This window comes from Bombus vosnesenskii, unplaced genomic scaffold, assembly GCF_011952255.1.
Source record: "Bombus vosnesenskii isolate JDL3184/JDL3185 unplaced genomic scaffold, Bvos_JDL3184-5_v1.1 scf7180000014579, whole genome shotgun sequence".
In the NCBI taxonomy this organism is placed as follows: Eukaryota; Metazoa; Arthropoda; class Insecta; order Hymenoptera; family Apidae; genus Bombus; species Bombus vosnesenskii.
The window spans coordinates 1,160,877-1,444,418 of NW_022883531.1; the positions used below are offsets into that span (position 1 = coordinate 1,160,877).

Here is a 283,542-nt window from a genome sequence, read left to right on the forward strand (position 1 = left end):
TAGATTGAAAAGTGACTGTGGTCTAAGACGTACGGGTCTCTGGAAATAATGAAAGAGATCAATCAACGAACAAATGTGTGATTACCTGCTACTTCCAAGCTTTTTTCATTTATTCATACAAAGGTAACAATCAAACATTAATTTCACTCCTTCTTTCACTTCTGTTTTCCTTCTACTCCTCTTCCGCTCCTCTTCCACTCCTCTTCCATTTCTCCTTCACTTCACTTGCAAGAGTGACAGCAGAAATTAATAAATCAAAGAAGCGCGTCACCTGTTATTATGATGATTCATATGTATTGGGGCATACGCGGTACGTGGCACGCGACAGCTTTAGACGTTGATCAGTCATCATGCTAATACAACGAGACTTGGACATATCAATGGTCCTGTCAACGTTTTTCTTGAGGAATATCGGTATATGGGTAACCGACTATCCCACGGAAGAACGTCGGATGAAAATAATGATCATTTACACAATATGGAATTCTATATTTGCCACGATCGTTATTACCAGAGATTTATATTTCACTGTGTTGTACAGAGGCGTGAGTATATTATTATGATGTATAGAAAAACGGGACGAGCAGTTGCGTTAGATTGGAAAACAATTTAGCAAGGACGGTCATTATCTTTCTAATTATTATTTAATCGTATAAGTAAAGCTCATGTATTGATTTCTCGTTGCCATCTACGGGGATTGTTTTTAATCGGCACCTATCTTTGATGTTCGTTTATATCGGATAATCAAAGAAGTCATTGGTAAAAACTTTCTCGGTTACCTCTATTTAATACATTAAAAATTTGAAATTCATGAGATACATTATATTTTCTAATTTAATCTACAACAATACTGAAAATCGTTCGTGACATATAACATTCGATAATAGTTTATGACACGTGTATTTCAATTAAAACTCTATGAAACGTACAGCTATAATTATAAAAAATTCATAATTCATTTCAGGATATTCTTTACGTCACTACCAACATATTAACCGTGACAATGGGTTTAATCAAGATATGTATCATAATGAAGCATAAAAAGGAATTTATAAAACTGATCGTGTACGTTCAACAACGTTTTTGGAATGTTAAGTACGATTTTCGCGAGAAAGAAATTTTGAATGATTGCAAGAAAACTTGCACCTTCTTCGTCTGTTCTGTCACCATCATGGGTACATTTGCTATACTAGCTTATCTAACAACACCGCTTATCGGTAGGTCAAAAATATTCTATTTGTTTACGGTGTGTTGCATTTTTTGATCCAAATCGTGGATGATTCGTGTGGATATACGTAATATTCACCCGGTATATATATATATATATATATATATATATATATATATATATATATATATATATATATATATATATATATGTAGATATAGATATAGATATATATAGATAATAATATACTCCTTTCACAAATTCTCATACCATACATGTACATCAAATACATATACATCGATATATTATGTCGTATAATTAAAAACAATCTTTTCTCAAAAAAGAAATTTGATTCGGTGCTGCAATATTAAAATGTTTAACAATTGTGTATACTAATAAATATCTGTCTGCTGTAATAAACTAAAAATTCGATAGGTACAATAATATACCTAACGATAAATAAGAAAACCATTCCATATGGGAAAAAGTATATCATCTGTGTTTGTTGCAGGAAATATTGGGAAAAATAAATCCGAAAGAGCATTTCCTTTCAACATGTGGCTGAATTTGCCAGTATCTATGTCGCCTTACTACGAAGTGATATTTACTCTACAGGTATTTTAGATTCTCGCAATTTTTCGAACGATTGTTATTGTAGCTCGTTGCATTACATGTTTATATTTACGCGGAAGTACAACCTGTGACAATTAGTTGAAGCTTCACCCTAGAATCCTCCACTTTCTATAAATCTACATGACCTTTCTTATCAATGACTAATCAATTTTTGCGATTTTGCAAAAACCAATAGATTTTTTCCACGGACTGTAACAGGGGAAATAATTTTTACTTTTTGCAGACGATAAGTATGTATTACGTATCGGTAAGCTATTTTTGCTTCGATAATGTTTTCTGCATCTTGGCCATACACTTGTCTGGTCAGTTTCGCATACTTCGATACAGGTTTTCAAAACTGTGTGACATGGAACGTCGGACGAAGGAAGATGATATGGAGTCGGCGTTAACAAGGCATGTGCATGTGTTTTACGAGAATTTGAAGGCATGCATTCGACACCATCAAGCACTCATCACTTTCTGCGACAGGCTTGAAAACGTGTACACGATGTTGATATTTGGACAAGTGTTGGTATTTAGTGTGTTAATTTGCCTGTTTGCTTATCAAGGATTATTGGTTAGTATTTACATGCTATAAACATTCCCGTCAGCGGTATTTGTTAATTATTTGGGACTTTCTAAATGCTTAGTTTGCTCTTAGGCTGCTGCCCCTCTAGCGAGACGCTCGATTTTCATCTTTCTTTTAGTCGGCTCAATGGCGCTATTATTTATGTTCACCTATAGCTGTGACAGTGTGATAGAACACAGTGAGAAAGTTGCTATAGGAGCATATTCAGCGCTGTGGACGATCATGCCAATGAACAAATCTGGAAAGATGCTTCGAAACGATCTAATACTGGTGATTGAGCGATCAAGACGAGTTTGTTGTCTCACCGCGAACAAATTTTTCCCTGTATCATTGGAAACTTATACCACGGTAAATATAATATCGAATCTACAATAAATACGCGTTACGATCTATGAAATTTAAAGCATAGGGCAAATTTTTAGACACTAAGAAATTGCAATTTTCAATATCGTAAAATAATTTGTTTATTAACATTTTGCAGATTTTATCTACCGCAGTGTCATATTTCACTTTGTTGAGAAATCGTGTAGAAGACGAAACTATAAATTGATCGGTAAAAACAAATCTCCAATCGATTCAATAGATTGTTCTAAGAAAATTGCCTTTAGATATATATTGTACTATTCAGGCAAATTGTATATTTATCTGTTAACGAAAATAAATGAATTTTAGGAAAATAACTGATAATTTAATACATGTATATAATGAATAATCAATGTGGAGCTTTTCCTATAGTACTTCAATATCTTAATATATCAGCCAATCATTGACGACATATGAGCTTTTTTTAATATTTATAGTAAATCTTAAATTAATTCGGTATCATAATGGTGAATTTCATTCACTACTCTAACAATCACAGTCGTTTAATATTTCTATTTATTGCTATTGTCGATTTATTGCTATTTCTATTATTTTGAGTCATATATATTGGATCATATATTTGGAATCATATTTATGGTAGATTAGTCTTGAATAGTTTATGATAGTATAACTTACATATTGTTGCCAGCAAATAGCGAAATGTATTTTCATGTGACAAAATGTATGTGTCAATACGTAGAAAATGCACGTACCTTCACTGTACTCATAAATTAAAGTGTATTTATCTTTAGTTAACATAGTCGAAATGTCGATCGAGTCAATTCTAATTCCGAAAGAATATTTTGAATAATCGATCATCTGTCCTCCTTCGAGTGTGTTCTTCGTTCAATACAAAGAACAGATCCTATGCATTATTATATACAAAACAAGCTGCAAAATGCACATGTGTATCATACGCAATAAAAGTACATAACACTGAAAAATTATAATAAAGATGTTTACAAAACAACCGACAAATAGTCTTTGTAAATTTTATTCCTTTATTCGCGAACAGCAATAAAAGAATGTTAGGTTAACAACTACTGTGTTCTTCGAACGTTCCCGGACAATAAAATTATCGATGTACCGCGTATGCTTTATCGTCTCCCCGAATACCACCATCCGTCTGAAATCGTACATAATTTATCAATCCGATGCTTCATCCCCTTTCCGTTTTACACCACAAGAGAGCAATTATAGTGACGTGTAAAATAACCAGTTGTCCACGAAACATAGCGGACATGCAAAACGAACGGGATAATCAAGATAAGTATGGAGACTCAGGTATGGTTAATAAAAAACCTGAAGATTCTCTTGTAAATTGGAGCTTGGAGCACACTACCGTTGAAGACTCAGAATGAGCTCGAAGAAAGGCAGAGATCTGTCAATCACCGTCGTGTCGTTCTACATGAAAATCGTTGGCTTTTGGCTGGCGAAGAACCATGTCGAAGAACGTTGGAGAAACTTTGCTATGATTTATACGACTTTCGCAATTCTCGTCGCCATCGTGGTCGAAACGAGGGATCTGTACTTCACTTGGGGAGATTTTAGCGTAAGTGAAAAATTCAATTTTGTTATAGTAACATGAAGAATAATTTTTCGAATGAACAATTTTACGGATTTGAACACTATTCGAAAGATCTATTGGATCAAAGCAGTTTTTGCTCTCGCGGTAGTTTGGAAAATATCCATAGTGTACGTGTACTGTTATTTGATTATAGGGTACTGTATACATCGTGTGCAACCTCGTAACTATTATTCTCGTTTTGTTCAAAATTTTGGTTTGTTTTATATACAAAAAGGAGTTGCTTAGTTTGATACAATACGCGAAAACGAATTTTTGGCATTCGAATTACAATTCACACGAACGAATGATTGTGGATAGGTGTAAACGTACTTGTACGGTTCTCGTTTGCGTCTTCACTTTCTTCGCTCAAGGAACAGTTATCTCTTACGTGATAGGACCAATTCAAGGTGAGACATTTATATACTCATTGTAGAAAGAACGATATATATTGTTAACTAGCTTTCTTGATTAAACGAAATTAATTAAACGAGCTTTGCTAACGTATTTATATTATTCAGCAAATATTGGAAGAAACGAAACAAATCGAATACTTCCATTCAATATATGGTTGAACGCACCAATATGCTACATGACACCATACTTTGAGGTCGAGTTTATCATACAGGTACTAAGAATTTGTTAGTTGCTAAAAACAATTAAAAGAACAAATGTTTGAATTCGCCACGACTATATTTATCAAAGTTAATTTCAAATATGTGTATTCCAAAATCGCGATACATAAATTTAATAAAATCACGTATACGCATATGACAAAGATAAAATTACATCTTGCGTTTCTACAGGTTTTGTGCCTGTATCACGTTGGCGTATGCTATCTTTGTTTCGATAATATTTTATGCATTATGAATCTACATACTGCTGGACAGTTTCGTATCTTACAATATAGACTTGAAAATATGTGCGGTGAAAATAACAACGAAAAATTGTCGTACAGCATATGTAAATATATGAAACTTAAAACTTACATTCAGCAACATCAAATGCTCATTGAATATTGTAAGAAACTCGAGCAAGTGTTTAATTTGATTGTGCTTGGACAAGTATCGCTCTTCAGCTTATTAATGTGCCTCGATGGATATTTAGTACTTACGGTATGCATAGTAGTATCTATATTAAAAAAAAACTGTGCCGTAAAAATAGAAATTTAATGTTGAAAGAATTCCAGTTTGCTTCATAGCAGTAATAATTTTTGATATTACGACATAGCAACAATTCCAATCTTCTTTATTTTTCGTGAAGTTGCAAAAAATTCTCGTAGGAGAAAGTAATATGTTTTTAGTTCGTTACAGCGGTTTAGGATACAACAATGCAATTTTTCACAGGAAGACGCTCCTCTTATGAGACGCCTTATTTTCCTATTTCATATAACGGGTTGCATGTGTCAACTGCTGATGTTCACCTATAGTTGCGATTGTCTAATACGAGACAGTACGAACGTAGCTAATGCCGCCTACAAAAGCTTATGGTCGTTTCTACCAATGGACAAATATGGGAAAATATTACGGAGAGACTTGATGTTAATTATCATGAGATCTAATATACCATGTTGCCTGACCGCTAGTGGATTCTTCATCGTATCATTGGAAACGTATACTGGAGTAAGTACATCTACTCGCTGTAATTACACTAGTTCAATCATGTGTAGAACGGATCCCGTTTCTTCGTGCAAACTGAAATAAATAAATACTACTATTAATTTAACCCTTTCACCTAATCTGATATAATAATATTAATTCTTACATTTCCTAGCGAATATTTATTTTATTTTCAGGATATTCGCTTGTTATAACGTTAACATTTACTTATATTGATTTCTTTATTATCGTTTTAATATCATTTCGTTGTAAATTTTGAGCGATGCAGTGTTACGTTTTACTTCATAGAAATAGGAGAGGAGATGGTACTTAGCTTTGCCTAAAAAATTAATGCTACCAATAATGTGGAACTTTGGCCCCTTCTAATCAATATGGCCGTATTTAATGGAATATCCTTAGTAAATTCATTATTGCTCTTATTGTATGAAAGATAATATTACTTGCAAAAATTACAAATATAGCATTCATTTTTATATCCAGCGTATTCGTTGTGGATTCATAATTCACACGATCGACATCGAACTTGCATCTCACCATTATGATCATCCGAATACTTGTGAGAAGGAAACTCGTCGGTCGTTACGCTTTTGTTTGTTTCAAAAGAGTAGAATTACCCAAAGAGACTGGCGTGTGCGAATGAGGTGAGATTTCCTCCGCAATCAACCTACGGCATATATTGTCCTTATATGCAGTAGGGAAAATATAATAGTATCGTACCCCATAGACTATAAAGAGTGCAGCGTTCCATATCCATGCTACCCTCGAAACAACGTTATTTTCTACCCGTATTTGCAAGTAATAACTAAAAGGTTTCATAAACATTATTGTTGGCGTGATATAAATTTGCTTTCAAAGTACAGTGACTATACCAATTACATTATTGCACAATATATGATACCTGAATATTATTGTAAGATTACAAGTTATTAACAGAATTCGGCATTATCAGCTTTCCTTTTCCTCTCCTCAACATTTCCTACGTGCGCAGAACATATTTTCCAACATTTACAACTGTAATATGACGCGTCATAAATTATTAAACGAGGAATTAGTAAGTAACAATTGTTTTATAAGTGTTCTTATTTCCCTAAAAAACATTTTTTTTAAGTACTTGTAAAATGACTTTATCGTAACAAACACAATGTCTATTATTATTATTATATCAGATACTCTTTAACGAGTTATAAAATCATGACAAAAATTTAATCTATTGTGTTCCTTTGCTGTTTACAGATTCTAAGTTCCGCGGCATCGTACTTGACGTTGTTGAGAAATCATGCAAGCGATACGTCTTAAACGCAAGTACCAACAACATTTTCGAATAAAGTTCCAAGAAATTTAAATGTTTAAAAGCATTTAGGTATTTATTTACTTGATATTACACAAAAATATCAGTTGCTTTGCCTAACCTTCATTCGTAGACTGTTTCCAGGAAATGCAGTTACTCCGATCAATATTCGGACACCCTTCGAAACGGAATAACTTTTTTAAAATTGAACCAAACGGTTTGAATTTCTTTTTTCTTTTTCTTTAAGTTAAAAGGGTTAATTCACTGGACGACGCGCGCCAAAATGTTGAAAAAGTTACAATTGGCCGAGACCTCGTTACCTTGGTCGAGAAATGGGAGAAAATAATAAAGGTCGCTTTTTACTAATTTCTTATGCAAGAAAATACTAAAGGCGAATTCAAGGCAGTCGTGTTTACAGCACGTTCTGTAGATTCGGAAATGGTCGCGTGGTCTTGCTTCAAAAACCGTGGCGGTCCATGGAGCCTTCCGGAGAGGTTCTTTTTCGGCAATTACAATATTATCGAAGAATTCCTTATATATAATAGACATAAATCTTCGAAATTTGTTATTCAAATTTTCATTGATTCAAACTTTCAGAACCAGATAAAAATGTTGTAAAAAGTGATCTCACCTTTTTCTTTGTGATTCGGATTAATTCCGCGAGATTCTCAAAAATTGTTTGCACGTCATCTGGCAAACTAGCTAGTTCTTCTAGCTTCTCAAAAAATATCAAACCGTCTGATCCGTTCTTTAAAAAGTTATGCTATTTTAAGGCGTGTCCGAATATTAATGGGAGCAAATGTATATTTTTCTTAGACTATCTCGTTTATTCGATTCTTCGTTCATTTCAAAATGTAGTTGCTTTAAACAAAACTTAAGCCTTTCTTGTCAAAAATATCAATGACAAACAATTTTACATTTACATTTTAACCGGAACAACTTAATCGTTTTATCTATTTTAAAAGATCAATTCTTTCGCGCGAATTTGCAATACTAACAACAAAGCCTAACTACAATACTATTCTATACATTTTGATAATAAATAACAGACTATTTCTCTGGAATAAAGAAATATAGCAATAAACAGAAGGATTTTAAAAATATTTTATTTAATACGATAATATAATAATGCGATTAATATTACCTCTACCATTCTCTATTTCATTCCATAAATATGTCTTCGCGTAAATTCACCTTCCGCAAGTATTAATCTGTAGCACAGTTGTTATTAAAACGTGTCACACTAAAAATATATAATTAATTAATGAATGATAAATGAAAAAAGGAAAGTTCTTGCCAATTAATTCTGATGATGAAGGAAAACATGCGTTATAAGCTTCAAGACACTGTCATATATCATTTAACATTAACATAACACAATTAACATAACTAAATCACTAAAACACAAATAAGGATAAAAATGACAAGTTCTTGTGCTCAAAAACGAATTCAAAGGGTGCAACTCGATTACACAACGTTCTTCAAAAGTTTCCATGAAATAAATCATCTAAACAGTCGCACGTGTATTGTAATACACGTTATCCTCACGTCTGAACATTCGGCGTCTCCGTGGAATAATACACAATTTATCGATCCGTCGCTGCTTTTCCTTTTCACACGATGGAACAGCAATTGCAATGACGTTCAGAATAACCAGTTGTCCGGGAAGTATAATATGCAAAACGAGCCAGATAATCAAGTCAAAAGCGATCAAGGGATCAAAGTAATATCGTATCATTGTATCAGTCCCTATAGATATCGATGATAAGCAAATTAGAGGCTTTCGATAGAATCGAAGAATGAGTACTCCATCGTCGAAGACTCAGGATGAGCTCGAAGGAAGTCAAAGATCTGTCTATCACCGTCACAAGTTTCTACATGAAATTCGTTGGTTTTTGGCTGGCGAATGATTATGTCGATAAACGTTGGAGGAACATCGCCATGTCGAATACAATATTTTTTATCTTCGTTGCCATCACCATCGAGTTGAGGGATTTGTACTTTACTTGGGGAAATTTTGAGGTGAGTAATGAAAGAAATATGGACTAAAGCAAATTTTCAACTAACAATACCATAAAAAAATGGCTTCTAAGTTTGATTGCTGAATACTTTTATTACAGGATACTATTTATACCGCGTGCAACGTTGCGACTATCGTTTTAGTTCTACTCAAGACCTTTGTCATATTTATACATAACGACGAACTGCTTTATTTAATTAATTACGCGAAAACAAACTTTTGGCATTCGAATTATGACTCCCACGAGCAAATGATTATAAATACCTCTAAACGTATTTGCACTTTTCTCGTTTGCTCCTTCGCCTTTTTTGCTCAGGGAACAGTCGTCAGCTTCATACTAAGACCTATTTTGGGTGAGACACTTACGCAATCAATCTGCGAAAAATATGAAAATTTTCAGTACAAATTAAAACGCTGACGCAAAACATATTCTTAAGAAATTATTTTGTCGATATTGTTATTATATCAAATTGGAATTATAACAACTAACAAAGAGACGTGTTGATATGTTTTTCAGTAAACTATGGTAAGAATGAATCAGATAGAATACATCCGTTTAATATGTGGTTCGACGATTCATTAATGTTGTCACCGTATTTTGAAATAGTCTTCGTAATACAGGTAGAAAAAATTATTCATATAAGATCACTGTAAAAAATACTTTTTAACTATTGTATTTTAATCCAGAAATCGTACGATATTTTGAATCGTTTAATCATTATGCTCGTTTTTACAGACTTTTAGCGCGTGCCTAGTTGGTACGTGCTACCATTGCTTCGACAATCTTTTATTCGTTATAAATCTGCACACTGCTAGTCAATTTCGTATTTTGCAATATAGATTTTCAAATATGTGCAATATAAATGATCGCGAACATTATACAACTTTGGAAAGATCATCGTACACTGAAGATAAATATGCAACGTTTAAAACTTACGTTAAACAACATCAAATGCTCATTGAATATTGTAATAAACTCGAGAATGTATTCAGTGTAATAGCACTCGTGCAGGTGACACTCTTCAGCTTGATAATTTGCCTCGATGGATATTTGATACTTATGGTTAGTAGCAATCGCGTTTCATCGTCGTATTCCATTTACTTTTATTAGATTTTTTATATTAATTTCGTTCCTTCTGCTGCAACATAACATATAATAATTATCTTTTTATTTCTTAAAAAATTATACAAAATGCTTACGAAAAGAAGAGAAATTATATTAATAATAGCTTTTCCTTTATTCGTTGTTTTAATTTAATTATCTCTTCTACAGGAAGAGATTGCTCAAATAAAACGTCTTACTTTCATATTTCATGTAATGGGTTGTATGTGTCAATTATTAATGTTCACGTACAGTTGTAATTGCTTGATACAAGACAGCGAATGTGTGATGAACGCCACTTACAAGAGTTCATGGTCGCCCCTGCCGATGGACAAATATGGAAAAATGTTACGCAAAGATTTGATGTTCGTCATGATGAGATCTAAAGCACCCTGTTGCTTGACTGCCTGTGGATTCTTCGCTGTGTCGCTGGAAACATATACAGGAGTAAGCAATATTGTGTACATCTTATAGCTATCGATTTAGTCTTTTTGTCGCGGAAACCTCGAAAGGAAAACGTTATTCGTCTAGATGTATTATTAAAGTATCCTATAAACATTTAGATGCTTTATTTCATTAATAACGATGTAACATACATGAATAGAAATTATTCTATATTAGAGAAAATACATATGTATTAGGTGATCCCATAAGTTCGTGCCGTTTTTCAAGCGGTTATATATGTTATTTTTTCTAAACACCTATGAATCGTTGTCTTAGGTATTTTCAGAACATTTGACATCTCTTGAACTGTTAAACTCCGTGATTTTTCAACAAGATCCCGAATTTTATTTTCGTATGTCTGAGGAGGACGCCCGGAGCGTTCCTCGTCTTCTAAACAGAAATTCCCAGCTCTAAAACGTTGGAACCACTTCCTACAGGTGCGAGATGGAAGCGCATTTTCTCCGTAAACAGCACATATGTTTTTCGTAGCAATTGTTACAGAATTTCCTTTCCGAAATTCATATAATATGAGATGTCGAAAATGGATACGCATTTCATTCATGATTTTTTACTGTTAGAAGTCACTGTGTTTACTATATTACGATCTTATACCCACGAAAATCTGCTCTAGCCTGTTCTCGATCAGCTAAGCTCAAGTGCATTGGTCCCTTATCACCGTATGTTTATAAATCGACACATGAAATGTATACACAAAAGTCGGCACGAACTTATGGGATGACCTAATATATCTTGTTTTAAAAAGAAATCAATTAATTTCTGTTGTACAATAATTAAACTAATACATTTCGGAAACGGTGTGACGGATGAAAGTAGCGTGAAATGTAAATTCCCAAATCTGATATAATAATATCAATCGTTATGCTTTCTACCAAATAATTTTATTTCCAGGAAATTTTTCTCCCCGAGATAGTTACGATGTTCAACAAAATTAATGTTACTTGTTCTCCTTATAAATTTTGAGCATCGCGTATCATGCTTTCCCTTATTGAGACGTTACGAAAAGAAACCGTTGCAGTTCATGCATATTACGAATCAATTTCTCAAAAACGATACAAAGAAATTAATTTACCGAAGTAGAAACAGGAATATCTAACGTGACCTTTTATTCTTCCAAATAAATCGCGTTATCTCTAAAGTAAGTAAACTTTTAAAACAACGATTAATCACAAACCCTATGGTAGTTCTTTGTAAGATATCAATTTTTTCTACATATGCAGAACAAGAATATGGGATATGCTGCAGTATATATTCGAGGAAATAGTGCGCATACTTGTATAAACTATCTAATGACGAGGTTCGTAAATAACAGTTGATTTTTTCACATGAAAGTACAATTATTATTATATCAGATTTTATTAAAAAGATACAACAATATCTTAATAGTTCCTTTGTTTTTGCAGATTCTAAGTTCTGCGGTGTCATATTTTACGTTATTAAGAAATCACGCAGGCGATGCATAACTACTACGATACAACAGTGTCCGATACACAGAAAATATATGCGGGAGAATTTAATTTCAGACAATAGTTACATATGTTTTTGTTAAAATAGAAAATAAAATTAAAGAGATATTTCATTACCAAATAAATCTAAGTATGTATTGTACAGTGTACATTATTGTGCATATTGTAGTTAATAACGTTTCGTATTGTAATCGTCCGAAATTGAGGTAAGTATTTTGTATTACACACAAGACTTCGCGCAACCTTACACACATATTACACAACTGTATACCTCATAGGTAACACAAAGGAAAAAAACAATTTTTCATAATAACCACAGTGCAATAACATCAAATAATTCCGATTTCACCATTTTCATTCTTCCTTTTTTTGTAGCAACAAAACATAAAAACAAAGCATTTTCCATTTTACCACTAATTTCATAAAAAGCGAACGACGTCTAGCGTCTAGCTATATAACACCTCGCTTGCACCTTCAGTCCAGGAAATAATGATCCATAATACGCGCCGGCCCCATAAATAACGCAACAGACGTCAATCAAATACATGGTGAACCTGTTATTTTCTTTTTCTGTTTTTTACGTTTCGGGTTATTCGTAACACTTCCCTGACAAATAGATTAAAAACAAAGAAAAAGAAGAGAGAATAAACAAACAGCAAGAAATTAAAAACGCGAAGCAACTATAGTTACAGAGTTTCATATGATACGTAAGTGATAGCTTTACACGGTTGACGATCAAACGGAACGAACATGCAAACGGAACAAGAGTTGGACATATCGATGAGATTGTCGGCTTTCTTCTTAAAGCACATTGGCCTATGGATAGCTAATGATCCCGCGGATGAACGCCGGATGAAAATTATATTCACCTACACAATTTGGAATTTGATATTTGGCATGATCGTCTTGAGCAGAGATTTGTATTTTACTTGGTTCTACAATGGCGTGAGTATATTCGGTCGTTTCATATTTATTGTATAATCGATCGATCGACTCACAGACAGTGGCAGTATTCCAAGAATTTAACGATGAGAATTCGTAGGAAAATAATATGTTAGAATAGAAGTTTAATTAGTCAATATTTTAATCACTGATCCATAGTTAATATTTACTTTAAAATAATTATCATTTTTTATAGACTAATATTGTAATTCCATTTTCCTGTATATTAACTGCTTAATTATTCATTCGATCAACGATATTTTTTGCTATATCTTATTACTTCAAATTATTAATTTTAGGATACGCTTTATGCTCTTGCGAATACTATGAGTTTGATACTGTCCTCAGTCAAGGTATGCGTTATAGTGATGCACAAAAAGGAATTTATGAACCTCGTCGTGTACATGGAACAACATTTTATGGCTGTTAAATACGATATTCACGAGAAAGAAATTTTGGATAATTGCAGAAAGATTTGCGCCCTTTTCATCTCTAGCGTTACCACCATTGGAATATGTGCTATACTATCTTATATAACCACGCCTTTTATTGGTAGGTTAAAATATGCAAGAACCAAAAACCTTTTTATTTAAAGTGTACACGATGTTTAAAACGTATAACGCATACGAAAGCAAAGAATGATTCACGCATTTATTGCAGCACAAATTGGAAACAATGAATCCACAAGAGAACTTCCATTTAATATGTGGATAGGTATTTTGTCAGAATCTCCTTACTATGAACTAATATTTTTTGCGCAGGTATTTTAAATTTTCGCATTTTCCTAGTAACTAGTAATTTAATCGCTTGTCTTTATGTTTGTATTTTATTCGTACCGAAATAAATCTCTAACAGTTTGATATATTTACGACCAACCGAAAAAAAATAGACAGCAATGAGATTCATCTCGCTACTACGATATAAATATTGAAATTACTGAATATTCGATAAGCAGCGCTAAATTTCTACAACAAATTATATAAAAGGAAACGATCTTTCTTTCTCGTAGATTATGAGTCTATCTTATATAGGAATCTGCTACTTCTGCTTCGATAATGTTTTCTGCGTCATGGCCATACACTTAGGCGGTCAATTTCGCATACTTCGATATAGATTTTCAGAACTGTGTAACATAAAATATCAGATAAGCGAGCAAGATAAAATGTCGACACTGACGAAGCATGTACACAGAACTTACGAGACATTTAGGAAGTACGTTCAACAACATCAAGCACTGATCAATTATTACAATTCGCTAGAAAACGTGTACACGGTGATTATACTTATACAGGTGCTGGTATTTAGCGTGTTAATTTGCCTGTTCGGTTATCAAGTGTTATTGGTTAGTATTTCACGTGTTTAAAACGCATTCATTGTGAATGTTTGTACATAATTCAGAAATGAACTTTCAGCGATTCATCTTTATTATCATTATTATAAAATATGAAAATAACAATAACCTATGTATATAGAAGAGTTCTATCGTACATAGAATTCTTCTCGCAGAAAAGAATTTCGATGTTCCGATAAAAGCATATGTTCTCTTTCAAATGTTACTTTTTCTTAGGCTGATACTAACTCTGCAAGACGTTCCATTTTCGTCTTTCTCCTAATCGGCGCGTTGTCCTTATTGTTTATGTTCACCTATAGCTGCGATGATGTAATAGAACACAGTGATAATGTTGCTATAGGAGCATATTCAGCGCTGTGGACGATTATGCCAATGAACAAACATGGGAAGATGCTTCGAAACGATTTGATAATGACAATAGAGCGGTCCAGGCGAGTCTGTTGTTTGACCGCAAATGGATTTTTTCCTGTATCGCTGGAAACTTATACTAAGGTCGGTACAATACCTATAAGAAACACAGTACGTTATGGTCTTCCTCGATTACCCAACGTCGATCTTTTCTTCCTCTTTTTTCTTTCTTACACTTGATAACGAGAAATATACGAGTGTGAAAACGATCCACGATGTTTAAAATACATGTGAACGTTTTACAGATTTTGAGTACCGCAATGTCATATTTTACATTGTTAAGTAACAACGTAACCAAAAATAAAACATAATTAATAACAAACGTATCCGATTAATTCAGCGGATACAAAGCGCTTAGATTGTCTGGATGATTACAGGAAATCGTACGTATAGGTTTTTTAAAAAAGAAGACAAAAATAAAGATTATCTTTTCATGTACAGAATCTCAGGCGTACAATTACTAAATACCTTGTAATGTGATCGTAAAATTTCATTCATTTGCAAAGTATCCAAAAATACAAGAAAAATCATTTTTCGATTCATTTTCTCACATCACAGACCAATCTATTACTAATGTAACTTCAACTTACAAAAGAGTTATTCTCCTTTCGCTATATTCTCCACCTTTCGACAAAGACAAAGTAAATTGCAATTTTCTTAAATTGCATGCTATAGTTTACTAGGCTATTGTTAAATTTTCCTTTTGTAAAGCAACGCAGCTGTATGCCGTATGGTTCTCGTAATCATGCATAACGCATCAGTCCAATCCATACATTATTCGCCTCGTGTATCATCAATATCTTTTACTCCCTTTCTTGTTCTTCTCTTTTCTTCCTATTTTTCTTTGTTCTATTATCATTCTACTAAATTATCGGCTATGGATGGTAATATGAAATAAATATGAAGCGAGCAATCGCTTAATAAAGACGCGGCTAGATCAAAGCGATTGATCGTCTCCGATACATTGGAACAATCAATGCAGAGTGTGTACAAGTGCACGAGTTCAATATCCGAACGTACAATAGCAGCCGGTTACTAGGAATACGATGAGTTTTATCAAGACTGACGATATATCTGTCAGATTGACGTCGATTTTTATGAAGCTCGTAGGATTATGGATGGCGACAGAACGATCCGAGCAACGCATTAGGAATATTACGGTGGGTTACACGTTGGTCGCGATCATGTTCGCCATGTGGTTGCAAACCACGGATATGTATTACTCGTGGGGCGATTTTAGTGTAAGTTCTTTTATATAAATAAATTGTGTATTGCTGTAAGTACATTTAAATTGCATTATATAATATAAATACAGTGTAATCTGAAAACTTTCGTGATTACGTTACTGTAGTAAATGCATGCATTATTTATACATAGTAAACAAACATACTCGCTAGAAATAATAGAGGCACTTCTATCTTTAAGCGATCCTATTTCTAACATCTTACATCGACTTTTCATAGGCCTGCCTTTTCGATGCATGCAATATATTGTCGTTAACAATGCCGTTTATCAAGATACTCGTTTTGCTTGCGCATAAAGAAGATTTTTTTCGTTTAATATTTTACCTGCAACGAAAATTTTTGCATGGAAATTACAACGATTACGAAAGAAAAATTGTAATTAGTTGTAAACGAAAGTGTACATTTTTCATTTGTTTCTTTACACTTTTCACTCTGGCCACTGTTGCCTCTTACATTATTAACCCACTTGTTGGTAAGTCGACTAATCAAGACGGATAAAAATATAATCTAATTTGAAAATCCTTATTCTTATTAAAATACGAAGTGTCTGTATGATTACGTTAAATAAAAATTTATGTTATTGTACACGTTTTTCCTCGTAAAATTACTGGATATTTTACCATTATTATACGCATATATGCGTATATGTATATGTATATTAAGAAACAAGTTACTTAAATATCTGTTTCAGCAAATATTGGAAGAAACGAGTCAGACAGGGTGCTTCCATTCAACATGTGGATTGACTTGCCACTCACCGTAACACCATACTATGAAATAATATTCGTTCTACAGGTATTGTCATGTTATCGACATATTGTATTATCGTATAATCTTAACTCCAAAAAGTTCGCATCGTATTGAATAATATTACTTTGATTGAAACTCGTAGGTTTTATCTTTATATCATATTGGAATAAGCTACTTTTGTTTCGATAACTTCTTATGCATCATGAATTTACACGTGGCTGGTCAATTTCGAGTATTGCAGTATAGAATCGCAAACATGCCAGATTTAATGGACAAAGTGAAACAAAGTGGAGATAAAATATTAAATACGGGATCATCGTGCCTTGCGAATGAATGTTATAGCATTTTCAAAAAATATATACGGCAACATCAGGCGCTTATTGCGTATTGCGGGAAATTAGAGGAAGTATTCAGTTTGATTATTCTGGAGCAAGTATTGATGTTCAGCTTGTTAATTTGCCTCGATGGATATCAGGTGCTTATGGTTAGTATAGCGCGTTAATACGAATGACTAATTTTTATATGCATTTATATCTTTTAGATAGAAGATTTCTACGATCAATACAAAAATCCGAGGTAATGAGTTCTGAATTTCTAATATCATTACTACCTACAATACTTCGTACTATCAGCGTCATTTACAGTTATCATTATTACTTATGTTTATGTTTTGAGAATAGCGAATAACGTTATTACAATAATGTACGAATGTATTATAATATCTTTTTACAGGCAAACGCATCTACCTCGATACGCGTGATTTTCATTTGTCATATATTGGCATGCCTATGCCAATTGTTGATGTTCACTTACAGCTGTGACTGTATCATACGAGAAAGTGCGAGCATAGCCACCGCAGCGTACAAAGGGCCTTGGCTAATATTGCCAATGTCCACAAGCGGAAGAATGATGCGAAAAGATTTGACTCTGATTATCCTGCGATCGCACATACCTTGTTGCTTAACAGGCAAAGGTTTCTTCGTCGTATCTCTAGAAACATACACTAGCGTAAGTAACACTGTAAAGCTGAAAACTTCAATAAAATTATATCTATCGGTATACACATGGCCGCAACGTCTAAGCTTTAAACATTAAAACACGATTGAATTGCTTTGACGTGCTTCATTTTCTATGAAAAATGTCGTGAAACTAAAATCACTCGTGTATTTCGTCTTTTGCAGGTACTAAGTACAGCCGCATCATATTTTACACTGCTGAGACAGCGTGAGACTCCGTGACATATGTTAATCGTGACAGTGTACATAGTGTAAATAGTGTCGTACATAGCCTTGTATAGAGATCAGTGTTCGTCCTTATAAATTATAAATTAAATTGATTGAAAAGGACTGAAGTTCTGTAACAATAAAAATTAATCAAATATCAATATTACCTATCAGCTTCCATTAGATATATTACATGTACATGATCTGACCGTATCAAAACATATTAAATATTTTTCTTGCACATGAAAAGAATACCTGTAGTTACATTGTCATATCTTACAGTTGCCTCACAATATAAAGAAAAAGAAAACGAAACAAGTTCTTAACTGAAAATTCATTTCATTTTAACAATATACTATTGTATTAAAGTGTACGCATTTCGAAATGTAAGTATGCATATAAAATTTTTAAGACAATGCATACTGATATGATGATATGCATATTTTCGTTGCATTTCTGCAGGTTCTATGTTTATATCATGAAGGCATATGTTATTTCTACGTTGATAACTTATTTCGCACTATATGCCTGCATGTGGCTACCCAATTTCGTATATTACGGTACAGAATAATCAATACGCCGACTTTAGAAGACAAGGATAAACTCGGCCAAGATTTAAATCCCGATTCTTCGAATAAATTTCAGGAATTTATCTCGTTAATCGACAAAGTAATTGAATTTAAAATTGGTATCACAAACAGAGATCACGGCACAAGTCGATCCATTATCCTCATTTTCTCCGTTCTCAATTGGTACGCTGCCTTTCTAATGTATCAAATGATCACTGTTCTTTCGCTATAGATCTTATTCCCTGCCTTCCTAAAAATTTGATGAAAATTACAACTACCTTGTCTTACATGCTACGTTTAACATGCAAAGTTTCCCTTTCCCAAAGCAGCACAGCTGTTGACAGTGGATTTCACAGAGGGTCTCTTAATCCAGGAATCATGCATAATTCATCAATCCTGTTCATGTCCTGCGTATTATGTATCTGTACTACGTATAATAGTATGCCAAGGTTAACTATTAAATATATAAAACTAAAGAACGTATGAAAAAAACATAAAAATGTAAAAGTAAACGGGCGCAAACTTTTTAACGAAAAGTTTTAGAGAAATAAGATAAATAAGTTGCTCGATAGATTTAAAAAGATAATAAAATATATTATAATAGCACATATATACGTATATTGGTTCTTAGATAGGTAGACTTATATTATTTTTGACATTCCTAGACAAACGCATCTAGCACGATACAGGTTTTGGGTATCGCAGCATTGTACTTTACGTTGCTAAAACAGTGTATAGAAGCCACTCCATGATACATGTTAATTCTATAACGGTGTACATAGCGTATAGACGTAGATAGATACAGCAATTCTTTGCTGTACATTACACGTGAATTTTCAATGAATAAATAAGAGTATCAATTATCTATTGACCCATATGTGTTTGTATACGCATACCTATCCCACAATTAGCAATAAAAATATTCACAGACTTTTCACTATCACCAAATTAATGAACTCTTTCAAAATCAAATCTTCTTTTCTTAAAACGACATACAAGACGTCAACGTTCTTCGACAGACTGCATACATATATTAATCTTCTACTTCCCCGTCGCCACATCCAACTGCCACCCACCACTCAGCCCTACGGTGAGTTTTAAATCATGCATAACTGGTTGATCGCATGCATTACGCAAAATATAAGGCGTACGAATAAGGATAGAGGACAATTGGAAGATCAAAGGCACGATGTATCGATGCAATTGCTTTCGAAACTTTTCGAAAATTAATAGACCGACTCCCCTATAAATTCCGAATCGGTGTGTCTGATCGTATGAAATCCAATATGAGCTTGAAATATCATAAAGACGTTTCTTTCAGTGTAGCAGTTTTCTATCTAAAGATCGTCGGTTTGTGGTTAAGCACTAGCCTCGCTGAGAAATGGTTCAGAAATGCCTTAGTGACGTATACTGTTCTCGCAATTATCTTTAATATGTGGATGCAATTGAGGGGTCTTTATTTCTCTTGGGGAGATTTTAGCGTAAGTGTATCGGGAGTTGTACATAACTTGTAACTTTAACTTGTAGCTTGTAACTTTCTTAATGTTAATGTTTCAGGTCAGCACTTATATCGCGTGCAATAGTTTGGGACTATTCATGGATGTATTTAAATTGTTAATTATATTTATACATAAGAAAAAGTTTCTTTATTTAGTCGTGTATATGCAGAAGAATTTCTGGCATTTCAACTACAATCAGTATGAAAAATCGGTCCTAGCAGATGCGAAACGAATGTGCATCTACTTCGTCTGCGTCTTCTCATTTCTCTCTCAATCTACTATCTTTAGTTACATCTTCATGCCACTAATATGTCAGTCTATCAATTTTCTGGTTTAAATGGGTTTGTTTCTAAGAAAAAAATTAATTCATCGACAATCTGATTTTAGCAAATATCGGGAAGAACAAGTCAGATAGGGTACCTATATTCCATATGCACTTGGACCTACCATTGAATGTCTCACCATATTATGAAATGACGTACTTGATACAGGTACAATATTATTTCTATTTTACATAAAAATCTTAGGCGATTTCATGTATTTGTAAATAATATTGTAATTACTATGTGCGTACAGGCTTTGACTTTGTATCAGGTTGGCGTATGTTATCTTTGCGTCGACAATATATTTTGCATTATGTGCTTACATGTAGCTAGTCAGTTTCGCATATTACAATACAGAATAGCCAATGTGCTAAGCCTGAGAGACAAAGTTAAATTTGATCAAGATACAAACCTGGATTCTTCGGGTGAATTTTACGCCATATTTAGAAAATGCATTCAACAGCATCAAGCTCTCATTAGATTCTGTACCACGCTCGAAGAGATATTTACAGTAATTATACTCGGACAAGTGTTAACGTTTAGCATATTGATTTGTTTCGTCGGATATCAAGCGCTTCTGGTTAGTATATTACAAATTCAACGTTACTGGTTTTATGCTTCTCGTTTAAAACGAGATATTCGATTTGAACAAATTAAATATCTCGTCGTCGTTGCCGTAAAATTTACGCTCGTAATGCATCACGATGCACAGGTGAAGCTGTCACTTTCATGGCGCATTTCTCTCGTATCTTTCTTAACGACTAACATATGTCAGCTATGGATCTTCACGTACAGTTGTAATGCCCTAGTAGAAGAAAGCATGAACACTGCTAATGCTGCGTACTCTGCACCATGGATATATTTACCAATGGACAAGTTTGGAGAAATGACACGAAAGGATTTGCAACTCATACTCATGAGGTCGAGACGAGCCTGTTATCTCACCGCCTGTGGCTTCTTTCCTATATCCCTGGAAACTTTCACCAAGGTATTTATTAACGTCGTTATTCTCGTCGTTTTCTATATTAATTAATAACAGCATATTTTCTTCGTGTCACAGATTATGAGCTCCGCAATGTCATATTTCACTATACTAAAACAGCGAACCGTGGATACAATAGAATAATTCCTCCAGTTTTCATTTTATAGGCGTACACGTTTAAGTAATGTTGAAAGCGAAAAATTTATTCGTTTTGACTTAAAAATGTTATTATCACAAATCTATGAGATCTATAAAATATTAAAATAAATGGTTAGAAGAAATTTGATTATATATTTCGGAGATGAAAGAACATCGGGATTTCCCGTCCGGAATGTTGGGAAAAAGCCCAATACCCTAGTCCAGACTTTTATTATAGCTACACTTAAGTAATAAAAATAAGAAATAGTTTTAATGTTCCAATCTGACTTTATGACAATGAGTTCGGGCTCGAAGTGACATAGCGGGTCACTGGACGTAGCCACGGTCACGGGAAGGAGGTGTACCTGACAGAAGTATGAAATGATTATATGGCTCTCCTTAAAAACAAAGATTGACCCGAAAAGTGGGGACAGGAGTATATAAGGGCAGTTTCTTTTGGATCACGGGAGAGTCAGTTAGTTTGTTAGTTAGTCGTTGGACGAATTGCTGATTGAGTTATCGAGAAGTTACCTGAATCGAGTATTACGTTGATACTTGTCCTCCCGTGGACCGTGGATTCGTTATCGAACCTGAATTCGTTGTCACCATCATCCTATCGCCATTACTCATAGCCTCTTGTAGTGCCCACATTTGTACCGATAAATATTAGCTACATCCGCGACGGTAAAGTAAGTAAAGGTTCATCGAACGCCCCAAAATGGCAACCTGACTCCAACATATAAAATACGTAAATTATAATGCGTTCACAGGATTTGTAACAAGATAGTAATAAAGTTGAATAGAAAGAACAAGTATGAGTAATTTTAATAAACCGCGGAAATTTTTGAATCACCGAAATTCTCTGTAATCTTCGAATTTCAAATTGAACAATAATACTACAATGGATTATTCATTGCAAATTATACAACGATAGATTCCATTCCTTGTATTCGATATAATTGTGAACGTGTTTATAAGTTAAATTTAGTTCGCTATATTGTCATCGGCACGTATGTAATTTGATACAATGCCAAACTTAAAGCAGAAAAACATCGTACGAACAAAACCATTATCTTCTTTGAAATAAAAATATTAATTTTAGACCAAATCACGACGTTGCGCAACTCACAAATTTATCTGGCGGAATTACAATATTTAGGCAATATTAAACATAATTTACAATTTAATATGACATATTTTTATGTGCAGAGTTATGAATAATTACATCTTATTCAATATATATTACTAATAAACATCATTTTATTCTTTTTACAAGTATACAAAATGCAAAGAACGCAATAATACTTGATATATAGATCTTAGAATTATTCTCTAATTCGATGAGTTATATAAAATCGCTTTTCGTTTAAAATTGTTTAAAATCTTTGAAAAACTTTGGAAGAAGAAAATTTATAATGTTTAACAAACAAATGATATTGCAAATTTCTATTATTTTTACCTGTTCCTACTGTTGATATTTGTGACGGATCAAAATTAGGAAGATCATTGTAAAGTTTTAAAGTAATTTTATTATATGAACAATAATATGGAGAGTCAAAGCCTCGTTTTTCGGCAGAAGGGCTGTTTCCACTTCCAAAAACCTAATCTGCTATTTCTCACGATCTTTGAAACTTGCATCTTTAAAAGGATTTCCTTTGAAAGGCTATATCGTCAAGAAACAATGAAAAGTAAGTGATTCGTGTTCGCTTTTCAATCAAATTTCGTCACTTGGAAATGGATGAAGCAGACCTAACGCTAATACGAGACTTTGTTTTCAATGAACAGAGTTTTTTTAACAGACATTTTTAATGCCGAAGATCACTTAAAGTTACTCCTCCTCTTCGTCTCCCACACCAGTTAACATTGCGATAAGGCTTTGCGTATCGATAAATCCCTTGTCGTCAATATACATATTATCATAAGCATCATTGACCTCCTTCGCGGTGAATTTGTCACCATATGTCATCAAAGCGTGCCTCAATCTATGACGGAAGGAAAACGAATAATTTTCATAATTTTAGAAAGCTGCTCAACTTCTTTTCCGAAATATTTCGATATACTTCACGGGATTTTTTAATTTTCTACTCCTTTCTCTATTCTTTTTTTCCGAGAAATGAATAATCTTACAATACCAATAGGTCTTATCGCTTACCTTTCACCATCAATCTTTCCGTTTACGTCGAAGGTATTGAACGCAGCAATTACGGTTTCATCGTCATCGGAACCTAAAATAGAAGAAATTGCGATTAATTTAATATACATATATAAAGTGACAAAGAGGGACTAATCGTATCATCTGGTAAATTTATATGTTGATACCTGATCCCGACATGCGAGTTGCGAACAAGTTGAGTAACTGGGTAAAGTTGATAGGACCAGGAGCTTCATTTAGCATATCGTCAAGTTCTTTATCGGTAACCAAACGACCGACATTGTCAAAAGTGGCACGAAGGTCGTTCTTCCCAATTACACCATCCTTATCATGATCCATAAGCTGGAATGCCTGGTGGAACAAAATGATATACACATAAGTACATCCAAATAATAATTGCAACTCGTACTCTTCAACGCTTTAATTTTAATTTTATTTATTCGAAAATGATTCGATCGACGTTACGACCAACTTATTAAATAATACGTTTCATTTATCTTTACCATAGAACGATATACAGCGAGATATCTCGTTTCTCTTCGTAGAAACTGCGGTAACTGATGCACCAAGCATTTGATAATGGAGTTTCACTGTATAGTTCGCTGTACGATGGCAAATTTTTGGATAATTACTCGTATATCGTTGGAACGGCATTTGAACGTACCTCTTTAAATTCGGCAACTTGTTTCTGAGTAAACATAGAAAACACGCTGGATCCAGTGCGTTTAGCTTTGCGGCTGCCCCGACTACTTGCTCTAGTCGAACCAGATTCTTTAGGGGTACCGGTAGGAGTTGGTGGCTTTTCTTCTGCTGGTGCAGGTGCTGGTTCTGGTTCCGGTGCAGGAGCAGGCGCTGCCTCCTCCTTCTTTTTCGTCTTCTTCTTCTTCTCTTTATCCGCCTACAATAATCCGACGTAATTTTTATTGAAACGAAACGAGAATATAAAAATATAAAAATTTCAGCCAAACTTCCGCTTTCTCTTCCTCACCGTTTAGCGCCTGTACAAGTGTAACTCGCGATTCCTCGAGTGTTGAAATACTCATTTTACCAAAAAATTAAGTATTCTCCAATATTTAATTATTGTAAACGAAATGTCGAATTTAAAAGCGCTTAGTCTGCGATAAATCGTAGAAAAGTCCTTTTCGTCGTATTATTTTCGTAAAAATGAACGTTTCAATTTATTTAAAATATGAATCAAGGAAAAGAGTGGGTTTGGTAAAATATTTAATATAAATTACTTGCAAAGAACAGAAACCAAGCGATAAATAAATAAATATCTTGCCAATTATTATCTAATAAGTAATTGACTGGAAATCACCGTAAAACCGAAAGATATGCGGAAATAAAGAATTATCGTTATTACTATATTTAGCTGGCAGTAAGCTAGCTTGGATAACATCGAAGAAAATTCGGAGGGCGTTACTCATAAGAGTTAAAAATAGGATCCTTCTATCACGTACGGTATAGTTGAAAAGAAGCCAGGACAAATATAGACCGTTTATCCCGTACAGCCTCTCGAATTACTATTTGGTTACGTAATTCTTTTATCTTTATTTTTACTTTTATAATATATCTAACAAGTACACGAAGGTGTACATGGAAATTAAATGAAATTTGATAGTACAGATTTTTGCATAAACAAAATTCAATTAAATCTAAAGTCCATTAATTTAGATACACGATTAAATTGCAATTATTAAGAAATCCAAAAATTAAGAATCCGATTAGGAATTTCATAGATTAGAAGATCGCAAAGATTTATTAAAATCCAAAAGTACATGTAACAACTTGAACACACAGGATGGAAAGCAAATAATAAGGTCCAAGTACGGAATGGCTAACAGCCAAAAATCTAACGAAGATCACTGTTTACACTTCATTAACACAAATACGCGATGTTTGGTGCAAGTTCTGCACTTTGACGAATTCATTCACCAGGCGTACAATTTAGACACAATTTATTTAATTCATCGATCTCTCATCGAAATTTACCCTCGTACAACAGGTCAAACATGTTTCCACCACTAATCACGTGTACGTTATTCGGCATTCCGTTTCTTTCTATATATCCCACTGTATAGAAGAAATTCAACGAACAGAACTTTTCGCATATTTCCTGATCGCCTGAATCCGAAATCACGATGGTATCATGGTGTACTCGGCGCTTACTTACCATGGCTACAGTTGGTTTGTAAGAGGATGGTACGAGATGGTCACAACGAACCAACTGTCCGAATCATAGAAGTGAACTTGTCTAAGTAACTTTGGTGGATCTCCCCCACTACATGGCTGGTGCTTGAGCAGGGGTGCTTTGCCCGGGTATAACGCCAACGCCTATCTGACCATATTTAGTGCGAGCTGCCTCAAAATAGCAACCCTTTCGATGTTTCGACTAAAACAGTTTGCCGAGGATTGTACTGTCGACCAACACCTTACAGCCCTTTTTCGCAGCTGAGATTTGCTTCTCAGAACGAGAATGTGAGTCAAGGATCTTCGGAAAGTGATTATGACGGTGCCCCGACCTTGCGCCTTCCGTAACCCTCATTAGCCCTGCATACATCGAGCATCGAAGAAATCTTCTGTCACCATTTTTGTGGTCATCGATCGTACAAAAGCGGTAGTAGACTGTCCTAATTCCACCGTCACAAATCAAAGAAATGATCGTAATTGTTTAAACTAATTAAACTCTTATTATCTATTCGATCATTACATACGATACAACGCTTACAAAATATGATTTCTGAAAAATTTGTAACTCGCGAACTAAAAATTGTGGTGTTAATATTTAGAAGTTCTGCTAAATATTTGCAAAATTTGTATGTTCGCAGTTATATTTAACTCATATTATGCGCAATATAATAGCAAATATGTCTATCGTGTATCGGTGATGGTTGTGAAAATTGTAAGATGAAAATTGTCTAAAGAAAAATTACAATAATAAATGAAATACGATAGTAAGAGAAAATGTTTAAGGATTATCCATTTCAGAAGTAACATGAATTTCCGGTTTGTGCACCGGGATGATCAACGCACGTGGTTACTAAAAATAACTGTCCGATATTTGAGATCAGAAAACATTAAGGTATACTGTATATTTCATTATTCCCCTTTCTTATATACATATTACAGGAATTCAAATGGTTAACAAACCCTATTCTTTGATATTTACCGAGTTTAATTTATTTCAATTGTCATGAAACTGAATTGTCATAAAGGAAATTAAGAAAAATTGATATCTGCTGTGCAAAAGATTATTTACCACTATCGCATTTTCGATAACAAAGTAGTACGATAGAATTAATGGTTAATTATTTATATGGCTCGACTTAATATTAGAGCCTGGCTTAGGACCGCTATAAGTGTCATATAACGAAGCTCGCTCGCTTCCACCAAATTCAGTATTTAATGAAGTATAGACGCATCACAAGTTAACGAGGAAGATAACTTAAACCTAAAAATATTATTCAAGTAATCACGTCTATACCAAACTTTATATTTTTATTTTGTAAAGATATCTAAAATCTTTCATTTGTAACGCACCGATAGATGCTGATCAGATACCCCAATATATTCGAGAGGATTGTCAGTAAATATCTAGCAATTTTGAACGACGAGTCAACGTATGATAAGGCACGTATGAAGACTGATGAACAACCGATACACTGGAAATACAGCTATTACTTAGATACATAGTAGTATTACAAATATGTTCCTAGAATTTATTTCTCTTATTTCAATGTGCCGAATTATGTCACTGAGATTATGTCCATCATTATATTTTGGGACATTCCCAGATACGCATTACTAACACGTACTACAATATAGTACATAATAAAACCCTCCAGATATATTTATTTTTTTGGAAAAAAAATTCATATTTATCGCTTTTCTACTGAGTTACACGAATAATAGAATTAAAATTACTTTTCTGTTTCATTTATTTTATACAATAGATACATAAATTTATTAATTAATCATGATTATAATGTAACATGTATATATTGTAATAATCTTTTATGAAGTATCCATACAAATCGCTATGACTTTGTATACTTGCTCGATAAGAAAGTTACGTACCATTTTTCTTATTCACGACCACACAACACTCCCACCACAACCGCTCGGAGAAATAAGAAAGTACAGACAACCTTGCCTTGACTGGTTTTCATTGTAAGGTAACAGCTTGTCGTAGTATGGTCTAGATCACAAATTTTTATGTTAAAATAATATTAAGATTTAAATTAATCTAAAAAAAACGTATTTTAAGTGTTATCTTATGATCTAAGAAAATGTGGTGGATCTTTTTACTAAATTATGGTGAGTGAAACTTGTCCATATAAGAAGGAAATACGTATTTTTAGCATTTAATATTGTTAATCATCGTTAAATCTTTCTTAAAGCTTTAAAAGATACGTTTAATGCTGTTAAAAAAATATATAAATGACCACAGTAATAGAATAATCGGAAAATAGACTAATTTATCATTAATTGATGTAAATTAATAAATTATTTGCTTATTTCTCTATAGTTACCATTGGCTTGTCACTGCGTCTTGCCGCATATATTTCTTCTGGCGGTCTTCACGGAGAAATTCGATTCGAAAAAGTCACAGAAACATCCGTAAGAATTCGATTTTCACTTCAAACTACTCTTCAGTATCCAGACCAACAATGGCTTTGGTCAGTTACTCAGTTTCCTGTTGATTACACACGTATAAACGATAGATGCAGTAGACAACATATTGGAGAGAGGTGTTTTTCTTGTTTGGAAAAATTTGTTTCCCATATATCGCTGTCACACGTTTTATTTAAAAATCACTACTATAAACATGTAGCATTATCGACTTAACGGAACTTGTTGGACCGCTCGATATGCCTGGAAATGAAACAGGATCAGTGGAAATTTCGGACATAAGTTTAACCGGAGAAATGGGTTTATGGGGCAAAGGTCTAATATTCCAAGACACATATTCATCCAGAACCATTTGTGCTTCGATAACGGTAACTTTTAACATATAAAATGTAAAGTTTGTTTCGAAAATATTGCAATTCTTCGAACGTTCTTAGGTACTAGAAAAGAATGTAGAGAAATTTGCGGAAGCTCGTTTTCTCGAAACTATAGCGGGAAGCGTATGGTTTCGATGGCTGGGTGGTCACGGTGGTGATAATATTAGCGATACAATAATTTATGTAAATTTGTATCACGTTAATAACAAAAAATTGCAAGGTACAAAATACACAGAACATTATTGGAAAATTTATGTGACAGACATTTTTGACATCAGTAAAGGTACAACTTTTTTTATAAGATATATCGGATTTGCAAAACACTGATTTACTTTCATTAAATATATTTATTTAATGTTTATCATTCAGACAAATCAAGTTGCAACATTTTACAAACTGTCTTTGATCCTGATAACGCGGGCAATGGCAAAGCGATTGGTGATATCGATGCACGTTTAGGCAAGATAAAAGTAGCTGTAGATCATCGTAACGAATATAAAACCGTATACAAAGATTCAAAGTTGTCTCTACTACCTTCTACTGATTTACTCGGACCACATCGTCAATTATATTTAGTCATATTTCATCCGAAACATGATGATTCCATTTTACATTGCAGTAAGATTAATCATAGAAAACCTATCCTTGCCAAGTAAGTGAAACTTATTATTACGAAAAACTTTTATCCATTTTATTTATACATGCTTATCAAATTCTTTTCCCATATTTTTTAACTATTTAGAACTTTAATTAATTCTCACGGTATCAAAGGAGATGTATCTCTATCTCAAGTGACTCCATTCGATCCAACATGGGTTAACGTATCATTGACACCAATCAATGATTTAGGAACGAGATTACGCTATGCTACTAAGATAAAGTCATACAATATTCATGAACTACCTCCAGATCCAATAAAAGCTTCAAATAACTTTGCCAAAGTATGCGAAACAACTAAGAAAATGTATAATCCAAGTAATATCAATATAAAGGATGTACCACCAGCAGGTAAACAAGTTAAATCGTTACTCTAGCCTAGTTTGTTCGTTCAACAATGCCTAAATAATTATGTAACTCAGGGCTTGGAACTCAAGATCAATATGCTATTGGTGATCTTTCTGGGAAACTTCAAGGTCGTAAAGAAGGATCGTATCATTATGATATCTTGCCAGGGAGTGCCAAACTTAATGGAATTTATTGGGATACATACCTTCCACTCTCAGGAACACATAGTGTAATTCACAGAAGCCTTGTTCTTCACAAGTACTTATTTACGCTCACTTTTTATAATTACCGCTTTATTTTCATCCTTACTTATTAAAAACGATTACACGTTGCTCCTCAGATATAATGAAACTGATAATAAGAGCATCGTACCATGGATCTGCGGTACCTTGAATCTTTATTTACCAGATAATATTGGACAAATACCAATGGTAACTGCACAAGTAATATACAGATATCCCATTGTTGGGAAAATAATTTTCCGTCAACCTAAAAATGACCCTCAAATGGATACTACAATTATAATAGAAAATTTAGTTCATGCAGATGGTAATGCTTTAAATAATTCAGAATTACACAGGTATAATATTTCTCAAATTTTTTTGCAAGAAAAAGCCATTATATATATATGTCAATACCGTCTAATTTAATATTAAATATTTAGATGGATGGTTCATGATAATCCACCAGGCAAAGATTATTATAACTGGACAGGCAGATGTTTAAGCGCTGGTGAACCTTATAATCCTTACAAGGTACAGCAATTAATAAAATAACACTAATATGCTTGTTTTCTATTTATAATACAATTGCTCTCTCCCAAAATATTACTGTCAAATTTACCAGGTAGAATGGAATTCAAATCCTGAATATTGTTCAATGTCAGAAGCATCATTATGTCGTGTGGGTGACCTAACAAGACATAGTACAATCGACATTGCTGGCAAAAAGCTTTATGGGACCCTATTAACACGAAGACTCTTCACGGATACAATGTTACCTTTGTCAGGTCCCCATAGTATATTAGGTAAAAGTTTAGTGATATATGATGACCACGGACCTCGTGCAAGAGGAGAAAGACTAGCATGTTCAATGTAATTTCATAGAAGAAACTTCATATGAAATATTTCTAATAAATTTTATTACGAACATGACTAAAATATCAATTGTTCTATATAGAATTAGTGAAACATACCATCGCAAAGCAGTAGCAAGAGACTGGTTTGGAAATGGAGAAATAATTTCGCTAAGAGGAAAATTAGAATTCTTACAACAAAATGAATATGATATCACAAATATAGAACTAAATCTTGATGGTCTAGATGGGAAAATGAGTGGATATCACATACATATGGTAACAGAAATGTAATAAAATTTGTTTATATTTTTTATTTATTTTCATGAAAGTTTACGTATTTTAGACTCCAATTGAGCAAGATTTAGAATTTCCATGTGAAAGTACATCCCTGTATGGACATTGGAATCCATTTGGTATCAATGTAAGTAACACGCTATCTGCAGGAGAAGGAACAACTGATCAGTATGAAATGGGTGATCTCAGTGGAAAGTTTGGCACTTTAGAAAATAGAAAAAGATATATGAAAACTTTCAATGATACAATACTTCCTTTATTTGGACTAAACAGTATACTAGGTCGAAGTATAGTAATTCACAAAAAGCAAAAGAATTTAAGGTATCTATATTAACATTTAAATTGTATGCAGACACAAATATATATATATATATATCTTCTTTAACAATTCTTTTCTTTGAGATGGGCTTGTTCAACTATAGAAAGGGGATATTCGCCATCTGAGGCTATAGAATTAAGAGCAATTGCATCTTTTCATCATCCACAAGGTTTTGCATATGGCTATATAAGAATGGTATTATAAATTTAAATGATATCAAAATATAAAATATGATTTAACACTAATAATTACAGACACAACTTATTCACCATGATGGTAGTCAAAGTGAAACGGTAATTGAAATAAAATTACGACATCCTGGAAAACACGATCGTAATATTGTGAGTACATAAAATGCTTAATAAAGGCATTCAAAGAGATTTAATATATTTTAAATTATATAAAAATATATTATTGTAGACAAGAAACCACAATTGGGCGATATATGTAAATCCTGTTGGAGTAGATGCAGCTGTTCAAGTAAAGGATACTAGATGTGTAGCTGGTGGATATATATGGAATCCTTACTTTACACAGCTAGCAGATCCTTTAAATGTAATATTAATCAGAACCATATAAAGTTTCTGTCTTAACATGCCATTGTTTACTTTCATAAAAGTAATTTTATTTCACAGGATGATCTGTACAGACAAGAATGTGGTCCTGATTTACCACTTAGATGTTATGTAGGAGATATATCAGGTCGATTGGGTCCTATCGATATAGGACTTCAAAGACAAGTTTTTACAGACTCAAATTTCCCATTAGCAGGAACAGTATCTGCAATGGGAAGATCTATCGTTATTTTCGACAAAAATTTTGGGACTGACAGATTTGCATGTGCTAACATTGAACCTGATAACGACATTGTGAAGTATACAAATATAAGAAAACCACCTCGCTTTGTAGTGTAAGTATACATGCTACATGCTATTTTATCATAAATTTCACGTACAAATGTCTTTACAATCTTTTTACTATAGGGCACAATTTCTAGAAGATGTAAGAAAAATTATGGGTGTTCCAGATTGGATGTTATCCATAGATACTAGAAAAACGAAGATTTTACATAGTGGAGCATGCATTCAGTTTTTAATGCATTTTATGGGTAATCAAAAAAATATACAATTTGTAGGAATTTCTTGAATATATATAATAATGTTTTATAATTACATATCTAGGTCCAATTGCTAGCACCTTAGAACAAGACTTTAATAGACTTATATCAACTGGACGATTAGACGCACCTAGTTTGTATATTCCAGGATATGTTCCAACAAAACGAAAAGCAACATTAGGTTATCGCCAATGTGGAAATCAAGATCCAAATGATAAAAGTAATAACTCATATTCTATACAAAATAAGCATACAAGTTTATTTTTTAAAATGACAAATTTTACACTGTTTTTAGGATCCAAATTTTCCCTACCAAATATATCTTCATCACAGTATTCAAAACTTATTTTAATTGTTGCTGTGTGTATTATTACTAAATTATTATGATATTAAATTAATAAATTACTATAGTATTAAATTGAGTCTTATAAATTTAAACACCGAAAAGATTGTATATATATAATAAATATTTTATAAAATGAATAATTTATTTACACGATATGCTAACTTTATGCGGAAATACGTAAACTTGAGTCTGCGATGGATATAGAGCACGTCATAGTCATGTCTTATTGGTAGCTTTACATGTAGCGATCGCTGGAAACTGTCTGTCCAACGTATCGTCGTCATGTAACCGCGGTTCAACGAGACGAGGCAGTAGATACTCGACTAGTGACACTCGATTATCACTAGTCGGCAGCCAATAGTTGCAAACGCAGCAATCAAATTTCGCTTACATTTACTGCCTCGTCTCTCGTTTTATTGGATCATGGACATAGGAATATAGGGACCACGGACAAAAGGGAAATTTCCTCCCTGCTACGGACCGTGACGCCAGCGAACAATAACTGGCGCGAGGGACGCGGATGGAACCATTTCCGGGGAATAGAGAACGTTGCAGTAGGGGCCGCATTGGTGATTGATTTACTAAAAATATTTATATTGCACCACGGATAACACTGAACAAGTATAGAGTTTATAATACTCTGCATTTGTTAACATTATATAAAATTATCATAACCACAACATGTATTCTCTGGAAGATGGTAAGAATTTATACTAATGTTAATATGTAAAAATATCGGAATTATCAATATTTGTATTATTTATTCAAAAATATGATATCATTATACCTAAACTACAAACACATATTTTATTTTTTACCTCTTTATAGGAAACTGCATTATTTTTCTCATTTCGTAATTTATGTGCTTCAATGTTATATAAATTACAAAATTATTAATCTTAATAACTGCTGAAAATTATGACTAAATATATCTTTTTTTAGATCAATACGATGATGAAGATGCAGAAGAAATTTCGTCAAAACTTTGGCAAGAAGCCTGTTGGATTGTTATTAATGCCTATTTTGATGAAAAAGGTCTTGTGAGACAACAACTTGACAGTTTTGATGAATTTATTGAAATGTCAGTTCAAAGAATTGTTGAAGACTCACCACAAATTGATTTACAAGCAGAAGCACAACATACTTCGGGAGAAATAGAAAATCCAGTTAGACACTTATTGAAGTTTGAACAAATTTATTTGTCTAAGCCTACACATTGGGAAAAAGATGGAGCTCCATCTCCTATGATGCCTAATGAAGCAAGACTAAGAAATTTGACATATTCTGCACCACTGTATGTAGATATAACTAAAACAATTGTAAAAGATGGAGAAGATCCTATTGAAACTCAACATCAAAAGACATTTATAGGAAAGATTCCAATTATGTTAAGATCAAAATATTGTTTACTTGCTGGCTTATCTGATCGTGATTTAACAGAATTGAATGAATGTCCATTAGATCCTGGAGGCTATTTTATTATTAATGGTTCAGAAAAAGTACTGATTGCACAAGAAAAAATGGCAACAAATACAGTTTATGTCTTTAGTATGAAAGATGGTAAATATGCATATAAATCAGAAATTCGATCTTGTTTGGAACATAGTTCACGTCCTACATCTACATTGTGGATTAATATGATGGCAAAGAGTGGAGCTAGTATTAAAAAGTCTGCTATAGGTCAACGTATTATTGCAATTATCCCATACATTAAACAAGAAATTCCTATTATGATTGTATTTCGTGCACTTGGATTTGTAGCTGATCGCGATATTTTAGAACATATCATATATGATTTTGATGATCCTGAAATGATGGAAATGGTAAAACCTTCCTTAGATGAGGCATTTGTAATACAAGAACAAAACGTGGCTCTAAATTTTATTGGTACTAGAGGTGCAAGACCTGGAGTAACTAAAGAAAAGCGTATTAAATATGCTAGAGAAATTTTGCAAAAGGAAATGCTTCCACATGTCGGCATAAGTGATTTTTGTGAAACCAAAAAGGCTTACTTTCTCGGGTACATGGTGCACCGTTTATTATCAGCCTCTTTAGGTCGAAGAGAATTAGACGATCGAGATCATTATGGTAATAAAAGATTAGACCTAGCTGGTCCATTATTGGCATTCTTATTTAGAGGACTATTTAAAAATTTAATGAAAGAAGTGCGATTGTATGCACAGAAGTTCATAGATAGGGGAAAAGATTTTAACCTTGAACTTGCCATAAAAACTAAAATTATTACTGATGGCTTGAGATATTCACTTGCTACAGGAAATTGGGGAGATCAAAAAAAGGCTCATCAAGCTAGAGCTGGTGTATCGCAAGTATTGAACAGGTTAACATTTGCATCAACACTATCACATTTAAGAAGAGTGAATTCTCCAATTGGAAGAGATGGAAAATTGGCCAAGCCGCGTCAATTACATAATACATTATGGGGTATGTTATGTCCTGCAGAAACCCCTGAAGGTGCTGCAGTTGGTCTAGTAAAAAATTTGGCATTGATGGCTTACATTAGCGTTGGATCTCAACCTTCACCAATTCTTGAATTCTTAGAGGAATGGTCTATGGAAAATTTAGAAGAAATTGCACCAAGTGCAATAGCTGATGCAACAAAAATATTCGTAAATGGTTGTTGGGTTGGTATTCACAGAGACCCAGATCAATTAATGGCTACTTTACGTAAATTAAGAAGACAAATGGACATTATTGTATCAGAAGTATCTATGATAAGAGATATTAGAGATCGTGAAATCAGAATATATACAGATGCAGGAAGAATCAGTAGGCCTTTATTAATTGTTGAAGGACAAACCTTATTATTAAAGAAAAGACATATTGACATGTTAAAAGAAAGAGATTACAATAATGATGGCTGGCAAGAATTAGTTGGTAGCGGAGTTGTTGAATATATTGATACTTTAGAAGAGGAAACTGTTATGATTGCAATGTCCCCTGAAGATTTGAGACAAGAAAAGGAATATGCATATTGTACAACATATACACATTGTGAAATTCATCCAGCAATGATTCTGGGAGTGTGTGCCTCTATTATTCCATTCCCTGATCACAATCAAAGTCCAAGAAATACTTATCAAAGTGCTATGGGTAAACAAGCTATGGGAGTATATATTACAAACTTTCATGTTCGAATGGATACTTTGGCACATGTACTATATTATCCTCATAAACCTTTAGTGACTACCAGATCTATGGAATACCTTAGGTTTCGTGAACTTCCAGCTGGAATTAACAGTATAGTTGCTATATTATGTTATACTGGTTATAATCAAGAAGACAGTGTCATTTTAAATGCTAGTGCTGTTGAGAGAGGTTTCTTTAGATCTGTATTCTATAGATCCTATAAGGATTCAGAATCCAAGAGAATTGGAGATCAAGAAGAGCAATTTGAAAAACCTACACGCCAAACTTGTCAAGGGATGCGTAATGCTATTTATGATAAATTAGATGATGATGGAATTATTGCTCCTGGAATTCGCGTATCAGGAGATGATGTAGTTATAGGTAAAACTATTACTCTTCCAGAAGCAGATGATGAGGTATGTAATCATATAGGAATTATAATAATCAAATTTATTTATATCTCTTCATATTCTTTTAATATTTACAGTTGGATAGTACAACAAAACGTTTTACAAAACGAGATGCATCAACCTTTTTACGTAATAGTGAAACTGGGATAGTAGATCAAGTAATGTTAACTTTGAACAGTGAAGGATATAAATTTTGTAAAATACGCGTACGCAGCGTTCGTATTCCACAAATTGGTGATAAATTTGCTTCTCGGCATGGACAAAAAGGTACCTGTGGAATTCAATACAGACAAGAGGATATGCCATTTTCATGTGAAGGTCTCACGCCAGACATTATAATTAATCCTCATGCTATCCCATCGCGTATGACTATTGGTCACTTAATTGAGTGTATACAGGGGAAGGTGTCTGCTAATAAAGGTATTTATTTGCTTTTATTCTTATCAACATAAGTATTATATAAAATGAATAGTATATTTAATAAGTTAATTCTAATATATTTTTTTGTAGGTGAAATTGGCGATGCTACTCCATTTAACGACGCTGTAAATGTACAAAAAATTTCTACACTTTTACAAGAATATGGTTATCAACTGAGAGGAAATGAAGTCATGTATAATGGTCATACCGGCCGCAAGATAAATGCTCAAGTCTTTTTAGGGCCAACTTATTATCAACGTTTAAAACATATGGTGGATGATAAAATTCATAGTAGAGCTCGGGGACCTGTACAAATTTTAGTTAGACAGCCTATGGAAGGAAGAGCAAGGTAAATTATACATACTTCTTTTGTTCTTCATATTTATTTATTCATATTAATATTCATATGTTGATATGTAATGTTCAGAGATGGAGGTTTACGATTTGGTGAAATGGAACGTGATTGTCAAATTTCCCATGGAGCTGCACAATTTCTAAGAGAACGTTTATTCGAAGTATCAGATCCATATCGGATACATATATGTAACTTTTGTGGTTTAATCGCAATAGCCAATTTGAGGAATAATACATTTGAATGCAAAGGATGTAAAAACAAAACACAAATTTCTCAAATTAGGCTACCATATGCGGCAAAATTACTTTTCCAAGAACTTATGGCTATGAATATTGCTCCCCGATTAATGGTCGCATAAATATTGACATACCTAATGTTTCCATGGTATTAGACAATAGGAGTGTGCGAAATCTCAAAATACCAATTCGGAATGGGTCGGGAAAATTCAGGCTGACTCGGGCAAATCGACAATTTGAAATCGAATCGGATTGGCAGTAAACAGACGTTTCTGTCTTCGCTTAATAGTTTGATCACCAATTCTCGAACTGATCATACCTGAATTTTTCTAACCCATCCTGAAGTTTTAGTTGCCGAATCTTGCACACCCCTATTAGCCATACACTTTAACATTATAATCAAGATATAATAATATACGACATACTTAATTTCAAACTATTTCTAATAAATATCAAACGTATCTTTTACTGTCAGTAATTTTATATACTTTACTAGAATATATAGGATTATGTAATTATTGATTTCCTAATATAATATTGTGTTTAAGGTATCAATATGTTAATAAAAACTTTAGTAAGTAAAATTAATATTCCTTATATCACATATCACAATGAATCGTAAAAGATATGATTTAGCCATTATATTGTTTTACTGCTTACTTTTTCTGCCCATTTATTCCAATGCCCAGTTATATTATTGTTATTATTATTATTATTGTTATTATTATTATTATTACTACTACTACTACTACTATTATTATTATTATTATTATTATTATTCCTTGCTGTTACTAGGTGAAATATCTTATGTAACGAAGATAACTTTAAAAATATAATCATGTATTAAAATATTAGTTTTATATTTAAATTGACTGTATAAGACATACATCTAAAATACAAAATCGTGCTCTGCATACTGGACAAGTACATTTAGAAGATAACCATGTTTCAGGTGCATTTTCATCTTGTCTTGATGCAAACCTATAATAAATATTTTTAATAATATACCTACATTAAATATATATATATATATATCACATACTAACCATTTTGCCATACATTCTATGCACCACATTGGACGACAGTAACATACCATGCAGTCTTCAGGATTTCCACTTCCTATACCACTACTACATTGTTTATGTAATTTTACATTTGATAAAGCTTGCATACATCCTATACATTGACTTAATTCCTTCAAACATTTTTATATTATAATTAGATTTTATTTATTGAAATAAAATATTAAATTTGTGAAAAAGTAAATAAAATACCTCTGCATATCCATAATGTGGATTTTCCTGTACATGTTCTTTAAAATTATCAATGAATTTATCAAGTAAAGTTTTATGAAATTTAATGTTTTGTAATATAGTGATGGGACGAGAGACTTTGTCTTGCAGATTTTTAAAATCAAATACATTTAATCGTATGTCAAAAGGCTGTGATCCTGTTCTAGTAGGTTTTACCTACACATCAATGGAACTTCAATTAATAAAAAATCAAAAATTCCTAGGGTAAAGACTAATTTAGAATAACAAAATATACCTCAATATTAATAAACTGAACTTCTCCTCTTGTCACAGGTGACATTTCATGAGTGTCACTTCTGTTAACTATTAAAGCTGTATCACTCTGATGGGCAACCATTACTGTATAAGGTAGAACTTTAATTATCCAATTATCAGTAGCTATTACGCATGTTATACTATTTGTAGTAAGTATTATCTTATCTATTCTAAAATAAAATATTAATGATTGAATTATCTTCAGGAGTAATATATTACAAGAATAATCTTCTCAGTTTAATATATAACCTTTGATATTCTACATTAATATCAGAAGCTACTGTAGTCCATGGTATACTGTTATTATTGTTATTGCTGTTACAGTAAACTGCAAGATTTTTCGCTATAGGATGCTTGCTCCAATTATTCATTGACCATATTAAAATTTTAGATAAAGTATATAGTGGTATCAATATAGAACAAGTAACATAAATTGACCATAAATTGACATGACTTAATAATATATTGACAGCGTCTATGTGTCCAAACAGAATTAAACCAAACGCATAACCTAATTAAAAGAAAAACTTATTTTAACAAGCAGTACAACATTTAGAATAAGAGAAAAATAAGTATATTTACCAAACGGGAGGATAGAATATATAAGTAACGTAATGACACTTTTTCTTATGTGATATTGCACAAAAAATTCATTTTCACTACCTAACAAATTCGAAAATATATCTTTTATGGTTAGGCCGGCTGACACAAATTCTGTAGGTGGATATATGATACATCCTGACATTAAAATATAAAACAAAGTATAAAATAAAAAGGCAGACATTTTTTACAAAATATGTTTCCAATTGTATATTTTAACCTTTTTGCTTGATGTTTACAGAATTTTACATATATATATATATATATATATTTGATATTTAATGATTAAATACTTTACTTCATCAACAATATTTAAAGAGCAATTACAGGTTAGATTCAACTATTATGACGAATCCTTATGAAAATTGTTATTTTTCAAAACAACTTAAATCTTTATGAATATTGTTATTACATAAACATTACTGTGATATTTTACACATCTACCTTATAATTTACATATCAAAAGTGATCTTTTAAAGCTGTATTATAACAAATAAAACAAAAATAATTCTTTCTTAAAATATATACGTAATATGTGAAAATCAGCCTATAATTAATTCTAGATACAGATATGCATGTATATAGTCAATAGTTTATGACTATGACAATTCGTAGGTTGTCTTTTATTGTTATGGGAAGTGTGTACAAATATCCGTAAGCTTGTTCTCTTATAATTATGTTTACAGTTATCAAATAATCATAATATATGGCGTATAACATTAAAACAATATGATAAATAAAATTCCTTTCATAGTCGTAAGTATTTAACGTTTATGTATAAATTCATTGTTTATACTTACATGAAATCATTCTATTATTTATTCTCATTCTTATATTAAAATATTGTAAATTATGAATGAAAATTATATGTTTAGTTTTACAAGAATTTTGCTTGAAATTTTAAATTCTGTTCAAATATATAATAATTGTATCAATGTTTTATATATTTTCAATGTTTATACTTAAAATATTTGCTTTTATAAAAAATTTGTAAACGTTAATTTGTTAAGTTACTAATTTCGATTTTCTTATTAATTAAAATTGATATTCTTTAGGTAAAAATCTGCCTTTTTTAAAATGAGAGCTATTTTATTGTTTTTAATTTTAATTCAAACAAGAGGAGAAACAATCCAGACATGTCCAAAGTATTGCACATGTAAACTTGGTGCACAAGCAGAATGGCTACGAATTAAATGTAGTAATGAATTGCAGAACATTAGGGATATCAATCTTGATAGTGTCAGCGTGGAATTAGTTCAATTGTAAGATTATAATACTAATTGTACTATTATGAATTATTCTATAGCACGCAGAGTAATACTTATTTTTACTTGTAATATTTTTAATTGCTTAATATATTTCAGAGATTTGAGCAAGAATGATATCTATGCTATTGAAGCTAACATATTTAAGAATTTGACAAATTTGAAACGTTTGAACTTATCGCAAAATGATATAACTTTTATTGGTGAAAATTCTTTTGATGGTCTTGGAAATTTAGAGAGATTGTAAGAATATTAATATATTTGTTATTATTATGAATCATACATTATTTATTATTGAATATATTAATGCTACAAATATATTCAATTTTTATTTAGGGATTTAAGTAAAAATCAAATTTCAACTATAGATGCTCATACATTTAGCAAGTTGCCAAATTTGAAAAGGCTGTAAGTTTACAGATTTTGTAAAATATATTGATGTATATTTTTATGTATATTCTTTTATCTTACATATTATTTACTTGATTATTAGTGATTTGTCCGGCAACAACATAAGTGTGGTGAAACCATCATTATTTCATAATTTACTGGCTTTAGAGCGCTTGTAAGTGAGTCTCTAGTTTCAATTTTTATTTACTTTCTTTATATTTGTTTTGTTATGTGTGTGCGTGCGTACATGTGTGCACATATATACATATAATTATACTCATGAGTATTTAAAAAAAAACACTGATCTATAAAAATATATTATAGGAAGTTAAACGAAAATAAATTAACAACTTTAATGGAGGGTACTTTTTATGGTCTGAAATCTTTAAAACAGTTGTAAGTAAGTTAAATATAATATATGAATTCATATAAATTGAATAAAGTTACTCAAATTTTAATTTATATTTCAGAGATTTATCTAACAATCCATGGAGATGTGACTGTGAATTATACTGGTTTAGTAATTGGATTCATAACAGTTCTATTAAATTAAAGTAACATATTTTTAAATACAAAAATAGAGATTTAGTAATTATATAGGGTATAATGTGTATCATAGTGTAATAAGCTTTTGAAATATTTCAGTCCTGCCCCAAAATGTGTATCACCTATAAATATCAAAGGTGAATTTGTGAAAAAATTGAAGTATTCAGAAAATATTCAATGTCAGTGGTTACCTCCCACAATTGAACTTCGGCCAGTTAATAATCAAGTAGTATTTGCTGGAGATTCTATAACTTTAAAATGCAGAGCACCTAGTATAACAGAAGATAGAAATGCAAGACTAAGTTGGTTGTGGTATCCTAATACTACTTCTGAAACTGTAGATTTAAATACATTTCTAGATCCACAAAAAAGTTTATCTAATATTAAAGTGGATAACAGATATCTTGCAGATAGTGGCATTGTGGACAGGTATTTTAGCATTTAATACATGTAGTGTAAATCAAAGCATTTATATATATGCATAATAAAATTATAATTTTTATAGTTCTCTTAGTATTGTTCCTGTTAAAGAAGAACACAATGGCCAATGGAATTGTTTGTTAGTTTCTGTAAATGGTAATAGAACAAAAGCAATCAGTGTAATAGTTATCTCTGAAGAAACTCGTTATTGTCCTCTAGCAGGTAAAATAAAATGTATACTTCAAATTTTAATATAAGTCTAATAAATTATTATGTTACAGTAACTAAAAATAATAAAGGTATTTATACATGGCCAAAAACTATAGTAGGATGGAGGGCAGAATTACCATGCGAAGGCAACCACTTATCAGGTTTAATGCAAATGCCTTTAAAAGCTTCTTATCAATGTAATATTACAGGATATTGGGAGAATTTAAACACAGAATTATGTCCTTACATATCACATATAACAAAAAGTTTAGAACAATTTTCTAAAGTTAATCTTTCACTTACAAGGATCAGTTTATTAGAAAGTGCGAAGAAATTCAAAAATTATACAGGAAATACCATAAAAATAACCGATCCTATTGAAGTTGATTTCATAACTCAAACTATAGAAAATTACTTAAATTTTGTAACTGAAGAAAAAGAACTTGGTTCTATGTTAATTGATGTCATTAGTACTCTGATTAATGTACCAAAGAATATTTTAAAAAAAGCTGAAATTTCCTTTAAATCTTGCACGCGACTAATAAAAGCTGTAGAAAAGATTATACAATTTACTCCATCTATACAATTTTACAAGAAAAACATGGCACTAGAAGAATTCAGAGTGAAACGTGATAGTTTTACAGGATTAATATGTACATGGTATTCCAATAATAATCCAGAAATACGATTTTTACAATGTACAACAAACAATAGAACATCTCCGATTAATATAAAAGATAAAATAATTGAAGCATCAATACACCTACCTGCATCTTTATTACAATATTCACAAGAAGTTACTGCTCATCAATTAATGATTTCTGTATATAGCAATAGTAGATTGTTTCCTAAAATAATTAACAATGATAATATGGATATTCCATCATGTGTTATTGGAAGCAAGTTATGTATGTAATTAAAACTAACATCAAAAATGCTTATTTAAAACGTAAAAATAATATAATAATATGAATCTTTTTTCAGATGGAATGTCAATACAAAATTTAACTGAGCCTGTATACATTATGCTAAAGGCACCTTTATACTACTACGCCGGAAAAAAATTATTACCCGTAGTTTGGGATGAAACATTAAATAAATCAGGAGGCTGGACAAATGATGGTTGCTATTTAAGAAATGTATTAAATAACTTAATAGTATTTCATTGCAATAGATTGGGATATTATGGCCTTTTACAAGATACTTCTACATTTGATTACAATGGTAACAGGTACGTATTTAATAAATTTTTATATTTATGAATTAATTTGTAATACTTCTATTTTCAGCATAAGTGGCGCCAAATTTAGGTATTCAAATCCAGCAATATATATTGGAAGTATTGCAACAGTAACATGTTTAGTTATTATGTCTGTTACATACATTATCTGTTACACATCAATTGCTATGCCTAAAAAAGCAAAACATTGTGTTATTAATACTTGGTTTGCTATGGCATTATTATCATTTTTTTATAGTATTGGTATTTACCAAACAGAAAATATACCAATTTGTCAAGGTGTTGGTCTTATTCTACATTACTTGTCTTTATGTTGTTTATTATGGATGGCAGTATTTGCAAGGTATATAATTAATCTTTACATTTTATAAAAACTATACAATGAACAAATATTAAAAGGTTAATTTGTTTACAGCAATATGTATAAAAAATTATCTAAACCAGATCTTGAAGATATTCCGGATAATGAACTTCAAGATCCACCAATACCAAAACCATTATTAGGGCTGTATCTAGTTGGCTGGGGTATAGCTATGATCATTTGTGGTATATCTGGCGCAATAAATTTACGAGAATACGCTGGATATTCATATTGTTTTCTCACAACTGCTCCTGCTCTTGTTGCATTGTTTGTTCCAGCTGGATTTCTAATTGTATATTTATCTATTTTTCATTTACTCATTAAATGTTCAATTCAAAATGTTGATATGAATGCTCAGTTGTCTGAAGGTACACAAGCAACGGAAAATATGGATTTAGAATTATTGGAACCAAATACAAATCTTTCTGTAGGCAGGAATAGTGCACGCAGTGCACAGACTGTTTTATCCGATATTGACGACTCAGAACATTCTCAAATAACTCAACTAAAGGGTCAAATTATTATTTTAATTTTATATTTAATATCATGGATTACTGCAGCAGCAGCTATAACAAAGCCATTAAGTGCATACATTTCGTTTGATGAAACTATATTTGCTACTTTATATTCCCTTTTTTCTAGTTCACTTGGAATTTTCATCCTCTTTTTTTATGGAATTGCGCGAAATGATGTTAGGTCACAATGGTTAAAAATGGGTTGCTGGTTTCAAAAACGAAAAAATCAATGTTGTCGAACAAGAAGTATCTCTGATGCAAATCCTGTAATAGCAACGCAATCATTAGTACAAAATTTGGTACCTCCAATGTCTAATTCTCAGGCTACTCAAGTTACATCTGATTCAAATTCCATTGGTTCATCCAGATACACCAATAGGTCGCAAACTTATAATGCGTTTAAAGTTACAGATATTATAACCAGTCAAGAAGTTTCACCTGTTGGTAGAAAAATGACCAATGTGAACTTAGTTGTATTACATCGACAGCAATACAGATCTGATAATTCCGTAACAACATATATTGAACCAACTTGTGTTGAAATGTTTTATAATCCTCATCAAAGTGGAGTTGCTAGAAAATTTTTTAGAAAACAACGTCGTCATACAAAAAATAATAATCTTGGTCCTCGAAAACAAGGTGATGGCGGTGCTATGAGTGATGCTGGTAGTTGCATTTCTGTACCACGATCTACTACAAAATTAGATAGTAATATAGACCAAACCATCTTAAGTAGCAGTGCAAAAGTAAATAATACAAATATCCATGTTGAGTTAAATCCAATAAATGACATTAAAAACGTTAATATACTCTCAGATAGCGGTGGTAGTATCTCAGAGGAAAGAAATGTTCCAGTGCGATTTGTTATTGGTCAAGAAGGTCTTTTTGGAAATGTAAGAAAAGTTAATAATAACTGTAGATTACACGATTCTTTAAACACAGTATCAAACTCTGCGAGGAATAATTGCCAAAAAATAGAATTACTGAGTATAACTTTACATGACTCAGACATGGACATCAAAACTGATGAAGAAAAACATCTGCAAAGTGTTTCACAACAATGTAGTTTAGAATATAGCTCGGAAATAGAATCTATTACTCAGATGACTAGTGAAAAAAGCGAACATAATTTACCAGAAGTTTATGAAACTGTAGATAACATTATGAACCCAAAATGGTTAAAAAAAGACTGTCAAAGTATGAATGAATTTCATGAAGTAGAAGAACGGCGGTCTAATGCCACTTCAAAATGGTTAACTCATTCTAATAGCATGCACTGTCTTCCAATAGAGACTGTGAAACCATTAAGGAATAATTTTTGTAATTCATTAAATGACATCACATCCCTTACCAGTTTAAAAAAATGCGAATATCTGAAATCATTTACAGGCTTACAAAATATTACAAATTCAAATTTATGTGATAAAAGTCGCCTATCTCAAAAATCATTTAACAAATTAGAATCACCTTTCCCTAAAGTAAATAGTGCAGTTAAAGATAATTTACATAAATTAATGCAGACTACATATATTACTCCTACAAGAAATACTGAATGTGCCTCTAATGTGTGCACTGATGAATTGAGATCTAAACAAAAATTAATCAGTTCTATGATTGATATGACATCACTTATGCACAGTTCTTGTAATATTGTAAAAAATTTAGATTCAAACAATGAAGTAGAGAGTTTAAACAAACAACAAAATATACAGAATATTGAAACTAGTAAAACACACTTAAATAATCCGAATACTTATCTACAAATAGTAAAAAAAGAAACAAGTGTTTAATCTAGTTTTGCTTATATAAAACACGTAACATATTTATATCATATAGGAATTTCGTCTAACAGAGTAAAATAATTTTTTGCTAATATTTACATTTTTATAATATTCGAAGAAATACTTATCTTACTCTGCTTTATTAATTTATCTACAAAACATAGTTCCTATACATAAAAATGTTTTACAAAAATGTTTCATCTGTTTCTACATCTCTACTAATCTTTTTACTTCTTTTAAATGTCGAATATCTTTCATTCATTTTTATATATATTTTATATATATATATGAAACATTCATTAAATTGTTTGTTGGATATGTATTTATTCAGAGAAAATTGTACATAATTAATACAAACAACTCGATATTTTTGTGAATTTTAAAATACTCTTCCTTTTTTTGCTTTGTATATATATTGTTGTATAAAAAGAGTGATCAAGAATTACATAACTGAAATCATTACATCTACTGAAATCTGCTTCCATCATATATCATTTAGATTTAAAGAATATTTTATATTTAATTTAATTGAATTTCTACCAATGATTTTTTGTACAATAAATTTTTGTTATTATTTTCATGATTACATATGTAATTTATAATATATACTCTAAGACTGAATATTTTACTAAATAAATTTGAGAACACATCAAATTTGTCATCATTTGTCTTTTTATACATCTAAAATAATTTGAGAATATCCATATTATTATATTTAAGGTATACAATGTTTAAAATAATATTAAAAGATATAATACGTGCACATATGAGCACCTAGACTGTATAGAGTTATAATGTATAAGAATATTACTTTCATATAAAGTATATCAAAATAATAGGTACAATTTTTATACATAATTTACAGTTTATACAGTATTTAATTCATTAAATATAAAGTTTATACATGTAACTCTTTTCTTATACTTGAAAATATATTTAAATGGTTTAAAAATATGGCCTTATTCTATATTTTAATTTGCATTTTTTTCATTAACATTCCACTTGTACAAAATTGTACAAAATACTTGTAAACAAAATAGCAAAAAGGTAATTAATTGTATCATTCAAAATTACTGCTACAAATTACAGCTTTAAGTTAAGAAATGATAGTTTTATTAAAGGATATTATTTATATTAGTTCAACCATTCCTTAGGGTTTTTCAATACATCAACAAGTTCTGCTTCTTTTGAACCAGGTTTTGGTTCATGCATATATTGCCAATTTGCAGACAAAGGCAAAGACATTAATATACTTTCATATCTTGCACCAGGTGTATATAAACCAAATTTTGTACCACGATCGTATATTAAGTTAAATTCAACATATCTTCCTCTACGTAATAATTGCCATTGTCTTTCACTATATCCATATCCATCATCTTTATGTTTGTCAACTAATGGAATGTATGAAGGAATAACAGCTTCTGCACAAGATTTTACGAATTGAAATGCTTCTTCTTGGCTAGGAGTATCAATGTCATCAAAAAAGATACCACCTACTCCTCTACGTTCTCCTCTATGTGTGATAAAAAAATAATCATCACACCATTTTTTGTATTTTGAATAATATGAAGGATCATATTGATCACATGCAGCTTTTAAAGTACTATGAAAATGTTTTACATCATCCTCATTTAAGTAATAAGGTGTAAGATCTGTGCCACCTCCAAACCACCACTGAATTGAACCATCTGAATTTTCTACTTCAAAGTAACGATAGTTGAAATGTATTGTTGGAACCATGGGATTTCGAGGATGAATTACAGCACTTACACCAGCTGCAAAGAATGGTACAGATCCCTCTCCCATTTTTTTCCCACGTGCTCTCATTTGTTGTACTGCACCTGGTGGTAACATACCAGTAACGACAGATACATTTACTCCAGCTTTTTCAAAAACAACTCCATCTTGCAAAACACAAGTAATTCCTCCACCACCTTCCTTCCTAACCCATCTGTCAACTTTAAAAGAATGGCCTGGTTCTTCTAAGGATTCCAAAGCTTTACAAAAGTCTGCTTGAGTTTTCATCACTAACAATTCCATTTTTGTTTTCATATCATCTTTCTTCTTTAATTTCTTTATGTCAGTAATAGGTTGTGCCATAAATTTTTTAATATCCAACTCATTTTGTGCTGCAAATATTGTGATTCCTGAAGTACTATAAACCAAAACACTTGTGAATATACCAAAACCAATGTACTTGATGTTTTTGGCCTTATATTGGATTGTATAATGTTTATGAAAAAAATGACGTAAAGAAATCCAATTTTTTATTAATGTTCGTGGAATCATAGTTATCTGTAATTAGTGAATTAGAGTATTTTTAATTGCATGTTAACAAAGTAGCAATTGAGAAAGTTAAGTTATGCTTTTTATTGAAGAATATATCATTCAGAAAATATTAAAATAAACTGTGCAAATTTTACAATATATTAAATAAAAGAATTTATTTTCGGTTTTATTTTAAACAAATTTGACATTACTATAAATGATGGATATTGATTATCGGATTTTGATAATTTATTATTAATCATAAATGAAGTAAAAGATTAAATCATAAAGTATTATAAAATAGTGTAATAATATCATTACTTACAGTTTTTCAGGCTTGAGGAATAACAAATGTGTCTCTTATCGAATTGCAGAACAGCAAATATATAATTATGTTGTGTGAAAACGGGAAATAAATTATTTTTTTAATAATATTATAAATGTTGCTAATAGCGTAGTCATTTATATAGCAAGGTGTCTTAAAGTAATTTTCAAACCTAATAAACATTTATAAATAGCATATGCATCAAAAAAGAGAAATGTGTATCATAGGTTAACTACAACATAGGGATATATTGGCGTATACTTGATGCACATATGTATTTTATAATTAATATTATTTTACTTTTAAAATGTGGTTCAAGAAACAATTTAGTCGATTTCTTAAATATCCTCAGTTTTATACAAAGACTTTGGTATGTTATTATTTTTGTTTACATATGTATATAATGTAAAAAGTATTTGGTTTATTTTTCTTTCCAGTTGCATATTAAATTATATAATTAACATATATATTCTTTACAGTATAGGACACAGTCAACACAATATAATGTAGACACAATAACATATATTCCAGAACCCGAATATAATATTGATTTTTTATGTAATTCATGTAATCGAGATATTATTTTTAATAATATAGCAGCAAGGAAAAGTATTGGAGATATTGATAAAATTCTTGAACTTTCAAAAAATCCAGAGTTAAAGAAGGCTCTTTTGCATGAGTTAAATAAAATACCAAATCAAACAGATCCAAGAGTATTATCTTATGGCGAAGAACCACAAATTTTAAAAGAATGCGGGCATAATCCAGAATTTGATTTTGAACCACAAGAATTTTCAACATTAGTTACAAATTTAAAGGCATTAAAAAGTAAACAATTGGGGCCCTTAATAGGAACACGAGGTTACTTGTTCTTAGGAGATCTAGCAGAATTAGAAGAAGCATTAATTCATTTTACAGTCAGAAAGTTAATGAAACATGGCTTTAAACTTGTTTCTGTACCTGATATTATCCCTACTGAAGTTATAGAAAGATGTGGATTGATAATAGATAATGGAAGACACCTTGTATATAATTTAAGTCCTTTTTATGGAGGGAACTATAGTTTATCTGGAACAGCAGAAATGTCCTTAGCTTATAAAGTAATGAATACTATATTTAGTTCAGAAGATTTACCACTAAAAATGGCTGCTGTAAGCAGGTGTTTTAGGGCTGAAATATCTAATCTTATACATGAGAGAAGTATATACAGGTAAAAAATCATGTTACATATATTTTTAAATATATTTTATTAATATGATAATATATCTAACAACTGTTTCAATATTGATAGTATAACAGTTACATAAATATTATTTCTAATAAATAATTTTATCTATTCATATAAGGGTTCATCAATTTACAAAAGTTGAAATGTTTGTATGTTCAAAACATGAAGAGTCAGAAAATCAGTTTCAAGAACTTCTGAATATTCAAGAAGATTTATTTTCTTCATTAAATTTATATTTTCGAATAATTGATATGCCAGCTCATGATTTAGGGTCTCCAGCATATAGGTATACAGTAGTATAATATTACATTATATATTGAAATACTTAGCTTTTAAATTTCTTAATGTCACATCATCAATTTATATATTTAGGAAAGTAGATATGGAAGGATGGATGCCTGGAAGAAAATTATATGGAGAATTATCTAGTTGTAGTAATTGTACAGATTATCAGTCACGACGACTTGGTATAAAATATAAGACAAATAAGGGAGAAGTTTTACATGTTCATACTTTGAATGGAACTGCATGTGCTGTACCTCGCATGTTGATAGCACTTTGTGAAACACATCAAACAAAACATATGCGTATTCAAATCCCTGAAATTTTAATACCTTATATGGCAGGAAAGACACTTATTAAAAAACAACCAATTGCTAACATGAAACTCCATAAATACAAATCACAAATCTAACATGTAACTGTAACTGTACATGTAACATTTAATCTTCTCTGAAAACAGTTAAAAACAAGTAATAATTACATCTTTATTGTTTTTGCCATTCATGAATGTAAAAGTATATATATGTAGGAATATTTACTTGCAATTTACATTAAAATAAATCATCTATTTATCAATGTATATAGAATTTTATCGTGCATTAGCCTAAATGCAATGAATAATAATAATTTATATAATTCTTATATTTATAATATACAAAAATAAAATTTTTAAAGAAATAAAAAATGAATTCCAATTATATATATTAAGAAATTACTTGTTTCTAGTTAATTGCTTTTATTTATATAAATTAATTAATATTATAGGAAATTAAACAGGATTCATAAAAAATTCAAATATTAAACACCACCTGACAATATATTTTCTAGAAACTAGTACAATATTATCATACAAAGAATGTGGGTTTGAAAATTATACATACACAGGGATAAAGATCTTTTCTTCATTAACTTGTTATTCTGTATATATTTTGCAGCGGTGTTATAAAAATGTAACACAAAATATTTTTTCTTAAAGTAATACAATTTAAAGACACTGTAAATTTTACAATTTATCTTCCTCGTTAATCAGATGGTAATGTATTGTTTTTTATTCATTAACGATTAAAAAACTGTATGTATTTGTATATTGATATAGTGTATCGCAGAATGATACAAACTTTATTTTATCAAAATTTCCATTTGTCAATACAGTCCAATTGCAGTTCATATTTTGATCCATTCCAAAAATTTTGGATGTAATCCAAATATATTATTTTTTGATAATGAAGCTTATATTATTCTGAAATATAAAAATAATATAAAGTCAAAAACAAAGCTGTAAACCTTGATTAAACATACTTCTGTATTTTTAATCTTCTTCTTCTCCTGATTCAGATTCTTCTTCAGCATTCTGTAACCATTCAACGAATTTTTTCATTTGATCTAAGAACATCATTTTTCCTTTAACAGAATGGCCTTCCTTATACCACTTCAAAATCACTTCTTCTGATATTACATCCGCTAAAATAAAATATGTTAAACAGAAAATGGACACAAACAAAGAAATTACAAATAAATGTATGTGTCAGCATTATAAACGTACTTTTATAAAATAGTAAAACAATTTTCTGGAAGACTTTCATGAAGTTCATATTCTCATAACAAAATTCCTGAACCTTCAGAAGAAGTGCAAGCTCAGATCTGGCAGTGGTTGTAAAAACATCAAACAGTGGAGTATATATTTTTAAGTGCTTCAGTGCTTGATCAGCCACTAATTCTTCTTTTTTATTCCATTCAGCTTGACCCATTACTACAACCCAAATCTGCAAACATTGTTAACAATTTTATTTAATTCTAATGTAATATAATAATATCATAAAACTATAATTACCAGGCCAATAACTTCATGCTCAGGAATACCACTCTTCTGTGCCATTTCTTTGAGATCAAGTATAATATCTTTCAAAGGACGATTATCAGCCAAATCATCCAATAACAGTTGTTGCAAGTCCCGTTTTGCTTCTTGACTTGCTTGAGCTTTATGTAATTTTACAATGTCTGCAAGACCAACAGCTTCAAATACAGATCGAAAATATTCTTCAGTTCGTTTATTAGGCGGTACAAATTCCATTAACCTGTTGATCAGTATGTAAAAAAAAAGAAAGAAAAAAGAAAAAGTAATGAGAATAAAACAAAAAACCTGATATAGATATAACAATGAACTTTATAAAGTTTGGAATTTTCTCATACCTTCCTTCAATATTTCCTTTTTTCAAAGCAGTCATTAAACTGGATAGACCTTTCTCCTGCCTCCAAGTGACAAAAACTTCTAATAAAAAGTCTAATGCTAAGTTGTCTTTAACCAAATGTTCATTAATTAAAACTGATAAAACAGTAGGTGGAACAGAACCATTGGATATCCACAGAGCCGTCATTCTAGCTAATTTTATCCTTTCTTTAGGAGTGAAGCCTTTCATAAAAACCAATACCTTTTTCATTTCTTCCTCAAACATTTTTTCCAAGTATTTATAACGTCTCATAAGTTTGATGAAAACCTATAAATAAAGTTATTTTTAAAGCCATTGTTAAAGTACATATCATGACAGCTTAAATATACATAGAACAGTATACGTCACTTGTTCAAAATTTCGCATAGATTCCATATCTTCTGGTTGTTCAAAAACACAAGCAGTGGTTTTTACTGGTTTATCACCATCTTGAGCAATAGAACCGCCTGGAACTAAAAGTCCACCAGCTATTAAGATGTCAAAAAGGTCCTCTCCATATCTGCGGTAATCTAATTTAGAGCCAGCTGCGTCCAAGTACTTTGAAATTGCATCTAAGTCGTTACCAGCCTTTTCCAAACCAAGTAAAATCGCATCTCGAAATCCCATAGGGTCATATTTTTCTTTTTCATCTAAAAAAATTCTTCATTATAATTTTCATTAAATATATTACCTAAGAAATCTTATATTTTCTGATGCATACCTCTTTTTCTGGTCTTTATGCGTTGACCTGATAATATTGGTTTTTCTATTTTTTGACTCATACAATACCTTTCTGAAATGGTAGAAATTTCAATAAATATGCTTTAAAATTTTTCGACTTTTTCGTAAATTAACGATAATATATTTATAACATATACATATAAGTATATAATATGTACCTATATATGCATATACATATATAGAATTGTTTGCCTTATGTTGTGTATTACTATTGACAAATTTTGAAAATCTTTTGACCTTTTATTTGTATATTAAGACAAAAATTTAATAAGATTGAGGATTGAGAAACTATAATGAGACCATAATGAGGTGGCATTTGACTTTAAATCTGTTGGCACTTCTTTGACAAATGGCGACTTTCATTAAATATATTCTATTACGTCAAAAATTCCTACTTATAAATTACTTTATTATAAAGATTAATAGCATTAAAATATACGTAAAAAATTCTACTTTTCAATTAGTTTATTACTCCTAAGGTTAAGGTCATGGGATGGAACCACGATGGCTGAAATTTATAAAAAAATTGAACCTTTTACAGAGATCAGGTTATATGAAAAGCGAACGAATATTGTTTAAATTTTAATGACTTTTACTTCTTAACTTACTTAGATGCACGTACAACTGTAGAACTACCCCTTTTCAGGCGTATGAGGACAATACGAAATATCTCAAAGAGGATTTTGAGTACTTGAGATCAGCGAAACCGAAGAGAATCAACTTGAAGAGAAGCCACAATTGACAGGGAAAAGATAGGATACTCGAATTTACATTTCGTAATGCGTTTTTAACGCCATCTAAACTGTTCAAAATATAATACTGAAAATAGAATTTGTAACGACATCTAGTAAGAAAGAATATATAACATCTATTTTAAGAAATAATATATTTATTAAAGAAAGCGATATAATATTTGGATATATGTACATATGTACAGAGGTGAGTAGATCTGATACGTGGATATATACCATTTCTCTAACATTCGTCCTGATATATAGAGTAAAACAGAGCATGGTCGTATTAGGTCTTATATATATATATATATATCCTGATCTGACATTCTTGTAGTAGGGGTAAGCCTAGATATGAGGACAGAAAGTCTCCTATATTGTTCACTACAAGGCGCTGATATCAAGTAGTAAAAACAATCTCAAAGTAACACTAGGTAACAAATGGTGAAAGCACATAGGTGAGATTTTTATAATTTTATGATACTTTATAAGTAAACTTCGTAACTAATTTTGTAAGTAAATTTTCAATATAATTTTATAGTAATCTTTCAATATATTGTGATCCTGTGCTGTATCGAATTGTAAATAGAATAAATATAAACGTAGACAGTAAGTGTTCAAATAGCGATTTATAATAATAATAATAGATAATTTTATGAGCGACTATATTTGTAAAAATTTGCCGATACCACTACAGTAAATTCTGGTTATAGTTGTACGTTTGCGACAACATATACGTCTGTATTGGTTGTCGTTTATTTTCTGTTTATAAACGGGGATCGAGCTTAGAAGCCCGATGCATAGCTGACAGTCTTTTGACAATCTAAACTGAACTTAGAACAGGACAAAAAGAATGAAAGTGATAGAGACACTGAGAGTCGAAACGAGATAAGTTGAGCCTTTCTTAACTCAAAAATCAAACTTTCTTATCTTTAATTTGTGATGAATGAAATTTTTACTAACATATTCGTTACATTTTCTTAATTGAAATTACACCAAATACGATACGATTTGGAGCATATTTGCTTACTTTATAAATGATAATTAAATACATATCAATAAGTAAATCTAATTCAAATTATATCGTGTTTGTTCTCATTTTATTTAGAAAGATCTCACAAATATATTAGCAAAAGATTAATTTAGAAAAAGTAAAAAGTGAAAAGATTTCACTTTTGAATTAGTATCCGCATACATAGACTGTCGTCCCCTCGATCGTAGTCGAAGAGGGATGAGATGGCGCGGCGTATCCCCGGTTGTAGCCGGGGTGAAGACTATTGCACTCGGTTGTCAGTACACAACGAAGCATGAATAGGATAGGCAGGATATGGATCCAATGCTAATTGCCTCCGTAGGGAGAAGTCAAGCGGATCGCCGAGGATTTTACTCGAGGAGCTATGGCATTATTATTATTACAAATCACGGGCGAGTTTTACTTGGCTTCACGAGTCGATTGTGTATTTCCGTGTAGTCGATATGTATTCCAATCCTCCATAGATTAGAATTCAGAGAATTAATAAGTTTTACTCAATAATAAAAATAAAATGGATAAAAATCGTGGATTACAAAAATTACATAGTCATGACATCAAATCTTGTTTGTAGTTAGTTTATACCTCTTTTTTATCATCTTTATGAATGAACATACATGCAAAACAGATACATCACTCAGAAATATTACTCGCAACCTAACAACTACTGAAATTACTATTGAAGTGAAATTCAGGTTTTGTAATAAAAATATTATCACGAGGAAAGTGAATTTAATGTTAAACCTAGAAAGCTGTTGTGTATAGAGAATATATTAAAATTATTGCATCATTCCACTGATCCATTATCGTTTGAAAGTAAAGATTTCCTTCTCTTTTCTAAAAAGAAATATAATAAACAATTAATTTTACTTTCTAAGTTTAATTATTGTAAGATTTTGTTATTCTCATACTTTCTACCTCGGAAAGAAAAGTATGAACTTTTCCATAGAATCGTACAATGAAATAGGCTCTACTAGTGACTGGACTAAATACGTTCTTGTATGCTAACATGGAACCAAATAGGGTAGATTTCTAACTTTATAGGTTCTTGCATATGCTTGCGTGGAACACCTTCGGCATTTGATCGCATGGTGCAGCACTTGCACTGTGGAACAACTAGGACAATGGACATGAGCAATCTTATTTGTTCTCTGACCTTAAATGTGTTAACTGAGATCTGTGCAAATGTATGATGCCATTATTGCTGTAACTATTCTGGCATTCTTAAAAATTATCAACTGTTTTCTGATTTGTTAGCTTTTCACTGATTTAGGAGCTGTTTAAGCGTCGAGGCGAGGGACACTTAGTGAAAGTAATAGACAAAAAAATGTTCATTTAGCTTATCTATTAGTTGGTATAAGGTCCTGTAGTTAAGGTTACAACTTCTTCGAAGTAGTTACGTATTTATTTTTACAAAATTTTATGAGTATACAGAAATTTTGAGGTATAATAAAACAACTACCTGTATTTCTTAATCTATTAAGTACTCACTTAAATGCTTATGGACTATTGATAGAGTATATTTGAATATAGACTTTATTACATATGTGATGTAGTTACTTATCATTTACTACAACTGCTTTCTACTTTTTATAGTTACTCTTTTACTTTTATATCCATTAGCATTTATAAAATTAATATCTTAAATGATTATTTAATATTTTAAACATTGTTTTTTTATATAACAGAGTATGTTAAAATCATTTATTTACCTGATATTTACTACAATCTGCAGGTGCAGTGACATTATTAAAACACATATTCACGGTTATTATTAAGCACTTCATAATTTTGATGAGTGTGCGCCTTTTCTTGGTATATCACTGAATGGCTTCAATAATGGATACAAACACTGACTAATTTTAAATGATATGATATCATCAATTTTTTTTGGTTCAATATTATTTGTTCCGTCTGATAAAATGTATTCATTAGATTCCATTACATTTTCATCTTCTAATTTTACATCTTTTAGTGTAGAAAGTACATGCACTGATAATTTACATTGAACGTCACTTTGAAATATTTCCTACAAATGAAAAACGTTTAAATTCAATATACTTGTATTAGTGTTAGTCTAAGTGATGCAGTCATTATATGTATACTTTATAAAACTTTAGTATTTGTTCCTGTGTTATAGTTTTTAAATATGCAACTTCAATATTTGCTCTATCGAAATTATATTGTTGTGATATAATTTCACTCCAAAATATGGCAGATAAAGTAGTCATTTGTTTAGGTTTTTCAAGTCGTCGTATTGCTAGTGATTCTTTATGTGCATTAAATTCTTCTTTTGTCATAGATGGTATATATTGCTGAAATAAATTAACTTTAAATGCAAATTTTGAAAACAAATATATCTAGTAATATTTAAATTCTAATTACTAACCAACATAGAATTTAAAAACGCATTAATTCTTTGTTCAACATATTTAGGATGTCTGTCACTTTGAACTATAATTCTTAAACCTTGTGCACCATTTGTTCTTCGAACTCCACTATACACTATATATCCCAATTGTTCTTTAGTTCTTAACGTAGTAAAACAAGGTTCTGATAAAATCTGTGCTAAAAGTTCTAGAAGCATATTTGATTCTGTTGATTGTAAACCAGTTTGATAATAAACTTGCGTACATGAATTACTATGAAATTTAGTTTTTACTTCAAATAAAAATTGACAACCTAGAAAATATATATAGGAAAAATATTAATTTTTCTTTCCTTTTTTCTACAAATATTATTTAAAAACTTTTAATATAAAAAGTTAAATGTACTTACCATCTTCTAGTTTGATTTCACGATGTAAAATTAACTGCCTAGATAGAAGTGGTACTATATGAGGAACTGCATTTGATAATTTTGATTCTATTGACTTTGCAGTTTCAATAGCTTCTGACATTGTTATGTTACCATGTATTAAACATTCCATATGTATTTTGTTTAAAAATTGTGGGATGAAATTTTGTACTCTTTCAACTGTTAAATCTACATACAAATGAAATTATACGAACATAATTATATTAAATATAATTAATAAATTATAAAATTTATAATGGATATTTCTTATCTATTTCTTTATCAACCAAATGTTTAATTTTTTTGCATAGACTTACGAGACGTAGCATTTAGTAATTCATCCTTCATCCAAATTTGCTCTGATAATAAAACAGCAAGATAATAAACTGCATGCTGATATGGCTGTTCAGCTTTATAATTTTTCAAGCTTCTAATATACTAGAATTAAGATGAAAATTAATAATAACATAGTAGCATACATAAAAATTTAAGTAACACATACATTTTCTTTCCAAATTTCAAATCTTTTTGGATCAACTTTAAAATTGATCATTTTATCAATAATTTTATTCAGTAACACTTGTTGTTTATCATCGTAGCCAGCAATTCCCAGCTAAAAAATATATACTGTATAATATTAAAAATGAAATTTATATATATTATGTACTTATAATAGTTTTTACTTACTGTCATTCCATATTTACTATTCGTGAGCTCCCATTTAAGACCAACAATCTCGGCGGCATATGCATATTCATTTAGAGCATCACGAAATAATAATACAAATATATATGTTAAATTACAATTAAGAGGATCCATGTATGCCAGTGGACTGTAAGCAAAATGTAATCATATTTAAGTATAACACATCTTTAATATAAATATGAATTAAGTAGACAACACAGTTTACTTATATTTTACCTGACGAAATCGATAAATAAATTAGTTCTGGGTATAAGAAATTCATCATCTTGTTTAAACCATAATCTTATTAGTGGAGTGTCTTCAATAATTATTGGAAATTTGGATATCTAGAGAGAAAAAAAATGAAATTGTTTTGTCATAGTATGCATACATACATATATGTACTTACATATAGAAATGTTTACACAAATGTTTACTCACAGTACTTTCTGCTGGTTTTATATCAAATTTTTCTGGTATGAACTCATTCTTTGGTGGCAATTGTAAATCCGAATTTAAACCAGCATTAATCCATTTACTTATTATATTTTGTGGTATCTTTTCTTTTTTAAATTTAACACCATACCATTTTTCAGTTTCGTCAGCTATATCTTCATATAACTTTGCAACTACATGAATTCTAACATTTTCTGGTTTCAAATATTCCATTACCCATGTGATTAAATCTGGTTTCCACAACGGAAAAAGATGTTCCGCTATTAAGATTTCTTCCATTGGATAATCATATAATACTTGTGCTATACCACTGACATAATCACAAGGATAACCTTTTTCTTTGAATCGAAAATTTATATTTGCGATGTCTCTATATTCCTTCAGAACAAAACAGCTATTTTATTAAACTTATTAAATATTTATATATTTATGATTAACACTTCACCAACAGAATACATAGTGTTTTCTTTATTAGCAAATACTTTATGTTGTTTATTATCTCTTTATATCAGTAACTTTATGGCTATTGTTTTCGCAAATTTACAAATATATATTTTAAAATATAAAATTCATAATTAACATTGTAACTCGTGTATGTAATTGGATGTTCCTGCTGCAAACTAAGGTATAAGTACGTTAGCTTCTCCGACGGCGAAGTGTTAATATTTAAATCTGTATTACATAATAATTGATTTATGAATAATTACATTGTAAATCCACTCAACTGGTCCATGTTTGTTTAGCAAGTTAATATATTGGAACGTTAAGAGGACAATATCATCAACATGTTGAATGCCTTCTTCTGTTAAATCAACAAAAACAGCAAAGAAGCTAAAACCTCTAGCACCTAATCGTTTACCCGAACCAAGCGAATTGCACCATCCTTTTGCTTTCAATAAAGATAAAAGTGATCCTTCCCCTTCATGTCCTAATAGATGTGAAATATAATGTGCAGGCTAAAAAAATTTTAAAAAGTGGATGTATTTTTATTATACGATTAAGAACAATAAATTAATATATTAAGAAATAATATATAGTTATTACCGCTGATTTATAATGTTCTCGCAAGTCAGGTATAGGAAATATGATATACAAATTTCTAATGTCTTTTATTGGAACAACATACCACCTGTTTTGAAAATGTTGCTTTGAATTAAAAGGATGTTCCGGCCAAGTAGGTACTGTAATATCTTTATTTTTCACTTGAGAAAATAACTCTACTACCATTTGTTCAAGTTCATCTAAACTCTCTAAATATAGGACAGAATTTATAAGAATAGTTCTCATTTTATAAAAAAAGCATAAATAGATAATAATTTTATTCTATATTAAATATGTTTTAGTGGAGTAAATAATAAATAAAGTATTTTACTTACCTTTACCAAATACAGATAATGCCATAATGTTAGAGGAATAAAATTTGTTATGAAATTCAAGTAATTTTTCCCGTACATTTATTCCTTTCTGCTTTGGGATTATATCTAAAGTTTCCTTATTCCCAGTAGCAAATTTTGAGAAAGGATGACTTGGATCAGCTGATGATCTATCTAATTGATCAAGGCGCCATGTATCATTTGCTAAATTTTTTTTACATTCCATATGGATAGCATTTAATTCTAACTCAGTTAAAGCCTCTGTAAAGAGTGGTGCAATAAAAAATTGTGCAAAACGATCTAATGCACCTTTTAATTTTTCTGTATGTACATCAAAATAATAAAGTGTATGATCCATATAAGTTGATGCATTATAAGTACCACCATTTTGTGATAAATATTTATTATAATCATTTTTTTCTGGATATTTTTCTGTTCCCAGAAATAACATATGTTCACAAAAATGTGCTAAGCCTGGTAAATCATCTGGTTCACTTAAATAGCCTATAAAGATAAATAATATAAAATTAAATATAGCTTAAAACTATAAAGGTAGTAATTACATTATACTCAAAAAATAATAGTATAACTATATATCTGATTTTACCAATATTCACATTCAAAGCAGTGGCACTTTTATCTGTTGTGGGATCACTAATGAGTAAAACTCTCATTTTATTAGAAAGCAAAAGACCTCTATATTCCCTTTTATCATTTGGTGATTTAGTTATGTTATCGTATCGCTTTTCTATGGGATTATGATGAACCATGTTGGATTTAGATACTTTTATACTAGACGATTTACACCTACAAATAAAGAAAATATTAAACATAATACAAACCAACTTTTAGTATTACCTGATCATAAATAACAATTAAGCAAAAATGAAATTTTTTTACATTAAACAAATAAGTTGAACATTTATTCTTCCCTTTTTTAATTTGATTTAAAGACAAAGGATGTCAATATATGAACAAATTTTTGTTTGGTAATATTAAACCATATATTAGATTTTATCACTTTTAAATAATGATAACATTATAAAAAGTAACATAATGTCAAGATTTTTGTAAAAAAAAGAGTAACTGTTACATAATTTACTGCTGATATAAAAATGTGTAGTGATTTTACTTACAATTTTGTTTTATAATCTTGTTTTACAATTTTTCTTAATAATATCTAACTCTTTTCAATACTCAAATTCTATAATCCTGTTTTACCCTCGATTAATTAAAAAACAATTTTTTTAATAATCGGGTTATTATATGCATTCCAATGCTATATAATTTTTTAATGATCGATAATATAATGTAAATATTTCATATAAATAAGAATAATATATAAAAAGATAAAATGCACTGTTAGGTTAGAATAAGAGTCGAACAATGTAATACAGAATTATACACTTCACAAGATTAATTTCTTTACATCAAAAATGAAGTCTAATATTTTAAAATGCATTACATGTGATTAAGATAACTATGATTATATATATATATATATATATATATATATATATATATACTTTGAATTTATTGAATAATAACTAATAGATATATTCTTTCCATTGTTTTACAAATTGGTAAATTTCATTCGGATATACTATGACCGAATTATATATCTATGTAATGTTTCATCAAGAATGTATGCATACCTGTGAACAAAGAAAGAGTGGGTTGGTACGTAAAAAATACGAGATTTGAACATATGTGTTAAAACCATTCTTATTAAATTTCTTTATAAATTACTTCTGGAAAATAAAGATTTATTTAATCTTGTTATCATGATTACTATATAATGTTTTGAAGTAAGTTGCAGTGAATATCTATAGTAAAACATTTATTCCATAATGATATAGCGCAAACTATTGTCATTTATAAGAAAATGGTAATAATCAATATTTCATTAATAAAAATTACATTTATAATTGATAATAATTCAAATAATTTTGATTTGTAAGTATATAATATCAAATATATATTCTAAAAATAGAGTAGATGTATCGATACTTTTAAAAATAACTTATTAAATAAAAATATCTAAATCGTAGTAAAGATTCCTTACATAAAATTGGATCAAAATTAATAAATCTAAGAAATGACAGTTCTTTTTAAATTTGTTTTAATCTAGTGATAAAAATGGGAAAAATAACTATAACTCGATAGTGGTAGGATTGTATCGTTTGACGACATAACGTTACATGAGATTATGAGATTGTCTTTCTTTATTAATTCTGATTGATTGTGATTAAGTGGGAATATTTATTTTCCTGTACATTTTTTTTAAGCATTGTAAAAGATGTCAATTGAAATTGAATCTGCAGAGTAATTATTATATTATTAATTATGTATAATAAAATTTGAATATTTGTGTTTTTAATACTTATATGTTATTGTTTGATTTTAGCGTAATTCGTTTGATACAACAGTATCTTAAAGAATCAAATCTTGTCAAAACATTACAAACATTACAGGTATCTATTTATCGTTGTTATACAATATACTCTTTAGCAAATGGATCATATCAACGAATTTTGTTAATAAACGTACACAATAAAAGTAAAATTGTTTGTTTATAGGAAGAAACAGGTGTATCATTGAATACAGTGGATAGTGTAGATGGTTTTGTAGCAGATATAAATAATGGGCATTGGGATACAGTATTAAAAGCTATACAGTCACTAAAATTGCCGGATAAGAAACTTATTGACTTATACGAACAGGTAAAAAGATTTTTTAAGCAAAAAGATTTTTTGTGTTATTTTTAATAAATATCAACTTCATATTTATGATAATACTCTATAGGTTGTCTTAGAATTAATTGAATTAAGAGAATTAGGAGCAGCTCGATCATTATTGAGGCAAACAGATCCCATGATTATGATGAAACAACAAGAACCTGAAAGATATATACATCTAGGTATATTAAATATATTTAACAGAAATTAGATATTATATTTACATACAATTTTATTTTGCTTATATATTTTTTTAATATCATATCTTTTTTTTGGGCACAGAAAATTTACTTGCACGTTCATATTTCGATCCACGTGAAGCATATCCTGATGGAAGTACAAAAGAGAAACGAAGAGCTTACATAGCTACAGCTCTTGCTGGTGAAGTATCAGTTGTACCATCAAGTAGATTACTTGCATTATTGGGACAAGCATTAAAGTGGCAACAACATCAAGGTTTACTTCCACCTGGTACTACGATTGATTTGTTTAGAGGAAAAGCAGCAGTGAGAGATCAAGAAGATGAGAAGTACCCTACTCAACTTTCAAAACAGATTAAGTTTGGTCAAAAATCTCATGTAGAATGTGCACGTTTTTCACCAGATGGTCAGTATTTAGTTACTGGTTCTGTTGATGGATTTATTGAAGTATGGAATTTCACAACTGGTAAAATCAGGAAAGATTTAAAATATCAAGCTCAAGACAATTTTATGATGATGGAGCAAGCTGTATTATCAATGGCTTTTAGTCGTGATAGTGAAATGTTAGCTGGTGGTGGACAGGATGGTAAAATAAAAGTGTGGAGAGTTCAAAGTGGACAATGTTTAAGAAGATTTGAAAAAGCACATTCAAAAGGTGTTACATGCCTTCAGTTCAGTAGAGATAACAGCCAAATTTTATCTGCATCATTTGATACTACTATAAGGTATATAAAAGCAATAATTATAGAAAAATTCATTTTTAACATTATAATTAGTATAATAGTTTAATATAGGATACATGGACTTAAATCTGGAAAAACTTTAAAAGAATTTCGAGGACATGCTTCCTTTGTAAATGAAGTAGTTTTTGCCCCAGATGGACATAACGTAATAAGGTATAATACCTATTTTATTAGTTCTTAATTACTTTTCTTTTGTAAAGCAGTTATTAAATATTTTTATTTATATTGATCAGTGCATCATCAGATGGAACTGTAAAAGTTTGGAGTTTAAAAACAACAGAATGTATAGGTACATATAAGTCCCTAGGAGCTGCAGATTTAACTGTTAATAGCATACATGTCCTTCCACGAAATCCAGAACATTTCGTCGTGTGTAATCGTTCAAACACAGTTGTAATTATGAATATGCAAGGGCAAATAGTAAGATCATTCTCCAGTGGAAAACGAGAAGGAGGTGACTTCGTATGTACTGTTGTAAGTCCACGTGGCGAATTTATTTACTGTGTTGGTGAAGATCTTGTTCTTTATTGTTTTTCTACATCATCAGGAAAGCTTGAAAGAACACTTAATGTAAGTATTTTTATTCTTAAACTCTAATAATTTATTTTTTATTGTATTTTTTATTATTTCCACATTTCAGATACATGAGAAAGATGTTATAGGTTTAACGCATCATCCGCATCAGAATCTTTTATGTTCATATAGCGAAGATGGTCTTTTAAAATTATGGAAACCGTAAGAATGTATATAAATTAAAACATCTTTTTCTAATTCTAATAGCGTTTCATTTTATGATATATTTCCTGTGCATTCTTAATTTTATGAAATATGGAAAATATAAAATAGGTATATTCATTCTTCTAAGACCAGCTTTAATGTGTAAATTTTATATTATGCTGCAATAAAAGCACATTATGTACATACAATAATCTGTTTTTTATTATTTCTAGCTGTTCCTAGTGAAATACTAAACATTAGTTTATTTAGTATCAGAGAGGAAGCTAATACGTATCTGTCCACTTGGTGTGTGTCAAGTCATGTTTGAAAAGAATTTTTGGTATTTTTTACATTGTCAATTAATTGAATAATAAGTATATTTTTATTATATAAATAAATAATATATATATACATTTTTGATATTTCACTAAATATTTGTATGTAATTCAATAATTTCAGTATTTGGAAATGTAGCTAAAAGTGTTTTCACTTAGCAAAGCGATTGCAGCGCTCTATGGCTAGCGGTCGATTGTGAAGCACACTTTACGACATTAAGAGCTTTACTTCCCCTACGGGAGTTGCTAGACCTGTGTATACGACCGTAGTCAGTCAGAGTCAGAGTACTGTCCTCCGTGGTTTTCCAACGAAAATCCATGGTTCAGTGATCAGTTGTATGTTGCATCCTTATTCCCTCGTTCTCTTTTTCGCGTCCGACTAAATAGTCGAGATTATTTTCAACGAATCTGTTTTATCAAATCGTCAAGACGAAGCTTAAAATGCCATTGGTAAGTGCGTCCACCTTTTGTCTCGGTTTTTCTTACTTTCTTTTACTATTGGTCTGTATGGTACGATGTTTCTTTCGTCACTTTCTTTCATGTTCCATTTGCTTTGAATATCGAACACCGTACGATATCGTTTTTAATCGATTGTCGATAGACTTCAGATTTATTACGAATGATTTTCGATAAAGTGGTTTGGGTGCGGTTTTGTGGTTAGACAAACGAAAATGTGTTCGACATGCGAACCAGAAGTAAAGGTGAGAAGAGTGATAAAAGAAGAAATTTTGAGTTTTAAATTGATTTTGTGGAAGAGTTTGGTAAAATGTTTATTGGGTTTATTTTTTGTAGGGCAATCACGCTGCCCTTACACCCCTGGAGGATATGTCAGCTGGTCGAGGGCAAGCAGGTGGGGGGCCTCCTCCGAATTGTCAGAAAGTTTTTATACAACGTGACTACAGTGAAGGCACTATGGTTAAGTTCCAAACACAGTTTCCCACAGAATTAGAAAGCAGAGTATGTATTTAAAAAAATTTATTTATGTGTTTTATTCATAAAATGTTGACCATTTGAGTTATCTTTTTGGTTATCTCCGTTTAATTTTTAAGTTGTGTAATTGTCTGTTTAATTATTAAATTATATATTTTAAAAATTGTTACTTCTATATAAGATTTATTTCATCAATAATGTATATGTTTTTTTAATAATTTCTTGTGCTTTCTGTTTTCAAATCTTTTATATAAATCTACTATAGGATCAGCAGTTGCAGAAACATAATAATATCCTTCGTTTTAATTTAATTTTTGAAGAGTGAATTTAGTGAATTCATAGGCAGTAACAAACCAATTTATTTCACATTTATGGAATATGTTTTTGCTATCTTATTTTTCAATTTAGCTGGACAGACAGTCGTTCGAGTATACAATCAATCAGTTGAACAACTACTTCGCAGAAGCTGAACGAGCCAGTTGTTCCACATACTGCGAAGGCTGCCTGGCTTGCCTCACTGGTTATCTAATTTATATATGCACAGAGACTCATTACGAAAAGTGTTTACGAAAAGTGGCAAAGTTTGTTAGTGAACAAAATGACAGAGTCTATAAGCCACGTGGTTTGTTACTAACGGATCCTGTAATGCGTGGTCTTAGGCTAATAGAAATTTCAGTATTGGACAGGCCTGCATCGTGACTGCACATTAGCCGATCCAGGGAGTTCTTTATGTGATCCGAGCACTTCTGCCACTTTGTTGGGATTGCAAAACTTATATGAGCTGATGAGTGTCTCTGGACATAAATTTTGTTCAAACTCCAATCGTACCGTACAATTTAGTTCATGCAATGTGAATTTTACAGAGATTCACAGAATAAAGGAAAATGGTTTACATTTCCAGTGAATGATACTGTAAACATACATGCAATGGTTTTGTTAAATAACACGAACAAAAGTTGACTTCTTTGATATAGTATAATGTAAGTTTGTTCTAAGGAAAGCTTTGTTTATTCCATTTGATGGAATGTAACGAATTTCATTGACACTTCGTGAGACTTTCGATCGTGAAATAACAGTAACAAAAGTACACTTTCACAGGGTTTGTCTTGAAAACAAGGACACAATTACTCTTTCTTTGCATGTATGTTTTTGATCAATTGGAATTATTGTATCTAGTGTCCAGCACTGAGTTTGGACAAATCGTGGATGCGTATCAAGGCCAAGGCGTTAAATTTTCTATGCATATGACAATGCCAGTGTAAACAATCGATGCAAAGTATCTGGGTGTGTATTTACTAAGGAACGTGTTATATTCATCAAATGCATAAGACCAGAAATACTTACACAGATTTTACTTACATGCCCAGTTTCTTTGTATATCGAGTGAATGTTTAAAAAGATTTTTACTGTCCGTTTAAAAATTTTATCGTCATCTGCATTTAACAGACTGTGTATGTGAATCAAATTCGAGTTCCATTTCTCAGTTGAATAGTTCCAAACTCAATTTGGTTTTGAATTTGATTCAGCATCATCGTCAAGTACTGAGAAACATTTTTCGCGTCATTATAAGCTTAAAACGCTTTGTTCAATTTCGTTTAAGCTTAATTATTCTTCGCGTTATATCTTCCACGATGCTTCTGTTCAGTGACCATATCTCGTGAGTTTTACTCATTGAACCTGTGAACACGACACACGTCACAAGCCCAGGTGTTCACTGTGGATGTGACACCTCTCTATTAACAGAGTAATTAATTAGACAAATCGGATCGAAAAATCGAAATTGCTGGCACAAAGTATTTGCGCTCAGAGAAATCTCCGTTGGATTGGCTAAAAAATAAAATTGTACAAAAAAGAAGAGAAAAAAGAAAAAAGAAGAGACGAAAACGAAAAAAAAAGGTGAATTACGAAAGAGATGATTAATTAAAAAATAGATTATATTATATCGAATCAATGTGACAGTGCGAGCATTGTGATCAAGGATGAACCGCGATTCACATACACTTAGTTGGATGATGCCGGTTATACATAATTATAGTCGCATTGTATGCGTGATTTTGTTTTTATATTTTTCTACGAACTCGCGCGAGATTTAAAAGAATTTTTCTTGTCAAATCTTGCAAACCGTATGCTCGACTTTTTCACAGATGCTTTATGATTTTTTGTATTCGTTTCCCCATAGAACGTTATGATATGATCTCAATCGACAAGCCTCGAAACTTTTCTTCTTTATAACATTGACTAACGAGTATATCGTTTTTTACGAGATGTTTCGATGGCTGTTTTAGTGCCCACATATACTTACCCGTGTCATGAGGAGATTAAGCATTCATTTTCTAGGGTAAAACTCGGTCTCGTCCTTGGTCACGGTGATCATAAATGGAGCCTGCTCCACATAAATTGTACGACAAGGTGAAAGAGTCTTGCCAAATAGCCGCGCCACTGCCTCGACATTCTCTCTCTCTCTTCCTCTCTCTCTTTCTGTGTCTATCTATCTATCTATCTTACGTTTCTTAAGTAAATGAATTATAAATGAGATTAAACAAATGAAAATCTCTAATATAAGGGACACATTTTTTGTCTTATAGAAAAAATGAAAATAATTGTCGAACAGTGTCGTAGTGTTACGCGTGTCAGGCTCCTCTTTCTTTCTTTTACTATGCAAACAAACGTTGCATAAATATGTAAATAGCGAATTTAAATCGTCGACACACGGAGTATCAAGAGAAAAAAGATGATGAGGGGAAACCGTTTGTTATACTTAATTTAATCGTAGGACCAAAAGAAAAAAAGAAAACGTTTGATGATTCGTTATTGTGTAAAGGACACCATCGTTCGAGTGTAATTTCTAAATGTTTTAATAATAAAATGCTGCGTAAAAGTCACGGAGCCAAAGGACTACTCTTTGAAATTGAAATGAGATGATTTTAATACAACTTTTTTGTGATATCGTGGGTCGCTGGTCACTTATAAATCTTGTTCATAGGTCATCAGTGGGTCACGATAGTCACTGAAAATGAAAATTCCTATGCGAATTACGGGTGATTTATAATAATTACAAAAAAATTTCTCTCTCAGGTATTGATAAACTAATTAATTAATATTTATCATAAGTAATATTTTCACGAGTTATTGATTGAAAAATTGTGAAGTTTTCATTCATCAAAAAAGATGTCCTTTGAATGTCGAAAATTCAATACTATTGTATTTTTTCTAGAATCAAGTATATAAACACTAGATTCTATCATATTCTTTCCATACTTCATACCTTTTATTTAATTTTTTTTAATTTCTATAAATTGTTTAATTTAAAATAAATTTATTTCTAGGGGACAGAGAAAAGGTAGAAGAAGTGTAAGACACTTTGAGCACATTCAGATTTTATTTAGTCGTGTGCGATAGTCTCTGACAGGCATGTTCGTACACAGTGGCTATATCAAAAGACTAGAAACCAGTCTCACTCTTGTCGCAGTATTCACATATTTGCATTTTTTTTTAAACACCGCACTCGAACGATCCTGAATAATTAATTGATACTTGTACGTACTATTAGCACGGATCGGCCAGGCTTGTATCACGCTTGTGTCTTTTTGTTTCATCAAGAAAATATCTATTTTGCACAACACCATCTGTGACAAGGATTTCATACGATTCAATCATAAATACTTAATAGTTTAATGAAACAAAAGACTCATCGAATTCTTTTTGAGCTTTTTCCTGGCTTATCATCCTCTGGATATTAATTAAAACAACAGAAAATAGGAAAGATACTTGGATTAATGATAAGTTATTGACACCAGGAAAGATATGTATAAAGGAAGAAGAAGAAAAAAAGAGTAAAATACAAAAATAAGATTGCGAGTCACATCCTTGAATTGCAGAATGCGAGATCGCGTATTTATTTCCTGCGTCATAGACGCAATTTTTGGTGTGGTTGAATGACGTAATTGAATCGTTAATTCGATTCGTAAGCATTAATTTGCCTTGTACATACCTTTATCGCTGACTGATTCTCGGCGCTATCTTAGAAACGCGTGGAATCGAAATGCAATGTCTCGAGAATGCATCGAGACTCCAACATTTTCTGTTGTTTTCATTTTTTCTTTTACAATTTTCTCTATTTTCCCTCTTTTTCTTTGGAATATAAAAATGCCTATCATTTGGGTACATATTTCTCATTATTTTTTCTGTATTTTTCGTCTCCTTTCCATTGATATATAAAAATGCCCATCTTCCAACTATTCTTTTCTTTTCTATTTTATAAATCGCGAGATCCATTCTTCCATTTTTCATCGATTCTATATCTCTGGAATTATCCTAATAAGGTATCGAGATGTAATACAAAAAAGATTGTCAAAATTGAATTCGTACCATCGTCGACTACATCACGTTTCTTTTTCTGAATGGTAAAAGTCGATGAAGGTTGCCTAACTCATCACCACTCTAACTACCTAGCCATCGACTATTCGTCTAACTTCCCACCTAAAGACTCGACAGTCTTGGAATGAAATCTTGCAAGCTCCCATTTTCAGCTTTGACTCTGTGATCTTAAATATTTTCTTTGTTCAAGGAAACCACAATTCCATGTTACTTTGACAGTTTTTGATTTTTCAAGGCATTCATTGCTTTGTATCTTCGCTATACAGTCATTTAGAAGTTTCATTTTTACAGTCGTCCATTATTTAACGAATGATTTCGTCGTTCTGTTAACAATTTCGATTACCACAATTTTCCAAAACCTTCTATGAACTTTTCTTTCTTGCTCCACTATACAGTCATTATATTCTCTAGAATTTAGTTCTTCATTCTCAATGAATTACTCTCCATTAATCTTCTGTTATCTCCATAATTCTATTAACAATCTTGATTACCGTGATTTTTCAAAATCTTCTATGAACATCAAGAGCTCAAGGTAATCTTTATTTCTTCGTAAATAACTAGTTGCAAGCTAGTATAAATTAGCCAGTAGACACTATCAACGTCCACCAGAGCTAATCTTAAGAAAATTTTACATTTTTCATAAAATCTTCCTATTTTTCTTTCGTCATTCCGGTATGCTCTCAAGAGTGGTGGACGTAAGCCGTCAAATGAGCAAACATAATTTGTTCCGACTCTTTCTGTCAGGTATCAAAGCTTTCGATCTTGCAGCATCTTCAGGAGTGCCTCTAGCATAAAGTGACCTACTGATTCGATGTCTGACACCTTTGGTTAATGTTCGACCTCCTTTTCTTAAAGAAGCGAATCTTCCTAACGTGGATTTTTCTGCAACTTCTTTTCTGTCTACGTGAGCACAGTTCAAGGTCGTGACAGTGAACTCGATGTCCTTGGGTTCATAGGAAATGAATTCTTCTACAGGCTCGTCAATGGTGTCACGATCAATCCAGGTCAAACCCATCTCGACTTTTTCAGCCAGGTCTTGCCAATGTTGCCTATTTTCCATGGTGCCCTCATAGAGAGGCATGATCCATGGAAAAGTGTCTGAGAGGACCTTGTATAAAGGCAGACATATCACGTCGATGAAACCAACTTGCATTTGGGGAAGTTCGTCCTTTCTTTCACGATCCATCATGGCCACTGGTTGTTGATTTAACTGAAGACGTTCTAGATCACCCTGGTCGAAGAATTCATCGGCGACTAGCTTGGCTACGCGGTGTTGTACTTCCCAAGGCTTTGCTATGGCGCTCACGTCGCACGCCGTCATCATCATTCCACATAGCACTGGAAATAGAAAGTGGAAATCGAAGGATGAGAATTTGGTATTTGATATAGTGCTGTCAGTGAAGAGTAATTACAATAGAATTTAGGTTAGGCAATGTTAGAAATGTAGAGTTAGGTTGACTGTTAGCTGTTAGGTGGGATAGATTTTATTATAAATATAGTATATATATACATATGACTTCGAGATTTGATTTTACTATAGATATAGGAAAATTGCTGTCTATTGAATTTAGCGCATTATGGATTTAAGGCTCTTAGAATTTATTTTACTGGATATCACCTCTGGGTATACTGGATATAGGGGAATAGGTGTCTTCTAGATTTAGTTTTTCCACGAGTATAAAAAATCATATATAATTAAACGTCAAATTTGCAGACATTATGGAAATAGAGTAATATTTACTTAGATTTCTCTCTATTATAAAGAAATAATAAAATATTAAATTTGATGTCACCCTGTCGGTACAGAACACCAGTTATTAAATTTTTAATTACAAATTTCATTTTCACTATTTATGATATCGCAAATCAACCGAAACCACTCTTCAGATCTATCTTTCATCATATTATAGGATATACTGTAGAGGAAACAGAGGATATACGTAAATGATATATAGGTGAATTACTAGCTTTTACGGTAATCATTGATAAATTAATCTTACGTTCTTTCTTCTCCTCACTCTGCCAATCGAATTCTCCCTCATCGATCAGCTCCATGAATCTATTTTTCTTCTTAAAATAAACAGCCAAATCAGTAGAAAGTATCGCACTTTCAACCACCTTCATCACCTTCCTATAATCTTCCATAGATAGACTCTGAAAGATGTTATTGCTGTCCGAATTCAGGATCATGACACATTGATCGAAATGATGATGTTCCATAGTACTTGTTGAATAGAGAATGGCCAATGGCGATTCTGTCTTCATTTGAAACGCGTTATTGGTTCCTCGATGGTCTAAGTCGTGACACAAACAAGCGACTAAGAGTCCAAGAATTTCAAGGTCTGTCATGAACTGCTCCATCTTGCCGGTTTTCAGCATGGCGAACATCGTCTGGGCGACGTTTAGTGCATGCCTCCAATTATGGTACTTGACTGGTCTAAAAATAGTTAAGAAATTTCCATGCTACAGCAGGTTCCACAAGTTACTTTAATATACATTTTCATTCATTTTTGTCTCGGCATTACTATTAGACTGTGGATGTTGTGCAAATTATAAAATAAAAGGAAATGCAATCTAGACAGAGATTTGATTCGCTGCATAAACATTATAACGAGTACTTCATCTTGAATATTTCGCATGTATATTTAAATATTTTATAAATACATAAACATCCGCAATCCAATTGTTTGTAATCTTGTTACGGCATTTCATAAGTTGTAATGCAGTTTTTATAATAATTTCGATAGTTAATTAGGGAAGACTCTGCTGACAAAATTTCCAAAATCATTTACTTTGGAGTATTATGTAACATACTTTAATTAATTTAACAATTTTCTTACCTATAATTTTTCTTGACACTGAGAACCCATCTGCAGAGAACCTCGTAGGGGATATGAAATTTTTGGATGAGGTCGCATTGCTTGAACATTCTAATTGTAGCTCTACAGGTGTCTTCGTCGGTTAAATCGAAGTCAATGAAAGTGAAACTGTACAAATTATAACATTCCGCGGACGGTATCGGTTCAGAAGTTAATTTCAATGTGTCGTCATTGCTGGCTGTCGCATGGTAGCTCAGACATTCAAGAGCTACTTTCTGCTTGGCCATCAGCTTACAAGCTGACTCGTACATTTGGGTATTGTGGATTCCGAGGCCGCAGAAAATGGCGAACGCCTCGAAGATCGATACGTCCGAGTCTGTGAAGGATGTTCCGTTGTCCTGTAGAATAGTTTATCGATAATTGAACTTTAGATTTCGTAGATCGATAGTGAGCTTCGTAAATATTGGATTTTTCAATTTCAAACTATTTAATTTTAATTAAAAAAACTATTAATTTTTCTAATAAAAAATAGAAGATAATCACTCTAATTATCAAAGATTCTCACTCCTGAAAACTAAAAAATATAAAAGTATTTGATATAAAAAAAAATGAAAAACAACCTTGTTGATTAATTGAGCAACGCCAATCACAGTTCTCTGTCCATTAACTATTGGCATACAAAGGATACTCTTGATGGGTCCACTACCAGCTTGAACAACGTCCTTCTTCAGCCATGTGGTCACGTCTCCAATATTCAAGATCTGACCAGTAGCAGCGACGTATCTTGCGATCTGACCCAGAGGATTCGATAGATCGCTTCCGCTAGGTCTGTAGACTTTAGCTTCCTGAGTCTCGTTGTCCATCTCGAAGATTGTAGTAAATTTATTTGCATCGTTCAATGCCTAGGCATAAAAAGAGAAATTTTGACGCGAAAGGAAAATGAAAAATTAAGAATATTAAACGCTATTGATACGTCAAGGACCAAGAGATTTACTTACGTGTTGTTGGAAAATGTCCTCCATCTCGATGTTGTTACTCTGAGCCGCCAGGAAAGAAGAAAAAGATGATCAGACTTACGAACTCGAGCAACACGTTGCCGGTGTCACTCACCTCTCTCCTCGACAGCGGTTTCCGGCACTCTTGCGTCGATTTTCCCGGTCGTTCGACGATTTTTTCGAGGTGGCCCTGAAACGAAACTTAGGATTTCTTATTACGCTCCTCGCCGACCCTTTCAAAGGGCTCGAGAAATCCTCGCTTTTCTCACAGCTTTACTTATTCTATGCTATTTAACAACCGAGTAGAGAAAATTAGAAATTCATCAAAAATCTGTTTCGTACTTTAATTACGTTGAGGTTGATTATTCGAATGAACTTACTGCCTCGCCGCAGTCAAGATCTAGAAGATACACGGCACATCTTTCACATTTTAGAAGTTCCTTCGCTTCGGTCATTATTTTCGTGACCAAACATTCCAGATTGTTCTGTTCTTCGAATATGTTTCTAGCAAGATTCAGCAGAATCTGATTTCTTCGGTACTCTTGCACCGATAACTCGAAAAGCTGTGCGTTTTGTATTCCGATTCCGCAAAATGTTAGGTACCTGTAATTAGTTTTTTCATACAGACGTAGAATATGTATGTCGCGATGTTTTTAATTTATTTCAAAGATAGGCAGCTATTGTACTACAATATTCAACGATAAATATTTTGTATTTTTCCAATTTTTTCCATCTTGTCTTATCTGTCTTGTCTTTATTTGTTTCACTTGCCATTAGATTATCGTCTGATAGTCTATAATCTGTATCCACGATAGAAAATATTTAGCGTAATTCTTTGGCATAACGTAGAGTCCGTAATGTTGCTTTTTACTTTTAACGAGTGGTAACATTCGCTAACCTTTGAAACACCTCCACGTCTCTATCGGTAAATTCGTTACTACCATTAGTCTTGTTTATAATCTGTGCAACACCAATCACGTCTCCCTCGTAATTGCAGATAGGCATAGATAAAATCAATGTTGTCTTGTAACCCGTTCTCATATCGATGGAACTATTGAACCTTGGATCCTAGAAAGGAACATTTATCAACTATTTATTTTTGTCCTAGAAATGTTTTTATCTAGAATTTTTTTCTTTATTTTTTTAAATTGTCCCATCATTCTTGTGCTTAACATCTTACTTATTATCGATTCATCGAATCTCTTTTTTATGCGTACCTTGTAAGCATCCTTGATGTTGATGATTTCCTTAGTTTGAGCTACATAGCCAGCAATTCCAACTCCAAAAGGAATCTTAATCTCTTCGTTCTTCGCCCTTTGAATGGCTTCCTCCAATTCAGTGTCTTGCGTCACATCGAACAATTTTGCAACTAAATATCTATCCTCCAGAGGTCCTTTAGCCAGAAAAAGGCTTCCGCGATCAGCATGCGTGAGCAGGCCGACGTTCACAAGGATCTTATGACAAAGAACGTTGATATCCAGCTCATTCGCTACATCCCTGATCAACTCCATGAACAAATCGCTCTCATCTAACCTGTTGAGCTCTTCTCTTCGTCCTACCAACGAGGTGTAAGTCCTGGATTTAACATACACGATCATATCTTATAGGTATTCTGATATTTTCTTTGTTCTACGAATGAAGATTTTTACTCTTTAGCAAACCGTTGATGATAAGGGCAAATTAAAGTAATAATTCATTTTTTTATAAATTTTCATCCTTAGTAAATTAAAGATATTTATGTAAATCGCAATATTTTTATAAACGCAATTATAGGGAATAAGTAACTGCAATCTAAGTATAGTAGATACCTAAACGAGGTAGAACGTATTTGTTTATTTGAAAAATATTCATAGTCCTCACACACAAGTTTCTTTGAATATTTACATATAACGTTGAAAAGATGAAAAAGTTTTTAAAATAGAAAAGATTAAAAAGATGTTAAGTCACCTGCTGGGACTTCTACTGCGTTTCGCCGGTGAACTGGAGGCCAGCCAACTCTGGAACAGGTCGGAGGTGACACTGTTCCGTTTGCTTCGACTCAGAAGGTTCTCCTGTTGGTGTACGTTCTTCAGTGGTGATTTGGTTTGAACCACAGTCATACTCTGAAGTCGTTGACGAAGCTCGAGGCTCGCGTTCTCGCGAAACCAGGTCTCCGCCGCGTCTGGATGCGCCTCGAGGTACCTTTTTGAAAAAATATCGTAACAAAAATGTACTTTTTTTAGCTTTCTGCCTATGATATCTATTAATATGCCGATCCACGTTAAGAAATAAAATATTCAAAAGCAACATGAAATTTTATAAAATAAATGTACAGATTAGCGATAACGAACAATATTCAGGTATAAGAACAAAATATTTACTTACCTGCCAACTTTTTCCATAGTGAGACTATCGTCCTCGTCGTACTCGTGTATCGTATCTTGGCAGGTGATCCTTTTGCTCCTGCATATCCTGTCCTTCAGGACAATTTCGCTGTCCTTCGTATCAGTCTTGATGCTGGTGCTTAAAGGTAATTTTGATTCTTCCTGCGTCTTCGTCTTATCAGGATCATTACAGGGGACAACGGGTGGTTCCAGTTGCTCGGGATTCAGCGAGCACACCAGGTGACAGTTGCTTCGCTCTGCCGTCTTCGAGGACATTGGTTTCGTTGAAATTTTCATTGTCTCGAACTTCTTTAAGTTATCATTCCGGTCCACCTATGTGATTTTTTTAATATCATATTACAATCTTTATAGTATCATTTTTATAACTTCTTCTAGTTGTTTACAATAATCGTTTATGAGAATCCCTAGTACGTAGTTACTTTTTAGTTTTCAGCACGTAATTTATTAACCATGTCATTTCACTTTAGGCTTGTTCATTGATGATTACTATTGTATATTCACTAATTATCTGCATTAAAAATTTTTTACCATGTAAGTATTTATGTCTTTCAATAATATTTTCTTCATTTTCACTCGTTATTTCTCTGCTTGGTCCTTGATAAGTTAATGAACATAACAATTAATTAATAGTAATTATTAAATAATTTAACTTGTCATCTTTTGTTTCTTCATTTTCTTTCATTTCTCTTTTTCTTGCATCTTTTTTAGTGGGATTATCGTACCTCTGTGTGTTTCACCTCCGGCAGCTCTTCGTCCACCTCGTCTTCAGACTCCATATCATCTTACGTCTGAATTAATTAGCATTGAGCACGATGGTATAGCTGCGCTGCAAGGCTTTAACGTGCGGAGTTCTCGGGAGAACGAGGTGAGAGGACACTTCGCATTGTAACCCCCTCGCTTTGTTAAACTTTACGGGCTCTTCGGACCGTGCTGCGAGCCTCAGAGACACCAAGCCTGAAACCAGTTAGTTATTCCTTTCGCTCAGAATGTCGCTAGCCCCATCCCCTCGCCCCCTCTCCATTCTTGATAACAGAATTCACCGTTGTACTTTGCTCACCCCGTTTCTGTATTCATGAAACTTATGAAATTCGCGGGAGACAGACGATTAAAAGCAAAGTTGTAAACAGTTGTGATTAACCCTTTGCTCGTGATGAGGTATTTTTTAACAGCTTCTCATTATTTGCACAGGGCAACTTTTGAAAAGAATAATAGATTTTTCGAAAAATTATGTTTTGATTTTTTGATGTGCTATTAGTATGAATTTTAATTAGTGAGCTTTTCTTGACATGGAAAATGGTACGAGAATCTGGGAGGTATATTTGCGAAACTATTTTTATAAGTTTCCTCGCAATAAGAGTAGTATAAAGAATTATAGAAAATAATATTTCGATGGGAATACTTTTGTTGTATTTTTTTATGATTTTTAACGATACAATTTAGAAATAAAATGCCCATGCATACATATTAATATATGTATATATATATGATTTTATACGTAGAATTCTTTTTACAGTTGTCTAGATATATAGAATTATGCATAGAATATTTACAGCGTACAATCATTTTTACGATTCATACTTCATAATTTAATTTTGTTACATTTTAATAATTTTCACGAATTTTTTTAACGATCTTCTGAATCTCCTTTTCTACGTAGAAAAGCGTTATGAAAAAGGATCGTGCAATCTTTCATCGCGAACGTGTCTTGTGTAACTTGGAGACTCGTTCTATCCCGTTTCATCCCCCAAGGATCGAACGGAACGACTCTCACGGGAAATTCACGTCTAATCGCAGAATTATGAAATTTCGCGATTTGATATTCAACGGGCCGTTCGTCGTCCCCATGTTACGTCTTTCCGAAAATAACCGTTTGTAGCGAAGAACGACGCGACCATCCGTTACTTCGACGTCTACTTTCGTCCGCGACACTACCCTATTCTAACTCCCTCCTCCCACAATCGTGTGAGAGACGACGAAACCCAACATTTCTTTCATTTACACTTTTTCTTAATTCTCCCCATTTTTTAAAAAGAGGAAAGAATTTCAAACAACTTTTGAAAGAACTTTTACACAATTCTCTAAAATTTACTCCTATATTCACAATTTTTAATTTGATTCTTAACTTTTTCTTTGTGTAAAAGAAGTTTGAAAGAATTTAAAAAACATTCCAAAACTCACCGGTGCCTAATCAACAATTTTCTTCTCAAATCCTTACATCCTTCTTCGACGAAAGTTTAAAAAAATTCTATCTCCGATACAATATCTTCCTTATGTAACATTTAAAGGTAGGGTTTCATCGAAGAACGCCTTTGTTTGATCAACGTGGAGCTTCGATAAAATTATTGTAGATAGTCGAATTGCTAATTTTTTGTGGTGTTTAATTGATGTACGTTGATATTATTATTATACTGTGAAAGAGATCGACAAGGCTACGTCGACGTCTCTTTAACAGTTTGTCCTCTTCAACGGCGTCCTTTAAGTATGCACCGTTGGTTTTTGCTGCATCCCTGGATCTTCACTGGGCCGAGAATTAATCGTTTGTGCATCCGGCCGTTTTCTTCGATCCTTAATAATAACTTAGCGAAGAATCGACGTAACGATCTTCCAAAGTTAACTTCGAGTCGATGTCTTCCCTCTTCCTTAGTTTCGTTGATATTCAGAATACGAGAATTAACGAGGATTCAGTAGAAAAGATCCCTCTTAATCGGACATTGCTTGATTTCTAATTTTTATTGTTACTTTTATATTAATATTTAGGATCCCGATCTTGTTCCGGAATTTTTAGTTTCGTGACAAATTCATGATAACATATAGAAAGTTTAAGATCCATTTTTTCAGAAAATTTAGCGGAAAATGTGATTCTTAATTTGATTTTATTACTTTTAGCTTTTTTCTACTAAAAAGTACGTTTCTTTCTTCTTGATATTTTAAAAGTTATTGTAGAACGAAACTTTTTATTCTGTATGAAAAATTTTAATGTAAAGTAGTGTTTTTGATTAGACCACGAATAATCTTTATTTTTCAATGGGAATTTAACCTTTCTCCCGAATATTCAAAATACTTGGATACTGTGAAGTACCATTGCTAATTAAACAACTATCTTCAGTTACAAGTAGTACGTTTTTTGAGGCTTTTATCCTTGAATTTTCAATCCAGTGTTCTTAGATCACAATTTTTCTGTGAAAACTTACTTCTTTTATACCTTGGTTTCGTAACAGATCTTATCGTGGACGGCTCAAACCTTCTAAGATTCGTTAGTAGAGGGGCCCTTTTTAATGAGACATTGATCGATGCTCATTGTCGAATCGTAGTTTAGGCAAATTGGAAATGGGACTTACTTCGTTCTCAGACGTCTTGCGGCTGCCCAAATCTTTAGATCTTCACTTCAAACTTATACAAACACTTAGTAGATTGTATGTTTTCTAGTCAAACGTCGATGGAGGCTTGTTAAGTTAAATTGGAAATTAAACTTGTTTATTCCTCTCTTTAGTAGTGGTAGTAATATGCTTTCAAACTACCTCAAATCTTCCAAACTTTGTTTCAAACTTGTAAAAAGTATGATTTTTAAATTAAACGTCAATAAATAATTATTTTTGAATTTTGGAGTAAGTCTATCAGAGATAAAGATGTTTATTTCTTGTGATATATATCCCAACTATCCCAAACCTTTTATATTTCCCAACTATCTCAAACCTTTCGAGCTTCGTTTCAAACTCGTGAGAAATATCGTTTTAAAATAGGCATCTATCGACGCCCGTTTTCGAATTCTGATTGAAGTAAATCAGAGATCAAGTTTACTTTCCTCCATTTTTGGTTTCGTAACACACAATTATGAAACTACCTTGTGGCTGTTCAAACTTTCTAATGTTTATGTTAATAATTATTATGTTTTTAGTCAGACGTTGGTTGACTAGTTTTCAAACCGTAATCTTGAGAAAATCTCTCAGTAAGGATCGTTTTTAGTCAGACATGGATGATCGTTTTCAAATCACAACTCGCTTCTTTCGCTCTTGATTTCGTAATGCACTGCCAGAGTACTTCATGTACACCTCTCAAAATTTTCGCTCTAAACTTACAAGAATCTGCAGTAAGGAGCGTCGTTTATAGTCAATCGTCGACTAATCTTAATTCCAAATCCTTAGCTTATATTCTACGTTCATTTTCCTCTCGTCTAATTTAATATAAATCGGACTTATTTTCCTTTCTTAATTTGCTAATTATTAATACGTTCTTAAACTCAATCCCAATTTCATTCTCAAATCTTCGAATCTTCGTTTCCAAGCTTCTAAATAGTAGCTTCGTTTCTAATTGAGCGACAATCAACTTCGATAGACAATTGTTTTCCGATTGAAACTAAAGCCAGATAGAAATCAAGCCCGAGCAAATCGCGCGACAGGCATCCACGTCACTATCCGCTTTCCGTTATAGTAATCAAGCTGATCCCACGGTCTTCGAATCGATCTCGAGGCGGTCCTCGTTGCATCGTGCATGCTGTCCGTCCTGCTCTTCATGATCCCGCTGCCGGTGCTCCCGGAACAGTGTCACCAGCCTCGACTACGTTCGTGCACTGCGTCAACCGATCCTTCACCTAAACTTATCTAACCTCATGTAACCGACGCTCGAACCACCTTTCGATGTAATCCTTTCAAAACAATTTCCTTCGAATAATCTCCTTAATAATCTATAATTTTCATTCAATCTTCGTTTCACTAGCGATCAATTTATACATTTTCACGTTAGTCAAATCGAGATCGCTGATGTTCTAAACCAATCATTTACTCTCATCGATCGATAATATATTTATTCACCCAATTTTTCAATGCAGCTTCTTAATCGAAAGCACACACTGTGTCACCTATAAATACATCTAAGAGTTAAAACAGACTGGACAATAAAATTAGTCGTTTCTCGTTAATGTCTTACGAAGGAAGCATCCCAAATACAAATATAACAAAGGTGAGGAGAGATACGTGGCTTTTAAAGAAGGTGTCAGGCTAGTCCATCCCTAGAATTCTCTATAATCGTCTCTTATCGGTGGCTTTTCACATGGCGAAGAATCTCGGTAGAAAATAGCCCCGTATTTTTCCACTCTTATCGACGATAATCGTACGATATACGGTGAATCATGGGCTGGTCACGCACATGTCGTCGATAGTATGTACGATCGACTAGATAACGCAGGAGATAACCGTGAATATCGAAGGGAAAGGCGACTGGACCGGTCGAAAGCTCCGAGCTTACTGAAGCCAGGCTAGCCGACGAGGTGTTGGTGAAACACGAGCCTTTCTTTGTGTTCGTGGTGGATGTACGTGTGGGCGTGTATCTTCTGCGGTGTCTGTGTGCTCGTATGTGCGCTTGTGCGCCGCTGGAACGCGGAAACTGGTGCGCCAACTCCGATCTTCCACCGTGGAAGTCTCTGTCCATGACGAGTCGCGTTTCTCTCTGCCTTTGTGTTTGAATAACTCACACATCAATCGTTGTTTCTGTATTAGCGATGTGTCAGTGAGTATGTACGTTGTTGAGTGTGTACGTGCGTATAGATTCGTCGGTGATCGCCTTTTCACTGGCTTCCGAGTGTAATCGTGTATCAAGCTGGGAAACGTTAGCTCCTGTCTTTGTGTGAGAGTATGTAGGTCTCGTGTCATGGATGTTACGTCTATAGCTATGTATTTTCTTTTTGTAGGAGCGTTATGTGTACGAGTTTGTTTGCGATGATGCGTGTATAGATAGAGTAGGAATTATTGTGTTTGCGTGTGTTGTGTGGGGATGATACAGTGACGTCTTTTGCTTGATTCTGAGGAAAGGAATGGGAATGAATATGCACGGGGTAGGACATATCGTGTGTGAGAGGTGACAATTGGAAATCTACGTATAGTTTTAGTTGTCTTTGCGTGGAGCCACGTATCGAAGAGAGTTACATCATTGGGTCTGCTCGGCTAAGTAGAATGTACCCGGCTTGGGTCAGACGCGGGGCGAGAGCTTGGGTACTTGATATTGTATTTAAGAGTAGAAACACTGGTCTGGAATATGTTAGGATGACTATATTATGTATGGATAATCGTAGTTTACCTGTCTTTTGACAATTAGCTAATAGTAATCCATGAATTTGTTCGATATATTTAATTTAGATTCCAAATAAAGAAAAAATTAAATTATTTTGAGTAATATAAAAGGATTGAGTATGTCATGGTTAAAATGGTGTAATAAAAATAAATAAGTATATACGTACGATCGTGTTTTTATTTCAATAAAGTTAATATTAATTTTATCCCTAGGTATTTATAAATATCTTTCTCCTATTCAAACAAGACCGGACGAAGAATTCATACTTCATAATTAATATAAAATTCATGACACAAAAAGTCGGAAAAAGTAAAAGAATTCAATTAACAAGATCGAACGTAAGAATTTAACAAATTCTTCGAATCGGACCAACTACTATTTCAAACAGTTAAAAATCTGAACGATATTTCACGGTAGTTTATCCTTCTTTCAGTTAAGTGAGATTACATAAATATTGGTAAGAATTTTTATTAGTTTCGTAATATAAATATTTAAAAATTCTGAAATACTTAGGAACGTACATTGCAACGTTGAGGAAGGTTACAATTTTTAGACTCGATGTCGTCATATATTTTTCAATAAAAAGCAGGTTCACTCCCCTCGTAATCCTACACGGTCCCTAAATTTAACTTCCCCCTCGATTTTTCTGCTTTCAATTGGTGCAATATTATCGTCAACATCAAAGCCTACGCTTGTTTCTTAATACAATAAAAACACATGAAAACCTTCTATGATGTATCCCCTGGAAATTTACCTTCCTCATCCACTTTCCAATCACCAATGATACCAGGAACATCGAAGAAACCAATATCAACGAGATCTAAGTCATCCGTGTTCGTCCCCAACTTCTAATCCCTTAACCCAAACACTCCAGTCAGTAGAGAATTCCCACCCAAACGGGCCAAACACAAATCACTCCGAGCATCGCCCCATAAGCGCATCCTCGTGTTTCCCATCCACGTGTACACGTCCACACGGTCACGGTCTGTCCCGCGTATACACATCCAAATTCACGTATAGCTGCTGGAATCGATATAGCGAAGTCATAAAATTGATCCGATATTAAGCTTTTTACAATGTAGCTCGAGAGAGATTCAGGAAAGTGCGTAGTCAAATACTTACGTATGTAAATACGCGACTAATATTCAATTCTCAAGAAACAAATGACTTCCATAAGTAAAATTTGTAAAGTGTTTGTAACATCATCATTTTTCTGTACGTTTGAATTTATTCAGTTGATTGATGTGTCCGAACAGTCCATATAATATTATGGATTTCACATCTTAATTATTATACCTAGTGCAGTTACCTATACTTATCTTTTATGAAAAGTAGAAAAGACATATTTCTTGTATTAATTGGTAGTAGAAATGTAGGACATCTCGAGGATGCAGTGATAATTATCCTCCCAATCGTTCGCTTATTATTTTATTACACTAACAGAGAAAGCTAACATCTATTACAATACATTGTTAGTAAATTATAACAGCAAGTTTAAGATATATCTAATATATATCTTCCAATTCATTCGTTTTAAATTCTTTCTTATATTATTAGCTTCTCGAAAACCTTAATTCCTTGATGTTCGACTTCGCCATATTTCTTCTCCCAACTATACACACACATCACCAAATTCAGAAAGCAATGTGGTCGCGCTCGCGCGAATTGCAATGGACCAGGTTAGGCGCGAACTTTCCACGGGGGTTATGCGTGCGCCCATAGCCAAGGCACACAGACACATGCATCGTCTGTGTGTCCGCCTCGGGAATAGCTGGAAGATCGATAACGGAGTACGAGTCCCGGACGCAGCATCTCCCGTGTCTGCTCGCGCGATTTTCCACCGAAAATTTCTCAGAGGGCCGCCGATAGCCGGCGTGCTCCATCGATTTGACGCCGTTCTCCGTCGGCTAACCGTTCCCAGACGTTTTGTTTAGACGCTTTTCCATCACGTTCGTGTTTCTTCGGTTCTTTTTACCATGATACTTAGTTATAGAGATTTGGTGGGTTGATTTTCATACTTTGAGCAAGGTTATTGAGGCATGTCGTGGGCGGAGGTTGATTTAGAGGTTGGCGGGCTGTAGAGGGTAGAAGTTCGTTTGGCGAAATTGTCGCAGTTCGCAGTTAGTAAATTGTATATGTTAACGAACAATATTTACACGAAACATTGTTTTTAAGTTGCTTAATAGTTGCGAATATTTATCTGCGATTTTTTCCTTATTATACAATCAATGACAGAGTGGAGTAAATTAAAGAAATAGAGAGGGACGGGTTGCGTTATAAGAGCATAGATTGGAAAGAAAGGAAAGCAAAGTGGAATAAGAAAGAAGAGGAGAAAGGGGAGAAAGGAAGGGAGGTAGAATATAAAAAAGGGAGAAAGGGTAGTAAAATAGCAAAGGAAGGAAGGGAAGAAACTGGGATAACGAAATGGGTAAAGGAAAGGAAGCAGAGTAGCAAGGAAGCGAAGTAACGAAAAACGGGGCGGGAAAAAAAGGAAAATGGAACGGGGGAAAGCTAAGAGGAGAGTTTTTCTTGGGAGGAAGGTAAGAAAGAGAGGGATGAAAAGATTGGAAGCGAATAGAAAAAACAAATAAAAATAAGAGGAAGGAAGGATAGAAGGAAAGGAAAAAATAGGAGACGAAGGTCTTATAAATTTTGTTTAAACCTTAAGGAACGCTGAAAAATTTGACGACGCACGACAAACACACACACACAAAGATTGTTTGTTACGTGAGGGTATAAGTTTTACATGAATGTTACTTGAACTTTCTTTTCCTTCGGTATTATATATTCTATTGTAGGTACGAGACACGTGATTAAGGTTCACTTCGTATGTATAACATGTTCTGGAAACGTGGTCGATCAGAGTTTCGAAATTCAACGTGCTAGGGTACGCAAATGCGTCTAACTTTATCCTCCTTCTTTCTCATACATATCTAGCGAGAGATAAATTTTTATCAACGCGTAGTACCCACTTCAAAATTCTATAAAACTGCTTATCAATTTCTTTAACGAAACATACAAACATCTTTACCGACCCTCTAAGTGGATTCTCCGTGTCTTCTTCAAAACGAATAAATTCAAGGACCGTCAATATTTCTAATATTAAATAGTATAATTAAAAATTCTAATACAATTAAACAAAAATAAGGAAAAAGAAGGAAAAATAGTGCAGGAGGTGGCGTGGCGTATCGTTTTTCAATAAATTATTCGCCCGCATGCGTGTCTGGCTCATGCTGTGCCGTTTAAGCGCTCCGGGTGTTTCGTATCTCGCCCCATAAGGCGAGCTACAAATTATATCTCGAGGACACACAGGTAAGCTATCGATTCCGACCACGCTACTTGCGCCATCGTTCTTTTTCTCCCGTTCGACGGCCGTTTGTCTCACCGCAAGTTTACGTTCCCTCAGCGTGCTCGTGAATTAAAAATCGATGTCACCGTTACAAAGGTACGCGCCTCGTAAATCTCGATCATTTGATACGTGTTCCCTAAAACCGTGCTTTCTTCTTTTTTCTATTTTTTATTCAAGTATTTTATTCAAACACTTGAAACACTATGCAAGTTTTCGTAAGGGTTCGTAAGGAAAATAGATCTTTCCAAATTTTCGACTTTTTCTTAAAAAAAAAAAAATTGAAAAGTATCGAACAGAAATTAAAGATTTTCCTGTTTCTTTAGAAGAAGACAAACATGGACAAGGCTTACTTTTATCGTAAGCTCTCCGTATTGGTATAAAAGAGTACATACTAAAATGGAGTACAATATTTGTGTAGACAAAGAGTATAAATCTTCTGGATGGCGTTCCAAACTTTTACATTGCAATTTATTAATAGAAGGTTATGACTTTTTCGTTTTAGATTCGAAAATTGATTAGGGGTTTCATTGGTTAGGTACGCGAAAGTTTGAACCACGAAATTACAGATAGAAGATTTCGGGGTTTGGAAATTGTTATTGTTTCGCCCGTTGTAGGGTGTAGCGAATATTGTAGTATAGGTATAGGGCCCGATGAGTTTATTTCATCGTTGTAAATTGTTTTACCTTGGAGGATTGAAAATGGTGCGTACCATTTGTGGAGTTTAATAAGTTCCTATAGGTTGAGGGTGGTTAGATAGCTTTCTTTGAGTTGACCTTTTCAAGTATGCATAGAACCACTCTGACTCACTATTTAATTTTCAGTTGTTTCTTGACAATTTTTTCGTTCTTTTCTATTTATAAATAAACGATATCGGTGAACAGTTCAAAGAAAGAAATACGTATTATTCATCGACTGATATCGTTGGTTCGTAGATGATCGCTATGTCGTGATTTAAGGTATTATTGTTGATTTTTGTATTAAATATACAGATTCCCAAGTGGTAATCAAAGTTGAAGAAAGACAAATTGTTAAATCAAATTAGTCGACAAAGAGAAACGTGACTGTTGAGCTCGAACATTTCAATTGGTATAAGTGTTTCGTGTGCTTTTTTAAAGGTTGTCCAAATTAGTATCGTTTTAAAGGGCACCGATGGATGCTGTGAATATTTAAAAACACGAACTGTATTAAGTGTACGTACAGTGGTCGAGGTATTAACATAAATAGGCGTTTCTGTCGATAGACGATTGGTTTATGCGAGAAGGTCAACCTCGATGAAAGTAGAATTAAAATGGAATATTCAATGCAGAATCGATTTGCAAGCCGATATCTTGACTTTTGATTCCTATAGAACCTGAATTTAAGTAATCTTACGGTGCACGTGTTATAGAATTCTTGTTAGAGGATCTTCGTTGTTTAAAGTGTACTACAAGTATGCGATATAAGTAGAAATTTATTGAAAAGATATTATTGAAATATTTTTATGGAAATCCTTCGGGTGGATCGTACCGAAGCCGTTTAGAAGTTATTTGACAATTACGACAGAGAAAGACGCTTAAATTTATTTGAGATTACTTAGAGGTCATCAAAGATTATTTTGTGATTTTTTAAGAATAGTTGAACGTCATTTGAGATTCATCCAAAACTATCTTTCTGGTCTCTTACATTCATGATTATTTCTTTCTATTCCTATATCATCTACAAGGATAAAGCGCATGTTTTAAGAGGATGATCTCGATCGCTGGAGAAAGAGGCGTTAGTAAGAGCGTAATGTGGCTCGTTAGCTACGAAGAAGGAAAAACGTAGAATCGTAAGAGAAAAGAGGACAAAGGACGGATATAAGTGCTGGCTCACCCGTTTTAAATTCTGATCGAAATCCTAAATGTCCGCTGATTTTATCCGACCTTTCCGATGTTTCCCTCGTTACTAACGTAGTTCGTGCTCAAATCTTTCCTACGTACGATAAGAAAACTGGATAAACTTATCTTACTTATGACTTCCGAGACCGTTCTTGGGTTATTTCAATTTTTCATCCGATTCTTACGATAATATTAATGAAGCAAAATACAACGTTAAACAGATAGCGAGTGTTTATTCAAATTCATACGTTCATAATTTGTTTCGTCTTTAATTAATTCTAATTAAATAGTTATTATATATAATGTGTTTTACTTTGGATCATTTTACGTATTTTTGCACATCACGCGCATTCTGTACATTTTTGTACTTTTAAATTTCTTATAAATGTATAAATATCTGAATCTACTTATGTAATATTTAGTCTGCTAACAAATGAAAGAATCAATATCCTTTTCCAACATCTAATCACCACACGTGAAACTTACGTTTTAAATTTCAACTTCTTAAATTTAATCTGAAAATTCGATATTCATTAATCTTATTCTCCTCGAAGCAATTGTCAAACTAAAATAAAACGGCTAATGAATTAAAGAAACAATCTCCTTTTCAATATGTATCGCATTCTATTCTTTGTAATATCAAAATTCCAATTTTGTCAATTTTCGTTCAACGTTTATCAAACTCCCTATCCCGGAGCAATTACCAGCGTCAAACAAAATTTCCATACATCGTACATCAGTTAAGCAACCAAGTAACGAATAGCTGGACGATGTTATTTCTTCGAACGATTAAGCGTATCTCAACAGGGGGTGCGAACGCGGAGGAAAACAAAGGGCGATGTAGGATTTCCCAGAGGCTTCTGGATTCCACGTGGAATGGTTCTAGCTGCAATACTGATTTCCAGCGTCTACTAAATTTGTGCCAGTATACGACGGTCATTTTCACACACACCCCTCGCCCCTCTGCCGGTTCATGACTCCTTTACCTGACCAACTCCTCGGCAATAGCCGTTCCGAACCAAACTCTCACCCTCTGTTCATGGTCTTTATTTCGAGCCGGATTGCAACCGTGCGAACATCGATTTTCTATTTATGGAATATAATTTAACCAACGTTATTGTAGGATTACGGCGACGTTAACGTCATCCCACCACCAACCCACCACCTTTAAGAGAGGATTTAATATTCTTTAGGTTACGAGGCGGGATGGTCGTTCTCTGTTTGCTACGATTCATGGAAGCGTTTAATTGGTTGTATCGAGCGTGTATACGAAACTATCGGTAGTTTACGCGACTTTAATTTCGTAAATATACTGTATAATTCGAAGCAGATTTTCGTGTACTTCTTCTCCCAGGTGTAACATAAACAGTGTTTCATTTTGTTCCGTCATTCGGTACCAGTACAAGGATAAATTCGATGTTGTGGCTTTTTTCGTGAAAGCACAACATAAAAAACGTAAGCAACGTAAAAATGTAATAGCTCATAAAACCTTCCTTGAGGGTAGTAAAAGAGATCGAGATTCGGACATTGTGGAACACGAAAAAGCAAGGAAATAAAAATAATTGGACGGACAGTTCGCTGAAAGTGTGTTAATAGAGTTCTCTTTAGTTCGGTATCTTCATTTTAGGGACCAAAACATAGTGATATGAAATAGGATATCCTATTTATTTTTCATCCCGCAGGTTCAACGCAAAGGCGTTTTTCACTTGTTAAATATTTCAGCGTGGGTAGTTATTGTAGAATACATTGTCGTAAAAGTATATTTTAATCCACATTTGTTAAAGCGAACATTAAGAAACTTATGATTTTTAGATTGCTAATTTCTATTTGACGATGTACTAATATTAGCATATCCGACGTCAAAGAATATTCCTATTTCTAAATAATTAAAATTACCTTCTGACATTTAACATAACCTACTAATCGGAAACAATTATCTAGATACCTAATTAGTATTTAATCACAGTGAAATATCGACGAATTTGTTATTTTTCTTGATAATTTCTTTGTTTCTTTTGACTATAAATATGAGATGATTGTTATCAAATATCAATGTCTCGATGCTATTGTATTACCGACACGTCGACCTAATTACGCTGCTAATTTACTTGTGAGCAATTTAGCGAATAATTAGGAATTAGCAATTAGTCGTTCGACTAGCCGACCGAGCGTCGAGCAACGGTTCCGTTTATTGAGAGAACCGCGTATGAACCGCGTGCACTCAGTTTCTTGTTTGTGTGACACGACGCGGTTTCCGTTCCACGTGAAAATGACCTTTTGTAGCATTTTTGCCAGTGAAAATAAAAAATACGACGTGCCAACGGCACAACAGGGAGGTGTGGTAATTTTTTAAATATTTTATTTCATTTAATAAGTTTTGAATATCGGAGGAACTACAATTTCCCAACAAATTTCTGGCATTCGTTGTACATTACCACCATTCTTCAGAAAAGAACCAAATTAAATATTCTATGTGTACATTTCATTACTCGTTCTCCGACGAAATAACTATTCAGTTATCACTGTTATTCAATTAATTTTAAATGCGTAGATAGAAAATGTGTATATATAATTTCGATAAAGAACAGTCCAATTTCTTGAAATTTAGGAAACAATTGTGAACGTCGTCGCGTAATGTCCGCGGGACGTTACTTAGCAATTTCCAGGATGCTAATTTACTTCGTTATAACTTACGACGTTGAGCTACTCTCCGTAGTATAGTTGAGTTGGAATACAATGATGTTGCTAATGTTGTTTCCGAGCGTTTCTGAGACATAAATTCGTAACAGTGTCCATGAAAACTACTTTGTTAATAATAGTTAATATTAACCGATTAAACTTCTCTGTAACGGTAAATGACATAATATTTAATTTTTTGTAAGCAAATAAGTGCAATACCGTTCATAAAAATATGTTGACAAAATACAATATTTTATTTCTATTTTTAAATTAATTCAGTAACTTTTATATAAGATGCACGTAGCTAAATATAACTATTTCTTTGCTTCGCTAACGAATAAGAAAAAGATACTTGGGTCGATCATCGGCACTGATAGGTACAGGATATTACAAGTATTATGTCGTAGGATGTGTACCTATTTAATGTTTAGTATTTTATTTATTCATTGGGAAAAATATTTAAGGATCGTTTAATGTTTTTACCTTTATTTTTTGTCACTTCTTAAATTGGTTTAATTTAACAAAAACCAGATATTACGACTTATCCTTATAGAATTACAATATATGTATAAAAGAGAAGTTAATCTTGATAATTGGTAGAAGCCGTTAAATTATATCAGAGATCGTCGTCAGAGTCTCGAAAACGCTCGTACTTCGCCACTGATTTCTGAAAGGTCTCGTAATCCTTCTTTTCATCTTGCTGAGTTAATAATTTTCTTCTTTCTAAGGTGAGGTATATCAGCAAAGGACAGTAGCCGACGTTCATTAAGCCGATAATTCGCATAACCCATTGGAAACCGATCGTCTTCACCATTTCTCCTCCCACGATGGGACCTTGAACGAATATTCGTTATATTATATATTATCTAAAAGTTGCTTTATTCACCACTGTATTTCTGTCAAATTGAATTTTCTGAATTGAATTTGTTTGCGAACAACCGCCCCAGCTATTAAAAATATTTTGATTGAAAATACTTTTACAGAGCAAAATAAAATAGCTTACCAAGAGAATAGGCCAGACTAACAGCCACTTGTTGAATCGAGTAAACCGGACCATAATTACCATTTTGGTCCACAAAGCTAGCTAACAATGGCACTAGAGCAGCGTCCGCTACCCCAATACCTAAACCCATTCCTAAGTGTGGAACTGCCAGTTGCGACATTGTCTGCGAGGATGGTATCAAAATGACACTTATACCAACTAAGAGCATGGCTAGAACAGCAGTTTTACTTCGTCCGTAGCGGTAAGCTATCATGCCGAAAAAGTTGGTCCCAATTAGATAGCCCACGCTATCTGGAATGAACACTGTTCCCAGTTGCCATTTCTAAAAGAAATTTTTCTATATTTCTGTATTTTTTACATTTTGTCGTAATTATATATACATTCTTAATACTAGAACTACCAACAACTAGAAATGTGTATCGAAATAACAGATATAATAGGAAAAGGAAGACAGGCACGTATCAATTGATCTTTTTGGCTATTCTGATAATTCTAGCGTTAATCGATCAAATTTGTGACTCGAAATCATTGGAAGATAAATATTATAAGAGTAAAGTTGATACTTTTGGTAACCTTAGGTTTTATGTGAGTTCGTAACCAGATTGGTAGGCAGGGCTCTAAGATAGCCATTGGTGATGTTGAACACCATATAGCTCCAACAATTATTAGTACGTACGGATCGCATAGCAGATGTGTCCAAGACGTTTCTCGATCGCTCGACTAAAAATGTCGTTTATCGTGTTTGTAAATAAGATAAAGATCAGTAAAACTGAGTAAATAATAGAACACTGAATAACATTCCGTTGTAATAAACGCTGTCCTACTGTATTCGTGCGTGACAAATTGTCAACGAAGAATTTCGTTGAACTAATTTTTTACCGTTCTGTATTTGTCAAGTGTAGGAGGATCGTCGCAAGTTTGATTTGGAAGAAGATATTCTATATTACAGTGTATATATAGCACATATTATATACCTCGGTGTTCATTTTGACGTCCAATGTAAAAATCTGCAGACCTGAAAGGAAATTACCATTGAGATCGTTGAAATCTAACGTGTAAATGCTTTATCAAGGAATCATTTCTACCGTGAATCATGAAACTCTGCAATCTCTTATAAGATTTATAAATTCTAATCTTCAATTTTCTAAAAAGAATCCTGAAATATTAAATAGGTATTGAAAAAATTGAAAAAAAGTAAAAAAGGTTCGTACAAATAGTAACGACGATGAAACAAGAGACCAATAGAAAAGGTGCCATTTTTCCTTCGAGATCGTAAAGGACAGAACCAATCGGATATCCAACAAGAACACCCAACGCTATGCTTCCAAGAACGAAGCCCATAATCTTGGACCTCTTGTCCTCTTCAGGGTACTGTGAAGCGACCAACGACATACCGGAAACGCCGATACACGCGGAGGAAATACCCTGGATGCTTCGAGCCAGAAACAGCACTTCGTAAGTTTGGCCAAACGCGAACACTGTAATAGTTGTCGCACTCAGAGGATGTCTTTGTTCTTACTCCGTCGAGCTTTTGGTAGTATTGTAAAATGCGAAATACCAGGTTAAATATAAAGTGAAGCAGTGTTTTGGAGAAGAGAAAACTTGTTGCATTCAAGTGAAATAATAGTTTTGTGTTAAAGAATACTATGCAGAAATTTGAATGTTTCTTTCAAGGTTATTAATACATATCTTAAAGAATATCACCGATGAAATATAGTGATATTAATTTATTGATAATATATATTCCCTCAAATAAAATTATCCGTTATAGAAATTTTTATAGCTACGATATTTGCGTTTATTTCCCTTTCAGTAGCTAAATTACAATAGCTTTTAACTTGTCGAGGAATTAAGAAAAAGATTTGGTCGCGCTTCTTATTAACTATTCTCGATGAAGATTTTGAAAGTAGTCTCGTCGAAAATTTAAGAAATATAATTTTTAGCTTCGTTTGATCTTGTTTCGACGAGGATTAACGAAGCGTTATTATCTGTGATATTTGTAATAGCTAAAAAATTGTTTCGCACGTTTCTGGGAAAACTGACGGCTTTTAATAGGCAAGACAAATAGCATCGTATTGTACAACCGGTTTAAACAATTAGAAAAGTAAAATGAGCTTACGCATCGCTGCTAGTAGGAGACTTAGATTTCCAAGGAGCAATGGTTTGGTGTATCCAAAAGTAGCGGTAAAGATGCCCACTGCTGGATTTAGTATTAATTGCATCAGCGCCTTTGAGCTTAACAACAATCCCACTCGACCATTCTCGTCGCCTTCATTGTTTATCGTCGAGTTTCCGTCCAAGGTGCAAAGATAGTCAGGAATAATCGGCACTGAAATATTTTTTATCGTTTCGACGATCCACGCAAATAAAGTCGATATTTGTATAAAAAAATCTTCAAAATCTCTTCAAAAAATCATTAATATTTTACCAACGGTTTCTAAAGTTTCTCTATTATTTTATCTTATATTATCTAAAAAGAACAGTTACGAATATATTTGAACCAAATTAATAATACACCAAGGATCTCTAAAATTTTGTTCCACATTTTATCCCCCTAAGAAGACCGATTACTAATATTCGAACAACACTTTACCAACAACCGTGAGCAACACGTTGTCCAGAAATAGGCTGAGGTAGACGACAGCAACGACGATTGCCCTGGAGTTTCTTCCTGTCTCCATCGTTGTCTTCGCCCACATTGAACCGAATTCTCAACGAACCAAACCCTTGAAGCACTCGATTACGATCACTCGAAGCTTCCAAGGACATAGTCTCTTAGTAAAATCGATTCTACCCCATACCCTTCCCATCGATCGGCAAATTTTTTCCTCTTTTGCGCGAGATCACACAAGTTGAGATCCAGTTAGCCGTCGACTTGGAGCAACTTCTCTTCGAATTCGCTTCCTTCGATACCAGAAACAGGGTTTTATACGTGACTGGAAAGCGAACCAGTCCCGATCATGCTTTTATAGGTATCCTGGCTGTGTCCTTGCGCAGAAGCTTTTTCAGAATACGCGAGTTGGAACGCGAGTGTCGCGGGCCCCTATACACGACTTTCACGAACCGATGCACTTTTCGATTTATAGTTGTTACGGCCGCCTTATCGAACACCGCCAGCCACCCTGCTTTTCATTAGTTTTCACCCGATCGTCACATGGCGTGGAACTAAACCGTCAAGAAGATCGAACACTTTTACGAGATTTCGTTTGGCTTGAGAATTTAGTTGACTTCTTTTTCTTGTTTGCGAGGTTTTGTTCAGTTGAGTTCAGTTGAGTTCGGTTCGGCTCGGTTCGGTTTAATATCAAAGGATCGTAAATTCGTACCATTAACTTTGCAGCTTAGGCATTTGATTTAAGAGTTTGCCAGACTTTGGATTTAAAGATTGCTCAGAGGGTGGACGAGTCATTTCTAAAGACAGTGGATTCGTTTTTGATTAACTTTGAGAATTTTTTCCAATTTAAAGGAAAATTAAATAACCAGAGGAACTGTTTTATACGTTAGTTAATTTTCCACTCGTTTCGAGTAATCTGTACACTTGCCGTGAGTTATAACGGACGTCCGCGACGTGCCACCGGTTTCCGGTTACGGCACTGTCATCGATATTCCTTCGGCACGTACACCTGTGCCCCGATTGCGGAATTACGTTCGATCATAACGCAATTTCGGCAGGGAACACGCGAAATTGCTTCACTTGCACGCGCAACCCTTTTCTACGTGCGAAAGAGGCTCCGTTCGTTCTCATCTCGTTTTCTACTTTAATTATAACGATATTGGCAGACGGAGCGGCTTTCGCTTCACTTTGAAAGTCAATCGAACGCTTGCCAACAATGTTTAGTAAATTATATCGATTAAACTGTTATTTGAAAAGGAAAGAAAAAAGAGAAGAAAACATAAAAACAACGTAAATTATCTTCAATGAACGGGGATCTGCGTAAAATATTCTTTAAAACAAATAATGATTATTAATTAATGATTAATATCGTTGGAGTGGACGCATAATTGATGTAGGATTGAATCACGGTATCCGTTGTTGTCATAAACGAAACACTGTTATGTATTCGTGCTATAGTCGCAGAGCGTCGTCGTTACAACTTTCTTATTCTTCTTCTCGTTTCTTGACGATTGACGAGCAATTCAGACGTACAACGTAAAGTTAATACATATAGCGATTAAAAACTATACAAAGTATTCTTTGCTGATTTACTACAAATAGTGGCAATAATAAGTAATAATTAAGGTACATAACTCGGGACTAGATTATAATAAAGTAATTAACCACAGAATTTATTATAAATTCTAAGCTACAGACACACGATGATGCGCATCTCTATACATATATTGTAGTAGATCAACCCAAACTTATTTTATTATTTTTATATTTCCGTACGACGATAAAATGCACTCGTTGATCAAAAAATTTATCTTCTCGTTCAAGAAGTCTGCAGCCACAAAAATCGACCAATCGAATGGAAACAATTTAATTCACTGGAAATACGATCGTCTGTACGATATTTAACCCTTAATTGGAATTCTAAGATAGTCGAAAGGACTATCTTTATCGCTTTTTATCGTAAAACGAACGACACTAAACGAAATTAAAGGTCGGTTGAGGATTAAATTATTTATAATGCGATTATTGTATTAAAATCGTGTGATTCTGGTTATTTCGTCGTGTTCATTTTCTTCACAAATGGTTGCTTCGGTTTGAGTTAACCTAGGACTGCTGGGTCGCGCAGGATAGATCTCATCGTGGGATTTACGGCTGGTGGAAACGCTACCCTCGACGTACACGTCGGTCTCGATGCAGTCTTTGTCGTCCTTGGGCTTCCGCTTCCGCTGACATTTTGGCCGCGCGTATGTCGTATTCGCGTTGCACCGATCCACGGGGCTCATCCTTGACTGCAAATGTAATTTCCTTAATTCTTAACGAATTATGTTTACGATTCTATCGAAAAGCATCTCGTACAAGAAGACTACTAGAAATATTTTAATTTGATAATTCCGCTGTAACTATATAAATAAGTTACTGCATTATCCTACATCGAAAAAGTATTACATCGTTATTTCAAATAATTATTCTACTATAAGTAATAGAAATATCGTACGAGCCATTGACAAGCGAAACTAAATCTAATTTCATTGAATCTATTTCTAGGAACGAAATTCAGAAGCTTCTTTCGGACAATTTCTAGGTCTTAGTACGAGGATACGTAATTTGTTAGTTTTCGATTCTTCGGAAACTCTATTTCTTTTTTCGTACATGCTTATTATAAATACTATATCTGTATCTCTATACTCTATACTCTATCATTTTCGATAATCTACATGGCGTTCCACTCAGGTGTTTATATAATCATCTTAGTTGTAAATCTTTGCAAACTTTGTCTACGATACGATATTGCACAGCAAAACGCGTATCTCATACAAGATACATAATATCACGTTATAAGCAAAAGAAAAATTTTTGCGTCGGGAGATTGGCTGGTCTAGACGAAAGATACAACGAAAAATATCTACAGAAAATAGAAAAAATCTCACGTCCGCATCCTCGATGCAGACTTGGGGTACTGTGTAAGAATTATTCACTTCTCGCATCTCCGAATTGTAGCCATAATTGTTGTATCCGGGAATTCTTTGAGTATCGGGACTTCTGCTCTGGCCTAGATACTTCTGATTTGGACTTGAACTTCCATAATAGTTTGGATACGCGGATGTCACCTGCAAATTCGTCATACTTCCTCCGCCAGAGTGCACGTAATCGTAAAATGGTCGACTCTGCGTGAATAAAATGTTTTTTCATGTGGATTTTTTGCTGTATAGAAAGATTTTATTGTAAGAGGAAAGTCAAAGAAAAAGAAAAAGGAACGACGATTGCAAACAACGAATTCTTTATTCGATACAGTATGTAAAAAGGTAAAAACGCCTATTTTTAGAGATATTTAACATTTTCAACTTTTTAACTTTTTAATAGCAGGAAACGATAGAAATTATCAGAGAAAATAAAACAACAGATTTACAAAGAATAACGTTTACTTTTAGAAACGCGTATTAAATGATTTTGATTAAGGTTTAGGTTACTTTTAAAAAATTAAAACTAAAAATTTACAAAGAATATAATTTTTTCGAAACATTTGATACAAATTTTAGCTTTTTAATGCCTTAAAGATGTAAAAAATACGCAAAGTCTAATAGAAAATAAAAGTGATATTCAAACTACGCGAGTGTCGAACATAATACCGATAAGCAATCCATCATATATAATAACATCATGTTTCATTGTCCTGACCTGCTTGACGATCGTATTGATCCTGGGATCGGGTGCTAGATCGGTCGATCCAAATCTCTGTCCGAATTTCTTCCCTCTGGCCAAATGCGTGACCATGTAATAGGTCCTCGGTATCAGAATACCGATAATGATCAGGTACGCCGTCGAAATAATTCCAAATGACACGACAGTGTCACGACATTCTGGTTCGACGAGGATGAAACAGGTGAGCCAGATGGCCCAGGCGATCAAAAGCCCGATAGAAGTGCCGAAGAAACACTTTCCTTCGCGATAATTACGCGGCAGTTGGAAGATGAAGAAGCACACCATGAACAGGATGATCAGCAAAAATATATCGTAGCCTGGAATCGGTTTTTATTAGTTGGATTTTATATAATTACTCCTGGAGCGTTACAGGAGACACTCTAGGAACACTTTGTGGAAATTGCACATTTCTGGAAGGATAGGTATAGATACACATACATAAATACGTGGTGTTGGTGTGGGTTTCATTGAGAACGCGAAGCGAAGGGTAGTCTTTTTCTTATTATTTACACACTATATTATTTATTTCACGATACTCGTTGTAATATCTATTAATTGAAACAAAGTTGCATTTCGGGTTCCATTTCTACTTGAAACAGAGCGTACAATACAAATTTTCCATCGCTGGAAATAAAATATAATCGTACTCCCTTTCAGAAAGCAATATCTACGAATCTTCTTTTCTAAAATTAAACGATAACTGTTGCTAACTAGCAAAAGAGCTAAAAGATAAAAACTAAAATGAAGAAAGGTAAAACGATGGTAATTTACCTAAAAGAGCGACGAAGAACAAACTTCTCATAACGACGGCCGGATCATCGGTGCTAAAAGCGAAGAACATAATGGATATCGCGAGTTGCACGCAGAACATAAAGAACACCATCAGTCCTTGAAGATATCCATTAATATGAGCGGTAAATACGCCACCCTTGGAAAAAAGTAAGAAAAATGCTCTGGTAAGCATAACGGAGAAATCCAATCCAAATGCGAGGCTGGTTACTAGGATTTTCCTAGAGTTAAGGTGCTCAGCGCCTAAATAATCGTCGTTGATGCAGAACAGAAGCACCGTTTGCAGCGTGAACACGTTAGCCAGTATTAGAACGATCGTTAATGCTGGATTGCCATCGAGAACGTCCTCGACGATGAAGCGGTAGATAATGAAGACGGCAATCACGCCGCAGGCGAACGTACCACACACAACCACCGTCAGGAAAATTGGTATCCAGTTGCCTGTCTTTAATAAACCCCTGTCGAGTGTATCTGTAACAAACCAGTAACGTTAGCTGCACCATTGTGTTCCAGTGCTGGCGAAGTTTTATTAGAAGTTTTATACGTTAAAGGTGTTGGACGAGAATCGGGAACGTTGGTGAATCGGAGTGATTTAATTCAAAATTTTTGCAAGGACACGTTTCCATGATTGCGCTTCTGTAAATCTTCGATTAGAAATCTTTAGAATCGATAATTTTTAAACTATTTTTTATGTTTCGCTCTGGTAGCCGCGATACATCGAAATATACATTAAATTTAATTGTTGCAGAATATTATATCGTATTCGCACACTCTTTATCTGGCAATGTTATATCCAACTCAATCACATTGTCGAACGTCTTTTGTTCGATAAAATTCTTTCTCTTTTTAATCGTTTAAAAAGATTTCGTGGTTGATAGTCAGCGTAAGAGTGAACGAGTTAACGGTATTGAAAATCCTGATCAACAAACCTTTGGCCACACCACGAGGACCAAATTTCATCTTGAAATTTGCACAACTCGCGCAATTCTTCGCGTACTTCTTCAAACAAAGCTTCGGCATCTTCGGCACCCTCGACTCTGGTGCGATTCTGAATTTCGAATTCGCTGGCTCTATCCTATAAGCAGCCATATCGACCATCTCTTGCTGGCTCTTCATTGCCACGATATACTTGATTGAGTGCGATTTCGGCACTATGCGGAGAGCGTTGTACACATCCACGTTTCGCATTTCCTGTTTCGAATTCGGATTGAAACGTGGCATCGCGCACGACTCTATCCCTCGAGGACAATTTCGTTTCTGAAGATCTTGCAGTAATTGAGCCAGCTCGGCAATAGCTTTACCGATACCAAGCAAATGTGGCGAATGAATTACAGGATTGCTCGCTGCTTCGACAAATAAATCCGGCGAGGAGATTTCCTGCAGTAAGTCCAGGTTAAAGGGTGAAGTTCGTAAGACGTACGAACCTGAAGGGATTAGGTCTGAAAAACGTATTTGGTAAATTGTATTATTTCAAATTCTGTGTTATTAGAAATTTGGGGAAGCGAGCCAGATTTTCGTTGAATAATAAGGGTAAATTAATATAAAATAAAGGGTACGATAACGAAGATGGTTTGTAACAATAGCAGCAATGATAGTAGTAGGTGATAGTAATATATTCTATCTCTTGATCTGTCTCTCTTGGATTCTTCGAACAAAGTGTCCCACAAATTACAAAACGGAAAATGATAAATTGGAATACTTTTCATAGAAGATAAATAACATTCTCACCGTCGACGTCTGATCCATCAAGCGGCAACGCGATCCACGTTTTTCTGGATTCTTGCATCTTTTCTCCTCTTTCGATCCATTGTCGAATGTCGTTTCTCTGTCCAATCACAGCGATCACAGCTTCTCTTTCACTTTCGTCCAATTCCAAAGTGTCTCCATAACTTTCCACGCAAATTCCAGCCTCCTTCGTTGTATCGAGAAATAAATTTAACGCGAAATCGTGATTAGCGAGAAGCGCGTCGATCGTTTCGAATCTAGTGCTAAGGTAATGGACCATTAGATTGATCAAAGGCCTTGTCAAATTTTGCTCGTTGTACGTGCTGATAGGCAACACGCTGTAATTACGAAGTGGTTCTAACGTCGTCACGTATTCCGATGGTAATAGTATTCCCATTTCGTAATGGTTCGTGCACTCTATATCCACGGTTGTTTGCAGCGCTTGTTTGTACACTGTCGTTTCATCGTTGCAGGTGTCGAAAATTTTTAGACCTAGAATATGATAAAGAGGACTTTTGTAAAATCGAATCGACAAATTTTTATTTGAAACTGATCTGGAACAAGGCGAATAAAATTTTAATCTACAATTCGAATAAATTACTGATACTTTACTTACCTAAGGAAAGCCCAGGAATAGACTCGTATTTATTCAAAAGATGCACTACGTACGAAGCGGTGAAGACTTCTTGGAGACCGGTGCTACTCGTAGCGTTACAGTATGGTCCGTGATTAATATTCAAGAACACTAAACAAACCAGGAGAGACCAGTTTTCATCAACGAACTCAAACACGACACAACACAACTGTAACACAAATACAAAGCGCGCGGTACAAACTTCGCTTACCAGACAATACGGCATCGCCAGGAATCTCGAACAAACTTTTATTCTTCGGACATATATTTTGATCCTCCATCCCTAAAATCGTCTGCGCAATACTCAAAAAAATTATCAGAACGTTGAACAACATCTTTCTTCTTAAAAATACCAAACTAGGTGAAGCCATTCGATCGCTCTTCCTTTTTTTAAAACAATATCGTGAAATAAAGATTCCAAAGGGAACAGGTTTCCGTCATCGTAACCTGTTTAATCGATAGTTCATTCAGAGGGGATGTTCCGTTCTCTTCGCTCGATTCTACCATGATAAATTAAATTATCGAATTACGCTTCTTTCTTCGAGCGAACTTTTCAGAACATTCGTAAAGTCGTTAGTAGAATCGATATCCCTGTGAAAGGGAATATTCGGAAAATTTTGTAAAGGGAACAGTATTCCGTTATCGTAGTCTACTCGTCGCTCAAAGGGTCAGTCGAATTCTTTTCTTCCGATTCTAACGACGATAAACTGAGTCACGTAATTACGCTTTTCTCTTCGAAAGAATTTTTTTAAAAGGTCAAAAATTTGCTCACAGGAAGTCGGATTTCGGAGTCGAAAGAGAAGTCGAGAACCTTTCAGTCGCTTCTACAAACAAGAAATACCATCGATGACTAGAATCGTTCGATCGCTTTGTAGTCTTTCCTTTTCTTTTGCCTTTTTTCTTTCTTTTTTTCTTTTTTTTTATGATTATCGAGATGTTTCACTCATAATTTCGCTTGGATTCCCCGAGGAGTCTTCGAAAAGTATCCAACAGGGGGATCCCCGATGAAAATGGCGACGGGACACGCAGCACGTGTTACTTATCGCGATGAGGCCTTTCCATGATCGGATCCATCAAATCGCGTGATAAGCGCCACTCCGAGGATAACAATCGCTGTGGAACACGTTTCTTTACGATTATCGTCATCAGCATTTCGGAATAACTCGGCTTCGTACACCTTCTCGTCCGATATAGATTGATATTGTTTCCTATTTCGCGAACCACTCGACGTTTCTTTTTCTATTTCAACGAGTCCAGGAGGTGAATCGCTTTTTGCTGTAGTGATAAAACATTGTCGATAGAATATTTCTTGGGTGTTTCTTCCTGGTTTTTCAATTCTTATAGCTTGAAGTTGAAACTTGGAGATTTGTTGGTCCCTAAGGTTTGAAGAATTTAATGTCGATTAAAGTTCTTATCGGAATAAATTATGGATGTTCTTTTTTTCCCTTTGATCTTCGGAATTTAATTTAATTATAGTCTGCCTCGCTTCTTTTTGGTTTTCTCGAAATTCATATACACATTGGAAGGTTTATCGGTTTCTGCCATAAGGATGACATTTATCAGATCCATGAAAACTTCTATATGGATCTCCTATCTTGAAAATGTATGTTTACTTCTGTAATTATGTCCTTTGTAATTACAGCGCTTTTCGTTTCTTCCTTGTCCCTTGGACTTCAAACTTGAGATTTTAAAAAGGAGATTTCCGAGTGAAAATAATGCTTTTTCTCGTGATAGGTCCGATAGCGATCTATCTACTGTCGGTTTATCGTTACTTGTAAGGTTACGCCATCGCTCTAAATTTAACAAAATCTTTGTTACGATTGCAAATTTCTCGTAACATTTTTTACTTACTACTTACAACCAGAAAGATTCACTGGACTTTAGTTGGAATACCCGTTTGTTGTGTTGAATTTACTCACAGTACTCTCAGTGGTTCTTTTTTCCAGTATACGATCATAATAAACAAATCTAAAAAAATAAGCACAGACTTAGCCAAAGCACATTCAGTTTTCCGATCTTCTTGACATCAAGCTCATTTTCAATTCTTTAAAATCTTACCATCGATCGTTCTTGCACTTGGTGGGGCCCTCCTCTTTCACTTGTCAAAAATCAACCTATCGAATCTCCCCAAGCAACTTACTCTCGACTCATCTCTCACCAAAATATCTCCACCACTGCTAATTCACGTATTCGCTACGAAAGGCAAACGCATATCCGTAGAAAGTTTTTAAGCGAAGTTGAAAAGGCTGACTGAGCCGCTTATTTTCGGTGGCTATGGGAGTTTCGTGACCGGTGCGCTTTGGGGAGCAGCTGACGCGCACTACACACGACAGTGACCACCACGGAAGCCATACTTCGGGCCCTCCCCCTTCTAAACGTATTACACGTTCAGTCGCGTTCAGGTCTGCAGCCATTTAAGCGGCGCACGTATGGTTTAATTGACAGTCCGGGGTCTCTTGTTTCTCGACGAGAGAGAGATAGATAGATAGATAGATAGATAGATAGATGGAGAGAGAGAGAGAGAGAGAGAGAGAGAGAGAAATAGAGACAAGGCGAGGTGTCTCTTTTCGTAGATGATCGAAAACGACAGCGAATGATTCTTTAGCCGGACGAAAAGGTAACCCAGTTCCGGAAATCCGTGTCGACGTCCTCGTTGACGATTACGCGTTCTTGAGTCATACTTTCTTGTTCTCGAGGTACAGGTTGTTCTTATCGCGTGACCGCTTGGTGTACCCGATTGTAATCTGGTTTCGATGAATAATATTGTATTAAGCTGCTCTTTAGGGTACGAATTTTTGCTTTAGCTTTGGCGCGAAGAACAGCAATTTTTTTGCCTCAAGGATTCGATTGAGATGAAAATGGGTTTTGCAAGGAATACAATGTTTTTGAAGAATGGAATTTCAGTATTCCGAAGAGTGCGAATTTTTATTCTCATGTTTTGGACAGGGAATAGAATTCTTTGCGTTAAACGTGGATTCGATCTTAGAATTACGAGAGACGAGGTTCTGGAGAAAAGAAACGCAAAATTTGTTATTTTTAATATTCTTTTTACGTCCTATTTTTTCATATCTCCTTTTTAACAGTACAGATATATCGTAAATATCCGTAATACCTATTAACCGTATATCTGTAATATCGGAATTGATCTAGATTTCTCTCAGAACTTTAGAAGGAATTCTATTTGGCACGAAGAAATGGAACAGCGCGTCTATTTAAAATTCGTGAACAAACAAGTATCTTAATCGACAACCAAGGTCCCTGTTCCGTGCGAGAAAAAGTAGGTGAAACGACATGGTCTAATCCGTTGCTAATTATCCGATTACGAGCAATCGTAATCGAAGGTGACAGGGTACAAGGTTCTTCACCTGAAAAAAGAACTACGACCTACTTTAAAAATCTCCGACTTCCCGTTTCTTTTAAAGCACTATGTAACTAACTTGTTCTCCGTTTCTTTCTTTAAATCAAATCCTCCAGGCAATAATACAGGCTTTATTCTGTCGAACGGCATTTTCAATATTTCCAATTTTAATAAAATGTAAAATGATATTTCATATACTCATTATATATTTTTGACGAATTATTTCTTCGAGAATAGAAAAATTGTTTACTACCATTAGATCAGTATAGAGTATACATATTTAAATATATGTCACGTTTAAATAATAAGACAATAATCTCGACGTTGATCTACCAAGCTTCGACATTCTCGTGAAAAACAATTGTTCCAAAAATGACTTTTGTATCAAATAATTTCCATAATTTGTACAAATAATTCACGATTAAGAATTTCTATTCCCATATTAACTAGTTTACTCCTCGAGTGTGTCATATTTTCGCGTAAGCCTATTTCGAAGTCCCAAGTACTTTTCTCTCTATAGAAATCCCCTCTGCCGAAAGAAGATGAAACAGTCGTCGTCGTGGAGCTACAATATAAGACTTTGCTTGGTCCATTTCCCAAATCCCGTTTACCTGCGAAACCATTCGTAATAAAGATAAACGAAAAGATTCGATTAAAGACTATTACCAGCAAAAGACTCTCTTTATTATTTAATAGCATCGTAATTAACACAACTGCCGTGGTAGCTTCAATTTCCACCATGTTCGTTCTCTTCTATTGAATTCGAATATTTATGTAAATTCGGAATTTGACGAATACGATCTACAGAAATGAAGTCCAAGCGAAGATTCAAAGTTTCAGCCATTAATTAACAAGCGCTATAGTTTAGATATTTTGTATAATTTCCTGCGGTTTTACACCTTTGAATTTCCTACGAACACATAAACACGAGCGATCTAGCGATTATCGTAACCTTCTCTGCAGGTATCGTGGAATCGTGATTCTCGCAAGTCTCGTAAGTCCCATGCGCAGATGGTGGAATCGTGATTCTAAAGGTTCGTGGATGAAGGCCGACCCATGACGCAACTATGCACAGTGGCGAACGATTCCGTGTAGAGTAAACGACAAATTGCCGCGTTATTGTCGAACGACATCTCGCCCACTTTGAACTCCGGATTTACCGCCACCTAAAAACGTAAATATCGGTTCGATTACCTATCGGTTCTCTCTCCTACGGTATCGCGATTGTCCGGCTTCTCCACCGGCCTTTATGGACCAGATTCTCTCTACAGGCTATTTGATTCGCGCAAGAAGAGGACAGACAGGACGTTATACGTTTGATGTTAGGCTGGTTACTTCGGCAGTCACTCGTGGACGTTTACGTTACGTAATCGATATTTCGATCCCTATTTTCGTAATATTATTTCAAGGATTGTAAGTCATGGATTCTTCGTTGTATTTTTTTGGGATGTGGGACGTTATTTCTTTTCGATAGAATCATGTATGTTTTAATACAGTGATCGATTTGAATCGTCTTGGCATTCCCTGTAAAAGACCATCAAGCTGAAAGCTATTTACGTCGAGACCCCGTTAGATTATAGGAAATATTTGAACATTTATTTTGTAAAACGTTCGTTCAATAGTCTCGTTAAAAACGATAAAGTTGAAGTAAACCTTCGTATTTCTACTACGGTTCTACCTAGAGAAATAACCATTAACGTTAAATTATGCCCCCCCCCCCTCGAGACCATTTAACTTTGGCTGGAAACATTTTCCGACGTTATGAATAGTTTTGGAAATATACGCAGAGATAGATTTAAATGGAAGTGTACATAGAGATAGTAGCAGTGGTATTTTCATACGACTACCTATTTTCGTAAAATAGATCGTGCTTGTCAATTTTTAATATCCAATAGTCGGTACCTGTATCGTGACAAACAACAACACAGAGATGAAAATTTTACGCGAATTAAATTAACCAAGCGGATTAAATTAAGCAAATCACGCTCCAAATTAGAATTACCTTGAAAATATACTCTCCGGTTGGAAGTTCCGTTATATCCACCCACTGGCAATCGATGTTGTGCTTGTAAATATCGCTACAATTCACGGAAATACCTTGGTCACCGTAATTGGCGCATTTGTATCTGAAATCATGCAGGCGTCGCTGGTTAATTGGCTCGCCAATTAGACGTCGTCCATCGTCGCCATCAACACGAAAAATAATTTTTCGTTCGTCGAGCAACTGCGTGGCCCTGCTAGGAACCGATCGTTTTCGCTAACGAGTCTGCTAATTGCGTTTACCTCGGCTCCACTCCAGGCAAGCATTGATTGTCCTCCAAGCAAAAGGATGCTTTGTGACCCTCTGCCAACCGTGTCCCGTTCAAGTCCAACACGTCGAACGTCGCGAACACCTCCATCGAGTGGTAATGCCTGTCGTTAACAACCGAATAACGCGGAATTAATGATCGAGCAACGAGCCACTTTGATCGGCCGTATCGAAATCACTGATCGCAGATAAGACGAGTGGCTGTTCGGTGAAAACGAGCTTCGGGCCACGTCCAGCGATTACGAATCGATTTTAGGAAAGTGAAACAGGTTTCTGTGGTACAGGTTGTTAGCGTTAGAGAGATGCATTTTCCAGCTTTTCGTGTGCACGTCGATGGCTTATGAGATTTTATCGTATTCCTCGATGGAATTTCAGTCCATCGAAAGAGGTTCGATGGAAGGTTCTTCGGTAAAAGTTATACAAATGTAATATCGTATCGATATCGGTCGATCGAAAGAAATTTATTAATCCAGAATGGATCGATGGTATAATCTAGCTTTTAATACGTCGTTCGAGTGCTTGAAACCAATTTCGATCAGACGAAATTTCTCTGGCATAAACGATTTCTAATGTATTACGAGCTCGTAATATATATACAATATTATTCGAGTAATCGAGATCGATTGCAATCGACGAAAAGAGATTTTGTTGGTGAAACACGGTTTGGATATTTCTCGATGAATCCAGAACGAACCGTAAGTTCTTATCGAACTTCTAATATATTATTCGTATAGTCGAAATCGTTTTCAATCGACTAAAATAGGTCGAGCAATGGGATTTGTCGAAAATAAATGGTTTGGAGCTTTTGAACTTTCTGAAGATATCATGTATCTCGTATGTCGGATCATGTATCGTTGTTCAATTTGTTCGCTTTGTTTCTAAGCTAGAGCTTCAAAATTCCTTTCAGACTAAAAGTGTTTGTGGCGTTTTCAATTTCATTGTATTAATATCATTAGTGAAATTTTATAGCCACTAAAAATTGACACTTTCATTCTTCATTCGATTCATAAGTACGATTTAACGTATCACCGACAGTTTTCTGAATTCGTAATAGTTTTCGGTTTATTATTCCGACGTCTCATGAACGTTGCAGTTCATCTGTTCGGGGCTAGCCTAAAACTGAGTATTTCGGGTTGTGTTAACTCTTTTTACGGTCAACGCGATGCCTTTGAGTGGCCAATGGGAACCCATCGTTCCGATTGATAATCCGAAGACCGACTATGATGTATATCTTTGATGTATATCACTTTAAATACAATTTATCGATTATAATAATCGATCTTAATTTGTACCAATTGTAATCAATTATTACAATCGATCGTTGCTTTATCTTTCTAGAATTTTGTCGATCTAATTACTCACATATGACACATATGCCATTCCCAAAGATGTTTCGGTACTGATGGTCGAAAATCCGCGATTCCAGCGTTTAAAATCCTCGCAGTGAATCTTAAAAGTCTCCTCGTCTCTAGGTGCCAATTCTCCGATTCCTTTTGTATCTTATAAGCCTGAGAAGCAACACAATTCTCCTCCATAGCACATTGTAACCAGTATAGTTGTCTATCCTCGAGATGCGCCGTTCGCATGAGTTCTATGTGATCGAATACCAGATCTGGCATCTCTCGAAGACATACTACGCTGGCCACGTTCTGTATCGAACCTGTAACGCGTACGACGCAGTTACGGAGTAATTGACATCCCCGGAATCAAATATTTTTCATAATATTGAACGTTTGAAACGATTAAAGGGAAGTTTTTTAAAAAGCACGAGCATCTCCACGAAACAAGCGACTTAAAATACTAAGAAAAGCGAAAATCTCAACGTTTAGAATATTTATCGTTATAAATATTATTATTATTCCCTTTTCAACGAAACAAGGGGAACAAGGAAATCCAGGTTTGTTTCAGCAGCGTTTTTATTACCTGGACAATCGAGAAGCTCGTCATGCAGACAGTCGATCAGATTGTTCTCGTCTCCGTGACACTGTACGCCACTGATGGTCATAGGTATCTTCTCGCCGCCGAAAAAGTTGGTCTGGATGGCGTCGGAGGCGTAACCTAGGCCCAATTGCCGACAAACCACCGCCGCTTCGAATAGGGACCAACTATCACCACAGACTACACCCCAATCTGAAATGAAATTGCTTCGGTAGTCTCCCTTTACCTTGTATCTTCTTCCTTTTCTGACAATCTCGAGTCGTCTGTGTTTTTATCTTTTCTTTGTTATCAGCATGTTATACGTCGTTATTATCTCTTCCTTTTTCGATCGAACGATAAAGTAACGAAGATAAAAATGGAATTTTCTCGAATTTTCGTCTTTTCATTTCAGTTTTTTCTCCAATTTTTCATTTCAATCAGAGATTACGGGAGAAAAATAAGTCGACTTTTATCGATCTTCCAACGTTAAAATTAAACAAAAAAGGAGATAAAAATACTCGAGTAAAACCAGTAACGGCTTTTAACGTAAAGGCCACGCTGCGCGACGGATTTAACGATACCTGAATTTCCTAGTTTGATCTCCACTCTGCCTTCGTTATGGACACGGCCGCCGGCTAACCTTATCGCCACTCCCTGCTGATGGATATCCTTGATTCTCCGTTTCCCTGACTTCCTTTTCAGCTTTCCCTTCGCCGTCCCTTCATCCTCCTCGTCCTGCTGCTCGCGGGCGCAAATTACACCGGCTGCTTCGCCGCCCTCGCAGTCGGAAGCACCCCATCCGTCGAAGCGGCATTTCGACAGTTCGTTCTCGCTCCCGTCGCAATACACGTTGTCCATCCAATATCTTCCTGGAATGTTTTGTTTTTCGTCCTATACAGTTTTTTAAGCCTTCTATCGTTAATCCTCTGCAACCTTTTGCGGTCCCAAGCACGAGCTATTGGAAAAACTACGAGTTCCTCGGGATGCAAGCTGGTTCTTTTTGCTCTGGTCTACCAGCGATGAATGCTCGAAACGAAACGTTACTTTCATCTGAGAGAAATCTATGGGGGAATAGCGTGGTGCAAGGAGTTTCTGGTAGAATCGATCGGGGGATACAGCGTGGTAAATGGCAGATACCGATGGTAGATTGTTTTCTTTTATTTAGAAAGAAAAATCATATTGAATCAGCTTGATAGTAACTTTATTATTATGTGACTTTTTTTAGCAGATAATTTAGCTTTTTTATAGTTTTTAAGATATTCACTGAATCGAGAAAATGCGGGGAAAGAGTGGAAGAAGCGTTCGCCGTTGTAGTGCCCTGATCACCAGGGTGGAACGGTTTTCGCGTAATCGGCAAGATGGGGTCGATTTGACCTCGACTAAAAGGAACAGGTGAGAGATACGCCTTATCTGGATGGATATATACGAGTGCACTGCGTTAACACTTAATTGGCTTATCGACTAACACGTTATTTCGAGTGTTTTGCGTTTCGGTGCAACGTTTCGTACGTAAACTATGCGAGCGAATCAACCTGGTGTCTTGTTAATTAATCGAACGTAAAGAGTACAAAAGAAGTACGTAAATACGACGAAAAGAGGAAAAGAGAGTTGGTTAATTGTGTACGTACATGGGACCGCAAAAGATTAATCTCTTTCCATCGCAAACGCGAACGAGGATAGCCCGACGAGGATCGACAGCGACGTCCTTTCGATGCTTTATGATCCAAAATAATCCTACTTGATCAACTCGGTTCTTTCAACAAAGATCCTATTTACGAAATAGTAACATACGAAATTCTCGTTTTCTTCGATTACCGTAAATATGCTTTCGCTTTTCACCAAAAACTCGCACTGCAAGAAATTAAAATTCCATATTACGAAAGATGCAAGTAAAAACAGAATTTTCAATTTTGTTTCCCGAATATACAAAGAGACGGACGTTGCATACGTTACGATTCAAAATTTCGCGTTCGCGTGGATTCTGAGAGAGGAGGGAAAGAAGTATTGACTTGAAACGAAGAGACAATATTATCTCACTTCTGGCCTGACCAAAGTGACCGTTCGACGTCGGTTTAATTGCACCGTCGAAGCCTAATTGCCTGCAAACCACATTGGCCTCCAAGTAATCCCATTCGTCGTCGCATACGCTGCCCCATTTCCCATCGTGAAGTATTTCCACGTTTCCTGCGTAACCAATCGAATTACAGAGCTTGTACTTGCTGGTTTTCCGGTTCCACCGCGTGTCTGGTTAATGACAGAGTTTATGGGGTTGCCGCGATAATTGCTCGATTAAACGGTTCGTCTCTTCTCGAATGTCAATTGCTCGTTAGCTTCGTTCTGTTTTTTGCTTTGAAATCATTCCGCACGGTATAAGCGTGCGCAAAGGGACGATTTTTTTGCGCGTGACAATTTGTTTTTAGATACTTACGGCTTTCACGCAATCATCCATACGTTGCAGGTTTTCTACTTTGCTACTGTAATTTTACAATTTCTACAGTTTGTTCGCGACATTTCATTAGCGAAAATGTAAGTTTCCCTCGTAACGTACGCGATCCCTTGTACGCTAATTTACCAATTAGCGATATTGGTAAATTAATAAATTACAAAGCCTAGGTTACAGGGTTCTCTCTTTATACGATAGTTTTCTAATTTGTTGTTAAATAAGACGTTCAAGTAACTCAAACTTTCGTTTGTTTTATCGACAAGCTTGTTACTGTTTGTGTAAAAGGGTGTCCGTTGATATCGATAACTCGTAACTTGTAATTTGGAAAAATATCATCGATAATGTTAGTTAAATCGTGCAAGAATAGTGAAGCGTAGGAACTTTTCGAAGATAATTTGCAAGATTCTTACGAATTAGGAATTTCAGGAGTAGGAAACCTCGATTTTTATAATATTTGCCAATCGATTTACGATAGAAACAGTCTCTGTCGAAATTTGAAACTCCGATAATTTTAATTTTTTGCTTATTCCTTCTCAAACAGAGAATCCAAGATTCGCTACGAAATAAAAAATTTGCGATTCCTCGACACTCCGTCGTATTCATCATCGACATTTCTGGATTAAAATAACAGCTTGCTAATCAGAAGGAGACAGATTGACAAGAACGTTTGGTGCAAAAACGGATCTTACGTGAAACGTTGCGGTTTTATCAGCCTTTTCTCGTGTAAGTTACGCAATGGCGATTAAAAAGGGGTCAACTCGAGGATGATTTATGTCAACGACTATGTGTCAGCGTGGTAAGCGTCGCATAGGCACAGAATCGCGAGCTACAAGATAGGATAGCCATCGTCAAATTGGACCATAAAATAGGATAGAATCCGTCCCAGACATTGGCGTGTCAATTTTTATTACCCTCCATTGGATATTACACTCCAACCTACTATATTCCTTCTTCTCTGTTACGTCGATTTTGCTCCCATGTCGAACGTTCTCTCTCTATTTTTCGTGGAAAACGGTTAATCTTTTCGTCGATATACGTGTACTCGTATTTGGAACCGAATCGAATGTAACTACAAAGTTCATCTTCCAGTTCACGATCGTAGTTCTTTGAGATTTCTACAGATTATTTCAATCGCTGTTATATTTACATCGAGTTACTAAAAATTCGAGTCTAAATCTTTGTCATACGTACTACACGTCGGTATATTTTATTACATTTTAATACATTCAAATATCGACATTTTCAAATGTATATCTCTTAATTTCCATCTCTCTTTTTTAAACGGAAAACCGCGTTTAATTGGGAAGTGTTCTATTACCCTCGAAAGAGTGCCACTTTATTTCTAATTTACTCGCAAACAGGGGAATGCCAGACGAAACTTTGGAATTCGAAACACTCGTTACCTTCGTGTCCGCCGTTCTCTCCACCCACCAACTTAACCGCTCCCTCTTGCTTTTTCAACTTCCGGATATCCTTCTTCAGTTTCTTCACTATCCGCGCCTTCTTCTCGCGAACTTTATCCCAGGTACCGTTGTTCCCTACACAGACGTCCACCAACGCTAACGTCATCAAGAATCCAACCACTAATACCTTCCAATTCATTTTCGATTTCATTCTTCAACTTTTACTATCAATTTCTCTCTTTAACCATACTCAAATCACGTTAGACTTTTATTCGTGCTATTACAACGAAACCACAAATTTATCGTCCTAGCAATAATTCATTCTTCCCATTTCTTCAAAATATGTAAATATTTTTTATACGAATTGAAATTAATTTAGGTTAATCTAGGTGAATTTAGAATTATCTAGGATCGTTTAGGATCATTAGAATTGTTTAGATTAATTTAAATAAGCTTCATTCAGGTTTACTTGTTTAAATGCCAAAGTGAATTTAAGAAGGAAATATAGCTATTTATATAATATGGCATTCTTTTCTATCACAACCAAGAAAATGAACACAGATCTTTGCAACTGAATCTTTCTGCGGGAATAACTATGTTCGCAGTAAAATCACCGCACGTGTATTTCGTTTACCGTACCACAGGCTACTGATACATGCCTATGATCGCGCGATGTAATATATTTGCTCCAGTTGTAAGACAAGCGTCGCAATCTCTCGAGTGTTACGCAGTGAAGCAGTGCTGCATATGGCAGATCGCTTTTTCTAGCCTCCCTCCTATTTCTTTTCGTTCCACGCTTCGTGAATCCATGATCCGACGGCTGGATCATCCGATAACTATGCAAGCTGTTAGCGATGAAACTACCAGATTTCCTCCGGTCAATGGCGACCCTGACACGGAGGCGTTCTTCGTGTTTCGGTTAACCTTCCGAAGCTTTTCTGAGGAATTCTTAACAAAATCTGTGTGGTCGCTAATAAAAGTCTCGGTACGTCCGATTGTTAATATATCCGATAGGTATAATAAAAGATGAAAAACAAAAATATACATATATCTTCGTACGTATTTGCTGGTTTTAGATATTTATATGTATATGGGCAAGATAGGAATCGTTCCTCACTAGTCAAATGTCGTTTTTCTCTTTTTCAAATAGATACGCGAGCAATTTAAAAAATTAGAAGCAACGTGTTTCAAATAGTATTCAATCGATAGCCAGTATCGTTCTTATTCCTAATATTCAGATATTCGCCCTCCCCCTCTTATAAATATGTATATCCTTGAAAAACGCTACTTTGTCCTGTTGCTAGATCTCTGAGTTTCGAAACAAAATTGCGGAATATTTAAAACAAAATTTAATTACGATTAGAATTCCTTTCATCCGACGATCGTATCGAATCCCATCTCAGCTACTGTTACAGTTAAGAAAATGGAAAAAGTTTCTTTCCAACTTTTCCCACAATTTCTATTAATTCGGGCTAGGATAAAATTAATTATCTAAAATACATAATTGAAAATTCATACTTATAATTCTTACAAGTTAAACGAGAAAGCGTCTCAAGTATATTAAATCAATTTATAAGCATAATTCTTGTAATGACGATATACTGGCGGCATTTCGATCATTTTCGCAGGATTTTTCAAATTCCATCGATAGAACGTAACTCTGGGGATTTGTTATCAGTTTGAAAAATGGTTACAAGTATGTACGAGCCTTTTACGAAGAATAAATGCGAAGAGAGTTCGTTTGTCGTCAATCTCAGTCTCGAACCAGTGGCAATTCGATCCGAAGAGAAAAAGATCTTTAGCTTAGAAAGCCTCTGCGGCTAGCGAAACGTGGCTCTCGTTACTCGATACACCGGTCTTGTATCGTTACCAGTTGCACAATAATCTAAATCTGATCGTTTATATCCCACGACCGAAAAATCTCGATAGAAATTGTACACGAGGCGATTTAACGATCGTTGCTTCGTAAGATGCTGCTTAATGGCAGATATCGGAGTTTCGATTCCATTGCTTATACGATACTGTGAAAGATAGAAAGTCTAGAGCAGTATTTCCTAACGTCAAGAAATTTTGAATACTTTTTTTTATCAATGTTGTAATAAATATTGTAAAAAAATCGAACAAGTAATATATTAGAAATTTTATTTGTATGATTTTTATGTAAAAATCATCTTGAATATTTTGAATTTAATCAGGCTGGGAGATGGATGAACGCAGGCAGCCTCAAACGCCTCGAACAATACGAATCTTAATAAATGGTAAAAACAAATTCAGAAATTGTCATGCACGACGAAGAAACGAGAAACGTTAACACAGAAACATCTCTGAACATCTCTATCGCGGCTGTTTCTCGCTGTTCTCCACTTGATCGTGACCTGACTGCTGCTGATGCGAGGACTCGAGCAAAAAATGGCATAATTCGAATAACAGGCCGCTTTTGACACGGTTCATTTCGTGGCGTAACCGTGGCAAACGCGGCTGAGCAATTATCGCGAGCTATTAGTGAAAACAGCCCATGGCTAAATTCTTGACATACTTCCGATATGAACTACCATCCGTTTTGGGGTGTGGAGACTGACGAAAATTCGACACACTCCGAAACTTTTCGCTTCGAGCTACGCGTCTCACGAAGAAATTTCCTACTTAGGAATTAACTTGTAATTAACCTTTAATTACAGCTAACTATAGTAATACGCTGAAACTACCCCTTAATTACATTTTCATTCCAAAATTATTTCATCTTGAGATTTTCTATCGATGGATTAATATCGTCGTTTCTTTTCTATAATTACAAAATAAGCTTAAAGAAATCAGATCAACCTCGTCTAGTTCGATTTCGGTCCTTACAGATGTAAATACGATACGATTTATTCTCAACAGAAATGAAACGACACATACAAAAATCTTTAAACAAAAATCGATAATGATTAATAACGCTAACAATCAATAACAGCTCGATAACTTGCAATCTATAACTCTACAAAATTAATGATGTCACGTAGATTCATGCCTCAATTACGTAAGAGAATCCTAGGGACGCTATTTTATCAATATTCAACCAAACATTTTCTTACCACTGTGATATAGTCTGAAATTACAGAAGAACGAAAACCTACGTATTCCATTGGTACAAAAATGGATCCGGCTTTTTGATTGTATAGACATCGCGACAATGGACATCGTAAATCGCGTTACACAGCGTAATGCGCTGTGTCGCGGATACAGCGACCCAACTGAATTATAGTCCACGATGGCTTGTAACCGCAACCGCAACCATTAATGACACACGTGATTGATACTCTAGATACATTGTTGGAAGCGTCGTCCCAGTCAGGTTGTTCGTTTTGGTATTTTTTCTTTTTTCTCTGTTGGCCTGGCAAAGGAGTAATTTTCGAGGGTCTGAAAGAATCGAAATTAGAGTCGGCCCGTAAAGGCGTGAAAAATACAGTCGAACCTCTATAACTCGAGAACTATTCGTAAGACTCTGCAATTTCGTCCATGCTCTTTGTTTCCCTGTAAAAGCCTCTATAAGTCGTAATATCCGAAAAAATAATACCAAAGAAATTATGGACGAAATTATGGGAACGTTTATGACGATTATTCGTAGACAGAACATATAAAAATTTAATATAAAACATTTAATATTTAACATATAAAAATCATTTAATTGTTTAGAAGATTTTTTCTTAGGCTTTCGCGATTACCGTCTTCGACCTAAATAAAAATTAATTCTTTCTCAACGATTTTTCTCGAAAAAATTTTACAAGTAACTTTGATTACCGCTGCCAAAAAAAATCGTATCTTAACCCATTAAGGACCAAGCAATCATTTATCATAATGTTGTAAATCTTTATTAAAAGACTTTTTAAATCATTCGTTTATTAAACTTCCTTCGCTTGAAAAAATTTGATAAGTAAATCCCTTCGAGTTACCAAGATTCGACTGTACCAGACATCTTTCGAACCCAGTACGCGCCTTGTCATCGCACGTTGGAGATTTCAACGGAAACCCAATGCATTACGCTGGCGCATTACCCCTTGATCATCCTTGTCATTTCTTTTTCGAATCGTGTCTTGATCGTGTTGTTCTCTCGAGAAATCGCTTCTGAGGAGACTAGAATAGTGCTAGGAAATTATAATGACTCGATACTTTCCACGCAAGATTGCTTTACCGTCCTCCATTCTGCCATTCCAATTTTCTATTTTTATCCACTATAGAATAATATTCAATGTAACAAATATATTGCTACAGGAATTATTAAAATAACCTTCTTTTCTCATTATATACTTTTAAATTTTTAAATTTAAAAGTTAAATTTTTACCGTGTCAGTTACGAAAGTTATTCGTTGATTATTTATACATTCTCATAGAGTTTGATGATATAGGTGCAATGTTACATCTTCTCTATTATCTTTGTTGATTTGCACGTGTCGATAGCTTCCTTATACAGTCTTTGTTACTGGATAGTACCTTCTATGTGATAATATTCCTTTATGAACTCTATTGATAATTTCGATGTTCATGTAGTATCTCATGAAAGTATTTGAACTCTTACGATAGAATATCTTTATGCGTATATCGTGTGTTTTATATAAAATGTTTTAAAATTTCATTAACGTCGACATATTGGAAAAGTTGAAATCGGTGAAATTAAATGTGGGAAAAATTTGGAGGTATTGTATCTTTATAGAATTACCATTTTTTAGATCCATATGTGTACGCCGTATCTTCCGACAACTTTTTGCTATTTGTTGTATTGCTTTATAATCGCTTTAAATCAATTCTTGACGAATATCGAATAATTTTTATCCATTTCTCATCGGAAAATAGCACTTCCTACCGTCCACTTTCACATTCCTCTGTTTAAGAAATGTTTTCGATGTTTATTTAAAAGCAACATTTGTCAAGTAGTATTAATATTTTTTCTTTAATTATCCGATACATCCAAAACTCAAATAGCGCGTTCATAAATGGCGCGCAAACGGTCGATTAAAGAAGATCGCACCCTCGGTCGGTATCCGAAGACGAGTCTAGGGACTCTACCACGCCCAATCGGAGTCGTCCGCGCGTCTATCTGTGTCTCTGTCGTACGTTGATCGGGTGGAGGCGTCGCGTCGTCCTCGGATCCCAACATGTCCCCTCCACCTAACCTCCTCATCCGTGGCGGTGCATCGCGGCTCGAGAAGAAGCATGTCAGTCAGTCGGTTTCTATCCAGCGGACGGGACGGTGCGTGACGGTCTGGTGCGAGTGGCAGCGGGTTCATACGATCGGACAGTACGAACCGTCCCTAGCTGCATTCGTTACACGGAATAAAAACATCCGGGGCTCCTATTTATCTGAAAGTCTCGGACAAGGCGTGTCATGCGCGTGTGCCGATCCTCAAACGAGATAGAGCAAGTGTGTGAAATATCCTCGTGGCTAGGAAGGATCGAAGCAACCAGCGGAGGTGCAGTGGTCGGCCATTGCGCTTTCTTCGTGTCGCCGTTACGACCGCGCGGTGCTCTGCTATCGGTGTGTGTTACATTATACTAGATGTACCGAACGCCATAACGTGTCCTCCCTTCTCCAATTCGACCGGTCTGTACCCCCATGGAGATCATCCTGAGATCGTTTACGCCCGTCTCGTGTTTCACAAAACGATGTCGTACTGACTCGTGCCCATGACGTGCGAGACACGACACGCTCCGTCGGTAACGCGGCGTCTTTCTCCACTTTTCATCTTTCGAGTCCTTTACTTCCTCCCTTTTCCTTCCGAGCTTAGAATCATATAGCTTAGATAAGCTATATTCACATTTTATGATATTCTTGTTATGGGTTTGGTGGTTATTTTAGTGTCGCGTATAATGGGTTGTGCGTGTTGCTTGTGTGACAGATTTCAAGAGCCGGCGCGGTGCGGCGTCTCGTGATCGGTTGTCGCAAAGTCACGTTTCCATCACGAGAATATTTAGGCGGGCTTCTTTCGGGTGTCACCTCTAAGGATATTTCGTATTGTTTAAATGTTTCTATGTTCATGGAAGATAGATGTTTTTTATTTCCTCGGAGACTACTAAATTACGGACGTTTGCGCGTGTGTGGGAAATTAACGCGCTCCATGCCACGAGATAATTAAGATTATCAACGAAAGTTCGATGGTTAAGGACTCTCTTAGAATATTTAACTATAGAAAAATAAAAATGCATCTAATTCATGACATTTTATTGAAATATCGGATTAAAACTTATCTTCCTTCGCCTCATGGAATGGAAATTCTTTCTTCCATTTTTATTGTCGATCTATCGCCACTTTCACTGCCTACGGAGCACAAAACGTATTAAAGATGCAAAATCGTACATAATGCTTATAACGCATAAACAAAATATGAAAGATCCAAGTACTCATAATTGGCTTCAATTTCTCTAATTATATCAAAATAAAAATATGATTCAGTTCATTGATATTATCAAATTTTTACAGTTCTGTCATTGCTATTCTCGCTAGTGCAATGACATAAAGAGAGGGAAGTAGAGAAGGAGGGGAATGGAGAATATATACAGCGGCAATACAGACCGACAGTGTCAAATTAAGTTGTTCGCTCAAAATGCGGCGATGGAAAGCGTTTCCAATCCGCATTGATAAAAATGGTAAAACAGACCCCGCTGTTTCCCCTTATTTGATTCTTTAATTTGACTCACGTGTACAAGAGGCATCTTGTACACCAGGGAAATACACGTCTGCCATTCCACAATGCGTCTCGATTCGCGGGCAAAAGTTTCTTCTCCCTCTCAATGAACTCGCCCGCGCTGCCATCGCATCGGCGTTCATTGTCTCTCATTCAATCGCCCCTTTCATTGGTGCGGTTTCCGCGTCTGCTCGCGTTGTTATATTCTGCTCGACGCAAAGTATCCATGTATTCTTATATTCCATTTTTATAAAATTATTTAACTAGTTATTTAACCAATGATATAACTTTTGTCAGTCTATATTATTTCCTTTCAACGTTTGAAGAAGTCAAATTAGAAAGACCTTATCATCAAGATAACACTCTACGCTCTATGTGAGTAATGTAATTAAAAAAGAAATTATTTGATAGGTATTAATTGACAAACTATGAAACATAATATATTCAGATTGTCGTAATATTATTTTAATGGTGGGTGGGTGAGGGGAATTCCAAAAATATGATATACATATAAAGAGGTTAGCAAATGTTCTCCAAGATTATTTCTCGCCAAAATCATAAAAATTCTCATCATAAAAACGCGATTGAAAAGCTTGAAAAATGTTGAAAGAAACGGAGAAAGTAATAGAGAGTAATGGGAATTATATAATCGATCGAATAAGTAAGTTTCTATGAAAACAATATAGCGGAATATAATAAAATAAAAACGTACATTGCGCCGAGGATAGAGATGGAAAAATATCAATGGCATATCGATTATTTTTGGTAACTTTTATCTTAATTGTTTATTTTCATTTTTAAAAAGTTATAATTTTGCTTTAGGACCTTATTGTACTACAGAATAGTTTTTGGTATTCATCGTACCAATTTCTTTACTCTTATTCGCTCTACTGTATTCGATATAATAACTCGTTCTGTACTTTAGTTTTAAATTTATGAAATGAATATCGTTTCTTAAAAACGAAATCCAGAGTTATAGTAGTACGACAATTTCATGGTAAAATGATGAGGTAACTGGAATAGAACTTTACAAGCTTTTACAATCTTTAATTAACAATTTTATTGCGAATAAAAAAAATCTGTAATATTATCATACGATAAAATATCGGAAATAATCGATAATCGTCGATAATTCGTTGTTATCTAACTTAACGATAATCGATATTTATGAGTATCGCATCTAATCGGCAGGCGGCGTGCTTTTTCGCTGTGGTTTGCTCCCGGGGATACCGATTCCTATTTTCTAATGGAGGGGTACGTAACATTACCTTGAAAATTTGCCTTTGCTCCTGGAGAAAACGTAGTCATAACTTATCGTCGTTTTACGCGCTTTCTTCGACAACCAGGTATACAATTCTTATCTTGGAAGGCAGCGCTGCATCAATGGTGTTACATTATTCGATATTTATTTCTACAAATTCTCTGACGTTCAAATTCAGCCGGCAAATATACGTAAACAATTTACATCTTGATAATTCATGGTTGAAATTTTCCATCAATCTGAGCGTAAGAGGAGAAGATTAAAATAGTGTGAATCACTGTAAATGTAAATGCGAGTGGTAGTACGTATGCATAGCAATTCATATATAAATACATAGTAGAATTAAGCAGTGTTTATAACGTTTATGAGATTTACGATGGATCGTTGACAGATCTTTACGACAGTCAGGAATCAATTTCCTTTTTTAAATTATTTACATGATTAGAATTTTCCGCATTTCTTTCCGACTCTACGTTAAACATGCATAAAACTCGATATAGTATTTCTTTCGCTTTTAGTATATAGATGACATCAATTGTTTTGTATCAAAATTTAATTTAATAAAAGTACACCAAGGTAGAAGTAGTGTTATTGTAATTACATGCTAATCATGTGGCAATCTTTGAATTTAACCTATTAAGCCTAGAAATGTTTAATTTACCTAATATAAGTAGAACTGCATTTAAGCATTTTACGACTGATCATATTCTATTGATGTATTAGTATGAAAATGTGAGTTTCTGTTTCGTGCCGAGTCTAAAATACAATCTTCTTGTTTAGCAAATAATCCGAATTAATTTATATTCATATGACTAGTTTAACGAGTATTAACATTCTGATTTAGATACATGGATGTTTCTACAGCTATATATGTATTTAGAAGCAAGTTAAAAATTACTTTCTATAATACAATACAATTTAATACGGACGTTCTGATTTTCTGATCAGCGTAACATTCTTGCGTACTTCCTGCTGTTCGACCACTTTTAAGTATTCCATTAGAGATGTATCCATGATAGAAGCTTAGATTTACATTTGAAAGGATCTTCGTTTCCGTATTACCGAGTTGCGTATTTCCTGCGCGCGTGCCGTCGGTACTTTTATTGTCGGTTCTTGTCGCGTTGTTGATAGCTTCTTCCTGTCTGACAGAGAGCTATTCACGTTGATACGGAAGAATTAATTTCTCTCACTTTCTACATATCTCTCTTCTCTCTCTCTCTTTCTCTCTCTCTCTCTCTCTGTATATATATATATAAATATTTAAATTATAATATAAAAAATATATAATAATATAAAAAATAAATTATATTTATATTAAATATATATATAATATATATAAATATTTAAATTGTAATAATTAATTATATATAAATTATTATATATAATATATTATATATATATACAGAGAGAGAGAGAGAGAGAGAAGAGATATATAGAAAGATATATATATAATTCTTCTCAATAAATTTCTTATTCACTATTTCCCTTAATATTTTATGATCTCTTGTCATCTACCCTTTCTTAATTTTCTGCCTTTCTCTGTCTCTCTTTGCCTGCTACACCAGCTATATATGATATATGTACATTACCGTTTAACAGTCATTATCTACTTTGAAATTTATGCAAAAACAGATTGTGCAATCTTAAAATAAACAAACAATACGTAGACATATTCAACGTTACAAGAAAAATCTTATTTCTGTGTGTAATAACTCGTGTATAATAACTAAATCGGTTTTCATTTACATTCACTATGACTTACAAATCATTGCTTCGATCAATCCTGACACTTACGTTATTTAATTTTCAGTTCCGAATTTCAATTGAGATTTTAAATATAAACATTTTTCAGTTTCACATCTAATTCGTGTAACATTTTTCTAACAAACAAAGTCAGGAAATTATGTATGTATGTGTGTGTATGTGTATAATATATATGATTCTTAATTTATATTCATCATATTTCTCTTCTGACTGTGTAAAATAATATTTCGTACAAATTGTTGCGTCGTTGCCTTGTACGAATGCAACATTTAAACGAATCATCATATTTTGTACGAAGCTAACAAGTATTCTAATACTTCTGAACTAGACTGTATATACCGTTTATTATGTATGGAACACATTATCGGCTGATATATCGTAGATACTTTCAACGGATATCAATGTTTTCACGTATATAATATTATGTACATATATACCTGGATACCTGCAACGACCACCACCACGATCGATCGATTATTGGTTCTATTTCCGTTCATAATCCGCTGCGAGTCAGTCGATAGGAAGCAAATATTCCTCGGTAGCACTGTTTCCCGTATTGTGTGTGACACTGAGTATTTTATTTCCTCTTAATACGATTGTTTCATCGGTTGGTAAAGGAGAGAGGGGATTAAACGAGATAGAAAGAACTTCTTTCACATTTGTACCATCTAGAAGCTACATTGATCAACTCATTCATCAACTCCACAAATCAAAAAGCACTTGAACACTTCGTTAAGTAACCCTTGTTTTCGTCCCAACAATTCATGGAACTAATTTTTTGGAGCGATATTCATTGATAACGAAGCAAAATCTTAACCGGTTAACCTGATATCAGTGTATCGGTAACGTTTTCATTTTCTCTCGTTTAAACGAACAGAACGCAGCCATTCAGTCTGCCCGGTGATTAATATGATCGACGTTTTACTCTAGTCACCTGCAGTGAAATGGTTGTGTAGTACAGAATCGCTTACGTGGAAAGGGATATTATATTACCTCTGGCCCAAGTAATCGAATTATCCATTCGACGCTTAAAAATGAAACACAAGGTGGATCGAAAACGATCGTGGTTACAGAAGACATATTTCAAATATCCAACAGGACACAGGTGATTTTTTAAGAAACAATTTTAATCAGTCAGGGGAAAATACCGGCTATCGTTATTTCCTTTGCGGTAGCGTTTTTATTGTCATTGGTTTTTTTCCTCTTCGTTATCATCGTTGCTCACCGCTTCCTAATCCGGTTCCACGGTACTGGAATTGCGTCATCGAGAAAAAGCATTTAAAACCTTTAACGATCTTCGTCGTTCCTCTTCCGCCTGCCAACCTCCTGCCTAACCCCCCACTTCCTCCTTTTTTCGCCTGTTACTTAATTTAGAGCCCGTGTCGGGTTACCCATTCGTTAGCCGTCGCAGTTTAATAGGATTTACCGGTGTAATGCAGCAAGTCGTAAGAGCCACTTTGACGAGAATCCATCTAGTTTGAATCTAATTCCGTTGGAAGTCGATTCGACGGCTATGTTCATGATTGGGCCGTGATAGAGGTATGGGGATATAGAGGGTATAGTGATGAAATCTTGAGTATTTCTGCCGATTAGAATATCCATAAAAGAATTACAAAGACATTAAGTATATTAAACAAATTGCACCTCTTTAGCATACACCACAGAATAATTTGTAAATTTGGATTTCCACTCTTTAAAGAAAAAGTATGCTATAATTACTAACTGTATCCAAAATTAGAAATAAATGTTTCGGAAATTTGATAATATTTTAAATTATCCGCCTAATTTTGTAATTAGAAGCGCTCGGGAAATGGAATAGCGTTGCACTATAGTTAAATACTCAACTATCCACGTTATCTATCTCGCAAGAAAAATGTAAATATATCATGTTCTCGATTTATATTCGCAGATAAAATTTTCGCGTTCTATATCGCATAGAGTGATTTCCGCCACCACGTTGTACATGTAAAAGAAATACCTGAAAAGAGAGGGGAGGGAGAGAGAGAGAGAGAGAGAGAGAGAGAAAATAAGAGAGACGATCGGTGGGAATCGAGTTCTGGAAAAAGTTATTAGATTACCACGTCGGATATTACGCCGACGGTGCGCTTAGTCGCGTCGTTATCTTTATCCCCGTAGCGCACCTGCTGCGTCCAGTGTTCACGCACATGTGCGCGGTTGTAGTTTCGCATGCAGAACGCGCGACGATAAGTGCGTGCGTCTGTTGCGCGCGGCAGATAAACCAGTACGGCGGAGGTGCGAGGAGCATGATGATTTTTAAAATTCACTCACGCCACACGGAGAAACGAACGACCGGCGCAGACGATCGAGATATCCTCTCGTTCCCGTCCCAAACGACCAGTGGCGTAGCGAACACTTTATATGGCAATGGTCCTTTGACTGTGTACTTGCATACTTACTGTCAGTCGTATCCCTTTGAGACGCACGTACATACGCATACATCGCCGAACTGACGGTATAAGCGAAATGGAGAGGAATGTACACGGGCAAACAAGTCAAAAACGTGGAATAAAATGTTTTTATATGACGCTCCGTTTTCGAAAAAATCAAGTTTGAAAATTTGCCAAGTATTCTTGAACTTGGTTTATTCTAAACTAAACAATAGTAAATAGTCGATAGCAAGTTGTTCTACGTTTGGAAATAAATAAAAAATGTACAGATTTATCGGGGAAAATGAATTTAAAAATGTATCTCGTGCGTGTACCGGATCAACTCCTAACTAAACACGTTCTTGTAGAAAATGGGGCCAGAAACGGAAAAATTTTATTTCACGGTTTTTACTTATTTTCGCGTGTAAAGCAAGTAGATCGTTTACGTATACCTAGTTCGTAATTAATTAAGTTTAAGTATACGTGACAAAGTTTGAAACTTAATTTTCTCGAAAGCAAAGCGTCATAAAAAAATTGCATCCGACATTTTTGACTTTGATATTCGTGCGATCAAAGTGATGAAAATTCTCGTACACGATGTTCAGCGAAGTGATGTCGGTAGAGATTTCGGATGAAACGATTGGCTACGCCACTGTGGACGTTCGCGAATCCTTTCACACTAATAACACGAACAATCTGAAATCTTATTTCAGAACGTACATCAGAGATCGACGCAAAGAGGAATACATTAAACGCTCGACGAAGCGACATCCGCACGTAAGGAGATCGGAAATTTACAAATAGAAAGAATCTTCGTCGCATAGGCCGAAGATCAAATTCGTGTTTCCAGTACGCGAGGTTACAATGGTTCTCTAACTGCCTGTTGCAGCTCTAATATCGAGGGAAAGGAAGAAACGAATCTCTGTGGGTGTTGAGTCTCTCGACATTCACGAATCGACGATCGAAGCCCCGATCCGAAGTTGAAGAAGGATCTAGCATCTAGCACATGCGGAGGCATCTCTCGCACCGTCGTTAAAGTGAAAGGCACTGCTGCTACATGCCTACGAGTGTCGTGTCCGTACGCGAATCCGCAGAACACACGTGACATTTTTACGATGGCATGCTAACGCGCCACTAGGATTTGCTGTTGTAACGATTATTCGAGGGGATCGTTAGCGGTGTGTCTCGTGCACAATCTCTGCTGATATTTAAAGGAGACGCAAGCGACACGAACTATACCAAAGAGAGAAAGAGAGACAACGACGCATCGTCGCACGTGATTACACGACACTATAGTTTCTTTGTAATGTGAACGCGCGCTGCGATCGAGCTTCGTCCTCAGTCACGGGGTGGAAGAGCGATAAAGAGGGGTTACACAGCGTGTGGAAGAAGAATCCTGCGCATTCTGAATGCTTGATTCCGTGACGGCTTACCGATCGCGCCTCATCCCCATGAAGCTTCATCCGGCGTGTCTGTTTTTCGCAAATAGGAGAAGGTCACGATGTGGACACGCGTCGCTGTAAATGCCTAAATCCACGATCGATACGGAAGAAACTCGCTGGTACAAACGTTACGCAAGAAAGCCGCTCCTTGACCCTGGGATCGTACACCGTGAATCAAGGAAACCAACACGATACAGTGTGACAAGTGAAAAGTCCGGTTTCGTGTAACCCGTTTGACGTCGTGCATGCTTTGCTCGATATACGTATACGCATACTTTGTGGCGGGAAACGTCGGTTTTTGACCGGCAGAGGGGGCCAACGAACTCGAGTCGACTCGATAGGTGGTTTCCCCGCGGTGTCAGCACCAGAAACGGCGGGACCTACGCCGCACGACCTCGAACCTCGAATTCGACTTGACTCGACCAAGCCGTCCAACAGCTTGTCGACGTCCTTCCTGTTGTCCTTGGTCCTCGGTGAAGGGGGACTTCTCGGCCCTGGTGGTGTCCTGGGGCCGCAGATGGGAGCTGGTCTGCTGGAGCCCGACAGGGTGATCAACCCCGGAAAACTATACCAGCCGACCGGACTTCCGCTCGAGGCCTACGCTCTTCCTCTCGTTTGTCGCCCACCAGGCTTCTCTCCATCGATTCGGCCGCGTAAACTCGATCAAGCTGGAATTGATGGAGTTGGAGAACATCGTAGCAAACACTGTGTACCTCAAAGCGAGAGAAGGTGAGTGACGAGTTATTATCTGAAGGCTTAAATAAAATAAATGACCCAGAGAAGTAGGTTTTTAATTTCATGTACATGATTCTTAGTTCTTACCTACTACTACTACTAGTACTTAGAAGTACCGATTCGAAGTTGTTTCTTGCAATTTGGAGTGGATATCTTTAACATAGAGAAATATTGGTTTTAAAGTTTGCATTTATAGCTTTCGCTTCTATCTTGAGATAGCTCCAAGATCTAAAATTAATTATTCTAACACTTACGTTCTTCTTCTTTTCTTAGCATGCGATTTATATTCTTCGCTGAATCATCATCAACGTCATTTTTTATTGTTCTTTTTTCATGTATATAGTCCGCCATTTACATTGCTCAATTATTTGCTGTGTAGACGATTGTGTATCTGTAGAAATGTCATTCGTCTCTGTCCTTTGCACGTGTTTCTCTTTTGCCATGGAGCGAATACTAACCTACCTTTACGCTAAGTGGATGACACCTGTATCATTTGACCAACAGCTTTGTTGCCACCGGAACTACTACGTATTTGCGTGCTATCTTTTGAGTCGAGATTCTTTCGTCGAGTTAGGCATATTTATTTGCTCGTAGACGAGCTTATATTTATTTATAGCCGTCTGGTGTTTTCAGAAAGCGATTCATACGAGGCTTCTATTATTCTCAATATCTAATCTTCGGTTCCTCTTAGAGGTTAGCTTTTGTGGATGCGAGTCAATAAAAGCGAAGTCTCGTGCGTTTCCTTTTTACTAGACATAAAGGCAGAAGTCATAATATTTGTTCAACTGAAACGTTGCTTATTGTCGTATCGATTTTTATCGATTTATCGATCATAGATATCTAGGAAATCGCTAAATCCTAGACTGAGAATCTCTACACAGCTATGTAAAAGAGAGGAAAAATGTTATGCCAAGTATCGAGAGTTTTATATATATATATATATATATATATATATATATACATATATGTAGATACAGTTTCATGATACGAAGCCCACGTTCCGTATCATCAGCAATGACATTAAATTTCCGGTTCTTGCTCCGTATGTAACTCGTTCTATACCATCTTATGTAATTGTTTTGTTACGTTGTTGCGATACAACGCTGTTCCCTCGCACACCACGTGTTCCTAGTTATACTAAACACCGTGATACGTCTTCTGTCCATTGTTGAGATAGCGAACAACTATCATATGTGAACACAAAGTAGATAGACAGTAGCTGTTCAAACAGAAATATTTTTTTAACGCAAACTATTAACGAAATATCGAAGAGCTTATGCGTATAACAGTGTTGGAGAGACATTTTGAACATCTCTTCACTGGAGTCATATAAAGTCTTGTCAATGTAGAAATTGTAGAAATTCAATGGTAGACGATATACGGTAATTACTGAAACGATATTTCGTTCCGATCGAAGTGAATTCCACGAAACGTTTACTATTACACCGTGGAAACGCGCCGGTCTCATCCATCGGTAAATTTCACGCGCGGACAGCTCGCAAGTTTTCATAAAGCACGTTCTAAATTGTCTTTGCGGCAGAAATGTTTTTAGGATAATTAAATGGCTTCGTGGTATCCTGCCGACTTTCCGAACTGTTTTGCAAGTTCCCGAGCGCGGCTAATCACGCGTTTCATTATCCAAATTCCAAAATTCCTGATGTTACATTGGTAATCGATTAGGAATATTCGGCAATTTATATAAAATCCAGATTTAAATTGTCAATTAATTGTAAACTTATTCATATAAATGTTGATTCATACATAAAAATTTCAATAGAAATAGCGATCATTAAAATTACAAAATTCTCTTGTATATATTTTTTTCGAAACATTTCTTATATTTAGGACCTTTTATTTCAAATTTAATCGATAGGAGATTCAAAATTTAATACCGGATCAATCTCCAATTTTTCATAAAAAAAAAAGTTAATAAGAATATCAGTTGCTGCACCTTCGTTTTCATAATTGTAATATCGTAAATATAATATTATAATGATGATTTATTTACGATGAATGGATTGTACAGATGTTAATTAATCACAATAACGTATTATGGTCTAGACAACGCAATAGTTAATTTGTAACTCTCCTCACAACAGATCTAACGCTCTCTCTTTCACGTGAACCACACTCTCACAACGCTGGCAACACTCTCACTTCTTGATTTTCACTCTCCGACTCCTCAAAATGGTACTGCTCGCCCTTCGATCTTTTTTGTCTTTTCTCGGAGGCGACCCCCCACTACGCTTGGGTCACGCCACCGTTCGCGCCTATGATGCGTATGCACCTTCCTTGTGTATGTGAAAAAAAGCGGACCGAAGGCGAATCGACGTTTCTGGAACTATACGCTGGTCGCTACATTATATGCATTTCGCCGGTCCTATACGACAATCTGTCTGCGGCACTGCATTATACTATCCCGAGAAACTCGAACTTAAATATATGATGGACCAAGCGTATGCCCCCCCCCCTTTTTTTTGATATTACATAATGTTCATAAGATCTTTTAAAATTGTATGTTTAAAAAATCTTTATTTCAAATTTGACTCGTCAAATAATTCGGTCAAATAATTCGTTGATAAAAAAATTTAATACAAATTACGAATCGTTCCATTTTCAGTCCAACTTGCGAAAGAATATTTTAAATCTCTCAAATCTCGGGCGTGGAAATATACAAGCGCGGGGAAACGAAGGAAAAATATAGTAAAACTTTGCACGATACTCGTTCTACTCGTGACCAACAGTCGGCTCGATATTCCCACGAATATTTATTCACCGTATACGAAATTACGTTGCCATTAGAGAGGCTGCAGTAACGGCCCCTGGTCCAGGCCACTCTGCGCCAACGGTTTACATGCAAATGGCTTAATGGGAACCTGCGCCGGCACAGGATCCTAATTAAACTGCATACTTTACGTTACGTTCTTGCTCTTTGTATCGCGTGCAATAAAGTGCAGCGAGGATTGACACGCGCTCGCAAGCGTGCTCGCGCCCGCGCACCGCCGGTAATTGCAGATTTCATGCGAAGTCCAAAGGCGGCGTCGTTAAGGAAGCTAAACTTTGCTTTACCTAAAGCGTCCCGCGGTACCGCCGCGCCAAGCGGAATACTAATTAGACTAACTTCTAACACGGCCGTACGAACTGATTACAGAACTCTTCTCTCTCTCTCCCTCTCCCTCCCTCTCATATATACATATATATATATATATGTATTTATATGCATGTTCTGTGAAACCGTTTCGAGTCGATTCTACGTCCGTGTTGAGTCGGGGGAGGCATTAAACAAGGGTAGATACGTTTCTGATGGTTATCAATGAAACATGGCGACGAGAATGGTTTTGATTCAATGGTGGCGAGCCTTTTTATATGCGCGTGCTAGAAATTTATAATAAATAATATTTATCGAGTTGCTAACGTGCGTGCCGGGCAGTTTTTAATAGGCGAAGAAATAAATTACCGTAGAATTTTATTGAAGCAAATTTAGAAATTAATGTAGAACCTTATAAACATAAACTTACATCTTGACATGCTTATTATATTAAAAAAGTGAGTGATTTGTAAGCGTGTAAAACGATATCACTGGCTAGAAAACTAGTTATATCTTTCGTTTCGTATCTGCACGATGGAATGGCCGGTGCAACAGTAGAATATTCAATTACACGCAGAAAACAATAAGATGATATTGTAATAATAACTTAATAATACGTAGGTCTCCTCCATTCCCAATAAGTTTATTCTGTTTTATATACTCTTAATCTGATATTCTCGTATTGTATCTGATACTTCGCAGGTACCTGTATAGAAATAAACATACTCTTCTGATTTTCTTAAATCGCCACCACAAACAGGCAAGAATAAAGAAAGTTCTGATAAACAGAAAGAAAGAAAGAAAGAAACGTTGCATAAAAGAGAGAATTCCTGAACAGAAAGGATTACATTCTCCAGATTCAACGAAACAACCTCTTCGGACCACGATCCCCGTAAAAACCCCCATCAGAATCTCCGATAAACTCGTGGAACCTGGATCCAATCTTATCGAAGCTCTTCTAGCGTGAAGGAATCCTCGCGAAGGGGAAGTGGTCCACCTTTCAACCGATTGAAATGCTATAAACCATAGGCAAGGAATAGCAAAGATTCCATCGATTCGTTCGCGAGGAATGGGCGTGTTGCGCGGCTGTTTGGCTCGAAGAAGTAGCGAATTTTAATTAGCGTAGTGGCAAGCCATTCTCTTCGTATTCTATGGCGAAAGCATCGACGAACAGAGAGATCGAAAGAAAGAAAAAGAGAGAGCGTGTTGCGTGGCAAAGGCAGAAGTAGGTAAATGGGCTCGCGTGATGCGCCAACGACGTCAATGAGTTTATAATCGCATCGTCCGCGTCTCGTTGAACTTTATAAATGTATATATACGGCAGAATCTTTATATTATCAGAACCGAAATCGATTACATAGTTGCTCGATTAATTATATCGAGTAATATCGATAAACGTAGAATTTGGGAATAATTGCTCGTGGAGGAAGATTGGAAAAGAAGAATAGAAACTGGAGCAGATTGTTACATTCGGCGAGCAATGATATTTTAACAGGAGCGTTATCTTAATCTTTGAGAAATGCTTTCCAAAGATTTTATAAGTGGAAAATTTAACGAGTAGACGAAGATTAATTTGGCATTTGTTATATTTATAAAGGTATATTATTCTTTATAATATTTAGTAGTTAAAAGCGTTTCATTCCTAAATTACACCTCTTTCACTGTATTTATAAAGACACGAATGTGCATAAACATCCACGGTCTGTAAGATAATATTTTGATATATATCAGAATAAAATTATTCTCACAGCTGAAAAATAATTTCCTAGAAGGTTTAACGAGTTTGTCGTTGCGGCTTCTTTATTCTACGATATTATTTAGCTTCCTTTCTTCTCTTTTTTTTAATTTTTTTTTTTTTACTAAAACCATTAGAAATGGATATAATAAATTTCTGTGTACCGGTAGTTGCAAACGTGATCTGGTTGCATTTGCAATTCCGGAAAGAGGCAGCGACTATTTTGAAACGTCACGTTTCTCTTGACGCACATCGGGTCGTACAAGAAATATTAAATCGAAAAATCTACGCTTACTGTTCGCTACTATTCGGTACCGTTGTGTCTTCTTTATCCATTTACAATATATTTCTAGCTACAATACCGCTACGATACCGTACAATACTATTACAATTATTAGTTTTATCAATTGTCGAATTCGAAATACAAAACTTGATATTCTGAAATTCATCGTAGCAAAAATATTACACAATAGTAAAAATCCTAACGAAGGGGAAACTTATACGATAGAATGTTTTTCCTCTAATTACCATCGTTATACGTTTGGAACCTTCGATATTTGCATTCACTGGTTTTTGTTACTGAAATTCGTCGTACAAAAATTTCTTAGAGACTTTAAAATCATTACGGTCGTTAATCATAACGATGGTCTACAAAACGATTTCATCGAGCACTCGAGCCACGAATTCCTCGCTTTCTATTCGCACGTACACTCAGAATTTACCCCCGTTCCATTAATTTGCAAATTTATTCCGCTTGTATCGTACGTTATTAAGTGCAAATACTGTAATGCATTTTTGTCAGTTGCGAGACGAACGAACCATCGCATCTTGCGTTATGTGCATTATTTTCTAAAATGTGCTTTCCTCGCTTCGTAACTGGTTGCATCGTTCTTGTTAAAATTAGTTTAACTAATGATATTAATCTAAGAAATCTAGATGGTAGTGTAGTATAATTAACACGAAATGTCGATGTCAGCGAATAAGAGAAGGAAGATATAATAATCGAAGTAAAGAAAATGTAAAAGTAAAAAAGAGAAGACAGAAAATAACCGCAATAAAGAAAATATAGCGGTAAAGATAGAAATAAAAAATAATTGGGCGAATAAAAGCGCAAGAGTAAAAATTTGTTACAGGTATTGTTACGGGTATATTTTTTTGGAAAATTTTTTTACCATTTATTTACATTCTAGGTTTGTTTATTTATGTTCTGGATTTGTCTGCTTACTTTCTGCAATTGCTTTTTTACATTTTTAGATCGTTCGCTTTCATTCTCGAATTAGTTGTTTATTTTTTCCAGTTGCTCATTTGTGCCTTTCAATTGTTCGCTTTTATTTCTCTCAGTCTATTTTCATCGTATGTCGATGGTTTCGTTTTTAATGGTTTCGTGGATGGAATTTTTCGGTTTCTCTGCTGAATATATTCAACAACAATAGCGTGTTGATCGAAGCTCTTTGAGGCGTGCATAGAAGGAAGACTCGCTTATCGCTGTTTTATTTAAAGTCCATAACGGGGCAAATACAATAACAATTCTGTGGCAATGATAATACATATAGAGATAGTGACTGGAGCAAAACGAAGACGAAACCAGTTAATATTTCATATTGTCAGTTTGTTTGTTTGCTGACTAACGTGATAGAGTATATTGTACATGATTACATTAACAACCATGTAACGAGTCTATAAATGAAATTAATTAATAAAAAATAAGATTAATCCGTCATAATTAAGAATAAGAATTATATTCTTATATTACTACACATATATACATATTCTTGTGTTATAAATAGGAAGCAGTAATGAAAAAAATATGACAAAAGAATCTCGGAAATCGATCGAAGCTGTTCCACCTGTAAAAGGCCAGAAAATAGCAACGATACATTAATATATTGCAATAATGAATTAATTAATATAATTAATTAGTATAGATCAGATTGGTATAGGTGTAATTGAAAATACATATATATCTAATACGTATATGTATTTGAAATTTATAATTCGAAATGTTTAGTCAGTATGTTTTAAATATAAATTCACTGTTCTCGGATCGTTATGTCTCTAATTAAAAAATTCGAAAAACCAAGAATCTAAAAAGCCAAAAGTCAAACTGTCTTTAATCTTGATGCTCGATCAACGAAAACGATTAGAGGAAAAACAGACGGAAGCGAAAGAAAAAAGAGCAGGGAAGTCCTCCGTCGAGTAGGTAATGGTCGTCGCTGATTTATCACGAGAACGTACTACGTACAACGTTCTCTGATCTAACCACGCGATTCGACTCCTCTTTTCCGCCTCCGCAAGATTCGAGTGCACGCTCGCGGAAACGCGATCGGTTGTTCGCGCAAAATCTACCCTGGATGTCTATCGATCTACCTCATCGTCAGTTCCATCTCGTCTTTTCCGCAACGATCGATGTCGCCCCGACTGAATTTCCACCATTGCCCTTTCTTCTCGTACTATACGTTCCTATCTGCACCGAAATAGGACAGATCCCTTTTGAAACTCGAAAGCCGATTGGAAGATACCACGCTCGAATTGTAAGCCGAGAAAGGTTAATTTTTAGGTTTAATTTTCTACTCCTTTCTTTTATAAATCGCGTTTTGGAAATTCTTTCAGTTTATGAAATATTCGATATTTCTTTGGTTTTGTTAATGGTAAAATCGTCTTTCCTTCCTTTCTTCGATCGTTGTTTTATCGTAGAAACGGTTTAAATCAAGTTAAACGATATTTTTGTCAATGAAGGAAGAAAGTGGCTTGGACAATTTTCAATTCGCATTGTCAACAAAAATTAATTTATTAACTTTTTGGATCATCGTATACTCGACGATAGTCGAGCTTCGTAATATCAGAATTCTTTTGTCTTTCTTTCGTTAAAGAATAATCTTCAACTTGCGTTGCTGTTGGTTTTACAGTTCTTACTTCATCATATTCGCTTGATCTTCTACGATAAAATTATATTTTTCTCCCTCTTCTCCTCTTATTACTTTTCTTTTCCTTCGACAAGCTTTTAATCGCGCCGAATAATTTTCCTAGTTTCACTGTCAATTAGTGGGATAATTTAGAATAACTTCAAACCTTCGAGTTAGATAAAAACGATTCTTTTAAACCGATAACAAACCTGATAATGATACTAATTCAACGTAGTAACGTGTAAGATCGATAATCGTTACTTGCAAGATTCTTACTAAATGAATATATGCAGCCGTTGATTCCAGAGAAAGCTGACGAGTCATCAATTTCGCATTAGTTTTATCACATAGTCAATTGAAAAGATACAAAGCGTACCGAATGATTCATTGGTCACTCGTGTTGGCTTTTGTAGCGAAAAGATAAAACCTCTTCGTCCTGTCGATACTTTGGAAACTATTAATTACCGGCTGCCTCAACCGGAATCGCGCTTCTTCAATCGCGGTTTCCTGCGAGTCGAAAACTACCTCGAATTCCGTAGCTGCGCTCTCCCGTATTCATTATATATAACAGCAAATTCAATCCGACGTCATAGTAGACACGTATGATCGAATATATCGGCGGAAAAAAGAAACTGCTCGAAATAAGGTGGACGCGACAGGGAAAAAAGGTCGATGGACCATGCAAGTTATTACTTGCAATATTTTCCTAGGGGAGAATTTGAGAATATTTCGTCGAATCCTTTTACGAACGTAACGAATTATTTGAAAAAGGAAGAGAAGAGAAACAGATTAATTTCCCATGTAAGAAGAAGAAGGAAATTATATGAAAAATAAATATTGCGTTTCTCACAATTTAGCCTTACTTTTAAATGTATCTGTATAAAGTATCACGATCTCGAATCAAATATGTTTTTACCTTACACAAATTATCAACTACCATACAATTTCAATTACGAACGTGCCGCTTTGCAACGTCGAAATCGCAGGAACGACTCCTCTATTGCAGTTTTAATTGGCGTGAGTCTTGCAAGACGAGAATTGTTGCGTAATCGAAACGCTTCGAGCCAGGGAAATCGCCGTTCCCTCGTCAATTTATTTTCCTCTATATAACGTTAGTATCGTTGATAAATTAACAGACTATCAATTGTTCGATATTTATAAAACGTGTTTCGATAGTTTTTGTTTTAATTCCAATTTATTGATCTTAATCGTATTATCGTTGTTTTGCAGGCGGTGGTGACAGCAACAAGGGTAAGAGTAAAAAATGGCGAAAGATACTCCAGTTTCCACACATTTCCCAATGCATCGGCCTAAAAGATAAGCTGGGTAAGTTTTCGCACGCGCGCTGTGCAGTAGAATTGTATTTGCTCGAATTCCGCTCATTGAAATGAAGTTTGATCCAGTAATAAATTCGCCCTCTATTCGTCGTTACTTAGATCGCACATCTGAAACCCTATAAACATCTTATAATCCACATCTCACGTCTCGCGTCTCACATCCTATTATCACCTATACCACAACAAATTGTCTATTTTCCGTACTTCGTACATCGAAAGTCGCATATTTCATTTTACATTCTCTGTCCCACTTTTCACATTATTCGCATATTTTATGTACATATATCCTATATCCAGCATTTAATATCCACTATCCTATATCTATCTTGCCAAGCCCGTTGCACAGTTCACATTTCCACCCCACATTTCGTACTTCCTATACCTTATCTTATATCCTATATCCCACAACTATACCGTTATTCCATATCTTTCATCTCACTTCCCATAGTTCATCTTTCCATTCCACATGCCATGTTTCATATTTCGTTCCTCATATTCTGTATCCCACATTCACGTAACGCTTCGTGTTTCCTGTGTTCTTTCCTATATCCCCCGTATTTACTATCCCTAGACCGCCATATCCTGCGCTCTACGTAAATTGGCAATTTATCGAAATATATTGTATTATACCACTAGATCATTTCTATATTTACATCTGACGACACGGAAATCAACAATTTTCATAATCGGTAAATTGTGGTACACGATATCTGCTGTGACGGCTGTCGCGTGTAGTCGCGCTTTCCCCGTGAATCTCGCGGCTAATCAACGCGTCACCGTTCGACCACCTTGTGTCGGATTAACGAACGTCACGCGGCCACGAAAAAAACGTGAAAAGCTATATTAAGATAAGAAGCTGTTGGAGCTTCTTTGTCTCGGTTAATTAAGCCGTGATGAGAGCGCAAGGCTCGGAAAGTGTCTCCTTTCGCTTGGTTTTTAGACCACCTTCCGCTTCGAATTCTCCCGTTAGGGATCAAATGTTACGCCTGATCGATGAATCACGGTTGATTGATCGTCGAACAACCAATTTCGTGGGATGTTTTGTGATTGAAATTGGATGGATAGTCGCTGGAAAGGGGAGATATCTCAGGGAGAAAGATTCCTGTTCATCGAACCAGAGGATTTGTTGGATTCCATTGTAATCCTCTGGATAGTGGTTTAACTTAAAGCTTCAGTAATGTAGACATTTCTTCTTTTTACAATTTTACATGGGAAATCTTGTTTTTCAATTGCACGTTACAAGATATTGACGTTAATTAGTTGATCTTAATTAGTTAGTGGCGAGCATCTTTGGCTCGATATTCCCATGTGCTGTTGATTTTCTGCTCGTTTCATTTCATCGTTCGTTCGTTCTAGCATCCGTTATTTACCGACCCGAACGATTGAAAAGACCGATGTCTAAGTTACGAAGATCGCTCGATCGAGTGCAATTTAAAACAATTCAGTTTTTCCTCAAAAAGAATAACAACGATATTTGTTGATCGATCGAATACGTAGTTCAACACGTACTCGTTGACTGAAACTTATTTTTACGATTAAATTTTGCGTTGCGGGTTCGAATGTTCTATTAATCGTTGTACGGAATGAAATATTTATTGAAACGTGAAACGCCGTGAAACTGAATAATAAAATGCAACGATGGAAAGGCGAATCGATACGTGGCGTCGCGTCGCCGAGTTTCGCGAAATTAATTCCTCGGTCGGCAGGTTGAATCCATTGGGAGCAACCGATTTCAAGCAAGCATGGATTTCAGGGCTGCCGATAATCGTGAAATCACGTTGAAAATGGCCGCAGATTATCAGAGTTTCCCTAGCAAACACGAGCCAAGAATATTCCTCGTGCAACTCGATTAATCCCACGCGATTCTCGACGCGATGCGACGCGACGTTTCATAATAATTGAGAACCGATGGGAGCCCATCGATCGTTCGTAAAGAAATTAACACGACGTACAATTGACTGATTAATGCCTGAGAAACCGACTAGACTGCGTTAAAACGTGTGCTTCCGATTTTATTATGCACAGCGTTTCGGCGATAGATGATCGCGTAGATGAAAAATGCGAAAGATTTCAAGCAAGAACTTTAAATAGTTTTTATCTTATTTTTATTTTTTAACAATACGTGTAGAATATTCCGAATTTTACGTTATTAAGTTGTTCGCAACGACGTGTTCTAGAGTTAAATAGAAATTTAAATACAGAGCTATCAAATTCTTTGCTGGGAAACTGCAGGGAGAATACGCGAATAAAGATACAATGTAGAAGAGAAGATTGTCAAGTACATTTTGTATTAAACGTGTCAACAAACAGATAGAAAAGAACGTTAAAAATCATTAGCATTTCGTAATGATAGAATTCGAACGCGAGGACGATGGTAGTTGAATGCCCGATAAACTTTTATGCAACAAAAAATAAATATATTTTTAATTACTATCGTTTATGTAGGAGAAGTCGTAACAACCATTTGTTATTCATTCGCCCGTTTGACTGGTACAGACATCAGGTACAGCTATGTGGTGGATCAACAACCGATCGGTAGGCTGTTGTTCAGGCAATTTTGCCAGGACAAGAAGCCATCTTACCATCGGTACAATCTTTTCCTGGACGCCATCGAGAAGTACGAGATCGAGATGGATGAGAATCGGACCGAGCTGGCCAAGGACCTGTTCGAGCAATACCTGAAGAGGGAGGGCTCAGAGGTCGTCGACATCCTAAACGATTCTTTGATCGCCCAGTGTGAGGAGAGACTCGGCACTGGCGGCAAGGAGCTCTTTGTTGAAATCGCGCAGACCGTGAAAAACTTTCTGGCCGGCGAACCTTTTTCAGCTTTCCAAACCAGCTTTTATTTCTATAGGTAATTTATTTAAACTTCATTTTTTTTCACCTAGTCAATTCGACGTTGCAATCTTTTCCTCGGGATGTTACACCTATTTATCTTTGTCACACTCTCGCAATCACGAATAAATTCCGATGATTTCGAATTTAGTAAAATTTCAAACGATATTTCTGTTTGGAGATTAAACGATAGAGCAAAGGTATTTTTGATATTCGATGGATCTTACATGGCGAAGGATGACAGTACTCTGTCACGTATTCTGATGGTTCTGAATTTAACAAAATGTAGTATAGCATATTTGTTTGAAAGCTACGTACTTAGCACGGAAAATATATTTTTCATATCTGATAAATCTTAGTGGAGGCAAAAATTATGGTGAAATATAATAGTTGGTTGCTAGCGAATAGCTGTAATTAGTTGCGAACGTTTTGGATTTAATAAGGTGTGAAATATTTATCACCGAAAATAACCGTTTCATCCTTTTCAATGAATTTCCAACGAAACCTGTCAATCTTTCTTATCTGCATCTTCCCGACAAAGCGTCCCATTAAGAGCTCACTAATCGTCAAATATTTGTCTACGACAGCACCATCTAATCTCTTATCAGTACATATTTCATATCGATTCTAACGATAGCCCTCCTCTGCCAGGTATCTTCAATGGAAGTGGCTAGAGGCGCAGCCAGTCACGTACAAGACGTTTCGTATGTACAGGGTGCTAGGAAAGGGTGGATTTGGCGAAGTATGCGCTTGTCAGGTACGAGCAACAGGCAAAATGTACGCCTGCAAGAAACTGGAGAAGAAACGAATTAAAAAGCGCAAGGGTGAAGCCATGGTACTCATAGAGAAGAACATCTTGCAAAAAATTAACTCCAAATTCGTCGTTTCCCTAGCCTATGCCTACGAAACCAAGGATGCATTGTGTCTAGTCCTGACGATTATGAATGGAGGAGATTTGAAATTTCATATTTACAACATGGGCGGAGAACCTGGTTTCGACATTAACCGCGCTAGGTTTTACGCAGCTGAAGTAGTCTGTGGCCTGGAACACTTGCATTTGCAAGGAATCGTCTACAGAGATTGTAAGCCAGAAAACATTTTGTTAGACGATCATGGTCATGTAAGGATATCTGATCTTGGTCTGGCTGTGGAAATCACAGAAGGCGACATGGTCACAGGAAGAGTTGGAACGGTCGGATATATGGCGCCAGAGGTGATCGACAATGAGAAATATACCTTTTCACCGGACTGGTTCAGTTTTGGATGTCTTTTATACGAGATGATCGAAGGTCAAGCTCCCTTTCGTGCCAGGAAGGAGAAGGTGAAGAGAGAAGAGGTGGATAGGAGGGTGAAAGAAGATCAAGAAAGATATTCCACAAAGTTTACCGAAGAAGCAAAGAGCCTGTGTCAGCAATTATTGAAGAAGAGTCCGAAGAACAGGTTAGGCTGCAAGTGCGGCAGACACGGTGCTAAGGAAGTAAAGTTGCATAGCTTCTTTCAGTGCTTGAACTGGAAAAGGGTCGAGGTCGGTATGTGGGAACCGCCGTTTGTGCCGGATGTGAGTAGGTGTCGTTCAAACCGATTTTACTTTGTCGCCGTTGCCTTTTATATATATAGTCTTCCTTCGTTTGAGAAAACTGGCATTTCTTTTATATTCCTGTGCTAAGAAAAATCCTCCAGATCCTTCAAAGCTTAGCTTGGCTAGCGTAAATTATTCTTCGTTATTTTCCTCTGTGCTAATTATTTACAAAAGTCTGTTAAACCCTTCTTTTATCATATACAGTCGTTAACACGAGTAGTTATAGATTAAATAAAATATCAAAATACTATATGATACTTTGTATATGGTTGTGTTCAAAGATTTAGTATTCTACCGAGATTACTATATATATATATATTAAAGATGACTATTATCGCGTGTTTTTTTTATGGAAATCCTTATCGTTGATCGATTCTGCTTACAGCCTCACGCGGTGTACGCTAAGGACGTGTTGGATATCGAACAATTTTCCACGGTAAAAGGTGTGAACTTGGACGCGACCGACGACACCTTTTACAGTAAATTCAATACTGGCAGCGTGTCCATCCCGTGGCAGAACGAGGTAAGCCTTTTAACGTTCCTTCGGTGTTTATATCCAGCACTACAGAGAGATAGCGAGCGTCTTGACGCTACGCTGTGAACAAGTAAAACGCGTACCGTTCCACCACTTACATCGAAAAATATGGCGTTCCAAAAGCATTCCTTGGCACGTCATAGACAGTCTGCTATCGTCCCAACGAACCCATTTTAGCATTCAAAGCGATTTACATGCTGATCGACTGCAGTTTCGTTTATCATAAAGATTTATGCTCCGTTCGATCAAAGAGATTCTATTTTCTGCACAGTGAAACAGGCCCTCTTTATTCCAGATGATAGAGACTGAGTGTTTTAAGGAACTGAACGTGCTAGGTCCTAACAACACACCTACTCCTGATCTGTTGATCAACCATCCGCCACCGAATAACGAGAACAGAGGCTGTTTCCCATTCCGAAGACAGGTGGATCTTTTTCTTCTATTTCTACCAGTGTTTAAATTACATATGTTAAATATAGACTATAGAGAGAAATTATGGAAAAAGGATTCGTTAATAACCGAGATAGTTCATTCTATAAAGCGATATTCGCGATTTGGAATTCTAGATATTCGATCAACTTAACAATACTGCTCCTTTCTATCGCTAATCTTAGCCACCATTTTTAAGATACATAGTAAAAATGGCGGAGTTAGTCTCCACTCAAACAGCTCTCAGGACCGAGTTTGCTTCCAAATAACATAAAACTGCTTCTTCGCTATTCTACGAGTTAATTCTTTTCTATTTGACAAGATCGTATAATACAGTCTGCAATTTTTATCATAACGTCTTCTCCTTTTAACTATAGAAAAAGCAGAGTGCCCGCACAAGACAGATACCGTTATCAGAGTGCCATCTGCTGGAGCTGTCGCAGAGCCAAAACTCGGAGATGCCAGCCAGCTGATCCAAAATGAACTCGAGTAGTGTGAATCAATCGACGTCGTCGTCCGTGCGCCGTCGTCGTTGCGGACGACGCCGACAGGCGCTCAGGTGCTGCCCGAAGCTGCTTTAAAACAGGAAACAGAGCAAGAAAGAAACTGCTCCGTGATTTTGACGCCGATTTTTCGTCTGCAAATCCCGTAAGATTCGCCCTCGTTTGTAAGAGTGCTACGCCGAGAGGAGGCGCTGACTTTCAGCGCTAAAAGCACACTGACGTATGTTTTCTCAGGTTTCTCGGAGTAGAGAGAGACGAACCGTTGATACTCGCGTATCCTAACCTTCAATATGCAAGAGAAACTTTGCAAATGCTCTTGTTGCAAATGAAAAGAAGTGCAACCATTAAATGTAGTTATACATCGAAATATGCGATCCTCTGCATACGAAATTCATTATAAAACATAGTCATTGTTACGTGTGCAGCGCCTCGTATTGCCTTTTCATCTAATGCAAAAAGTATAATAGTAAATGTGTATCGAGAAAAGTTTGTTCGCATGTAGAATCCTCATTTTCTCTTATAACCATTATCGAACGCTGTTCCTTGTTCAATTGGTGCGTCTGTGTGTTTAAGTACACTTACACCATCGACGTACACGAATGCAAGGCACGATTTTTTCAGCGTTCACGCGTTAGTATATATGCAATGCTCGTACGCGTAGAGATACATTTGTAAACGGTGCAATTTCACGTCGGTAATTGGGGTCGCGTGCACGTAATTTTGTATGTGTACTTAGAGCAGTTAACGGGCGCGTGCACACGCGATAATGAAAGTAAGAGCATTATTAAGTAAGGAAAATGTACGCGGAGAAATTCCGACATAACGAAGATTCGTTGGGAAAGGAACGTTGCTCCGATGGAATCGAGCATTTCTCTTTCGTTTCTTGCAGCAAATTTCGGAGGCATTCAAGTTTTTCAATCAGTCTTCTAACCCGAATTAATTCGATACGCTCAAAATAATCACAGGGTTATTTATGTTCGTACAACCTGATTAATATTTTGAAAAATACTCTCAATATCTTTCATTCTTGATACTCGATTCGTTTGTTTTCCACGTATATAATCCTCTGGTTGTTTCGGGCAATGTGAAAAAATAAGGTGTAAGATCGAGTCGAAGTTTATTTGCAGTCAATGTGTTCTTTGTTTAGTGACAATCTTCCAATTTCGTTTTGGAATATATATCGCATTGCTCAAAGTGGTCGATGAATTCTAAACTCAAATTTACATCTCGAAAACTCAACGATATAAATTATATAAATTATATGATTACGTTAAGGAACGCGGTCTCCTAATTATTTTGAGCAGTGTAATTAGTCATCGTCTGCCTAATTTGTTCAAGTTTCTTCTCAAATGGGACTCGAGCGGAATAGATGCATTTAGGAAGCGTTGAAAGTCTGTGTTTTGATAATACTTTTACTTTTTGACGGATGTTTGCGTGTATATATACATAATTCTTCCTCTTAAGTACGAATACGAAGAGAAACCCGTCCTGAGATACGCACAAATCGGTATACGATTCATTCTTTTCTCTACCGAATGATTCAGTTTGAATATAGTATATTTGATCGAACGTTTTCGCGAGGCTATTTCGAGAAGAAAAAGGAAAATAAAAAAGAACTCGATGAATCGCACAGGTGACGAAGCGTACAAGTATCATCAGGCATAAATACACACTGAAATTTATTTATACGATAACGTTGAGAGGAATATTTTACGCTATCGAGAAATCGATAAAGGATTGGCGACAAGTAGATCAGAATACTGATAGCGGGCTGATAGCCAAACCGAAAGTAGTAATCTCTTTTTAATATCGATGAATCGTCGCCGTTACATGGCTCGTTTTATTAGTCTTTACTTCTCACCACTTTTTTCTCTTTTTATCCTTTTTCTAAGATTGTATTACGCGTCATGCCGCGGAAAATTGAATCGTACATTATAGAATGGGTTGGCAAGCGATTAATCTCAATTTCAATTTGATACGATTATTTTAGATAATTATAGATTATACACGATTTGTCCGAATAAATTGTCTTTATTCAAAGGCGTATTTGCTTGGCAGCCCATTCGGTAGTAATATTTATGTACTATCGCGTATTTAAAGTAAACGGACGTGTGTGTCTCAATAAGCGGTATCGATCTAGTAATTTAAAACGAAGGAAAACGTATTATTAATTAATCTACGAATAACGGTGCGACCTCCTATTGATCATATCTATCATTAAACTCGATTCAAACGATAAACGATCTTTCGGAAGAATTTCACGTTTCGAGAAACATTATTTCAAAGGTTTATCGATTGAATCTCGAGTTTTTAATCGCTCACGGTACAAGTCCTTGCCATTCGTACAAATTGCGGTAGAATTCTCATTGTTCAACCATCGACGACGATCTCGAGGAATTATTAATCTTAGAATATCAGTTTTGAAATTTATTCGATTAGTCGATCGAAAGATATCTTTAATGAATTCTCCAGTCGGTGGGAAAGTTGATATATCGTCTATTGTTCGTTCAAATTAATTAAGGAAAATGTCGACGTCCAAAAATTAACGAAAATAGCAAGATCCCCAGACTACGATCACGCATTTTTATATTTTTCTGAACGTAGGTGAAGGAATGCTACCTTAAATATCACAATAAGTATTCTAGTTTAAATATTTTATACATATTTTACATATTACACGCATTCTGTAAATTTTTGGAATTCGAAATTTCCCAAGAATGCAGCAATTATAGCGATAAATTATTTTGGATTAATTCTCGAGTCGTTGAGACGGTTTTAAATCAGTGACGCAATTTTGTATTACTCCTAATATCATAAGTTAGCGTGTAAGCAAGTAATTACCGACGGGGGAGAAACGATATCATCGCGTAAGTGGAAATGCCGGTAGTTCGTTGTACGTTCGCGCGGCGTCACCGAGTCAGCGTAATCGTGCAGATACTTCCGATTACGAAAGAAATCTCTCAGTGCTTTCAACTGTGATTTTGTCTGACGAGTTGCAGCTCCGTTTATTTAATTTATTCACACTTTTCTGCGAGCTACCGAGCATGTTGGAGAAAAATATCTATCGAACGTAGCGGATCGTGTCCGACCCGGAAAGACGACGATGTTGATGCGTGTCTTTTGCTCAAAAGAGACAAAGAAATATGTATTCTCGTATATAAGTACCTCAAATTCTGGCGGACAAGTGTTCTGGAATCTCGTTCAGTAGCCTGTCAGTAGTGATGGACATTTGAATCTCAATTTCGGAGCGATTCGAAATCTTACGATAGCGTGAAAATTCGGATCACTTTGAATATGAATCGCTATTTAGGATCTTTTAATCTCTTCGAGACTCTTCGAAGCTTTAAAGATTCAATATCTATTAAGGCTTAAGGTAGTCTCGGTAAGTCTGTGAATCTTCTTAAGATTCTCCGATATATCAAAGATTCGGAATTTATCGAATCTATCAAAACTTTTGAGTATCGAACCATATCGAAACGGTTTGAGCTTTTCGTTAGATGTACATATTCGATGCGATTCGAAACGTTTCAGAGCTCATCACTACGGATCGCGTTTCATTGCTCTTACTTTTCCTTTATACGAATCGTGTCTTCGTTCATTCGCTAGTTTATTTTCTTTTTTTACATCATGTATAAATTATGTAGGGCTTTAACGTTCTTCCTCTTTCCCTTCTTTTTTATCGAACATTTTTGTACAGTATGTCGTTTCATGTAGAATAAGGAACGAGTGTCTTTTTTTTTTACGACTCGAAGAGCGAGATAAATCGCCGTGGGCTGGCGCGAATACTAAATCATTCCACTTTTTCGTGCAAGTATTCGTGTGCAACTGTTTCACTTTCTGTTCGCGATAATTTATGCGCAATGTCCAAGTTGGAAACGCCAAGAGGCGTTTGTGGTTACCAAATTGCATTGGAATAACTAATACTTCATCGTTTTATAGCTCTCTATTCCTTTCGTTATCGTTATGTTTCTTTTTCCGTACAACGATTTATCGACGAAATCAATGTTCCTTCTTACTTGTGTTGAAATTTTTTCCATCGATGAAAATATGTCTCTCGGTGTATTTCTTTCGAATATTAGGCTAATCATTTCTTACGTTATTAAGAATAAAAATTACTAATATGCAAATTGTCGATTGTTATTCCTCTGCAACTAATTGGTATTTCCCCGAGGAGGAATCTCGATAATCGCGAGAAAACCATCGGCAGAGCAGAATCTCCATGCAAGCACGTGAAAGTTCTCCTTTGTACATAATATTTACGATGATAACGATGATATTAAACGATAGCTATATAATTCTATACGAACAGCAAGCGAATAAATGAATAAATTAAGCGTAGATATGCGTGTTTGTATAGGTGCAAGGAAGGATACAAACGGTAGCAAAAAAAAAGAACTTTTTCGCGAGACGGCAGGAATACCCGCGTGAGATTATCACTGTATTTATATCGTATACCTTCTTCCACGCTTCTTTTTACCCGCTACCACGTGCAACTGCGTAAAACAAAAGACTAAAATGCCATGGAACGATGCGTGTAAATGTAAGCACGTTTGACGAGCGATCAAATAGTATTTGAAATAAATGAATTTAGAATTGTCTTTTAATATTATTTTTACAACAACGATTACGAATTAGTTTTAAATATAATAATTTGTTTATTTACTAGATACGGAAAGAATCGTTATCGGAGAATGTGGTTTGTTTAAAAGGATAATTTAACGAATTTATACTTTATTACAAATACTATTTATGCCGAGAATTACGCGAATCCTCGATGGATCGAGGCCAATTCTAAAAGGCAACTTAGCTCTAAGATGGATCGTGCGGTAATCACCGATTGAATTTCCCGTACTTTTAGTCTGCGTCCCAGCCACGATATTCTCGGCCTAATTTCACGAATTTCATTTTTTTTATTTTCGAACGAACCATATGTCGCTCAAAAATATCGTTTCTTTTACTATGAACCGTCTTTTACTATGAAGCCACTGAAATTATTTGAAAAAAGAAACAGATCGTGGTTTTATCGATTGGATGCGAGTTCGTAGAACTGTACGGATGTCTCCAAGACTAAATTCGATGTTTGATGGCATTTCTAACGAATAAAATATTAAAACGGCACTACTTAAAATAATGGCACTACCTTCTTGAAACTATCTTACGTTTAACATTATTGTAATTTTTCTACCGAGTTTATCAAAATTTTAGTCACAATTCTTATGCAACTTTTGCGTCCTTTTACGCGACTAATTACGATAAAAGCGATACAAAGGAATCGCGAGTCTGTTTTGATAAACATATTACGCTAAAAGTATTAAACAAGATGGTCCTGCAACGTTTACTTTTTATTCCGTCGATACTTTTCTCTTCTCGTCTCGTCATCTTCGATAAATATATTAGAGATGATCTATCGGAACAAGAAGAGACGAATCAGTTCCTGACGCGCTGACCAAGTCAAGTGAAATTTTTTTTCTTTTGTAATCTCTGTATGTTGTACACGATGCTGTGGACAATGTTTAAAAATTATAAATATATATTTTTTTCTGTATGTATAAGTTATAAATATGTGAGCGTTATGTATTTATAACTTGTACGTTTACACATATAAATATAGACGCGCGTATAGCCAAGAATTTTTCCATTTAATTACTATTGCTCTTAAACACAACCTGTTAAAAGCAATATTTCAACAACATACACATCCGTGTACCTCCTCGTTGCATCATATAGATACGAGCCGAAAGATCTTTTTCACATTTTCAAAAACAATGATCAATACTTTTTTCAATGCTTTTATATTATATTTGCATTTACCAATTGTTCGAACAATTCTTCCACGCCAATTGTATTATCAACGATATTCCCTCTTCTCCCTTTTCTTTCCACGAAAGCTGATATTCAGTCAGGCAAGGGGTTGCGTTACAGGCTGAAAGGGATTGGTGGAAGTAACATGTGTGTTATATAATACAATATATTGTCACAGTTTGCTCGACCCCAATTTCCTTCTTTTCTTCGTCTAGATTCTAAGCTACTGCCTGCTTTCGCACCGTTTCCTCTTAATTATTATGCGTTTCAACATGAATTCGTACATTTTATGTGCTTTTAAATGCTCGCAAACGTGGTTGCAGCACTTTTATCCTTTAACCTTTTCGCCTTTTTCCATCTATTAACTCTGAAAATTCGTTTGAACACTCACGAATACAATTTCAATGACATTCGCAAGAAATTTTTTTGTAAATTCTTTGATTCTTCATAACGACATTCGCCTAAGATTCTCAACTTCCGGTTCTTCCATCTTTTCACAAATCCGCATATATCTTACATTGTTATATTATCATTATATGTACAATATAAAAATAATACAACCTTCTCTTGCTACTTACGATTCATCGAAACTCCAGAAGTTGAAATAAAAATGATGCAACCACCATAGAGTAATGCGTCGAGACAAACGTTTCTTCTTTACCTCGCAAGCCATTTCAAGTACACGCTGGTATTTCGTAACATAAAAAAATAATACAAAAATCGAATTCTTACAAACATTCCAACTGTTCATAGATTTTTCTTTGTTATTTTTTATCTTACTTACACCTGACTAATTAATTAACAGATGTTTATTGTCACATGTGTCAGAGTGGCCATCGACACTTTCATCGTCAAAAATATGCAATTCCTCCTCGTTTTGCTACAATTTATTTATAGAATCGCTATCGCTAGCGTCGGTCCATTCGGCGTTGGTTTACTCTTTCTATCTTTTTCCAAACGCTATAGAATTCGTATTATTCAATTAGTACTTGTGCGTGCAATTAGTATTTAAATTGCAGTAATTAAATTATGGAATTCATTTGAGGTTATGGATACGTTTCGTAAACGTTTGTAAACGCTTAAAGCATGATTATCGGTCAATATTAATATCAATGACATTATCGATAATAAATCAGGATTAATATTTCGCATCATTTAGATGTATTTTTTCTTTTGAAAGAGATCAACCTGGCGCTTGTATAATTATCTGGACGAAGTAATGAATCGTCAATGATCGACTAGGCCGTGCATCGATGGACACTCTGTCAAGTCAGTTGTTTTCCATGGGAGTTGACGACGATCGTCGAAACGTATCCCTCAAAAACAGCCAAACCACGGAAAACTTAGATATTAATCGTAATTGCAAACATCGACGATTCGTCTTCCTCCCTTTCCTATTTAACACTTAATACTCTCCAATGGGAAAGTTGTATATAAATTAGGAAAAAGATATTGTCTGACTTTATAAATCGCTAGTTGGAAAGAAATACATACACATTGAGCATCTAGCGACTTCTTAAATTCCTAATTTGTTTGGTCTTATTGTTTGGTTTTAATTTTTGATCGGTGATTGCAATTAGCATCGATTAAAGTATCGACTAAAATGAAAGAAGTGCAAATTACTGTGAGGTGAGATTTCTTACATTAAAAATAATATTAAAGAAAATTTGTGAAAAACCCCTGTTTGTAAAATTGTGTTTCAACTATTGAATGCATAAAAGAAGATAGAGAGTTAAAAAATCTGCAAATTTCGAAACAAATGGTTCTGAAGGAATTTTCAAAATACTTGATTAATATCTAACAGATTCATTTCAATTTTTTGATATAAAAAGAACGTTCCGCTTCATAGATTCATTTCTCGACATATTAAAAAATTATATTACTATTTATTCTTATTTCAATTTTCCGACCACCAAACATATTTTGTTCCAAAACAAATTTGGATCGTGCGAATTATCCAGGCTGGCGAGTTTCGGTAAAAGTAATTCAATTACTTTGGGATCTTACGCGTGGACGCATCAGGACGTTTCTTTAATTAGACAAGACTTAACACCGAGAGAACACTCTTTAGAAAAATCTTGGTCCTAGAATAATTTTGCTACAGATATGCTCGAATTTTCTAGTTTCTTTTCTATTCTCTGTGGTAGAATAACTTTTTCACCTTCATTCAGATTAGAAATTTTGATAGTTTCTTGTCTGTTAAAAAATCTCGAAACACGAATGCTTTTAGAAGTTTTTCGATTTACCTAAATAATTTCAAATAAAATCACGTATTTTGTTCTTTCTTCGTTATACTCGAAGAAAAGATTGCAAATTGTGACGCGAAACATTTAAAGAATAAAGACGTTGCTGCGACTTGAAACTTTTTCTGGCTAGTAAAAATGTCAGTTTATAAACAATTTGTATCAAAACAGGTTATACTTTTTAGATATGTTAAAACGTTCAAACAAGTCTCACGATCGCTACCAAAAAATGTCCATCGTCTTAAATCTCACAGTCTACCAATTGTATCGCACCCGTGAGGAAAGGAAAATCTTTCAAAATTTCCGCCCAAAAAGGTCCGTGCGTTGGCAATCGTTTGCAAAAATCGATATTTACAAAAAAAATGCATCTCTAAGATAAAGTAAGAATCACAGCGTGTAAACTATGGTATCCGTGAGTGATAGGAGATGAGATAATGGGTTAAGTCTTAAGAGGTTCGCAGTATGTATTATAGTTCGACTAAATTAAATTCGTCAAATGAACAGGACAATCTTACGAGCTGCATCATATTTTTCTTCTTTCATTTTCCTCTGATATTTCATGAAGAATAAAGGAAAGCCTCGCAACATTTGGATTCTGCGATTTTTCCCTTCCACTAACGATAAACTTAAAGCAGGATTCACAATCGTCAACTGGTACACACAAAAGGTTTCTTTAGTTTTTCATAACAATTTAATTTACTACTTCTTTTTTGGAAATTTTCTTGAAGTTTAAACTCACGCCATGCTCGGTACAATTTTGTCACTAAGCCTTCACATCTTCTATATTTACATTCACGCTGGATGCACGCACCATTCTTCACGAAAGAAAATAAGGCCGAGAGAAGGAATGATTAAAAGTGATACAAACGCTAAAAAATCGACTAAAATCGTTTTTAAAATCTTAGATTACGCTTAAAAAGGTATAAAAACTATAAAAATTCGTACGCTCGTAAGCTTGCTCTGTGTTACACAGACATGAAATTAAATTTTCCTGTTAAACGCGCGTTCAAAGTCTAATAAAAAGAAAGTAAAAAGAGAGGAACAAGGTATATATGAATAGCCAGAGTTACTCGAGTGGCTGTCCGTCCTCTTACGAAATTTTGCTCGCAATCTGGAGCTTCATGATTCTATGCTGTACTTATAGTGTACCTACATGGTGCACGCGCCAACAACAGTGGCAGTAAAATGCGATTGTTGTACATATTATGCGATCGGGTGTCAGCGCGTTATAATATTCTCACCCTTCGTTTCTTCACTTTTTATTCTTCTCTTTCTCTTTTTATCTTAATAACTAATCGGAAAACTATCTACGGCTGTAACCATATAAAACTATACAATTAATCCTTTGTAATCCTACTTAGAATCGTTATTTTCACCTTATTTTATTTTACTTTTCCACTTTTAATATTTAAAACCATAGTTTTTAATTCTTAATACATATTGCATGAAGATTGTATTAATTTATAAATCGTATACCGCTCTTGAAAGCAACTACAATAAAAAATTAAGTAACAACCATTTGCAATTATTTGTTAAATATTACTTGGATCACGAAGGATTAATTTCGTTCGAAGATTATAAGAAGAAGGAATAATAAATTAATTACTGTCAAAGAATCTACGAACTATCATTTCCACGCAAGATCTAGTAATACAAAGTTTGAAACGAAGGGTCGAATCACGGGAATGGAAATGATACAATGTGCAATGAAACGGTATAATAACGATAGAATGTCTCTTTCAAGTCGTATTCACGTATCCAGTGGAGAGGCAAATCATGTTTCCTTTTGACAGTAGTTACATGCCGATGGTTCTTTATGTTAAAATACAGCAGTTCTTTGTGGTCATTGGTTGTCTATGATGTTACACCTCCGTTGGATGAAACGTGTGAATGATAAATTACCGCAAAAATCCAGAAACCAGTTTAACACGGATGGCGACTAGACAAGAGAACCAGATTTTTATTGTTGTCTACTGGTAGGCGTCCTGATTTGATATGGCTGCCTCTAATAAGGACGCCCTTTATGCTCAGAGAACGAATATTGTTCCAATTGAATTAGATTTTTAAATCCGATATTTTGAAGTTTGCACAGACTTTTCAAATTTGCCACGTAGATAAATATGAAATAAATTTTCTTAAAGAAAACGGAATTTCCTCTGAGCATTCTGAATAGTGTCTAGTTCTCTTGGAACCGGAAGTCATCGTTGTCGAAAGGATCCATTGTGACTGCGGTTAAACCTGAGCGGGTTTCGACTTGCCGACGACCAGCATTATCTTCTGCAGGAACTTCGTAACACTTACTGCAAACAACGATTGAAAGGATTTAGTAACTTGATTTATTTTATATAGCGTGTTGGAGAGAGAGACAGAGAGAGAGAGAGAGAGAGAGGGAGGGAGGGAGGTTGTTGGGGAGAGAGAGAGAGAGAGAGATGATTAGCTAGAGTTTCAACCTCGATGTAAAGTCGTCAAACTCTAAAATAGAAATTATCTTTTTCTATAAAATGAAACAACACTTATAGTTTAATTATTTCACTATGTAAGATAATTTTTCAAAAAGCAGCCCTAGATTTTAATCTTCGTTCCATCTCTATGTTTAATTTTTCGTCTGCTTAATCCAATAATTGAATTATATTTAAAGTTATATGTATATTTATAATTATTATAATATTTATATTTATAGTTATAGTAACACCTATAACTATTTAATAATAATCTATGTTTTTTTTAAATTGTACCACATCTTTCTAAATTCTCAAATATTAGAAAAATTATAAGTAGCGTCTATTCGAAAGCATGATTTAATTAATTATTAACAGACGACACCACGATCGAGGAATAAAAATTAGAAAAATCAGCAGTCGGACTTCAATTTCGGAATTACATATTAGTACATTAATCGTAATTTGTACTGGTGCACCATGTAGAGCATGTACGAGTTAGTGTCAGCGTGGTGCTGATTATGTGAGTGCAACATGCAAACGTAAATTTGAATAATGTTTGAGCAAACTTAAAGACGAATCAACCAATACTTATGAAACACTCTAAATTGATATAAAACTACATGACTAGTATATGTAGAAATAATATTACGAAACTTTATATCACGATAAAATTAACCAAAATATATGAACGATAATATGTCAAAAATTGATAAAATATTTAAATGATTAAATTCTGACTAGTAACGCGAATATAAGAATTATAATACAGTAAAAACTACCCAAGGTGACGGAATAGATAATGAAAAATATACAAATAATACAATGCTCGTGAAGATTCAGATTTGTCAAAATGATTAGCATGCACTATGATCGAAAAGCAATAAGCTTAGACGAATCAATAATAGAAATCAACAGATGCTAAACATGCGTGACATGAAGAGAGTAAGATTATATCAGAGTGTATTTTTTCTTCTTTGAACCTTAGTCTTTGGTCCGACGACTACCATCATCTTCTGCAATGTTTTGGTAACGGCGCCTGCGGGAACAGATTTAGCCAATTAAAGAGAAACGGAACAAAAAGATCCTATCTTCGTCGATAAAATAAGGATAACCGAAGGAGAATCATGAAAACTTAACTATTCTCTCAAACTCAAATAGTCCCTCCAAATAACCAATTAAATATCTTTTTCCTGTTGATAGAACTGTTCTTCCTGAGAAGTGTTTGTGGTTTATACTTACCGACTCCATTCTGGAAAAACTTGGGCTTGCTTTTCCACGCGACAAACACAAAATATACGGGTATGGACGAGAGGATCATCAGGCAACCATACCCTGGAAAAATTTGATTTATTTTTTATTAAACTAGAAATTATCATTTATTAATGATAGAGTGTAGGAGATTAGCGATCTGTTAATCATATAAAAGAAGTTGTCTATTATACTAATCAACGAAGATATATACCTGTTTCCACAGGACTGGCATACATGGGCACAATAGTTACAAAGAGCGTGGCAAGAATATAGATTATGGGGAAGAAGAGGTTCACTTTGATGGGCCTCAGCAGCTTTGGTTGTGTCCATCTGAGCCATGGTAGACAGAGGACAGAAACTCCTATGCTCAACTACAACAAAGGATAGAAAAAATTGTACACTCTTATAACTGTATATTTCTTGTAACGTTAGAATTCGTCGAATCGACTATTTACTCTGTTACTTTCTTGTTACTAGTTTTCTCTTTCTACTTTGTTCTTTTCGACTGTTTCGAGCCTCGTTTATCCATCCATTTTTCTGTATTTTATTCTTTAGTGTGGATAAAGAAACAACAGATATTAAAATAAACAGGTGCAAAAAAAAAAAAGAAGAAGAAAAATATGCGTGTTTATGGTTGCAAACGAGTCAGGCGAAGGTGGACACGTTTATGCCCGGTTATAAAGTCGGACAATACCGTCAATTATACGAACCAGCATGAGCCACAATTAGAAAATTGTCACTCGTCCGATTGTGCTAATAATTCGTGGCGAGCCAGGTATAACCGCTAATGTTCTAAATGTGACGTGTGCGTACGTACAACGACGTTCAATGCGTCGTCTCTTGGAACATAACGAGGAGCAATTACACGATTTCATTCGCATTGTGCCGAACTGTGCAAACGGCTCCGTATTATTGTTCCAATGGCTGACCGAATAATCAACGTTATAAGTTTCTTGGAAATATTCTAACGATTTTCCCTCGATGCAATGGCGTTTCTCTTTTTTTCTTTACCCGTATGAAGTTAGATTCTGTGGTTAGTAGTGTACAAGGCGAGGAGCAGAGAAGAATTTTAGATAAACGTTTGGAAAATATTAATTCGTTCTTTGTTTTTATATTTATCGTATGAATGGAGAAACCGAAAAGAATATATGTGTATTACAAGCAAATATTTCTAGTAGAATTTAGTAAAAGAAAAAAATTGTAGCTTTTACGATAAATTTGTTTCTAATTTCTGTAATTTTTGGATAAAAATTAAAATAATAAATAAAACAGTAAAAAGATTTATTTCTCAGTGACTGTAATATGAATGTTTTTTAATTTCTTAAACTAACTGCTACGTACCCAAGTAGCAAAACCAACGTAATTGATGAGGGCGAAGATGTCGGAAGAGCAGAGATACAACATGGACAACATGGTCTGCAACAGATTAAACAAGTTTTCAATCATCCTGCACAATAGTCACTTTCTTCGATCTCCATCGATTATTCCGAACAACCTAACATTTCTAAGGAAACCTCGTTTCTCTCAGCAAATAAATGCGATTCAATCAGAAAGTTGGACAAATGACTTTTCAAGCAAGGTACAAGTCATTACTATTGACTTTTACCATCTCTGGAGGTATTAAAAAACTAGGAACGTTAAAAATTATACCCGATAATATTGTTTATAGTTGTAAAATGATGGAAATAGTAACGTACCATGCAGAGGACAGCTGGCGTAGGGGTGAGCCTCGAAATTTGGATCATCGTTAATATTTCAGGCATTTGACCCTCACAGGCACCAGCGTAGAAGAGTCTGGAGGATGTCAGAAGAATTCCATTTACAGCGCCAAATGTGGAAAGGGCGACGAATACTGGTATCATCCAAGCGAACATGCCGAACAAACGATTCGCAAACGTCTGAAAAAAGAAATAAAGCAGAAAATCAAACCATTAGCTTCTTTGTAAAAAGAAATTTTAGTTTTCTACCCTTTGTTGATTTGCAATAAAGAATATTTTTTTGATGACAAGTTCTTTATCCGATACAAAGTTAATTACTAGCGTAAATATATCAAATACACTCTTTGTCAAAGTGATAACGAGTACAGTTATCGTTCTCTTTTCTACATTTTTGTTTCAGCTTTAATTTGTAATACTTGTACATTAATATCTTACAAATACGATAGACGTGGAATAAACGGCAACAAGTTTCAAGTAAAATGCAAAAATTCCTTGCAATTATTAAATTATAAAGTAACAGAAGCTTTAAGAGGAAATACGTGTATTAAGTACGAATGCATAGGTGAAGTGTATAAGATAAAGCTATCCTTTTTCTTGGACTCGGATTTATAAAAGAAAAAAGCACAGAATTTTCAATACCAAAGAAACGTAGAAATCCGATTCTTTTAGTTATAAAAATTAACTTACGACTGCTACAGCCTCACTGCCGAGAACTTCCACTGGACTCAGCGTTGTGTAAAATGCCATGTTTGCGAAAACGTAGACTGTTGTAACAAGGACGCACGAGATAGCAATAGCCTTTGGCAAATTCCTAAGCAGAAAAGAGGGTGAAAAAGATGAAAAGGATCATATTCGATAGACATATACAGCTGAAAATATAATTTTTACTACGATTAAAAGCAATTTAGGAAAAATATTTCCAAGGCGCAGGAGCGAATAAAAAGGATCTTGCGAGTCGAAAATATTCGACCTTGAATAGTATAGGATACGAAGTAAAAGCCCTCGCTTAACCTCGTGTCCAAGTTGACGAAGGCAGGCTTTACGGCTCCCTGTTTTAATTAATAGATACACGAGACCGGCTGTTGCAATCGCTATTAATCGTTGCATGAGGCTACTGCGAGCCTCTTAAATGTTCTGCTCGGAACGATTGTTTCAACGACTTCACTCGTGCTCATTCATGCCCAAACAATTTTAAATCGCCAAAGTAAACTGGGATTCCCTTTGAAAATAAACGATTCGAAACGGAAAATGAAAAATATTCATGTCGACCAATCGCAGGGATCCAAGAAAAAGAGAGTAATGACGATTTTGAAAATTTCCAAGCTAGTGCCTCCATTTTCCTTTTAAACTCTCTCTTACGAAATGTTTTTCTGTTCTCTTGACAAGCAGCTTGGCAAGAGGCAATTAAGATATTTAGAAAAACCATATAAAAAGGTAACTTTAATCGAATTAATCATTTTTTTCACCTTTCCGATCTACATACAAATAAACCAACGTTAGTCGCTTTTTTTTTCAAGTGTTTAGCAAAATGACTTATCGTCGCTTACTTGACAGGGTCCTTCAGTTCCTCGATGATGAAATTCAAGTAGTTCCAGCCGTTGTAAGCGAACAGTCCCGAATAAAAGCTGAGTGCTATCGACGTCACTTCTGTGTTTGTATTGTCGAACGTGAAATACTGCGTGTGTCCTGTGAAATATAGATAACATTCATCGATCAGCTACGCGTAGCCTGCACTAGTATGCCTGCGTAGTATGCACTAAGGAACGATATATCCCCTAGCTCTTTTCGCGTAGTCTCTCCTCTCTTGCACAGAAGAATGGTACAAGTATTAACGATAATAACGACAGATTTTTACGTTTTTTTATGCATCTCTGTTTCTCGTCGTTGAACGATAAACTTTTCCATTCGGTCGTTCGGCACGACTCGTTAAAATTGAGAAAGAAAAGTTCTCACGTCGATAACTCAATGCTACGGGGGCCCATTTGAACGCAGTGAATAGATCAATTTAAGCGAATCCTTGCACGCACATACGTGCACCTCGAATCGTCCGCGTCTTTAACCCACCTTTTTGATTGGGCAAATTGTCTCGTCCGGTAAGTGAAAGGACGCCTAACAGTCTTATACACTGAGTCTGAAGGGAGGCGTGGGTGGTGTAACATTAACGCGAGCTTCCTCGTTCTTGCCCAAGAAATTGCCAGCGCGTTATTGAATTCAACACCGAGCAAACAATTGGATACACGATACAGAAATTGCCTTCTAACTTCCTTTTTTCTAATATTTTTCATTTGTCATTCTACGTAAATTTTCTAGACTAAACACTTTTCACTGGGTTGAAAATTAAAGAAGAGAGGAGGTCGTAGAATAAACAAATTTCGAGATATTCATAAGCTTTCTGTTTTCGAAATTTTCGAGATCGAGAGAACGCTTTAGATAGAATACGATGATATAACAACGAAGACTGCGATAGACTCAAATTTGAATGAAAAAAGCGAAAAACGATCGAACGTAATTTTAAAATGTAGATTTAAAATCGAGGAAGCGTTAGAAAAATTATTAGGATCCAAGAGAATCTTTCGAAAAATTATTTTCACGCTCGACCGTTTTATTGGTCCCGAAAGGGTCAAACATATTTTTCTTGATTCTAGTCCAACTTCTTTTCATTCGAACACTTTCCTACGATCGCGATGTTTATTGCTTCCTAACCGTACACACAAGACTCTCTATTCATCGATTTCTCCATAGGAAAAAATTGTTGCATAAAAATCCAGCAATTCCTTTTTACATTAACTAATCTCGGTAAAGTCGAACCGTGGAAAATTGTTTCGAAGAAAATCCTATCAATCATGCACGAAACCTCGCGCTAATCCACTTTTTTTCCTAAATAACGTTCCGAACGCCGAGAGTCCGCGAAAAATCGAGTCTACTTTCGAACAGATCGCCCGTAGGAATGCTTTCTTGTCGAGATTATGAGGAATGACGGAACAAAAATCGAACATAGATTCCTACGATCGACAGACCACAAAAGAAACTTAATTTACGCGGAGAAAGTGGGGCAATAGCGTCGATTATTTCCTGCGCCGTCTATTCATACCCGAAACAGCGGATTGGGCAACAACCACGTGTTGCAAAAAGAAGAACGACCTTCGATTTTCTTATAACCGCATAATGCCTTTAAAATACGAAAGTGGATTTCAAATCGTAGATAAAATCATGAAAAGTGGTTTATTAATTATTTAGGGCAATTGTAGGGTTATTCGAGTCACCAATTGCAGTAGCTTCAACGTCTTGAAATTCCATCTTGAACATCGCCCAGAACAACCAAACTTGTTACATGTATATTACGAAACACCATTAGTTTTTAATATAATAACGAAAGAACGTTCAACGAGATGGTCATCTGAATCAACGAGATGTTATTATACAAGAATTAATAAAATAAATAACAAAATAACTTTTAAAAATAAATATACACATGCTGTTTAATATGATAATTACAACTGAGAATATTAACATTCGACAAACTTCTTTCCTTTTGACGAGTGCAATTTATTATGTACGTACTGTACATCTTTGTAGAAAACTATGGTTGTCGTTCAACTTTGCTCAAATGAACCTGCCTCGTACCGTAGAAATTCAGTTTATACGAAACTTACCAGTGAAGAGTTGATAAGCTCCTGCGAAGATGATGATGAAAAGAGCAAGTAATTTTGCGTATGTGAAAATGTCTTGCACCCTCGTCGCCCATTTTACGTCCCAGCAGTTAATGAACGCCAAGATGCCTGGAAAATGAACGATTCACGAAGGATTAATATCGATATCATAGCATGTACATACATACCTACGTAAGTATTGTATGTAGTTATACATAATTCAATATGTACATAAATGTATATTACGTTAGGACTAGCAATCGAATATCGATATGTAGTATCGGGGAAAAGGGCCTAAGAAACATCGAGTTAACCATGAACAATATTACTGAAAATTCTCAACGCGAGAATTGATTGTAATTTTGATAAATAATAATAATAAAAAAAAAGACCCGAGGTGCCGTCGGGTCTATCAATGTATCATCGGTCTTTTCAAGTGCATAGTTTCGTAGAAAGGGCCTACGTGATCATGGCCACGAGCGTCTACGGAACACGCGCGTGGTGGGCCTAGGAAAAGACAAAGAGATGTTAAAACGCAGTTGTTAATTGAGAAGCGCAGTGAGTGAATTGAGAGGTCACAGAGTGTAAATCGAGAAGTCAGAGAGTGCGAGTGGAGGAGCGGAATGGTATGATAATAAGACGTACGACGATATTGTAATCGGTCCTTTTGTTATTGAGTATCGCTTATTAAACTACACTAAACTCTAAATCATCATTACTTGTCCTGACTCTAAGATCCATAAGTTACTACAAAAATCTGGAATTTTTTAATTTTAGCGGATAGGTAGATCGATGAACATTAAAGAAAATCTCGTCGTAGCACGGTGACAACGCGAATCCGCGAATCTTGCCATCGGTTTCTGCTTGTACGTTGGTTAATTAGATTTATCGGTGGATGGAACTAACGGAAGAAGCCTGTCAACGCGATCGGATTCTTAGACACAAGGACACGCGACGATGAACACATGTCTGTCCAACTATCATACCGGTGAAACTTTTCACATTCACCGTGATACGAGCGGAAAGGTGACTTAATGTTAATGAACGCGTGATTACGCGAGAAACGCGTGTAGTTGGTTCCATTTCTCGGTGATCGGGAATATCGAGATCGTGATCGCGATCGTGATCGTACTATCGCAATGGAATATTTATTACCTTAGCGTGCAAACGTTCGCAATAGCGTTAGTCCCGAGCATGTTACGAGGTATATTTGGAGTACGGTAGTACAGCAGAACTCGGACCGATCAACTTTACTTCGCTTTTGAAAATTTCCGAATCTTAGTATCAGTTTATACGCACATGTTGATACTCAACTCGTTTTTCTTCAAAAAGAAAACGTTCAATCTCGATGGAATTGATCGGTAAAGCTTTTTTCGTCCAAGAACGACGTGTAAAAGCAGTACGACGCGATTCCTCGTGTAAAACTAAGAAAAAAGTAGAGCAAAATTTTTTATTCTCGGATCGGAAAGAAACCACGTAGTACCCGCTTTTACAGGTTATTGGGTCGCACCCTCTACGATCGAACTGCGTAGTAACATTTTTTTGCATGCAGTAACACTGGCTGCTCTCATACGATCCTAATTAAAATATTTTCGCCATAAAAAGAAATAACATTTTTACGAGTAAAATCTTGTCGTTATAACAATTGCGTGTTCTATGTTACGAAGCCCGTAATGTCGCAATTTCATCTTTTTATCGCCTCTTTCCTCGATATACCTTGTTCTGTAAATTCTCTCCTCGATATACCTATCCTTGTTCTTTAAATCATTCCTCGATAATTTAAAATAATTTTCCGTTCCTCGAGGAAAAGGAACAAATACGTCGATAATAACGTAGCGCTGCTACTTATTCCAGCCTATCGAATAGAAAGGGTAGCGCAACTTTATGGTACTCAAAATTCGCAAACGACGCTTCTTTCACGTCTGTTCGATCATTGCCTCTGCGGCGTAATTACGCGGCTGGTGAATCGTTCGTTTGTTTAGTTGAAACTACGTCAGGTCAATAGACAATAGGATAGAGAGGTATTTTATTTTATGGAACCGGTTGCGTACGTGAGCCTAACGCTGCAGACTAACTGGCACCAGTCCAACCGACCATGACGACGTCAGGGGTAGAATCGACCGTGGATGGTTATCGACCTACTCCCTAGATGAATAAGAAAACGAGTTCACTTGATGTCAGTTCAACCGACCAGATACATTATCAGGATGTGCCATTTTTCAAACCAGTTACGTTTCTATTAAAATCCAGGTTTCTAGATTTTGAGCAAACTGCATCTTTTCGGAAAATAAATCTAAATTCTATTTCAGAAAATATATATCAAATTTACGAAAATGAAAAGATTCAGTCCTCTTGGAAAGTACATCTCCTTTAAAACGTGGGAATTGGAAAATCGTGTTCTTCCGGGAAATCGATTCGTTTATTGTAATATACGATATATTATAAATTTATCCGACTTTAACTTGGTGCAGCTTATCTCGATACGACCAACGCTCGAAAGATTCAAAGATAGAAAATATACGATAATATGCAAGATAATACGATAATTGATGGAAATTGTTGTTGATTTAATAATACAGATCAAAGGGACACGATAATGCAACGATACGTATTGTTATGTAATAGTCGATACATTTGCAATGTCATGGTCGAAATTCTGACGCAATCAATTGGAGATTTTGCATTTTCAACGTGTATAGTTATAGTATATGTTATAATCTAACTAGCTAGTAGCAAATAATGTAACTTGGCAGATACCTGATTATAGATATTTTTCTTCTAACGATCGTTAAACGTCATCCTATTATTCTTTGAAGTTTCGCTATCCTAATTGCAAACTAGCAGTATTAAATCGCCGATGAGTAAAAGAAATGATCGAATGACTCTCCAGCGAGCGTTCAATTTCACCGATTTCGAGCGAGAATTCTTTTTGCATAGGTACGATCAAGGTCATATAGACTTTCGATTTCGAGCTGAGTCAGTGGACTAGGATACAGGCAGTATCACTGAAAATGGTGTGGGAGGGAGGTTCACCGATCGTAATGGGAACGCACGTGCAACGACGTGTATGTACGACCGTGAAAAATATTCTACCTAGCGAACGTGCGACTGGTTCCCTCGTCCTTGGCGGATTCGTTAGCGAAGAAAAGTAAGAAGTGTCGACTGACGCAACATCTCGAAGAATATCGCGAGACTTTCCGCCCTCTTTCCCTTCCCACCACTCTTCCTTCTTTCTAGCGTCTTCGCCAGTGCTGTCCTCCGTCATTTCAGACCCTTGTGTGATATTTATCACGAATTCCTCTCGACTTATTAAATGTAACATAACGCTCGACTTATCAACAACCCAATTTGTCCAAAGAGCGTCGATCCTCTCCTACTTAGATTCTTAAACTATCGTATTTCGATCTTGATATAGACATATCTCGTCTTAGATATAGACATATCCTGAAATCTTATTCTCTGTAGACATCACTGGCTTCCACTTGTTGTTTCGTCTGTCCCTCCTCTTCGTTTCTCGGCCTGGAGGTTCTTCTTCGTTCCTCCCGGGAACCCCTTTCGGCGAATTATACTGTTGCGGCTGCCAGTTGACACGTTATTAGAAGATTACGTTTAGTCGCAACGAGACGTGATTGCTGGCGCAGCCTTTTCACTCGATATCGCCATCGTCTCGTCTTGAGGACGACGCCAGCTCGATCGAATCCACTGGCCGACATATCGATCCTTCTCGAGGCTGGTGTCAATGCCTCCGTTTCACGGCGCCGTTAACTTCTTCGCGTTGTATTTTCTATTTTGACGAATATTACGCACGTCAGAGAAAATTGAGTTCCAAGAGCGAAAAGAATTGAAAACGGAGAATACTAATTTGTTGCAATTTTATAGATCGCAGAAATAAGCAACCAAGACAGACTTTAATGACAGCAGCCTTGGTAGAAATATCTTGTTCTCTCAAGTAATTGCTTGCGCTGGTCGTAAAGAATTTTCTCGCTTTTATTTTCATTTTGTCTACTTTAAATCATCGAGTAGCGGTAGAGATGTACGTGTCGAGGAAAGAACGAGATGTAGGAGTAAAGAGAAGTTACGAATGGAAAAAGTCAACGATTATTCTTTCTGTTCCGTTCTTTTCTACGATATAGACCTACCACTAGTCGTAAAAAATCTAATGATCACAATTGTGGAAGAAACGACTTTTTCTTACTACAAGTGTGTAATCGTTTGTACGATAATTGTTCGATACGTTACAACTTTACTTTATCGTTTCCAACTTAACGTTTCTTTCAAACGCTTTAAACACTCGAGCGAATGTACGATTAAGAGTAGCGGAATTTCGTTCGTTCGAAGAGTGTCGATGAAGCGCGCAACGAACGAGGAAATGTTCGTACGGGTAATTGTACGTCAGGCCGGTTAGATTTCCCTTGGACTTAATTATTGATCTTCATCACTGCCGGCTCGTTCTAGGAACTAATTTTTCCCTGCACTGGTACATACGCCACTGATAATTAACATACGATCTGGTGTAACCTCGATGAAACATTAATGAAAACGAATCTGATTATCGCGATAAAATATTTTGACCACTCGAACAAGCTTTCTTTATAAACATATATTTATAAAGGAAGTTTACATTACAATTAGAATCGCTTTGAAATATCGATTTAATGGTTAATATTATACGTTATATTTATTATATATACATGTTATATATACATATAAATAAATAAATAAATCTATATATTTATACTTTTCCGTTATCTAAATTTTAAATTCTTTCCTTACGGTTATACGAGCTATCACGTTCGGAAAATTGAGACGAAAAGAAAATCGACAGAAAGAAAGAACGAAAGTTTTTTTCATTATCGAGATAAAATTGCTATAATCGCGAGATTTTCGCCAGAAACAGGAAAGAAAAGTAAAAAGTACAAAGAAAGGACGCGAAAAGGGTAAAAATCAATTTCGAAGGAAAAAATCTTTAGAAAAGAACAGAACAAACGCTCAAGAACCATAAAGGTTGCGTTCCAGGCTCCGTCCATCGCGAACCTTGCATCAGAAGTCGCCATTTTCGTTTTTATTCTGTTCTCGGAAATTGAACGGAACTCATTTCCTTCGCAAACGTACCTGAAGCTTTCTCGCGCTATCGGAAAATCCTGCTCGCCGTTCCAGTTCTACGACATTTAACGGGTTATTACGTCCATCGTAGGACAGACGCGGTTCCGGAGTAAGCCGCTTGCGGTCGTCAGGAAATTATCGTTCGCTCTTGCATTTTCTAATTAACGATACTTGTCGATCGCTCCGCAGGGTAAAACGTAAGAAGATTGCGTTCCGAATAGGACTAAGCTATTGTATCGTCAACCAGCTGATAGCTGGCGATCGTGTGATTTCATGTTGATCGTTTCAAAGACACAGCTATAAAGCGTTATTGTATCTAGAAATATCGGTGTCGATAAAAGAATTTCAAAGCTAGCGTAATTTCAGGTTAGTTAAATATGATGGTACAAAATACCATTTATGTGGTATGAATAGCGATATCAAACTGCAACGTGTATATTCTATACATACTAATGAGTAACTTTTTCTGGTTAACACACTGAGCACCCTATTCATTCTTTTAAAAATGTTCATTCGTCTCAATAGCGTTAAGATAGATTTAGATTTAGTACTATACTGGACAAAATAACATATGTAAATATTTTATCATGTATTTTAATCTCATTTTGTAGTTAGCAGATAAAAAATTAATAAAATATATGTGTATATGTATATGTATATATAAATATTCTATATATAAATATCTATGTAGCAAAATACGACGAATATGTTCTGTAACGTACTACGATTATTAATATAAAAAATAATTCCATCTACGATACGCGAAAACCAAGCGAAAAGCTTAAATACCAGAGTCGAAAGCCTCCTGCAAAATCAAAACTATTCTATCAATTAAAATTTCACCATAATTAAACGAACCTCGCGAACGATCGTATTACACAAAACACAAAAACCCAACGACTACTTATTCCAGAAGATAAGGAAATATTACGAAACGTCAACGATCGAAACAATCTCGATCCGCATGCCTTTCGCTCTGCGAGAAGTACAAAGTGCGTTACGCCAAGAAAACTACGTATATTTTCTCCTTAACTGCAACTCGATACAATTTTTTCGAATCTTGCTTTGTCCACAGAAACGAAGAAAGAGAATAAAAGATGAGAAAAAGAACAGGATATTTCTGCGGGTACGCGTTGCGTTCGCCGTTTCATAAAACGATATACGCGGTATGGTAGGTGCAGAACGATACCAGCGACCACAGGAACTCGATATCTTCTCTGTGATATTGGTATTCCTGCGGGATTCGTCAAGGAGAAACGCTGTTTCTTTAGTTTGTTCGTAGTACAAAAAATGGATGAATGTTGATTGGTAATTGGTTATTTTATTATACGAACGGAAAATGGTAAACGAACGATACAAATTTAATCAACTAATATCCTATAGATATTGTCTAATTATATTTAAAACATTCCACATATAGATAGTATACAGTTTCAAAACGTATTTTATCAATCACAAAAGTTCTTTACCCACAAAAAAAAAACAAAAAATATATGTATATATATATATATATGTATATATATATATGTAATATATATATATATATATATATATATATATATATACACATAAAAGTATGAGACACAATTTCGTTACATGATTCATAAAATTTGACTACACGAAGCATAAAATTATTTCCTATAACGGATCACTGGAAATCACGGAACGTTACGACATTGGATATTCCGTCTACCATGATTCTAGGAAGCGATCTGTTCTGAAGATCCTCGAAATGATTCCTACGTGAACGTGATTCGAGAAAAACTAGGTGAGGTGTTTGCGGAATGCTCTTGCACGGTCGTCGATATCGGCATGCAACGTTTTATTTCGTTATTACTCACGCTATGGCTACTCGTTATTACAAAGGAAATAACTCGAAGGCTACGATTACGATCGTCGCGAATTTCTAGAACCGGCGCGACGCAGAGCGGCGTCTTTTCACAACATGACCAATCGATCATGAACAGTCAACCCTCTCGCGATGAACGTTAGATTTATCCCGACTGATTTTTGCAACAGAATTTCATCGTGATTAAATTTACGAATTAATTTTTATATCATTTTCTTAGTAAATGTTCTTTAGCTCTTTAGTTCTTTAGTGAAGAAATGTTTCTTAGTAAATTATCTACCCTTTGGTAATGATAAGATAAAAAATATGGCAGATTTCCAACAAAATGAAAGATTAATAGAGAAAATAAGAGACGGTGCATAAAAATTCATCATCTATTGACTCCTCCTTTTATGATTCCCTATTGGTACTTACATGTATTCCACCAAATTAGTTACAGCTTCAATATTATGACGGACATTTGAGAGACGAGTAGTATATTTTGTACCGCGTGTGTAGATAACTTGATATTTTCATATTGAAACGATTTTGAAAAATTCCAATTCCGAAGAAAGAACGTTATAATTAAGTTGCCAATCGAAGGAAACTTTTGCTCCAAGAAGAATCTATAAGAAAGGTCATAGCTTCAATTCGAAACAATCGGATTTGATTTTTCATCGGTTTGAGATCGAGGAACAAAGCCATGATTCCCCCCGAGTATTCGTTAAATCGGGAGAACAGCGTTTACCAGGTCTCCAAGGAACATCTTCGATTATTTCAGAGAAAAACATAGAGCCAGGCGACTCAAAGACTAAGATTATTGGAGGAATTACAAATTGTTCGCGTAATGAGGAGCAGCATTAGCTTCGAAAGCTCCCCAAAGGACGCAAGGACAATGGAAAACGAGTCGTCCGCTTTTCTCTCGAGAAAAAAATGACCAAGAACAAGCCGGGGATGTAATTCCACGGACCATTAGAATATCGCCGATCTTTCTAAATAAAGGGATTCTAAGAGGATCTCCGGAGAACATCCCTGAGACAAGCAATTAGTTTGAAATATTTTTTAACGACCAAGCTTCTTGTCGTACTTGGTAAGCATTTTCTAGGGATTAAAATATTTTCGAAATATCTTTGATAGCGTTAGTATCAGTATTATCAGTATTAGTATAATTGCCGATAAAATAGGCGAGATTATAAGAATATTTCTCAAAGATAAATTCGGTGTATGATGTTTTGCGGCAAGTCAACGGTCGAACCATTGAAATTAATATTTACGATCGTAACGACGGTATAGTCCGGTAAAGAGGAGCCGCTATGAAAAGCCGGCTAGAAAGATGAATAACGATGAAGCGGAGAAAGTAATTCGATTAGTCGAGATTGGTACTAGTGAATGACAGTGGAACAAGCATCCAATTGCGAGGGGCAGTGCTACAGTGTTCTTGGAACGACCAGAAAATCCGGCGGTTCAATTAACAACCATGCCGAAGAGGGGTCCTCCGATAGAACAAATTACGTCGTCGCATCGATTAAACGACGCTCGTTCGAGAGCTTAATTTCCGTGAGAATAAACAAACCTAATTTCTTCCACCAGATTTAACTTCCTTCGTTTCTTCTAAGAGTGGTATTTCAGTGATGACGTTACTGACTGACATTCTATCTCTTTTTTATAGAGATTAGTAATGGAATTTCTTTTAAATTAACGATCATCGTTCTACATTTAAATTGTCGAAGAAAATTTGTTAAACGGTCAAGTCACTGCTTTGACATATGATTCAAGGAAGTGTTTAAGAAGTTGTCAATTTTTAATGGGCGTTACGCCTCGAAATAGATATTACGTGGCATTGAAACGGCTCGTATATGTATATCTACATCTACTTCGATGAAACAACCAAAAACTGGAACTTTAAGTCAAAATCTGTCTTAATCCGTAAGTCACTTTCTTAATCTAACGATTAATAAAAATTAAACAAATCCTTTAATTCTAACGCTCGATCGTCTTTCATTGTGTCGTATAACCAAAGATTAATATATATAAAAGAAAATAAAAAGATAAGTAACAGAGAAGAAAATAATTAACAGTAAAAATTGCTGGTTTCATGCGTTATTGTTTCCAGAAAGCAAACATAGTTGTATAAAAGATCGATTAACTCACAGATGCAGCACGCTGCCAATATCCTCGTGGCATCGTCCGGCGGTGCACAATCCGGAAACACTGGCTTCAACACGTAAACGCTAAAAGTCAAGGCAACGATGGCCTGGCTGCAAGGTCGGACTATCATGCACTCAACCCAGAGCCTGATGAACGCCAGAAAGGGTCCGAAGGTCTCCATGATATACGCGTAATCGGCACCCGACTTTCTGATCATGCAACCTAGTTCCGCGTAACAGTACGCACCTACCTGTCGTTCAACAAAACCAACAAACCACTTAAAATACAGATCATTAATAATAATATCTTAGATATTTTAGCAGTTGATATATTTCTTGGAGTCTTAGATGGATCTGTCCAAAGAATGTTATCGTTAAAAGCGTGTAAAAACCAATTGCTTTTAGTTAGATCGATTTTAATTTGAATAAATTTAAGTGTAAAATAAAATTAAGTGTAATGTATTGAAGTGTATTCGACGATAGAAAATATTATGATCTTGTTTTTTAGTTAGTAGCAAAAGGATTTAATCAAGTTTTTAACTTTCTCGCGGCTGTAATTAATTTTTTATTCGAGTTCGTTAAACGGATAAAATACATATTCACGTGAGATTGTACGTATAACATCCATGTAATTCAATGTTCGTAATTACGAGCGATCAACTTTCTCCTTTCGCCGTTTTATATATTTCTAATGGCGCTTTGAAAAAATTGCCATGCGTATACTGTACACGCATACTTTATCCACGAGACAGTGATCGAACTCGTTAGCGTACCAGGCTAATTTCTTCGCAAATCACATAGATGAGAGAACGTAGTCAGCGATCCCAAGTGATCGATCGATTACGCGAGACACACTTCGGCATACCGTATAATGTCAGAAACTTGAGCGAATAAGCCGTCTAAATTCTAAATATCAAATTCTACCAATATTCTTCCAATTCTACTTCACATTTCAAAATCTCCAACTTCTCTAATAGATTAAAACTTTCTTATACGTGTATGTTGTTGTCAAGGAAATCTCAATTTTGCGAATACATACTCCGTTTATGGAATGAACGATTTTAAAGAACAGAGCTGCCTCTGGCTCTAAGAAGGAAAAAAAGAAATAATGGCGTACGCACCGTGGAGAAGATACCAGAAGCTGTCCATACCAGAAGACTCGCGTTCACGCTTCCTGTATACTTGAGAACGCCGGTCGGGCTAACGAATATGCCAGAACCAATAATGGAGCCAACGATCACGGTAATTCCATTCAATAGGGACATCTTCGCCTCTAGTTTGATCTCGTCGTTGGCTTTGTCGGCGATTGGAACCGGGTCATACGGCCCCTTCTCGTCATCCTTGATGCTTCCCGACTTCGACATCCTTCCTGTAGCCGAACAAATAAAGGTGAGTTTCTTTTATTTCTATAAGAATTGACGCACTCAGATTTACCACTTTGTTCATAAAATATGCATTCGACCCTTTTTATTCATATTTTTAATATTTGATATATTATTTCTAATATTGCTCTATAATAAGCTGGACGTAAATATCTATTATGGTTACTAAGATACAGATTCTTTGGGATTTAACACATTCGATTTAAATCCTAAATAAGATAAATACGATCGGAATAAAAATTCCTCTCAATTCTTGTGAATACTTTTAAAGAAAAGCGGTAGCTTTTCCATTTTCCATCAAATATCTAGAAAGAAAAATAGAAAACACCACCTGTTGATCGAGCTCGATCAAGAACGGCATGAAATAAGCGTCGTAAGGAACATCGAAACCACCGCGCAATTTTTTATCCTCGTACGTTCGATTCATTAGACAAAAAGCGCCATTCTGAAGAATACAGTCAGTAAATCAGCTTATCGCACCCAGTCTGCTCCACTTTTACCAATGGAATTTCCATCGTTTCGTTTCTTGTCTCTGAATAATTCATCTCAGTAAGAAACAATACGGTGTAACTTTTACTTCGTAGCCAGAATGTGCCAATTCATCTCTCGACTTTTCACCTAAGAAGATACAAACTGGTTAGTGAGAAACGTATAAATGAGCCGAATGTTTTCTTTTTATCTCTGAACAAATGAAATGCAGCTTTGAACCTTTAACCGCTTAAAACACTTTGTTTCAGAGAACTATTTTAATCGTTGATCTTTATGAGTCCGAAAACTACGATATCTTATACTATCTAAAATACTTGCGTGTTAATGGTTTTTTAATATAACAAAATTTCATCACTTTCATTGCCAAATTGAGAAAGAATTTCTTAAGGAATTAAATAAATATCTTAACCTTAATCGATACATTGAATAAGTCAAGTCCATGAAATTTTAGTAATTTTTACTTTTGTGATTATTTGGAAAATATCCAATGGATAGCGCGCGCGCGCGCGTGTGTGTGTGTGTGTGTGTGCGTGCGTGCGTGCGTGCGTGCGCGTGCAATATGTATATACTATCGTCAAATATTATACCCTGCATGGCGAATTTAAATGATCCGCCTTTGACATTCAGCTGATAATCAAATTAATGTAAAGTCATTCGCGCACGATAAAGTTTTTTCTACGAAAGTGTCGTCGTCTTCTTTGTCTTGTCCCTGAAAATTATCGAATCGGTAAATAACTTTCCAAGTATTATAAATATTGAAATAAGGAATATAATCACCAAACACGTTTTTACTAAGAAAAAGAAACGATAATCCTTCGATTTGTTATGTCTCCTCTATTGTTACACATACTGTAAAATTGGCGATCAATGCACATTAACGTAAAAAGTGAAAACGTTTAAAAATTTCCATCTCAAAATACTAATAGCAATCTCAAGTAAAATCTACCAAAAAATTTCCAATCCTCTTCGAGTTTCGAAACAAACAGAATTTCCGTAAAAAATTGTGCTTTTAGATAGAATCTATTAAAATTGGCGTGTAGTTTGCATAGTAAGTCGATTATTATCCGCCAAGCACCGAATGCTGTCAGACGAGATTGTTTTCTGCACGAGCAACATCTGAAACGTAACTTTTGCAAGCTGATCGCGTCATTGTGATTTTTTTCGAGTGGAAATACCCTCCTTCGCAGTCGCGGAATTATCCAATGGTGTGCACAAACGTCGATACACACCTTTCTACCGCCTGGTCGGCCTTTATAACGTCGTTTATCTACTGGATTCCAGAAATTTTCGAAATACGGTTGTAGAGTTTTATCAATAGGTATTTTAGTGTATTTTATCGTTTAAAGTTGTTCTGCAAGCAAAAGAGAAGAATCTTTCTTCTGTAAAATGAGAGAATCGAAGAGATACTGCGTAAAACAAGATGAAAATAAAAGCTAACGAATACTTGATTTTTCGTAAATAATTTTTGTAGCAAATGAACATTTTTTTAGACGTAATTTTTATTGTAAAGTAAAGCTTTTTATCATACTAATTTTTATCACAGATCGTAAGTAATCGAGGATAAGTATTCTAATTAAACTTTTCTAGAATTACAGCGAATATTACGTTTTATGAATTTGTCTGCACATTCTAATGATTCAGTAGCAATGAATCGATGGTAAAGATGTATTTTTCTCCTTGATCTAATACTACTTTATTTACAAACATAATACAAGGACATACTTTATAATTTAGTTTCACAATTTTAATTATAATCATTAATCGTAGGATTACCGTAGCATGTCTTCATAAAAATTTTCTTACACCCTTTGCTAAGGATATCAATTCCTTCCTCCATTATATTTAAAACCCAAGGCAAACTCAGTCACGTACGTCACTACAATGATTCTCATACCACTGAATCAAATCAAGTGCTACTGTCTGCGAAGCTACGAAATTACAACTTAATCTGCCCTAGCTGTAAATAATTTGCACCAGAGTACCATAAATTTATCAAACTATTATATAAACTTATTTCAGAGTCGAACGCACTATATTTGAACATCAATAATTTCCTCGTTTCTCACGGAGAAAACTAAAATCCTCTTACTCAACGAACGCTTAAGATATTTACGTTAAGTTTAACCTTGCACATTGTTTGCCAAACGATAACGAAATGAATTCACTGAAACCGAACATTACCCCTTTAGATAATCGATGAACTAAGGAACGAAAATTTCCTGAAACAAAGTCATATCCATATCCAAGATCGTCTTAAGCATCGAGGAAAACACATTTTTCGGTCAACAGTTTCATTCGACCACGCGCGTATCCAGACTAATCTGCAAAGACTGTCATCTCTTATACCGATTTTATTCTCGAATCGGTACCGATCGACCAATCACATCCACGAACGACGATACACGCCTTTCTACCACCTGTACGACGAATACATTCGAAGGTGCAAAACCAGTTCTTAATCCGTTCCGCTACGTTTTTAAAGTGGCAATTTAATCGTACCTCGAATTCCCTACTTGCTTCATAAATTCATAACCAATCGAGACTCAGAGCTACTGTGTCAGATGGAAAGCAAGTGGCCTTTACCTAACCTTTACTTCGCCTTTCCATTCTTCCATTATACCTACATACATACATATGTTTGACATAATGCACTTGACAATCGATTCGGACCGATTTTTCAAAGCGATTCATGTTAATTTTTCGCTGTAAGTGCATCGAATTGTAAAAAAAAAAACTTTAAAAGGACCGTAACAGAACTTTTCTCCGAAAAAATGTTATTCGTTAATGCCTATACGCGTCAAACTATGTCGCAGTGCTAACAGATATATCTACTTACGTATGTAGTGACTCATGAAAATATTTATTTATTATATTTGAACGCTTATAGAAACTTCTTTTTAATATATCGTTACACAGGAAGCTTTATACGATTGGTATATCATGATGTTCGATAGAAATATTAAAACATATCTGTATAGAAATTACAAGATATTTATTGCAAGCACACACTTCAGAAAAAGTGGTATTCGAATAACCTTCCCGCGACTTTCCCTTAGATACTCGAAATTTTGGTATGGTATATGTATGACAAATTTAGTGATTCTAAACCGATTTGATATATTTTAAAGCACGATATATTATTTATATATTAAAACGAACACGAACTACTTGTGTACATAACATTAATTTTATATATATATATATATACTCTTGTTTATATGAAAATCACTAAAAAAAAAAAAAAGGAATAAGATCGAAGGAGGAAAACCTCGAAAGCCAGTCGTTTTACATAAATAATCGTAATATCTGCACTCTAATGCAGCTTCACCGGCGTATATTTCATGTTAATTCTTTGGTTGACAGCGGCGCAATTCGGTGCGTCGATCACAACAAAGTCATTCATCTTTCCACTATCAACGAGCAGCTATGGAAAATGGCACGCAAACTTTCAACCATTAGCGTAGAAAGTAACCGATGGTAATATATTTTTATTAATTCTCTGGTGTACGTTTAATTCCTTCTCTTTTCTAGTACATATTAGGAAAGCCCAGAAGAATATCATCACTTTGCAATTTCTAATCCTAGATTTATTATAATTATGTATTTTTTTTATACATTATAACGTAATTATTTTATCATCATTATCGTTTAATATTTTTACATAGCAATGTTTTTAAAGTAACTATTCATAAATTTAAAGAAATTAATATACAATTTATTTGCATTACATTAAAGACACCGCAAAGTAACCGACAATCTTTATAAAATTAATAAAAATTTATTCCATAAACTAAACACACACACGCAGAAATTAGGAAGGTAAACGAAGTTATGATACATAATCTAAAGTTCATTTATATCTCTGTATATATATAAGTTTAAAATTTTGTAAACTCGACCCACAATATCGTTCTAGGATTATACTAACGACTACTCAAACATAACCTCTGATAGTCCACCTATTTTATTTACCAAGTTTCTATATTACCGGTAAGAAACGAAAAGTATCGATAAACTTTATTCTTTCTCTACATACCAAAGGTTCCATACGTGTGTCGCATTTCGTTGAGCCACAAAATCCTTGCTTATTGGATATGTAGATCATCAAGCCGATGGAAGCCGTCCTTTATGCTTAAACGGCGCGATGTGTCGATAAACAAGGGATGTACAAAACGAGTAGGATCAACGTAAATCGTTGTTAGAACGCGAACTAAAAGAAACGAAGAATAAAACGACGACGACCACGCGAAACCACCATAGGTACTATCGAAAGGGAAACGATAACGATCGATGGTCGATCTTGTCGTGCATTTGCACAGTTGATTGAAGAATAAGGTGTAATTGCATCCAACCGCAAGACGTAATTCGCTACCTGGCACAAAGTGTGAGTTTCCGTCGAATTTTCTTATATCGATTCGTCGTAATATATTTATTAATCTTTTAGAAGAATCAAAATTCGCTAACTCGTCGCACGCTTCTGTCACTTAATTTTTTCATTGTCGTTTTTTCAACCCAAGCCTGTCACATCGATATCGTTCATATCTGCTTGCGTAACTGCTTGTTGCGTAATCGATAAGTTTGAGGCGCCGTTTTGGAAATAATCAGGCTAATCGTCGATATTAAAGCGCGTACAAATTCCGTGTCAGAGATGAAAGCAGTATATATTCAGTGTAATCACTGCCATTTTGTCCAGTTTTAATCTTGAAGAAATAATGTGTCAGTAAAAAGATGAAAAGTATGAAAATTTGTTTGGATACTGTGATCAGTGAACGTGTGTTCATCCGTATACACCGATATATTTGTATAGTTAAGAATGGCTACAATACAGAGAGTGCTGGTAAATCTATGCTTTTTATATTTTTCCTAAATCCAAAGGAACTATCGAAGAAGAAAGACAAAAAGGACATAGTTTAAGCAAGTATGTGGGTACATATATCGTATTTACTACATTCATCGATCTTATTCTTTGTCCTGACATGTTCATTTCGTCTATAATGTTTTTAAACCGACTAAAGACTTTTACTACGACGATATTGAATTAGTAACAACTTGAACCAAATATTAAGTTACATACCATTAAACAAGTAAGCGAACGTTGCTTGTAAATTACACGTAACTTGTATCTTGTACGATTAAATTTCGATTAGTAGCGATCTGAAACGTAATAATGGGGAACAATAACCTTGTTTATGTAGGCAATGTTGTCAAATAGTCAACTGTAATACGGTATACATAGGTATAAAACCCTGTTTTTATGATCGAGTCTACCGCTTTAAAAATATAGTATACAATTTCATTTTAATGATTAATGTCACTTAGAGCGTTACACAAAATTTAGAAAAAACTCGAGAATACCATCAAACCCTGAACTTTCTCCTCGTATTTACTCCTCTCCTTCCTATTTTTACTGGTTTATCTGTCAATCTGTATACCGTAAATACTGACAGACAGTTTGTGCGGATAACTACTTGCTAAATTGTAAAGTTATAAAATCTACACACAGTTAGAATCTACACTCGAGAAACAAGTCGCTTTAACAAACAACGCCACGTGAAGCTTACAACTGGTGTTGATAATCGCACGGTGCCATATTTCATTTCGCGTGTCCTATAGTCGTGCATTATCGAATATCTTTGCATCTTGCGTTCAGAGATAGCATATTGTTTCAATCATCTGGTGATTGCTTTCACAATTGTAAATTTCCTCCGCGTATAGCGATAAGAAGTAAAACAAGGAAGGATGCTTATAAAATTGGGATTGAGAAAGAGAGAGCATTATCGCACGATGTTTAAAAAATCTCGAAATAATTATATAATTGTATGTTACCTCGATCTTATCCTTTAAAGTAGAAAGTGATGATAATCAATCTAATTAAATATGAAAACGAAGAATCTTTTTCTTTTTCTTTTTGTCAGAAAACGTAATCCATCGTTTCTGCGTGCAATAAAGTAACAAGTAACCCCCTTTAATGCGATCTGCTAATACGTCAAGTCTGGCAGTCGTACTGCTTCAAGCCTGTTCCTCGAACTACACGTACAGTATGCACACGTATCGAAAAACATATACAAATGAGCTATTGTACTATTCCTTCCATCTAGTCATTTGTACGAGCTTTGTGAAAAACTTTGTTCTGAACTTGCATATAGTCGATCTAAGAATTCTAGTCTATGGGTTTCATCTCTGCGGACACTTTCATCTTGGATGACACAACACAACAATGTATTTTCTACTTCGAATCATGTTGAGAGTAACAATTTCTGAAAGGTTGCCATTGTGTAATATGCATCTTATCGTTACTTCCGTGTTTACCTTAAGATTGAATTTAAAGATTGGTAAAAAATATCGTATCTCTTCTATCCATGTAATTATTTGTGGATCAACATATATGTATATACCGAGAATTGCGAAAGTGGTTTTTAAACTAAGGAATTAAAAATATGATAGTTAAATCTGGTTTTATACATATGCACTGAAAACTAAACAGGAATTCCGATGGGTATGGAGGATCCCGAAATTTTCGTGGAACATTACGTCAGTTTTCATTGATCTTACGCCGCCAACGTCGGTTTGTTCGCCGTATAACGGGAACGTAACCTGTACTTAAGACACCCGTAAAAGATAACCACGCAACATCGGTCCCTTCATGCGACACGGATTAACGGAAATTATTATTTTAAAAAATCTTGTCCCCTTCGTGTCGCTCGACGATCATGACCAACGTCAACTTGGAACTTCTAAACGTTATAAAAAATTCACGAAATGTCAAACTTCAAACGCTGGTACGAATTACAAATTTCGCTAATTTATCAACTTTACAATTTATTATTTCTTTCAATAATTACACCCATTTCATATTTGTTTTCTTTTCTTAGATAATTTTAATATCGATCAATTTATCGAATAATTCGACATATTTAGAAAATTTCTTCTTTCCTTTAATAACTAAATAACCTAAATTTTAGTATTGTTATTAAAAATGTTCAATGATTTATAATATTCCAAATTTTTTTAGACGATATTTCTAAATGCTTAAGATATACTTGTCCGTAGGTATCACACGGTATGTTTACCAGAGATGCGCTAGCGACCCTAAATACCTGTCAGAAATGGTAACTAAACGTGTTCAAATCATGCTGGGGATATGTTATCGATCCGTTTGCAGTCGATTGTTGTGATAAGGGACGAAGTGTATTTTGTAATGCAGCACCACCGCACGATCGCACGATAACAAATCCAATTGGAACATCTAATTTTCTATAATTCGTTAACAATATTAACAAGCGTTTATCGCAATCACGTGTGCTATATCGTTATTTAAGATTGTGAACAGAAAGCTCCGAATAAAAGGCCAATATATTTGGAACGATACTATTACGAAAATAAAATAGAGCGTACACACCCCAATAAGTTGTACTACTGACAGAGTGTAGTGACCAGTTATCACAATAATTACATATAATATCAATTACTATATTGCTATATACTATGTTAATATATTTTTGTATGGCTACCTGCTATGTCGTTCTACATATTATATATATATATATATCATGTATAATGTATTAGTACATTATGCGTACTACTACGTTTTACGTGTATTACTAGGTTACTATCAAAATGAAACGAAAACTATGTGTATTCAGAATAGTAGGTACTACTTTTAGTACAGAACTAGAATGATTTAGAAATTTGTACTATAGATTTAAAACGTTCTTTGAAACAGGACAGCTGAATTGAGGTAGAAATTTGTATTTCTGTCATTATTGATTTTTTTTCTGATCTTTTTTCCATTCTGAGGAGGGTCGAAATGAGGGTCGAAACGAGAGTCGAAACGAGGGTCGAAAAGGGGGTCGAAACGGGGATCAATGACTTCCGTGTACCCTTGGTTTACGGTTAGGTAGAAGTTTGAATACAAAATCGGAAGTACATGGCTAATATTGGAAGCCGAAGGATGGCTAAATGTAAAGGAGTTGAAGTCACATCATTATTAAAAGTTACTTTGGTAAAGGGTCAATTTTACAGGTACATCAAGAAGCAGAAGGATAGTTTCATAATTAAATAGAGTGTCTAGTCGACACTCGTGTACGTGGTGTGTGTACTTGTAGACAGAATATCGGATAGTACGAAAAGAAACTCTCATCGAGTGTCAGAATTTCGTTACAAATTCGACTGAATCACGACTGAAGCACGGCTGAATCTCAACAGAGTTACAACTTTAACATCTAGCTGCTTTTACTAAGATCAATTCACGACTTGGCATATCGAACGTTCCGTGTTCATAAAAGATTCGCATGTAATATTTCGGAGTGGAAAGGCAGACGTGCTTAACGCGATATTCACAGGGTGTGCTAACCCGCTTCGCTAACCGATGAAAGAAAAGGCTAGTTTCCACCAGCGTGAACGTAGCGGCATGGCGGGCGAAAAAATCAATAGACCACGTGGGTCGCCGACCGGGTTTTCCGAACCTAGTTTTCGTCCTACGTTATCATGCCGGATAATCTGACGTCAGACAAAGAATTTCGCAATTCGGCGGAAAAAAGTAAAGATGATTGCCAAAAGGAGCTGGCGACATCTCTATGAAAAGGGTTGATTTCATCAACCACCGTATCCAAATGTGCATCGTGGTTCTCGTATCTCAATCATAGGTGTCACAATAATATTCAGTCGAAAAAATATCAATAGATATGATTCTTCGAATATTCGCTAATGATGTTTAAAGTCGATCAATTTCTCGTTTCTAATTTCTCTAGTTCTCTTAAGAGAGTGATAATTTACTAAGCCCTCTCATACGACTGGCGTCGTTATTCATAACGTAACTTGCATAATAACATTACCGACACGATCTTACGAGATTACTCAATGTCTCATCCTTTAGCTATTTACAGTAATTCGCACGAATATCCACCAAACTTTCATTCAATGTTTCCCTCGCTTATACAACCCTCCACGTTCATCAAACACCAAACAAACACCAAAATGACAGGTCCATTAAAAATTACTCACCGAATAATCAATATTCGGAGGAAACGCGATGCTCAACCTTTAGAGATTCTGTGTAGTTCTCTTGTCGAATATCACTGGTCACTGTTGCATATAGACAAAGGATAGCCTCTATCGACGATCGACGCGTCACAGAGAAAATTCACCGGGATATGATGTCCGGTATACACGCGACGTACTCAAAGCATCGTTCTTCCTCTCCGTATCCTTAGTTCCTGTTCCGGTTGGTTCGGGTGGTCCGATCGTCGACACCGGCAACTGCTGAGGGCGGATGTGATCCAGCACGACGTAGCACGAGGATTAGAGAAGCCACGAAACGTGTGGCACACTGGTCGAGCTCTGAATGACTGTCGTCGAACGTTCGTTCCGTTCGTGGGCTTCGAGCATTATAACGTGCGGCAACGAGTGCCGGCGCATGTCGTCCCTCTCCTCGCCCTTTCTCTCCCCACATTTTCTGTCTCTTTCTCTCTGTCTTTTCACTGGCGGGCCTATGAAGCCTTTGTGCGCGCGTGCATCACGGTGCGTGTATATGGCCGCGGAGTACGAACCACGTTATGCCACCCTAGAGCTTTATCGACCAGTCTATCGGTCGTTCCTTTCTACCAATTATTATTATCTCGACCGTTCTCAGTAGCGATTTTGCATTAAGTTAGTTGTCTTCTTTTATGTTTTAGATGCACGATGTATGGACATTGAAGTGTGATTGAACGGTACCTCAGGCTGGAATTTAGGGGATCCTATGATCGCTGGCTGTACGTTTGCAAATGAGATACTGCTTTCGCTGGATCCTTCGCTGGAGGTGTAGAGCAAACGTTATGTAACTACGTAAAATTCAGTTAGTCGAGTTAGTATTTTCGAGTTAGTACGATTAAAGTTCCAGAAAAGGAAAATTGTGTAAGTTTCTTGGATTAGAGGTGCGTAGAAATAATTGTTGATTTCGTGAGAAACTTATTGAAAATTATTGAAATGTATTCTTGGCTCCAATCTTAAAATATGGCTTATATCGAAAACTTCATGAGCATCGAAGAAGCGAAGCAGAGAAAAGATGAAATAACTTGTTGGCAACCATAGGCAAATAAATTAAAATAACAAGAAACAAAATTGTACGAGTCATCGAGTTAAAAATGTGTAGAGAGGCATATTATGTATGTTCTTCGTTTATTGGAAAACTATGAAGAACACCGAAATATACCTAAATCTTGATGCCAGTCTTGAGATTTGTGGAGACTTATATTAAGACAACACTTAAGTACTTACAGCACACTCGAATAAAAGAATCGAGCGTCTACATGCTCGACTGCGCTGGTATCAAACAGTTCATAAGTCATTTACTTTCAGCAAACTTCAATGTTAACAAATTAACATAACTTCTTTCCTGATAAGGATAATGATAAGAATTTATAGCAATTACGATTACGAGTTCAAGGTCCACTGCAATATGTATGCAGCAAATTTCGTTTACATATGTAAACTAACATCCAAACGATATTGGTTATCATAATATACTAAAAGTCATTTTTAAATATTACTCATTTAAATTTCATTTACACAAGGACAATCTTTTGACACGAACTTTTTTAAATTCTTGAATCTTATGGAATAGTAGTAATTGTAAATTTCCTATGAAACAACGATGGTTCCAAATTAACGATTGACACTACGGAAGAATTTAACAATTCGATTTCGAGTTTTTCGCCGATAATATACTTGATTACTACCTGCATAAGAAAACGACTGATAAAAAAGATCTATCTTCACGGAACAATTATAATAACATCGCGTGCCATCGATACGTACGTCCGTACATTGGTAAAATAAAAAAGACACTTAGAACACAGAATTACGAGCTACGCGAGTCTACCAGACGAAATTTAATGCTTCACACGTCAATCGCGCGATATCCTATATAGAGTGGTGCACCTGCACGATCCATGTCAGTCAATCCATATCGACCGCTTTATCGACTATCAGCCGCGGTGCACGCTCGCATACTAGCAGGTAGCAAATTTACATTCTCAACCGCTCGTAAAGTATGTTTACATCATGATACGTCGAGTATATGCAATAACTTAGAAGTAATAACCCAGCCTATTAATGCGCCTATTGTAATTAATTACCATTTTCATACGATATTTCCTTTGATCCGACAACAATATCGCAAACTTCATTTCCGTTATACTAAATTCTGAATAGTAAATGCTCTTGAAACTTTTCAATTCTTGGTTAACGCTGTTTGTCTTTTATTCTCGATTCCTTAGATTGATACTGAATATATTGATAGCGAATAAATGATCGTTCTGATAATGTTTGAATTCTTATTTAATTCTTTCGTGTATGATCTTCGCGGTTCTTTAGATTTTATAAGTAATGGCGGATTAATTTGATAAATTATTGTAAATTGAGCCTATTTCCGGTATAGTGGATTTTGATATAAAGATTAACAATGTCCCATTTTATTCTCTTCGATGTGTCAAATCTTATAAACAGTAATTGATTGATAACAGATTTTGAAAAATTGTATTGTTTTTGGGATGAAAAATCGAAGCTGAATCGCTTCGCTGCAAATTGCATCGACCAACGCCATCAACGTTCCGTCCAGCAACGGAGTAATCGTATTACGCTTTGTCGTGGCCGAGCAATCCTGTTTTCGCTTGTCGTATAATTAAACTGCGTCACTGGACGCGTCACGTCGGTTTGATAAAATTTCGGTAATCAACTTCCAACGTCCCTCATTAAGAACCGCGTCTATGATCAGGATTTCATCGTGTTTTCATCATGATCTGTAGTTTCTTGATCAAGATCCTGACCGAGCTATTCCTTGCACGCGTGACATGAAATAATGAAAATGACGAAACAAGATCGTGCCACGACTTTTATGAATGGCTTTACGAGCACGCGATATTTTCAGAATCATGACGATTCATGACGTCGACTTCGTTTACCTAGAACGTAAGATGGAGAGAGGAGGCAGTTACCGAAGCGGTATTAACGCAATGGAAATATTTTGTTTGATCAAAATTTTCAAATTTGAGGATGTATAAAATTGAGAATTTGAAAACTCAAATGTCTGACAAAATTTCAAACTTTGATAATTTAGATGTTTGAAAATTTCGAATATTTCGATATTTAGAGATTCGAAAATTCGAAAAAATAAAAATTCATTACTCGGTATTCAGGTAGCGAGACACAGAGCTTACAGCTACGAGAAATAGTAGTAGTAGTAGAAACGGAATGAACGCAATCTAGGATAACGATAGCATGTAGTTTCTTGATAAAGAGAGGGGAATACCCGATGCGACGTCATTATGGAACGGTACGTGCTTTCCCAAGACTTTTCTTACGAACTCGGATTCCTTCTATTCCTGAATTTTCCTCCATTATTCCTGGGAATCTCGCTCGATTAACGTTAATCGCAGAAATTTCAGTATCATTAATTGCTAATTTTGAATTGAATCCTCCGTGCAAATAAAATTGTACAAAATGACTTAGATATGAAAGAAATATCAAGATAGCTTATATCAAAATAGTTTTCCACGTTATATAATTTAAAGCGTGATATTATATGTATAATCCATTATCGTGCAAATGATGTTTAATATACAAATTACTAACAATGGGATAACTACAATTTTTATCGATGTATATAATAACCCTTAACTATCTGTACATCTTATCACGTAAAACATAGGATACATGTTAAAATGAAATCGACGAAACTGTAGAAACGCTTCGTGCTCTCCGATTTCGCTGATCGTTGGATATATTATAGAAATCGATATTTTAAACAACTTTTTCCTATGCACGTAAGAAACGCGCTCGCTTAGTTTACGAGATATTCGCGAAAAATTGCTGGTGCGACACGGCGTATTTCACGGAGTATGCGTCACTATTGGTTGCCCACCACCGGCCGCTTATCTTCTGTTTATAAACGGTAGTTTATAACTTTGGGAAATGGAAAGGAATAAACTTTGGGTTTATAACTTTATAACTATGAGAAAACTCGAAGCAGCCCGAGCGCAACTGCATATACGAGGCTGCGAAAAGTATCTGTTATAACTCGATTAAGAGCGAGTATCATCAATGTATTGGGTTTAGGTTTGGCTCAGACTTTTCAATGCAACCGTAGCAAGGTGACACCCTGGCAACGCTTGCACGAAATAACAACTATAATTTTATTTCATAAAATAACATTACTTATTCGTTCGTCCGTAATTTTTATAATTAATTTGTTGTTATTTCACGCGGACGTTGACGACCGCCTCGTGGCGGCAGAATTGAAAAATCTGACCCAAAGCTGAACAAAGCAATAGTGATATAAGTTGTAAAGTTACAACAAATTGCATTCTCGCAGCTCAGACGCAGCCTCGCACATGCATATGCACGTTGTGCACGGGGCGTTTAAGCTCGCCCAATCCTCGTTTATAAACGGAAGATAAGCGGCCGGCAACCAATACTGACGCATACGCTGCCACGGACGCGCAACTATGGGCAAAAATACACTGTAGCGGTACCGGCCGTTTTTCGCGAATATCTCGCCAGCTAAGCGAGTCCACCCATTACGGTACAGGAGAAGGAGAAGAAAGTTGTAGAAAATACCCATACATTTCTACAACTTATGCAAAAAATCATAGAAATCGGAGGGTAGGCGACGTTCCTACAGTCCCATCATTAAATGTCCTAAAATTACACATTTATATAATTCATTTAATATATATAAGATATTTTATAACGAGATATACAAAAATTAGGAAATGATAGCGACGAAACCAGTATTCATTTAAAGGATGTCTGTCGATACATTCTCAAAACAGCTAGATAATAATTAAGACTGCGCAAATAAATAACGATCTTCTGGTGCAATGAGGGAAACACGATCGATGATCGTTCAGTCCTTATACGATGCAAAGGCACGATAAACTATTTGCAAGTTGCATAATCTTATTTCTTCAATTACTCTTGCTAACCCTCTCATGCTTACCGTTAATGAAATCGCGTGTTTACCAAAGCAGCGGTAATTGAGAACAGTGTCCAAAGCTTTCGTAGTAATTAATTATAATACATTATACCGCCATATAGTTCGGGTCTTGCGTAACTATAGTTTCATAATATTTCAAGTATTCTTTTTCCAACAAATATAGATAACGTAGTTGACACAACAAATTGTTGAGCTTAGCTTGGGAGATAAACAGACCGAAAATTTCTGTAATTATGAGAAAAATATGACTTGAATTTTTCAGGAATGATATATAGCGACATATAGTTAACTTTGAACATACTATATACTTATTTATTTATTTAAGATGATTTCACTGTATTTTGTTATATTCGATTGTGTATTGTGTGTGGAATCGGAGTATCGTAATTTCGTAAGGAAAGCGATAAAAATATACAGTTAACCAATTTTTTCTAAATTTTTATAAATTTGAGATTTTTTTTCGGAAGAGATAATTCAATCCTAAATAAAAATATAAAGCTCCTAAGATTTATTAACACAAACGTTAAACACAGATTTCATGATATTTATGCACAATAATTACTTATTTATGCGTGCTAGTATATGAAATTCTCAATTTACGTTATGTTTCCTCCATAAAATCATAAACGCCCGTAAAAATGTTCACTAGCGTATCTTGTCTCTGTGCGGCAACGACGAACACTGTTTGTTTATAACTAAACACAAATTAGTAGGTATTAATTCTTGAAAAAAGAATAAAAGATAAAAATTATTATTTCTGACAAGCGCAAATCAATAGAATAATAATGGCGCTGCAATCATGATAATAGAATGTACCAATTATACAATAGCGCACTTGAGAATCTAAATACTTCCATATAAAACTTTCAACTTCAATTCTTATAAAATTCCTACAAAAAGATTCGGCAATTTAAAAAAAAAATTAAATCTATGTCTAAAAAGACTAATCCTCAAAGAAGTCTTCAAAGAAGCCCAGTACTATAGGCAACGCCTCAAAACGCGCAAGTTCCGACGAAGCAATGAAAAAAACAAAAAAGGAAACGAAACCCTAGGTTGCACGTGTCCAGTTAGAACGCGAAAACTCGTCGAGGCATAAAAGATCTAGCAGCTGGATCTGTTCTAAAGACTTCAGAGACTAGACAAAGGGGTAGAACCTCGCTTAAAGGGGTGCAAGATCGTCTGGAATAGAAACTCCGTTCCAGGTCAGGCCAGGTGCATTTTTTGTAGTCCTGTCACCGTGTCCCCTTGGTAAAACCGTGAATTAACTATACCGCGTGACGCAACTTTCGCCCTAAAATATCGATCGATTAATTTTTCAAGTTTACTTCCGAATTTGGAAATTCCGCACCGCAGACGTGGACTTAACGATGCAAAAATGTAATTGGCATTTATGGTATGTTAATTGTACGAATTGTTAGCAACATAAGGAAGGGGCCTCGTTCAACAGAATCCTCTGGCATTAAGAAGGATTTGCATCTCAAGGTGTAATAAACGATAACGCAATACTTCTACGATAGCCGCTCGGATCATTACAGCACATGATTGAAAGATCGACGCAACATGCATTTTATCACTGTCCTCGATGTGATTATGTGAAACTTGTTTTTAGCTTGTTCGTTTGCGTTGCTAAGTAAAAATGTTGCCCGCTTGCTTAGAAAAAGAAAGATTCTTTTATTTATTATTAATTTATTATTATTTATGTATTATTAAACAGTCAGCACTAGTATCAGTTCTAACTTGAAACTCGTGACCTACGAAATATTTTAAGACCACAGATCCAAATTAAAAGTTATTTAAAAAATTTCATGTTCTTCGCTAAGGGGAATTTTTGTAACACTATAAATTTTTTAATTATTCTATCAACTTGTATCGTTGTATTTTTATCACAACGATCTTCAAAGTATTCTGAATATTAGCACAGCCATCTTGGTATCTTAACTCTAGGAGATGATATACACTTTCGAAAATCCACATTTCAAAAACAATTGACACGAAAAAATAACTGACCCGTCCACCAAATATTGATCGAAAATGTTCGAAAAAGCCATTCCTTAATTACGAGTAACGTAAATTCCTGGATAAGGTTGGATAACCGGAAGCTAGCTAGGAACGAGGAGGAATCTCATGAATTCGGCGTGGGACGTGTTTTCGTGACGTCACGGAATCAATACGCCATCCAGTCTCAGCCCACCACCTACGTCACCAATGACACCATCGCTTCTTGTCCGTGTTCAATTACTGGAAACGAGGGTACCATGCCGTCGTGGGTCGAACTTGTTCTTCTAATGCAATTTGCCAAGTGCACGGCGTCGTTTGCAACTGGCAAAACGCGTTCAATTACCACGGCAAGCAAGATCGTACCCTTCTTCCTTAATTTCACTCTATTCATTCGTGGATATCTGGTGAGAAAGGTTTCTTAAATCGCAAACGTAGTTTTCGGATCGCAGTTGAAAAGGAAATGTGATTCTTTCAGGAAATTCTTCTTTGGAAAAATTTCCCAGTTTGGAGCATTTGTCACTAGTAGATCGTTTGATCGATCGGACTGTTTGGAAGATCGATGGTCTGGATGTTGGAAAAGAGATCGAGAGGATTTTTGATCGCTCGACACGTGAAACCGAGATATAGCATAACGAGCAACAGGTCTACGTTATTTTCACGCTCTTTAAAAAAGTAGAGTCTTTTTTTTTTTTTATTTTACGCTGTGTATCTTTCGCCTGTATTCCTCGTATCTCTGCTTTGTTTTAATAATGCCACAATTCAAGAAATATAAACTTTAAAGAAGAAGTGTTTTGAAATTTATAAAGACATTTTCCTGAGCCATAACCGTACTATCGTATGTTATCGTATAGTTGTAAGGCCAAATTGATAACGATATATGAAATAATTTTGCCCTCTGACGTGAAGCATTATAAATATGCTGCTTTACATGATAGAACATGCTGGTAAAAAAATTCTGTAAACTTTGTATGCAATAAAAGCAAATGCGAAAGTTTTTGAGTTGCCCCGCCATAAAAGCAAAGCAACTATACAAAATCCAAAATATGGTAGATGAAGTCAAGAATATGAATTTGCATAAAAATCAGCGGTCTAATCAATCTAACACGTTCCAGGACATAAATCGGTACATAGCATTATTCACATTCTATTCTTCCATCACGCACAATATACTATATACAATATACAATAATTGCAATATATTTAATATAATTAATGATAATACAATAATACATATTATACCAAACGCTTCTTGAAACGGACAATTCATCCACGATGGTCATGGCCTCGTGCAAGGAGGATCTATTCTTTACTACCTGTTAATGATTCCATCTGGCAAACGTTTCCTTCACGATCGAATAACATATGTATCTCCATCAAACGAGAACGTGACTGTTGATTCATCTGGACTCATAAGTCATATACGGTTTACAATAAATTTGAAAATTTTCGCGTCGCCTCGAGGAAGAACAGTATTCGATTGGCTACTTTGCAAATCGCCTAAACTATGACCGTCTGCCGTCCTAATTACACGCTTAATCATCGATAGTTACAATAAAGATCATAACGTGAATAATCATTCCGGGTAACGGACGTTTAGATTCCTGATTCTCGATTTGCTTTCCAAGATCGAGTCTCCTTTAATTTGTGGATAAAGTTATTTTTATTATTGATAGATCTACAAACTTAACGAACTTAGATAGATAGATTTGAAACTTAACAAATTCCGGAACTTGAGAATTTGAAAATTTTCAATTATGAGAAAATAAAACTTAAAAGCTTACGGTCTTGGAAATTTGAAACTTATATTTAATATATTAATATATTTATAATATATTTAATTAATATATATTTAAGCTACACAATGGTGGATACATGCTGCCATCTTTCGACAGTCATTAGAATATCGTAGCATTTTCCCATACGACGCCATCAATAACGTCGTAACAATACGACGTTAGCAGTACGTGCGGTATAGATTTAACCTCTCTCTATCGTTAAGGATAAAAGAAAGAAATATCTGTCTTAATAAATTTCGTACCTTTCAAGTATATATTACTCAAAAATTAGGTAGGAGAAGATGGGTAAATTGGGATTGCGGTTAAATAGCCGGAAAAAGGCGAAACGTTGGCCGAAGGGTCAGAGCTCCAGCTCTAATCCACAAACTAAAAAGCATCGGGAACAGGCATCCTGGATGTTCTTCAAAGATTCAACAGGTATAAACTTACAAATATCAATGATTAGAATTTTTTATGAATTTTCTTTTGTCTTTGATATTATATTAAATTTTGTAATTCCCTTAGCCTCTGCGAAGCCTGGTATAACAGAGGAAAGTTTAAAAAAACACAATGCTATTCAAGGGATTGAATCACAGGTAGAAACACCTGATAGCAAAGGTAACTCTTGGGAAACATGTACAGAAAACACTGCTGATACCTTTGCTACCAATTGTTCAAATATATCATTTAGTAGGTTAGTGCATAATCGTACTTAAATCAAACTTAGTTTTAAATATCAGCAATATGTGTTCGAAGATATTATTAAATGATTATTATTGAGCGATTAATTGAATATTGTTGTATAATGATTTTACAGGTTCTTACATCATTTTCAATCGAAATCACTGTTGCATAAGGAAATGTTAGCTGTGTTGTCCGCTGTAACGGAGATTATAAAACAGCATGGTGGTAATGAATCTAGCACAGAATATTTTGCTGCATTGGTATGTATTACAAAACACTTTTTAACCCTTTGCGAACGGGGCTGCTCGACGAGCGGGTGTCGCTGTGGACAAGAGGTATTGGCACACACAATTGAGAAAATATACACGTTGAACGATTGCGTTGTTGAGGGTTCATCATCGCCGTGACTATCGCTAGAAATATTGAAATGTCTGAGCTATGTGCCTATTGGACAGAGTTTATTTCCACTGTCTGAAGCACTGTTGTTATCTTCTATCTTGTCAGGTTCAAAATAATATTCGTCATCACTACTGTCACTATCAAACCGCTTCTGAATCTTTTAGGCATTGTGTACATATAAGGTATTATAAAAAATATATAAAATTTATAAAAAGCTTGTCGATTCGTCTGGTAATGGTAATTGAAAGACTGAAATTCGTTCTCACTCGGCCATCATCCTGCATCGCGAGTTTATGTTAAACGGAACATAAGATTTCTAAAGATTTATAGTTTTCTCCCATCAAAAACATAGCACTGTTTAGTTTACTATATCCATGCGTAAGTACGCATGAGATTATCGCTCAGAAAAATAGACGTACGTCAGACATCTCAAAATAAGTACCCGGAACTGTGAGCAGACTCTGGCGGCTATATGCCGATACTCGTTCGCAAAGGGTTAAGGAAGGTATGGACAAACTAATTATAAATATTAATATCTTAGATGAGCACTTTGGAAGCGATTGAATCGGATACGTCAATCGCAGCCACACTCTCGTTATTAGGCATGGCCCTAAAAACTGTCCCAAAAAATGTTTTAAATATCCAATTTGGATCTGCAAGTGGAATTTTCTTACGTATCCTTGTTAAATATGCATCGTCGGAAGAGCACTTAATACTTCGACATGTAAATTGTTTTTCATTCTATTTCTTTATATGATTTTAGATATTACACCAAGGCATACTATCTATATTTTTCATTTTTCACAGTGTATTCATTGTTTATCTTTGCTCCTTCGAGCACAAGAAGCAGCCACATGGTCTAGTTCATCTACGATGCAAGTGTTGGATGTCATTTTATCGTTTAGTACACACTATAAACACAAATTACGACAATCGGCACAACATGGAATATGTACTATATTAAACGGTAGCACGAATTTGAATAAAGAAATTATTCAAATAAATTGGACAATTTTTGATAAACTTTAATATTACAATGTTATTTATTATTATTTATTATTTATTATTATTATTTATTATTATTTATTATTTATTATACAATTTAATATTACAATATTACAATAATTATAGGAGGTGATATCATGAAAGGTGAAAACCCACCGCAATATCATCCAGCTACTCCATACATTGCAAAATTCTGTATTGGTCAACTTGACTCTGAGTCCGATGGTATTACAAATGTTCTTCGTGTCCTTACACTACTAAAAGACATTTTCCATCATTTACCAAAGATTCATGTGAAGGTATTTGTCAACATTTGTTAAGGAAATACATATATTTATATTATACAATTACGAACTTTTGTTTTCCAGACTATCAGTGAATCTTTATTGAAGCTTATGACTATGAAAAATGTGTTAGTAACTTCATGTTGTCTACAAACCTTTCATGGTTTGTTCGTTTCTCGACCATCAGAAGCTATTCTACCAGTACAAAGAAATGGGCAAATCATTACTGCCTTATATGATTATCAACCTCCAGCAACTGATACACAACCAACCTTAGCATGGCTAACTGTAATGCAAGAAGCGTATTTAAATTTAGCGCAGTAAACAAACTTTTATATTTAAACTCCTTATATCCAATTTTATTGAAGAGATAGTAATTGCTGAATGTATTTTTCCTTTATAGCAATTCATTAAATTTATGCGCAATTCTTTTACCAAGAATTTTGAACACTTGTAGTCAATTGTGGCTTTCGGGCAAATCTGAAGTTATATCTGGTTCTTCGCACACGATAAAAATTTTATTACAAGATTGTGTCGGTAAAATGTGTGAAACCGAAGAATCAATGAAAACGTAAGATTAGATTTAATTATTATTCTTCGTATCTATAATTTATATCTCATCATTTATATCACACTTTTAGATATAAGGACACTATCAATCAGATAACTTTTATGATCCATCAAGCATTAGGTTATCAATATTTGGAAGCTTGGTGTTATATTCTTGATTTAACAGCCCTACTGTTTCAGGTAATATCGATTTTCTGCTTCTTATCCTTTTGTCAATGTTGTACAATTCAACGTTCCCTTTTATTACAGGTAACTGGTAAAGCGAGAAGTCCGCAATTAGTAGAAATATTGAGAAGTCTAGCGGAGTTACGTGATTTCTATAATTTTTCTTTGATAAATGACGCAGAGTACGCTATTGGCGCTGCGATAAGAGTACTCGGACTGGAGACAGTTTTAAATTTGATTCCATTGAAAGCAAGTAATTCTATATGAACTGGATTATGCTTAGAAACAAAAACTTTATTTTATAACTGCAGTAATATAAATCTCTATTCTATAGGTATCGGACAATGCGATTAATTTAAAAAGAACTTGGTTACTACCATTATTGAAAGATTGTGTGCTAGGTGGGTCACTTACTTTCTTCATGGAAACATTGCTACCTATCGCTGCATTGTGCAAGTATTTTAATCTATCTTTATTATAAGAGTATAAATTATCTTATATTGATATTTTTAATGATAATTATACTCAATTTTAGAAAAAAAGCAACCGAACCTGTAGGCGGGAAAACTTACGAATTTCTCGTTTGCCAAGTCTGGGCTATTTTACCAAGTATATGCAACAACGCTATTGATGTGAAAGATAATTTCAAGGTATATATCAGAGATAAATATAAAAGATATAGTATCAAGTATCCATGAGATAACTTTTATCTTGTTTAGAATATAGCTAAACTGTTAGGGACAAATTTAAATGAGAGAAAAAATTTAAGGATGTCGATAATGTCTGCCTTACGAAGATTAATAACGAAAGCACTTGAAGACGACAAAAAAGAAGATATACACGAACTAGCTAGATTTGCAAAGAATTATTTACCATTGTTTTTAAATCTATACACTACTAAGCCACTTGGAACTGACGAAGAAGGACAACGCTTTGCTACATATGATACAATAAAAGTAATTTGTGCATAGAAGGAGTAATTTTCTTTAAAGAGATTAACTAATATTTTGTACAATTACAGGTGTATCTTACAATTGCGGATAAGGAATTGGTACACGAATTATTCGATCGTGCGTTATTTAAGTTGAAAGAACCTGATATCGACGACTTTTTCAAAGAAAGTATTCACGATATAATAAGATTATTTATTAATTATACTGACATTAATAGATTAAAGACGTTTTACGATATGTGTGTACCACTTCTTAAAGACATTTCTAAAACCAAGGAACAGAAGAAAGCATATAGGTAACTTCTTAATATATTTGGAATTAAATATTTTAATTATCTTTTCTGCAAAAACAAAAATTAGTTTTTACTTGTGTGTTCTTTCAGGTTTTTTGAAGAGATATGTGGCAGTGAGAAGGAAACGTGTAAGGAGTTTGTAGTTCAATACAGACGCGAGATACAAAAATTATTAATATCCTCGGCTACTGAAGTCGCAAAACCAAGCAGAGGAGTAAGTGCTAACTTACATACATTGTTCTATAATATCAGTTTCTTATGAAAATTTTAACAAATAAGCCTTACTCATTTTTTTAATTAGGCACGATTAAGATGCTTAATTAATCTCATAAAAATTCATCCACAACTTGAGAAAACTAAGTTCTTAGAAGCCATTGTGCCCGAAGCAATAATGTGTTTAAAAGAGTTAAATGCGAAATGTCGAACTTCTGCATACCAACTTTTAAATATTATTGCGGAGAAATTTGTAGGAAATCCTACACATTTTAATGACTTTGTTAATATGCTCATGGTTGGTTTGAGTGGTGCGATAGAAAAGTATAGTACCGCATCCTTGCTGGCGCTTTCATCCGTTACATATCATTACAATGGTACAGTATATTTCAAACTAAAGTTAAAATAAATATTTCGTATAAAAATAAATAATAGCATATTAAAAATATTACAACAGGATCTTTAGGTATAGAGACAGTTAAAGAAATCTTGGGACAAGCTTGTATTTTTGTTACAAGTCCGACAAGAGAAATTGCAGAAGCTGCATTGGCATATATCAAAGTATATATTACCGTGATGCCATCTCATATTGCTGCTTCGAATTTAAAATTGTTGGTTAGTAACAAAGGCGTTTAATTAATAACAATAAAAGGTTAGTAACAAAATCCCATATAGCTCAATAAAAAAACGAATTAATGAATTTGCAGATAGACGCTTTATGTGCAATGAACGATGACTGCCATAGGCATTTCAGACAAAAAGTACGAGATATTCTCGTAAAGTTAATAAGAAAATACGGAATGGAAACAATTTCTGGCATGATTCCAGCTTCTAATGCGATGTTACATAAGAGATTAAAAAATATGAATAAGGCAGAAGAAGCGAAGAAAAAGAAAAAAGAATTGAGGAAATTGAAAAAACAAGAAAATGACGAGGATACCGAATTCGATGCAAAGAGAAAACCTAAAAGGTAACTTCGTATTTTACTTTAAACGAAATTTTTCTTAAACAGAAACAACTCTATAATCTTTATTAAAATTCAGTATAGAAGAAATATTGGCTGATAGCGATGATGAGTTCGATGAAGATATGGACAATGAAGAGTCAAGGAAAAGGAAGAAAAAAACATCGCGAAAGGAAGCCTGGATTCATGAGAATGAAGAGATTGTTGATCTCGTTGATCCTGCGGCAGCTCGAAATATATCAAGTAAGTCTAGATATTATTCAAAATTCGATTAGTCGAAGTTGGAATTAAATTTACAAAATAATTTTTGTAGCAACACAACCTACAGTCGCTATAAATTCAAAAATAGCGGCTATAAAACGGAAACATCGTGAATTTAAGACTACGTCTGATGGCCGTCTTATTATCACAGTAGATAATGAGAAAGATAACGAACCAGAACCCAAGAGAAAGAAGAAATCTGCACTTTTGTTGCACAGTGATTCAGAAGACGATTATGGTAAGAATTGGGGTTAGATTTGATGTTAGGAATTGTAGAAAAATGTAAAGTAATTCAAAGAAGCAAGTGAACGAAGTCAATGAATTTTTATGTTACATGATCAGAAGATGATGTTCAGTCTGTAGCCATGTCGCAAGCAATGGATAAAAAACGTAAATGTAGCGATAGTTATGATAATATTAGCGTAAGGAGTGGATCCACATTGAAGTATCAAAGTATAATAGTAATATATTATCTATAGTAAATTTTGGTCTGTTGTTTAATAACAATTTTGGTATCCATAGCAGGAGGGTCTGGAATACATCGACCATTGAAAAGATCAAGAACAGAATATGTACCAGGAGCAGAATATAAAGCATCAAAGGCTGGAGGTGATGTTAAAAGGAAAGGAAAACCAGATCCATATGCTTATGTACCTCTGTCAAGAGCAGCATTAAACAAAAGGTAAATGATGATACCATGAATTTTGATTTAAGTTGAAGATACGCATTGAATTGATTCATTTTTATCTTCAGAAAAAAGAAGAAAAATGCGAGTAAATTTCAGAACATTATTAAAGGAGCGAAGAAAGGTGCAAAAATTGGAATGAAGCAAAGGAAAAACTAAAGTATAATATACCATAAAAAAATTTTCAAAAACTATGCTTTTGTGGTATGAGTCTCTAATTATGAGTAGGTTTCACTGGCTATAAATTTGTAGATACATAAAATGTATGATACAAAGATATACAAGAAATGACATTGAATTAAAAATCTGTGACGATTTATAACATGTGTGGATTAATATTAACAGAAACACTTGAGAAATTGACATATTGTTTGAAAACAAAGTGACTTCGTTATAGAGCAAAAGAATTCCTATATTACTATTTATTTGTCTTGTGCAATCTGTTGACTACAAATTAGCGCTTACAAAAAGATCCTTTTACACAGATGGTTTAATTTATTGCATATTTCCATAGAACAAATATTGAAATCCTTACAACTGATACAAAATAACTTACAAATAATTATATTAATATAGGGACCGGTCTTTTTTTTTTAAAGAAATTAATTATATGATCCTTAATTATATCCTAGAATTAATTAGATCCTATAATTAAGCACTTCTATTAAGCTAAAAGTATTTAAATATTTATGTAAACAGAAACTCACGTTTCTTTTGCATTAGCTCTTCTTAGGCAACATTCTTTCCAGCTCTCCAGATTCGTTCATTTCTTTTACAATATCCAATCCTCCAATGAGTTCTCCATTCACATATAATTGAGGATATGTTGGCCAATCACTAAATTTTTTAAGTCCTTCTCTAACATCATTATCTTGTAAAATATCAAATGTCTGGTAATCTGTCTTACAAGAATCTAAAATAGAGACTATTGTTCTAGAAAATCCGCAACGTGGAGTGGTAGGAGATCCTTTCATGAAAAGCATACAGGGTGCTTGATTTATTAATTTCTTTAGTCTTTCTTCGAGTTTTTCTTTAGGTTTACATGTATCAAAGGAAATAGAATCTTTATTGGTCAATAATTGGCGCTTAATTTTCTCCGTTATAGCTGCAGGATTAGCTCCATCAATTCTATCGACTATGGTGTTATTTCTTGTGAGAACAACTGTTGGTACTGCACTGATACCAGCTTTCAAGGATACATCAGGTATTTTCTCAGCTTCAATCTTGGCGAACCTAACCCCCTGATACTCGGCCAGTTTGCTCATTTCTTCGATCACATCATTTATTTGCGAACACTGATCGGCCCAGGATGCGTAGAAATGAATGACAGAAAGATCTTGTGACCTGACACGACAAACGAACATGACCTTGAAAATCACCGACTTAGCAATTTCCCTAGTTTATCACAGAATTACATCGATAAAAAATTGTGAATTGTGAACTTTTTCACATCGAACGAAAATAATATAAAGTCGTAGCTATCTTTTGTTATATTGCAATATTTAATCTATTTCATCATAAAAGTAAAAATAGAAAATATTTTCTTTCGCTACTTTGAACAATATTTCGAGTCAAATTGAATTGAGATTAACTGAATCTTTTATACAATAATATGGTAAAAAATGAATGATATTCATCGACTAGGTTATATTGTTTCTAGAAACTGAATTACTTATTATTTAGAATTACTCACTTGACGTAATTCTTGTATTCTTGTTCAGAATTAAGATTAGTGGTAGACATCCTGTCACTTTACTTTGTGTAATTGATAAACACGCGATAATATTATCAAGAAATATTCTGCAAATTCGTTTATTCACTACGACAGCTTCTACGCAACTTTTAACATCGCACTTATAAACGTTTTATATTCACAAATGCGAAACTACCGCGGCTGTGCAGTAGTTCGCCAATCCCCTACATTCTATAGTAGAATAGTTCTACTACACATGGTATTCTACAACAAACTTCATTAAATTTTTTTAATAATTTGTGAACAATACTAATTCATGGCTTAATTATCGTTACTATTTCTCTGTTATTTAACGAATAAAATAAATTGAAATGTTGTTAAGGAAATTATATGTATGTACACCAATTTTTGTTTGAATCTTCAATAAAAAAAGCACATAATATTTAAATTTAAACAATTTAGAAAACATTTAATTCAATATAAAAGATATAACATATTTTTAGTGAAAATGGAACGAAAAGACAAATGTATTACACATTGTGAACTTGACTTTAAGCCACTGATTCTCAACCGAAAGGTAACGTAAACAAGAATTTATTCTATAATTTATTCCACGGTCATATAAGATCTCGACACTCATATACCGAAGCCTAGGGAAACCTGGAAATTGAGTCTCGACTAGTTATAAAAAATCAATGTGGAAAACAAGAAGTTCTGTGCATGCGTGACATGCTATGAATGCCTTAAATGGAGACAAAGACGTTCTACTTATCTCTGTCATTCTCGCAAGAACACGGACTTTGTTGATCTTTCAATGTTGATTTTTCACGGCTAGATACGACTCAGTTTTCTGGCGGTTTTCCCTAATGAGTGTGCAGATCTGTTTATATAATCATGGTTTATCCAATGGGACGAGTCGGAAGAGGTACATAAAATCTCAAAATCTAGGGGAAACCAAAATTCAATTCATAGTTTGTAACACATATAAAATGGAAAGCTATTTTACCAAACATTAATTCCCCAATGTATATATCTCTCTAAGATGTTAACTGTAATAACCTGCAAAGAAGCTATGCAACGATATTGAAGAACGTACTATGATAAATCGTAGTATAACTTGATTTTTACTTGGTCAAGCAGTACAGTAATGTTCCGTTAATTGTTCAAGTGAATGGAACCTTATATGTGCAGTTATGGAAAGAAATACATTTCTAAGAAATCCCAAGTATTTCTCCCTTTATTTAGATAGTAAAAATTCGCTCCACAAAAGGAATTTAAAAAACTAGTAAGTATAACGATGGCCACTTAAAGGAACAAGAAGCCAGTTAATTTGTCATTAGATATTACCGATTTTCGTTCAGTAACTCTCGAAATATCGTAAGGGAGGAATTCTGCAAACTGAGAACCACTGGTACCAGATCGTATCGGCTAAAACAGGTGCACCATAAGAAAGTGACCAATCGGAATGGCGATGCCTAGCTCGTCATACGGATGTATGAGATAGTCGTCAATGGACGTCAGTAGAACGAGTGGGGCAGGGGAGGAAAATACGAAGCAGCGAGGGTTGTCAAGAGTCAAGACTCAAGACTCAAGACTCAAGACACCTCGCCCACAAAAACCAGATGCCAGATGCAGATGCGACTGGGCGGTGAACACGTGCGACGCTTTTTTGTCACGGTCGCGTGAACACGCGGTGCAATGTTCAAAAAGTTGTCGCGAAGCGACGCTCTTGAGGACATATCGAATTGGAGCACCAATGATGTGTTGTGCCTACTTCGGAAGGTAAGTAAACTCTGATTCAGTGAAAAGTCATCTTTGAAATTGTCAGTGGCGAATTGATTGACACGAACTCGATACCGAAATCTCAGACGAATTCGTAGAATATAATCATAAGAAGGATTGGAATAATTATAATATTTATAATTTAAAAACTTAAATATTTTCTATTAATAACGAGTTTCGTCTCAGTATGTTTTATCCAATGTTTACAATAAATGATTCGATAAGATCCTGCGTGTATAATTTGTTACTACGTTTCGTAAACGATAAATATATAGCAAAAGCAAAGCGTTAATGTACGTTGAATTATTTGCGTAAATCGGTAGATAGGGAAACGATCAATAAACATGTGTTTTTTCCCTTCGTGACGTCTCAGAACGAGTTAGTTCACCTTACACTGCCTGTCACACTGCATGACACATTAAGAATATCAAAGTTCGCATATGAAACTCATGTGTACAAACAGTGGTTCACGTGCGTATTTTTAACTAATACGGAATGTGTATATGAGGTTTACGTTCAACGTTATACGTACTCTCTTTTTATTTTCATAAAATCATGCGACTAGAATATAAGAAGCCACTGAACTCGTGTGAACATGATCGAGCAACGAAAGTATACCGACCGAGTATACCGTTCAAAAGCAAACACTTCGATTGTAAACTAACATATAAAAATATCGAACACGGATAAAATATCAAACACGGTAATGTAATCATAAAATAAGACGATAATGTAATTTTCAATGAGAACACATAGAGTATTCGCGTTATTATTTATGTAATGTAACTTTACAATGAGGACATATAAGAGTATTCACGTTATTAGTTGTCAACATTTTCATCGTAAATGTTAAATTTGTGATATTTTATTTTAGTAACTTTGAACTGTATTGTGTTATAAGTCGTTGTACTCGTTCTAATGTATAAGGAAATATAAAAAATATTATAATTGTCAATTTTAAAATATTTATAGTTTTTCTATTGCATGAAAATAATAGGATATTAAAAAATCTATTCGTCGTATCACGTACAAAAAGTAGTGAAACTTGCTTCCTCTAACTTTCTCAAAAATGTATCACTTACGACGAAAACGAAGGAAATTAATAGAACGAACATCGCGTACACGTATCCATTATATTTCATTGAACTTCGCGCGACAAATTCAAAAGCTGAAATCAGACAACGTACGACACGCGTTTAATTCAATAGAAGATTCAATAGATGCAACGATAGAACTAACATGATCGAAGAATTTAGGCTGTCATATACACGTGTACAAGACTAAACTTGGTAAAATTCTGAGAAATATGTCGTATCGATTCTAGTCAATTCAAACAGCAGTACAATAACGCACAAACAATAAAGTAAAGATAGTTTGCATACAGGGTGCATCCTCTGATTATAAAATTAGCTATCATTTTTCAGCTATTTCTGTTCATTCGTAAAGAAATGTTTTGAAGAACAGTTAGTCAGTTTCCGGTCTGCTACACATTTGGATATTAACAATTCTCCAAAAATGTTTGTTTCAATAAAAAATCAAGGTCAGTCACCTTGACCCTTTTAAAATGGCATCATATATTTTAGATTTGATGAAAGGTGGCCTTGACTTTTTCTCGAAAAAAGAAATTTTGAAAATGTGTGACAGACGGAAAACTGACTAATTTTTGCAAACATTTTGAAAACATTTCCTTGATATATGATCGGAAATATGTGAAAATGAAAATGAGAAATGAATATGAGAAAATGAAAAAAGAGGATACGCTCTGTATATTTAACTGGTTTGCTTTATCGTCGTAATGTAAATATTTGCACAAGATGCATGTGTGCTCCTTATCGTTTTATCAGCGATGTACGTTCTGTTTGATAGAACGAGTTATCCTTGCTTTTGCAGAATGGGCTGCAGGAGTGCTGTAAAGCCATCACAAAACGGCAGGTCGATGGCGACGAGCTGCTGGTAAGGAAGGTCTTCCTACACAGTTTCTTTTTTTCCCTTTTCATTCACGTCTCGTTGATTAACATCTGTGCCATCTATAGCTACGTTGATACAATGGTACATCGATAACTACTTATACGGATTGATGATGAAACGTTTATAAACATAATGAGTTCGTTTATCGCGAACTTTTAAATCCTCAAATCAAATTAACTTTTAATCGATTAAGATTATCGCGTCTCAGTAGAATGCAAATAAAAAAGAAATCACCAAAACTTTTTTTCATAGAGACAATTGTTGAAAAAAATAAGCGAAAGACATTTGTAGTGGTTGACTTGTAAAAATATTTTAGGAATATATCGTATATGTACGTTTTTTAAACATTTTGAAACTCCATCACGTCTGTCATGATCATATTACCAAAGTTTGAAATAAATCTGGATGTATATGTATATATTTAGAAATTGCAAGATATCTGACACAGGTATATACATATTATATAGATACAGATACATATAGATATTTAAATTTCAAATTATTCGCTACATCAACAAGTCTCGATATCTCGATATCAAAAGATCATCTGTAATACTAGTTACCGTATGCTTAAGATGATTATTCAGGCTGTATATTAATTTTTTATCGGATATTGTAGGTGTTTCGCGTTTCGCCAATTAATACTCCAATTAATAGAAACTCGAATATTAGTTTACATCTTTTTCTTAAATCGTACAATGCAAAGAAAAAGAAATATCTAGCCCGTTGAATAAAGAGAAAATGCGCGTAGAATGCAGCGAGCGTCGAGCGGTTTCATTCATAATTCGTGTCGTTATTTCGTTTCCAACCAGCGCGTGCTCTCTTATACTCTTCTTAATTAATTGTAATTATTCCAGCACTTGACGGAAGGGAAGCTGGCGTTGTGGAAGAGTGATCTCACGCGTCCATTGATATGGTAAGAGAACGAAATATCAGACGTATCTTACTTCTTCGTGAAAAATGGTGGAACAGCGTGAACTTGTTCCCGTGACCAAGTAGAATCCCGAAGCTCCGTGTCACGGTCTAACGGTTCTTCTCTACAAATCATCTTCCCGAGACACACCTTCGAATCGTGATCCGATCCAGTCGTGATCCACGATTTCTCAGAGGACTCTATTCTGGATAACTCGAAGATCTCCCGGACCAGTGATTTTATTGATTCGTGAAATCTATAAAATAAAATCACTCTGCTTACTTAGCTTACTTATTGCATGTAATCGAAATTGGAAATGCAAATACTTCCATCCTGGACTTTCTATATTTTTTAATACTTAGAAAATAGTAAAGTCAATGTTATATTTAACATTCATAAATATTAATTTATTTACGATAGAACGTAAATTAACGTATCTATTGTATTTCCATAACTTGAAATACTCGAGTCTATTTTTTATTATCAAAAGTATAAGTGTAACGTGAAACGCAAACAAATACGATAGCGGATAAAATTCACGAATAATTGTACTCTCTCACCAATTATTTTCATTAGAATTTCTTATTCGACAACTGCAATAAGTTGCAATTTTACTTGAAAATTGAAATCTGAAAACAGAAAAGCTCCTCTGACCATTCTGCTTCACCTTACAATTAGTTAAAACGCTTCGTCTAACATTTTGCTTATTTCTCAATATATCTTAAAATATTCTGCGTTTTCTGCGTTTTTTTTTCTTTTTTTTTTTTGCTTTTGAGTATAGATATATTATACAGATTGTTACGAAATAATGGCTAAATATTTTAAATTGAAGAAAGAAATACAAAAACTGTAGAAAAAAGTAATAAAACTTTCGTTTTCTCGAATGTTTCGATATGGTAGATAGAATATTTTAACTGCATAACGAGGGCAGCAATATTATGAGTCAGCATGCAGAAAAATTCACATGTTTCTGAATCAGCATTACGGATATAAGGACTATTAGGTACCAAGCAATAATTTATAGAGAAAAACAATAGAATTTGACGACATAGGTAGATGAAAAAAGAAAAGAATTGAAAGTGAAATGTTATTGCGTTGACGCAACGTTGATCGATGAATCGTTAATTCTGGTAAAAAGAGAATGTGAAACTTGAAATCGAAAAAACGATGCAGGTGTTAAGACGTGCGTTCTACTTCCATTCTATTATTGAATTTCGTATGAACAAAAGAGTTGTATCGTCATTGGATACTGTATTTAACAGGTTATAACTACATATACGCTGAGGTTGATGTGTTTGCATTCTGTCGATATTAGAATAGCTATTCGAGTGAGCAATTCTAAGCATCGCGGAGGCTTGAGTCGGTGAAAAATTTGGCGAGCGACGATGCTATAGAAAGCGTCGCGGGACACAGTATGCATACTGAGAGGAAGGTTCAACGGCTCGACGAAAATCGTAATACATATGGCACGGCTAGCACTTCCGAAGGCCATGCTAACAAGACAGTATGGCTCCGATTATACAAACCGGTGCCATAAGTGCGTAATTCTATCGTGTGGGACGCCCTCGATCATCCAATATCGTCACTGACGCCACAAAATTTATTATCTTCTTTTATTAAGGAAATTCCACTTGACAACAACACGACTGTTAACGCAGCGACATTACCATGCACCACTCCTAATAATAATTAGAAGATAACGTTTCTAAAAAATTCGAATGGCGTAGAACAGAGACGTTAAAAGCTACGATATTTAATATTATTGCAACAGCATTTGATATCGCTCGTGCGAAAGAGTCTGGTCAAATATTTCTGGCTAATTTTAAATGCATTGATTTAGCCATTATTTCTACGTTTAATATAACACGTTTCCATGCGGTGTAATATATAATTTATGGATTGTTCGGAACAATTGCAAGATTCTTCTCCGTGTCATTTTGATTTTTATATTCATTATTTATTGTTTACATATCTTTTTTCTAACAATTTCCTCAAAGTCAATCTTTATCGCATAATACCAGTAAGATGTACTTATGTCCGATGTTAGTTAAAGTTTCTCTGCTCTCTGATCTCTCCTCTTAGACAAAAACTTGTAAAATTAAAGAAGGTCGTTCTATCTACTTGTCTATTAAAGGCTTCAGTTATACGATCCTTCGATTACTCCAAACAGTATATCAATAACAAATTGTATCATTCGAAATATTTATTAATTGTTTAGGAGTCTCTGGACATTCGTGGAGGAAGTAAAGAAGACACCTGAAAAATTCGTAGAAGAAAAGATACTCGAGATTCAATCGAACGAGGACCCCTTAAGCGACACCGGATCCTGGGGAACCGATTTCGAAGACGAAGCAAACGAGGAAAATACCTTAGCAGAAACTCAGAAAGTTTCTCGATCAAATTATGGAGCCAAAAGTAACAACCATAAAGAAAATAACGCGGACCTTAAACAAGAAGATGTCCGAGCAAAGGAAGCAAGGTCTAGGCAAGGGGAAGAAGGAACTTACGCCAATTGTGGTCCCATGCAGAATGACGAGAGCACGTATGCAAATTGTCAGGAGACAAGCACTGTGCCATTAAAGAATACGTCCAGATTGCATAGCCAAATGGAAAAGTCTCTGGCCGAGCAGCTTAAAGAACAATTAGAATTTAGAAATACCAAAAAGCCAATGGCGGTACCGAAGTCTGAAGCATTGAAAGGAAAAAATGTGGAGGTCTCGGTTCTGAATGTTACTCAACCCCGGAAATCGTTTCTGCATAATGCGTCGAAAACCAGGACGAACAACTCTAACCAGAGTTAGTAAGGATTATATTAGTAAGAAAAGAAAAAGATCACGAAGCTTTCAATCTTTAATTGTATATTTAGCATCACTGATTAGCTTTTTTTAAACAGTGAAAAAGAAAGAAAAGATTATAGTCGTGAAATGATTCTGGCGTTCTATCGTTTTTTAAAATTAATCGAAGGCTCAAGATCATTGACTCGTATCTCTCTATGATGTTATTTTATCCAAGATGTGAGAGGTGATCTAAAAAAAAAAAGTCGAATAATTTAACAAATAATTCCTTTCTTAACCAATGGTTTCAGAAAGAATGACAGTTCCACCGCCACCACAGCCAAAAAAGAACAAAGACCAAACGATCGTTGAAAAATCGAGCAAAGATCAAACAAAGCCTCCTGCAACGCTTAGGAACCTCGATCTGGTTGCGAATTTGCCTACAAGAACGGAAGAGAGCGAAGACGAGTATGAAGCGTTTGATGAACAAATAATCGAACAAAATCAAAAGAAGAACATGTTGAAGGTAGACAGTAAGCAATCGTTGAGCAGCGGTCATCAAAGTTCGGCGGAGAGTGTTTATCAACCACCAAGTATTACGAGCTACGAGGAAGAAGAAGAACATTACGAGATTTATGAATCGATTACGGAAACAGTAAGCATATAAATTCTATCTTCCTTTTATGATAATTAATTCGATGAAAAATTGAACGGAAGTTACTTTTCCAGTCAGATGATAATGGGTACTATTTAAATCCCATTCAGAGGCCGATAAATACAAAATCACCCCCGCCATTACCAGCAAAACCACCCCAGTCATCAACTACCCCCTCTCCAACTCCAACTCCAAGTCGAACAGATCTGGACAAACTAAAGGGTTTGTATAATATTTATAATTAGTTAACATAATGTATATATATATACATATATATATATATATATATATATATATATATATATATATATATATATATATATATATATATATATATATATATATATATACTACACACACACACACACATAATTTTTTAACCCCTTATAGCAATATTGTTTAATTGTCCTGTATGAGTACAAAATGATACTGGTAAATATTAAGAAAGTTGTTTCCATGATACGATAAAATTACGTCTCATGCCACTGTGAATACCAAAATAAAGAAAGTAATTAGACTGAAATCGTTGAAGATAGAAAATGCAACGTGTTACGAGGAACGAAGCAAAAAGTGCAGGCTGCATTATATTAAAATAATAAAAAACTCTCGGTGTCTCAACTTCTCATAAACATGTGCGTGGCAACTGGCTGGCCCCCAATATCTCTGCAACCTGATGCGCATTGCAATTGCAGCCAGTCATGGATGAACTATCGTTCCCATTATCTCGAGTCGTTCTCTGCCGATATATTTAGACATTTCAAATCAAATTTGACAATTCGAATTACCAAAAAATTCAAATTTTCAGTGGTAACAATTCGTTAAGATAAACAAGAACGCGTGTGAATTATTAAGTATACTGTATGCAAACCATACTGTAATACTAATAATATGAATAGCAACAGGGACAAGTGCAGTGTTTTAAAGCTGTTGTTTAAACAGAAGAGCAATGCTTCGAAGAGATTACGATTTCCTAAAAGCTAATTATACAAAAGGTTAACATTCAAATCTTATCACTGTAAACGGAAGAGGAAACAGTGGGATGGAATGTGTTTTTATCTGAGATTGAGCAAACAGCTTTTGGGAGGTTTGGGCGCTCGTCTGGCGGATGAGGTTTCCGATATGATAGTGAGGATCAAACGGGGGCTTTCACGGTGTTGTTACTCCCAACCACCTGATCCACCAGGTACAACAACCTCTTGCGAAGCAAATTCTTCGCGTGCCACATTGTTTGCGCATTCTTTCGTATACTTGTATACACATTGACTATGCATGCTTGAAAGATAGGATCATCAAATTTCTCAGTAGAAACGCTCGACTTTTTCTTACAAAATTGGAAATACCTCAAGACTTAGAGCAACCTGAAAATAAGTACGAAGTAAGCGATATATTTTTAAACTTTGAAGAGACGGGGTGCCCCATACTGAGAGACCAACGGATGGCTGAGCTTTGTTGTTTATTCGGCCGAGCCTTGGATTAAACGTCAGTCCGTGTATTAATTTCGAAGAGTTCGGTCGTTTGTAGTTCTTCTGTCGCAACTCTCTAGCAACTTCTCTCTGTAGCAATTTTTAAATATCGCGAGAGATTTCTTCAGTAGCTTTTTCCCAGCGATTGATTATTTATTGGTTTGTAGTAGAAGATTTCAATTTTGTACGGATGGACTAAAATTTCAAATCTATCGACTAACAATGTTCGTTATAAATTGTTTAGAATTCTGTATTCGATATTACAATTTAGATACATTGCATACAAAAAGATTCTAGCTGACATTTATTCCTGATTCTGTTTATGGTGTTTAGGATAATTTACAAGCGAAACCGACTAAGAAAACACTGTTTTCCTTTAATTCTTTCTTCGAATTCAAGATTGGACGACACTGAGCGTACTCAATAAACGTGAAATTTGTGTATAGTTATATCGCCAGGTAATGAATAGAATGAGATTCGACGATGATATGTCGGTGCACATTCTTCTGGTAAATGTGATTAAAATTTTTCCGATAAAATTGCAAATAGTTTGTTCACTCCCTGAGTGAACGTGAAGGTTTTACGAAAATGGCAGCTTTAATTGGAGATCCAAAACGAAACGTGTCCTTAAACACCGCGATTCGTCGTCAGGCGAGTCTCTCAGAATGTTTAACTCAGGCAGCCCTCACTCAAGCCCGCCTGAATCTATCAAGTTAGTGAAACATTGGCCTCAAACTATAGTAAATTTGACTGTATCTTCAAAATAATAAATTAATAAATTATATGAATCTCCCATTGAATATTTAATAGATCCAAAAAATTATTATGTTGCGTGAGATTTTAGTGTACCTAACGTGTTCTGTGTTGCTTTCAGAGAGATCTCCTGAGAAGAAATCGGCCACATTGCCTCATTCTCATAGCAATACTTCTTTGTCATCGGAAAGGGCTACGAGACCACTACCTCCACCGCCTGAGAGACAATCATACGTTGATAAGCCTTGGTTCCACAATGTTACCAGAGAACAAGCAACAAGTCTTATCAAAGAACGTGAGTCCTTGTCGTAAGTCAAGTAAACTCAAAGCAAGAATAATAACCATCATTAACATTTTATAAAAATAATCAAGTGCTTCAACTTCACTTAGTATGCGTTTTTTCATTAGATTATACACTAATTATGAATGAATTTGCTATGTTTAGAAAGTACTTACAGTAATCCTCAAGACGGATACTTTCTCCTGAGACCGTCTACGACAAAAGTGAATAATCCTTTGGCTTTGGTGCTCTGGTACAAGGATAGGGTGTATAACGTTCCAGTCAGGAAGAGACCTGACAATAGGTAAGGTATTCCTTGTCCGTATAAATATCTTTGCTGAGTACCGGACTTGTTCTAATAATAATAAATAAACAAATAATTAGAAAGAAATGATTAAATCTATAGTTATAACTAACAATTCAATAAGAAAATCTCTCCAAAAATATTAAATAAAATATTATTAACTCAAAGACTACCTTGGGTGAAAGTTCACTCTAGTATTTTGAAAAAGTTTTAAAAGTCAAGCAATTAAACAAGGGAATTTATCATTATTCAATATTAGATGAAGAATAGAAATGATATTGTTTGCAATAATTACTTCAATAACATTGCGATGATAATATTGATAATATTAAATGATACCAGTGATATTGATAATATAATGATGATATTAAAATAAAGCTCGTATAGGGTGAAACTTCACACATGACAGTGTCTCTAAGGATTAAAAGAATTTTTATAATATTTGTTTTAGCAGAAAGTAAGAAAGAGTTGATAAGGAATTGAATAAAAGTGAATATCATATATCTGTCGAATAGGTACGCATTAGGATCAGCAAAAGTAAATGAGAAATCGTTTTCGAATGTCGAGGAAATCGTAATGTTTTACACGCGAGAGGAACTTGTGCTTCATAGCGGTGGCGTGGAAATGGGGAGCACGAAATTAACAGATACTCCGCCTAAATAAGCCTTTGAATGCTCTCACATCCAGCTTATGCAATACAAACACTGCCCAAATAAGAATTTTAAAAGGAATTAAAGATCAGACACGATGGTTTTGCGTGTATAATATTTATTCAACAAGTGCCTTTTGTACTCGTCATCCGTCGAAAATCAACTTTGTATATTTTTGATAAGATTCGAATGCATTTATATGAACTGTGGCACGCATATGGAGAAACGTTTGATATCTACAAGAAAGAAAGAAAAGAAATAGATCTCTCGACGATATGAATTGCATATATTTTTAATACTAACATTTACAAGCAGTACTTTAATGTTGAATTTGCAAATTGGCAATGAGATTTGAGAAGCATCGATGTATGGTAGTTGTTATTTTTGTAACAGAAAGAACAATCACTTTGTACACATATCGATATTATCATTTTTGTATACTTGCTGCTGTAGGTTTGTTTTTATAAGATAATTCGAGAAAATGAAATTTCAGAAGTTAAGCAGTGATATATATATATGCTATAGATTTGTAAATAAAACTTTTCTTTTAAACAGTAGTATTTCGAGATACTGCCGAAAAAGTTTCGTATCGTGTTTTGTTTGGTTTATTATAATTTTAACTTAAGGAAATAAATCTAGATCGAAGAAGAAGTAACTACTCTTTATTGCTATTGGTTGCGTAAAAAGAAACATGTTTGATTATAAAAAGTGATTATGTACATAAGAAATACTTTAAGAATAATGTGATCTGTACCACAATTCATAAGGTAACTCGAGATAAATTGACAATTGTAGATATATTTCAAGAGGTATGTTAAATTTATAAACGATGAAAGAAAATATATCGTAATCAAGAAAGGTTAATAGAAAAGAACATCAAGGTCGTTTTAAGATTACCTTTTTCATTAATTGCCATATGTGGAGGTCTAAAAATATCACAAACAAAGATCAAAAGCTACACAGGGTTAAAGACAAATTCAGTATTTTACAGTAATCAGTTTTATTATAATAACGAAACTTAATTAGACTGAATTGATACCAATACTTACTAGACTGTTAAGTGCCATATTTAAATGAACACAAAAAACGACCTTGAAACCTTTCTTCTTTTTATATCTAAATTTGTTGAACCCGACGTACATACTTTTCGATATTATATATATCGGTATACAGATTAACGGATCAACCAATAGATTGTAATCTGTGCATTTATATTTTGCCATGTCATTGTGAAAATAAAAGATAATTTTTCAAAAAAGACGAAAAAGTTTTCTATTGGAATTCTTTTCCTGATTTATTATAAATATTTAATAAAATCTTTATTCTGTAGACGTTTCTACATCAGATGAAAATTAAACGTGGAATCGTGAATGCGTGGAATCAATTAGCTGTTTCTATGCGATCTACGGTACTCATAAAAAGTATGATTACGTACTTTTTCAATGAAGCGTTTTTCTATTAAATTCTATATTTCACGTTGATAGTATTAAATTTTTGTAGTAACATGAAAGTATTATTAAATGAAACGAAATTTAATATACTGGGGCTTAATTAATTATTATGTAAGTGTTTTAATGAAGTACAATTATATGCGAATGCCTTTTACGGATACCTATGTTCTTCGTTTATCGATGCTAACACGATTGAAACTAATCAAAAATTAAATTCGAATTGATCAGCCGACAGTTTATTACTCAGTAGTGTTTATCTCGAAACTACGTTCGGCGATTGATAACGATAACATCAATTAAGTAAACACTCGTGTAATCAAGTTCCCAGCTTTCTAGTTGAGTTTTAGACGATTACACGAGATCTCTTATTGTGTGAATTGGCTTTCAATCGTGGAGAAAACGAATCGATGCATTATACATATATACATAACGTAATTCGAAGTCACATTCTGAAATCAACCTTGGGTGGACGGTGGTTCCATGCAGTAAATGTGTGCGCGTGAACTTTGAACCAGTTACTTAACAACTGCAACACAATTAAGAAGAGCACAATGCTAGACAACTCGTGTATCTGATATTCCTTGATAAGACATGCGCTCGGCGCAAGACATGAACCTCGATTCATACATACATGTTGTTCGTTCAATATCCTGTAATTATATAATTTGATAACACACGTGAGAAGCAAATTGTGTATCATAAAGCGTTTGATGCGTTATCTCTACATACTACGACGATAATAATTTTCTAACGAAAAATAAACTACGATTCACTTAAGCAATGATACGGTACGCTTCGTAATATTTTTAATGTACGGATCATTTAAATTCCACCATATATTGCTGAAACAGTGATAGATTGGGCTGAATCATGAAAGATCGGGAAAAGAACGCAATTTGAATGTATTTTGCGCGGGAATCTGTGGTCAGAAATCTCTTTTCATAGGCAAAGAACGATGTATTTGAAAAATTCCCTAGCCGCTGCAGGTCTGGTTACTTTTGTGACGTCACGTCGCTTGCGGACAATGACGTAGTGGGAGGGTGTATAATATAGTTATATTTATATAGTAGTGAGTAGTGAAACATATACGACAGGTTTGTGCGCACCACTCGGTTAAGTACTTGTAACTGAATGTCAATTGAGCGGTCCATTTAGCTTGTCACTTAAAGCTTTTCAAGCGATATCTCTCACGGATCCGGGACGTTGTATAAAAAATGCTAATCGTTTCGAAATCGTGAAAAATCACGGCTCGAGATCGTTTGATTTCGTTCCGTCAATTTTCGCGGACGATGCGATAAAAACAACACTGACATGAGTCAGTCATCGAAGAAGCGTAATTCCGAGCGGGAATACCGAATGGTGCGTTAAAGATAAGAGTGTCAATCGCTGGAGAAATCGGTCTGGGGAGCAATGGAAGATGAACAACCAGCGAGAGAGACGAATAAGATTTGCGGTGTGTGTGGCGATCGTGCGCTCGGTTACAATTTCAACGCGGTTTCGTGCGAAAGTTGTAAAGCTTTCTTCCGACGAAATGCTTTGAAAAATAAGGTGATTAATTTAGAAGATTTATAGAAAATATTTCTTCAAATAAAATTTAAGCCGCACGTAGACCCTTCAAAATATGGTATACATATTTCATCAAAACAATTTCCATATGATTCAATACACTTTTCCAATGACTTTTGTTATTTTAGATTTTTCTGAATGACCAGCTCTAGAATTCAAAATCTGTCAGAAATATTGTTTAGCTAGAGTAGATGATATCTTTAGTCTTCCCCAAATGCTACATTCATTCCTCGTGTTTCATGGCATATTTGCCAACTGTAAAGTCATAAAATAAAATTACATGAATATTTTTGTTGTTCGGTTAAATGAGTGATATTTTTATTATGAATTTTCTTCTTAGTTAGTATTGCTCCATCAAGTTCAAACTTTGGGAAGATTACATATCATATCTAATAATCTGATATTTCATCTTTCATGGTCGCTGATCTAATTCAACATTTCTATTTTGACAAATGATTTTCGTATTAGATATTTCATAAAGGAGGTGACATAATTGTAGATATCAAATGTAGTATAAGTAATTGTAATACAATGATTAGAAGATAAAAGTGTAATCAATATTTATATTATAATGTTCTTGAACTACTCAATAGATAATAAAAGATACGTTTGCTTAATTCATTTAGAATTATTGTTGTATTTTTACAGGATTTTAGGTGTCCATTTACTGAAAATTGTAATATAACACCAGTCACTAGACGCTTTTGTCAAAAATGTCGCCTAGATAAGTGCTTCAGCATAGGCATGAGGAAGGAATATATTATGTCTGAGGAGGACAAAGTACTGAAGAGACAAAAAATAGAACAGAATCGTGCAAAGAAAAGACCAACCTTGGAGAGTGCAAAACCATCAAAAATAAAAAAAGGTTACTTGGATGAGTGTAATTTTGATGACACTTCTATGTCAGTTAATTCAGTTGTGTCAACTGCATCAGACACATACTTTTGGGAGTCTGATAGAAAATATACAGATTTAGATGCAAATAGACAGAATGTAACCGAAAGCTTAAGTCCTGTAACAGCTGCAAGCGTACCAAGTCCTTCTAGTCCACCGGAAAATGGAGCCATAAGTGGGTCAAAGACACTAGATATGATGAAAGACTCTACCCATAACTCAAACTCAAACTTTGAAAATTATGATCATACTTCTTCACCTCGTGGCGAAGAGAATGATGTTGATGCTGAAAGATTGAGAATGGATTTCAATTCTCCTTCTCAAAATCAACAAAGGTTAGACAAAGTTAAATCTCCATCTCATAATTTAGAAAAAAGTAAGAAGTCAGTAATAGGTTCGAGAAAATCTGACCAAAATATATCAGATCTGAATTCTGAGTTTGCTTCTACTAATAATGAATCTATGAAATATTCTCCTGAATTTGAAAATGCATCTTGCTACAACAAGTTTGATTGTAGCCCTGTACAGAGTTCCCAATATATTGAGCACACATCACATTATAGGAAAATGAGCATAGATATGAATTCAGGAATGCACACGAGCGTGCAAAATTCAGAAGAAGTAGTGCTTAGTCAAAAACAGAGTAAGGAAACGTGTTCAGAAGAAGACAATTTTATTAGTAATAAATTCTCACAAGACTCCACTCTGATCACAAAACTTGTTAATAATTCAAATTTTATCACAAAAATATTTCAAAACGAAGAATTACTTATAAAGATTATGTCAGACCCTGTTGTTATTAGCAAGTTAGAAGCAGATCCCCAGATTTCGCACTTTTTCAAAAAAACCGGTGTCGTCACAGATAAAGAAGCACCATCTGAGAAAGAAGCAAGTACTCAGTATAAAGATGATGTAAAACCAGGTAACAATAATTCCAGTCACACGTTTAAACCAATATTAAAAGTTAAACAGAAACAAGTAGAAAATCCTATTTTGACCGATTTAATTACGAATTCGAGTCAAGAGGAATGTATAAAGCAACGGGATAATAGTAGCGATTGGAACAGAAATCTATCGGACGTCACAAGAGATGTACTTCAAGATGTGCAAAGGTATAATCGAGATTCACGTTTGCTTAATGTCTGAAAAATAATTATACCACGTACTCTATCTATCAATTATATTTCAGAGTACCAATTGCTGTGAATTCCATTGAATCTATACTTTGTGAAGCGATTAAATTAGAGTTTTCAACATATTCTGCTCTCGGCGGTATGGAGACCAGAAGGGTATTGAACGATGCTGAAAGAGCAAAGTTAAATGAATTAATAGTAGCCAACAAGGCGTTATTAGCTCCTCTAGACGAGGATATAACGAATTTAATCGGAGAAGACTGTAAATTTAAGGTAATAGTTACTATAGCTTAAGAAACAGACTTATACGTTGACATTTATTAAATTGTGTATTCGGTTTCAGAACAATTTCGGCCGATCTGACCCAGCACTATTAGACGTTATAAATCTTACTGCCATTGCTATTAGACGCTTGATAAAGATGGCGAAAAAGATAAATGCCTTCAAAAATATGTGTCAGGAGGACCAAATAGCTCTTTTGAAGGGTGGTTCCACGGAAATGATGATTTTAAGATCAGCACTCAATTACGATGTTGAGAAAGATATGTGGTGGATACCGCATAGTCAAGAAAGTATGTCCAATATAAAGGTGGACGTGTTAAAAGAAGCAAAAGGGAATCTTTATACAGAGCATTCAAGATTTATTAGAAGTTTCGATCCTAGGTGGAGAGATGAGAATATTATTTTGATTTTAAGCGCAATTGCTTTATTTACACCAGACAGACCGAAGGTAGTGCATAATGATGTAATTAAATTGGAACAAGTAAGTCTAATATGATTTTCTGCATGTGATTATAACTCGTTAAATAAATATTAATAATATAATTTTGTTTATAGAATTCTTATTACTATTTGCTGAGACGTTATCTAGAAAGTGTATATCCCGGATGCGAAGCCAAATCTATGTTTCTAAAATTAATTCAGAAAATTTCAGATCTTCATAGATTAAACAATGAAGTTGTCGGAGTATATCTTAATTTAAATCCGTCGAGCGTAGAACCACTTCTTATAGAGATATTCGACCTGAAACATTGATCGAACGTGTTCAACATAACGAATAGATATTAATTATGTAACATTTTCGATTACTAGCCCTTCAAATAGTAGAAGTAACGTAAAATCGTTATGGGTTTGCATTAATAGTCGCATGTTCATATAAATAATATATAGCAATAATATTGAAGAAAGGAACATTATGAATTATCAGAATTTGAATCGATGTATAGATATGTATGTGTATACACAAGCGCGCGCGCGCACGCACGCACGCACGCACACACACACACACGTTAATGTACATAAACTGTAATATTATTGTGTAACATTATATGAATGATACTGTCGCCAAAAGTTTAATCGTATCAGAATTTATATCTATGTTATATCATAGAGTATATTAAGATATCTATGTATGTATACCGGTATACAACAATGCCCCGTTAAAATGTTGGATCCACAAAATTGATATGAACAAATCCGCGGAAGGTTTTGATTCCTTTTGATTTCTTGTGTTCATCTCAACAAACCAAATGTCAGAGTACAAGATGCTTAAATCTGATAAACTATATAAGTCATTAATTCGGTCGACGAAAACTGAAATTTAAAAAATTGTTTACCTTGTTTCGATGAAAAGGATTTAATCGAACTAGTTTGAACTAAATAAAAATTAGGGACTCGGTATTAACGGAACATTATTTTAATTAATTTCTGTTGGAGTGTAAATGGATTATCGTAATTATATAAAGAAGCATTTTGCTTGTAAAATATTAGTACCACTACTAACCGTTGATATACTGAATTTTGTGACAAGCAGAGATTATAGTTCGAACAATCGTGAAAGTATCTCGTCGTATCACATCATTTTGTCGGGGATAAATGTGTACAGGTAACGCGTTAGCATAATAATAATTCTTAAAAACGTTATGTATATTTCGACAAACGTACCTTAAATTGTTAAATTTAGAGAAGATATTTGTTATACTAAAGCCAAGTTCTATACGTTCATGTTTAACGGATTGGAATATATAAACGGAAAAATATTTCTCTATGCGGAGATCACTTAAAATCACATAATGATAAACATGAATTCAGTGCTTGGTGAAAAGATATGAAAAAATCGATCCAAGCAAATGAACGCAGGATACGATCTGCATAATGTTCATTCGCATTACGAATGCTAGTATGTACATATTAAATTGTGATATCGAGTCAAAATATATTTTTCAGATACTTGTTACATTTGACTTTAAAGATATGTCATTTCATTCCTTTTACTATTATATCATTAATTAGTTTTTTTATTTTATAAATTATAAACGATTGAAAAATAAGTACCTTTTTTTATCTCAGTCGTCGTATTCAGATGGAAATCTATAACCAAGCATCTGTAGGATTATGATTATCAATAGGCAGGAAGATGTAACCAAAAATGTCAAGCTGACGAGGAAAAGAAACATGTATCCTATTGTCTTAAGAATGAACAGAAAGGTGCAGAATAACCAATCCCAAATTGTTTTCAGTATCATTGTTTGTAATACTTAAAAATTTATCAAAAACAAAAAAAAGGAAGACTGGACGTGATCGATATATTATATACGATGTGCCATACGGACGACGAAATCTTTATCGACAAATTTAACAAATGAAAATGTCAATTGTTATATAATTAACAATAGGTTTATTCTTCTCCATCTCTATGTATCTGTTGCTGTTGAAAATATTTTATATATTTTAAAGATGTGTAAATATAAAAACCGCGTATAAAATATAATCTTTTTGTTTCTATCTGTGATTACTGGTTACATTGGGCCAAGTCTCCCAACTTAGTCTCCTTTTGACTCACTCGAATCATTCGTTGCTCTCGGTTTTACATAATTCTTCCGCTTATATTGATGAAATACTTCGATGTTATCTTCGTAGGGTTTCGTAAAGAACCAATCGATTTCCTCCGCAGCAAGGTAACACGCACCCAATGCAGCTGTTGCTGTTAAGCGGATCATAGTTAATTCGTCCAGTGCGCGAGATTCATGGATTTCATCGATGAAAACGTCCTTCATAACATCCCATGATTTCCAAACCGATCCCACGCAGACAACCTTTAATCCACCCTTAGCTAACTTGAGATCCTAAAGAACCATATTTCTCGTACATAACACAATCAAACAAGATGCTTCTCAAAATTCTCCAAATTCTTCAAATTTTTATATGAATTTGCAAACCAGAATAAGCGACTCACATTATGGGCTTTTCTCGAAAGAGCTATAACATGCTTCGCGAGGTATCTGCCATTTTCCGAAATAATATATAAACAGAGTGGATCTTTTTTCTCACAACCTGTCACAATCTCCTTGGCAAACATAGCAAAAATGCTTTTATCGAAATCTTTATAAAAATGCGGCAATATCTCTTTCCTATCAGTTACGTTGAAATAATGTCTCATAGCTGGCCATACGTAACTTATGGGTTTAGGAGCTGGAGCTAAGCCATCAATATCGTCGAATACGTATTTACAAGCTCTATGGGCGATCCAGAAAGCTGAAAATCCATCTTTTTCGTAATTACACCGCTGATGTTTATTATGCAAATTCATATTTTTGTGGACATAACTTAAAAAGTAGTATTTAAGCGTAGATTTGCTTCATCTAGTAAATGACCATAGAAAGAGAACACGATAAACAATTGTAGAATCACTAGTCAATTCTACATTACGTGTTTTGATATCTTATTGAATATTTCAAAGATGACGGTTTACAAAATTTCATAGATACGTTTCAAATTATCCTCTTTCCAACTATATATATACATATATTAATCACCAAATGACAAAATAAAAAATCAACAAAAATCGATCTTCCGTGTTTTTCTTATACGTTCTTGAAATATGATAACGAATACTATACTTTGGATAATTTATATATCTTTACACGTTATATGCATTTTGTGCACTTTTGCGTCATTAAACTTCTCATAAATATATAAACACATGGATCTAGTAATAATTATACAAGAAAATAAATGGACGATCAAAAATAAAGAATTCTTCTATGTTAGAGCCTCAATGAAATATGCAAACTGTTCAAGGTCATATCTCTCCATCTTTATGAGTTATACATAAACAATTCCCATCACGTACCACTGCCTTCGTCCCCCATGAAATGTCCCCATCCGCCGCACCTTATGATTGTTCCATCTAAATTCATCAGCAATGCGTTGCTACCGGTGCCAGCGATTAGAACTATCCCACCGTTTGGCAAACCAGTTCTGAGACTACCAATGGCATCTGAATTGACATAATAAGCTTTAGCGACATTTGGATATTTCTCTTTCATCATTGCCGTAAGTTGACGATCGGTGCTTTCCTCTCCACATCCGCTTAGGGTAAGACCCTGATTGTTTAATCGATTAGAATTTCTTTAAAAATAAACAATTCATTTAATTCATCAAACGATAAGAACGATCGCTTATCATATGATCTTCTAGAGACTTATCTTCGAACTAGTCATCGGTATACATAGTTCTCAGGAATCGTGATAATTATTTTATATTTACCAAACAATCTAAAGGAATTAATTCAGATATTCCTATATTCTGTTTCCCTCTTTCGACCATAGCGTTGATTCTTGCAGTCGCTTCCGCTATTCCGAGTAACTGAGTAGAGAAATAAATCAAATAGTAAAGAGCGAAATAAAATAATTGTAAAAGAATTTTTAAACTAATTATAAAACTTCTGTAACTTATTACTTTCTTACTTATATATGTAATCTGCATATTACGTAAGCTTACTTAAGAAGCTTAAGCTACCATAAGAATAATAGTATTTTATAATTATACATAAATTTTATATTTTATATATGGCTGGTTGAGAATCATAGTGGCGTAAGTTAATTCGTCGCTACCTTTTTCTATGTAAATCAAAGGGACGGTAATTATAAAAATTGAAATATTCGATTAAATTCAGATTCTCAAAATCTTGATTTGCTATAATGATTTTCAGCCTACCATATATGATCATAATCAAAAAATGAATAAATAAAATCATTAAAAAAAGTAATAACAATAAAAATGAGAAATTAGTAGAAACGGGATGAATAATAATTGTTAAAAAGTTGGGTCAGTCAATTACCCAATGATTGGTGCTCGGCCCCTTGACTTCCGTCAATGGAGTCCCTTTGCCATCGATGATGACCAGCGTCGACTGCGTCCCGCCGCTGAGAATTATTAAATTTACGTCAATGTGTTAATCCGTTATTTTTTTATAGCTGGCGAAGTCTCTGAACCGTTTTCGATCATATGGTTATTTGTAGTGACAATAGGATCGTGCATGAGAAACTAGATACAAGTTAAAGCAGAAAGCATGTACGCCCTGTTAGAATTACTTAACGTAACCATGATCGAAATAGGTGACTTGGTTTCATTTCATTTACGTTTGAATTATACCGAGAAATTTGTAGAATAAAATTACATACGTCGTAATATTGAGTTTCTTAAGTTTACAAAAAATGTCTTCATGTTTTCACGTTAATTTTAATGAATAAAATAACGTGTAATTTGAATAATTCTTTGAACTGATTTGATTTTATATTTTGAATAAACCGAGTTTGCGATTGCAGTATAAAGATTTACTGGCAAATATACATTTGCCGATAATCATACAGAAAAATTGAAAAAATCTACTTCGAAATACTTCGTTCTCATGTTTACTATCATTTATACTATTAACAAACCTTTTCTTGTGGAAATTAATTCTTAACATGATTGCAAATACGAGATAATTAAATGTATTTCCTACAATATTATAAAACGACGATTTTATCTGAATGCGCCAGAATTAAAATCATGCGGTGCATTTATGTACGTAAGCACAGAATACGATATGATAATATATTTTCGTAAACAAGGATGATGGATGAATTCTAATTGGATCTTATCGGTGAACATTAATGAGAAATACATTTATTAATGGCAACTGGTACTCCACGATACCGTTATTTAATTTTAGATAAGTAGCGCTAAAAACTTCTTAGTATTTTCAGTATGTAATACAAATTTCGAGAAAAGAACAAAAATAGGAAAAGGACAAAAAGAGATTACTCACCCATCGATGCCGCCAATTCTAATTTCTTCCGGATGTTCTGGTAGCTCTATCTTAGACATACTCTCTTTGTCGGATAATTCTGTTGGTCGTCTTTGTCTTCTCAACTCCCTACGAAGCTCAAATTCATCGATACGTTTCTGTTTTTCTTTCTTTCGTCCCCTTCTCCTTCCTACCATTTTTTTAATCAGACAATTTAAAATTTCTTTCGCTTGTGATTTCTTTCGTTGACAAAGGGATCCAGCAATTTGAGGGCGGGATTTAAACGAACATGCTTATCTGATAACGCACGAGTTGGGAAAAATAATTTAAACATTGCCAATTATTCTGTATTACGAATAAAATAGATCAACAGAAAACATATAGAAATATAATAAGAACTCTATATAATCTAGTATAATATTGAAATACATATTTCTTGTCTTGTCATACAAATTTTAAATATTTAAATTTCACTTATAAAATGAGACGTACATTAATCGACTAACGATATCGACATGTATACGCGTATGTACAATATACGTTTAGCATTTTCGTGCTGTGTCAACTTACTATGTATAAAGATTCAACGACTCTTGAGGTACGATTAAACGAGCATATGTCGGGCAAATATTAGACTTGTAGAGTAGTAACAGTAGTTGTATCGAGTAGCAACAGAGGCGGGAGAGATACGACGTGTACCGTGACTGCCACGATGACTGGTGCTCGCTGGATCAGTCTGCTAATCACTAGAGAATCGCTTTACTAAGTGAAGTTTGCTTTCGTTCGCTGCCGTTGCGTTTTTCATGTTCATTCATTGCATTTAGATGTTGCATTCACTTCAACTAATTGTAAATTCTGTGTTCTGTGAAATATCTAGGAAAGGGAGGGGATTTTCGACTTAATATCAACCTGAAAAGCTGACAGTTTGTCGACAACGTGTTCCTAACACTCTCCGGACATCGGTGAGGAGTCTTAGGTACTATATACAGGTGTCGCTACAGCGCGCAAATCACGGGCGCCACCTGATGGCAGCCGCCGAAATGATCACTTTCAGAAAAGTCACTAGACTATACCATCTACGTGAAAAGTCCGGCAAGTGTCGTATTCCGTGGTCGCGACACCGTGAGAGCCGCGCGGTGGAGGCCGCACACTCTCGACTCTCGACTTCGGCAGTCGCGCAGAGAATAAAGCGAGTTGCATCGAAAACGCGAGCGAGAAAGGTGCCCCATATGTATCTCGTCCGGTGCGTCGCCGTCGGCCATTGTCTCTGACATGGAAGCCTATCAAAATGGCAGAGGTCGTGCAGATGTTTTTGTTCCTATATAAATCGAAATACCGTCGGAAAGGGCAGTGCCGTGAGGTGGTACGGGATCAGTGCGGTGTAATTGCAGTGCCGTGGCCGATACTGTGGGCGGCGCTGATCTGTTGGGTGGTGCACGTAACTGCGGCCGCCTCCTCCTCCTCGTCGTCGCTGACGACGGAAACGACCTGCGACACGGACAGTTGCGTCAACGGGGAATGTGTCAATGGCACCTGCGTGTGCCACGAGGGTTGGCAGGGCCTGGCGTGCCAATTCTGCGGCGGAAAAGTCAGGTAAGTGACGAAGGAATGTGCGAGTATAGATTACACGTCTCGTGCCCTATAGAATGCCAGCTTTCCAATACGAATACGATTATTGTATAGACTTTCGTACATTTGATTTTCTACGAAGGAACTCATAGGGAAAACTATGAAATTATATGTATATCTGGAGATACGACGGGAGAAATAAACAGGAAGGTAAGATCGAATGCGCGAGCATGTCTCTCTCGCTTTTCTCATTTGAGGCCCATCTCATTACTAATCTCGTTATTATGTGAAATATTACACATAGGTGTTTCTAACAAATACATCGATAGAAGAAGTTTATACGAAATTATACGTGCCAAGATACGACTGGAGAAACAAACAGGCTAACTGTACATTCCGTGGTGCCTGTGCAACGGTATTGACGGGTTTTTAGGTCGACTCGGTCTCTTCAGAGGCTTTGATCGTCTTCCTATAAACCCTTTTACCGAGGAGATACGTAAATAAATAGTGCAAGAGAGCGCGGAACGTGAGTACGCGCGACTTCCCCGGATTTAATTGCTGTGCCGTGTGTGCGCGTCTCATGGTCCTTCGTTTAGAAGAGGGATAGAAGAGGGGGTGTTCGGTCATTGTCTGCGGCCGTGGTTGACAATGAGGAGTTAGGAAGTAATCGGGACATTAGCGAATCTAACGGTAACGGTGACGGTGACGGCGACAGTGACCGCGGAAATACACGACCCGTCGTATTTTAAGACTTAACTCGAGTCGGGAGATTAGATTTTGCGTGGATCGATCGCGACGGGTTTAAACTTGACAGGGAAACTACGGTTTCCGCCACTGTCAAGGCTGGTTTGATTTTTACGCGCGCTTAACGTAATAATCCCATCGTAAACGAACACCGACGATAATCATATTGGATAGGATCGAGTCCTGCGCTTCAGCGTACTTGTGCAATGTTTATTGTAAAATCGTACGTAGGCACTCGAGAACACTCGACGTCTCTGTCATGCGTTGAGCAATTGCGGTGAAATCTGACGCGAACGTCGCTTGGGAACTACTCTCTCTTTGTCGCATTTTGTACTTTGCTTCGTTGTATCGGGATACAGAGAAGTTGATAACGGTCGCTCGAGTCCGAACACGTTGGGGTATCTGCATTGAAAAGCTACTAAACAATATTGTTTTTATATCTCAATTATCTCGTCAGAGTTTTCAATGTGACCGATTAGTAATTTTTATAGATTCACGACGAAGCAGTTTTACACAGTTTAACGAATTGTTGTATAATATGCGAATGAATGTTAGTGTTTCTCTTTACGTTATATAATTATCCGTATACCTTTCATTTGAATTACACACGTTTTCTACTTTAGTCGCTGATAATCTTAGCGATCATCGAGATAATCTGTTATCTATATCGTTTAGATGCACAGTAAGCAGATGGTGCAACTTTTTTATGTAAAAATAAAATTTAAAAAAAATTGACTTTTGATCTAGTTTTCAACGTAAACACCCCACTGTGGACAGGTTACGTTTTTATGAAATGTATCACGAATACGTACATACCGTTTTCTCTAAGTTCTATAAATATTGTCTGGACTCGACAAAGGAACAGTTTCGGCAAAGAATTCCTAAAGATTCGCCTACGTGTGCCCGATCGTATTTCACCAATGAACACTATACATTATACATTGTACGTTACGCTCGCGTGCTTCGCGATAATACGTAGTATATATGTAGTATACTCCTGAAAAGTTCGAAGTCATATCTGGCTCGTGAACGGAGTTATGACACTTGGCTGACTGTAATTGGGTTATTTGAAATTTGAATTTTATCTTTGAACAAAGCCGAAGAATACATTTTTAATATTGTTTTCTACGCACGCGTATGTATGTGTGCCTGTTATATGATTTATACATGTTAAATACACGTACATATAATACATATAACTAAGAATTTATTTTCGCACTGGCATTATGCACGATTTTTGTTAGCGAGTATAATTCCTACCGTTTATGAAAGTGTTATAAAATGAAATTCTATATGCAGCAATCGTTACTTAAAATCGTACATCTAGCAATTTAAATAGGTCTGAAAATCCATTTAAACGATTAAAGTTCATATAAAGAGATATAGTTTAATACTTCTTTATTTGATATGTAATAAAAATGAAACGAAAGTTTTGGTAAAACGATATTGTGTAATAAGGCAAGTGGATCGTAAACGACCTAGTCATTATGGTTCGCGATCCGCGAATTTAACGACACCGATTGATCCGCGTAAAAATCTTGTGGTAGTGGACCTCACCTAGATTCGAAATTGTATGTTGTTTCAAAATTTCATCATGCACTTGCGAATAATTGGTGTTGGAAATAATCGCGCCTTCGAGGCGGCATAAACACAAACCTACGTACAATTAGAACGCAAAAGGAAAGAAAAGAGTGAGAAAGAAAAGAGGGCGTTTCTTAACCAGGAAAACAACCGTACACGCGCTTGACGCATCGTGTGCACCTATTATTCTATGCTTGTCACGGGGATTAACGAGAGGAAAATGCTTCGCGATATACCACATGGTGCTGAGTGCAGAGTGGTTTATTTATCATTTTTATTTTCTCGTGTACGTGATCGCGACACGTGCCTCGAGGAATTCATCGAACGAAGTATCTATCGAATCATCGAACGTCTATGCGTGCGTGTGACAAAGTATATACGCGCTGTGTGGAAAAAAATCGATGTTGTTTAAACGCACTTCGTATAATGTTGCTCATCTGAAATGTAAACAGAATCCAGTTGTCAGTGCGATGGTGAATGAGCGGTGACGCGACTACGATGGTTCGTTAATCAGTTCTACCTCTGTTCGCGTCTTTGCTACAACTCGCTCTAATTTGAAGTGCGCGCGCGCTAATTGTCGGGGACATGCGTGTTTCCGTTTGGCCGCGTTTCGCACCTATGCAACTGGTCGACCGCATTATTTAAACGGTCTGTCAAACTGCTGCTCGTGGTTTACGCTAGCTTTGTTGACTGTCTCGAGTCGCGGTATGTGGAAACTTGAAGGTTGATCCATATTATATTCATATGTTAATACATATTATTAATATATATTATTAATAATACTACTAGTTCATGTCATATTAGCGTGAAATACAAGACCGGTATTTCACTATGTTATACAGCTTTACAAATGTATTTGTTACGAGGGTACCACTATTATAGTCGCAAATTTTAAGATAATCATAATATTAGTTGGCTAACTCTATGTAATACCTAGATCTGTTAGTCAATCTAGTCGATCTAGTTAGTCAAAGATTTTATGGTTTCTAGATTAGCGCATTCGACCATTAATGGCCGACGATTATCACGCGTATCATAATCCTAGCTAGGAAACTGTACTCTGTTTATTAATTACCACAGACGGCATTTATCAGCGATTTACCTTATGACAAGGTTTCGTTTATACCGTCTCTCTGTCTCTCTGTAACTTAATATCATTTACTGGATCAACCGAATCGATAACCGATAAATGCATAAGATTGTACTACTCTCTGTCGCATACCTTATCGCGGCATTAATTATTGTCATTAAGTGTTAATTGCTGTTCGAAGTGAATTCGATCTCTTCCGAGTCCCAGATTAATGAACATTCGGTATAAGTTTGAAACGCTTACTCGTAGAGCTCCGATGAATATTATTTAAGTTTACAGATGCGCCCAGAATGATTTACAAACGGTTGTTTTATCCTCTTTTGAGGTCTTCGTTATTCGTTCGATATTTCGTTAGTTTCATTATTCGTATTTCGTTATTTTGTTCGAGCAAAGTTTCGGCGAATGAAATTATTTCTACGAATCTTGAGAGGACATTATTGTCGCGTAAGTGTTCTAGTGTTATCTACAATTACACGTGTACGTTCGCCATTATTGAGAGACGACGAGGAACTTTGGTTCTCACCTCGGCCCTTCCAGCCTGCTCTTCCCGTTTCCGCTCGAAGAATTTGTCCCATGTTGGCCCGTTCGCCGGCGTTGTTTCGCGTTGTTGTAACACGTGTATCTCCGGCTACCTAAACTGGCTCTGCGTTCTATGACTGTTTCGTTCCACCATCTAGATGTTGCGAGATGATAGTTCCTCGATCAGAACCAACCGAACTTGCTTGTTTACGGTTATTTTGCAACATGTTCAGACTATTTAACCCGTTATTTTATAATAACGATCAAATTGGTAGCAGCGATTAGTATTAGAAAGTGCAGTTGAGTCAAATTTCGACTTGGTCAAAATAGTAAAAATAACACAAAATGCATATATATAATAGGTAAGATGTACAAAATATAGTATTCGGTATAATATTTAATAAATTTTTGCTTAGGTTCCATTCTGTAATTGTATATATTTATTGAAATATAAATTTGCGTAAACATTTATAGCTTACTTATCGATGTTAACGATTCAATGTTAAATTAGAAACTGAAGCAGCTTTTGAGATGAACGCAAAGTCACATGACTCATATATTAAGTTCTGTATTTAAGATTATAGATTATAAAGATAAATGTCGTGCTAAACAATTAAATGTATTCTCGATCCTAGTATTAAATTCGAACATTGAGTCAAACGCTTAATCTCATACCGAGTCGATCGTTGTATATTCTCGACCAGATTTAAATGCTTGCACAAATGGTGCAGTATTTAGAGGACGAAGGGGAGGAGTTTATGGCCTGGGTGGCATTTAGAACGCTTTCCAATTTCCCTAGACTACTTAAGCTTCTTGAACATACACGATGCTGGATTCTTCCGAATCGAATTGGAAGAAATTTACGACGATCCTGGAATCGCGAGAAAACTTTTCATATTCGAAATATCTTTCTATGTATTTCTCATATATGTTTTCCAAATATTTTCCTGATTAAGAAATTTGACTCCTTTGAAAAGTACAATGCCATCTACGTGTATTTAATATGCGTACAAATAATAACTTTCGTATTTGCATGATACGTATGCGTTTCTCTCTCTCTCTCTCTCTCTCTCTCTCTCTCTTAGTGCACCGTTTCTCATTATATAAATCAAAGTTTTTGTATGAAAACGGATAGATGTACGCAACAACCTGATTGCGTGTTTACTTCGTTGCACGACACGTACTACTAATATACATATGTAGGTAGAGGAGTTGCTGCCAGGTGAAAAGGGAATTCGCGTTTAGTCCCGGGACTACGGTGGACTCGTCAGTAAGGTTGTGCCCGGTAGTCCCTGCCTTAGACGTAGAGGGAGTCTCGCTAGGTGCGTTATTTGTATCGTGACACCGTATATTCGACTGCTAGCGAGACAAGACAGACTCGTTGTCTGTCGTAGTAGCCCTCTGGTGTTGGCGGTTGGTACCCGCGGATCGCCCGGGATGTGTTACGACCGTGTTGATGCCTCGACCTGTTGGCGTCCTGTTGGTGCCGATCCGCCACACATATTCTAAATGAAAAATAATTACATACGCGAAACCAATAGTCATCTTTGTTGTAATGTCTAAAATTTTTAATCGTAAAGAGCATTGTATAAAATCGATATATCTATATCTCTCTATATCTCTATATCGTATTCTCTATATCGTACGGTGGGAATTTCTAATTCAAAGTTTAATCAACAGTTTGAAATTTAATCAACGATCGATTCAATACAGAATCGAGTGAAATATTAACTCAACGTATGTACGATTTAACTTGAGCTTAGAACTTACCGTAGGATTCAGGATTTATTTGAATTGGTGTTTATTTAAATATACAACCGTGAAATCTTCAAACCATCAATTGCCAATTTCGCTCGATGTTTTAACGAATATCCTTCATTTCAAATACTCAAGTGAAAAATAGCCAAAATTCATAAGTCGCCTCAACATTTGAATAGCCAGCCTGCGACACCTGACTCAACGTTTCAACGAGCATTCGTTTTATGCAGAATCCCGATCCATCGAATGATATTTCAGCTTTCGTTACAGGGTCACTCGTTCGATGTTGTTGAAACGCCACGAAGCTACCGGGCGCGACGACGCGGCGCGTGGACAAAAACCGGCTCGGGAACCGGTAGAATTCGATCACGCTCGGTGTGTTTCGCGTGGATACGGCACGACACAAATCTAGAAAGTAACTTGCCAATGCCCTCTTGATCGAAAATTGGTGAATTTCTGTGTCTTCCTTTCGCATTGACGTAGCTTGCCAGCTATATGGCGGGAGTGCGATCAATGGCATCGTGCCGGTTTCCTCGGTGTGGTTTTATCCCTTCTATCTTATCATTGTATTACGAATCGACTAAAACTTTATATAATACTCATCCCGCTGGAATAACAGATATACCGAGAATCAGGAAACATCGCGAATGTTCGATAAAACCGTGAAGTTGTTCGTTTAAGTTAATCAGTGTGATTATTTGAAGTAAATTATTTAAGTCCTTTCAGATGAACTTTTCTTTCGATAATATTTGCAATAACGTAACTGTAAGGATTAGAAGGAATCCTCTACGATCGATCGATCGGAAATACCGCGTACATGCGAAGAAACAATGGATACGTATTTATTTGGCGGTAAATTAACCAGCTACCGCTACAATGACAACAATGGCGACAATGGTCCAAGAAAATGGCGCTCGGTTATTAACGAGTGCATCAATAAAACAGAATGTTAATTAAGCTCGGCACGTTTTTGAATTCAATCGATCGCTACTTAAATAGACAATTATCCGGCTATCGAACCGTGTAGATAATAGATACACTCTGTGGCTCGTGCAAATGTAAACACATTGAAATCATAACCCCAATTGTTCCAAGTTAATTAACCTATTAATTTATGCTTGCTTATTTTACTTTCTCTGGTCGATACGAATATTTGTAATATTTGCATATGAGAACATATTAGTTACGAGCGGTTACTTGGCCTTCAGTTATTTACTCTAATTCTATATTTTATCTGAAAAATATATTCTGCCGTAGAAGTGGTTGGGGATTAAATTAAATGGTGTAATTAGAAGGTTAGTAAAATGAAAGAGTGAATTACAGAACTATCTACAAGTGGCATCATTTTTTAAATAAATGGAAAATCTGCAATTAGAAAATTAATAAAATTAAAAGAAGCTGGAACTTTATATGGCGGTTACCTATTTGGTTAGGTATTGTTAATTTAACACGCTGTGCTAGTAATCAAAATTAAGAAAATAGGGCGTAAGAAAATAGATTAAATACCGTAATTAGAAAATTACATTGCAGTTTTCTAACAGTCACGTATATCAGGGTTATTTATTTACTTCAATACCACAATCGTTCGCTCTATTTCACGAATCGAGGACAAGGATTATCTTGTCTGCAAGATACTAAAAATACTGCAGTTACGAAAGTAATAGAAGAAAACGTATTTTACTTTATTATTACTGGCTATTCGAATATCGAGGAAGCAGAAAGTTACGCTTACTTCGAATTTTTATATCTCAATTTCACTCTTTTTCCAACGAAATAATCAAATTTTTAATATTTTTATTATAGATATATATATATATATATATATATATATATATATATATATATAGATCGATGACGATAGATTTAGTAAGATTGGATCGAAAAATCATCTATAACGATCTAGTATGTATTCGTGTTTTTTCAAATTTACGAAACTTTTTCTAGCGATGGCAAAAACGTTATTAAATCGAGAAGGATTGAAAATAGGCGGCAAACGATGCAAGCAACGAGAAAGTACAAACTAATTTTTTTAATGGAATATAAGTTATAATACAATATATAGTGGAATATAAGTCAATTAAAAAAAGAAAAAAGGAATAGCTCAATGAAATGGTTAAAAAAAGGAAAAAAGTAAGAAACGTTCATCATGCGGATTACGTTTCTCTTTAGCACCATAGGTCTCATAAAAATCCAGTCAGCCAGCCAGTCAGACTTCCAAAATCACGTTGTATTTTCTTGTAAATCTCGAGCACCCTTCAGCAGACTTTCTTCTTCCGAGTGTTTCCCTTTATGGTTTACGCCGATGCTCCATCGTTTCTTCCTTCTTTGATCCGGTTTATTCGCTTAATTCCCGTTGCGCGACTAGTTAACGTTCAAATCTTTTTTCTATTAACAATATTTCTCTATCAATAATAGTTTTGTATTGCCGCAATTTTTATCATATGTTTTGCGAAGAAATTTTTAGACATCGATTAGTTCGAATGTTGTATTTGAAACAACCGAGAGAACTACAAACACGTATCGTTATTATTTATAATTATTCCACAACAGCCTATACCTATAATTATTTATTATTGATACTTATACATACAGATTATTTAAACGCTTCGGACAGGACATTTTAACGTAGGAAAGACTCGAATTCGTATTTAATTTGTTAGTTCATTAGTTGCGAATTCTTTGACAATTTGTGGAAAATTTAGAAGAAAAACCTAAACGTTGTTTTGTGTTTCCACGATTTTGTCCTGAAAATCTTGTCTTTTCTTAGATTCGTATAGATATTTTGAGACGATAGATATATTCTCTTGACGGTTCGCTGCAGTACTTCATTACAAGTATCTATCTATCTATCTATCTATCTAACGTTTCTTCTTTACACGTTTCTCCTCCTCTTTCTTCGTTTAATTCCCTTCGCGCTACGAGTTAACGTTGAAGTTTGTTTCCACGCTGCTTTATGCGAAGAATCTTCCTTCGCGCATGGACACGGTTCATTACGAATTCTTGCCGCGCTTCTTAGTCGTCTTGGCGTTTCTGTAAATTGTGCCGACCCCGAACGAGCCTGAAATTTCACGGAATATCCGTTAATTATTCACGAGAACGCAGGCAGACGAGCCCGCTTTTTAACGCGAGTTAGCATCTGGCTTTTGTTTCGCTCGAAGCTAACGCTACTTTCGTTTAAGCCCGATTGGTGATTAGTGCGAGAAAGGCGGTATTTGCGAGGCTTATTTGCGAATTTTTGGTTATTACGATAAACCGCTGTTATCGGAACTTTATTCGGTCACGAGGTTTTCATTCGTCAAATTCCAGTGAAAATTTGTAAATATTATTAAAAAATATCATTAGGAAAGGAAAGAAAGATTTTGGAAATTGATACAACAAACGCTCAACATATTTCCTATGTATTGTAACAACCTAATAAATTAGCACTGACAAGATTGTATATCTAAGAATGCAATAAAAACCGAAAAAAGAAGGAAAGGAAGGATAAAAGCGAGCACCTTTGCACCTTAAACGTACGTATCGAGACGATTAAGTACAAGTGGAGCGAAATAAAAACGACCGTTTACCTCGTATTCCGTTGTAAACGACAATATCGTCAAGTGACTATTCGATCGCCGATGAAAGCGAAGGGAAGATAGCGATAAATAACGCGTCCAACGAAATAAGAGAGGTTCTCTTCGTCCGCGGTACTATCTGACGATGAAATGGAAAGAGTTGATACGTTCAGCCCGTCGTTGCATCCCTCCTCGAGATTCCCTTACTCCCATTTACTCGCGTTTCTTTTTATAGCCACCGCCGCCGCCGCCGCCGCCGTTGTCCTTTGCTTCCTCCGTCGGTTGGCTTCTCGCGTAAAGACTGTTAGTGCCGAGCTACGCCGCGCCGCGTCGGTCGTCGAACTCCTCGTGACTCATCCTGGCGTCTTCTTCTTATTGAATAAGAATATTATTTTGTGCTAATGAGAATCATAATACAGCAGCTACCCAACCAAACACGCACGGATATTGTCGACACCTGCGAACGAAATAGCGACGAACCTGAGCGTTTTTATGTAGTGACTGGTGGTGTCATTGGGTAATTTTAAGGAACAGCTTTGACGCATTATCTGGCTTATTTTCTAGTTTGATATATCAATTCTAGGATGGTTGTTAATTTGTGGAAAATTGGAACGCAAATCCAAACTAAACGTTGGTTTCGTTTTCCTGTGGATTTTTCGTGAAAACGTTGGTTTCTTCCTTCGTGTTGAAATTGATGATAGTTGGTACGTGTACGAATGGACTATTGCCGCTCCATAGTCTACCCGTAAAAACTCGTTGAAGCCGAAATTTTCTTTTTACAAATACGTAGTTCTTTTTCTCTAATTCTATAAAAAATATCGTGTTATGATCGTTAAGATCGCTTGAATAGATTACGATATTCCACTGCCTATTCCTAAAAAATCGAAGGCCAATTCAAATTTTATTCCGATTTCGCGGAATATCGCCTGTTCTAAGTTGGATTAGGACGATTCATAACCAGTTTGTGGCATACCGAAATCGAAATCAAAGTAAGCGTTATCGCGTTTGTTTCGATTCCTTATAACGACCTAGTTTTTCTTTATTTCATAGACATAGAAAGTCGTGGAACTCTTGTTATCTAACTAAATGCGAAACGTGCAAAGTTTATCTTATCTTTGCAAGTTTCTTATACAAAGCTACTTTTTACTTTTCATTTTCCTATGTAAATTCTAGAACGATCGTCGGGTGTATAGATGGACAATCGTGTCTGTGAGAAATCGTTGCGCGATTAACGCGAGACAAATTAATCGTTGGAGAAACGAACAATGCTTGCCGGAGATTACACTACGGACAGATTGTTGAACACTCGTTCGTTAAGGTACTGCGATACGCTGTTACTACGTAGCCCGAGAGAATTATTAAGTGATTTGTACTCGTCGTCGGTGGTATCAGACAGATGTATTGCTCGAAATATGTAATTCTACCGTTTTCTTCTGTTTAAAAAATTAAGAGAACAAAGATTCGAACGACGGAACGAGCAGCGATATAATCGTACGTTAAAGCAATTAATAAGATACAATTGTTAAAACGATATCTTGAAACGAATGTCATCGTACTTCGAACCATTGACGCTACGACACGACTTTCTCCTTGCTTATCTCGCGTTTATTTTATCTATCGATCTTTCGCGGTTCTTTAAAAAATATTTGAGACGAAAAATCACGCGTCATATTTTCATCGAATTTGAGAAATTTGTTGGGTATAAAAAATTAGGATCGAGTCAAAGATAATTAAGAAAACGCAAATGTTAATATATACCTGGGATTATTTTATCGCAATTAGTTGCGATATGGTTGATCGTAATTCGCGTTATTCGCCTGTATAGTATAGAATAGTAACTAACTTTTCACGAATTTCATGAACATTGTAATTCACTTGTTCCAGGGACAGTTTTCCAATTTTTGTTCTATTTTTTATATCTATATATCTCTATAGATTTTACTCTTATTCCATTTATAGTATTTCTTTCGCGTCGTTATTTTTTTCATTACATTAATCATCTTCCGGCACTTTGCACATTTAATACGCAACAAACATCAACAACATCGACGACGATAATGATAATATTCTGTTGTATTCTAGCATAAGAGCCATTTTTGACAATACGATTCCCATTTCCGGCTTCGATCCGATTTCTCCGCTCGTTTTCCCGCTATTTTATGCAAAAAAGTTTCGCGTTGAAATAAATACTCGGCATCCTGGCCCGGGACACGTGTTACGCTCGTAAATCACCGATCAGAATTTATGCGGAGCCAAGTGCGCTCGCTACGCATCGGTTCTCACACACTCCATTTTTCCTTTCGTTCCGTTTCGCCCTGCTCCTCCGCCTTCTGATTTTCTCTTCTTTTCCGCACTGTCCAAGCTAACATATTGTTATTCCTCGAATATCCTCAACGACAATGCGCATCCGGACTTTTTTAGCATCCGATCCATCCACTTTGGTGCTGCAATTTCTGCGTTCGCGTATTTTTCACTGCGATCGATAATTCTCACCTCCTTTCCGCCGTTTAAGCGATATCGCCGCCGTCATGCATAATCATAGGCGAGAAAATATGGCTTGGAGAACGAACGAGATGTTTGCCTTTCATTTTGTTTTAACTTTCTTTTTTTCATTTTCATGGTTTCGTTGATTTGGCTGGTACTTGTATCACATTAGGTTTTACAGATTACAATTTTATTAGGACAAATTGATCGGAATAACGAAAGATTTGATATCTTTATATTTTTTGATTCAACGATCGATTTATTCTCTGAATATTACTTGTTGCGGATCCAATTGGCGACATTTATATTTTTCCTGGCTTTTTATTTTTCCATTTCATTTCTATGATCGATTTGATAATTTATATTTGCTCGATTGTATTACTAAGCATTTACATACATAATTTGAAACAGGGACCTCTATCTTTAATTCATATAGAGGATCTCGATGAATCGAACGACGCGATACGTTCACCAAGAGTCTATGACACAGGAAGCAGGAAGCAGGAAGTACAGTACATCGTCATAACCACGGTTCTTTGTCCCTTGGAATTATTATTCCTCGAGCGTCGTAGACGAGGTAGATCGTTCTTTTTCCATGTTTCATCTACGGTGTTTGTACGCTGGTTCCTCTCCCGATCCGCGGTTTCCCGCGTTTTCAGTCCCTGCTGCCGTAATTCTTCCTTACTTGTTTGAAAACCTGTTTGCTCAATCCTATCATTTTTCATTAACGCTATGACGAATAGCTAATTTCCAGCATAATTTTCATACTTCGAATTAAGAAAATACAAGTACGATTCTCGTTGCATTTATGCAAGAATTTAACAACTATCGATATTTAAACAGCGACAAAGTAGAGGCAATATACATATTGCGCGTTATTAGTTAACATTGACACGATGCTTGTGCCGCATCGCTAATCGAATTTTCGATAAGCCAAAAATATCTACATTCTTGAAATTAAGAGTTGATAAAGGCAAGCGAGTTTCGAAAGTTGCCGGCTTACATTTTTCCAGATATACATATCGTACATATTGTAAAATTGATTTTTAGCAAGGATTAAAATACGCAGGATTCAAATAAATAAATTATCGCGCCAAAGACATATCGATTAGTATGGTTGATAGTACCCGTTGGTAAAATTTTGTTCTAACAAGGATAAGATATGCACATAAGCAGTGGGTAGAGTAATTTGTAAGATTATTACGATCATTAACGACCACTTGTACTTGTACGCTGATTCGAACGAATTAGCGTGGAAATGGAAACAGTCGCGAATTAGTGTTTATCTAAACAACGCAAGATTTACCTATTACAATTATCATGTACTTTACGTTATTTATCATATACATATAAGTATAATACATCTGGTGCGCGCTGTCTACTCCTTGTAGCTTCGTCGTTTATCTCGATCACTTTCTCAATTACTTAACCGATACCCACATTCCTAAGTAGGTATTAGGTATAGTTTAGTTTGCCCTTAATTCAACTACGATTTCGAAAGATGTAAAGGCGTTTTGTCTGATCACTACATACATACTATCTATACGTTATCTTTCTTGCAAGAATAAGAAGCAAATGTGGCTACAAATAATTGCCAATTACAATAATTATATTAAAACTGTAATAACAGATGTTGTCTAGTTTATATAATACGTACACTGTACATTTTACTAATTCAATAAAAAGTGCTAAACTAAAGTTCAGTTTCAATATTTTCCTAATTATGCAACTTTCCGTCATATATGGATAACATTCTTGAAATGAAATAATCAATAAACGGAAGAGGGCGATTTCAATTGATATAAAAACAGAAATAACAGGCGTTATTTATCCATTCTATCTATCTAAGAATATGTGCAATGTAAAGAATGATATCGATATATAACGAAGCGTTTATTATTTTCTTTTAACCTTGAACAAAGAACAACTCTTATCTCGCCCCGTCTCGATTCTTCTTTCAACATTCGAGATTAAAATCTTTCCAGTTTTCCACGACATTGCGCTCAGTTCACGATTAATAATAAAAAGCCAGATGGTATACGAGCAGCTATGCTCGATTATCGTATTATCCGACCTAATCCTCCACCGACTAATCTTTTAATCGCGTACACATGTATGTAGTAACTGATGGATTCTTAGAGTAAGGACAAGTAATGATGGTAGGTTCAAAGTTTAATGTATTTTAATAAGTGATATTCAATAACAAAAGGACCGACTACAATATCGTCGCACGTCGACTCACACTCCGTATCCGCTCAACTCGCACTCTTCTTCTCGACTGGCCCTCTGGCCGTTGCAGCATTCTTGTGTCTTTTGCTAGGTCCACCGCACACGTGTTCCGCAGACGCTCGTAGCCAGGGTCACGTAGATCTTTTCGGCGAAGCTATTTATTTGAAGGACCCGATAACGCATTTATGGAGCCGACAGCGCCTCGGCCCTCGCGACATTGTCTGTAGTTAGCTCGACGTTTCTTAGGCCCTTCTCCCCGATACTACACTCGGCCATCCTGCAGTAACATCTGCACTCAGATGTTGTGTTCATTCTCGCTATCGTCGGATGCGTCATCTTCGGCGTTCAGGACTCAAAGCTTCATGAAATCGGCAGTCGTCGAGGTGTGCGCGGGTCCCTCATGCTCCCCTACTTTCTCCACAGTGTAGCGGTCATTCCGCATGACTCGCACTACCCGGTACGGACCCAAAAATCTGCCCCCGAGTTTTGACCCTGAGAACTGTGTTCTCTTTATGGCGACAAGGTCCCCCCTTAGGTACTGCTTCGCACTCTTTCTTCTTTTCTTGTAATTTCGCAGGTTCTCCTCTTGCTTACCTAATTTTCGTTCGGCTAGGATACAGTCAAGACAGTTGGATACCACGTGTTCGACCTTTTCGCGTAGTCCCTCGAACCAGGAGTCCTTTTTGACCATAGCTTCTGTTTTGGTGACCCCGAAATGCCGACGCTCGTGCGCTTGCCTGACTACTTGAGCCTGCATCGCCTTCGGTACTACTATTAGCGCATCGTCCTTACACTCCTTATACAAAATATTGTTTCTTATTACATACCCATCGGCCTGACTGCACGTTGCGGCGTCCAAAATCCTACGGACTTCAATGTCCTTGTTCTGTGCCCTTCTCAACCGTGCAATCAGCCCGTCTTCGCTCTCCGTTACATACATAGTGCTCGGCAGGGGGTTCCTACTCAGAGCATCTACATGCTGCATACTTTTCCCCGGCCGATGACACACCTGATACTTAAACTCGCCTAGTAACAGGGCCCATCTAGCCACACGCACACACAAGTCTTTCTTTCTCATCGTCATGGCGAATGCTTGACAATCCGTAACAATAGTAAACGGCACACCTAACAGGTATACCTTGAACCTTTTCAACGCTTTTAGTATTGCTAGCACCTCTAGTTCGTAGCTAGTGTACTTCGCTTCTGCGGGAGTTGTTTTTCCGCTGGCAAAGTAGACCGGATGGAATTTTCCGTCGTTTAGATCTAGTTGCATTAATATTGCTCCGTAACCCTCTGCGGACGCGTCCATATGCAACTCGGTCTCTGCGCCTATTCTATAAAGTGTTAACACAGGCCCGCTGGCAAGCGCTGCTTTCAAGGTTTCGAAAGCTTCTGATTCCCGATCCCCGAACCTGAAGTCTGTCTCCTTTTTCAACGGATCGGTTAAGGGTTTGGCAATCCTCGCGTAGCCTCTAATGAATTTTCGGAAATGTCCCGTAAGTCCCAAGAAACTCTGGACTTTTCTAACCGATGTTGGCTTGGGAAAGTTTGCAACGGCCTTGGTTTTATCAGCGGACGGCTTTATGGTGTTTCCCGAGACTATGTGTCCCAAATACTCGATTTCCCTCTGCATAAAACGACATTTCTTCCAATTTATGACTAGCTCATACTGCCCAGTTAATTTTACGACCATTTGCAAGCGTTCCCATGCCTCCTCTAAATTCTTTGCAAGGACAATGATATCGTCCATGTACACGATGACAATACTCATGTCCATCTTCTTTGTAGATCTTCGATATATACTTTTGGAAGACAATAGGGGAAATTTTCAGACCAAACGGCAACTTCAGAAATTCGTATTGCCCCGTTGGCGTAACAAAAGAGGTATACTTCTGGCTATCCCTGTCTAGACTTACGTGGAAAAACCCATTTTTTAGATCTATCGTCGTAAAAAGCTGGGCGCCCTGCAACGCATCTAAAACGTCTTCAATTAAAGGCAATGGAAAATGTGGACACTCGATGAGTTCGTTAAGCTCACGAAAATCGACGCAAACCCTGATGGAGCCATCTTTCTTTCGGACTACCACTATCGGACTCGCATACTCCGAGTCTGATGGTTTGATGACGCCCTCGTTTGTCCACGCTTCCATCAGATCGTCCACCTCCTTTCTTTCCGACGGCGCCAGTCTTCGCGGTCTTCGTGCTACGGGTTTGTCGCTTTTCAGAACTATTTTTGCGGTTATCCCGACGTCTCGCTTCTTCTCCGGCCTATACCCTTTAATGATATCGCGAATGGCTTCACGGTAATGAGGTTCTCGTACATGCGACAAGTCTATCTCGTCGGTTTGTTCTATCGCGTTTACCCTCAGTACATCCGGCGCGTCCTCGTGACCGTCGGTCTGACCGTCGAGTCGTAAAAAGGTCACCTCGCCCCGTTTGACTCGCAACTCTACCTGGTCTAAGAAATCGGTACCTAACAGCAGGCTGTGTCTTGTCATTACCTTATTCGAGACAACATGCAGGGTGACGGTAAAGTCGTACCCGTCGACCGTCATTACCCTTGTAAACTCGCCCCAGGTACTATTGCCAGCGGAACCAAAACCATCAAACCTAAGTTTGCAGTTTCTCAGAGGTGGTGATCCTAACATCGCATACTCATCCGATCGTATAAACGTGAGGTCACTACCTGTATCCACTAACGAGACAAACTTGCAGCCATCTATCGACACGTCCTTCAAGTACTTTTGCTCTCCGGTCTTGAGATTACGTAAGTCTTTACTTGTCGCGCTGTACAATTCGCCGCCACATGTCCAAACTCGTTGCATTTGAAACACTTCATACCTTTTCCTTTCTCCGGACACTTAGCGCTTAAGTGATCCGCACTGCCACAACTGAAACATCTTCTCTTATCACTCGCTGTTGGCCTCGGCTGGCTTTGCACTTCCGATCGTTTTCCTTTATCCTCCTTGCGTCCCCCGAACTTTGTCTTTGCCTTCATGTCCCTCCTCATCGCTTCATACTGCTTCAGGCGTTCTTTCAGTTGTTGCATGGTCTTGGCTCCATACAACACAGCCTTGTTCGCGACCTCGTCGGGAATGCCTTGAATGATATAGCTGATTTGCGACGGTATATCGACTGTTCCCTGTCCCGCAATCTCACGCATACTGTTCATGTACTGTCGCAGACTCTCATCTGGTCTCTTCGTTCTATTTGCTAACTCCTGGTGTATCTGTTGGTCACTCACTGCGTCTTCGAACTCATCTTTTAACGCCTCCTTTAGCTTTATCCAGGACTTCGTGCATCGTTCTCGCTTTACGACGGATTGAGCGGAGCCCGTGAGCAGTTTCTTAGCGAAGGCTACCATGTGGATGTCTGACCACCCACACACTTTTGCCATTTCCTCGAAGTCCTCGATCCATCGACTTACACTCGGCAGACCGTCCCCGCTGAATTTCTCTAGCGAGTCCTCTACGTCTCTGAACGTTAACAGCATGCACCTAGGCTCGTCTTGCCTCGATCGTCTTAACACTGGAATTACCCGAACTCCGTCGTCTTTGCTATTGAGATTGCGATTTCCTGGGCCGTTAACGTCCAAACGGTCCCCAACCACGCTAATCTCATCGTCGTCGTCGTCGTCGTCTTCTTCTGAATCATCGTCGTTGTCATCCTCCGGATCGTCTTCTTGTGCACCGTGTTCCCGTTCTACGCGTAACGCAGCAAGCAATCGTTCTACCAGCTCGCGTTTTCTGCCCGCTAGTCTCAGCCGTCGTCTTCTCAGTTCGTCTTTTAGTTCAGATGTTCGCATCTGAACCACCTGCTCGTCGGTCAATCCTGCTTCTCCTGTATTGTAGTCAGCCATTGTTTTGAAATACCACTTTCACGAATACAGTCGCTTGAACACTTCACTTGTCACTTGGCACTCTAAATCCCGGCTGGAGCCCCCAAAAATATGTAGTAACTGATGGATTCTTAGAGTAAGGACAAGTAATGTAATAGGTTCAAAGTTTAATGTATTTTAATAAGTGATATTCAATAACAAAAGGACCGACTACAATATCGTCGCACGTCGACTCACACTCCTTATCCGCTCAACTCGCACTCTGCTTCTCGACTGGCCCTCTGGCCGTTGCAGCATTCTTGTGTCTTTTGCTAGGCCCACCGCACATGTGTGCCGCAGACGCTCGTAGCCAGGGTCTTTTCGGCGAAGCTATTTATTTGAAGGACCCGATAACGCATTTATGGAGCCGATAGCGCCTCGGCTCTCGCGACATTGTCTGTAGTTAGCTCGACGTTTCTTAGGCCCTTCTCCCCGATACTACATGTATAATAATTATCTGTGCACGGTCTCGTCCTTATTTATTTCTCTCGGCTTTACACGCCGCTCGCTTTGTTCCGTCTTCTTCGAGTTGTATCGTTGTCGCGTGCGTGGATTGTCCGCGTGGCCATCGTCCTTGACCACGACGACGCGCGACGCATGACGCATGACACGACGCGATGCCTCGAAGAACGCGGAGATCGATAGTTCTGATGCTGCATTCTCCGCTAAACGCCCCTACTCGCCGCTTTGTTCCGACGATGATAATATTATCGTTTTATCGTATTACTATCGTGACGCGCGACTGCTCTATTTTTCGAGAATTGCCCACAGATACCGTGGTCAATCATTTATCGTTCAAGGCCGCGTAAAAAACGTTTCAACGGACTTTCCAAGCCGAAAGTCCTGTGTGCGTTATAAGTTATAATAGTATAACGCACAATTATATCGTAACAAGAAAACGATATAACGTACAATTGACCAAAGGTGTGAATGTAGCGTAACGTTACGTCGATTATACATACTATCGATCGTGCTTTCATCTAGGATAGCTGCGGATTGATTCAAGGATTTGGTTATCGTTCGCAGACTGACGGAACCAACAGGAAACATTCACGATGGTATCGGCAACTACACGGCGGACGTAAAGTGTTCCTGGTTGATCGAGAGCAACCCAAACTCCACGATACGGATGCACGTGGAGCAATTCGCGACAGAATGCGGCTGGGACCACATGTACATCTACGACGGTGACAGCGTCGAGGCGCCGTTGGTTGCCGTCTTCTCCGGATTGATGCACAAAGATGGCTACCACATACGGCGCGTGCCGGAAGTGATCGCGCGCTCCGGAACCGCGCTGCTTCACTTCTACTCGGACGTCGCGTACAACATGAGCGGCTTCAACATCAGTTACAAGATCAACGCCTGCCCTAGCAGGTGAATTATCTTCTTCTTCTTTTTTTTTCACAAACAATTCCGTCTTCATTTTCTCTATTACCATTTCCCGATCCTTTCACACTTCCATCTTCGTTACATTATTTCCTTCCATTTGCTTCCTTCATTTTCTCCTCTAATCTTTCCACGATTTGGATTATTATGTTTTCAGGAATTTGTTCGACAACTTTGTATTTCCTTCTTCGTTTTATTTCTTTCTGCGGCAATGTTCGCATTTGTTTCGAATTTATTGCGAAATGTTACCGAAAGATGTTATTGAAAAATGTTCACCGAGCGAATTTTCAGGCATTTTCGTAGGTCGTATTCCACGATCCCCGAACGTTTCGAACGAAATTTCTGAAAAAATCAATATCCATATAATAAAAAATTAATATCTAAATGTAATTATAATTTCGTAAATCGTACTTTTTACTGCTTTTATATCTGTTTCTTTGTCTACATATAGCAAAACCTCTTTTATTTACGTATATTTACGTCGAACTTTGACATACGAGAGAATAATCATGCGAGAGTTCATTGATCCTAGTGCACAGTATCTTATTAGCGTTGCCCATTCATGAATTCATTCGACGAACAAAAAGATATAAGGCTCTCTTGTTATCGCTATTGTCTTTGGTCAAGAACCAGAACCGTATCTCAAATATTGCTACACACAAAGCACTGTTATTCAATTTGATTACTCATAAAATCTGAAAATACATATTCTTTTTATTCAGTCTCATAAACACATGAAATCTCTACGATAAAGAAACAACTATTCTCCAAATCGTTTATTCCGAATTCTTTCTTTCATTCTTTAAATATTTAACATCTTGCCACGTGTTTTTCTCATCATTGATCATTCTGTTTGCGATATTTGGCCAAGCCCGATCGGTCAAATATTTGTTCTATCCTCGTGTACAAATACGATAAGAGCGTGTGTACCGTGCCTATTAGCATCGAGATACGCTAACTTGGCTTCTTAAAGATTTGCGCAACCTACTTTCCTCATGTGTATATAATTTTCGGCGTTCGTAGGTATTCGCACACTGACTGTTCCGGCCACGGAGTCTGCATCGACGGTGTGTGTACGTGCGATGCCACGTGGACCGGTGAAGCTTGCGAGATTCAAGTTTGTCCAAACAATTGCTCCGATAATCACGGACAGGGCGAGTGTAACCGCGAGAGCCATCACTGTGACTGCGTGCACGGTTTCAAGGGTGACATGTTTTCGTCATAAGCATTTACCGAACCATTATGAATAAAAAAATATCTTGCTTCACCATGTCCTAATCTTTGTCTTCCATGCGCAATTTAACCTTTCGATATTACTCATATTTGAATTGGCAATACGATATTACAACAGCTATCGAAAAACTCTCTTTGTATTTACAATTTATATTTTTTTATATTTACTCTCTTTATATTTACAAAATGATTAAACATTTCGTAATAATTCAACGTATATTATTCGGTACTAATACTAATAAATCAAGTACGAGTACGTGTATTCAATGTCCATAATCTGTCGAATCTTTAAGACCGATAGAAATTCAACAACGATCAATTATTAGCGAATCAAGCCTGTACACAAACTCGGAAACTCGGAAACGATTAATCCCTTAATTTTGCATAAAACCATTAAAATAGACTCTCTGTACGTTCAGGTTCCGACTGCAGCCAAAGAAGCGATCGTGGATTCTGGGAAAGCGTATCCTACAAAAATTTGTCACCGGAAGGTTCGGCTAGTCATTGCTCCATCGTTTGGAAGGATTCCTTATACGTAGTCGGCGGTGAGAGCTTTCATCGCGCAAAAATGATCAACGTTTATGATTTCAATGGAAACGTCTGGGAGACCCCTCACGTCGAGGGTAAGGTTCCTCTGCCTCGGTACGCTCATTCGTGCGTACTCTTTGGCGACAAGATATTCATGTACGGTGGTGTACTGCCTAATTCTACGGTGACCAATGAGATCTGGGCGTTCGATGTGTCGGCAAAAGTCTGGGAGAACGTAACGGTGCACGATAACTTCCATAACAACAAAACCATACGTGGTGGTCCTTTAAAGGTGGTACATCTTTCCTATATCACGTCATTTCTTTCATTTTTAAATATTTCACAACAGCGTCATTGTAGACAATTGGAATATTTAATATGCAGCGATACACAACTTATATCGGAACGGCGAATTTTTTCCCTTTTCGTACAACTCTATTAGTCGCTGTTCTCCTACCGATTCTTGATCTTGTACCTTTTTCGTTTCTTTAATTCCTCTTTGCAAACTAATATATTTCTAAATATCGCAACAATACTCGATCCTTTTATTCTTTAAACGTTATAATTTATGTTAGATAAAGATTCTCTGCAATAGAATGTAAAATACCAGTGTACCTTTCTTCTCAGAGTAACACTCTGCCGCGCTGATTACTGCCACGCAAAAACTGTACATAAAAAGCTAAACTTTGGGATTGGGAAACCATATTTCATAATTAACAAAAGGATGCGAACCCTCTCAGTATGAATTAGATATTACCTAAAATATTCCAATATTTCGATATTATTGCACACTGTCATTTTGCTCATTTTCGCGATTAATAAAAGACTCTTACTCGGTATAAATAATATCCGAAATCTTCAAGTATCTCAATTTTCAATCGGTCGATCGAGAAACGAATTCGATTACTCTGCGCAAACCTATTATCCCCATCTGAGATACGTATGTAGTTTAGCATCAAGGGGTTAAAAGTTCTTTCTCACTCAACTCGGAATACTTTTATTTAATGCCTTACTTCACACAGGTAGCCGGACACTCTGCAACCTTGGTGCACGGAAAAAAAGAAAAGATGGTGGTGATATTTGGCTATTCGCCTCAATATGGTTATCTGAACGAAGTTCAAGAATGCTATTTGGGTACTCGTGAGTGGCAAATTGTGGAGACTGCTGGATTCCCTGTGAAGGGTGGTTATGGTCATACATCTGCCTATGATCCGTTGACGAATCTCATCTACGTGTACGGAGGATACGTATCGGAGACACAAATCACACAGGTGTTAACCAGTCGACTATACTCCTATCATCCTATTAATCGTGAATGGAGGTTGCTCACGTCAGCGCCATCGGCTCGTTTCTTTCATACGGCTGTATTCGTTTCTGGTGGCTTGATGATCGTCTTTGGCGGTAATATGCACAACGATACGCAACATTCGGACGGAACGAGATGTTATTCAGCGGATACGATAGCGTACGACGTTACGTGCGACTCGTGGCATCAGTTTTCTATGCCGAAAGAGATGACCGATCTGCCTAGGTATGGACATACTGCAACTGTATTTGAGAAGTCCATGTACATTTATGGCGGATTCGATGGACAGATGTTATCTGACATGTCAAGGTACGATCAAGGAAGGTCATCTCTCCTACTTTTATTCATTTTCTCATATCTTTCCTACCTTTCTTACTCTCCTTCGTTTATTTTACGTACTCTACATGTCACGTATATTACGTTCCTGATAGAAATTACGATTTACTTTCAACAAACGGCAGGTTGTCGTTTTTTAACCAGGTTTAATTTTAACCAACAATTTTAGCTTCGATTCTTCAGCAAGGATCGTTATATAGAAATTTAATAACTTGCCATCTTCAATAGGTTTGAATGCAAAATATTTAGCGCGCCAACTGATTTTCTCACGTTATTTCGATCTGAAAACCCAGAAAAATTTCAACTCTTCCACTTTTTTTTTTATAACAATTAATATAGCTTATCGGAATAAATCAGTTCTATAAATATTTAAGAAACACGTGACTTGCACTTTGCTTTTACTTTCGCTTTCGATACGTGATACGGTGTCTCAATATACGTATAACTAGCATACCGGAGAACTAACATTCACAAGTAAATAGCTACTGTAGAAATTACTAGGCAAGAGGTTAACGTTCTTTCTATCTTTTCTCTGAGCATTTTACTCAACAGGATAGGCAAGAATCTTCATTTACTAATATACAACATACGTATATGACCATCAGGTACACACCAGGGAACTGTGAGCACTTGATGAATCAGAATCAGTGTTTGAACGCAAGGACAGGCGTGAAGTGCGTGTGGGATAAGAGAGAGAATCGGTGTATACAGATCACCAAGATACCCCGACACGTGCTTCTTAACGACGACATGCACGACGGAATTTACATGAGGTGCCTAGATGATACGCCACCTCGTGGGATGACGTCTCACAAGGAATTATGCAAACTGCTCACAGACTGTGTGGCATGCGTACAGACTTCGTACAATTGCGTATGGTGCGGCAAGAGTTGCTCGTACGAGATTTGCCGAGACAACGCTAACGCACCTCCGACTAAGGCGATCACCGATTTGGTACAATGCGACCTTCATACTGGCATAGAGTGCTTACAATTGCACACGTGCCATGCGTGCTCCAGTAATCCACATTGCATCTGGTCTTGGTCGAACGGACCTGATCGATGTAAGCCGTACTCGAAGGCTCGAGACGTGAGTATACGAATAAAAGCTATTGTACACTAAACTTCTTACAGTCAAAATGACATTCGAAAGGTTCAACTGTCGGTACGTTTACTGCCTCAACCACGTTTCTCTTATAATCTCGTAGACAAAGTGCGACTCTTCGTTATTTATTTTGTAACCAGGATATACGTATGTGCTGTGTAATGATATTTTTTCGATACGTTGGAGATTTTGCTCGCGTGACGACGAATAAAACGATTAACCGGATACATTTGCTAGCGCCATAATAAATTTCCTGTATGCTCTACGACACTCTACAACAATATACAACCAATATATTGTACAACAAGGCAGTAAATCAATTTACGAATGTTTGCAGCAAGTGACGATTTTAAACGGAACTATTCAAGCGCAGAGGCTGTCCATAGACTCTTGTCGCAGTCCTTGCGTAGACTACACTTCCTGTAAAAATTGCACAGAGTCCGATTGCATCTGGTGTCAGAACGAGAAGAAATGCGTGGACAAAAATGCGTATCCCGCGAGCTTCCCTTACGGGCAATGTCGCGAGTGGACTACGATCGATGCGAAATGTCGGCCGACGGAAACGGGGAAAGAATGGTGCACGTTTTATTCGTCTTGTACGACGTGCCGCTCCGATCCTGGATGTGGATGGTGTGACGATGGTTCAGGGACAGGGAAGGGACTCTGCCTGCCAGGTGGGGCTCGTGGTCCAAGCAGTAAAAGCTTGGACGCATGCCCGTTCGAACGATGGTACTTCACTAAATGCCCTGGTAAGTAAATTGTTAATGGTCACCGTGTATAGGGTGTGCACAAATTATTAAACAACATTTATACATTGTATGTATATGTATATTGATGTTCTTCAAATTACATTAATTTTAGCTTGCCAATGCAACGGGCATAGCAAGTGTCTCTCGAATAGCAGCATATGTATCCAACCGTGTGGAAATTTGACGTACGGACCTCACTGCGATAAATGCATTCCCGGCTATTACGGCAATCCACTGAATGGAGCGACTTGTCAACGTAAATTCATTCTACTCCGAGTAATATCGTTAACCCGTCAATATCGAGTAGTTCACTAAATTACATTTTCCCGTTGCAGCCTGTTTTTGTAATAATCAAGGCACGCAGTGTACCAGCGAGACGGGTAAATGTTTCTGTACAACGAAAGGCATTATCGGGGATCATTGTGAACGATGTGACGTGTCTAGCCTTTATCACGGAGATCCTACCAATAAAGGATCGTGTTTTTGTAAGTTTCTTTTAAACGAGTATTTCTTCTAGTAATACCAATTTATTTTTTCACTAATAATAATTCAGCAAAGGATTATATTGAAATTTAAATTTCTTCTACAGATGATCTGGCGATCGATTATCAATTTACGTTCAACTTAAGTAAAAAGGAGGATCGTCAATACCGAGCGATCAATTTTAAGAATTCTCCGCCAAAACCCGATATCGATGCTGAGTTTTCCATTACGTGTTCTGTATTGGCTAAAATGAACATCACCGTGAAGAGAGGGAACACGCCGGAAATACCGTTGATTCTTGGCGCGAATTGCACCACCAGCATGTACAAGCATCGATTTATCAAAGACGGTTACGGTTTCGGTAGCGAGAACAATAATACATTAACCACGTTCTACGTTTACGTGTACGACTTCCAGCCGCCTGTGTGGATTCAAATTTCCTTCTCGCAATATTCCAAACTCAACTTGCAACAGTTCTTCATAACATTTTGCACGTGAGTATTTGAAACTTCGTGTCACAGCTAGCCAAACCTGTAGACTGTCAACTGTGTGTATACGTGTTGCGTGTAGGAATTAATTACGATCAAGATCGAGAACATTGTGATTTTCTTTATTATTCTTTTTTTCTTTTTTTTCAAAATTTCCCACGCTTTTGTGTTGTCCTAAGCCTCAGGCAGTATTTACTTGTAAACTAGAGATTACATGCCTAGGTGCTTCCTCGCTCTCCTGTTGGTGGCTGCTATCCTTTGGAAGATTAAACAAAAATATGATATGTACAGAAGAAGACAGAGATTGTTCGTAGAAATGGAGCAAATGGCCAGTAGAGCGTTTAGCCAGGTTTTGGTAGAAATCGAGAGGCGGGACATCGATAATTCTGACTCCGAGCGAAACGAGTCCGAGTTAATCAATTGCCGCAAGAAGAAAAAGGTTGATATCTCACTCAGTCATTTATATTCACGAATAAAGTAATTATATAATGTACAGGCTGCTTTGCATAAATTGGACATTTATAATAACTCTTACTATCGAAGATGATACAAAATGACGAAGAGGATAAAGAAAAATGTCGATGACTGGAGTAGATTTTGTGTCTGCTCTTATTAATATCGTTAGACGCGTATCTTCCAGCTACATATATGCACTTTTTTTTATCCTTAAAAATAGTGGAATTAATTCAAATGCCCAATTTAAGCGAAACATTCTGCACGTAAATACATATAGTAATCATATACAGGATATTGCCAAACAAGAAGGGGATATTTATAGGGTTAGTTCTAGATATCAAAGCTGCTAAAAAAAAAAAGAAAAGAAAAAAAAAATAGATAAATTCGTGAAAGTAGGACTTCGTCGTATATTTATATACGATTATATGAAATAAAACATTGATATCATTCTGTCTCCACCTTCGAATCTACCATTCTGCAAGACTTTTCAAGATTTTTCAAATAACATAGAAAATAAACGAGAATAGCGTTAGCGTCAATGTACGATTCGTCACTAGCGCCGTGGATTTCGATACTTTCGATTCTATGACGTTGCTCGCGATTCTCGTTTCCCCGGCTCAAATTTATTTACGGTAGCGCAAATTTTACCAATTATTACAGTAAAAGTATGTGCGACTCGATGTTATTTGGTTTTGTTGGTGTAATATTTACAGGATGCCCCTAGTCCGATCGCGTTGGAGCCCTGTTGCGGTAACAGAGCAGCGGTCCTGTCGTTGCTAGTCAGACTGCCTACTGGCGGTGAACCTTACACGCCGGCTGGTCAGAGCGCTGGTTTAGCCGTAGCATCTGCGTTAGTTACGCTGGGTAGTCCGCGGAGGCCTTCTCAGGAATTGACGACGAAGGAACCGACAAAAACACGAAAGTCTGCCAGCCAACACCCAGATTCCACATGCATTTAGCGATAAGGGCATGAAAGTAGAGACTTTTAAAGTGGGTGACTATATGAGCCTTAGACATGTTTCTGTGATCTTGCCTTAGCGAACGGGCAGGACTGTTCAAACTCTTCGAACTCTGATAGAGTGAAGTGTGTAATTATTCATTAATTATTATTCTTAATTTTTTTTCACTTTTTCTGTTCTTTTCATTTTTGTTCGTTCCGCAACGAATGTTCGTTTCGATCCGTATTTTTCAATGTGAAAATCGCGTCCGTCATGCTCAACGGGTCGGTCAGTTAAGTGGTTCTACTAGTGTATGGATTTTCGTTGTGAAACGGGGGCCGGCCGTGTTTCGTTCAGCCGATATTTGGTAAGTAAATTAGGTCCATGAATCGTAAATCCACGGCATAGCGTGTGGAAATAACACGCTTGACGGATTCGAGATTCCTTTCATCGTCATTTTAATTCTTTCGTTTCTGTCGTGACGATGTACAGTGTTGTATATAGAACTGTTCTGCGGTTTATTTTTCTTCATTTACACGTTGCGATCGAACGGAATCGAGTTCGTCCCGCGATCATCGACGTGTCTTCGAAAAAGGGGCTATAAGAATAGAGATCGAACTTTGTAATAAAGTTAATATTCAGCGCTGTCCTTTAGTTACAAGTTTCAGTGAAACCGCGGGAGTGGTGGCTGAAAAAATTATCGACAGATATCGGCGAACGAAATAATATACGTATCGAGAAATTCGATTTGCCGGATGTAGTACGGACGTGTAATTTTCGTTCTTCGTTTTTCTTGTATAGTTGTGTAAATACGTGTATGTTGTATATCCCAAGTGAAAGATCATAATCATGACACACGCGGACTGTACAGATATAAAATTGATTCGAAGGAAGAAGGAAAGAAGCGGAAAGCGAGTGACAAGGAATATATCATCTTTTGTGTATTTGTCTCTTTCTAGTAAGCGGTGAAGAATCAATTCTAAATTAACGGAAATGAATAGAGGCGTATCTTCGTATTCGGTATACCTATTTATCTATTGTGCCAAAGCATTTTTATATTGGTATCGTTATTTAAAAAAAAAAAAAAAACTGGGAGAAAAAAAGGTATTAGAACGTCATTGATGTAGATAAGAATTTTCATTAACGAACCAATTTTAATCTCGAAAGATTGTCATTAGCAGAAGCATAAAAGTCCAATTTTTGGATTTTTATGACACGGCAGAATTCATTCCTTTCATTGATTTGTCTCTATTCGTTTCCATAGAAAAAGGATTCGTTATACGATTGAAAGATACGAATCAAGAAAGTTGTCCATTTTGCGTCGAGATCTCTTTCTTTCAAATACGACAGCGTAATTTCGATCGTATAACGTCCAACATAATTTTAACGTAATAACGAAGTGCGAGAGGGAGGGGCGGAGGAAGGAGAAGAAGGATGTGGATGTTGCAATAAACTGTAAGAATCGCGGTTATTCTTCGGTCGACGATAACGGTTTTCGTTTCGCTACAAGATGGCAGTGCTGGTTGTTTCACGTACCATGCCTAAAAAGCAGCGTTCAGACGCTCGATATTGTAATCAATATTCGTATATGTCGACTACAATATCGATCGCGCGAACGCTCCTCCTTAACCTTAAATAGGTTTAAAACAGATAGAGAACGAAAAAAGACAAACAAACGTATATGTTACGTGGCTGTGGTTTATTTTTCATTTAACTATGTATTATCGTTCTTTCATTTATATTACCGATATATACAAATTTCGTATATTTTTTGCGTGGCCAATAAACGATAGCTGCTTCCGTTCTGAAATTTAGAATGATCTCACGTTCTTACTTTCTGTTCTGAATATGGAAGCAGCTCTTACTATCACGTGTTCCATAAAAAAGAAAGAAATTATTTTGTGCATTCTGCCGTGCAAAACAGTTTCTTATAACTAACCTATAACTTAAAACTCCAGCTCCAGCACTTGCATAGCACACACAGAGAATATTTGCGTATACGCGTCGTCTATTTTAATCTCAGCTCCAATAATAGAATTTTTAATCCGCGTGCAATTATTTTATCACATTGTTCGTAATAATTACGGGATCTCCTGCTTGTTACACGGAATAAGTACCAGAAACGAGAGAGAAATACCGAATATAGGATTATCCGCTGTAGAACTTTTTATCTAATTTTCTTTTTATTCGCGTAGTCGAGATCAGCTTTCAATGTTCAAATTTACTACGGTTAAACAGAGGATCCTGTAATTATTTTGTGCATGGTATAAGACTCGAGTACACCAAGAGTGTCGATTTAGCATCTTTAAGTTTTGGTCGAACTTTCTTTCAGAGCACCAAACATTTTTAACCAATTTCTATATTTTTTGACAGTATATCACGAACACAGCGTAGAAGTATCAGTTGCGAATCTAAGAAACATTTCAAATTTAATCGAAAACTAATATATTTTCTGTTTCTTTTATACACATCTCTACGGCTAATACCAGATTCGCCAGATATTTTGTTTCTAATGATTTCTTCTACATTATTCTTCCCGCATTTATCAAGTTCCCGAGATTTATTCAAACTCTACCTCGACGCTATAATTTATTATTTCGCGAATGCATCCTTGTGTTAAGGATCCAACGTGTAATTCTTAAAAATAAATTTCCCAACTCCAAAATTAGTACTTTTAATCATGATTTGTTGAGTTGAATCGCGTTAAAAGGTATAGACACCGGTGAAGAATCTTTGGTGTCCGAAATCGAGGTTTAGCCTCGAACTTTTCACAAAGAATACGAGTGATGTAGGCGTTTTTTCGTCCTTTTTTTAATTTTTTTTTATTTTAACCGTTGTATAGCACAGGATCAAGTGCAATGCATTACGTTTTACCATGTAATACTCATCGAGTATCTTTCATTCTCTCTACTATACTCGAAGCCTTTTATTGTGAGGGTGCAACCAGACACTAGCCAATACGTTGTAGATGATTTAAATTGTGACAAAGTTACCCCCACTGTTCTCAAGAATCGCTATTACCTTATCAGAAATAGAGGATAAGAACTATTTACTCTTATCTCTTGATCGTGCTCTGGTTGCACTCGTATAGAGAATAGTGTACATTTTATTACCGTAAAGATAATTTAATTTTTTATACGACTGTTTTATTTTTGTTCTCTTTCTTTTCTCTCTCTCTCTTTCTTTCTTTTTTAACAGAGTAATAAAAGCGGTGAACTTTCTTTGTTCTGCGCGAGAATTTAGTTGTACATAATACGAGTATAAATAACGTTACATTATATTTAATGAAAATAGGAGTACATATATTGGATAAATTGCTCAACTTTTGAGTAGATCCATCTGTATTACTTTCGACGATAGTTTTCTCTTCTACCAATCCCTTTTCTTTTTATATTTAAAAGTTAAGTTTCTGTTCACTCGAGGGGAAAGCATTTAATACAATGCCAAGAAATATACAAGATGAGAGAAATATTCGTGAAAAATCACTAGAGGACGATGCTTTGGTCGATGAATATTCTTCGCCCCCGTTCTCTCCTTTTTTATTCACTGCATTTGTCGAGCTGTCTTGATACTGCCAACCTTTGTCTATTCCTTACTTAACTTCTACGATCTATCCGTCTTCGAACGCAAAATGCCTACCATTCATTCACCCGTTTAATCGTTGGAACCTGTTACTGCTAGGAACTTTTCTTCGGCGCGTGGTTACCAGGCAAATCTTTGTCTCGAAACTTTGTCCATGTATTGAAAGTCGAAATTGAAAACAATATTTTTTTTCTTCTAAAGCCAATATCTTTGAAAAATAATGGAGAAATTACGGATAATTACGGATTTTGCTGTGTCGTGGCTTCTACTGTACCAATTGAGAGTCAAAGACAATATAACGATAGCGAGAGAAGATCTACAAATGGTCTCGGATGCTACGACTGACTTCAAACACGCTATAGCTTCGAAAGTCACAGATGACATTCTTGATACTTGAAGCAGCAAGAGGGCTAACTACGTAGACCCTAAACTAGGACAAAATCGCACACCGTTGTTGTTCATACACGTGATCTACTCTTCTTTAATTCATCTAGAGACTTAACCCTTTATTACTACTGTAAAACGAAGATATATTTCTTTTTTAGCGATTGACATTAAACGTTTAGTTTTTATAGAAAAGAAAATCGGACATAAACGAATGACACACGAATGCATGAAATAAGACGTGAAAAAATTAAAAGATTTTCTGAAACGCTGTTGCTCGGTTTGGTTTTTAAGTGACTCGTCAGTTTATCGATATTATCGGTTGATCGATTACGTATTATGCAAAGAAGTTTGCACTCGATAGGAGAAGCCAAGGATTAATCGTAGTATACTAAAGAGACAGAGACCATGGGAAAGAAAGAGAAAGAACGGAATAGCGACGATTCCGAAGAACGTTGTACGGTTAATGCGTTCATATAATTCAGTCATAGCGTATGTAATAAACTAGACCAAATCTCTTAGATCGTTAGTCCGTAAGGACAGCCGATTATAGCGTTGGACGTACGCAGGATAAATACGATGTTTCCCAAACGCCTTCGAGTTCTCTCGAAAGTAGAAAACACAGAGATATCGTCATCGTTCAACGTCATCGTGCAATGTGTCTCGTATTGATCCTTGGACGAAAGAAACGCGCGGTTTAGTGTTCAACGTTTTTAAAGGAATATCGGATGGAGAAATGGAGTGGGGAAAAATGACGTAATAGAATTATATTGATGTCCGTCGTGGGATTTTAAAGGGATTGCGAAATTTTCAAGAGACAAGATCCTTATCTAGGGCCTAGGTTATGGCGGATCTGTGCACGGTCTAGGATTCGTAGTAGCTCTTCGGGACTTTTGAGCCGAGGTCTCTAGAACGTTTAAGGCATCCAAGATACTTGGATCTACGGGAGAGCTAAACTTTGACATCTTTCAAAGTCTCTAGGATCTTTGTAATCTTCAGAATCGTTAGAATTTCTGGACTAGAATATCGCTGAGATTGGTAAGATGCTTCTAGGATAAATATGCTTCCGTTCTAAACAGAACGTCAAGGATTTCGACTACCTGTATAACTCGTGAGATTTCTCTGATTTCTAGGACTTTTCTTTTTCTAATAATCGTTGTTAATTAAGGATCTCTAGGATTTCTAAAACTTGTAGGATCTTTAACCCGATGCTAAAGCTCTTATTATCCTTGAAACGTCCTCTAGCAACATAAAGATATCTCTGGGATTTCTTTCCAACGTCTCTAGAATTTTTACATTGTCGAGAGAACCTAGCTATATGTAAATACGCGCATTTAGATCCTTGAAAATTGAAAAGACGACGCGACATCGATATATTATAAACACGATTGTTCGTCCGTTACAGGAACAGGATAAAGAACAAATAATTCATATTCATTTACCATATTCCATGTTTTCTTCCTCCCCTTTTTATTCTCTTTCGAAGATGATCGGCGAGATTGATACAAGAATTTTTATTCGTAAGCTCGCGGTCCAGCCTCGAACCGAGTTTGGCATTTAACGTTTAAGAATACTTAACTTAACGTGTAAGTACGATAGGTAGGTAGGTAGGTAGATAGGTAGATAGGTATATTACAATAACGAGTATAGCTTGCAACAACAATTTTTCTAGGACACAATTGAAAATATTTATTTTTATTCAATCGTAAGCGTAAGGGTACTGTTTGATAAAACGACAAAAAAAAAATTAAACGAAATAAAATGAAATAAAAGAAAGAAAGAAATAAACGAAAGAAAAAACGGTGAAACATTATTAATTGTAAGAGGGAGAAAGCGAGAATGCGGTAGCGAGTATACGTTAAAATAAAAGTATATACGTAATACTGTGCAAAAGTCCAGAAATCTAGAGACCATCCGTTAAATGAAAATGTTTCAGCGATATTTTATTAGAAACTGTCAGACATCCATGACTTTTCGATTAAATCGTAAAAGAAGAAAAAATGTTGTCATTGTTAATTAGTCAAGCAGATAATAATTTTCTGCGGCAATAGTTGTTCGCGTAACAAATATCTCAAAAATGTACATTTCTCTGTCTTGTTATTCTTCGATATGTAAATTAAAATAGATAGCGTAGGACTTTTGCAGGGTATTTTATTTCTAGAATTTTTCGCGTGTACAGCTCCGTTTAAATTATCGTACACACATACATAAATTAACGAACGGAGAAACGAACACACCTACGACAACATATAGAGGATAAGAGAATCGTTACTCTTAAAACACGTGTGCTCGGCGTTCCTGTATATGTACGTGTATGTTGCGCGTATGATAATTGAGTCGGCGATACAGATTGTGTGCAGGATGTTATCATTGCCTTGTTGTCATAGTTCTCATTAACGTCATCTGTTAGGAAGAGAGGAAGCACTCCAATTGTCAGAGTTCAGGGTCTTACTGGCGTTGTAAGTGGAAATGACCCGTCACTAGTCCGACACTATCGTCCTCTCTCTCTGCATACGTTTCGAAGAATATACATACATACGTATATCGAATATTTTGAAATTATTTTATAGCGTTTTCAAATACATACAACTGTCGTAAAATATACATATGTATTTACATACTGTTTTTTTATGTTAGATAAAATGCTAATAAATTTATTTATCGTATACCAGCATTTTGATATATTTTAATTCGTGGAAAATTGGTAAGGCGAAGCGGAACAACCGCGAAGAATTTCCGTCTGTATTGTTAAATCGTATTGTTACATTTTATTTCAATGTTCCAGTTTTCCAGACACGTATATTTTTATTCTAAAATTCGGATAAACTTTGTCTCAAAGTTCTAGGTAAGGTACTTTCTCTTATTTTAAAATTCTATCCCAAAAAGGGAATATAAATGATTAACTTTTTCATCGATCGGGAATTCAAGTGCGGCTACACACGGATCGACTGGCGAGAAATTTTAGTCAAACCACATCTACGTTAGGCAGCCACGGTTGAAACGATCAAGCCGTATAACCAAAAATAGAAGAATGCGCTATTTTTAGTCGGCGGACTATACAAGTCTTGAATAATTTCGAAGTTGCCTAATGTAAACGAAATTAAGTCGTTCCATGCGATAGGAAAAGTTTGGTCGACCAGCCGACTCGACCAATTGCGCAACCAACTGTCCGATCAATTTAGTTGACCCGTGCGTGTCCGCTCTAAGACTGCAACGATACGAGCCTCGATCAAAGTCAACAACAGCGTCGTATCAGAGAGATTAAGCGGTTAAAGTTAAGGAAATAAAATTACACCATTTCCATTCGCTATATATTATCACACTCTATATTTCAAGTTATATATTTTCTTTTCCCAAAATTGTAATCTACCAAAAGTTATCGAATTTTCTCTCTACGGTGACGTTAAAGAGAGCAAATTGCAAACTTTGAACTCTCTATATTATTCGATTTTGCTTTAAATTTTTATTCGACGTATCTTTCAGAAAAATCTTTATTTACCAAAGATTCGCTCATCTTCCCTTCCAAAAAAAAAAAAAAAAAGAAAAAAGAAAAGAGAAGAAAAGTTTATCAATGATTCAGAACAAACAGTTAGTTTTCTTTTATTCGGCTGTAGAAATCGTTCCTTTGACATTTGGAGTCTTCCGAGAACCGTCTGTTAAAATCACACGAGCTTGATTACGATTGTTCTTGTCTTATATGTACGTGTCTTGTCATTCGTATGTACATACGTATAGAAGTAATCGAAATCTATTTGCGGCGTTCAGTCGAGATGGCAAGAATGGCTTCCGTGTACTATATTTAGTCTACGATCAATTCCCTCTTTCTTTTTTATTCCCTCTTCGTCTAATTTACTAGTGCGCATATGCAAAAAAAAAAGTGGATCAATTCCTCTTCGTGAAAAATGTAAAGAACGAAAACGAAGCTTCGTATCGTATCGATCGTTTACCGGTTATGGGAGAATCGACGGCAGATTTCACGTTATTCGACGAATTTGTATACTCGTTTCGTTTGCTGAAAAAAATATGTCAAATAAAAGAATAATCTCTTGATAAACGACTCGATCGAAATTCGCGTTCTGATTCGTGCGTCGTCGCGTTCTTTTTCATTGTTCAACTAAATATTCTATCGCTCTAATCGCGTCACATGCCCTTTGCAACGTCAAGGAAAATACAATAATCAAAGAAAATTGAAAATCGTTCGGTCGTTGGATCTAAAGAACAATGACGTATACACCGTATACACCGTACATCTATCTTTATATACATACCTATCTATGGGAAATTTAAAAGTGTAAAAACGATATACAGTACTCTCTATGACATTTAACCTTTTAAACCTTTTACTCTCGATTCGCTGTAACAAATTATTAGCTAACCAAACGATAAAGGTGCCATTTCTTAATTAAATTAATTAAAGGTCGTTCATTTTTTACGAAACATGTTGTGATTTTAGCGCGTTATGTTTGCCTCGTAATCGCTTGAATAATAAGAATATCACAAAAAAACTATTTTCATCTCGATTGAAAAAGGATCACGATCAAGCCTCTGTCTTATATGGGCACGGTTCAACCGTCCAAAATGTGCACGCCTGTGTAAGAAACGGCTAGTAATAAATTCATACGTGTACATACTTTTACCGCTTATCGCTTAAACTCATCGAGCCTCTCATTTCAAATATCATAAACACGAACACGAAATGATTTTTCACCTTTGCTTTTCGAGACATACATCAACGAGGTATCACACATGGCGAAACTGTAACGGCGCAGTTACGTTTTGTTTCGTTTTTGCAACTAAACTTCTAGACGAAAGAACGTTACTATTACGGAGTCAACGGATTAAGAGACGAAAGGAACAAATACCAGCTTAACTCCGTTTCTTCGCTTATCTTTCAGAAATATACGAATGTACGTAAAAACGCGTGACCTAACACGTTATACGTATATCAAATTTTTCAAAACCTTGGAAAGAAAGATCAAAACGTTTCTTTTACGGAGATCAACAGGAGAATTGCCAATGTGGTTCGATGACGATACTTTTTCAAACAGTGGTAAATGTCATTTTTTTCAGTGGAACTCTACGAGAAAGAGAAAAGGCACGTATCACGCTCGTATTTTTGCGCTGAAAATTTCAACGAAGATAGGCGAAAGGGAAAGCGAAAGAGAAATTGTATTGTAGATTATTAACATGTACGAGTGTGAATGTAGGAGTGGAATAAAATGTATTGTATTATATTAAACGAGACAGATATTGTTTAAATAAAGTTGATATACATAAAGTTTCTTCGTTAAAATTCGTTAATTTATTCATCGCTGTATTATCCTATCTATGTGTATATGATTATATGCGTATACGTACATGCGTATATGATGATTCTTCCATCCTTTAGCGTGGTTGTATCTCTGTTTGGTCTCGTAAGATTCGTAGAAAAAGTTAACTAAATCGAGAAGTTTAGCATGGTATCGCGAATTCCTCTTTTCCACCTCCATGCTCCTCTCTTTTGCAAAAACAAGTAGCAGAGACGATTCGACGTTAACCAGGGCATCGAAACGAGCGAGAACAAAGGGTTTTAATAAAATGTCGACTTGAAACGCGTATGTGGTACGGTAGTTGGAGGAACAGGATATTAAGCCATCCGCGACAGAACGGTGAGCGAAAAAGGGATGCAGTTGCTCGCCGAGATAGCTTATACTGGCTGTCCTATCTTCTTCCTTTCATCTTGCGACAGTTTTCATTCCACAAACGGACGTGGCACGCGCGTCTTTTCAGACACGAGAATCAAAACCGCTACACGCCATCCAGATCAAACAGAATCGAATTAAAAGTAACCGGGGTCCGTTTCTCGACAGACCTTCCGTCATGAATATCGACGAGTACCGGATATAAAATAGGATTCTGTGGATTATGTGGATTTTGAAACTCCGCGTTACGGGGAAAATCGATTTCTAACCAACTGGCTAATTTAAAGTTTCGTTCCCGATGTTTTGCGTCGGATTCGAACCTTTTGCGAGAGAAACGGCAAATATGGTACGTCGGATCGTTGTGTCAATCTATGCTAGAAAATTACCAAGTTTAGAAAATTCGGTATAATTACGCGTTCTATGGAAGCTTCTGTAGAAACCGAGAATTCGAAAGATAAGCGAGCTTAGTTATTACCTTACGAATTACCTTGACTAATTTTCTCGTGGTAAAGCACTATCGATCGCGATTGGAAACAATATCTGTCGATAAAATAATTCTTTGCATAAATCCGATAAAATATTTAGGAAATTGTAATTTTATAGAAATCGAGGTTCCTTACGCGTTCATAGTTCAAATCAACCGATCAACCGTGTCAAACAGAACTCGACAATTTTTGTTGGCAGTTTGCTCATCCCGACGGTTTACTCGGCGAACCCGTTTGTCGACAACTATGATATATACTGAAACGAGAGGAAAAACGGGGCGAAAAGTAAAGAACAAAAATTTGGTATACAACGGCTCTGTTATCCGAAGGATTACACGAAAAATTACCAACGAACGAGAGCCGAGAGTTCAGCGCGGAACTCAAATATTTTCTCGACCTTAAAGAAAAAGCAACCGCGAGACGCTGAACGAGCGATATCCGGAAACTCGTTTTTTCGCGTCGTGCATGGCCGCGCGGAGTCGAGCATAGAATCGACTATGTTCTTTTTTTTTCAATTTATTTTATTCTTGGATTACTTTACCGCCAGTAACTGGTCTGTCTGTATCGCGGCCACGGGAAGGTTCCTTTAAGAAAAGTTAGCCTCGTCGATGTTCGTCTTTTTCCAGGAACAATACCGTGGCGCTCGCGTCTCTAGTTTCCGTTAAATGCGTTTCCAGTTTTTCTAATAAAATATTAATCGCGTTATAACATAAATATATTAGTACGCGTGCCTCTGGCGAGTAAATTGTCGATGGAGTAGGCGGTGAAAACAGCTTGGTCGTGGTAGATGTTGCAAAGTCGAAGATTCCTCGGCAAGCCAACTCGAACAGAAGGTATCCGAGATGCAATCGTTTACCTAGCAAACAAGAAGCCACAGTTTCTAGTTATCGAACGCCTCGTAAACTCCCGGATGATTTGCAGCGGTGCCAGCTAACTCGCGAAATTCTCGTAATTAGAATTTGCGAATCTCTGCACCCTGCCACCACGCACCGCACCGTTAGTAATTGGGGTAAACATCGAGTCTTTCCGAGCGAACCAAATAAGTTGCTCGAGTAGCGGTGGTCGATTTTCCAAGGCTGCAATCGCATGCAATCGCATGCAATTGCATGGGAAATTGATTCGAGGATGCAGCAAGATTGGTTGAAAAGTTTCTTTTACAAACCAACGTTTTTGTTCTTTATTAGTCGATTCAATGATATATCGATCGAATTACCTAATTTTCCTTAATTAAGCCGAAATTTATAAAGCCAACGTTATCGATACAACATCACGTTTATTAATTGGCCGTATTTTTCCTTTTATTTTCATCGTTACGGAATGTCAGCTTATCGCCAAAACACTTTACGTTTAATTTCGTAGTCGTCGAATTTCCAGCGAATTTCCATACGATATTACTGGGTAAGTTTAAAGCGGCAGGTATTTAGAAATTATTCCTGTTATCGCGTATACTTGGTCCGATTGTTGCGACAGGAATAGAAAATTTCATCCACCCTATTACGAAATTTATTCAACTTCTATCCAAGCTCGGCCAACGACGGGCTATTAATTTAAAATTCGATTAAACTTACTTTCGGCGTAGGATAAAATAAATATTAATTTATTCGAGTAGAATGTTAGAAAAAATTTCGTTGTGAAACGACTGACACCTATTTTATTACCGCTTTACACGCTAACGAATAAATATGTCTATAAATATTCCATTTCTTTATTCATACGTGTATGAAAATGGACTTCCAACAGGCCGAAAGATTTTCCTAGATAACGGTATCTGTTGTGCTGTGTACACGATAACGTTACGTCCATTCAACTAGTCACCTTTGTCGATGACGCAGAATGGACATTGAGAAATAGGACGATGAACGAGCACAAGATTACCGAATTAATCGGACGCAGCGCACAAAGAAATCCTATATATATCCACGAAACAAATTCTCCAGATAAATCCTACCCTATTGTGGACACTATATTATAGCATACCGCGTCATCCTATAATCCTGCTATCCTCTTCCTCCAGTTTCATCCATTGCATCTTCATTCGCGATGCATGAAATTGATTCTAATGCAAAATATCAAATTTCTACCAAATTCCGGTTGGTTATACGATAACGACGATTATGATTTTAGTTACACCAAGTAATTAGTCGGGCAGGTCGATGTTTTGCGCACGATAATTCCTTTGCCTCGGCGGAATTGCTAAAACGAAGAATCTTCGCTTTACGAAATAAAATATCGCGCAAGACTCGAATAACGCACTCTGTACGCGTATCGAGCGATATAATAACACGGTAGCATGTAATAAGCGAATAAATTTTTGTCGTCGCGTCTCGGATCGTGTTCGTTTTTGTTTCACACGGAGGTTATAATCGGTCTTTCTAACCCCGTTTGTTCGATCGACACGCGCCGACAGAACGAGACGAGCAAATATTTTCATTGTTTCCGGAATAATATCGAGGATGAAAATCAGCCGAGAATAACGAGATAGATCGGACACGGGTGAAAAAGGAAATTCCAGGCAAGCGACGCGATCCTCGTATTTACAATCGGGCTTATATCGCCTTTTTACAAAATATCAAACGATCTTCTAGCAAATTCTCAATTCCATTCTTTTCTTTTTTTTTACGAACCTTGTGGTACAGTTAAAACGCGTAATTGAAGAAATTCTATTACGGAAGCAAGCCCAGGATATAGATAGGTATTTCCTGTCTTGGTTAACCATCTGTAAAAGTATTCGCTTTGAGAACAATTCCAGTAGATAATTCCAGAAAATAACCGAAATCTGTTTAGTCGTGTTATCGATCTACGACGTGGCAAAATTCTAATTCCATCTGTTTAGTCAATTTGACTGGCGATCTCGTCGAATCGAACCTACGATATTTTATACCAGGATTTACGCATATACGTATACACTACGCTTTTACGCTATTAATTGTCAACTTTGAAAACCTTTAATTGTTGTATCATTAGAGGTTTCTGAGTAACAGATTGAATCATCGTCGTTGATGATATAAATGTATCGCTCGTCGCCCGTGTCTTTAAATTTAGCTGTCGTTACTAGCTACCTAAAACTTTTGCGGACGCGATCGCTGCCAAAAAATATCGATATCGAGAGACGAATTACCGAAGGTTTAGCGAACAGCCGGCGCCGACAGCGAGACGAATTATTTTAATACGAGATCACCGTCGGTGAGCATCTGTTCGGTTCTCAGGATCGGACAAACGGATTCGCATAATTACCGCGCGAAAACTCTTCTCACATTGGCGTGCTCGCGCACCTTTAATATCGCCTACCACGTATTCGGCAAATAATAATAATAATAGTAATAATAATAACAAATTTTTCCGTATCTGTTTCAATTTTTTATCGACCGCCAGACGCTGCTTTTTATTTTGCGTTCGCGTCTTTCTTTCGTACTGCTCGTGTATCGTATCGTTTTTCTTCCTCTCGATGCACGTTTACGTTGCGACTTTAGTTACGCTCCTTTTCGTAGGTTTGCCATCTACTTGGGAAAGTTTTTCAGAGAGACGAGGACATCGGGGATAATAAATGAAAAAGATACAGAGTGTGGTAAACTTTTCTGCCAAATCAGCATCTTGTTAAAAACACTCAAGCAGAAGCAACTGAAGCGACTGAATTGTAATTCCCTGGCATTCTTTTTTTCTTACTTTTGTCCTTTATGGGCGAAACCATTAATTTCTCTTTGCAAAGACATAGACGTTATTATCTCTGCTTTGAAACACAGATCGCAGAGAAAAGAGAGATTCTATCTTATCCCTGGATAATCCTAAGCTATTTACCTAATCTCTGGAATCGTCGAGATATTACTAATTCCTTCGAAAGCCGGAACTTGCGCGGAACTTTCCAACGAATCGCGAACCCCGGCCACTCCTAATTCCAACGTTTGGCACGCCTGCCAGTCGCTAATTCCTGAAAATTGTCTTCCCCTCGTTTTATCGTATCCGCCGCTAACGTAATTCGTTAAATACTTAAAATTCGGCTGTCTGACGGTCCATTTTCTGTTCGATTCCACCAAACATCTGGTCGAAGAAAACGCGCTTCGCTTCCGTTTCGTCTGATCCAGATATTACTTTATCGGGAAACTATAGCTTACTACTGTCTATACTCGGGAAATTATAGCAGTGTAGAAACTAAGTATAATTTATTGCCACTTAGCAAAGGCGGGACGAAAAAGGGACGAAAAAGGGACGAAAAAGGGACGAAAAAGGGACGAAACGCAGGATTTTATAAAGTAATATTCTGTTCCGAGGTAATCAGGCAATATAGAAGAGGCAACGCGAAAAGTTTTCGACTTTTAAAAATCTCTGTTCTATCGTCCTTCTGATAATTATAATTATTCGATAATCTTAAGTGGTCTTTTAATTTCGTAGAAATTCTATTGCACGCAAAAGTCCACAAATTAATCGTTCCGATGAACTCGTAATAACGTAGTCTTGTCAAGACGTTAAATTTTCTATTCGATATACTAATTTTCCGCATAAATTGCTAGATAATAAACAAGCTTATAAGCAAGCAACTATGTATGTATTTTAGTTCTTTCATCTTTGTGCTTCAAAGAGCAAGGGCGGACCTTCCCTCCCTCTCCAACCCTTTGGATACTTGTAAAGAAAATTACCTTCGCCATGGTAGAAAGCGAGGAGTAGAAAAGCGGTGGCCAACCAAGTGGATAATTCTATCATGGTTCACCGTAAACGAGTACTGGAAGCTGTCCCCAAGACGTCGACGCGATGGCGCGCCGTCTGCCGAGTGGTGAGTTCCTTCTAGTTTACGTTAGACGAATTTCTAGACAGGATATACTATTTCGCTTTATTTTCTATTTATATTCTTTGTTTGTAAAATTTGTTTGAAAATTGTCAGAGAAACGCACGTCTGAGTTAATGCGTCCACTGCCGCGTTACCGAATACCAACTTTCGAACATAACGAACCTTCCGCCTCTCCGCCGTGACCTCTTTTTCATCGAATTTCCCCTATTTGCGAAACCGATATTTCCGTCGCTTTCTACGAAAATGACACAACGTTTCGCTCTCGACGAAACAAACGTTAATCGAGCTTTTGCAGGCTAATGTAACAACGTAGTAAGTATCACCGTATGCCTGTCATCTTATTATCGATTGAAAATTTCAGATAAATGTTACGCGACGAATAATTTGAGATACATGTACAATTAATCTTCTGTATTATGATTAACCGCGAGGCGATGATAATTGACATCTGATATTACACACGCGTACGCGTCAAATCTTTTCAGAAATGTTTTATGAAAATTCGACTTCACGTAATTCAGAAATCTTATAATTCTGCGTTTTGAAAATTTTACTTCACTTCGGTGCAATTGGGACGATAATCATCGGTGCGGTACACTTGCGAAAAACTTGCATAAATATCATATTTGGAATTTTTGGTTCGTTGTTATAATTAGAATCGGTGAAACGAGTTGGAAGCTAACGTTCGAGTCACCCCTTGACGAGGTTTAACGCACGCGTGGATGAGCGATACCCTGTGTAAGCGTAACCGAACGAGGCTTCTTTCCTCGAGTGGCTCAGCTTTCGATCCGGGATGCTCGTTTCTTATCACGTTTCAACGGCTACGATAACTTTCTTGCTGAAACTCATTGCCAAAGTTTCGAGCAACCTTTCAGACGCATCTCCGTGTAAAATTAACCTGACGTGCGATCGCGGGGCTCGAACATTGGCAACAAAGTTACATTCCAATTCCCAACACCGTTCTACCGCGATGATAACGATATATCTTATAATATTACATTATATTATGTTATATTATATCGTATTATAAGTAGGCATTGTAGATAGGTATAACAGATAAAAATCTTTTATTCTCGCGTAAGAAAAATTTGCTCGTTACATTTCTACTTTAATTTCTTATTCGACGATTATTAAAAAAATCTACTTTTATAAAACGTAAATTATGACAAGCAGAATTTTCGTTTCGGCTTTTGCGTCCCGACGAAAGAAATATTCGGAATTTTCAAATTTCTAACCAAACGTTTATTACTCGATCGTTGGGAATTGCAATCAATTAGAAATGCTTAACAAGATGAATTTCATTTTGTTCAACCGTTCCTGAACTTTTTCCAACATTTCTCTTACGATCCGTTGTTTTTCCATTTCAGTCATTAACGAAAAGGCTGAAAGTTTTCAAATTGCAAATTACGATCAATTTCGAAAAACGTTAAAATTGATCCGTTGTGTCTCCTTTTCCCTGAATTTCCTATTTCTTCGAATCGTGATCGGCGACAAAATTTCTTTCAAAAACACCAGTTTTTACTTCCGACAGAAAAATTTCGGATGCTTTAATATCGTTCCTAAATTGATTCAGAACAAAATTATACAAACACTTTGAGATCTCGCCGAGAATTGGATGAAACGAAATAAAGATCGGAAAGAGACGTTCTCGCGTTTAAAGTACATCGAGACCCCCGCCCAACGACAAGTTCAAAGAGAGCTTTTTCGTAAAACGTTCGGTAGGTTGAGCGGTAGCAGTGGCGGCAAAGAGAAATAACAATTTCTGGCCGTATAAGTCTATCAGAGGGAGAAAAGGAAACGAGGGGCGAGATGCGTTGGTTGTTTCATCGGTGGAAGCGAAGGAGCATAGTTTGTTCCTCTCAGAAAGAGAGACACGTTTAGTTATTAAACGTCTGGAACCGTTGTTGCGTTTCCAAGCGTTTCCAAGCGTTTCCAAGCGTTTCCAAACGTCGGCAACGACGAACAAAGCATCGTTTCAAGCATGCACACAGTCACTGCGAGATACCTTTCGCAGTGATTCGGTTGCTTTTTCCGTTGCTTTTTTCGTACTTTGAAATTGTAGCCGCCAAAACGGAAAGATCCTTTTACGTCTCTCTGTTACTAGGATTCCTTCGATTCCTGAGTCGAACCATTGTACTTGGATTTTCAAAGTGTATTTATTCCATTATGACGCAAGATGATTATAGATCGTAGATTATATAGATTATACAGGGTGGTTGGTAATTGGTGGTACAAGCGGAAAGGGGGTGATTCTACGCGAAAAAAGAAGTCGAAAATATAGAATAAAAATTTTTTTTAATTTTTTTTTTTAAATCTTTCCATCGAGACAACGATCTACAGTGAGATCCGTTGTAACGTATCGTACGCGTACCGAGCGAAAATTCAAAGTCGATTTTCTCGAAAACAAAGTCTCAAACGAAAAATTTTTATTCTATATTTTCGATTTCTTTTTTCGCGTAGAATCACCCCCTTTCCACTTGTACCACCAGTTACCAACAACTCTATATATTGTGTCGTTACCGCGTAGACATCTGCAGCGTAATAACGGATAAAAAGGTTATTTCATCTTTCACAGGAATCGGACGATTCTCGCAGTTTTCACAGTTGCATTATCGCAAAGATGGGATTCGATCGATTAGAGAGAAGAATCTCATGGCAGACGACTTGGAATATGAAAATCCGAACCATGTCGCAACGATGCTTACGGGACTTATTAATTAGGAGTTTTAATTAACCGGTACCTGGTAATTGAACGTAATTAGGTGCTGACATGCAGTCAAGCTCGGCAGAAACGCTATTATAAATAGTTGCTGGTATTCCCTGTGAAATTCACTGCACGGAAGCGATAGCGAACCTCGTTTCGATAAATTGACATTTTTTCCAAAAAATTCACCTACCACCGAATAACGAGGAAATAGGAAATACGTATCTAGAAGTTAGATATAGATAAATGAAATATTTCATCGTTCCGAAATAACCCAGACTACGATTTTTTAACTTTGGCCTATTAAAATTAGAGCCTCGAATAGAAAAAAATTTGTTCCCTCGTAGCTTTTGTTGTATAATTTCGAAAACGAAGCTGAAAATATCGTATAAAAAAAGATTTCACACGCAACCACGAATGAAATTATAGTTGTACGATTGTTCTATGCTTTTTTTATAACACAACTCGGCAGAATTTTTTCATTTGCATTTTGATTCGTCAGCGGTTAAAGTTATTCGCAGGTGGTCGCAGTCACGCCAAAGATAAGCGTTTCATAGCAAAATATCTACGATTGATTGATTTTACTTTTCTCTTTCTCTCTCTTTATTGAACAATCGTATTGAAAGTATGAGCGATCGACGAAACGAAGCTCGATGATGGTCCGGATTCCTAAGTAGAGTCTCTTTTTTCTCTCAGGCTGGAATACGAGAAAATCGATAGCTGTTTCATCGGTTCGGAGTTTTTTCTTCGACACAGCCATTGTTTCAGACGATGATCGAACCAGTCCGATCTCGTACTCTCGGAAGGCTACGAGTCGACGGAAGATGATTTCGGTAATCAGAGAGAATTTCGCGGAGTATGCGCGATCGTGATGAGAACACGGCTGGACGGACTTGCTTGGAATTCGATCCCAACTTCCCCTGCACCATACTCGAGCGTTATAATATTTTTTGCTTTAAATTCGCTTTGATTAAAAACGGTCCAAGATTTGTTATTCGTTGTTTTAAAGCTTGTCCTCTAGAGTCGACAAAGGAAAATTTCGCATGGGAAAACGATCAAGGTGGATGGTTAAAAGGCACGACATCGAAAAACACGAAATTACAAAATGTCAAATTGGCGCGTAACGACTAATACGTATTTCGTAGTTACAGAATCGATCTTCGATTGTCAAGCTGACCCGTAAGAAACGTTAAGATACTTGCGAACGTAATTTTGACAGTTTCTCGCCGATGAGAGAATCAAGACGCGGCAACGGTATTTCCATTGCGTCCTATTGAAATACAAATTCACCTGCCAATCCATCTGCCAAGTTTCACATCAGAAAGAACGATCCAGATAACTGCGACAGGTGAATAACCCGAATATTGGCAGGGCTTGGCCCGGTGTCGTCTGTACCGCATTCCAAGATGGTGTACCACGGCTATTTAAGTCTCAGCAGTCGCCTCGGTCCACTTCTCTCATCCCGTGTTCCTCGAATCGATAAATAATCGGGAGCCGAGAGAAGTCGCGAGGCGACACGACACACCACGCCATGCCGCGATGTCCAGCCGCCAATCTCCGTGGAGATCGGCCACAGAGAGAGTTTTCAAATAAGTCGCAAGGCCCGTTAGTACCACCAGTACCGATCGAATTATTCGTCAACGAGATCGCTCGATTATTTTTTTTCTTTTATTAATTAAAATCTTCGCGTTAGCGAATGACGTAGATGCTAAAAAATGTCACTTCTGTGACTCGCGTGATTCGCCATTTCGATTATTCGGAAATGTTATTTCCTTCTTACCAGCGACCATATAAAACGAAACCCGAACCAACCTCACAAACAACCAGAATATAATAGTCAATATAATAGAAAAGTATAATAGAAATGTATTTTCTAACGCGACGCACAGGGAACATTTTAATTTCGGAACACTCGAGACAAAGCGCCGCTTGCAAATATTTGCGGACGAGAGAATGGCGGCCGAGCGTGTAAAAGGGATTGCAAAGGGTCAGCGACTTATTCTAAGAGATCGTTTAGCCGGTATTTGTTCGGCCTCTCGCGTGTTTCATGAACAGACTTGCGAGCCGGGTTGCCGGAAGGGTCCCTTAAGCGAGTACAGGTTACCTTAGTCTCGCTGTTACTCTCCATATAATCACGTATTCGATTAACATGATAGCGCTATACAGACGATAAAGGCAATTACAGTTAATCCCGCTTGCGAGTGACCAGTTTGTCGATACGATCTACCGGTTTCTTTAATTATTCGTTCGTCGTTTTAATCTTTAAACCTCCTAGTTTTAATCTTGGTCTTGGGTCTTAGGAGTGCCAGGTTGCGCCTCACAGTTGGCAGACGGTACGTTCATATCGCTTCGTCCCTTTTTTCTTTTTTCACAGAGCTGCCTTTTCCATCGTAATGTTCTGACCAAGGCAAGTGCACGTATACGCCTAAGGCGTAAGTAATCAATTTTCTAGCATGGAATTTAGTCGACCTGCGATCTTTTCAAATTGCTACGCGTTCAATTACGATTTTGAAAATGTTGCGAGTGTTCGGTACGCTTTCTTTTTTCTTTTTCTTACACCATAGCGATACATTTGCGCGTAAATTTAGACCCTCCATCAACCTGCAATCCTGCCCCGTGGAAGAACGTTATTTTAGCGCGACATTTGCCATTTCGTCGGCGAAGCATATCGGCCGATAGTGATAGTCGATGGCTCTTTCGGAACGCGTTACTTTCTAAAGCTTCTTGCTCGTTCGACGAAACACGATTGCTCGTATTGTGACGACGCAAGGTCAGCCTTGCTGACCCAATGGTGGGCCACCCACCATTGATAGTGTTCTTTGTCAGCGAACGAGTGAACACCCCGTACTAGACGGAGATTTGTGCCAACGTTCGACGAAATGTTGCGCGAAATATACGTGCTTGACTAAGTTATTAGCGGCATTTACGAGGCTGAAAAATATCTTTGGAGAATACAAAAGAGAAACGAAGGGAAATTATACGTAGGGAACGGAACTGCAACAAATAGCATCGGATGAAAAACGGTAAAACCAAAAAAGATAAAACCAAGCGCGAACTTATCGTATCGATTAAAAATTTCGATAAAAGTTTGAGGCAACGTTCTTTCAAAATCTTCGGACGCGAAAAACGCAAGTATTCTTTACCTCAACTAAAATATCCAAAATATACGGTGTTTCAACGTTTTCTATCCTTTTCCCCATTTTTCCCCTCTTTTTCCTTTTTTCTTTCCCTTTCAGACTGTTCTTAGAACTTTAACCTTGATCTAGAAGGGATGGTTGAATATCAAAGAGACAAACTTTCTTCGCGTCGTCCAAAGTACATACACGTATACGCGAGTACTTAAACGTACGTTACGTAAATGATGGAACAGGACACGTTTCGCTCGTTATCCCAGGTCGTGTTTATCCGCGGCGGCCGATCTGTCCCGCCGTCGATAAAACCCCTTAACAGTGGCGGCCGATGGCAGTCCGACGCCGGCCGTCGTTGCGAGCGGATATGCCGAGACTCGTCACACTTCCGCTTCATCGGGACCGCATACACGATTCCAAAAACCTCGAGGATCTTGTCGCGAATCGATCGGTCATCGCTCGACTATCTCCTCTTCTATTGCGAACCGATGATTCTTGATTTAACGGTCGATGAAATCCCAAAGGTGAAAACAAGTTTGCGTCTCTTTTTCCTCTTTCCCGTGTTCCTTTCGGTACAAAGAATCGCGTCTATCGCTCGATATTTGAATATTCTTTGATTAAAGAGAATCCAAAGAGAACCTATTACGAATATTAGCAATTATCAAAGAATTTAAAGTGCCGGTTTAAATAGAAAACAGTGTCTATTAGAATGTCGCATAAAGTATGTATCAAGCGCAACGTTGGAAACGATTCTTCGAGGGTTTAAAGAGTGAATTTCTGTGAATTACTAGCAAGTTGTTTCAAGTGCAATTGTTTATCGGTATATAAAATAATAAATTTTAAAAGAACGTCAATCCATATCTTCTTCGATAGAAAATAGGATCTATTAAATGCAACATTCCCAAGTCACCGAAAAGTTTTAACCAAAGCTTAAGTTGCTACTAAATTTGGAAAGAATTTTACATGGTGAAAAAAATTTTTTTTTCGTCATTTTTTTCGTACCTATTGCGTACCTACGCATCTTAATTAACGGGAAAAACATCGATGTTGAAACGATAAACGACGTATGTACATGTGCGTGCGTGTGCGTATGTGTGTGTGTGTGTGTTATGTATGTATATATATATATGTATATATATAGACTATATATAGATATATATTGTATCGTGGAATTGTCGACAGGGTGAAAATAAAAACGGGATGTCGACGAATGTTGCGGTTTACATTTAGATGGAAACGAACGTCCGAGTAAATGGAGCGAGTGTTTTTATTTTCGTTTTCGTTGTTGTCGCATCGTACCGTCGCGATTTTCCATCGTTGAAACTAGATCTGTCGAACGTTCGATAGATTCGGTCTATCGAATTTATCATACCGGATGACGGAATCCGCTACACAGTGACGTTTCCGTCTATGGAAATCGTTCGAGATAAACGTTGATCGCGTCGTTTATCCAATTACTGCGAACAAGTTAATTGTATTTTCTTTGTGAAATGTATTTACGTTTCGTTTTCCGATAAAGTACGAGACGTATCTTATCTTTTCGTAACCAAGAAACGCAAACGTGGTCCCATTAATAATAACCGCGACAGTGTGTGTGCAAGCATTCAACGACAAGGAAGAAAATCGAAGAAGCGTAATTCATCTCCGACCGTTTTTGACGCGTTGTATCGGAGTTCTCATGAAACTATCAACCAAGCGTGTGCCTTTGAAAAAGAACATTCTGATGACCGCGCTCTAGAATTTTATTCACAGCTCTAGAACGAAAAGATTTTCCGAAAATTATAGAAAGTTATAATCAGATATGAGAAGAAAAAAGCTTTGCTGTTCAAAGATTCTCTTATCGAAATATTTTGAAATTCGCAGGGCCTTCGATCGATAAATCCAATTCAATCGAAATTAAGATTTGAAAAATTACAAATACTTAAAAATATATGCCAAAGGAAAATTCCACCCATCTTGCGTTCAACGATAATCAAAATTCCCGATAGATCAAATCGAAAGAGATTCTACCAATTGTAACGAAATTTTTTCCGATTGTATCGAAATTGAAAATACTTGAAAACAAAAATTGGAAAGAAAAGATTGAGAAATGATTTAAAAAAAAAAAAGGAGAAAACAAGAAAAAAGATAGCTGAATTGTTCAATCTAGCAACCATAGCTAATAAAATACACAGATGGAAGGACAATTTCTGCAAATGTCGTTAACCAGAAAAATTCTTCCATAAACGTTAAAAATAATCCATCCGTTAGGACACTTGTATGTGACCGGACGATGAGAAGCGTTTCACCTGTGATCATGATCCTCGAGGTTGTTTCGTCGTCGAGTGGGATACTCGTGAATCGCGAAAGACAAACGGTATCAAGCGAGAATCAGGTACTTGAGGGGTCGTTTTCACCGATAGAGAACAAGTGGTGAAGTTAGCCTGGCTGGATTCACCGGCTAATTAACGGTGTAATTTCGATTTTTCGCCGAGTCGACGAGAATCGCCAGGGAAACTACGAGTCTCGTCGAGGTTCTTGCAGCTTCCGGTGAGTTGGAATTTTTGTTGGGCCTTGCTAATGAGTTTTTAAGTACGCAAACCGAGTTGGCGGAATTTAATTCGTCTCCTTCTCTCCCTGTGTTCGTTCCTTTTCGTCGAAAGCGCGTTAGCTCCTCTAGTCTTTAAAACAACGTCGTTATATTCTGTTTTTCCGATCGGTGCGCCAATAATTCGTTTCATTTCATTTCATTCTTCCTCGCTTCGTACATGTACATATATTTGGCAATTAGATTACGAAAATACGATCCGGTTAAAAACGATTTAAAGACCAAACGAATCGATAATGGCAATAAAGGAGCGAGACGAAACGAAACGAAACAAAAGAACGAACAAAATGTCGTTTAACGCACGAAGGAAAAAGCGAGTGGGTCGTGTTAACTATCGTCGAGATTCTTCGTCAAGTAAATTGGTAATAAATTGGAGCGATATCGTAATTCGTAAATGATTATTTAGCGTGCGAATTCGTGCATTTCCACTCGTAACGACCCAAAAGAGATAACGATCGAAAAAGAGATAATTAGAGAAAAAGGAATACGTACACGTTGCGTGGAATTGAAATTTCAAAATCGATCGACGATCGATCTTGGCCACCGCGACGTTTTCCTACTTTCCACGTTTAACATCGATATGTATCTCGTTAAAATCCACGTTGTATCGTAAACAAGGGCTCGTTTCCAACGGACGTCGAATCCTTTATCGACGCTCTCTATTCTCTATTCTCTAAACCCTATAAAAATAACACGCCTACGTTCGATTCACTGTGATTCGCCTTGCCAGCTTCTAGGCAAAAAGTCGAAGAACAGGGAAAGCAATGCTTTGAAATCTCGCGTGATCAACAGTCTTAACCTTTTCGTGGCTCGTAAGTTGTGGTCTGTAGAGTGAGACACGGAGGGCTAGCAAACGAGAATCATAGACGCGAGAGTTTTAAAGCCGAGAGTTACACAGACTCGTATCGAGTCAAGAATCATAGAATCGAGTGCTATAAGCTTAAGAGTTATACGGTACACTGTGCGCGGAGTTAGAAGTTTACAACGTTATCGAGTCTTACGCTTGTTAAATTGCTGCCTAATAAAAAATAGAAAACTACAGCCGTTACGTTGATCTATTAACAAGTATATAGTTGGTTTATCATCGTTGCTAGGTTTCATCCGATACGACGTAATCGAAGGTGTCGGAAGAAAAGTGCTACAATTCGCACAAATCCTCTAATTTGACAAAAGCGTGGTCGATCTTTGATAAAAAAAAATCTGTTTCACGATATTCAAACTCGTTGATATATTTGCTCGGTACTCGTCGAGCATACCCAATAAAATACTCGATGGTTCTCCGTTCTTATTTCATTTCCGAAGGAAGTAAGGAAAAGGAAATAAAATCGTACCAGCGGTTTTTAACCAAGAAAGAAAATGTACTAGCGTCAGTCTTACTTTCAGCGTCTCCGTCATCGATCCGACACGAAAAAAAAAGAAGAAAAAAATAAATAAATCACGTTCGATTACAGTTTATTTTCTCAAAAGCAAACGAAAATACACTTGTAACTTGTAACGCGTTCCTGTTTTCCCCGAGGAGAGTTGCCAGGCTCTTTCCTCTCGAGGGCGACGAGCTTTAAAATTCCACCCGTCCAACAGAAAAGTATCGTTTCTACCGAATTCTCGCTCGGACCAACCCCTAACAAACTCTTGCAACCGCGCTACTAACGTTGCAAAATCTACATAAATACGTATTTTGATTGGAATTTCGAATACTTTTGCGAGCCAGTGTATGTCGAGTAATATTTTTCTCGTAATAACTCGCGCCAATTATTTAGAAAGCGTCCGGAATCTTGCGTTTCGACGATTTTTTAACTTTTTGCTATTTTATTTTATTTTTATATTTTTAACAGTCGCAAGCGCAACCGACGCGTCCGCCGCACATTTTCATGCAAGCGACGAAACAAACGACGACAAAGCGACGGACGATACGTTAGATTTATACGAAACTCGCTGATATTACGCGGTCTTTGCCCGGCGCTTTGTCCATTCTATAGGCTGGACACCAGCAAGACGTTACTCGCAGGCAGGTTCGTATAGCCAGGGTCGTAACAAGTATCCAAGGGACGAATAGGTAGTAACGACGAATACGAAGCATTATTTTCATATAGAATCTTCCACATAACGTTTCTGAGGTGCAACGTGGGCCGATTTTACGACGAGATAATCTTAAAGATTATAGAAATACGAACGTCTGTGACGGACGAAATATGGAAGGAAGCAGAACGGCATGATTTTGCTGCTCCATACTGCCCCCGCAAATGCCAATTTCGCCACTTGCCGCTCTCTCTCTTTCTCTCTCTCTCCACACACACACACACACACGCCCGCGCGCGCGCGCGCGCGTACTCGTACGTACTCTACGAATCTAAATAATCACTCGCAACTACGTACGCGAGTTTGCGAGAAACGTCTTCAGACATGTTACTCGAACGAAGATCTGTCTGTTCGCGACTGTCGTGATTTTACGTTGGTCGAATTTAAAAGACTCGTCTAAACCTGACTTAGGCTATAGATGACAATCATTTTTTAAATACGCAGTATTTATCATATTACGCGCAAAGTGATAAATGTAATGCGAAAGATCCGTGCAACACGCCCAAGCTCGTCCCTCAGCTTTCCTTTATACGCGTATACTAGGTACAGAGAAGAGATAAGAATCAGGTCTGGGGCAGATTTTTAAACTCGGCTGCCATTCGCTATGTCGATACCGACAGTCTTTTGCCAACACCTCGAAAGCTAAGATCGAACGGCGGTTACGCGTATAGACAAACAATTGTTCAGGATCGTGATTCTGACAACGTGATTCGCAAATCACCGAATTTTCTGAACAATTACCGAATTTTCTGTTCGCTGATAGCGGGAAGGAACGGAAATGCGAAGGATCGTGGAAACTGAATTCGCATTTTGGGTACGCATCCGTATTCTCTTGCTTCTTGTACCTGTCCTTTAACGGAGGTGGAAGACGATGGTGATCTCGTGGGATCGGTTAGGCCGCAGCACCGTGCTGCATCGACAAGTTTGGAAAAGGCGAAAAGCCTGGCCGTAGAACGTAGTATGTGGAACAAGAGCGGTGCCGCCGGTGGTTATTTTTGCGGCGATAAAGCCGGCGAACGCGTCGTTAGACGGGAAATGCGCTCGTTAGAACGGCTTCCTCTTGACTCTGGCTGGCTAGCTGGCCGGTATCCCTGCTGCGAGCGACAGCCAGGAACGCCGATATTACGACGTGCATCAGACCCCGTCTAGTCTGCCAGATCCCCTTTCCGTACATTAACAAACAAACACACTGTCTTATATCGTACGGGATCGACCGTACTCGATCGAGCGATTCGCGTGGCAAAAATTTGCCTTTTCTCGCTTTCCAGGATCGTTCGATGACGATTCGGGCGATGATTCGAGGACGATCGCGGAGATGTGGACGATTTATCCAATAAGACATTTTTTACGCGGATTTACAGCTTGCAGCTTTACACGTTATCAGAATAAAAAACGTACGAGTATGTAGCATGTAAAAATAGAAACGATGAAACCGTTGCTATAACAACGATATACTCGACGTAGATGCAAGATAATTGTCCGAGCTTTCACCGGCAAATCACGCGCTTCATCAAATAGACGAACACGTAGCAGCATTCGCAGTAGTGATTTCGTGATATCGCGATGCGTTGAAGACGGGTCGTTTATGTCGATTAGGATTAGCGAACTGTTCGCTTCCGTTTGCACGCTGGGAAACTGACCTCTCTATAACCCCCAAGCTAAATAATCGATCCATCTTTCTTTGAAACTTTCCAGCATCTCGTCCCAAATAGCGTCTAATCTTCCTATCTGATTCGAGATGCTCGGATCCGTTTAATATCCGTATGAAATTTGCAGTTGCGCAAACATTGATTTTCGCAAAACTGTTTCAACGGTAGGATCGAAGCGGCTTCTGTTCCACTCAAACAGATTTTACAGATACTTTAATCGGACGAGATTCCTAATATCGGAGTATCTTTGTCGATGGAACATGGAATATGATCTGGTGCGTTCGCCAGTCTTTAATTGGTCGCAATCGATCGGGAACGTTCGAAATGTCGTTTCCGAGATCGTCGCTCCGAGACCGTCGCTCCGAGACAGCTCGTTTCCAACTAATTTCGAAGCGAAGCAGGCTCGTCGATTCGGACGGCAAACAGGAACGTCCGTGGAAGAGAGGACTGGATTTTCGTGTTGAACATTTGAAGAGAGAAGAAAGAGGAGGAAAAAGGATATCGCGAATGTTATCGTTTCGCCACGCCGTTCATAAAAATCAGTTTACACGCCATTTGGCTGCACTAAAATTCAATTCTCCAATCTTATCGACTCTTTCGCGAACCTTCGAGTTTGATACATTCTTTCCAAGTGTCATTGTACATATTTTGAAACTTGGAGAATCGCCTGAAAATACATTCAAGGTGCGCCGTAAAATCATATCGACGCAACGATCATCGCGAACCGGTCAAGAACCACTGACCACTCGCTGCAGTCTGCTCGATCACGTTCGCTCCGAGAGGCAATTACCTCATTGAACTCCGCTTTTGGTCCACCCAGTCGGCCCAACGACTACGAAACGACGCCAATAAAACGCTAAAAAACGATCTTCGACAGCTTCCTTCGGAGATTGGAAATTCTTTGAATTTTCAGTTCTACATTCGCGATTCAGATTTTTGAATAAGTAAGAGAAAAAAGCCATGGTAGATTTCGAAAAAGATCCCTCGGTTTATACGCTTGGAAGAAAGATGGAAAGATCCCAGTAAAATGACGATATCTCTCTGTTCTCTTGCATTTTTGCTCGATAAGTTCGTTCAACCCGAGTACTCGTATTCCCTAACTTCGCATCAAATCTCGCGTTTTACATAATTAAATGGGGGGGGGGGGGCGCAGGCGAGGAAGAAGAAAAAGTACGATAAAAAATACTCTCGTTCGATTCAATGTTACACGATTCGCCAAATAAACGATCAAAGTCCCCGACGTGTATATACAGACGCGTATAATACCAGTAGTCACCGATTAACAAGCGAGCCAGCCAATGGATCAACGTTTTGCCATCGTGGACTATCCATCGTTGCCATTCTATTTAGCTTAGCTTGGTGCGGTTAATCTTGGCCTGGAGTATCGTGTGCACGGTGCACGCATAGTCGGTGCCATTTTACCATTATGGCTTTATCGCTATCGACGCGCGTCCCGACGGTTTGTTCGTTTCTCAGATTTCTTAGATTTTTCGCAATCACGGAGCATCGACTCTCGCGATGGACCACAAACGAGCAATACAGACCTTTTTGCAGGATAATTTTCGATAGACCGCGAATAGTCATCGACGAAACAACGATATAACCAATATTTTCCACTACGAATGGGGCAGAGAGTTCAGAGACGACGAGCAGATCGAGAAAGAGGGAAATAACGAAGAAGGAGAAACAGGGGGAACCAGACGACTATCGTCCATTGTTTTTGGCGACAATGGGATACGAAACGGGCAGAAGGAAGCTTCCGTTGCGCTTTCAGATCTCCATCGTTAAATTGGACGGCATTGTACGCCACAGAAATCAAACGACAATGAACTTTTACGTTGAACGTTTGCGAACCCATAGCCCTTCGCTCTCTATCTCTCTCTCTCTGTTTCGCTCTCTCTCTTTGGCTTTCGCGTTTCGAACGAATAGTATATTTCGTAGCTCGATCTCGTTCTATCTGCTTTCCAACTTGCTTTCCAACCACCTCCCGTTCGATTTCATCTATCCTAAATTGCAGCAAACGTAACGATTAAAGATCGTGTCTCTCGAGACAGGCCGTCTCTTCGATCCCAATGAAGCTAAAATAAACGTTCGATTAAACGATTAACGCAAACAGCGTGGATAGCAAACAAATAATTTCATACGTGCTAGCTTTTAACGAGCAAATAACCTCGTGCTAACAAGCAATCGCGATAGCGGCGCGCGTTTAAACACGTCGTCGATGTGAGAACCATGCGATATGTAACTCCTTTACATTCGTGGACCAGACGTTACACGGAATTCTACGCGAAATGTCTCGTCTTTATCTATTTTTCGATATTTGATCGGTGGTCGTTTCGCGTAAAATACAAGTAACAATTACACGTTCAGTTTTTAAAGCGCGCTCGTACATCCTATGTTTATAGCTCTCTCTCTCTCTATATATATATATATGTAGTGTATATTATGTTATATACATTTAAATTTCGGTAATCTAAGATAAATCGTTATAGCCACTTGATTCATCGATCGTCTTGCGACCGCGTTTACGATACCGTCGATACCTCATCGGACGATGTTCAATAAGGTACGAGGTTGTCGAAGGAACTTTGCTCGGAGAGTTACAGAGGAAGATATAATCGCAGAGAATGATTTATCGTCGATCCTTTCACCAATTTGTTTCTTTCTGACAGTGAATCGGGCAGTCTTTGTATCGGAAATACAACGTCGGACGAGTGTAGTAGGCTGGAATCGAGGCGGCGAAAACTTCCGATTCTCTTTGCACGAATCGACGACGATCGAGAAAATTGGAAATCGAACGAGGTGCTTTCTTTGATCCTTGAAGCCTGACACGCCAAGCAACTCCTTCTCACGCATCCCCCGATCCAAGCATGTTTTACGAGTTTGTTCATCTTTTTCGATCGAACGGCGACAATTTAAAGGTAAGATAAGCGACACTTGACAATACCCGGCTCGCAATGCTGCGTACGACGGATGCGTAGTAATTTTGAAATTGGATTTCACGTTGAAGCCGTGAGCAGACGTTAAGCGAACCGATTATAATCTTACGATTGTAATCTTAACTTGCACGTTCGTTTTCACGTGGATCGTTCTGTACGTGATCTCGCGGCACGTGACGCGGCAAATGGCAAATGAAAATCTCCATCTCGCGATCGATAACGTTCCTCCTTTGCTTTATACCGTATACTACATCGCCATATTCTGTTCGTTCGTGGGTTAACATTGGCTCAAGAGCGGCGAATTTATCGCCACGAGGCTCATCGAACGAATCTGAATCGCCCTTGATAAAGACTGGATTAACCTACTTTTTTTGATTATCCGTAGCTGAATTACGGTTATCGATTTGTCATAATCGTTACTTCCTACCTGTCTTCCACGTCCTTTCGCAAATCGACCATGTTTTTATCCAATTTCTATGTAAACAATAATAATGATAATAGTAATAATAATAATAATAGTAATAATAATAGCAATAATAATAATAGTAATAATAATAAAATCGAACGATATCAGCACGATATTCTAATTTGAATCTTTGACATACACATATAAAAATAAAATACAGACTGACTTTTTAAATCCCTGCGTACGTTTCCTTATGGATTTTCAATATTTTGCAAGATATTTGATTCGAACAAGTCGTTAGGATCGCTCCTTTTGCTCTTGCACAAAGTATTAACGCTTACAGTTTTACCTGAACCATCGACTACGAGCTAATAGTTCAATTTTCCGAGTTCGTCACTAGGCTAACTATTACGTACATCTGGTCACACGGTAAATTTGTATCTTGACAAAGCCGCCGCCGCTTGATCGATGACCGTCACGAAACCAATTCGAGCACGAATATTATTTACAGTCGATTTAATGTATTTCTCCGCTTTCGTTGCTTGAAACATGAACATTTAGTGACAAGCACGAGCGACGAAAACGCCATAGGGTGGTAGCTCTTTAAGGCTAGCTTCTGATGAAAACCAGTCGCAAATCAAATGTAAATTTTCCGTTGTATTCCATTTATCGGTCTAAGAATCCTTCCCCAAGAAGAAAGTTTGCAAAGAAACGAATGGAACGAATGGAACGAAATTTTTCTTGAAAAGAAAACGAAATTTTGACAACCTGCTGGTTTCTAAAATTTTAGAAACGCGGTAGAAACGACCAGCAAGTCGCAATGGAGATAATAGATCGCGGCCCCCCGATACTTTTTCTTTCTTTCGAGCACCACGTCCGTGCAATTATCCACGTCCGACGCCACATTAACGTGTTTAGACGCAGCACCACGCCGACGCGGTGCAGCCTCCTATCCAACAACACTGTGTAACCCAACACTGTAACGCAACACTGTAACGTAACGTAAGTAACGTAACGCTCTCCTTCTCTTTCTCTTTCGCTTCCGCTTCCGCTTTCCAAGCTCGCGCAAAGAGGCTCCCGAATCACGTTAAACGACTTCCTTTCACGAGCTTTCTCCACGTTCCTTCCTCTTTCTCCAGAAAATGGAATTCTTCAGAAAGCATCCACGTCTTTCCATATTTTTGTCGCTCTGCGTTCGTTTAAGAAACTCTTTTTTTTCATCGAAGAAAGACTTTCAATTGTGATAACTTTCTATCGAGCAGTTGTTTCACCTTTTTAATGCTATATACGTGGATTTTTTTTAATGATTAAAAGATATAAATAAGCGTTTTCTAAGCTTGACGTATAATCTTCTATATCGTACCTACCAATTGTTATTAATTTCCATTGCCGGCCAATTTAGCCACTTCTTTTCCATAGAAAATTATCAGATATATGAAAATAATCTCGTAGAACGAAGAGATATTCTTTAAGATATTAACATATTATTTTTTATTGCTTATTATTTCGAGTCTCTTCTCATATAGATCAATCATGTTCTTCTAACAGTTACCATTGCCACCGTTCGATACTTTATATACAAAAGGATATGAAAAGTTAGCGGAGGCTTTTTCTTCCAGTCCATCCGAGACGTTCGGCAAAACACATAAATATATTCCAACGAAACTCCATCTTGAACGTCAAATTAAAAAGTCTACGTAACACGCATTTACAACTTTGATCGTATCGAGCTAGTCCACTCGGTTAACAAATTTATTCTACGAAGAAGAATATGCTTATTTGCTTTACCGGCCTGGCAACGAGAAATAGCTGTATAAATAAATACATTTTAAAACTTAATTAGAAAGTTTTGACAATTGTGGAAATGTTGTACGGAAATGAATTTTTAGATACGTGCTTTTTTCACCGCCTTGCTAGTTTGCGACGTTCCTGATTTACAAATCGTTTCAAAAAAAAAAAAAAAACGTAATAGAATACAGAGCAATAATTGGAAAATTATCGTATTATAATAATATAAAGTTATATAGTGAAATATATAATATAAAGTTATAACAACGATCAATATTTAATAATTCCAAATTAATAACTGTTAGCGTGATATTAATAAATTGCAATCGTTACTGTCATAAATGTAAATAAATGAAAGATTTTCGTTTAACAAGATCTAGGAAATGGAAGGGAACATTTTTCGTAACAGATCGTTTCACCATGATTTCTCAACGATTTCGAGGAAGAGGTGAAATAAATCGTGCAAGAAATCGAGGGTTGCCATAATTCAAAACATCTCAATGGCACGAAAGCCAGCTTTATACGTAACCAGCTACATACGAATCAGCCAAGTAGAAGGCCCAGATATAGCGTTTAGTACGTGTGCGCATGTGTGTGTGTCCACGTTTTTCTTCTTTCTTGTTTTTGTTTCAAGCTCTAGCGGCTCTATTGATTTACCTGGCCAGTCGTGTTAAAAGATAAGCTTGCACGCGCGTTCCGCACTCTCGACGATTCGTTTACGAACCATCTGTGGCGAATGGGCCTCGTCTACTACATCAATTGCACCCTGCCAAAAATACTCCGATATTAAACGAAGATCGTTTCAATGCCAGCTCTATAATAGGAAATACGAGGAATTAAATAAAATGGAAAATATTCAATTCTAAGGAATCTTCTCGAAAATATCTCTTACAACTGCCTTCTGTTTCTCATCGTAGCCTGTTATGTTATTTCATTTTATTTTATTAATATTCCTCGTCAAGTTAAACGCATCCAGTTTTCAAGACAGTATCCCGTTTCTCGTTTCCTTTAATCATAATTATATACATGCGTACATGATTATGCTCGTATACCGGTCGCAATGATTAAGAGATTTCTACCGTACAAAGATTAAACCGAACACAGATATTTAGAAAATTACTCGACGCTTGGTCGTGGCAGAAAATTTCTATTGTGCGATCGGCAACGCGGCCATTCGTCGAGAGAGAATGCTAGTTAAAATTAAATCATACCGGTTAATCATTCCGTAATTACTCCCCTAATTATTCCCGTAATCATTCCCGTTAGTTGATCATTTTATGCATATTTCTTACTCCGTCTAAATTCCAATTACGATACTTAATAACGCGTTGTTCGAAATAATTAAAGAGTCGACTAACTATTATCCCACGTACAACGAATTATAGGGAATCGAAATATTAGCGAAGAATTCTGAAAACAGTATAGTACAGGTACACGAGCATCACGAATATTTGAAATAAGCCAACGATCCCGTAATCCTTTACGCTCGAATAATCTAATAGAATTTTCGCAGAATAATGTTTGGTAAATGTTAACAAGTACGATATTTCATGTATCGTATACACATATATGTGTACATATATACATATATCCTTTTATATTAGATACAACACGATATAAACCTGAGAGAATATTCGGTAAAAGTGGTCTCATATTGATAGAATCGTCTGTTGAAAGAAAAACAGTACGACTAATTTTTCGGTTGAATCTATTCGGTTGAAACTTTACTCAAGAAAGGAGTTCGTTTTCTCGTGATAAAATCCGAATATAGAGGTCGAACTGTCATTGTCGGTTGGGGTAGAAAGGCGGTAATTTCGAGTTTGAAAGTTCCGTCTCTTCAATGGCAACCTGTTCCACTCTCCCTTTCCAGTAATTTCGTGCATTTTTTGCGGCGATGTAAAGGGCAAAGCTTCTCTTCTTTTTATTGTTCGTACAGTCCACGGTATACCCATAGCTTGTCTCAGAAGACGTACGCGAATTCGACGTCTGCTTTCGCTCTATCGGTGTTAGTAAGAAACCGTGTTTTAGCAACGAGGAAAAAATGATAGATCGAAAGATGAATTGAACAAGGAAGAAATCGATTCAAAAGTTAAATCGTGCAAACGTCGGATTCGTAAATTCCTTCGTTTCAATTAAAATTCGTTGCTCTGCGCTGTTCATTTTTCTCCAACGAATAGAATTTTGTCTCGTTTCGTCATCGTTACAGAGACGAGAGAGAGAGAGAGAGAGAGCAGCTTTTCATCCGAGTCTAGCTTGGCAATATCGAAGATGCATTTTTCCTTTCATTCTCTATCCGATTCCTTAGGACACGTTCGAAACACCGAACGTCCTTTCTTCGTTCTTCTATTTCCGCTCTAGGCATGAAAACAGGATGGAGGCTACAAGTGGAGAGACAGAGACAGAGAAAATGAGAGGAAGAGAAACGATCCGTTGACAGCTGTGCCAGATATTCTCTGTACTCTCTTACTTCCTCTTCGTTGTTTCCGAGAATTAAATATTTTAGCATAGTGATTCGCAAGAGTCAAAGATTTTGTAATATATGATTTAGAAGAAATTGAACAACTATTACAGATATTACATTACATACATCACATTCGTGTTTGTTTCTTAGATATCTACGAAGACAAGTAAAAAATAAGAAAAAAAGATGTTGCACTTACATTCCTACGTTTTTTACAATACCGTCAACCGAAACAAATATCTCTTCTACCTAAAAGGAGGAAGAGCCGGACAGCTAAGGCTAGATTTCACAAAGGAGAATCAAACTGTACACTCTCTTGAGTTTGCTGAACAAAATTCTCTAAAAACGATTCGATAGGAATTACGACAGTCTGTATCGGACAATCTGTATCGGACGAAAACAAGCTTCCTTGTTCGAGAATAGCTTCGAAAGCTTCGTAGAAACCCAATAGGAACAGAATAAAGATAAAATCCTTTATGATACGACTTAAAAAGCTGCGAGATCGTGTTGTGCCATGCGGTCTCTCTCATATAGGGATGGAAAGACATCGTTGTCGTATCGATTATTATCGATAGCTTTCTACGATGAAAATTCCACAATATCTTTTACCAACTGGGAAATTAGTTGTTTTCCATGCTTCGTTCGTAAATGCAACAAAATTTTATAATATTTTGATTCGTATTACTTACTTCGTTATACCGATCAACCGTCCGATAACGTCGTACTTTTATCGCTTTATCTTTATCCGTAATAATTATATCGTCGCCAGAGTTGTCTAATTTTCTCTCTCGTTTTTAGATTATACGTATAGGACATAGGAGATAAGTTCGGCGAGGAGATCGAATCGTTGCGTTGGCGTTGGCTCTGTTCCCGCCAGGCGAAATTTTTACTTTGTCCACAGGGATCATGATCGATTTAATGAAATTCTTAAAAGTCTACGAACTGCCAGGAATTACACGTAGGATATCAGCCGGATATTTCACGGTTCCATGAATAATTCATTCGCAATTTGTCACGCGATTCAATTTACCTTGAACTAACGTCCTTTTCGATATTTACAGTAATGCCGCTTCACCTTATTAATTAAGGGCTATCCATCTTCCCCATCTTTATATAAAAAAAGCACTAATCCTTAAAAAAAAGGAGGAAGAAAGAAAAAACTAAAACGAAACAGAGGCTAAATATAAGTCGATTATTTTTATTCTTTTATCCTACAGAATTCCTTCTTTTATCTCGAACCAACCAAATTTTTTCCTCTTAAACGAACCTGTCTTAACAATGTGATCCGGCTTCTTAAAGAAATAATATGCTTTTCAAGTTTCTCCGCCATTTCGATCATCGGTATATCCTATTTAAATAGAAGGAACCTTCTTCGTTCACAAACGGGCAGGGCTAAATGCAAATCTTGCTGTATATTTTTAAAGAATTCGCCATTACTATCGCTTGCCAGTCTACGAAGAGGAACTAATATTTTCTGTTCTTATATATAAATAATGAAATAGTTTGATGAAAAGAATGAGAAAAGAAAGAGCTAAATGCGAATCGATCGAAGAAATCCTTGTCTTGTTTCAAAAATGGACTCTAGAAAGAAAAGCCGAAAAGAAAAGCGAATGAAATTCTTTGAACGTTCGACAAGACTGGCGAGTGGAAGAACGATATTTTTGCCACGGAAACATTTCGAACAGGGCGATTATGTATTCCGATCGCGAGCTCCCTGTGCATTTTCTTTCGCTTGTATCCCATAAAATTTCCGCTCGTGATTTAAGTCACATTCCCCGTTCTTCGTCGCTTCTTGTATCGCTTAAGACTTGTTCCGCTTGAGATTCAAATCAGCCTGCGCTCCGTTCCGGAAGCGAAGTAGATGCTTCGCCGGTCACCAACAGCAAAAAGGAAGACAATAGGCATGTAATAGTCGAGCAGACTGAATCGAACGGAACGAGGATCAACCATTCAACCAGCTCCTCCTCCTTCTTCCTTTGTCTTTATAATTGATCTTT

The 283,542-nt window shown here is 35.7% G+C and overlaps 29 protein-coding genes and 2 long non-coding RNA genes across 51 annotated transcripts; 18 read left to right on the forward strand and 13 right to left on the reverse strand.

The window, feature by feature from the left end:
* The first annotated feature begins 350 nt into the window (after positions 1-350).
* LOC117240175 (odorant receptor 4-like) lies at positions 351-3,020 on the forward strand. The gene is made up of 6 exons (XM_033506075.1): positions 351-545; positions 965-1,217; positions 1,680-1,783; positions 2,025-2,357; positions 2,442-2,717; positions 2,851-3,020. Exons 1-6 carry the CDS (start codon positions 351-353, stop codon positions 2,917-2,919), a joined length of 1,230 nt encoding a protein of 409 aa, XP_033361966.1. The 3' UTR covers positions 2,920-3,020.
* A 1,069-nt stretch (positions 3,021-4,089) lies between these two features.
* LOC117240176 (odorant receptor 13a-like) lies at positions 4,090-7,211 on the forward strand. Its single transcript, XM_033506076.1, has 6 exons — positions 4,090-4,284; positions 4,454-4,706; positions 4,818-4,924; positions 5,103-5,450; positions 5,589-5,918; positions 7,149-7,211. Exons 1-6 carry the CDS (start codon positions 4,090-4,092, stop codon positions 7,209-7,211), a joined length of 1,296 nt encoding a protein of 431 aa, XP_033361967.1.
* A 2,741-nt stretch (positions 7,212-9,952) lies between these two features.
* On the forward strand, positions 9,953-10,845 carry LOC117240177 (odorant receptor 22b-like). The gene is made up of 2 exons (XM_033506077.1): positions 9,953-10,328; positions 10,497-10,845. Exons 1-2 carry the CDS (start codon positions 10,074-10,076, stop codon positions 10,797-10,799), a joined length of 558 nt encoding a protein of 185 aa, XP_033361968.1. The 5' UTR covers positions 9,953-10,073; the 3' UTR covers positions 10,800-10,845.
* Positions 10,846-11,886: 1,041 nt separating this feature from the next.
* Positions 11,887-15,385, forward strand: LOC117240252 (odorant receptor 13a-like). The gene is made up of 6 exons (XM_033506227.1): positions 11,887-13,198; positions 13,495-13,747; positions 13,856-13,956; positions 14,205-14,537; positions 14,763-15,038; positions 15,200-15,385. Exons 1-6 carry the CDS (start codon positions 13,004-13,006, stop codon positions 15,263-15,265), a joined length of 1,224 nt encoding a protein of 407 aa, XP_033362118.1. The 5' UTR covers positions 11,887-13,003; the 3' UTR covers positions 15,266-15,385.
* A 19-nt stretch (positions 15,386-15,404) lies between these two features.
* Positions 15,405-18,332, forward strand: LOC117240253 (odorant receptor 13a-like). The gene is made up of 6 exons (XM_033506228.1): positions 15,405-16,195; positions 16,418-16,670; positions 16,890-16,993; positions 17,091-17,432; positions 17,681-17,956; positions 18,130-18,332. Exons 1-6 carry the CDS (start codon positions 16,001-16,003, stop codon positions 18,184-18,186), a joined length of 1,227 nt encoding a protein of 408 aa, XP_033362119.1. The 5' UTR covers positions 15,405-16,000; the 3' UTR covers positions 18,187-18,332.
* Positions 18,333-19,903: 1,571 nt separating this feature from the next.
* Positions 19,904-21,825, forward strand: LOC117240254 (odorant receptor 13a-like). Its single transcript, XM_033506229.1, has 6 exons — positions 19,904-20,221; positions 20,298-20,550; positions 20,627-20,730; positions 20,816-21,142; positions 21,275-21,550; positions 21,623-21,825. Exons 1-6 carry the CDS (start codon positions 20,015-20,017, stop codon positions 21,686-21,688), a joined length of 1,233 nt encoding a protein of 410 aa, XP_033362120.1. The 5' UTR covers positions 19,904-20,014; the 3' UTR covers positions 21,689-21,825.
* Positions 21,826-23,191: 1,366 nt separating this feature from the next.
* LOC117240250 (myosin regulatory light chain 2) lies at positions 23,192-26,163 on the reverse strand. The gene is made up of 5 exons (XM_033506226.1): positions 26,008-26,163; positions 24,499-24,732; positions 24,002-24,185; positions 23,835-23,907; positions 23,192-23,664 (listed from the first exon to the last, which is right to left on the reverse strand). Exons 1-5 carry the CDS (start codon positions 26,008-26,010, stop codon positions 23,511-23,513), a joined length of 648 nt encoding a protein of 215 aa, XP_033362117.1. The 5' UTR covers positions 26,011-26,163; the 3' UTR covers positions 23,192-23,510.
* Positions 26,164-26,445: 282 nt separating this feature from the next.
* On the reverse strand, positions 26,446-30,185 carry LOC117240255. The gene is made up of 4 exons (XR_004494643.1): positions 30,051-30,185; positions 28,367-28,709; positions 27,912-28,032; positions 26,446-26,464 (listed from the first exon to the last, which is right to left on the reverse strand). It is a non-coding gene; the product is annotated as an uncharacterized LOC117240255 (long non-coding RNA).
* LOC117240246 lies at positions 28,025-33,066 on the forward strand. Of its 2 annotated transcripts, XM_033506222.1 has the most exons (19): positions 28,025-28,151; positions 28,363-28,585; positions 28,669-28,834; positions 28,901-29,123; positions 29,210-29,492; positions 29,583-29,848; positions 29,920-30,103; positions 30,186-30,425; positions 30,510-30,600; positions 30,692-30,939; positions 31,025-31,199; positions 31,267-31,538; positions 31,620-31,731; positions 31,791-31,877; positions 31,957-32,091; positions 32,172-32,446; positions 32,520-32,644; positions 32,718-32,873; positions 32,949-33,066. In XM_033506222.1, exons 1-19 carry the CDS (start codon positions 28,124-28,126, stop codon positions 33,038-33,040), a joined length of 3,381 nt encoding a protein of 1,126 aa, XP_033362113.1. In that variant the 5' UTR covers positions 28,025-28,123; the 3' UTR covers positions 33,041-33,066. The 2 variants fall into 2 exon arrangements, with proteins under 2 accessions (XP_033362113.1, XP_033362112.1); XM_033506221.1 differs by having other exon boundaries at positions 32,718-33,040.
* A 439-nt stretch (positions 33,067-33,505) lies between these two features.
* On the forward strand, positions 33,506-38,035 carry LOC117240245 (DNA-directed RNA polymerase II subunit RPB2). Its single transcript, XM_033506220.1, has 5 exons — positions 33,506-33,699; positions 33,942-36,562; positions 36,634-36,976; positions 37,067-37,325; positions 37,404-38,035. The coding sequence occupies exons 1-5, from the start codon at positions 33,681-33,683 to the stop codon at positions 37,687-37,689; spliced, it is 3,528 nt and encodes a 1,175-aa protein (XP_033362111.1). The 5' UTR covers positions 33,506-33,680; the 3' UTR covers positions 37,690-38,035.
* A 351-nt stretch (positions 38,036-38,386) lies between these two features.
* Positions 38,387-40,008, reverse strand: LOC117240249 (E3 ubiquitin-protein ligase TM129). Its single transcript, XM_033506225.1, has 6 exons — positions 39,718-40,008; positions 39,385-39,646; positions 39,116-39,305; positions 38,842-39,036; positions 38,614-38,762; positions 38,387-38,548 (listed from the first exon to the last, which is right to left on the reverse strand). Exons 1-6 carry the CDS (start codon positions 39,917-39,919, stop codon positions 38,431-38,433), a joined length of 1,116 nt encoding a protein of 371 aa, XP_033362116.1. The 5' UTR covers positions 39,920-40,008; the 3' UTR covers positions 38,387-38,430.
* A 280-nt stretch (positions 40,009-40,288) lies between these two features.
* Positions 40,289-46,832, forward strand: LOC117240244 (adhesion G protein-coupled receptor A3). 5 transcript variants are annotated; one of them, XM_033506214.1, is made up of 13 exons: positions 40,289-40,491; positions 40,791-40,997; positions 41,100-41,243; positions 41,337-41,408; positions 41,494-41,565; positions 41,715-41,786; positions 41,861-41,944; positions 42,036-42,365; positions 42,442-42,578; positions 42,638-43,474; positions 43,551-43,797; positions 43,856-44,149; positions 44,222-46,472. In XM_033506214.1, the coding sequence occupies exons 2-13, from the start codon at positions 40,813-40,815 to the stop codon at positions 46,470-46,472; spliced, it is 4,725 nt and encodes a 1,574-aa protein (XP_033362105.1). In that variant the 5' UTR covers positions 40,289-40,491; positions 40,791-40,812. The 5 variants fall into 5 exon arrangements, with proteins under 5 accessions (XP_033362105.1, XP_033362107.1, XP_033362109.1 ...); XM_033506218.1 differs by lacking the exon at positions 40,289-40,491 and having other exon boundaries at positions 40,813-40,997; positions 44,222-45,428; positions 45,499-45,715; XM_033506216.1 differs by lacking the exon at positions 41,494-41,565 and having other exon boundaries at positions 44,222-46,832.
* LOC117240248 (oxygen-dependent coproporphyrinogen-III oxidase) lies at positions 46,768-49,160 on the reverse strand. The gene is made up of 2 exons (XM_033506224.1): positions 49,060-49,160; positions 46,768-48,761 (listed from the first exon to the last, which is right to left on the reverse strand). Exon 2 carries the CDS (start codon positions 48,753-48,755, stop codon positions 47,598-47,600), a length of 1,158 nt encoding a protein of 385 aa, XP_033362115.1. The 5' UTR covers positions 48,756-48,761; positions 49,060-49,160; the 3' UTR covers positions 46,768-47,597.
* On the forward strand, positions 49,060-51,149 carry LOC117240247 (serine--tRNA ligase, mitochondrial). The gene is made up of 4 exons (XM_033506223.1): positions 49,060-49,429; positions 49,539-50,269; positions 50,406-50,573; positions 50,660-51,149. Exons 1-4 carry the CDS (start codon positions 49,367-49,369, stop codon positions 50,979-50,981), a joined length of 1,284 nt encoding a protein of 427 aa, XP_033362114.1. The 5' UTR covers positions 49,060-49,366; the 3' UTR covers positions 50,982-51,149.
* A 218-nt stretch (positions 51,150-51,367) lies between these two features.
* Positions 51,368-54,289, reverse strand: LOC117240218 (protein krasavietz). The gene is made up of 8 exons (XM_033506180.1): positions 54,126-54,289; positions 53,498-53,569; positions 53,146-53,426; positions 52,760-53,064; positions 52,401-52,644; positions 52,113-52,332; positions 51,869-52,030; positions 51,368-51,809 (listed from the first exon to the last, which is right to left on the reverse strand). The coding sequence occupies exons 2-7, from the start codon at positions 53,556-53,558 to the stop codon at positions 51,879-51,881; spliced, it is 1,263 nt and encodes a 420-aa protein (XP_033362071.1). The 5' UTR covers positions 53,559-53,569; positions 54,126-54,289; the 3' UTR covers positions 51,368-51,809; positions 51,869-51,878.
* Positions 54,290-54,551: 262 nt separating this feature from the next.
* LOC117240268 lies at positions 54,552-56,077 on the forward strand. The gene is made up of 2 exons (XR_004494644.1): positions 54,552-54,706; positions 54,790-56,077. It is a non-coding gene; the product is annotated as an uncharacterized LOC117240268 (long non-coding RNA).
* A 584-nt stretch (positions 56,078-56,661) lies between these two features.
* On the reverse strand, positions 56,662-62,041 carry LOC117240265 (insulin-degrading enzyme). 2 transcript variants are annotated; one of them, XM_033506243.1, is made up of 14 exons: positions 61,724-62,041; positions 61,195-61,394; positions 60,591-61,091; positions 60,259-60,464; positions 59,922-60,170; positions 59,200-59,592; positions 58,996-59,105; positions 58,762-58,906; positions 58,577-58,687; positions 58,392-58,512; positions 58,057-58,263; positions 57,668-57,960; positions 57,384-57,593; positions 56,662-57,307 (listed from the first exon to the last, which is right to left on the reverse strand). In XM_033506243.1, the coding sequence occupies exons 2-14, from the start codon at positions 61,355-61,357 to the stop codon at positions 57,062-57,064; spliced, it is 2,955 nt and encodes a 984-aa protein (XP_033362134.1). In that variant the 5' UTR covers positions 61,358-61,394; positions 61,724-62,041; the 3' UTR covers positions 56,662-57,061. The 2 variants fall into 2 exon arrangements, with proteins under 2 accessions (XP_033362134.1, XP_033362133.1); XM_033506242.1 differs by lacking the exon at positions 61,724-62,041 and adding an exon at positions 61,446-61,468.
* Positions 62,042-62,755: 714 nt separating this feature from the next.
* On the forward strand, positions 62,756-65,045 carry LOC117240266 (WD40 repeat-containing protein SMU1). The gene is made up of 8 exons (XM_033506244.1): positions 62,756-62,912; positions 62,995-63,061; positions 63,167-63,310; positions 63,393-63,507; positions 63,608-64,250; positions 64,320-64,421; positions 64,502-64,838; positions 64,909-65,045. Exons 1-8 carry the CDS (start codon positions 62,887-62,889, stop codon positions 65,005-65,007), a joined length of 1,533 nt encoding a protein of 510 aa, XP_033362135.1. The 5' UTR covers positions 62,756-62,886; the 3' UTR covers positions 65,008-65,045.
* Positions 65,046-65,527: 482 nt separating this feature from the next.
* Positions 65,528-69,164, forward strand: LOC117240267 (golgin subfamily A member 7). Of its 2 annotated transcripts, none has more exons than XM_033506247.1 (3): positions 65,528-65,770; positions 66,113-66,277; positions 66,659-69,164. In XM_033506247.1, exons 1-3 carry the CDS (start codon positions 65,762-65,764, stop codon positions 66,947-66,949), a joined length of 465 nt encoding a protein of 154 aa, XP_033362138.1. In that variant the 5' UTR covers positions 65,528-65,761; the 3' UTR covers positions 66,950-69,164. The 2 variants fall into 2 exon arrangements, with proteins under 2 accessions (XP_033362138.1, XP_033362137.1); XM_033506246.1 differs by lacking the exon at positions 65,528-65,770 and adding an exon at positions 65,804-66,021.
* A 446-nt stretch (positions 69,165-69,610) lies between these two features.
* Positions 69,611-80,371, reverse strand: LOC117240264 (cGMP-specific 3',5'-cyclic phosphodiesterase-like). The gene is made up of 13 exons (XM_033506241.1): positions 79,004-80,371; positions 77,548-77,779; positions 76,806-77,137; positions 76,389-76,622; positions 75,659-76,016; positions 75,340-75,509; positions 74,822-75,044; positions 74,557-74,631; positions 74,445-74,483; positions 74,067-74,348; positions 73,468-73,844; positions 72,628-73,064; positions 69,611-71,965 (listed from the first exon to the last, which is right to left on the reverse strand). Exons 2-13 carry the CDS (start codon positions 77,599-77,601, stop codon positions 71,331-71,333), a joined length of 3,216 nt encoding a protein of 1,071 aa, XP_033362132.1. The 5' UTR covers positions 77,602-77,779; positions 79,004-80,371; the 3' UTR covers positions 69,611-71,330.
* A 10,727-nt stretch (positions 80,372-91,098) lies between these two features.
* On the reverse strand, positions 91,099-94,870 carry LOC117240240 (chromaffin granule amine transporter-like). The gene is made up of 7 exons (XM_033506213.1): positions 94,369-94,870; positions 93,895-94,104; positions 92,987-93,253; positions 92,750-92,790; positions 92,349-92,495; positions 91,776-92,097; positions 91,099-91,606 (listed from the first exon to the last, which is right to left on the reverse strand). The coding sequence occupies exons 1-7, from the start codon at positions 94,472-94,474 to the stop codon at positions 91,389-91,391; spliced, it is 1,311 nt and encodes a 436-aa protein (XP_033362104.1). The 5' UTR covers positions 94,475-94,870; the 3' UTR covers positions 91,099-91,388.
* A 932-nt stretch (positions 94,871-95,802) lies between these two features.
* LOC117240181 (protein bride of sevenless) lies at positions 95,803-102,907 on the reverse strand. 4 transcript variants are annotated; one of them, XM_033506084.1, is made up of 8 exons: positions 101,445-102,907; positions 101,216-101,344; positions 100,603-101,091; positions 99,804-100,313; positions 98,857-99,345; positions 98,062-98,402; positions 97,362-97,550; positions 95,803-96,674 (listed from the first exon to the last, which is right to left on the reverse strand). In XM_033506084.1, the coding sequence occupies exons 1-8, from the start codon at positions 101,602-101,604 to the stop codon at positions 96,417-96,419; spliced, it is 2,565 nt and encodes an 854-aa protein (XP_033361975.1). In that variant the 5' UTR covers positions 101,605-102,907; the 3' UTR covers positions 95,803-96,416. The 4 variants fall into 4 exon arrangements, with proteins under 4 accessions (XP_033361975.1, XP_033361974.1, XP_033361978.1 ...); XM_033506083.1 differs by having other exon boundaries at positions 97,314-97,550; positions 101,445-102,904; XM_033506087.1 differs by having other exon boundaries at positions 96,402-96,669; positions 101,445-102,906.
* A 2,344-nt stretch (positions 102,908-105,251) lies between these two features.
* On the reverse strand, positions 105,252-113,315 carry LOC117240182 (lysyl oxidase homolog 2). Of its 2 annotated transcripts, XM_033506088.1 has the most exons (8): positions 112,663-113,315; positions 110,854-111,000; positions 109,398-109,685; positions 108,823-109,029; positions 108,262-108,559; positions 106,875-107,003; positions 106,594-106,717; positions 105,252-105,757 (listed from the first exon to the last, which is right to left on the reverse strand). In XM_033506088.1, the coding sequence occupies exons 1-8, from the start codon at positions 112,871-112,873 to the stop codon at positions 105,620-105,622; spliced, it is 1,542 nt and encodes a 513-aa protein (XP_033361979.1). In that variant the 5' UTR covers positions 112,874-113,315; the 3' UTR covers positions 105,252-105,619. The 2 variants fall into 2 exon arrangements, with proteins under 2 accessions (XP_033361979.1, XP_033361980.1); XM_033506089.1 differs by lacking the exon at positions 110,854-111,000.
* Positions 113,316-117,812: 4,497 nt separating this feature from the next.
* On the forward strand, positions 117,813-145,030 carry LOC117240269 (G protein-coupled receptor kinase 2). Of its 2 annotated transcripts, XM_033506248.1 has the most exons (8): positions 117,848-118,174; positions 125,623-126,904; positions 135,867-135,962; positions 138,470-138,827; positions 139,460-140,366; positions 140,773-140,910; positions 141,218-141,346; positions 141,729-145,030. In XM_033506248.1, exons 2-8 carry the CDS (start codon positions 126,853-126,855, stop codon positions 141,822-141,824), a joined length of 1,776 nt encoding a protein of 591 aa, XP_033362139.1. In that variant the 5' UTR covers positions 117,848-118,174; positions 125,623-126,852; the 3' UTR covers positions 141,825-145,030. The 2 variants fall into 2 exon arrangements, 1 of the variants encoding a protein (XP_033362139.1); XR_004494645.1 differs by lacking the exon at positions 141,729-145,030 and having other exon boundaries at positions 117,813-118,174; positions 139,460-140,370.
* A 6,665-nt stretch (positions 145,031-151,695) lies between these two features.
* Positions 151,696-179,310, reverse strand: LOC117240270 (large neutral amino acids transporter small subunit 1). Of its 4 annotated transcripts, XM_033506251.1 has the most exons (12): positions 173,945-173,984; positions 169,159-169,406; positions 168,042-168,288; positions 158,963-159,088; positions 156,857-156,995; positions 155,997-156,120; positions 155,289-155,489; positions 154,933-155,007; positions 153,803-153,962; positions 153,580-153,672; positions 153,321-153,376; positions 151,696-152,199 (listed from the first exon to the last, which is right to left on the reverse strand). In XM_033506251.1, the coding sequence occupies exons 1-12, from the start codon at positions 173,967-173,969 to the stop codon at positions 152,197-152,199; spliced, it is 1,497 nt and encodes a 498-aa protein (XP_033362142.1). In that variant the 5' UTR covers positions 173,970-173,984; the 3' UTR covers positions 151,696-152,196. The 4 variants fall into 4 exon arrangements, with proteins under 4 accessions (XP_033362142.1, XP_033362144.1, XP_033362141.1 ...); XM_033506250.1 differs by lacking the exon at positions 151,696-152,199 and having other exon boundaries at positions 153,094-153,376; XM_033506252.1 differs by lacking the exons at positions 151,696-152,199; positions 173,945-173,984 and adding an exon at positions 178,912-179,310 and having other exon boundaries at positions 153,097-153,376.
* An 8,509-nt stretch (positions 179,311-187,819) lies between these two features.
* On the forward strand, positions 187,820-194,724 carry LOC117240216 (RRP12-like protein). Of its 2 annotated transcripts, XM_033506177.1 has the most exons (23): positions 187,959-188,094; positions 188,182-188,350; positions 188,474-188,600; positions 189,281-189,463; positions 189,547-189,706; positions 189,871-190,043; positions 190,113-190,348; positions 190,432-190,599; positions 190,670-190,778; positions 190,848-191,012; positions 191,098-191,219; positions 191,299-191,413; positions 191,483-191,719; positions 191,785-192,011; positions 192,099-192,222; positions 192,310-192,598; positions 192,679-192,836; positions 192,929-193,191; positions 193,265-193,428; positions 193,499-193,684; positions 193,789-193,899; positions 193,969-194,128; positions 194,200-194,724. In XM_033506177.1, exons 1-23 carry the CDS (start codon positions 187,959-187,961, stop codon positions 194,288-194,290), a joined length of 3,873 nt encoding a protein of 1,290 aa, XP_033362068.1. In that variant the 3' UTR covers positions 194,291-194,724. The 2 variants fall into 2 exon arrangements, with proteins under 2 accessions (XP_033362067.1, XP_033362068.1); XM_033506176.1 differs by having other exon boundaries at positions 187,820-188,094; positions 190,670-191,012.
* On the reverse strand, positions 190,197-196,012 carry LOC117240217 (glutaredoxin-3). 2 transcript variants are annotated; one of them, XM_033506179.1, is made up of 3 exons: positions 195,825-196,012; positions 194,839-195,475; positions 190,197-190,314 (listed from the first exon to the last, which is right to left on the reverse strand). In XM_033506179.1, the coding sequence occupies exons 1-2, from the start codon at positions 195,872-195,874 to the stop codon at positions 194,851-194,853; spliced, it is 675 nt and encodes a 224-aa protein (XP_033362070.1). In that variant the 5' UTR covers positions 195,875-196,012; the 3' UTR covers positions 190,197-190,314; positions 194,839-194,850. The 2 variants fall into 2 exon arrangements, with proteins under 2 accessions (XP_033362070.1, XP_033362069.1); XM_033506178.1 differs by lacking the exon at positions 190,197-190,314 and adding an exon at positions 194,539-194,759.
* Positions 196,013-197,344: 1,332 nt separating this feature from the next.
* On the forward strand, positions 197,345-208,470 carry LOC117240260 (lymphocyte cytosolic protein 2-like). 2 transcript variants are annotated; one of them, XM_033506237.1, is made up of 11 exons: positions 197,345-197,606; positions 199,497-199,559; positions 200,432-200,490; positions 202,706-203,283; positions 203,573-203,916; positions 203,991-204,142; positions 204,945-205,099; positions 205,957-206,091; positions 206,254-206,427; positions 206,578-206,716; positions 207,232-208,470. In XM_033506237.1, exons 1-11 carry the CDS (start codon positions 197,523-197,525, stop codon positions 207,377-207,379), a joined length of 2,031 nt encoding a protein of 676 aa, XP_033362128.1. In that variant the 5' UTR covers positions 197,345-197,522; the 3' UTR covers positions 207,380-208,470. The 2 variants fall into 2 exon arrangements, with proteins under 2 accessions (XP_033362128.1, XP_033362127.1); XM_033506236.1 differs by lacking the exons at positions 204,945-205,099; positions 205,957-206,091 and having other exon boundaries at positions 197,350-197,606; positions 203,991-204,138.
* Positions 208,471-209,828: 1,358 nt separating this feature from the next.
* Positions 209,829-213,456, forward strand: LOC117240259 (nuclear hormone receptor HR96). The gene is made up of 5 exons (XM_033506235.1): positions 209,829-210,365; positions 211,032-212,389; positions 212,467-212,683; positions 212,754-213,173; positions 213,248-213,456. Exons 1-5 carry the CDS (start codon positions 210,228-210,230, stop codon positions 213,443-213,445), a joined length of 2,331 nt encoding a protein of 776 aa, XP_033362126.1. The 5' UTR covers positions 209,829-210,227; the 3' UTR covers positions 213,446-213,456.
* Positions 213,457-215,182: 1,726 nt separating this feature from the next.
* LOC117240262 (N-acetyl-D-glucosamine kinase) lies at positions 215,183-219,421 on the reverse strand. 2 transcript variants are annotated; one of them, XM_033506239.1, is made up of 7 exons: positions 219,054-219,421; positions 218,505-218,673; positions 217,533-217,617; positions 216,959-217,057; positions 216,543-216,795; positions 215,646-215,944; positions 215,183-215,535 (listed from the first exon to the last, which is right to left on the reverse strand). In XM_033506239.1, exons 2-7 carry the CDS (start codon positions 218,561-218,563, stop codon positions 215,233-215,235), a joined length of 1,098 nt encoding a protein of 365 aa, XP_033362130.1. In that variant the 5' UTR covers positions 218,564-218,673; positions 219,054-219,421; the 3' UTR covers positions 215,183-215,232. The 2 variants fall into 2 exon arrangements, with proteins under 2 accessions (XP_033362130.1, XP_033362129.1); XM_033506238.1 differs by lacking the exon at positions 219,054-219,421 and having other exon boundaries at positions 218,505-218,680.
* A 350-nt stretch (positions 219,422-219,771) lies between these two features.
* LOC117240258 (attractin-like protein 1) lies at positions 219,772-247,984 on the forward strand. Of its 2 annotated transcripts, none has more exons than XM_033506233.1 (12): positions 219,772-220,076; positions 238,915-239,262; positions 240,298-240,479; positions 240,927-241,327; positions 242,058-242,650; positions 243,283-243,766; positions 244,119-244,530; positions 244,643-244,786; positions 244,866-245,015; positions 245,120-245,507; positions 245,709-245,940; positions 246,671-247,984. In XM_033506233.1, exons 1-12 carry the CDS (start codon positions 219,772-219,774, stop codon positions 246,914-246,916), a joined length of 3,885 nt encoding a protein of 1,294 aa, XP_033362124.1. In that variant the 3' UTR covers positions 246,917-247,984. The 2 variants fall into 2 exon arrangements, with proteins under 2 accessions (XP_033362124.1, XP_033362125.1); XM_033506234.1 differs by having other exon boundaries at positions 245,724-245,940; positions 246,671-246,916.
* Positions 247,985-283,542: the final 35,558 nt, after the last annotated feature.

Excerpts from the sequence above, each read along its gene's own strand:
- LOC117240175 (XM_033506075.1), top strand. The coding sequence starts at position 351 with ATGCTAATACAACGAGACTTGGACATATCAATGGTCCTGTCAACGTTT. Across the intron at positions 546-964 it reads TCACTGTGTTGTACAGAGGC|GATATTCTTTACGTCACTAC; the intron begins GTGAGTATATTA and ends AATTCATTTCAG. Across the intron at positions 2,718-2,850 it reads CATTGGAAACTTATACCACG|ATTTTATCTACCGCAGTGTC; the intron begins GTAAATATAATA and ends AACATTTTGCAG.
- LOC117240176 (XM_033506076.1), top strand. The coding sequence starts at position 4,090 with ATGAGCTCGAAGAAAGGCAGAGATCTGTCAATCACCGTCGTGTCGTTC. Across the intron at positions 4,925-5,102 it reads AGGTCGAGTTTATCATACAG|GTTTTGTGCCTGTATCACGT; the intron begins GTACTAAGAATT and ends GCGTTTCTACAG. Across the intron at positions 5,451-5,588 it reads TATTAAAAAAAAACTGTGCC|TATGTTTTTAGTTCGTTACA; the intron begins GTAAAAATAGAA and ends AGGAGAAAGTAA.
- LOC117240177 (XM_033506077.1), top strand. The coding sequence starts at position 10,074 with ATGTGCAATATAAATGATCGCGAACATTATACAACTTTGGAAAGATCA. Across the intron at positions 10,329-10,496 it reads CGTCGTATTCCATTTACTTT|GAAGAGATTGCTCAAATAAA; the intron begins TATTAGATTTTT and ends TCTCTTCTACAG.
- LOC117240252 (XM_033506227.1), top strand. The coding sequence starts at position 13,004 with ATGCAAACGGAACAAGAGTTGGACATATCGATGAGATTGTCGGCTTTC. Across the intron at positions 13,957-14,204 it reads AACTAATATTTTTTGCGCAG|ATTATGAGTCTATCTTATAT; the intron begins GTATTTTAAATT and ends TCTTTCTCGTAG. Across the intron at positions 14,538-14,762 it reads TCGGTTATCAAGTGTTATTG|GCTGATACTAACTCTGCAAG; the intron begins GTTAGTATTTCA and ends ACTTTTTCTTAG.
- LOC117240253 (XM_033506228.1), top strand. The coding sequence starts at position 16,001 with ATGAGTTTTATCAAGACTGACGATATATCTGTCAGATTGACGTCGATT. Across the intron at positions 16,196-16,417 it reads ACTCGTGGGGCGATTTTAGT|GCCTGCCTTTTCGATGCATG; the intron begins GTAAGTTCTTTT and ends GACTTTTCATAG. Across the intron at positions 16,671-16,889 it reads CATTATTAACCCACTTGTTG|CAAATATTGGAAGAAACGAG; the intron begins GTAAGTCGACTA and ends TATCTGTTTCAG.
- LOC117240254 (XM_033506229.1), top strand. The coding sequence starts at position 20,015 with ATGAAATCCAATATGAGCTTGAAATATCATAAAGACGTTTCTTTCAGT. Across the intron at positions 20,222-20,297 it reads TCTCTTGGGGAGATTTTAGC|GTCAGCACTTATATCGCGTG; the intron begins GTAAGTGTATCG and ends TTAATGTTTCAG. Across the intron at positions 20,731-20,815 it reads AAATGACGTACTTGATACAG|GCTTTGACTTTGTATCAGGT; the intron begins GTACAATATTAT and ends ATGTGCGTACAG.
- LOC117240250 (XM_033506226.1), bottom strand. Across the intron at positions 24,186-24,498 it reads AAGTTGCCGAATTTAAAGAG|GCATTCCAGCTTATGGATCA; the intron begins GTACGTTCAAAT and ends TTGTTCCACCAG. Across the intron at positions 23,665-23,834 it reads GGAAAGATTGATGGTGAAAG|ATTGAGGCACGCTTTGATGA; the intron begins GTAAGCGATAAG and ends CTTCCGTCATAG.
- LOC117240246 (XM_033506221.1), top strand. The coding sequence starts at position 28,124 with ATGTGGTGGATCTTTTTACTAAATTATG. Across the intron at positions 28,152-28,362 it reads GATCTTTTTACTAAATTATG|TTACCATTGGCTTGTCACTG; the intron begins GTGAGTGAAACT and ends ATTTCTCTATAG. Across the intron at positions 32,092-32,171 it reads AGCTAGCAGATCCTTTAAAT|GATGATCTGTACAGACAAGA; the intron begins GTAATATTAATC and ends TTTATTTCACAG.
- LOC117240245 (XM_033506220.1), top strand. Across the intron at positions 36,563-36,633 it reads TTCCAGAAGCAGATGATGAG|TTGGATAGTACAACAAAACG; the intron begins GTATGTAATCAT and ends TAATATTTACAG. Across the intron at positions 37,326-37,403 it reads CCTATGGAAGGAAGAGCAAG|AGATGGAGGTTTACGATTTG; the intron begins GTAAATTATACA and ends TGTAATGTTCAG.
- LOC117240249 (XM_033506225.1), bottom strand. The coding sequence starts at position 39,919 with ATGTCTGCCTTTTTATTTTATACTTTGTTTTATATTTTAATGTCAGGA. Across the intron at positions 39,647-39,717 it reads ATATTCTATCCTCCCGTTTG|GTTATGCGTTTGGTTTAATT; the intron begins GTAAATATACTT and ends TCTTTTAATTAG. Across the intron at positions 38,549-38,613 it reads ATAGAATGTATGGCAAAATG|GTTTGCATCAAGACAAGATG; the intron begins GTTAGTATGTGA and ends TATTTATTATAG.
- LOC117240244 (XM_033506214.1), top strand. The coding sequence starts at position 40,813 with ATGAGAGCTATTTTATTGTTTTTAATTTTAATTCAAACAAGAGGAGAA. Across the intron at positions 41,566-41,714 it reads TTACTGGCTTTAGAGCGCTT|GAAGTTAAACGAAAATAAAT; the intron begins GTAAGTGAGTCT and ends AATATATTATAG. Across the intron at positions 41,945-42,035 it reads AACAGTTCTATTAAATTAAA|TCCTGCCCCAAAATGTGTAT; the intron begins GTAACATATTTT and ends GAAATATTTCAG.
- LOC117240248 (XM_033506224.1), bottom strand. The coding sequence starts at position 48,755 with ATGATTCCACGAACATTAATAAAAAATTGGATTTCTTTACGTCATTTT.
- LOC117240247 (XM_033506223.1), top strand. The coding sequence starts at position 49,367 with ATGTGGTTCAAGAAACAATTTAGTCGATTTCTTAAATATCCTCAGTTT. Across the intron at positions 49,430-49,538 it reads AGTTTTATACAAAGACTTTG|TATAGGACACAGTCAACACA; the intron begins GTATGTTATTAT and ends TATTCTTTACAG. Across the intron at positions 50,574-50,659 it reads TTAGGGTCTCCAGCATATAG|GAAAGTAGATATGGAAGGAT; the intron begins GTATACAGTAGT and ends TTATATATTTAG.
- LOC117240218 (XM_033506180.1), bottom strand. The coding sequence starts at position 53,558 with ATGAGTCAAAAAATAGAAAAACCAATATTATCAGGTCAACGCATAAAG. Across the intron at positions 53,065-53,145 it reads CTATGCGAAATTTTGAACAA|GTTTTCATCAAACTTATGAG; the intron begins GTGACGTATACT and ends CTTTATTTATAG. Across the intron at positions 52,333-52,400 it reads AGCATGAAGTTATTGGCCTG|ATTTGGGTTGTAGTAATGGG; the intron begins GTAATTATAGTT and ends CAATGTTTGCAG.
- LOC117240265 (XM_033506242.1), bottom strand. Across the intron at positions 58,907-58,995 it reads TTATTTATCGATTTCGTCAG|TCCACTGGCATACATGGATC; the intron begins GTAAAATATAAG and ends TTTTGCTTACAG. Across the intron at positions 57,594-57,667 it reads CGTTTTTAAATTCTATGTTG|CAATATATACCATCTATGAC; the intron begins GTTAGTAATTAG and ends AATTTATTTCAG.
- LOC117240266 (XM_033506244.1), top strand. The coding sequence starts at position 62,887 with ATGTCAATTGAAATTGAATCTGCAGA. Across the intron at positions 63,311-63,392 it reads TTATTGACTTATACGAACAG|GTTGTCTTAGAATTAATTGA; the intron begins GTAAAAAGATTT and ends AATACTCTATAG. Across the intron at positions 63,508-63,607 it reads TGAAAGATATATACATCTAG|AAAATTTACTTGCACGTTCA; the intron begins GTATATTAAATA and ends TTTTGGGCACAG.
- LOC117240267 (XM_033506246.1), top strand. The coding sequence starts at position 65,992 with ATGTGTTCGACATGCGAACCAGAAGTAAAG. Across the intron at positions 66,022-66,112 it reads CATGCGAACCAGAAGTAAAG|GGCAATCACGCTGCCCTTAC; the intron begins GTGAGAAGAGTG and ends TATTTTTTGTAG. Across the intron at positions 66,278-66,658 it reads CCACAGAATTAGAAAGCAGA|CTGGACAGACAGTCGTTCGA; the intron begins GTATGTATTTAA and ends TTTTCAATTTAG.
- LOC117240264 (XM_033506241.1), bottom strand. The coding sequence starts at position 77,601 with ATGGAGTCTGAAGACGAGGTGGACGAAGAGCTGCCGGAGGTGAAACAC. Across the intron at positions 75,045-75,339 it reads GACGTGGAGGTGTTTCAAAG|GTACCTAACATTTTGCGGAA; the intron begins GTTAGCGAATGT and ends AACTAATTACAG. Across the intron at positions 73,065-73,467 it reads AGTGTCAAGAAAAATTATAG|ACCAGTCAAGTACCATAATT; the intron begins GTAAGAAAATTG and ends AACTATTTTTAG.
- LOC117240240 (XM_033506213.1), bottom strand. The coding sequence starts at position 94,474 with ATGTGGGCGAAGACAACGATGGAGACAGGAAGAAACTCCAGGGCAATC. Across the intron at positions 92,791-92,986 it reads TTTCATCGTCGTTACTATTT|GTCTGCAGATTTTTACATTG; the intron begins GTACGAACCTTT and ends ATTTCCTTTCAG. Across the intron at positions 92,098-92,348 it reads GAACTCACATAAAACCTAAG|AAATGGCAACTGGGAACAGT; the intron begins GTTACCAAAAGT and ends AATTTCTTTTAG.
- LOC117240181 (XM_033506083.1), bottom strand. The coding sequence starts at position 101,604 with ATGGCTTCACCTAGTTTGGTATTTTTAAGAAGAAAGATGTTGTTCAAC. Across the intron at positions 101,345-101,444 it reads TGGCGATGCCGTATTGTCTG|TGTTCTTGAATATTAATCAC; the intron begins GTAAGCGAAGTT and ends TGGTTTGTTTAG. Across the intron at positions 100,314-100,602 it reads TGATGGATCAGACGTCGACG|ACCTAATCCCTTCAGGTTCG; the intron begins GTGAGAATGTTA and ends TACGTTTTTCAG.
- LOC117240182 (XM_033506088.1), bottom strand. The coding sequence starts at position 112,873 with ATGAAATCGAAAATGAATTGGAAGGTATTAGTGGTTGGATTCTTGATG. Across the intron at positions 109,686-110,853 it reads TCACTTTGGTCAGGCCAGAA|GAAGATATTGGATGGACAAC; the intron begins GTGAGATAATAT and ends AAAACATTCCAG. Across the intron at positions 109,030-109,397 it reads GATCAAACTAGGAAATTCAG|ATTGGGGTGTAGTCTGTGGT; the intron begins GTATCGTTAAAT and ends ATTTCATTTCAG.
- LOC117240269 (XM_033506248.1), top strand. The coding sequence starts at position 126,853 with ATGGAGTTGGAGAACATCGTAGCAAACACTGTGTACCTCAAAGCGAGA. Across the intron at positions 126,905-135,866 it reads GTACCTCAAAGCGAGAGAAG|GCGGTGGTGACAGCAACAAG; the intron begins GTGAGTGACGAG and ends GTTGTTTTGCAG. Across the intron at positions 138,828-139,459 it reads ACCAGCTTTTATTTCTATAG|GTATCTTCAATGGAAGTGGC; the intron begins GTAATTTATTTA and ends CTCCTCTGCCAG.
- LOC117240270 (XM_033506250.1), bottom strand. The coding sequence starts at position 173,969 with ATGCGACACACGTATGGAACCTTTG. Across the intron at positions 168,289-169,158 it reads CTTCTGGTATCTTCTCCACG|GTAGGTGCGTACTGTTACGC; the intron begins GTGCGTACGCCA and ends GTTGAACGACAG. Across the intron at positions 155,490-155,996 it reads GCAGTGAGGCTGTAGCAGTC|ACGTTTGCGAATCGTTTGTT; the intron begins GTAAGTTAATTT and ends TTCTTTTTTCAG.
- LOC117240216 (XM_033506176.1), top strand. The coding sequence starts at position 187,959 with ATGGGTAAATTGGGATTGCGGTTAAATAGCCGGAAAAAGGCGAAACGT. Across the intron at positions 189,707-189,870 it reads AATATGTACTATATTAAACG|GAGGTGATATCATGAAAGGT; the intron begins GTAGCACGAATT and ends CAATAATTATAG. Across the intron at positions 193,900-193,968 it reads ATCCACATTGAAGTATCAAA|CAGGAGGGTCTGGAATACAT; the intron begins GTATAATAGTAA and ends TGGTATCCATAG.
- LOC117240217 (XM_033506179.1), bottom strand. The coding sequence starts at position 195,874 with ATGTCTACCACTAATCTTAATTCTGAACAAGAATACAAGAATTACGTC. Across the intron at positions 195,476-195,824 it reads GAATACAAGAATTACGTCAA|GTCACAAGATCTTTCTGTCA; the intron begins GTGAGTAATTCT and ends TTGTCGTGTCAG.
- LOC117240260 (XM_033506237.1), top strand. The coding sequence starts at position 197,523 with ATGTTCAAAAAGTTGTCGCGAAGCGACGCTCTTGAGGACATATCGAAT. Across the intron at positions 199,560-200,431 it reads TCGATGGCGACGAGCTGCTG|CACTTGACGGAAGGGAAGCT; the intron begins GTAAGGAAGGTC and ends TAATTATTCCAG. Across the intron at positions 206,717-207,231 it reads AGGAAGAGACCTGACAATAG|GTACGCATTAGGATCAGCAA; the intron begins GTAAGGTATTCC and ends TCTGTCGAATAG.
- LOC117240259 (XM_033506235.1), top strand. The coding sequence starts at position 210,228 with ATGGAAGATGAACAACCAGCGAGAGAGACGAATAAGATTTGCGGTGTG. Across the intron at positions 212,390-212,466 it reads GTACTTCAAGATGTGCAAAG|AGTACCAATTGCTGTGAATT; the intron begins GTATAATCGAGA and ends ATTATATTTCAG. Across the intron at positions 213,174-213,247 it reads ATGTAATTAAATTGGAACAA|AATTCTTATTACTATTTGCT; the intron begins GTAAGTCTAATA and ends TTTTGTTTATAG.
- LOC117240262 (XM_033506238.1), bottom strand. The coding sequence starts at position 218,680 with ATGGTAGGAAGGAGAAGGGGACGAAAGAAAGAAAAACAGAAACGTATC. Across the intron at positions 217,618-218,504 it reads AGAATTGGCGGCATCGATGG|CGGCGGGACGCAGTCGACGC; the intron begins GTGAGTAATCTC and ends AATAATTCTCAG. Across the intron at positions 217,058-217,532 it reads GGCCGAGCACCAATCATTGG|TTACTCGGAATAGCGGAAGC; the intron begins GTAATTGACTGA and ends TTCTCTACTCAG.
- LOC117240258 (XM_033506233.1), top strand. The coding sequence starts at position 219,772 with ATGGCAGAGGTCGTGCAGATGTTTTTGTTCCTATATAAATCGAAATAC. Across the intron at positions 242,651-243,282 it reads ATGTTATCTGACATGTCAAG|GTACACACCAGGGAACTGTG; the intron begins GTACGATCAAGG and ends TATGACCATCAG. Across the intron at positions 243,767-244,118 it reads CGTACTCGAAGGCTCGAGAC|CAAGTGACGATTTTAAACGG; the intron begins GTGAGTATACGA and ends GAATGTTTGCAG.